This window comes from Girardinichthys multiradiatus, chromosome 9 (assembly GCF_021462225.1).
Source record: "Girardinichthys multiradiatus isolate DD_20200921_A chromosome 9, DD_fGirMul_XY1, whole genome shotgun sequence".
Taxonomy (NCBI): domain Eukaryota; kingdom Metazoa; phylum Chordata; class Actinopteri; order Cyprinodontiformes; family Goodeidae; genus Girardinichthys; species Girardinichthys multiradiatus.
In genome coordinates this window covers 35,668,960-35,957,317 of record NC_061802.1, presented here as the reverse complement: position 1 = coordinate 35,957,317, position 288,358 = coordinate 35,668,960, and the positions used below count along the sequence as shown (strand labels likewise).

The following is a 288,358-nucleotide window of genomic DNA, read 5'->3' as shown; positions in this document are numbered from 1 at the left end:
ATATTAAACCGGATAGGTGCATTTAGAGGTCTGGGCAGGATGAGACAGTTAAGGTGATGTAGGATCACCAGTAGTTAATCTAAGGTATTAACTTGTTGCATGCTATACTGATTGAATTATGTTATGCTGAGCTGTGTTTTGATTTGGTGCACAAGCGCTGCTGAATTGTGTGTGGTTCATGTTTTGTCTGGCTGATCTCAAACCAGCCAGGAGTTAGAAGTTGGACTTTTAAAAGTTTTTCATTCAAAGCAACTGCGGTTTGGGCCTCGCCCGACCACTCTTTGTTCCAGTTTTATTGCTGGAGATTTTCCACTGAGTTCCCGCCTCAGAGTTTATGACTCTTTTGTCAAGATTTGGAGCTATCAGCTGGTTGTGGCTAAAGGGGCGTGGCCCCAATGTTTTATCAGCTGATCGCTGCAATCGAGACATCAGCACAACAGGAGGACTTCTCTTTACATTTAACCCAAATTACACATTTGTCCATAAAAAAACTACTGGTTTGATCTTCATAGACACTAAATGCACACATATGTTTTTCTTTTATTATTATTGTTAGGTAGTCATTGTTATTCCCTTTGTGTAGAATAGTGCTTGTTAGTTAGGTGAAGGTTTTTGGACCAGAATAATGGTATATCAGGATTATTTGACTTCAATAAATCTTCATATACAGTACAGACAAAAGGTTTGGACACACCTTCTCATTCAAAGAGTTTTCTTTATTTTCATGACTATGAATATTGTAGCTTCACACTGAAGGCATCAAAACTATGAATTAACACATGTGGAATTATATACTGAACAAAAAAACGTGAAACAACTGAAAATATGTCTTATATTCTAGGTTCTTCAAAGTAGCCACCTTTTGCTTTGATTACTGCTACGCACTGTAGAATATAAACTATCTATGTGTGTAACTGGAATGTGCAGATAGAGGTCATAAATTAGTGAAGGACAGGGGAGTAGCGGATGGGAGTGAAGGAGACAGGAGAAGATGAGCTTGCTGGAAGTAATAACAGGAAGCACTCCTTATTTGGACATAAGGAACTGTTATGCTATATATCTAAGTGATATGATATATGTAAAAAAAGAAATGTGAGCACACCCTGGAGACTTAATAAAACGAGCTGGAAGCAGAAAGAGAGCAGAGTTGTTGCTCGCAGGTGTTGGCTGGGGCATCTTTCTCTCACTCTGCGCAGAGGCAAACTTAAGCTGATTGTACTTTGTGTTGATTTCACTCTTTTGAAACCTGTGCCCAAATCAACGGACCCGGGGAAGCAGAGACGGCTTCGTCAACTTGGGGGCGTCGTCCGGGATTTGGGAAAACAGGTGAAAATTGGGATCACTGACAAGGACCAACAGACACCGGACACAGGCTAGCCAAAACTACAGAAAAGGTAAGCAGAACTTGTTTTATCAAACTCTGCTTTTGGATTTTCGATAGGCTAAATTAATATTGTGTCCGATGTCTTAGTAAGTCTGAGTCTGCTAAAACTTAAGAAAAAGAGTGTCATAAAGGTTGACTAGGATTTAAACTGCTGAATAGGATGTTGTTTTAAGAGAATTACAAGACTTAGTGGTGGTGTTGTGTGGAAAAATATAGTAGTTTCTCGAACGTGCCGGTTCAGCATATGTCCTCGACGGGGGAGTATGATTAAGTTGGGTTAGAGGCCCGGGGGAGTGAGAAACCTCAAATTCTACATATAACTGAGAACAAGACCAGGCAAATACACTGTGTATGAATGCTAATGAGTAACGGAGATATTTCGCTGTGAAAATCAGATTACAGACGTTGATAAGTACTAAAGCACATAAAACGTTATAAACGGTGAAAAATAACACCGTAAGAATAGGAAGTCCTGTGAGTTCGACACGTTTTTCTTAAGAGCCGTAAAAAATCACATGAACATAAAGAGGGGCAGAAGTTGGTTAAACGGATGGATTCTAAAATAAATGAAGAATTGTCAAAGAAAAGCAAGACAGATAGAGAGAATGTTGGCAAGTGGTTCTGGTTGAAGATGAAAAAGTCAAAACAGGAGAAAGAGTTGGCTGACAAACAGTGTAGAGACAGCAGGTGGTTGGGAAGAGGAAAGTGGAAGGAACTTACAGACAAAGCAGAAAAAGATGAAAAATTTTGGTCACAGATGGGTTTGCTGTGGCAAAGTAGTGACCATGCTATGACTGAGAAAAGAGACAGGAAAAGCAGACAGATTAAGGATAGCAGTACAGTTGAAATGCCACCATCATATGCACTTCTCGCACATCACGCACTCTGGAGGTTCACACATTTCACAGGCTCCACTAACTGACCCATTTGCTGACCGGTTATTACGGGACAAATTGCAGCCAGCTTCTGGCCCAATAAAGTGTTCCACCCCGTATATTTCCCATTCACCTAGCGATATGGAATTGGTCACACCTCTGAAACCAGATGTAACTGAGGGCTCAGTTAATATGTCAGTGTCAGTGAAATGGGTAAAACAAGAACCACTGACTGCGGTAACTTATTATGACGCTGCTATGCAGGCACCACCTATTACAGTACAGAATCAATTACCAATTGAAAATGAGGAAGTTATGTCATCTCCCTCAACCCCAATGTCACCCGTACCTGAGGCTACTCCTCCCCCTGCTGGACATGGCTATAACATGAGACCCCGAACCCAGCCCAAACCTTCTTATATGGGTCCACTGTTCCAACCACAATTTGGAGGAAACAGTTACAAGCCATTCACACTGGGAGATCTCTCCACTTTGTGTGAGAAACGTCCCCCGATCACAGAAGGTGCCTCTATATGGTTACAGACACTGGACTCCCTGACAGCAGGCACCACTTTAGCTCTAGGTGATTACAGGGCCATTGCTGGACGATGCATGAAGCCACACAGCTGTAGGGACATAGAGCTTGTTGCGGGTACAACAACAGCACCAGATGGAGTCCCATTTACCTTGTATTCCACTCTCATAGGCATAGCTCTTAGACAAATGTATCCAGTAACCAGAGGACGTACCATTCCAAAATTTGAGTGGAATGCTAACACAAATCCTAGAGAATATTTAGATCAGTGCAAATCCATGTGGCAAACACAAACAGGAACTAATCCAGACAGAGCTGGTCCCCAAAGGGACTGGTTCCGGGATGCTGTTTTAAGAGGGTTACCATCGCAGGTTAAAACTAATATGGAAGACAATCCCGACCTACCTGGGGCAGAGACTGGAGTATGGGAGCGCCATCTGATGCATCATTTATCTAAACTCAAAGAGGCAAAACAAAATGAGGAGAGTGAATTAAAAACGTTACAAACTCAGCTCCTGAAAATGCAATTAGCAGAAGCTAAACAGAATGTGGGGGAAAAGAAAAAGGAGGGTAAAACACCTAAAATTATGTATGAAGGTGCAGTGTCTCAGCCCCCTCAGGCTCCTCCATTTCCTGGAAATCGAGAAACAGCAGGACAGTGGCATCAGGCCCCGGTCCCAAATCAGGGACATGCTGGTCGTTTTGGGGGACGGGGAGGGCCGAGAGCAAGGGGATTCCAGAGACCGCAGAGGAAACTGGGTAGTGCTGATGTGTGTTACTACTGCAATGAGCCTGGACATTAGGCCCGAGATTGCCCCCATAAGAATGGTCCACCCGGAGGATATGGGTGTTATGGTCCCGCCATAGCTCCTCCGGTCCGTCCATACAGAGGCAGAGGTGGCCCAGCACGGGGCGCACACAGACCACAACTCCAATTACCGGCCTGGGACGAGCCTAGTCTCTGGCCTGAGCACCACTGAAGGTCCCCACCGACCCCAGAAGACAGCGGGACTGCGGACCCCCTGCTGTCTGTGACTGGAAATAGCCTTCCTTTTCTGGGGGACACTGGGGCCACTTGTTCAACCATCAAACAGGCTCCTCCAAACACACTCTCCACCAGGACTACAACTGTCATGGGGTTCTCGGGGGCAAAACAGGTCCTGCCATATACCAATCCCTTAAAGACTGAAATTGGTGGACAGACATTGAATCATAGTTATCTAGTCATCACTGACACACCAGTAAATTTACTGGGTAGAGACATGTTGATAAAAATGGGAGCAACCATTTTATGCGGGAGTGATGGACTGCAGGTTCACCTGCCCAATGGCACCCAGTTATTTTGTGGCAATAACACTTCTTTTTCACATGGACAATACCTCCTCCAGCCACTGTAGGACTCAATGGCTGACATATACTGGGTTTTGCTGCAACCTGAAACCACCGCGCAATGGCCAGGTAGGCCATTTCCAGGCCCCCAAACAAGGTTACCGTTTCTCACTGAGTGTGAACAATCTATGTCTCATCGTAATTATTATAGATCTCTCCACAGTCTTGTTACAGCTTTCTCCAAACAGATCCCAGCAGAACCAGAGACCAGGGTCGGAACCACCACCTCGGAAGCCGAGTGTGTCCTCCTGAAAGTCATCAAAAGAAAGTGGTCAGAGCCAAAGTGGACCGGTCCATTTCAGATCACAGACAGGACAACCCATGCAGTCAGGCTGAAGGGCAAAGGTGCTACTTGGTATCACTGGAGCCAGTGTGCAGGAGCAGAACCACCTCAATGATCCCTTTCTCAGGTCCAGGAAGATCTGAGCGAAAACACAGGAAAAGACAATCTCACTTCTCTCACCCAAGAAGGGGCAGAATAATCCCCGGGTGAGAGAAATTAGCCCAGGGTCAGTCTGCCCTGAGAGCTGAAGACAGAAGAAGAATAGCAGAAGAAGAGGTGGAAGTGATTGAGTTTCCCTCTCACTAGGAGTGGTAGAGTTTCCCTCCCACCCCAGAAGACACTGTTCGGCTACATTTTGATTTTTTTGTATATTTTTTCAGGTTATGACTTAACTTTATATGTTTATATTTTAAGTTTCATAAGTTTTAAGAAAAATGAGTACCCAAAGCAAGAGAACTACAGGTCCTTCTCAAAATATTAGCATATTGTGATAAAGTTCATTATTTTCCATAATGTAATGATGAAAATTTAACATTCATATATTTTAGATTCATTGCACACTAACTGAAATATTTCAGGTCTTTTATTGTCTTAATACGGATGATTGTGGCATACAGCTCATGAAAACCCAAAATTCCTATCTCACAAAATTAGCATATCATTAAAAGGGTCTCTTAACGAGCTATGAACCTAATCATCTGAATCAACGAGTTAACTCTAAACACCTGCAAAAGATTCCTGAGGCCTTTAAAACTCCCAGCCTGGTTCATCACTCAAAACCCCAATCATGGGTAAGACTGTCGACCTGACTGCTGTCCAGAAGGCCACTATTGACACCCTCAAGCAAGAGGGTAAGACACAGAAAGAAATTTCTGAAAGAATAGGCTGTTCCCAGAGTGCTGTATCAAGGCACCTCAGTTGGAAGTCTGTGGGAAGGAAAAAGTGTGGCAGAAAACGCTGCACAACGAGAAGAGGTGACCGGACCCTGAGGAAGATTGTGGAGAAGGGCCGATTCCAGACCTTGGGGGACCTGCGGAAGCAGTGGACTGAGTCTGGAGTAGAAACATCCAGAGCCACCGTGCACAGGCGTGTGCAGGAAATGGGCTACAGGTGCCGCATTCCCCAGGTCCAGCCACTTTTGAACCAGAAACAGCGGCAGAAGCGCCTGACCTGGGCTACAGAGAAGCAGCACTGGACTGTTGCTCAGTGGTCCAAAGTACTTTTTTCGGATGAAAGCAAATTCTGCATGTCATTCGGAAATCAAGGTGCCAGAGTCTGGAGGAAGACTGGGGAGACGGAAATGCCAAAATGCCAGAAGTCCAGTGTCAAGTACCCACAATCAGTGATGGTCTGGGGTGCCGTGTCAGCTGCTGGTGTTGGTCCACTGTGTTTTATCAAGGGCAGGGTCAATGCAGCTAGCTATCAGGAGATTTTGGAGCACTTCATGCTTCCATCTGCTGAAAAGCTTTATGGAGATGAAGATTTCATTTTTCAGCACGACCTGGCACCTACTCACAGTGCCAAAACCACTGGTAAATGGTTTACTGACCATGGTATCACTGTGCTCAATTGGCCTGCCAACTCTCCTGACCTGAACCCCATAGAGAATCTGTGGGATATTGTGAAGAGAACGTTGAGAGACTCAAGACCCAACACTCTGGATGAGTTAAAAGCCGCTATCGAAGCATCCTGGGCCTCCATAAGACCTCAGCAGTGCCACAGGGTGATTGCCTCCATGCCATGCCGCATTGAAGCAGTCATTTCTGCCAAAGGATTCCCGACAAAGTATTGAGTGCATAACTGTACATGATTATTTGAAGGTTGACGTTTTTTGTATTAAAAACACTTTTCTTTTATTGGTCGGATGAAATATGCTAATTTTGTGAGATAGGAATTTTGGGTTTTCATGAGCTGTATGCCAAAATCATCCGTATTAAGACAATAAAAGACCTGAAATATTTCAGTTAGTGTGCAATGAATCTAAAATATATGAATGTTAAATTTTCATCATTACATTATGGAAAATAATGAACTTTATCACAATATGCTAATATTTTGAGAAGGACCTGTAGACTCTAGGAGTTTCATCATAGGTGGTGTGTTTCTCTCAGTATTCATTGTTACGTTTATCTTAGGGTATTTTTGTGAACTTCCATTCCAAACATGTTCTGAAAATCACTCCGGGAAGGTGTCCAAAAGGTCTAGGGTAACTCCATCCAAGGACGTATGCGTTAAATATTATGGGGGATTAGAACTAAATTACATGTTAGGGGCAACTACCACTTTTCAGTTTGACCTATGTGAAGTCATAGATTGCGGGCAAAATCCGACGGCCTGGAGGGGATATGATGTGTATTTATGTGGAAGCCCCATAATACAGGCTGATTGTGCTAAGGGGTGACCTGTGTGCTCTTTCATGCATTGTCATAGTTTGTGTGAAGGTTGGGAACATGTGTTGGCCTATACTGGCTGGTGGACTCCTACTTACACATATGGATATCAGGATACAGCGAAACAAATTAGTCTGGTAAGAAATGCGTTGACCCATAACACACCCGGGGGGGTGAATCCTTTACTTTTGGCCATGAAGTCATATGCAGAGGATAATCTTTGGTTGCAGTGGATGGCCCAAACTGCAAAGGAACAAAGGAGGTCTGACTGCATTGCATGTGCATCTGCAAGACCACACTTAACCACTGACCTAGCCCCTTTATATCCGGAAGATGCTTGGGGGTACAGTTGCATGTTACAACTAACTAAAGAAGCCACCCCAGCCAACTGTACCACGCTAGCTAGCACCTTTCCACCCATCCCAAACGATACTAAGACAGGACCATTCACTCCCCAGAGGCTGAATGGGACATATTCTTGTTTCAATTTCACCTCAAACACCCCAAAGGTGAATGTAGGACAAATTCCCTCGGACTGGTGTAATACCACCACATCTGGGAAAGTGATAGGACTTTGGGCACGATCAGGATTATATTACTACTGCGGTTGATATAGACTTCTCACTAATATACCAAATAACACTATAGGAGTATGTGCAGTGGTCAGGTTGCAGGCCCCGTTGATTTTAATTAGCCCTAATATTACCTCTGTGACATATCAACAAAATAAGGCACTGGCACTCACTCGTAGGAGGAGAAGACATATTATGAAAAGAAGCGCTCCAACCACTTTTGACCTGAGTCAGGGTTCCTCCACCTATATAGATGCAATTGGAGTTCCGCGAGGAGACCCAAATGAGTATAAACTTGCAGACCAAATATCAGCTGGATTTGAAAACATCCCTATTATAGCTGCCTTGTTCCCAGTTACGCCCAACAAAAATGTAGACCGCATTAATTATATTCATTATAATGTTTTGCGTCTGGCCAATCTAACTCGAGGCGCTGTAGAAGGTTTATCTGAACAATTGGCCCCAACTTCCCTCATGGCAGTACAAAATAGGATGGCATTGGATATGTTGTTAGCTGAAAAAGGGGGTGTGTGTGCCATGTTTGGAGATATGTGTTGTACCTTTATTCCCAATAACACTGCACCGGATGGTTCAGTGTCAAAGGCTTTAGAGGGACTTAAAACCCTCTCCGCCACCATGCATGAACATTCTGGAATTGATAATCCCCTGGAGGAGTGGATGACAGGCATGTTTGGACACTAGAAGGGTTTGATAATGTTTTGATAATTTCTATTGCAGTATTTGTAGCTATAATGGTGACCTGTGGATGTTGTTGTGTACCATGCATTCGTTCTCTGATGGTGCGCCTCATCACCTCCACAATTGAGCGGAGGGATCCAAAGATAATGATGCCACTGTTGCAAATTGACCATAACCAGGATGAGGACTCAGAGTGTGAATTCATGGACGCATAATAAGATGGATGCAAGTTTTCTTAATGATTTTCTCGTTTTACAGGTGGTACAGTAATACTTTTACTTATTTCTACTTATTCTTAGAAGTACTTGGTTAAAGGACATTTTAGGGTGTGAACTCTTATGAGAGTTCAAAAGGGGGTGTTGTAGAATATAAACTATCTATGTGTGTAACTGGAATGTGCAGATAGAGGTCATAAATTAGTGAAGGACAGGGGAGTAGCGGATGGGAGTGAAGGAGACAGGAGAAGATGAGCTTGCTGGAAGTAATAACAGGAAGCACTCCTTATTTGGACATAAGGAACTGTTATGCTATACATCTAAGTGATATGATATATGTAAAAAAAAGAAATGTGAGCACACCCTGGAGACTTAATAAAACGAGCTGGAAGCAGAAAGAGAGCAGAGTTGTTGCTCGCAAGTGTTGGCTGGGGCATCTTTCTCTCACTCTGCGCAGAGGCGAACTTAAGCTGATTGTACTTTGTGTTGATTTCACTCTTTTGAAACCTGTGCCCAAATCAACGGACCCGGGGAAGCAGAGACGGCTTCTACAGCACACTCTTGGAATTCTGTTGATGAGCTTCAAGAGGTAGTCACCTGAAATGGTTTTTTCACTTCACAGGTGTGAAGACAGACAGAAAATCAAGCAATGCTTGTACCTTAATTACCCATGTTCATGAATGAATACCGGATACACAAACAGCAATTCATTCCTACTTAACTTGGTGCTCATGATCGTATGACACTCTTGGATCCAGTTTGAAGAGTTATGTCTGTTTGCCAGCAAAGAGACATTAGCGTCCCGTGTTCCTCCGTCCAGTTCCTCTGTGGACCCGTGTGGAAGAGGTCAGCTTGTTGCAAAAGCGGGGATTTTATTTGGACAGTGACGTCACGGGAAGTCCGATGTTACCCCTTTTCCTGGCTGTGCTGGAAGTAGGTTAATGCGATTTATTTTGAAAGTTCCAGAAAAGTTCGTACTGGCCTTTAATTTGGTAACCCATGGCTGCGGTTCCAACATTACATTTCTTTGAAAATTACCAATTTAATATTGATTTTGTATTCCATCAAACCAGTTAACACATACTTTAGGGGGACAGACCTTAAGCAACCTGATATGCTTCGGTATGGGCATTTATTCACTGAGAAGACAAGGTGTGAAGAACAGAATCTGAAGCTACAAGCTTCAGATTGCAACATACCACTGCAACATAGTGGGTGCTATTGATATTGTGTGGGGCCTAATCTACAATTAACACTAAAAGGAAATAGAAGTATGAAAACAAGCTAATAAAAATATGCCTCTTAAAAAGCCAATAACAAAAGCAATCATGATCTGAAAGCTACCACAATTTTCTGTTTCACTGAAATCTCATTTGTTCTCTGCAAATTCGACAATAATGAACATAATTCTTATTGTTTACCTAAACAACTTGTTCATAAATTAATTGTTAATATTTATTTCTCTGGTTTGTTTTGAGTTTCATGATTTTTTTCAAAACAGCAGTGTTGTTGTATTGCGAGAAACTGAGAGTACAGATGCTCATGATATGCTGCAATGGGTCAGTACCATTACCAAGACATATTTATTGAATTCTAGCAGCAAATTGACAGACTATTACCAAGGAAATACTCCTTCGGTCACCATGTATTTCCATGTGAAAGAAACTGCAGGGGTCTATACTGTAAATACAAAAAAGGTAGAAGGTCCTGCCTAAAGTCCAGCCACAAAGGAAGAAAACCTGTGCTGTCTACATTTATAAAAGAAAGAAACAATAGCAGCAGTTCTAATCTTCTTGTAATTCAATGGTCAAGATAGTGATACATTTAATAGTAGATGTCTCAACAGCCAGAGCTGAGATGTTCTACTTCTGGAGTATTGTCGGTGGGAGGCGGACAAGAATATGCCCAGTTATTCTGATCCTGTGGAGCCTTGATCTCCATTCTAAGACTCCAAGTTGGTGATTGCTCCTCCAGGACCCGTCTTGCAGTAATATGTCTCCTTTCCACCTCCTAAGTGCGGACCATCTGCCCGGCACCAAGGATGCTGTCAGAACCAGTGCTTGACGCCTTGCACATACTCTGCCAGGGTCATCAGTTTTCCACACTCCACCCATCTCAGGGCCTCCTCCTACCGGAGACAATGCCCTTTGTCCTTTAAAAATCGAGCTGTTCAGGTTGTGCTTTAATAGCAAGATGCTTATTAGAGACAAAGTTAAGATTGTTTAGATTATCCAATCTAAGAAAAGTGTTGGTTGTGAAACTAGAATCTGAATTTTTATGTACTAGCAGAGAGGATGAAGTACTGGCAGAATGTCAGCAAGGAGTTCAAGTTGTATTTAAACAAAGAGTAATGTAAAAAAAAACACAAAAAAAAAAACACTAGTGATAAAAAGATAGTGAGTTTAAGGCTTGCTGCTGTCATTTTTTTTTTAGCATGCCTGTCAATCAGCTAAAACAGGTCTACATTTAGACTTTTAATAAATGTATTACACGTTGAAAAAGCTTTCACTTTTTAACCAAATATCTGCCAAATTTAGCCAAGATGCCTTTGAATCATTCACCTATTATTTAGATGTAAATAATTGATACCAAAATAATTATGTAACAAAAAAATGCTTAATGGGATGCCTTTAAGGAACAAATGAGCCAGTGGCCTTTGATGAATGCTTTTACGAAACTTTATCTCAAGTGCACAAAAAATATTGGCTTACACAAGTTGGTGCAGAAAGAAAACAAAAACTCGTTTATAGGACAGACTTTAGGACCATCAAATTGCTCGCTTTAGGAACTATTCTCCCTATCTCTCTTTGCTGCTACTCTCTTTCGGTCTTTCCTATAGTTGATGGCCCCCCTGCATGTTCCTAATAACCTATGATGAGTCCTCCACACTTGAGCACCCTCCCATCTGATGACTGCTGAGACCCAAACACGCACACACAGCCACACACACACACACACACACACACACACACACACACACACACACACACACACACACACACACACACACACTACCCCACTGTGAACAGTGTGGATGATGACAGCCATCAGCAGGGCAATTAATGGGCCTGTCCCCTGGTTACAATACAAACTGAGAGGAAGCAGCAAAACAACATTAGCCAATACAGCTGAATCCTAATGGCATAATTAGCCTAGCATTGAGCTCTCCACTTGGACCAAAGAACTTAGAGGCCCAACAAGCAGTGGGGCTGGAACAAGGATGAGATAAGATATGTTAGGTTTTAATGGAGAAAAATGAAATTCACAATATTCAAAGTTAAAACAATAAATGCATGAGAAAACAAATACGATCATCATCTTTGTCGTAGCAAGTAGGTCCGAAGTAACTCTGTTTCACACAATTGGAGGAAGCAATCGAGAACAGGAGTAGAAGAGCCAAGTGAGCATGGAGGAAGTAATCGAGGCAAGCCACCGAACTGTTTGGCAGGCATACAGAAGAAGAGAGGAGAGAGAGGAAAGCAGTGCAGACACAGGACTGTGCCTGTAGCATACTGATGTAGCTATAAGGCATGCATGCAATCTGAGTGGCCTTGGCTAGACAACCAGACGTTATACAGGGCTGGGCTCCCTCACAGTATTGTAACTGCACCTTCATCTGTGTATTGTTTGTCATATGGTGAAAACAGAACAGGGAAGATGACATTAGATGAAAACATGTTATACATCAATGAATATGTTGTGATTTGTTTGAAAAGTGTGTGTGTGTTACGGCCCGTGTGTGTGATCTAGTGATGAGGGTTGTTCGTTATACTGCATGTGTCTCTTCCTACAAAGCCTCTGTTTTCACAACAAGGAGCCCATGCAGCTCCTGTGCAAGCTTTCCTTCGATAGCATAGTCTCAGGGGGACTCCCATTACATATCGTTATCTCTAAGAGAAGCACATAGGAGCTCCTACAGAAACACACCAACTTACCAATCTCTACAGAACAATAAACATATACTGTTTAATTCTTTTTAATGTTTTGGATGTACATTAAGATTATTTTATTTTAAGTTTATTTTTACTATGTATATTATTACTAAGAAAAGTAATTAATGGTGAAATTAATCAGAAATACTGTGATGACAACATTAGTTGCAATAATAGCACATATGTCTCCCTTTCTCATTTGTCATTATGTAGCCTTCAATGCACTCTCTAACCTTTATCATATTATGCACAACCATAAACATCATCTGTGAGCATCCACTGCAGGAAGACTTCATCCAGCAAACTGAAGATATGTAATACTGGTATGCAAAGAGTGAATTACTGACACCTGAAATTTAATAGCAAACAAACATTGTATTCCAAACAATCCTTCACCATTATAATACTGCACACACTAATATTGCGGATATATTGCGCAGCCCTAATGAATGTTTTGATATATTTTTTATTTGCTCATTGATTGCATACAAAAAAGCTACAAATTCAAACTAAGAAACTTTGACTTTTATTGCATTGCAGTTCAATTTACACAATTGGTGTTGTTTCCTCTGTTGATTTTTTAATACACTGGAAAACAGTTAATATCAGCCATTCATATGTATATATGTACAGTACAGACCAAATGTTTGGACACACCTTTTCACACCTGTGAAGTGAAATGGTTTTCACTTCACAGGTGTGCCCTGTCAGGTTTAATAAATGGGATTTCAAGCCTTATAAATGGGGTTGGGACCATCAGTTGTGTTGTGCAGGAGGTGGATACATTATACAGCTGATAGTCCTACTGAATAGACTGTTAGAATTTGTATTATGGCAAGAAAAAAGCAGCTAAGTAAAAAAAAACGAGTGGCCATCATTACTTTAAGAAATGAAGGTCAGTCAGTCCGAACAATTGGGAAAACTTTGAAAGTGTTCCCAAGTGCAGTTGCAAAAACCATCAAGCGCTACAAAGAAACTGGGTCACATGAGGACCGCCCCAGGAAAGGAAGACCAAGAGTCACCTCTGCTGCGGACAATAAGTTCATCCGAGTCGCCAGCCTCAGAAATCGCAAGTTAACAGCAGCTCAGATTAGAGAACAGGTCAATGCCACACAGAGGTCTAGCAGCAGACACATCTCTAGAACAACTGTTAAGAGGAGACTGCGTGAATCAGGCCTTCATGGTAAAATAGCTGCTAGGAAACCACTGCTGAGGACAGGCAACAAGCAGAAGAGACTTGTTTGGGCTAAAGAACACAAGGAATGGACATTAGACCAGTGGAAATCTGTGCTTTGGTCTGATGAGTCCAAGTTTGAGATCTTTGGTTCCAACCACCGTGTCTTTGTGCGGCACAGAAGAGGTGAACGGATGGACTCTACATGCCTGGTTCCCACCGTGAAGCATGGAGGTGGAGGTGTGATGGTGTGGGGGTGCTTTGCTGGTGACACTGTTGGGGATTTATTTAAAATTGAAGGCATACTGAACCAGCATGGCTACCACAGCATCTTGCAGTGGCATGCTATTCCATCCGGTTTGCATTTAGTTGGACCATCATTTATTTTTCAACAGGACAATAACCCCAAACACACCTCCAGGCTGTGTAAGGGCTATTTGACCAAGAAGGAGAGTGATGGGGTGCTGCGCCAGATGACCTGGCCTCCACAGTCACAGGACCTGAACCCAATCGAGATGGTTTGGGGTGAGCTGGACCACAGAGTGAACGCAAAAGGGCCAACAAGTGCTAAGCATCTCTGGGAACTCCTTCAAGACTGTTGGAAAACCATTTCAGGTGACTACCTCTTGAAGCTCATCAATAGAATGCCAAGAGTCTGCAGAGCAGTAATCAAAGCAAAAGGTAGCTACTTTAAAGAACCTAGAATATGAGACATATTTTCAGTTGTTTCACACTTTTTTGTTCAGTATATAATTCCACATGTGTTAATTCATAGTTTTGATGCCTTCAGTGTGAAGCTACAATATTCATAGTCATGAAATAAGGGCAACTCTTCGAACGAGAAGGTGTGTCCAAGGTTTTGGTCTGTACTGTATATATATATTTTTAGGTTAGTTGCGTGTATTGCAGATCTAAAATAGGAAAGAGATATACAAAGATGCAAAAAGTCCAACAGAGTAAAATTTTTTGGGGGTTTAACATTGTGATAAAAGCACATGAGTGAGAAGATAAAAGTACACTGATTGTGACTGCTATAACAACATTTGAATAATCAATTTGAAATTGTCTGTAACACAATGGGAATACAGTCAGGTATTACTGCCCCCACTTGATATTAATGGTCATCAGGTCTTTCTTATTTGCCAGTATTTGACTCTGTTCAGAAGACCACAGGGGGTCCACAGTTCCTTTGTTTCACCTTCGACCCTTCATCTCCACTGGTCTCATGGAGAGATTGGGAAAGGGATTGTATTCATTAGTAGAGATGAAAGCAGAATGCAGGGGGTAAAATAGTATTATTTACCCAATTTATATGAAAGTGTGCCACATTGTGAAAAACAAACTGAAAGTAAAGATGCCAAAAAAAGTCTTTCTGTCTTTAATGAGAGATCAGAGCTGTTTCTGTCCGTTTCCCACTGTTTCACCACAACCTGATTATGTTCTGATGATGATGGCAGTACTTCCTGCCACTAGTTGAAATAATTTTTTGTGTAATAACTTTAAAAGACTGGCAGGAGACATGCAAGCAATCAGAAGTAGTTAAGAAAGGCAACAGCATTTTAATTGAATCTTTCGAGATGCGTCTGATTCCATCAAACAAGCGTAAAGCCACCAGGAGACAGGCAGAGAGGCGGCTGCAGAGCTATTTAATTGAGAGATGAATTGCGGAGTAATAGGTTTAGAGACTGTGAAAGAGAGCAGGGTTTAGCTGGATATGCTTCAGCCATTCTTTCGTACTCACCCTCTTTATCCCGCATAATCTGTTAGATATCTGTAGTGTAGCACTGGGTAACAACATTGACTTTTCCAAAAACAGATGAGGTTTTCAACTTATTATTGTTGATTGTCTAAAAGCTCTCTCAGCACCTAAAGCAACCGAGGCTGCAGGTTTGTTGCTCCCACCTAAAGAGTTTTGTTTAGATATAATGCTTAAGATGCTCAGTTTTGACTTGTATGTAGCTTTCTCTGTTTTGTGTGGCTGTGAAACCATGGGACAACTCTGCATTGCCCAAGGCCCATAAGACACAGGGACCCAGGCAGGGGATAGCCTGTCCACAGCCATTTCCCCACTCTTTAATCTCAGCGGCCGACTGGAGAGAGCAGCGCTGCACATTCCATTAATGTAAAGTGGGGCTTGAAGGCCTGTAATTTATTGGCTCTACAGACTCGCCTCCCCTCATCTCACTCATACTGGCTCCAAGCCACCAAATACTCCCCCTGATACCAGCCGACATGCAGCACCCAGCACAAAGCAGTTTATGTAGCTATGTTGCTTCCTGTCTTACTTTGCCTTCTCCTTCCTATAGTCATTTTTTTACTTTAAATAATTGTACCTACTCTTCTCTTCTTATACATTTTTTCTATATTCTTGTACAGGAGATCTGCCGTTACCTGCAGCATACTTACAATGCAGATTCTATCTGCAATGGCTGTTCTGAGACAGATTTATTACATTTTATCCCGCAGACACTCCATTGGCTTCTGGTGTAAAATGGAGCCAGGGATAAAAAACAAGCCCGAGTCCTTTATCTGCTTCACTTGTTAACCAGTTTGTTTAATTACAAACAAAATGGAGAACTCGGAAAGATAACAACAGAACAGAAGATCACATGTGGGAGGAGATTCAATGTAACGTTATTATAAAAAAGAATTGATGAAATATTGTGTTTTCTTTTATTGACTACTTTTATTTATATCTGTCTCTCTTTCCTTTCCTTTAGGTGTCTTGATGAACTTGTTCAACTCTGGTTCTTATTTTATGATTTCTTTTTGCTGCAGAGACAAACTATTTTTTTCCACTCTTCGCATAAAGTAAACTGGATTCTCATGCTGCTCAGTCAAAATTTCCTGACACTTCAATTTAATTCAAAAATACTTTATTAATCCCAAAGGGAAATTAAATGTTGTTGTAGCTCATTATGAGGGTTTCTTCAAAGAGCCATTGTAGATGCTGATGGCTGTGGGCTGGAAGGATCTCCTGTAGCGCTCCGTCTTACAGCACATCTGAAGAAGCCTCTGACTGAAGACATTTTGTTGTTGTAGAACAGTCTCATGAAGAGGATGCTCAGGGTTCTCTATAATGTTCTTCATTTTATGAAGAATCTGTCTTTCCACAATGATCTCCAGAAGTTCCAGAGGAGTCCCCAGAACAGAGCCAGCCTTCTTTATCAGCTTGTTGAGTTTTTTTAAGTCCCTGGCTCTGATGCTGCTTCCCCAGCAGATAATGGCAGAAGAGATCACACTTTCCACAACAGACTTATAGAAGATATGCAGCATCTTGCTGCAAACACCAAAGGACCTAAGCTTCATCAAGAAGTACAGTCTGCTCTGTCCCTTCTTGTAGATGACTTCACAGTTGCATCTCCACTCCAGTCTGTTGTCCAGGTGAACACCGAGGTATTTATACTCCTCCACCACCTCCACTTCTTCTTCCATGATATAAATAGTTTTTGACTTATTCTTGTTTCTCTTAAAATCTACAATCATCTCTTTTGTTTTAGTCACGTTCAAAATGAGATGATTGTTTCCACACCATGCCACAAAGTGGTCCACCACCTTCCTGTACTCAGTTTCTTGTCCATCTCTGATCCACCCCACAACTGCAGAATCATCTGAGTATTTCTGCAGATGACAGGAGTCTGTCTTGTACTGGAAGTCTGAGGTGTACAGAGTGAAAAGGAATGGTGACAGTACCGTCCCCTGTGGTGCTCCTGTGCTGCTGACTACCTGGTTAGACTCACAACCCTTCAGTCTCACAAACTGTGGTGTGTTTGTCATGTAGTCTTTGATCCAGAAGATTGTTGAGGCCTCCACTTGAGTCTTCTGGTGTTTCTGACAAAGCAAATCAGGTTGGATTGTATTAAATGCACTGGAGAAATCAAAGAACATGATCCTCCCAGTGCTGCTGGCTTTGTCCAGATGACAGTGGGTTTGTTGAAGCAGGTGTATGATGGCATCTTCAACTCCAACTCCACAGCGATACGCAAACTGAAGGGGGTCCTGATGGTTTATTGTTTGCTTACTCAGGTGGGCCAACAGGAGTCCCTCTAGGACTTTCATGATGTGGGATGTCAGCGCAACAGGTCTATAGTCATTGAGGACTGATGGGTGAGTTTTCTTTGGTACCAGAACAAGACAGGAGGTCTTCCACAACACCGGAACCTTCTTCTGGGCAAGGCTAAGGTTGAAGAGGTGCTGCAGAATCCCACAGAGCTGCTCTGCACAGGCCTTCAGGACTCTAGGGCTGACATGATCTGGACCTGCAGCCTTATTCCGATTCAGTCTCTCCAGTTGCATCTTCACTTGACGTCTTGAGACACACAGGAGGAAGGGGGAAGCAAAGGAACCATCAGCATCTTCTGATATGGTTGAAGGCAAACATGTAGAAGCAGAAGGGTCTAGGGCTGAGGTGGAAGATAAAAAATTTGAGGTGTTACTGGACAGCTGTGGGTCCTGTGGGTCAAAGGAGGGTGGAATGTCTGTTTGGCTGTGAGCAGGAGAGGAGGATGCGAAGATTGTTTCTGAACTGAACCTATTGAAGAATGTGTTCAGTTCATTGGCTCTGTCCAGACCTTCATCGGTCCGATCATCTCTGCCTGAAGCCCGTGATCTTCTTCATCCCTGTCCACACATCTCTGATATTGTTTTGCTGGAGCTTGCTCTCCAGCTTCTTCTTGTACACCTCCTTGCTGTCTCTTATCTTGACTTTAAGTTGCTTCTGTAAACTCCTCAATAATTCTCTGTCTCCCTCTCTGAAGGTTCTTTTTTTCTTGTTAAGCAGGTCCTTCAGGTCACTGGTGATCCAAGGTTTGTTATTGGGGAAGCATCTCACGGTTCTGGTGGGAATGATGTTATCCACACAGAAGTTTATATAGTCGGTTACACACTCAGTCATGGCATTGATGTCCTCTCAATATGGCTGGCACAGTGCGTCCCAGTGTGTAGCCTCAAAGCGACCTTGCAGAGCTTCGTCAGTGTCCTGTGACCATTTTCTCACAGTCCTCTTTATTAAAGGTTGCCTCTGAACAAGGGGCTTATATTTCAAGCAGAGAAAAACAAGATTGTGATCTGATTTACCTAGAGGAGGTCTTGCTGTAGAGATGTATGAGTCCTTGACATTTGCATAAAACATATCCAATATTTTGTTTTCTCTGGTAGAGCAGCTGACAAACTGTTGAAACATTGGAAGTGTAGCAGAGAGTGAAGCATGGTTAAAATAACCAGAAATTGCCACAAAAGCATTGGGGTTTTGTGTCTGTAGCTTAGCAACAACTGAGTTGATGGCATCACATGCAGTGTCGGCAACAGCGGAAGGTGGAACGTAAACTGTTGCCAAAATAACACTGGTGAACTCTCTGGGTAAATAATATGGATGAAAACTTACTGCCAACAGTTCAATATCTGGACTGCAGAGATGACACTTCACAGTAACATGTCCTGGATGACACCATCTGTTGTTCACAAATACTGCCAGTCCACCTCCTTTACATTTGCCGCTCCTCTTTAAATCTCTGTCTGCTCGTATGGTTAAAAAGCCCGGCAGAGAGACGCTGGAGTCGGGGATATGATCCTGCAGCCATGTCTCAGTAAAACACATAATACTGCATGCCCAGTACTCTGGCTGGGTCCTTTGTAGGGCTTGTTTCCCAACACACTTGTTTCCCAACGATCTCACATTGCCCATCATAATGGACAGAAGAGATGGTTTGAACTTCCTCCTTCTCTCTTTTCTCTTACCCCCATCTCTGCATCCACGGCGTCTCCTTTTCAACTCATTGGGGATTTGGGGTTGTAGTTGAAGTATTATTTGAGCTTTTGAGATATTAATCAGCTGCTCCCGGTTGTAAGAAACAACCCCGTTGCCATGGCAATGCATCATAACAAATGTCCAAAAATACAAAGCAATAGGAAAAATCCTCCAAGCTGCACAGCATCTGACACCGGAGAGGATAGTCGTCCAAAAAAAAAATCAACTGTATCCACCACAAGAGGAATAGTTTCCAAAAAAGAATAAATCAGAATCAAAAGTAACAGAGCTACTCCAACCTGCTTCCACCTTGAGCAGCGCAATTCTAGAAATGTTTATGTTTAGAAAGTTAATGTTTACTTAAGGTAAACATTAACATTATATCAAGTTTAGTAGACAATATCTAAAATTGTTCTGATCAAGAACAAGTGAGGACCAAATCTAAGCAATATTATTGGAAAAACTATTAATGTCATGAAAAGGTTGATGGACCATGATGCAGACAAGGGCGAGGGAGCCACAAGGTGAGGAAAACGTCTTTTAACAATAATAATAACTGGTAGACTTAAAGGCAACCGGTAGAATGTGGAGCACAGGCAGGGTTACAAAACATGGAACAGGCAGTCAAAAGAGAAGCAGACATGGAGCAGGTAGTAGCCAGGAGAATCCAGTGGTGAACAATGAAAAACCAGAGGGTATTAATACATAGGGTGGAGAATGGACCAATGAACAAGGAGAGCAAGGAGGGAGTATGCGGAGCAACTGAAGAAGTAAGGCTAATTAACACAGAAGAGCAGTGACCTTAAGAAATACTGGAGGCACTCTAACAACTCTAAATGTACAGGAATATAAGAAATGAGTAAACATTGTGACTAACTAAAGAACACAAACAGGGTTGAAACAGATCTATAAGGACATTCAAACTAAAACACCTAACACAGAGGAATCTAAGAATGTAATCTAAACACAAAAATGAATCATAAATCTCATCTAACATGAATAACAGCAACTAAACAGGGAAGTGCAGAGAAATAGCCAAGTAACTCAAACACAGGAGGACCACGACAAAGTTTTTGTTTTCCCATAAGCTGATTTCGCAAATCACAAACTGAGCATTAAAAACTGCAGTGCCAGTAGATAATTCAATCCAGGCTGACCTGTCCAAATACCGAGCATTACATTCCGAATATGTGTAATATGAACAAAATGCATTGCTATTGCAACAAAGTGTGATTCGCTGTGTATTATGACACATTTCTATCCGAACCAGGATGACCGTTTTCAACATTTGCAGTACAGTAGCTCCTCTGATGAATTGGACCACGCTATTCCTCTTGCATCAATCAGTCCTGTCGCCCTGTTCCCTCCTTGGACCATTTTTGATAGATCCTGAATGCAGACTGGGTTTATCCCATAAAAACTGCAGTTTCAAACATGCTGTTACCCAGTCATTTACCCATCACAATTTGGCCCATGTCAAATTTGTCAAATCCTTACCCTTGCCCATTTTTCCTGCTCCTAGCATATCAACCTTAAGGACAAAATCTTCACTTGCTGCCTAATATAACCTACCCATTCACAGTTGTCACAATGAAAAGACAGGAGTAAATTCGCATGTCAGTGTTATGCCTGACAGGACTATATTGTGATTATTATGTTTGCCTTATTCTAAGGTGGTTCCAATGCCAACACAGCATTGGAAATGTTCCCCTTCAGTGTTTTTACAAATAAAATTACTTTTTCATAAATCTTCAATGGTCCTTTGAAGAATAGGATTGCAGCCCAGCCTGTAGTTCTACTAGTTCTAGTTAAATACATTTTATGTGTACTTGGAGTACAAAGGAGTGCAAGAAAGTGTAATTTAGTCTCTCCAGTTACTGTGTAGATATCCTAATATTCTATATCCATCATATTTTTCAATCTGTACAGTTTTTTCTATTTCGTTTTTTTGAACTATTACGTCACCATATTTGCTGCAGAACCTCTACGAAATGCCTGGTTAAATTTTATTTTTCATGAAAATGTTTCCATATCAGTGGGGAAATTACTCTTTGCGAGAAGCACTGTAAGGATGAGTGTCTTCAGCAACCTCCGCCAGTATCAAGAAGGATTTGCTGAAAGACTTCATCTGATTAAGGTGTCAGTTCCTTCTGTCTATAGAAACGACAGACACAGCAAAGCTGTAGGCTAAAATGACAGCTACCTCTATTTTAGACATGAATTCATTGTGTGTTGAAATGACGTCCTGTCCATTGTGTTGATAGCAGTAGCATCGTGCCTTCTGCTTATGTTAGTGCTATGTGCTGCTTTTAGCTCCTTGAGGACTTAACCGTACCGGAGCCGGGGTCCCACCTTGGAGCCAGGCCTGGGGTCAGGACTCGTCGGAGAGTGCCTGGTGGCCGGGTTGCTCCTCGCGGGACCTGGCCGGGCCAAGCCCGAACGAGAGGCGCGAGACCATCCCCCAGTGGGCCCACCACCTGCAGGGGGAACCGTGAGGGACCAGATCAAAGAGGATTGGGCGGCAGACGAAGGTGGAGACCTCGGCGGCCCGATCCCCGGATGCTTAGGCTGGCTCTAGGGACGTGGAATGTCACTTCGCTGGGGGGGAAGGAGCCTGAGCTGGTGCGGGAGGTCGAGAGATATCGACTAGAAATAGTCGGGCTCGCCTCCACGCACAGCGTGGGCTCTGGAACCCATCTCCTCGAGAGGGGCTGGACTCTCTTCTACTCTGGAGTGGCCCGCGGGGAGAGGCGGCGGGCTGGGGTGGGTTTGCTTGTTGCCCCCCAGCTCAGCCGTCTCGTGTTGGGGTTTACCCCAGTGGATGAGAGGGTCACATCCCTGCGCCTTCGGGTTGGGGAGAGGTCTCTGACTATCATTTTGGACTACGGGCCGAGTGGTAGTGCAGAGTACCCGGCCTTCTTGGCGTCCCTGTTGGGGGTGCTGGATAGTGCCCCTCCTGGGGACTCCATTATTCTGCTGGGGTACTTCAACGCCCATGTGGGAAACGACAGTGACACCTGGAGAGGCGTGATTGGGAGGAGTGGCCTCCCCGATCTGAATCCAAGCGGTGTTTTGTTATTGGACTTCTGTGCTAGTCACAGATTGTCCATAATGAACATTATGTTCAAACATAAGGGTGTCCATCAGTGCACTTGGCACCAAGATACCCTAGGCAGGAGGTCAATGATCGACTTTGTTGTCGTATCATCAGACCTTCGACCGCATGTTTTGAACACTTGGGTGAAGAGAGGGGCTGAGCTGTCCACTGATCACCACCTGGTGGTGAGTTGGATCCGCTGGAGGAGGAGAAAGCCAGACAGACTTGGCAGGCCCAAGCGCATAGTGAGGTCTGCTGGGAACGTCAGGGATGTATTCAACTCTCACCTCCGGGAGAGCTTTGACCAGATTCCGAGGGATGTTGGAGACATTGAGTCCGAATGGACCATGTTCTCCACATCTATTGTCGATGCTGCTGCCCGTAGCTGTGGCTGTAAGGTCTGAGGTGCCTGTCGCGGCGGCAATCCCCGAACCCGGTGGTGGACACCGGCAGTAAGGGACGCTGTCAAACTGAAGAAGGAGTCCTCTCGGCTGTGGTTGGCTTGTGGGACCCCTAAGGCGGCTGACGGGTACCGTGGGGCCAAGCGTGATGCGGCCCGGGCGGTAGCAGAGGCAAAAACTTGGACCTGGCAGGAGTTCGGCGAGGCCATGGAGAAGAACTACCGGTTGGCCCTGAAGCGATTCTGGCAAACCGTCCGGTGCCTCAGGAGGGGGAAGCAGTGCTTCGCCAACACTGTTTACAGTGCGGGTGGGAAGCTGCTCGCCTCGACTGGGGACATTATCGGCCGGTGGAAGGAGTACTTCGAGGATCTCCTCAATCCTGCCATCACGCATTCCCTGGTGGAAACAGAGGCTGGGGACTCGGGGTTGGACTCTTTCATCACCCAAAAAGCTCCGCGGTGGCAAGGCTTCGGGGTTGGATGAGATCCGCCCTGAGTACCTCAAGTCTTTGGATGTTGTGGGGCTGTCATGGTTGACATGCCTCTTCAACATTGCGTGGCGGACGGGGACAGTGTCTTTGGATTGGCAGACTGGGTGACCGGAGGGTGTGTTGCAACTACAGGGGGATCACACTCCTCAGCCTCCCTGGTAAGGCCTACGCCAGGGTATTGGAGAGGAGAGTCCGGCCGATAGTTGAACCCCGGCTTCAGTAGGAGCAGTGTGGTTTTCGTCCCGGCCGTGGAACACTGGACCAGCTCTATACCCTCTACAGGGTACTCGAGGGTTCATGGGAGTTTGCCCAACCGGTTCACATGTGTTTCGTGGACCTGGAGAAAGCATTCGACTGCGTCCCTCGTGATGCCCTGTGGGGGGTGCTCCAGGAGTGTGGAATCGGTGGCTCTTTACTAGGGGCCATCCGGTCACTCTGTACAAGTGGAGCAGTAGTTTGGTTCGCATTGCCGGCACTAAGTCGGACCTGTTCCCGGTGCATGTTGGACTCCGGCAGGGCTGCCCTTTGTCACCGGTCCTGTTCATAACTTTTATGGACAGGATTTCTAGGTGCAGCCAAGGGCAGGAGGGGGTCTGGTTTGGAGACCAGAGGATTTTGTCTCTTCTTTTTGCAGATGATGTGGTCCTGCTGGCCCCATCTAGCCAAGACCTACAGCATGCACTGGGGCGGTTCTCAGCCGAGTGTGAAGCGGCTGGGATGAAGATCATTTCCTCCAAGTCTGAGGCCATGGTTCTCGACCGGAAAAGGGTGGCTTGTCCTCTTCAGGTTGGAGGGGAGTTCCTGCCTCAAGTGGAGGAGTTTAAGTATCTCGGTGTCTTGTTCACGAGTGAGGGAAGAATGGAGCGGGAGATCGACAGACGGATTGGTGCGGCTGCCACAGTAATGGGGGCGCTGTGCCGGTCCGTTGTGGTTAAGAGAGAGCTGAGCCGAAAAGCGAAGCTCTCGATTTACCGGTCGGTCTACGTTCCTACCCTCACCTATGGCCATGAACTTTGGGTCATGACCGAAAGAACGAGATCCCGGATACAAGTGGCTGAAATGAGCTTCCTCCGTAGGGTGGCCGGGCACTCCCTTAGAGATAGGGTGAGGAGCTCGGCCATCCGGGAGGGGCTCGGAGTAGAGCCGCTGCTCCTCCACATCGAGAGGAGCCAGTTGAGGTGGCTCGGGCATCTATACCGGATGCCTCCTGGACGCCTTCCTCGGGAGGTGTTCGAGGCACGTCCCACCGGGAGGAGGCCCAGGGGATGGCCCAGGACACGCTGGAGGGACTATGTCTCTCGGCTGGCCTGGGAACGCCTTGGGCTCCCCCTGGAGGAACTGGAGGAGGTGTCTGGGGAGAGTGATGTCTGGGCGTCTCTGCTGAGTCTGCTGCCCCCGCGACCCGGTCCCGGATAAGCGGAAGACGACGAGTACGAGTATTTATCTGTGTGTTTTTAAAGTCTTTCAGTTGTCAGTAGATTGTTACTTTCCTGCAATTATAGTTATAGGGAACTTCACTTTATTCACTGTTTTAAACTAATGAGAAACTTGGCATATAAAGACTTCTGCACCGAAAATGGAATCCATTTTTGATAAAAAGAGGCCCAATGTGTAAGATCCTTTACAATTAAAATAAACAGCAACACAATTCTGACCTTCACTATTACTAACTTGTTAAAAGACAACGACAATGGAGCAAACACACACTCAGGCAGGACTGGTTTCTGATAACGTTTCTAAATATTGTTTGAAGGTTCATCGAGAAGTATCAAGCACTTCTCAAATAATCAAAGCAAATCTGAAGAGACATATTTTAAATTATTGCTATTTGTCTACAATAATAATGAAATAAACACATGTTTACTCTGGTTAATGATGTTAAAATGCTTGAAAAAAGCATCCCAAGTCCCTGAACATCACAATTTGTAGACTCAGTAAGTGGTAGTTAATGACAACAAAATGAATACAGAATTAGTGAGACTGTGAAGCAGGCAACTAATGCAACATTTATGAGTTGATTAAACTGTGTACGTAGTCTAAGAGGAGTTATGAGAGGAATGCAATTGACCAGTAGGCCACCACTTATTTATTAATGCCCGAGGCCATACATCTCTCTCAGTAAATTATTTAGACCTTTTCTTTGTGTGACTGTGCATGACTGAGAGTGTGGTGTGAGTGTATTATTAGGGTTATGTGTATAGAGCCATGGCAAAGATCGTTTTAGAGGGGTCACTGGCCACGAAATAACATTATGATATTGCCACTTTGTGCTCCATGTGCGTGTGTGTGTGAAAATCCATCAGTGTGGACTTTTCCATTTAGTAAAAGGGTCCTTAGGGGGGTTTGTGCACAAAAAGGGCAAACGGATCCAGAGATTAAAAAAAAATCTGATGCTGAGATTGAAGGAGCAACCAAAGGAAAAGAAAATGAATTACACAAGGAAACAGGAAACTCGTTTCTGTTTATTTTCTTTCATGTATCAATAACACTCAAATCCCCTCCTTCCTCTGAGAGGTAAGAATGCATGATGAAAATGCATGTCATTTCATTAAGTGTGTTTTGTAAAGTCTGACTGTGGGGGTTCCGAGAGGTTAACATATATAACAGCCATGCTAATCGCTATGTTAATTGTGTTTCTGAACACAGGTTAACCATTTCCCAGCACACAGCCTTGGCCCATAAGCTGTTAAAACCCCGAGCCCCTGATGCAAGGTTAGTAGGCAGTTCAGAAAGTAAAGAAGCGAAACATGATAGGATGAAGGAAAGAGTGATAACAAGGAATGAATAAAAGCTATGACAGCAGTCTTCATATTAACTCCCATCTGTCTGGTGACTTTCAATCCCTGGACAGTGTTCATTTGACATGAAAAGGCAGCTCAATTCAAAACACCCACACTGGATGGTTCACACCTTGAATCATTTTGTCAGCTATCAATTGAAGAAGCTCTTTATCTTCCACAATAGATTTTTCTGTTTTGTTTTTGTGGCAGGGGTGCAAGATTATTAGTTTAAAAGAGTTTAAGAAAAAAGAACTTTTCTCTTTAATAATTTACTTTAACCTCACAGTGACATTGATTCAAAACACAGAATTCGCTATTTGTTCCGGTAAAAAAAAAAAAGGAATTGAAAAGCTCCTGACATAGAAAGCATCAAAAATACAATCTATAAAAATTAAGAAGTGTGAAAGGTTGTCAGGGTTTTGGTTTGTGTGTGTGTTTTTGTGTTTCCAACGTTGTGTTCAGTTTCCCAGATGGTGCTGGAGTTCTCAGGTGCGCTGAGGGACAGGTGCATCTTGTTCTGCTGTTTGCTTGGAGGAGGAGTATTTAACCAGGAGGCTGCCAGCACTTTGATGCGAGAGTGTTTGCCTACAGTGGTAATGAACTCAGCCACCTCTAGACTTTTGTGCTCTTTGTACCCTTGTTTATGCTCCTTCGCAGGCTGAGAACCTGACTCTTGGATTTACTACCTCAAAAAACTGTGGCTAAAAACTACCTACAGACTTCGCTTCCTGAATTATTGTCTTCGACTGGATTTCGCCCTGGCTGGCAGCCATCCTTATTCCTTCATTTCTCTGCATCTGGACATTAAGCGTATCCTGTCCACCCTCCTACGTAAGCCATTACAACTTGGATTACCTCACGGTTTTTGCTCCAGTGTATTTTATAAATTGTTTTTTTCGTTTGAGTTGGCAACATTTAACGTTAACCTCATACAAACATGACTAATGCTATCAAACTAACTATGCTGGGTTTGGAAATGGTGGCAGTCATTTAGACTCAGCCACCGTCCTGCTACTTTTAGATGCATCACTGGTTCAACACACCTGAATCAAATTAACTGCAAATTAACAGGCCTCTACAGAACTGAGACGGTAATGCTTATATGTGATTCAGCTGTGTTGGACCAGGAATGCATCTGAAAGTTGCAGGTCAGAGGATCTCAAGGACTGGACTTTAAGACCCCTTGTCCAGATTCTCTAGGGCAGTGGTTCCCAACGCTGCTCCTCAAGGCCCCATGTCCAGCATGTTTTAGGTGTCTCCTTTCTGCCACACACCTGACTTAAATAACTGGGTGATTACCGGGCTGCAGTAGCACTTGATGGCATGCCAAGAAGGTCATGCAATCATGTGAATCAGGCACGCTGGAACAGAGACACATTTAGAACATGCAGGACAAGGTGCCATGAGGACCAGGGTTGAGAACCACTGCTCTAGGGAATACACAAAGTAACTGATATTTATGTTTGCTATTGCTAGCCATGCTAACTGCAAACTTAAACTCAAAGTCCATTTAAAATGCCAACTTTATATCATACTATCTTTGTTTTGAATTGATAAAAAGATTTAAAAGCCTGTATTACAGCAGCTGCTCTCTCCACGGTGTGATGTCACATATGCTTATAATATAAATATTTAATGAATGCTCACAGCAGAAAGTCTAGAAAGAAATATTTTGAAGAATTCTAATTTTTAAAAAGAAATATTAATTGGGTAACATTGGTATGGACAGGTTAAAGTTTACCAACACTGCAGATCAAAAATTCACAAATCTCTAAAAATTAGAATCAATGTTTTTCTGATTTGTAGATATTTTCTTCTTATGGGTGATGGAGAATTGTTTAAGGAAATGCAAAGCAAGTTCCACTCAAACACCTTTCCACACATGCCTATGTGGATGAATGGTACCTGCACCTTTTGCATCCCCTATGCTTAGGTGTTACCAGGTCTATTTTATACATCTCTTGGAATTGTAACACGTCCCCCAAGGAAAAAAAAGCCTCGTCTCAATAAGGAACCTGCATGGGGACCTCTGAAAAATATCTTCCATCCTCTTCACCCTCTCCTGATTTCCTTATCCAATTTTTCATTTTTCTTCCTTCATCCCCCTGACATCTGTGCCTGGATAAGCAACATTCCTTGTGCTCTCCCTGTTTTTCTTATTTCCTGTTTCCTCTCTGCATTCTGGAGATGGACTGATGGTAAAGATTGCACAGACTGTGCAACACCTGACAAAACCATGGCTCTGCCTATATATGCTGCTATCGTGTTGATAGAGCAGTTTGAACTTCCTCCTGGCACCAACCAGCAAAATCCTTCGGAGTTGAAAACGGGCTTAAAATATTACCAAGAAAAAACTATTTCTCTCACAAAGTCTCTCATATTTATTTATGTAGAAGCACTTCCAAAGGGATTTAGGGAAAGCTGTGTCACTGCACTTACAAACTGACAACGTAAACACACATATGTTAATGAAAAGGAGCAAAGTGGCTTCTTTTGGCTACTGTTTAGCCTATCATTTAGCCGAGTGCAGACGTAAAAGCTGCTGCTGTGGGAATGCTAATGATGGTAAAGAAAACAAAGCCTGCTTAATGAGAGCCCTGAGATAAGAGAGCAGAAGCTAGGGCGCACATGTACACACATACACACACACACCTCATATTCCTCTCCTTTGACACTAATTAGACAGGGAGAACTATATGTGGAGGAAGGGCCAACTAACCGTCCACATCAATACCGTAGTGTACAGCCCCATCTCTGCCACTGGCCTTGATGACACAAAGGGAGTTTGAGATTGAGAGGGCAGGGAAAGAAAGGCAAATTAGAGCTAGGTTAAGACAAATTGGACAGAGAGGAATAAATCTGCAGAAATGGAAATTAATTCAAGCCAACTGCGATGCAGAGGGTCAGGGTTTTTTCACATTTACATCTTACTATCGCAGTATGAGCCCTGACCCGTTTGACCCATAGGTCAGCCTGCACATCTCAGATTGCCAGCACCTATAACATGTTGGAGGAACACATGGGACATGTGCTGGGCATCCTTTTCATATTTCTCATATGCAAATAACTACCCTAAAAGACATTAGCAGCCACATTTGGGGAAATACACTATAGTGGCAAAAGTATTGGGTCACCTCTCTAAATCATCATCTGATATTCCGATCACTTCAATGGCCACAGATTTATAGATTCAAGCACAGACATGTAGTCTGCTTCTAAAAACAGTTGTAAAAGAAGAGTCGTTCTCAGGAGCTAAGTGAATTCAAATGTGGTAGCGTGATTGAACCGCCAACTAAGCTATGGTAAAATCAGAGTTCGGGACCATGCATGCTGAGGTGCACAATATGCCGACATCCCCAACGTGCTGCACAGTCAAAAGCTACAGACCTCTAAATTTAATGTGGCCTTCAAATTAGCTGTAGAACAATGCTTAGAAAGCCTCCACTGAACTGTAGAGCAGCAAAGACATGTTCACTGAGTTGACGAATCATGCTTCCCTGTCTGGCAATCCATTGAATGAGTCTGGGTTTGGCTGTTCCCAGGAGAACGGTACATCCCTGACTACATTTTGCCAGGAGTGAAGTTTGTTGGAGGGGATGGGCGGGGCCCCTTATTTTCAATAAAAGGAACTGTTCAGTGTAAGAAGGCACTTTGTCAATTTTTCTACTTCTATTAGAAACAGGCTTTGTGGTTGAATGACAATTATTTCACCCAGGGGTATAAATAATTTTGGGCTTAACAAAAGATGGTGAATTGTTGCAGTGCTGCTGCTGGCATGAATCATTAATTATTGAGGGAACGAATGGAAAACAAACGCTTTGCTTCCTTAGGTAGGACACTTAGACAACTACCCTGGCTTGTATGGTTGTTGAAGATACAATTTTGAAATAAGATAGGATATAAGCAAGATATTCCAACACCATGTCTAAGCTAGTTTCTTAAGTAAGTAGAGAGTTGTAGGAATGCAAATATATGTTGTATTACATAGACTATTATATGCAGTCAATGTGGTAACCCGTTTACATAATAAATTTGTTTTATTTGTCTTATATTCTGTCACAAGCACACCCCTTCGGCATAATTTGCACATCAGCTATTAGTGCTGCAGTCTGTAGCCTACATGTAGGTTTGCTTTAACACCTCACTGTCACGATGTGGTTTTGGATCGGACCAAAGTGCAGACTAGAGCTCGGCAGGATCATCTTTGAAATTCAAAGATTTATTTACCAGGTCAAAAACATAGCAAAATCACTGCAGGTTTCCCAAGGCAAGGCGTGGCAAAAAACAAAGCATAATCATGGACAAGAGGTGTGACGAACACAAGGAACCAGCAACAAACAAAGACACAAAACCAACTTATATACTGTGAGATAACAAAGGGCAGGTAATCAGAGAAAACAGGGAACAGGTGTGACAAGGAGGCAGGGAAGCAGAAGGAACAGGTGAAATAAATACAAAGGCTGAGGATGGGAAAAGTAACTAATAAACAATAAACAGAAACACAGACCAAGCAAACCTATAGACAAAGATAAATAATCAAATGAGGAATAAGAAAACTAGAATAATCATGACTAAAGTAAACAGAGAAACTAGAGGGAACATAGGAACAACAATAACAACCTAAGAACAAACAAAGAACCCATAAAGAAAACCTGAATACAAAAGTAAACAAACCTAACCACACTGACTGAATTAACTGGAAAGGAAACAGAAAATAAACTAGTAAACAAGAAGAGTGCAAAGGAACAAATAATAAAACACAATTAAACACAAAGATACTAAAGAGAAATAAAACTAGAGAATCCAGGGAAGACCAAGAACTATAATAATTACAATAATAATAATAATAATAAACCACACCAAGTAATAAGAAAACAACCATAAAAGAACTTAAGAAGAAAACATTAGGAGGCGGAAGAGGGAGAAAAGAAAACATGATACAAAAACCAAAATAGAAAAATCTAAGCAAAAGGTAAACAAACACAAAGCCACAAACAGAGTCCAAAAATGTCACTCCGTGACACTCACTACATGAGCTAAGGATTGTTTAAGAGACTAAAGACCCAGACTATGTGTCTAAGTCAAGTCTCAGGTCTTTATACTGCAGGTCTAAGTCAAATCTGAAGTATAGGTTTTTGAAACTACAATGCGACCCAGCACAGTAGGGGACTCAAGTCAACATCTCTGGGCCTGATGCAGAAAAGCAATGTTTTTCATGCTTTGCTAAACACAAACATGTATTACAAAAGAAACAACCTTAGGAAACAGAGTGCACAATCGACTGTTTTTTCAGATAAAGAATACACATCCTGGAAGCAGTTTTGGTTTTCCATTACTCGAATTTTTTATCCCAGGTCAGTTACCGCATATCTGTCAGACACGTCCTCCATGCTACCACTAGCTCCACCTCCCTTCCACTTCTCTTAGGTTCCTCGGCCTTTGACAGATAGAAAACTAACCACCAGGCTCTCCTCCTCCCTGGGTCTGACCTGATATTGCTCCGACTCCTCTTCCACAAGCCTGAGGCAATGCTTGAACTCAAACCTGGACGGACTGAATAGGGAAAAGTGTCCACTAACATCAGGTAGAGCTGCGTGTAAACTTAATAAGCATCCAGCAAAGATGTAAGAAGTGACTACCTCTCCATCTTACTCTTCCATTTTTGGTACCAGCTATCAAATTTCTGTCTCCGATTTTCTTTCTCTTCCCCAGTTCCTCCTTTTCCTTTCCAATTTGTGGCAGTGGTTTTGTCCCTCTCAGAATTTTGCCCTCTTGTTCATTCTCCATTTTTAGCTCTTTTGTACAATCAATCAGTTCTGAATTACTCATTTGTTCTGTCTATCAGTGCTGTATTTTCTCTGCCACCAAGGACTGCTAATTTTCTCTCCTTCCTCACAGTTCCTTTCACTATATGCTGCTTGACAGAATCAGATGACATTTGTCTATCCGGGGCCACGGAGATTTTTAATAAAGGGGCTGTAATACCTGTGTGTCTATGTTTGTGTGTGTCGAGTTGCACCCTTTTGACCAGGCATAAGAATATCCCCTCCATTTACCAACTTGATGAGGAAATTAACACATATGATGTGGAGGCTGATGAAAAGTCATCTGGACACTGATGTTGAATGTCGCAGTTAATTTTCTATTTAGCTACAGTAACCCTAACCAACTCTAACTGATTAGGTGATCAAAAGTAATTGGAATTAGGCTGCAAATATGGATTCATTTGTCTATTATGAATACTAATTGACCTGTGATTGCCCCTATAGCTACGCCTCCCCTGCTGTCCTCTGAAACTCTCACCGGACATTTGAGGCATTGAGTATTCTTTGTATACTCTCAATCTTCTGAAGGTTTGTGGGTGGTTGTGCATTGTGTCTGTGTCCTTGCCTGTGCTCGGGTACGAGTGATTAAGTATTCATATCTCAGCTGCCTTGCGCCCCAGGTCTTGGTGAGGAAACCAAACAATTGTTTTTGACATCCATTATATGTGACTTTCTGTGAGCCAACATGTATGAGTTTGTGCACGTTGAGCAGTCATACAGTATGCCCATTTGTGAAGCAAACTGCAGAGGAAAGCAGCAATACTAACAGAATGAATATGGGATAGATCTGAATAATCTGAAAACTAATTTCCTCAATTTATGGACGCCATTTATAGCAGTGAGTAAAAAATAAAATTAAAGAAAATGTATCTACCTATTTAAGCCTACTACTATGCCTTCAGCTCTCATCCACATAGCATACACAAATGTATGCCTAAAGGCAAAAAAAAAAACAAATGGTCACACAGAAAATAAATTGATACAAACAACAAATGTCTACTTTTGGCCAGTAAATGCTTTAAAGAAAAGCTGAAAACAGGAATGCTGGGTGCTGCACTTTGGAATGTTGGCTGGAAACCAGATAACATCTGCATCGGTTCTGTTGTAGAAAAAAAAACATGGACATATTCTGTGATATGTGTCTGACACTGCTGATGTGTGTTACCCTTTATTTTGTGCCTCCACCATTTACTTAACTGATTATTACTGTTTACTGTCCCTGTTAAACAAATAAATAATCTGAGCAAGGAGAGTTTTTTCATGCCCCAAAAATGATTTTTCTTCTTGGGTCCAGGTGATTGGACTGTGAAATTCTCCAAAGAATATTTGCTGTCACAGCTCATATAGCACCTGGCACACTAAGATAAGAAAAACACAGCCACAATTATTTGACCTCATTACCTAATTCCTTCTCTGGCAGTGGGTCCATAGCATAAACACAAAAGTACATAAGCAAACAGGCACTACCAGGAGCGCCTAGGAGCTAAAAGGCTGTTATAGCAAAAACTCTGCAAAAAACAGTGATTGGTCAAGGTAACGCAATGCATAAAAATGTTTGCAGAGAAGGTATGTAAATATGCAGCTCACAATTTGATAATGCAGCTGACAAAAGCACTGTTGGTCTATACACACTAACACACACACACACACACACCCACACCTGTGTTTTACTATCTTTATGAGGACTTTTCAGTTACTTCCATTGACTTCCATTCATTTTCCTTGATTTTTAGTGCTTAACCCTGACCCTAACACTAACCCTAATCAGTTAATACCTAACCCTAACAATAACTCAATTCATACCCTAGTCCTAAACCTAACCCCTGTCCCAAGAACGGAATTTGAAAAAGTGAGGACCAGGAAAATGTCCTCACTTTGTCAAAATGTCCTCACTTTGCGATAAAAATACGAAAAATGGTTCTCACTCAGCAACAAGTACAAGAACACACACACACACACATTGTTCATCTTCCATGAGAAAGTTAAGGGTTTTAAAATCTTTGCATCATCAATGCCAAGTAAACACACAAATATATACTGACAGGGCAAAACAAATAATTAATTACAGCTGTGATGACAATCAGGTTTAAAAAAAAACTGCTGATATTTAATTAAAAATCTGCAAATATGCAGACAGTTGGGAGGTTATTAAACTCAGATTAACAGAAAAAAAAGATTCTGACTACATCTCAATTACACCTCTCTAGCAAATTTTTCTCCTGCTCTGCTGAATCAGAGGAGAGAATGGTCTGAAATTAGACATCCAGCAACCAGTTTGTCTTGATTCTAACAAAATTAGACACTAACATTATTAATTATGATCAAAATCTTCCATTGTCCAGCAAACACTTCAGCCTAATGAGAAACGTATCACTTTGATAAATACATTTCCTAAACCTAAATGCATTTGTGTTCCACAGTATATAATCCCGAGTTGTTTTTAAATGCTTATGTGTATGAGTGCACAGAGAATGCACTAAATAGCTTGATGCCAGGATGACATGACAATCTAATCATATCGCAGGTCTTTCTACCTCTGCAGTTTCCCAGTGTCCAATTAGAGAAGAAAGAAAATCAAAGTGGTCATTGCAGGGAAAAATATTGATCAAAATGACCCCATGTGTGTAACATATGTATGTAACATGTAGGGTATGAGGCCAACACATTAAGTAACACATTTGTTGGCCCAGAAATCGCTGACAATCCCACAGTGACTTGAACATTGAAGCTGTGGCTGGTTTGCTCGATGGGGGGTGGCAAGCTGTCAATGATACAAGCATTAACAATCATATTTTAGATTGATTCATTTGTCTGTTTTTATTAATTTGGGGAAGGGAATTTATTCAAAATGGACACTGTAGCATATGATTTTAGAGTATACAAAAGTGATGAGGTGAAGATCCATTCAAATTGGTTTCCGTCATCATAAATTCAGATGAAAAAAAATGTGTGTTTCAAATGTCCCTGTATAACCCTAATTAATCATTTATTCCTCACATCTGCATATTCAAATTACCTGAGATCTGCAGCAAATAAGGGAGGAGATAGAAGATCTAATGGGAAGGAAAGTGGCAAGAAGGAAAACAGAAGAATCTAAAAGTATAAAGGCGACAAGGCTACTTTTAGATTTCTAAATAATGTTTATTTCCTTTGTTTTATCCTGGGATCCGCATGCAAACATAATTGCTGCTAGCAGTAATCCCGTGACCGTACAATGCCATCTGCGTTAGCACTTTGGTCTCATGGTTACTGAGAAAAGGCTTTGTGTTGTTAGAGCCAAAGCAGCAAAGTCTTTATGGGTACAACTGACAGATTCCAACCTCTGCCCTATTAGTGAACAGGGAGGCTCTGGGCTTTCTTCTCTCTGTCTGTGTGTGCCTTTTGTGAGAGCCTTGATTAGGACTTCAGGGAACCAGAAGACAGAGAGCGTGGTGACAGACAGAGACAAAATAAAAAGGAAAGGAAAAAAAGATAATGTAATACCAGAAGGAGGAAGATAGAGATAATGAAACAAAGACAGTATTAAAAGTTAGAGTTTTATATTTTAACATGATATTTTAATTTATGGCATCAATAGATGGCCTTGGGGAAGAGGGAAAGATGGTGAACTATCAGACCATGAACAGGAGTGCAGAGTACAGAAGTTTTAAAGACAGAAATGTGTGTTGCTAAAACTGTGTAATAATGTGGACTTCTGACTAAAACCTGGCTACACAGATTATTTTTCAGCACAATTATGAAGTGTGATTATTACATCCTTAGAAGGCTTTAGAATCATCAAACGTTACTTGAAACTTTATGCATGTAGGAAAGTTTTCCTTTAAGTTATATCTTAAATATCAATAACAAGCCCCTTGACTATTTATGCATTTGTATTTAAAACACATAACAGCTTCAGCGCTTTGCAAATGTATTCATTCCTTTTTGTTGCTGGAAAACAAACCCAAGGGAGAGGGGGTGGGGGGTTATATACGGTTTTCAAAATGTTTTACAGATAAAGGTTTAAAAGCTAGCCATTTACTTGTATTCAGCCCTCTTTACTCTGAGGCCGCCAATAAAATGCTGTACAAGCAACTGCCTTAAAAAAACATCACCAAAACAGAATCCACCTGTGTATTTTAATCTCAGCTCAAAACAGCAGTTCTGTGAAGGCTTTAGAAGTTAGTTAGTGAACATTGTTGAGCAAACAGCATCATACTCCCTACTTGACTTAGTAGAGTGGGCCAACCATGTACAGTTGCTGTAGTCCACAACACAGCTGTCCCGGGTTCATTTCTTGGCCTCGGGTCATTGGCTGCATGTTTTCCCCTTCCCTCTCCATACTTCTTCCTGTCAAACTACTGATAAATAAAGGTCATTACTGCCAAAAAAGCTTCCCAACAGCATGATGCTGTTGGAAACTCTGGGGGACTTGTTAAAGGATGCAAAAGACTTGACACTGGGGTGGAGACTCACCTTACAGATGGACTGGTTTAGATCAAAGAATATTCACATATGGCCCAATTAAAGTCTAGGCCTAAATCCAGTTGCGAATCTGCGAAGCCCTTAACATTGGTGTTCACAGACGCTATCCACCTGATCAAACTGAGCCTGAGCTATTTTACAAAGAAGAATGGGTAATACTTTCAGTCTCTACATGGGCAAAGCTATTATAGACATACCCCGTAAGACTTGTAGCTGTAATTGGGCTAATTACAAATGCACGCCACACTTTTCAGAATTTTATTTTAAAAAATGAGGCCCACGTATCGTTTTCCTTTCACTTCCCAATCATATATATTATGAAATAATAATTTGGTTTGGCTTTTAGAACCTATTAATAATTAAAATAACTTACAATTAGCAAAATGATTAACAAAGTTTTAATATTTAATTTTAACCAAACAACTTTTGGTCTGTCAGATTATCTTGTGAATACCAGCCCAATGCAGTGAAGGAGTGAAATCATGCACTGCGTTCTATGTGTGCAGGGCGCACACATATAGAATAAAATCAAAACAACTTATCTTAAAAATTTAAGAATTTATTAAAGAAATACTTCAAGTTAAGATACTATAGTCAACAAACATTTGAACTTGGCTAATTACATTCAAATAGACTCAGGAAAAATGTCAAGCATGAAGAAAACTAATAAAGTACAAAAAAAAGGCAACAAAAGATTAAAACTGAAACTGATAACCAATAAAATGATGCAATGAATTGTGTTGTCAGCACAGCTAACGGTGCCTACCAATTTAGCATTGGCACTTAGCAGTTTTAGCTTTTAGGCTTAGGGACAATAGAGCTATTTAGCACATTTTTAAAGATTATATTGACATATTTTAGAAGGCTAAAGAGAAGGAATAAAGGGAATACACAGGTAAATGGACATGCTCATGTTACCAGTGCTCAAACCACTCTTTGAAATAAAGTTGGAATTACTGGTAGCCTCAGCCCCAGCTTGCTCTAGGCCGATTTCGGCCGTCACAGTTGCCATCTTCTCAGGCAGGGAGAAGAAAAGCCATGTATTTAACGTGATCAGAGTCACCGCTTCTTCCTTTTGTAATCTCTGGATTCTATTTCTGCAGAAGCTCAGACAGAAAGGTTGAGGTTAATAGTCTTATGTTTGGCCGGGATACGATCATTGAATGCAAAAACAACACGCCATACTTAACTTCAGGATCCTGGATGTATTCGGCCAGCAAGATCAAGACATTCAGATGGTGACGCACTTGTCTCACCTTGTGCCGCTCTGGAGTTGCGGGTAATAGAAAGCATTCTGCTGCACGCAAGAGTTTTGTGGACCAATCATGTCAAGTAGATTCCATTTGTGACTCCTCCTTCCTAGGAGCTTTTCTTGAAAATGAATTAACGCTGAGCATTCTGGGATTCAGAGATTTTAACCATTCTGTTGTTCTCTGTGTACAGCTTGTTTCATCCAGTGGCTGGGGCAAAATGTATACTACTTGGTTCTGGTCTAGCACAAAAATCACAAAAAGATACACTTAGGTTTTTAAAAAAGTTCAAGGGATGGATATACTTTTTGTATGTATATATATTAATCAATTACACCCAGAAAGGATGGCATGCTAAAAGGGCAGAAAATACTCTATGAAAACTAAGCAAAAGGATGAAAAGCAAAATATATGCCAACCAGCAGTGGTGATAGGAGAGCAGGGCTTGGCTGATGACCAGCTGGGTTGGCCAACTGATGAACAGAAGGGCTGCCTGTCAGTGTGAGCCTGTAATTGAGGTTGGGTGTGAGCTTTCCCCATGTATTCCCTATATTCTCTGAAAGCTGTAGAACTGTATAGGCTGTATGCACAGAGCCACCATCACCATCATATGCTACATCTCACCATGAGCTGGTTTACAAGGTGTGTTGAACTCGTGTCTAAAACGATAGCACCAAAGTAATAAGTCAGCCGTGCTTCTGTACATTTTACTGCAATGTATTATGTATAATTCAGGACTGACTGTACTAATAAGTGACCATTTGGTTTGATAGCAACTCTCTGAAAATGTCTACCTAAATTAATTGCGGTATTATAGTATTATAGCGATATCTTTAGTGTGAAATATACAAAAACAATCCTTCTCTTTCTATTTTGATCTGCAGCTGAGTGGTGTGTGGGTAAAATGTTGCTCCCCTGGGAGTCTGAACCCATGAGCCTGTAGCGTTGCTGGATGAAAGGGAACTCACATCTGCAAGTGCATCAAATCAGCCACATCCACAACAACACAGACTTAAGAGAATTTAGGTTTAACATTTTCTCAGTACATCAGACATAAAATGCTCTATTTCTAGCTTCTTCCTTTCCTTTTAGTCATGTCTTCATTACTTACAAAGACTGAGAGGACTAAAACTTTATCTTGCTTTTATTGTGGTAAAGCTTGTTGCACTTAATTTGGGTGTAAATAGGTAAATAACACAAACTGTTTGGTTGATGAGGAAAACAATAACATCTATCTCCATGTACATGTATATCTGAATGTCATATAAATTTTGAGCCTTAGTAGATGCATTGAGCTGTTTTCAGGGTGGAGTGATAATAAAACATACAATGTGGAAAAGCCAAAAAAGAACTAGGTGAGTAGGTTTGCATTTTTGTGACTCCAACTTAAAATTAGAGGCTCAACAATGACTAATATTTGGTTAAGTGTCCCTTAAGGCATTTTTCCCACCAAAAAGCTCTGGTTCTTTAACCGGTTTGGTTTAGGTGCCTTGAAATTTTGGTGTTTTGTTAAGAACCGATGCGCTTTACCACCTGTTTTGGTAACCAATCATGCGTCATCAACAGGATGCGATTTCCTTCCAGGTTGTGTAACACGGTAGGATCGCGCATGTTGTTGATGCAGTGAGAATATGGCAGAGCTTAATACCTGCAAGCATTTCTTCTGTTTACAGGTGTTCCTTTTTATTCAAAAAGAGAGTATCCAGACACTACAGTTAAAACAAAAAAGAATAATATGCTGCTATACTTGTTGTGTCTATCGACTCCAGCTTTGCCCAGACCACGTAACCGTCATGGTTCGCACAGAAAAACCCGATTATTCTGTGGTAATTGAGGAATGGTTGTAGATCTGTGATCCGAGTGAGGTGGTTACAAGACAGGCAGACATGTGACAGCTGAGGATGTAGGAGCTGCTGTGACCAATAAAGGATTTCCGGAGAGATCTGTCTTGGAGTAGTGATGTGTCCACTGTGCCAATGCTTCGGAGCGTGTGTCGAGTAATCCAGGCAGACTTTTTGTGAAGCGTGTATCGAGGCTTGTGTCGACAATGCCTGTGGTGACGTTTGATGCTTTGAAAGCGGGCCATACCACGTGACTGATTCAGGAACTGGCTCGCCAGTTTGCACGTGATTCGAAGTATAAGGGACAGCACAATGCTGCTGAGCAAATGAGCATGTTGATGCCTCGGCTCATGAGTCGAGCAATTGGATGGAAAGCCTCAGTGCTTCAAGAGGCTTCATCTCACCATCACTATCTCAAAGAGTTTGGTAGAAGCAGCCCAGAGAAGAATTGAAACCACCAGAAGAGATCCACTCTGAGAGGCACAAAAACACAAAAATGAGTGCAAGGCAGGCACAATTACTCACACAAAAATCTATGATGGACTAGGTTTATAGAAAGACACAAGGTGGCTTGACTCTACCAGGAAAGCTGAGCATCAGGTGAAGGAAGACTGGTCATTCACCAACACCATAAATCCCCAGCAGCTGACATGGAAATTGCAGACAGGTGTGTGAAACTGCAGTCAGCGGCCACACCTTCCAGCAAATATCCTCTATTCAGGAAGAACCTCACAACACCCATTCTCACAATCACATGTACAAACCAGGATCATGACAGATATGTCCATGGCTAAACAGTTTTGATGTGTGCTCAGCATTTTGTCCCGTTTAAACACTTAACTTAATGCAAGATGTATTAACTATCGGACCCAAATTTTCACCCACAGACGAAAGGAAATTGGTTAGGATGATCAAGAACAATCCAGAAACCACCAAAGCTCAAGTCTACCACAGTCTGGAAGAAACACAAGTGTCTCTCTCCACTCTCCACAGTAATGTCAGTTTAACATTAGCATGAATTGAGAAAGTACTGGCCAAACAAAAAGAAACGCAGAACTGTCACCTTCAAGCTCGACTAAAATTTGCATTTGCCCGCATGGACAAGCCAAATGTTTTCTAATGAAAAGTTTTAGAGTCAGATAAGACATTCAGCTATTTGGCCACAATGACCAGAAAAATATCTGGAGGAGCCAAGATGATGCTTTCAAACCTAAAACATCTGCACCTACCGCCATGCATGTTATTTGCAGGTTTATGCAGTGGGGCTGTTTGGCTGTTAGTGGTACTGGTGCTATACAAAAGACGTAATTAAGGAGGAAGGCTTACTTCAAATTCTTCAACTTGATTTTAAATCAAAAGAATGTAGTTAGAGTGTAGACACTTGTACACAAGTGGGTGTTCCAACAGTTGCTTTATCTATTTGAAAATACAAATCAAAACTGGTTTTGGAACATATAAAGCAGATAAACTTTAGGCTTCTGGGATGGCCTAAATCCTAACCCAAATAAAATATTTGGGAACTGTGCCTAAAGCTGGGTAAGTGCCAGGAAACACACATATTTAAATTAATTGAACTTGTTTTGTTGAGAAGAGTGGTCAGATACTCAACCAGAATTATGACTTTACCATTCTGATGGCTACAATGGTTAGTTGATAGCAACAAGTATATGGTTTCTCTGCAACTTGCTTCTGTGTGGTGCTTAATTAATTTACCTGGGGAAAAAATTGTTCAAGTACACTATTAAAAGGCAAAAAGTAATAAAACAGCATGACTGTATGTATAATCTTTTAACAGCACTATAGTTAAATTGCCACTTTATGCTATTCACCAGGAGAGCTCCGAGCAAATCCTCTGCAGGGTTGATCACACAAGCCTCAAGGACCCCTCATAATTGACACAGTTGCTCACAAATGTGACCTGCAAGTAATTCACTGTACTGCTGCCAGGAAAGCTTTCAGTGGGAGGACCAGAGAGGTCAGCTGTGGACATAACCAGAGACGTGCTCCACTGGTCCAAATAGACGAGCTGCTGTCGCTCTAATTGGTAGCAGAGCAAGAATGAAAGGCCCAATACACCACAAATATTACCTCCAGCTTTGAGGACAATAGTAGCTGGAGGACCACAGTAGGAAAAGGAGACAAGAATTAATGATGGTCATTACAGCTGCCAGCAACCACAAACTGTTAAATTTGCACCAGGTTTTTACAAGACGGGTAAATATGGGCCGACTTCATCGAGCTGCATCTTCTGGCATGTAATATTTCTGCTCTCAGTGTAACATCTGACACCAAATTTAAATTTTAGATGTAAGCCCCCACCTCTAATCTGCTTTGACTCTGGCTTTAGGCTATTTGGCAAAAACATTTAGCCCCGTTTGGTTTAATGCCTTAAATTAGCTCGCATCGTGTGGCTCTCAGCCTGACCTGTTTAATGTATCTTGACACGAGCAATTCTCTAACAAGAGTCGGAGTGTGTGCAGACATGGGCTGTTTGATTTCTCTGCGCTTGCCTATGCCAACAGGGGAGTTCAAAGTCTCATATTTTGATGAGGACATAAAAAGTAGCGGAAGAACCCCAGATAAGGAAGATAAAAAAAAACAACAAAGTGACTTTTTTTATGCTGAGGGTGAAAGCATTTTAAGTAGATTCTGTAAAGGGGTGATGTTAATTTGCAATGATTCCTCGTCCTCTCCCTCAGTTTTTCTGCTGTACGGTGTCTGGCAAACCAATTGGCACAGACAGCCTGATGGAATTTCTTTATACAATCACATAATATGCAGCAGAGCAAAAAAGGCTGAGCTCTGAGTTAGGATAGCAACTAGGAATTAGCAAAATCTCTTCACATGCTTTCTTGTTTTGACCTGAAAGTAAATCGGATTGACAAACTATAAGATAAACAATAAAGAAATCCATATTTACTCACATATGTGAACATACTTATGGATACTTTGTAAAAAAAAAAATAATAATAAAGTATAAGGAGAAATTCCTTACTCACATGGTAGGAAGGACACAGATTTTTCACAAGTGCACAATATTCACCCTATCTGACAGCCTAGTTGGTGAGAATGACGTTTCAGAGAAGAGGAATGAATAAACTCCATCTGACATGGTGATAAGGCCTGACCTTTCAGGATGAGAGGAGGAAAATGTAGACGCGGGACTCACTGTTGTAGGAGTGGCTGGGTGACATATACGCAGGGAAAATATGGGTAACCTTATATGATCCATTTCTCTCCTTGTCCTTGTGTTTTTTGTCCACATGCACTGAGGTACATCTTATCTGTGGTTGTCAAATAAAACCTACACTATCTTCATATATAAAACATAAAGCCACACATACTAGACATGTGTTTTAGTTCAACATTTGTAGTGAAAAAGTAGTGATAAATAAAACCAGATTACTTCAGTTTGATTCTGTAATAACTGGACCAGAGCACTAAAGAGTGAATTTCCATAACGCTGCGTCTGCGTAATACTGAATGTAGAAAAGAGCGGATGCTTACACAACTACTAAAACCCAATATTTACCAAAAAGTAGCATTTTCAGCCTGTTCAGCTCTTCTCTCCTTCCTCCTCTGTGTCTCACCCCGTCATTTCCCTTCTTCTCCTCTGTCTGCTCGTCTGTCCCTCTGGCAGGAAGAGACGTAACAGCTAGTGACAGAAGTTAAGTGATTCCCAAACCCGCCATTCGCACAAAAACCCGTCAGCAAACTGCTGTCTCACATATGGATGCTCATATCCACACACACATGAACACACATATAAGGATTAGGAGACTCCCAGGCGCTTTGTAATGTTGGATCTACCAGTGCACATGGTGCTTCTGCCTGTATGAGTATGAATATATTTATACTGTTCGGACATGTCTCAGTTCCAGTTTGAAAACACATTTACAGAAAATTATTTAGTTAATACTCTTGAGTGTTTTGTCTCTGTTCACCTTTCTGACTCTGATTGTGTTTACCTGCCTGTTGCCATCAGTGCTGTCCATTTTAATAATGATGTCAGCACCAAAGTATATCCTCCCACTTGTTAGAATTGATGCATGGGAGGGAAAGTCTAGACTAGTTAGTAAAGTTCACAGCGACCAAACAACACCCACAACAGTAGATTCCCTACAAAAGTATTACATACCAACAATTACACATGAGCATATACACTCACACATCATCCAGTGTACATATAGGCTCAAATATATACATGAACCCAAACTAATATTTGGTTAAATGTCCCTGTTAAAAAACAGTTATAACTTGAATCAAGGTACAAAATATAACTGTCCGTCTATACAGGGATCTAGAAATCGTGTGGGTCAACAGATGTTTTTCCTCTTCTTCGTAATTTATGAAGTTTCTGTCGAAGCAGTTATAGGTCTTTACTTAATTTAAAAAATAATTGAGTACAATAAAAAGCCAAAAAGAGATTCATTATGATCATTATGTTTAACTAAGCCTTTTATAACCAAGTAAAAGACCCTCCGAGATCAAAATCTCATTCACAAGGTTGACCTGGCCAAGAACGGCTGCAGCAGCATAGTGGACATGACAGAAACATAAACTGCAGGAGTTATTGTTGGAGTTTAATGTAAAAAGTTTAAATGTAAAAATGGTAACAATTTAAGATTTCGAAACACAGGCACTGTTTGAAGGATTTCTGTTGTTGGTTTCTTAAGATAGAGCAGATGGCTCTCAGTGAAAGAAGTTTAATTTCAGATTGGCGGGACTTGACAAATTTGAGAGAAAAAATTGCATTGTTTGGACTTTAATTTGTTTGCTGAAACATCAGGGAGGTCATTTACTGCAGCTACTGTCTAAGTGCAAAGTTTTATTTCATACGACTTTAAAGCACATAATGAAAAAATCCCCTACCTGGAGCTATAGTGACTGGGCTGATTTCTAAATTTGTTTATGACTAAATGGGAAAAACAAAAAGACAACACTAAGATGAAAAGAAAACATGCTCCTCATTAGAAGTTTATTAAACTGCAGGTTTTAAAGTTTTTGTAAAGAAGGTTGCAGAATTTTAAGTAAGCCTCAACTATGTTCTAAATAATGAGCTAGTTGTGTAGATAAAAAGGGGAAATGGGGAGCTGGAAAAAAACAAGAAAATATGGAAAAGTGAGAGTAAACAAGGATGAAACACGTGACAGTGTTCATTGGCAGTTGACTGTTCTCCATCCATCTGCGTTTCTTTCGATCTGGTACGTCAGACAGCAGACACATAGTTGTGCTAGTGTGTGTCAATCGCATGTCAAACCCCTGCTGTGATCTCAGTGTCTGACTGACAGCTTTCTCTCTCAGGCATCAACGAGGCACACACATCCTAACACACTTAAATAAGCATTTATACACACATAGATAAACCTGTGGTGTTTACTTCAGGGCTGAAAACCGAGCAGGCTTCAAAATAAAGCTCTAAGAAACAAGTGCAATGTTATTTTTTTTCTTTCAGAGATTCTACCCATTAATGTGGCTAATTTACACCCTATCACTGGAAGCTGTGTTAAATATATCACAAAGAGAATGATGTAGCGAGAGTTGCTGCAATACAAAAACAGCTAAATGAATTAATGCATTCAACGTACAGGTCTGTGGCTTGCTAAAAACAAAACAAAAACACAGAAAGAAGTAACTCAAAAAACTCTGGCGGGTACACACTCTCAAATGAAAGGAAATGTTCTACTTTAGAGTGGGTTACACAGAATTTACCAAAGCCGAATGAACTTTTCCTTGATTATTAGGCTTCACTTCTGATTAAAGTTGCTTTAATCAGAAATGAAAAGTCAAAGTAAAAAAAAAAAAAAACTGTTGGTGCATCTGTATTTTGTAAGCAGATATATAAGCTTCTGTATGTATATTTGTTTCTACTTTTACAAATTTTATCTCATACACACAATGAAATAACAGTTGCATATATGACACGCAGCTAACACTTGACCTCTCAAATTCATGAATGGCAGTAATTGTGTATCAGACCTAAGAGACACGATGGTTTGATTGGCAGAAATGAGTGCCGTAGAAAGGTTGTTCATGTCATTATGTCGAGCAGGTTAATACCTCTTTGGATGTGGCTGCCATGATTTGATCACTGAGTTGCAGCCTTCTTCATTTCCCTTTTGTTTCAGATGTAGAACTGCAACAAATTGCGGGTATTTCACACTTCTATACAACGCACCATATGAGTGGGTGTGGGTGTGTTTTGTGTGTGAGTGTTTGTGTGTGTGTCTGCACACGCTGACCAGTGCCGGATGCCGTGAGTCAGTGTTTCAGAAGATTCATTCCTGTTTGACGCCTACATCTCCGGCCAAACAGGTTTGCTTTTCAAATGTCAGATGATGATGGGAGAGTGAGGTAGCCCACTGATTCGAGTGTGATTGTTTTTCTATAAAAATGGAATGAAAGGAGAGAAAGGGAGAGCGTAAGGAGAGATGAGGACTGTTGTCCATTATTAAACTGGTTCATTCTCTTGATGGAGGAAGTAGTGAGGCTCTCTCACTATGCTGATTGATTCCTCTTCTCTGGGAAGATGGCCAGCTTTCTGTCTCTCCATCCATCTCATCCTTTCTCGTGGTCTTCTGCTCTTTTTTTCTGTCTGTCTGTTTGTCATTTAGTTTTTACTACAGAATGTTTTCTTAGATAATTGATTTTCACTACACATGTCCTATGCAATGCACAAATTATCATGAAAGTTCTTATATTTACAATCCTAGCCAAATTGAATCCAGAGTTCAGTTCAAAGCGAGTGATAAAAGCGAAATACGGTGTGGAGTTTTGTAACTTGAATGGTGTGTGTGTATGTGGGCAACTCTGTATCATTTTTATGGTGGTGCCTGCCCAGAGCCCAAAGGGAGAGGCTCAATATACATCCTTTAAGGTCACAGCAATAAAACCAGAGAAAGAGCTTGTAAAATATGATTTCAGTCAAATATGTTTATAACTCTCCTTGCAGTAACTTACTGTGAGCTCTGCAGTTTAATTGAAATTGTTAAACATATCTATTTCAACAACATTACACATCCCTCTGTTTAACATGCTTCAGGACAAAGATGAACTGATTGATTATTTTGTAAATTAGAAGCAATCCATTATTCCTCACTGATAAATTCAAAAAATCGTTCTGCTGACGTTAAACTACACAAATCATTTCAAAAGCACTTTTGTGTTTTTGTTCTATGTTATCATCATTAATGCTCTTCACAGTAATTAGGTACATGTTTGCCTGCAGAGAAAAAAGGAGCTATTGACAACTAATACACTGTTTAAATACAGATTGGCAGCAGACCATAATATGTTACAAAAAAACGAGGTGAGAAAAGAAAGCAATGCTGTTTAATTTTAAGCAGTGATCAAAATCCTCCAAAGCTCTACCCAGAATTTTAATCTAAATGAATACCTTATTCCCCAGAGCAGTGAGGCATGTTGAGAAGGTCAGTGTTGCCTGAAAACAGGCATATCGTAGGAGGGAATTTAACAGAACCATTTAGGATGTAATCTAATGTAGCAGTGAGGGAAACATTTTTTATTTATTTTCACAAAATGGGATATTTAAAAAACTGCTGTGATTTAAATATTTGTATGTGAATATATTTGGGTTTAAAATTACATCATTTTCCAGACCTAAATTTCTTAATTATCCAGCATTTTTATATCATTTTGTACATTTGAGTATGAGACATTTATCTTTGGTAAGTTTTATTATCATATGTTCCACTGAGCAGGAAAACAGGACAATGCTGAATTTGCCATTTGATTTCTTGGTGAGGAAAAGACGTATTTGCTCTTTATTTTGGCTTTTGGGCAAACTCAGATTTAGTTCAATTTCATAATCTATGATGATCAGACTATTCACATCTGGATTGGATTACCCCACACTAAATACAAATTCTTTGAAACACAGTTTGTGATCTAAAATATATTTATTTTGTTTGCCAAAAATAGAAAAAAAAAAAAGTTTAAATGCCTTGTTTGGCATTGAAACCAGATTCAGTCCAGTTTAAAGCAATAATCAAAGATGAAAAAAAAAAACACAGCTGAATTACCCATCAGCCTGTCACTAAAGTCTATAAATTACACTAAAATTCAGATCAGGGGTGTTCAAGCAGAAAATAACATCTAACACATGCAGGGCACTAGAATTAACCAACTCTGGTGAAAAAAAACAACAACAAAAAAAAACGGCCAAAAATGCTATTTGATGATGCAACATTTATTTCTTTTAGGAGATAAAACAGAAATTTAGACATATATGTCATGATCCTTGGGTGTTAGGTTTTGGTTTCCATTTCTGTTTGTCTTCATCATTCTCTGTTGTTCATTATATTCCTTATTCTTGCTTTATTGTATTGTGTCAGTTAGTTCTTGCCTTATAAGTTAGTTTCTTTATGTTTAGTTTTGTAGTTTATTCCTGTGTTTCATTCCCAGTGTGTTCTAGTTTATTCCCCTAGGAATAGGTTGGTATTTGTCTTTTCCTCTTGATTTAGTGTTTCTCTGTTCAGCATCTTTGGTCCTTCACCTAATTCACAACTCATGACCATACATGCTTGTGTGTCCTTCACGCTTTACTCTTGTAATGCTCCCTCATGCTTTCATAATAACAACTTTTACAGCTTTTATTTGGCAGCTAAAAGCATGAAATGTGTTGTAATTTGAACACAGATCATAACTCTGTCTATCTTTCTATCTAAGATGAGCTTGTGTACAGAAAACTTTGTGTTTTGTGTGCAAAGCTGATATTTGGCTTCCGATGTGCATAAGACAGCTTCATGCAAGTGTCTGGATGTGGCCAAGTTTGTTCATCGACAATGGCTTTCAAAGAGACTGCTGAGCTTATCAAGTTATTGATCATTGTGACATGATGGTTTTCTCATGCAGTAGTGCCTGAGGGCTTGAAGGTCCCGTGCATCTAGCAGAGGTTCCTGACCTTGGTCTTTTTATACATGAAAATGTCCCCAGAATCAATAAATTGGTTTTCATCATATCATGTGCTGTAGCTGCTGAAAGATCTCCAATGATAAATGATTTTTCAATAGAGCTTAGTAAAAGAAATTATCTTTCTGAAATGTGGTAAATACTCCTTTTACACCCAATCCTTGAGAGTCTCAACTCTTTTACTCCTTTAACCATAAATGAATAATTTGTTGACTATTTATAATAAAATAATTGTTTTTTCATTCAAAACAATGTGTTTAATACACTCGTTTCTTAACTAGGAAGGTGCCATTGAAATATACCATCTCCTCTACAGAAATGGTCAACTTGCTGGGACGGATTAGAGCTTGTTGATATCAGCAAAATATGACATCACATTATTACTGTGTAATAGTGCTATGCCATTTACAATTAAGCCAGATTTTTCTCACTCCTCTCTTTTTGATCATTAAAATGTCTCCTTCTCTTTCTCTGAACTCCCTATCACAGAAAATCAGTCCAGGTAGCCAAGTATATATAGAAATTGGCAACAATCCATAATAGCTGGTCAAAGGTATACAGATTGGAAATCAGAAACAAAAGCTCGGATTGGTGCATCTTTTGGTAATACAATCCAAGATGGCACAGAATAAAAAGAACATACAAGGATAGACAAAATGTGAAAATTAATCCAAAGAAATGTAATCATAAAAACTCAGTAACAAAGCTTCCTGAGAGCTTCCTTTAAAGTTTCCTATAGTTTTGTTATAAAAAGAGCGTTAAGGTATGAATAGAAGAGAGTGTGTGTGTGGGGTGAGTGTATTTTCAGTCAGATGAAAAAAAAGGAGAACAGATAGTTTGTTGTAATCCTTTGATTCTAACAGTGGTGCACAGTGTGACATAAATTTACTGATCATGTACTGCTGTGTTTGTATCTAAAAGAAGGCCATTCTGTCTGCTGTAAAGAATTCATGAGACAAAGCTCAGAGCAGACGGGCCATCCCTCAATGTCAGAGATTCAGACACTGTGTGTGTCAACACCCGAACACGCTGAGCTCCTCCTAACTTCACACTACCGGCTGACAAAGCCAAATCACAGTCATGCAGCAAGTGGAAAGAGCATCAAGGCCCAGGAGACTCCTCAGTATAAAACAAATGCCATCTTAGGCATACAAGCACCTTGTCATAAGAACTTGTGTGTGAGAGCAGCCTTCCCAAGTGGTCAGTGCAACAGAAACGCAGTACTGTCACCGACTGAGCTCCCCGTGATATGGAGGTGTTGACAGGTTGCACTCCAGTGAGACATGTGCAACCACATTTCATGCGTGAGGCGTGCACACACACTCAGATGTACAGGACATGACGTAACACACTACAAGTCCTGGCGACAATGTGGGATCCTGAGCACATCAATAATGCAGCACCTCTGACAACTAGTGGAATAAACCTCCCTGCACCGTCTTACTCCGTAATCCAAATTCTTTTTCTCACATTCCATCTCCACATGTTGCAAGCCTCTAGCTCAATAACACCCCATCCATCTCAATCACTTTGCATTTCTATCAAATGCAAGAGCATTTGAATTTTCTGTGGATCAAAGAGTGAGCAAAAGCAAAAACATAGAACGTGATGTTCACACAACATGAGAGCTCTTAAGGACATATACAGGCGGAGAGAACAGAGCCGGAGGCGTTCTAGGTTTGAATGTCAGCGCAGTGGCTGTCACCAACTGCCACACTATTACACTGACACATACATCTGTATTGTCTAATTAACTCTGTATGTGTGAGTGTGTTTTTCTCAATTTTTCTACTGCTTTGAATGTTCTACTGTCCCTTTGTGGTGTCTGTTCTATTTGTATGAATTAAAGGAAAATTCCTGTTTAATAATACAACATCTTTGGGTTGTATTCTGGCATGGAGGAAAAAAAAAAGATTTTTAGGTCAAATCAAGCCCAGAATGGTGCTACAGAATCCATTTCATAGATGTATATATAGAGGTTGCTTTGGTTGAAAACATTTGAGAGACAATACATGAAGGTGAAGAAACAGTCACAGAATTTGATTTTAATAAAATCTGACACACTCTTCATGGTAAGTATCTCAGAGTTTCAGCTGACCTATCACTAAAGTAAACAATGTTTTCACTCAGCAACCAACAAACCAAAAAAAACAGCTAAAGCATCTTAGGGTGATTGTTGGGCTTTGTGTAAGAAAGAGGCCTGTCTGGTAACATGGAGGGAAAGAAGTGAACCCAAGAACCATGGAAAAGTGTAAAAGACAGTTGAAAAAAATTTTAAAGTTATATGTCAGTGTTATGTGTTTGCAAACCTGAGTTAGGGCCTCTAATTCTAAAAACAGATGAAAAGGCAGATCTGGTCGTGATAAGGATTTCCAAAGCAAGTAGTGTCCCTCTGCGCTGATGTAATTTGCCCAAATTTAATGGATTTAGGGGAATGTCTAGGAAAAAGTTAAATGTATAGGAAGTAAGCAAACAGATGTTTAAGTCGTTCGTTCGTTCGTTCGTCGTCTTCCGCTTATCCAGGACCGGGTCGCGGGGGCAGCAGACTCAGCAGAGACGCCCAGACGTCCCTCTCTCCAGACACCTCCTCCAGCTCCTCCAGGGGGAGCCCAAGGCGTTCCCAGGCCAGCCGAGAGACATAGTCCCTCCAGCGTGTCCTGGGCCGTCCCCTGGGCCTCCTCCCGGTGGGACGTGCCTGGAACACCTCCCGAGGAAGGCGTCCAGGAGGCATCCGGTATAGATGCCCGAGCCACCTCAACTGGCTCCTCTCAATGTGGAGGAGCAGCGGCTCTACTCCGAGCTCCTCCCGGATGGCCGAGCTCCTCACCCTATCTCTAAGGGAGTGCCCGGCCACCCTACGGAGGAAGCTCATTTCAGCCGCTTGTATCCATGATCTCGTTCTTTCGGTCATGACCCAAAGTTCATGGCCATAGGTGAGGGTAGGAACGTAGACCGACCAGTAAATTGAGAGCTTTGCTTTTCGGCTCAGCTCTCTCTTCACCACAATGGACCGGCACAGCGCCCCCATTACTGTGGCAGCTGCACCGATCCGTCTGTCGATCTCCCGCTCCATTCTTCCCTCACTCGTGAACAAGACCCCGAGATACTTAAACTCCTCCACTTGAGGCAGGAACTCCCCTCCAACCTGAAGAGGACAAGCCACCATTTTCCGGTCGAGTACCATGGCCTCGGACTTGGAGGAGCTGATCTTCATCCCAGCCGCTTCACACTCGGCTGCGAACCGCCACAGCGCATGCTGTAGGTCTTGGCTAGAGGGGGCCAGCAGGACCACGTCATCCGCAAAAAGAAGAGACGAAATCCACTGGTCCCCAAACCAGACCCCCTCCGGCCCTTGGCTGCATCTAGAAATCCTGTCCATAAAAGTTATGAACAGGACCGGCGACAAAGGGCAGCCCTGCCGGAGTCCAACATGCACTGGGAACAGGTCCGACTTAGTGCCGGCAATGCGGACCAAACTCCTGCTCCGCTCGTACAGGGACCGGATGGCCCCTAATAAAGGGCCCCCGATTCCATACTCCTGGAGCACCCCCCACAGGGCATCACGAGGGACACAGTCGAATGCCTTCTCCAGGTCCACAAAACACATGTGAACCGGTTGGGCAAACTCCCATGAACCCTCGAGCACCCTGTAGGTTCGACTATCGGTCGGACTCTCCTCTCCAATACCCTGGCGTAGGCCTTACCAGGGAGGCTGAGGAGTGTGATCCCCCTGTAGTTGGAACACACCCTCCGGTACCCCTTCTTATAAAGGGGGACCACCACCCCAGTCTGCCAGTCCAGAGGCACTGTCCCCGACCGCCACGCAATGTTGAAGAGGCGTGTCAACCATGACAGCCCTACAACATCCAGACACTTGAGGTACTCAGGGCGGATCTCATCCACCCCCGAAGCCTTGCCACCGCAGAGCTTTTTAACCACCTCGGTGACTTCAGCCTGGGTGATGAAAGAGTCCAACCCCGAGTCCCCAGCCTCTGTTTCCACCACGGAATGCATGATGGCAGGATTGAGGAGATCCTCGAAGTACTCCTTCCACCGCCCGATAATGTCCTCAGTCGAGGTCAGCAGTCTCCCGCCCCCACTATAAACAGTGTTGGCAAAGCACTGCTTCCCCCTCCTGAGGCGCAGGACGGTTTGCCAGAATCGCTTCGAGGCCAACCGGTAGTCCTTCTCCATGGCCTCACTGAACTCTTCCCAGGCCCGAGTTTTTGCCTCTGCCACAGCCCGGGCCGCAGCACGCTTGACCTCACGGTACCCGTCAGCCGCCTCAGGAGTCCCACAAGCCAACCACAGCCGATAGGACTCCTTCTTCAGCTTAACTGCATCCCTTACTGCCGGTGTCCACCACCGGGTTCTGGGATTGCCGCCACGACAGGCACCGCAGACCTTACGGCCACAGCTATGGGCAGCAGCATCGACAATAGATGCAGAGAACATGGTCCACTCGGACTCTATGTCTCCAACATCCCCCGGGATCTGGTCGAAGCTCTCCCGGAGGTGGGAGTTGAATACATCCCTGGCCGAGGGCTCCGCCAGGCGTTCCCAGCAGACCCTCACTATGCGCTTGGGCCTGCCGAGTCTGTCCGGCTTTCTCCTCCTCCAGCGGATCCAACTCACCACCAGGTGATGATCAGTGGACAGCTCAGCCCCTCTCTTCACCCGAGTATCCAAAACATGCGGCCGAAGGTCTGATGATACTACAACAAAGTCGATCATCGACCTCCTGCCTAGGGTGTCCTGGTGCCAAGTGCACTGATGGACACCCTTATGTTTGAACATGGTGTTCGTTATGGACAATCCGTGACTAGCACAGAAGTCCAATAACAAAACACCACTCGGATTCAGATCGGGGAGGCCATTCCTCCCGATCACGCCTCTCCAGGTGTCACTGTCGTTCCCCACGTGGGCGTTGAAGTCCCCCAGCAGAATAATGGAGTCCCCGGGAGGGGCACTATCCAGCACCCCCGACAGGGACGCCAAGAAGGCAGGGTACTCTGCACTACCACTCGGCCCGTAGGCTGAAATGATAGTCAGAGACCTCTCCCCAACCCGAAGGCGCAGGGATACAACCCTCTCATCCACTGGGGTAAACCCCAACACGAGACGGCTGAGCTGGGGGGCAACAAGCAAACCCACACCAGCCCGCCGCCTCTCCCCGTGGGCCACTCCAGAGTAGAAGAGAGTCCAACCCCTCTCAAGGAGATGGGTTCCAGAGCCCACGCTGTGCGTGGAGGCGAGACCGACTATTTCTAGTCGATATCTCTCGACCTCCCGCACAAGCTCAGGCTCCTTCCCCCCCAGCGAGGTGACATTCCACGTCCCTAGAGCCAGCCTAAGCATCCGGGGATCGGGCCGTTGAGGTCTCCACCTTCGTCCGCCACCCAATCCTCTTTGCACCGGTCCCTCACGGTTCCCCCTGCAGGTGGTGGGCCCACTGGGGGATGGCCTCGCGTCTCTCGTTCGGGCTTGGCCCGGCCGGGTCCCGCGAGGAGCAACCCGGCCACCAGGCGCTCTCCGACGTGTCCCGACCCCAGGCCTGGCTCCAGGGTGGGACCCCGGCTCCGCCGTACCGGGCGACGTCACGTGCCTCGATATTGTGTTTTTCATGAGGGGTTCTTGAACCATTCTTTGTCTGACCCATCACCTAGAACCTGTTTGCCATGGGAGACCCTACCAGGGGCATTTAGGCCCCAGACAACATAGCCTCTAGGATCATTTAAGTCTATTATGAATAATCTTACTCTGTGATACATCTTAACTTATCAAAGCTTTTTATCACTGAATGAAAAAGTGAAAGACATGCATCATTCCAAGTTCTTTAGTTTAGTAAAACATTTCTTTTCACCAATTCTGCATCTACTGTGCCAGAGGGTGAAGAGAAAACAGCTGCAACCTGATGCAAAAATAGTTGCAATTTGCTTACCTCTGCTGGACTTAATGGTTGTTTTTGTCTCTACATTCAGGTAAATTTTAAAGGATTCCTGTTGACACACATATGCAGGGCTAACCCAAGGTTGTATGAAGCCTTAAGCAGAATTTGACTTGGTGACCGTCTTCCTGTTAAGATTTGGGAGAATCTGGGATAGGGCGAAAAGTTTAATTGGTTTAGCAGTCATGGATAATCAGTGAATATTTGCTGGGATGTATTTGTGAACAAACTATGCTCAAACACAAAGAACAGATTAAACATGTAGCATCAGATTGCAACACACACACCAATCAACTAAGGAATTATTCTTTACACTTCTACAAAACAAACTTGCTAATTCCTTTAAATTTTTAATTAAACAATTTGAAACCTTTTTAATGTATCTATTCTGAAACCGTCAAATCAAATTTAATAGTATTATCCTTCTCAATGAACAGAAATAACCAAAATAACACAGGTAAGGAGCATGTCACAAACAATAAGACCTAGCTAAAGATGGTGGAGGCAGTAAAGATACAAACAACAGCCAACTATAAATTAGCACAACTAACCTTAATATACACTTGAGATATCGACATGCTGTGAATGTGGTGGTCCAGCAGTGACCCAGCTTCGTCTGCTTCAGATTCAGATTGTCCTGAGTGACGAACTGCAAAAACAAAATCCAGAATATTCTAACTTTTTTGCACGTTTTACTAATTCAAAGACATTAACAAATGTGATAGCCTTGGTTATTTGTAAAGATATTAAGCTCTATTGTGTTACTTGCTAAAGATCCTAAGTGCAGCAAAACTACCTCATTGGGATTAGAGTGATATTTTATACGTGGTACTGGTGTTAGTTTACAACACTGAATGTTTAATGGTAAGAAGCTGTTTTATTGTCCACAATATAGAAAAAGCACTTCACCACTCTCTACTCTATAACTGAATCGTGTTGATTACATCTGTAACCCTGCAAGTTTTTAAATGCTGCACTTTTATAAAAGTGCAACCAGATGTGGTCAACACCTGCTTGTGAGAGGTAGCTGTTTAATTAATTAATTAGGTTTTAATTTATGGCATAGTATCCTTTCTTTTGTGCTTTGTCTAGTCACATCAAATCACATTGCATCACACTAACATAAAACAGGAGTTATTTTGCAATGTAATGATTAGATCTGACTCTAGAAAGACAGATGAACCTGGCGGTGGTTTAACCAAATTAAACCTTCTACACATTACTACAAACAAACTCTGTGGTGTGAACAAGATTTGGTTATTGCAAGGTAAATTATTTTAACTTTGCTGTGCTGACAAGCCAAAACATATTGCAAAGGAGTGCCACCATTTACAGATAAAACAAAGCTCCTGTACGCCTCACTTTTGCAATACTTGATTTTGATAAATTAACTTGGCTAAAAGCTGAACACTCACCATTTTTAGGCTAAATGTTGCAGGCTACAGGTTTTGGTTTCTCAATGCTGGAATAAAAACAAATTAATATGCAAGTATTCAAATAGGAAGAGAATATCACCTGAAGTAAACAGCCAACTGGCAGGCTTATCCCAGCAGTCAGTATCCAATTAATCAAACTGAGATAGCATAACTGTTGTTGTTTGTGCTGTTATCGGGATTAGCAAGAAAGACAAAAATGTGTAACAACGGCCAAAAAGCAAATAATCTGATCTAAAAAATAAATAAACAAATAAATAAACAATACTAGTATTTTACTTTTTGCTGTTTTTGAGAGATGTGCCCAGGAACCAGATAAAGCCTGTGAGTTACATATTCTTCTTTCTAACATAATTCATTCACTCCTTTTAAGTCATGGTCTTGTTTCAAAGCTCCCTTTAGGTATTCCCCTTTTCTGTGCGCCTATTCTTTAGAGATACACTGAAACAATCTCTCGACTGGAGTCCGCAGGTTCAGAGTTTGATTGGCTCTGACCAGTGACAGGTTGATTGGAAACTGAAAAACCGAATCTTATTCAATCACTGAATGCACTGTAGGAAAGGGCTACAAAGTTGTGCTGACAACACTCTTCAATGAGCATGCTGTAGCTGGATGAAGAACAAACACTCAGAGTTTGTGACTTTTAGTTTTAGGTATTTTAAATTCAAAATGAACCTGTATTTGCCGCGACAATATGAGACATTTCTGCGGTTCATTCAGACTGCGAGGTAGGTGAGACTAAAAGCAGATAACAGGAATGCTGATCAGTGTAGAGCAAGCATGCTCTGTTTCATCCTTTCATCCATGTGACCAGTCTCTGTCCTGACACATACTGGATTTGAAAATGTTGAGTTTATGTCAGAGTTTAGGTCTGGATCTACATTCTCTAGAATATATACACAAGGTGAGTGTGATCTAAGAAATGCTAGCCATGCCAATTGCACTAATCGCTAATACAAGATGCTAAAGACAATTTAAACTGAACAGTGCCATGTAACATTGTATCTGCTGCCCTTCGAAGAAAAAAAAAGGCTGGAAGGCTAGCAAAAAAATTTTAAATACTGTTATACTTCCTAAAAGACACAGACATAACGGGTATTTTTAGGTTTCACAAAACCTAAAAAGTGGAAATTGGCCACAAGATTTTTATTGATATATCTCATAAATACAACAATTCCAACTTGAATGTAACTTAATAATTGGTGCCACAGCTTCCAATTCCATATTGAGTTGATCATATGGTTTCCATGATGGAAATCCACAACCTATATGCAACACAGAAGTTTTGCAAACATTCTGAATATGCATAATAATCTAGTTCCTGACATACTCAAATGCAAAACATAAGGACCAAAGCATAATGTTCTGAAATGTTACTTTAACGTGCAGGTTAACCATGCGACTGCGTAACAGCCACAAAGGCAAATCTGTGTGCATTTGTTTTATTTGGTGACACTTTCCTTTTGGGCCTGTTTTATTCCACAATCCCTTTGGAATGGCTCAGAAACAGTCAACCATGTGACTGGTCGCAGACACTAATGATGCATGTCTAACGAAATACTGTCCCTCTTTCTCTGAATAGTTCATTCCAACCACTATACCTGCTATCTAAATGGATCTGACAAGCGTGCACAGGCACCCACATCTACACACACACACACACACACACACACACACACACACACACACACACACACACACACACACACACACACACACCACAGACATCAACTCATCCATATAATCCTGACAGCCAGTATTGCTCTGCAGAAAGATATTACTTAGCTGTATTGCACTGCTTGCATTTGCAGCAAAGGAAAGCATATTATTCACAAATGCCATTTAGGTGTGAGACTGTGGCTGGCTGTTCCTCACATGCAGCATGGAAATAGTTTTCCCTTCAACCATATTCCCGTGACCGACTGCCTCAGTGCACCACATAGGACTCATACAACTCGACACAGCACCGTTACGGCACTTCAATCACAGTGTGACAAACTGTTTTTCAAGGTTTCATTTTGTAAAACCACTTTGTTGGAGCTGGGGAACCTTAATTGGTGCTACTAAATAGGCACACAGGCTTAAGAAACTGCAATATCAGTCTCGCTTTGAGTGTTTTGGCATGTGCTTCTCCTAAATCTAAGGTGGTTTGATGGGAAGGGTTGTTAGAAGGCCTTTACATTTAAACACATGCACATAATCCCTGGTCTTTAGGGAAAAAAAGAGTCACACGTGGTGTCACCATCTCCTCATAAAATGGAAAACTAGAAAAAAACAGTTGAAGCATAGAGAGAGAAAGGGGACACCCCATCACCCCACATACACCGCACTGTGAATTTCCTTCACTGTTGGTAGAAGAAGCTCTTCTGTCACTCTCCTATTTTTTGTGACACTCATTTTCTCTCCATCAATCTCTCTTTCATCTTCCGGGCTGGAAGATTTGTGTTCCTGTTGCCCTATTTTATTTCCTTAGGTTCTTATGTTTCTCTTCTCAGTCTTGTCTTGTTTGTGTTCTGTTAACCTCCTATGGCAGGCTTTCTGGATGCCTTCTGCATGGCTCCCTGCACTGCACTTTCCAGGCACAATGACAATGTTTAGCTCAAGCCCTATTAGCAGCTCCTCACATCACTAACAGCCATGCAGCACACAGAGGCATAGGAGGCGGAGGAAGGAAGAGCAGGATTACAGGGGAGGCAGGGGTGGGTGGAGGTGCCAGTTGGGACAGGGTCCGGGCAGAGACGCTAGCCAGGAGGGGAAAAAGGTTGGAAAAGGATTAATGGAGACTGAAGAGGAGACCCAGAAGCATTGGCGCTGTGCTGGCGTGAGAAAGAGGATGCAAGGAGTTTGGGCTGGGAAGAGAGTTAAGAGGTGGGTGGGATGTGAGGGGGCTGGAAATTGCGGACGATTCCAATATGCCTGTTTAGCAAACACAATTTGCATAGCACCAATGTGGATGAAGTTCTGTGACACAGTTATTTGCATACATTTGCATGAAATTAATCCTCTTCCCAATATCTGCAGCGATTGTTTCTGTTGCAGAAAATAAGTCAACAAAATAAACTCATGCATCTGAACAGAGCAAACATATTGACACAGACAGTGAGGAGGAGTGCGCGGGAACAGTTTTCAGCTGGGTCTGTGAAAATATATGTGGCAGAGCATCTGTGTGAAGGCATCTTTTAAAGGATGTTTAATCAATTTAAAAGAAAACAAATATGTTCTCCTTCTCATTTCCTTAGCTTACTCACACCTCCCACTTAACCAATTTATATGCATGGTTTTCCAGATCTGCCTTTTGTAATGGATGAACATATGGATTCAGCTCTGAATATAAAAATCTTTCACAATTTTATCATAGAGTCTGGTGATGTTTTAAAAAAAAAAAAAAAAAAAACTCTAGTGCATAGGACATTGCCTCAAGCAGCTTATGCTTAGGCATTATAGGCAAAACCTTTCACATTGTGACAAAGGTTTGCAAAGGTTGCAGTTTTTCCTGATTAGCTGATCCCTAATATCCAGGCTAGAGATATTCTCAGATATTGTCAATACTTTGTAAAGCAGTTGGATTAGTTTCTGGTATTTGTACAATAAATTGCATCAAGGGTAGCGCACCCTATAATTATTATGACCAGAGACAGAGGACCCAAATTCAGTCAAACACAAAGTAAAAAGTTAAAAGGTTTATTCAGCAAAACAGGATCAGAAAACAGGAGACCAGCAGTCAGCTTCCACGAATCACTTCTCACACTGGAAATGATGTCCAGAACCCAGAAGAGGAAATAATCCAGACACTTTTTGTGGAAGCATTCAACAGACTGAAGTCGGATGGCCGACTGATCCAAATACTCAGAAGCTATGGTCGCAACACAGAGTGCAGGGACAGTCCTCTTGACTGTTGTTCCAGGCAGGCTTGAGAGGCAGGCAGGTGTAGGCTGAATAAACCAAGGGCTTGGCAAGGGCGTAAATCCAAGGGCAGAAACAGTCGAGTTTTTTTTTTTAAATCAGCCTCTTCAGGTGGATGGCTTGCAAAACAATATTATTGGCAATGCACAATATACCAGTTTTCCTTAACAACTTGAGGGTTTTCCACCCTTACAATGATGTTTGCAGAAAAGACGACCTGTTTTGGCTGCTGCAGCTTCCTATCGTTCTGTTTGACATGACCAGCCCTGCGCACTGTGCTCAAATGTCCCCAAACAGTTCTCAAAGTAGGACACAGAACAGTGCAGAGACTCCTGTGGGACGAAATGTCTGTCACAGTCAACAAAAACTGAAACTGCAACACCTAGAACATTATTAGCGAGTGGGTTAAGTGTGACACAATCATAATACCAATGAACCAATGCCCACCTCTAAGGGTTGAGTTGCATATTGACATTGAGGGTTCTGGGTGGGGGCATGACAAACCCTCTGTCCCACCTGTTTTTGTTTTTTTAACGGCACACTACAACTACAGCAACATGCATCAACACCACATTTGAGCGGGCGGAGGTAGACTTGGGGTCTTTCCACACCCCTGTTAGTTGTTTGCCGTCTAGGGTTTGAAGCCAGGAGAAGTAGTGGGCCTACTGGTCAGGGTCTGGACTGGGGTTGAGAGTTGGATCTTGGGGGTCGACTGGTCCTGGGGCTGGCGTTTCGGCTCTTTCAGGATAGTTAGGGTCTTGGTCCCTGGCTTCAGTGCACGGGCCATTGGCTGGAGGGGTGGGGCACTGGATTCCGGCTGGGGGGGTCTTGGCCGGGCAATTTGTGGAGGTAATTGGGATGTGGCTTCACTTTGGTGGAGGAGCTGGCCGGTTTGCTTGGTGGGGTGGGATGATTGTGTTGTGTTTTTGAATGTGTGGATGGTGATGGTGGAGCTGAGCTCATTGGTTTTCTCCCTGGACTGTTGTTGCAGTGGCAGTGATGTGGTGTGTTTGTGTGCTTGTGGGGGCATGGTGGGGGTTGCCTGCCCTGGGTGCGTACAGCCGGCAGGGGACTTCTTGCCGGGTGAGGTTGTCCCATCTGTGTGTGGGGTCCGTTTGGGGTGTCCATTGTGAGTATGGAGCTCGGTGGTGTCTGCTCTGTTGTGCTTGTGGGTGGAGGCCGGGTGGCATTGCGCGGGGTCCTTGCCTTGCCATTGCGGCGTGCTGTGTGGTGGAGGGCAGGGTGGAACTTGCGCTGTTTGGATGTGTCTTCATCGGCTTTTGGGGATTGGAGTTCATCTGTGGGGGTGTGCCCCTGTGGGGAAGGGATTCATGGCTTTTGGGTCCGGGGGCATGTGTTTGATATCTGTGTCCTGGTTGGGGGTAGCTCTGTGGGTAGTCGCGGCGGTGGTCCTCTTAGGTTTCCTGTGCTCTGGGGGGTCCTTGGATGTCTGTGAGTCAGATCTCCTGCATGTCTGACTTGGGTACAGGAAGGCAGGAATGTGGCTGCTAACACTCGCTATTGCAAATTTCTTGAAGAAACCTTATATACATAAGCACGCTCACACTTGCACCCACAGGTGTTTGGACAGATGTCGTATTTTGAGCCGCAGTTACCATCAAATGCATCTTGCATTTATTATTTTATGAATATTAATCATTGCTGTTATTCTATATGTTTCTGCAGATGTAGAAGCAATTTTCAGTATCCTTCATCCTTCTTTCTCTCTATTCTTTCGTCCTTCTCTCCCTTTTTCCTTTTTGGCTTACCTCTCTCTTTTTCTTGCCTCTTTTTTTCCCTTTTCATTTCCATCTTCATGTCAATTGCAATTGAAATGATCTTATAGCAGTTTCAAATAAAATTTTGTTTATATATATCTAGCGGAGCATTATAGCATTAGATGTAATACTCCACTTCTGAAGGTAAATCTGTTGGTCTTCTTCTTGGCACTCAGACAACAATTCTGAGTGCTACTCTGCCGGACAGGACACAGTAAAAAAAAAAAAATAATAATAATACCATTAATGTTGATACTGCAAATACACGAAAAAAAAAAAAAAACTAACCAAAAATGTTAGTAAAAACAATACAGCTATCAGTTAACAGGAAATGTACAACCAAAAATATACAAATGCTTTGGAATCAAGTAGAAATTGTGCTGTCAAATTGTGCTGCAGATATATATATATATATATATATATATATATATATATATATATATATATATATTGGTCTGTATATAGTACAGACCAAAAGGTTGGACACACGTCCTCATTCCAAGAGTTGTCTTTATTTTCATGACTACGAATATTGTAGCTTCACACTGAAGGCATCAAAACTATGAATTAACACATGTGGAATTATATACTGAACAAAAAATGTGAAACAACTGAACAACTGTCTTATATTCTAGGTTCTTCAAAGTAGTCACCTTTTGATTTGATTACTGCTACGCACACTCTTGGCATTCTGTCGATGAGCTTCAAAAGGTGGTCACCTGAAATGGTTTTCACTTCACAGGTGTGCCCAGTCAGGTTTAATAAGTGGGATTTCAAGCCTTATAAATGGGGTTGGGACCATCAGTTGTGTTGTGCAGGAGGTGGATACAGTACACAGCTGATAGTCCTACTGAATAGACTGTTAGAATTTGTATTATGGCAAGAAAAAAGCAGCTAAGTAAAGAAAAACAAGTGGCCATCATTACTTTAAGAAATGAAGGTCAGCCAGTCTGAACAATTGGGAAAACTTTGAAAGTGTCCCCAAGTGCAGTGGCAAAAACCATCAAGCGCTACAAAGAAACTGGCTCACATGAGGACTGCCCCAGGAAAGGAAGACCAAGAGTCACCTCTGCTGCGGACGATAAGTTCATCCGCGTCACCAGCCTCAGAAATCGCAGGTTAACAGCAGCTCAGATTAGAGAACAGGTCAATGCCACACAGAGTTCTAGCAGCAGACACATCTCTAGAACAACTGTTAAGAGGAGACTGTGTGAATCAGGCCTTTATGGTAAAATAGCTGCTAGGAAACCACTGTTGAGGACGGGCAACAAGCAGAAGAGACTTGTTTGGGCTAAAGAACACAAGGAATGGACATTAGACCAGTGGAAATCTGTGCTTTGGTCTGATGAGTCCAAGTTTGAGATCTTTGGTTCCAACCACCGTGTCTTTGTGCGGCACAGAAGAGGTGAACGGATGGACTCTACATGCCTGGTTCCCACAGAATATAAGACATATTTTCAGTTGTTGTGTTTCACACTTTTTTGTTCAGTATATAATTCCACATGTGTTAATTCCTAGTTTTGATGCCTTCAGTGTGAAGCTACAATATTCATAGTCATGAAAATAAAGAAAACTCTTTGAATGAGAAGGTGTGTCCAAACTTTTGGTCTGTACTGTATATATATATTTTATTTTATTTATTTATTTTTTTTATTTATTTATTTTTTTCTCCTTCCTGTTGGTATGATCCCAGAAAATTAAAGGACTGGGCAACGTTTTACACGAAAAAGGCGATACAAGGCTGAGGCCAAAAGGACATCAATCCGTAACTTTACAGTGTAGTGTAGTATTGTTGAGTGATGTTAAAAGTGCAATAAAGTACATTTCAGACAACAAATAACAGCCTTGCTTGATAAGATATTAAGCAGTGATGTCTCTATTCAAATACCTCCTATTGTCAATATTTCACATAAAAATTGTGTAAAAAGGACCAGCCTACTTGGTCTGAAAATGTTTGTATTGATTCCCTCCCAACGTCATTTTTCTTCCATGTGTGGTTCAAGTCACAAAATTTTAACAGGGCAAGGCTGAAACTGATGGGGACCATTTAGCAAGAAAAGAACCAGACATTTCTCTGTGGCGTTGATTGACAACAACGCTTAAACAAAGCATATTTACGGCTTACTCTCACCAAGCGGCTTAAATAGAACTCTAAATGACTTCTAATGTTGCTTCATAAGTGTTGTGACTATAAATCTGAAAATATTATTTAATATTAATAATTTAATATTTTATCAAATAATATTAGGGTCTGTTAAGGGTTGTCCTGTGAATACCAGCCCAGTAAGGCAATGGTATTAGGACAAAATCAAAAGGGTGACCAAGCTCTGACATTATTGAACAGCAAAACTCTGCACAAACATGGAATGAATTCACAGAATTTCTTAAAATACAAGAATTTATTAACAAAAATAAGTCAACTCAAAGTCAAACATATTTCAATCAACAAACTCTTTACTGTAGTAAAACAATCCAACTAAACTACCAAGCAGAATTAAAGAATAACGAAGACTAATGGGCTATGTACAATATAAACAAGTTGATTAAAGATGATTGAAAATCATGACCAAAAGAGTGATGCAACATTACCATGCAATGTTTATGTTTGAGAACCAAGGATTATCTTGAAGAATCTGGAAATGAAGTCAAGTTAGGCAATAATCAGCATACCTTTAGACAACCATTCACAATGCAAGATCAGATAAAATACTATTTTAATAAAATAATGTTTTAAAGAATGATCTGCTGAATAAAACCAGCCTTCTGGATGACTAATTCTCAACGATGTCTCATTAGCTGCCTTTATTTATTGAAATAATATATTTAAAGAAATATTATTATGGAAATATTTGTTTCATAAGTATAAAAACTACACTCACAGTAACACACAGCAGAAGTTTAAAGGTTCAAACTTTTGGCAACATTCCACACTCTTTGCACACCCTTTGCAGCCCTTACTGTCCCCTGTTAGACAATGAACAGTATTTGTACTGCTATGATTACTACTTCCACATAAGTTACAAAATAAAGATTTTAAATAATTACTCAACGCAAAGTGGTGCATAATTTTGTGTTTCTAAATAAATAAATAGAGTCCATTTGTATGTAATTCAGTAGCCATATGAATACAGATGTTCTGTGAAGGTTTCAGGATTCACCCTGTAGCAAGAATACCCTAAACATACTCTATGTCAAAGCCTATTAATGGTCTGGAAGGCTCCCATCGGTCCAGACATAAATCCAATTGTGAAGCTGTGGTAAGACTTGAAAACTGTTGTTCACAAATACTGTCTTATCTTGACTTAATTTGCAATGAAGAAAAGACAAAAATTCAGTCTCTAGATGTGCAAAGTTGACAGCAAAAGGTGGGTCTAACGCTCGGCCAGCTGGATACAATTGTACACTTCTCTTTTCAGGTTCCCAATTTTTGTTTGTAAAATTGTTTGAAAACCACATAAAATTTTTCTTTGTCCTGGTTTTTAACATAAAAAAAGATTATTAGTATTAAAGAGCATGTATCAATAAAGAATCTTGACTTTTTGGTCATTTTTTAGCATTTCAGTTCAGGACACATAAGCTATATTTAAAATAATTTTTGGCTTGATAAATCCAAATGTAATTAGTGAGTCTGTTTAATATTTACTGGTTGTACACTGCTCAAAAAAATAAAGGGAACACTTAAACAACACAATATAACTCCAAGTAAATCAAACTTCTGTGAAATCAAACTGTCCACTTAGGAAGCAACACTGATGGACAATCAATGTCACATTCTGTTGTGCAAATGGAATAGACAACAGGGGGAAATCTTTGGTGATTATCAAGACTCACTCAATAAAGGAGTGGTTCTGCAGGTGGGGACCACAGACCACTTCTCAGTACCTTTGCTTTCTGGCTGATGTTTTGGTCACTTTTGAATGTTGGTGGTGCTTTCACACTCATGGTAGCATGAGACGGACTCTACAACCCACACAAGTGGCTCCGGTAGTTCAGCTCATCCAGGATGGCACATCAATGTGAGCTGTAGCAAGAGCTGTGGCAGTGGGTCAGTAATGGTGTGGGGTGGCATTTCTTTGGAGGGCCGCATGGCGCTTAATGTGCTCGCCAGAGGTAGCCTGACTGCCATTAGGTACCGAGATGAGATCCTCAGACCCCTTGTGAGACCATATGTTGGTGCAGTTGGCCCTGGGTTCCTCCTAATGCAGGACAATGCTAGACCTCATGTGGCTGGAGTGTGTCAGCAGTTCCTGCAAGATGAAGACATTGAAGCTATGGACTGGCCCGCCCGTTCCCCAGACCTGAATCCGATTGAGAACATCTGGGACATCATGTCTCGCTCCATCCACCAACGTTGCGTTGCACCACAGACTGTCCAGGAGTTGGCAGATGCTTTAGTCCAGGTCTGGGAGGAGATCCCTCAGGAGACCATCCACCGTCTCATCAGGAGCATGCCCTGGCGTTCTAGGGAGGTCATACAGGCACGTGGAGGTCACACACAATACTGAGCCTCATTTTGACTTGTTTTAAGGACATTACATCAAAGTTGGATCAGCCTGTAGTGTGTTTTTCCACTTTAATTTTGTTTGTTACTCCAAATCCAGGCCTCCATTGGTTAATAAATTTTATTTACATTGATGATTTTTGTGTGATTTTGTTGTCAGCACATTCAACTTTATACAGAACAAAGTATTCAATGAGAATATTTCATTCCTTCAGATCTAGGTAGTGTTATTTGAGTGTTCCCTTTATTCTTTTGAGCAGTGTGCTTAAATTGAAACTCAGATTTCAGATACTCATAAGCAATACAAATGCCTCTCTTTGCTTATGAATTCAAGCAGGTTCGATATGATGAAAAAGGAAAATAACAACATGAAAGATTCCTTCACTAATCATTTTATCCTGCGATCAATTTAAGTTACAGAGCATGAAATAATGCATATCCTGCTTTCAGGCCTACTGAGTATCGATCCAACACATTTGGATTGTTTTCCATCAGTTGTTTCCGCGCATGTTTGCATACGTGACAGAAGAAGAGAAAAGAGACTGAAGTGAGTTTAGGGTTATGCCTCTGACTGTGTGAGCCCTTCTGTGTGTGGTCACCGATCAAAAGCCACAGCGCTGGTTTTCAGGGGAGGAGAGAAGTCAACTGATCAGAAAAAGCTGCAATTGGAATCTAAATAGGACCGAAAAATACAGCATTGATCTTGTCTCAGTTTTCAGCCTCTAGCTTCTGTAAATGTGAGTATGCTGAATAACAGTCAGCCCACAATTACTAACCACCCTCCTTTTTTGCACAAGGCTTTCCACATCAATAATCACTAAATTTTAACTTTCACATTTAAACTGTAAGTAACTTGGATGATTCACTACACACAATGTGATTTTTATAATCTGCTGCCTGCAATTTCCCCTTTCCCTGCACCACCCACCCAATGAAATGTAGTGATTTTGCAAAATAGCAGGGAATGATTGTAAATGAAAAATGTTTTGAAGATGCAAACAATAGAACAAATTAAGGCAGCAAAAAAAAAAAAAAATTCTGCAGAGTCACAGGTGCATAGTTCACAGGCAAAAGAATGGCTGCTCAAGAGCAAACACACTCACACAGATGCGATGCACACCTTCCCGTACAAACACCCTCCATCAGCGAGATAAGGGCTAAATTATAGAATCAACAAGTCTTCTAGTGAGAGCAGGCAAAATGCAACAAACGATCTGTTAATGTGAGGTGTTATGAAAGCTGCGCTGGGAATATTCCACCATATTTACATATGTGTATCATCGGCAGACAATATGTCTCTCACTTTAATTACAGGTCAGTGATGAAAGGACATCAACAAATTTTATCCTTTGGATAATGCATATTCTCTTGATTAAGATAAACCTACTCATATCTACCTTAAATGGTTTTCATTAGGATAATTCCATTAGTCTGTGTGCTGTGCTACACAGTGTTGGGAAGTTATGGTTACTAGTTACTTCCCCCAAAAAGTAAATGAGTTAGAAACTCAGTTACTAGGCAAAGTAACTAGTTACTAGGCAAAGTAACTACTTAGTTACTTTTCAGAATCTAAAATGATGTTACAAGTTGGTGACCAATCAAGCCTTTTCTGTTTGCACGGTGTAGGATTGTCAGAGCTCGCACTGGCCCCAGTAGGGCTCTGGTTTTTAGCCACAAGTGTTGTACAAGGGTGAGATGATGTGAGGTGCTTCATTAGGTTGGAGTTGCTGGTCATGGATGTTGATAATTTCTTTGTTCCCGGACATAACTTCCAAATCACATGCACATTTTTGCCTTTAACTTCAGTGAACATGAAATATTGCCTATGCTTCCAACTTTGGAACGCTGCTTTTGAATTCACAAGACTGCCGTCCATCATCATGTTTCTCTCTTGCTGTTGGTTTACTCTGTCTGTGTGGTGAAAACCCGCCTACCTGATGCCTTCTCAGCCAATCACCGTCACGTATGCTTTGGCTTGTCCGTGCCCCCCCTTTTTTCCTTGAAGAGCTTTAAAAAATAGTCATTGCAGCTGCAGGAGAATAGCAGATCTCTCCGCAGCACCAGGCTGTGCTCCTCTTAAACCCCGCTGATTGAGTTGTAGTAACGCATCGCACTACATTGTAAACATTATAACAGCATGACGGAAATGAGAAAAGTAATTAGTTAGATTACTCCGTTACCAAAAAAGTGACACAGTTGCTAACACCGTTATTTTGCAATGCCAGTACTCCCAACACTGGTGCTACAAATCATTTCATTGAGACTATTGGCTTTTCTTCCTATGCTTCCTGCTTTGTTTTTGCACTGCCTTTACCAAAAAGATTGCACTAAATACATCCAAATGGAAGCGTGTCCATCAGGTCCAGAGAATATGAGTGTCTGCACCTGTTTTTAAAGTGGGGCAAATATTTTCTTAAGGGTTATCAAAAAAATGTAAAACATCTCCCAAACAGCAGGAATTTCAAAGGACAACTAGCTAATATGCACAGTTTAACCATAATTACAAGAAGAACAAGCAGCAATGAAGCGCCAATAAGTGCAGGTCTCTGCATATGTGCGTGTCTCACAGCCTCTGCAGGAGAACTGCTTAAGCCTTAATGAGGCTGTTAATTAGTGTGTTTTAGAATATACATCTAATGAGTTTGCATTTTACTGCAGAGAGTTATGTGTGCAAACAGAAACATTGTCACCAAACTCTAGCCCAAAAAAGGCTGATGGACAGCAGGGACAGCACACATCTGACGGACATGTCTCTAGAGAAGAAAAGGTGTGTGAATAGGAGAGTGATCTCTGGGTGCAGTGTACTGTAATGTATATATCTGTTGCATCCAACTGAGTTGAAGAATGCAAACCAGCAGGAAAGATGTTGCTGGAGGCATTTCTCAGTGTGGTATAAGCTAACATTCATGTACATGAAGAGAGACAAGCTGGAAGTGAAGACAGTTCTGAGCCCCATGCCATCGCTGCTCTTCACCTTCTGTTTGCACACACTAATCACACCTATGCTGCTGTCAGACTCTTGTCAGGCTGAAATGTGTGTTTTTGTAAGGTGCTGAGTAACATCCAGCTGGATCTCACAACTGATACCTGGGCCCTTTGAAACTGCACAACAGGTTTGTAATGGGTCCCTGTGGGTCCTCTGGTCAGGGAAAAATATACAGCAAAGCACAATTCAATCCCAGTCAGAAACAAAAAAAAACATCAGCACTGAAGGCGTGAAGTTTTTGTCTGACAGCAGCCTCATGCAGACATGCTATATCTGTTGTTGTCTTGTAGAGCCAAGTCCATCAGCTTTCCACAGAAGAATGTGCATCAGCTAAAGCTGGATTTCTACCAGATACTCCAGCTTGGATCTAGAACACCACATGTAAGTGTTCATACAAGAAGACATCCAAACTGTTTAATGTTCATGACTGAAGCCTGAACTTTAAAGCACTTACGAAGCATTAAAGTCGGTCATAACAGCAAGTTTAAAAAAAAGTATATGTCAGAATCAGAAAGTAATACATCACAGGAACCAAAGAAATAACTGTCAGTAAAAAAAACAAAAAACATAAAATACAATTTAGTTTATGGTGCCTTGCAAGAACATTCATATCACTTGAACTGTAAATTCCGAGGAGGTTTTGGTTTTGATATTTTTGAAGATATGGATAATTTTGAGCTGCACAGTTAGTAGCACTTTTGCCTAGCAGGTCCTGGGTTCGAATCCCAGCCTGGGATCTTTCTGCATGAAACTTGCATGTTCTCCCCGTGCATGCGTGGGTTCTCTCCGGGTACTCCGACTTCCTCTCACAGTCCAAAAACATGACTGTTAGGTTAATCGGTCTCTCTAAATTCTCCTTAGATGTGAATGAGTGTGTGCAAGGTTGTTTGCCCTGTGTGTCTCTGTGTTGCGCTGTGATGGACTGGTGACCTGTCCAGGGTGTACCCATAAACAACTGCCCATAGACAACTGGAGATAGGCACCAGCTCCCACGCGACCCTCTGCGGAAGAATGGGGTATAGATGGATAATTTTGAAGTAAAAGGAAAATAGTAATGGTTTTTCAATGTTATGCAAAAAAATAACCTTGAAAGTGTCTTGTACATTTGAATTTAGCCCCCCTTATTCAATACTTTTTTTGTAGTTACTGCTGCATGTCTTTTGCGGTATGTCTCTGCCAGATATGCAAATCTAGGGACTGAAAGATTTGTTTAGTCTTCTTTGCCAAATAGCTCAAGCTCAGTCTTTCTAAATGTAGAGCATCTGTGAATACGAGTTTTCACGTTTTGCCGCAGATATTTATTTAAAATTTGGTCTAGACTTTCACTGGGCAATTCTAAAACGTGAACATGTCTTGATCTAAACCAGGGGTTTGCAACCTTTACTCCCTAAAATGCTATTTTGGCCTAGGTCCAGCTAAATAAAACTTGTTTAGAGCCACAAATGTTACATGACCTTTGAAAAAAGACAATTTATAATTTTTAATAAATATATGCTACAGGAAATTTGTGGTAATTTTTAAAGAACCGCCATTTTATTGCTAGGTTTTAAAATCAAAAATCAAAGTTTAAAATCAAAAAGAGGATGCATACATGTTGATATTTGTGAAAAGTAATGTAAAAAAAAAGCACATAGTATTCAATAATTTTTAGTGACAACTTTATTGGCAAATTTGATCTATAAAACTACTGGTACTTTCAGTGTCATTCTGTCATGAAAATCCAGTACCAATATTCCATTAAAAACTGAAAAACTGCCAAAACCTGCATTCGTTATTTTATCTTTATTTAAAAAGATCCGCTTGCGGCTCGATGCCATAGGTTGCAGACCCCCATCTAGACCATTCCATTGTACCTCTGGCTGTATGTTGAGTTTTGTTCTCTTGCTAGAAGGTAATGTATCAAGGGATTTGGAGCTTCCACAAGTTTTCTTTCCCAAGATTGTCTTTATTTAGTTCCATCTTCCCATCATCTCTGACCAGATTCCCTACCCTGGCTAAGAAGAGCAGCCCCACTGCTCGGTGGTCCCACCACCGTGTTTCATTGTTTGTATGTGGTATTTAGGGTGATGTGCAGTATTAGCTTTCTACCACACAAAGGCTTTGGATGTTCTGTTTTTGTCCCATCTGACCAGAACAATCTTTGCTGTTTTTCTAATGGCTTTTTGTAAAGTTAAAACTGGACTCCTTGTAGGTTTCTTTGGAGAATGCCTTTCTTTTCATTCACTCTTTCAGAAATGCCTAAATTGTGGTGTGCACAAAAAAGTTGTCCAGATTCTCTCACTTGAACTGAGGATCTCTGCAGTTTCTCTGCAGTAGCCATGAGCCTTTTGGCTGCTTCAGTTGTCAATGCTCTGCTTGCATTGTAGTAGATTTAAGTGGACAGCCATGCCTTTGTAAGTCTGTTCCACACTTCTTCAAATGACAGACTGAACAGTGCTCCAAGATATATTCAAAGTAGAGTTATTTTTTCATAGCTCAACCCTGACTTTCCTCAACTTTATCCATGAGCTGTCTGCTTTGTTCCTTTGACCTGCATAAGGCTGTCTGTTAACCGTTGTTCTCTTATAAACCTCTGAGGTCTCTAAAAACAGCTACAGTATATTTATCCTGAAATTCAATTACACACAGGGTAACTTCCATCCATCGTCTAAACACACTTGTCCTTGCAGGGTCATGGGAGAGGTGATGCCTATTTCCACCAGTCTATCACAGGGCAACACAGAGACACATAGGAAAAACAACCTCTCGCGCACATACTCACACCTATTGGCAATTTACAGAAACTAATTAACCTGACAGTCATGTTTTTGACCAGCTTTTAAACAAGGAAGCCAGAGTACCCGGTGAGAACCCAAGCTTCCACTGAGGAGAACATGCAAACTTCATGCAGAAAAACCCCAGGTTGGGATTTGTACCCAGGACCTGTACAGGCACAGGGGAACTCTATGTGCTAATTAGATGACTTCATAAATCAGCTGTTTACCCTGGGTTTTGTTTAGGGAAACATGTTTCCTTCCATTTCACAATTGTGAACTATTTTGTGTTAGTCCATCACATAAAAACTGATAAAACACTTTGACATTGTTGGTTGTAATGCAAAAAACAGAGAACAGTTCAAATGTATGAATACGTTGGCAAGGCACAGAGCAATCCACATCAAGCCATTAATGAAATGGCTATTTCAGTCCTATTAAGATTTTAAACAAAATATCTGCACAGCACAAAGAGCAGGAGCAAATCTCTATTGTGTTGTAGATACAATCATGAGTCCAAAACAGCATAATTCTACTGTCAATGTTCCAGTAAGAAGAGAGAGATGTTTCAGCTCTGACGTCCTTTGTGAGTTCAGTACCGAGGACAGCTCCACTGTGGCTGCTTACTCAACATGTTTTCACTTTACACTAACATGTGTAAAGTCCAGTATAACCAATACGAGACTTTGGGAAATACATAACCATTTCCAGCATGACCAGTTCTAGCCCTGCTAACCTTCTAACTCTGCAAATGTGGCATGCACGATTTTCTTCTTTCCATTGAGAGTCTTGTATTCTTCTGAAAACATACTGCTGTTATTTGTTGACACCACATAATTCCATTAGAAACAGAGAGATGTTGTTAATATTGTGCTTTAAGTTATAGGAAAGAGTGAATGAAGGCAAATTAACAGCAATATGGGACTTCTACCTGCTCATTGTGTGCTGTGCACATAACATAGCAAAAACAAAGCTTATTTAGCATACGTAAAAGCAAATGAAGGTGGAATTGCCATGATAAAATTATATAAAAAATATAAACGTGCAAGAACAGTTCCAAGAGGCATTTGATGAGGCACATTAGATTTAATTCAGGCACATCTTGAGATGTGCAGGTTGCAAAAGAGGTTCCTTTTAAACAAGAAATCAAACAGAACAAAAACTTGTTCTTCCTCACATTAAGACCATCTATAAAATGTAAATACTTTGACGAATGCGATAACATTCAGTGAATAAATCATACGATGGCTCATTTACTGTTTGGGATTAACATCATTCTAGTAAATGTGTAAATGCAAGCAAGTCAAGCATAAAAGCTTATACAAGCAAATTAGTGAGGTCACTCACTGAGGAGAGTCTGATAAAAGAGACTTCAAAAAGTGGATGACTGTCAGAACTGCAACAGAGGTGCATTATTCTCTGAATCATCTTCTAAAAAAACACACACACTCTTTTCTACATTTATGCACACACTCACACACTAGAGGTCTGCTGTACTCTTCCACTTTGCAGAAACTGTAGTAGTGTGCCCTTTCTCTATGGCGCGCTGCCAGCTACTCACAGCACATTACTGGTGTGTGACCCCTACCAACCAAAAAAAGGGAAGCATTTAACCTCCTGGCCTGTTCTACTGATGCTTCCTCATGCATTCTCATTCCATTTTCAACATAGACTGCAGGACTTTGTTTGTGTGGTAAATGGGGAAGGACTGGTGCAGTGTGTCATTGAAAAGAAATCACTGGGTTTCAGACTCTGAACTTTTTTACCCCATATGCATCGTGTTAATTTCTCTTTTTCCACATGTGGCTTTCCATTCCTGCCTGGGTGTAGTAGGATTCATTACTGCTGTGACGTTGAATCAGAAAGAACATCAATCTACAAGACTGACATTAAATCACAAGCCTAGGGAGAAAAGAGATACACACAAATGGACATAGCATGAAAACCCTCCTCCTCCCACCATCGCTTCACTACACCTTGTGTCAGCAGAAATTCATTCCCCACAAACATTTTCACATCACATTTTGTCACATCCACAAACGTCAATGTATTTTATTTGATAGACCAACACAAAGTTGTGCAAAACTGTGAAGTGAAAAAAAAAGTTGCATGGTTTCCTGAATTTTTCACAAATAAAAATGTGAAATGTTGGGTGTGCATTTGTATACAGCCCCGTTATTCTTTTACTCCTAAGTAAAGTCCACCTATGTGTAATTTTATCTCGGTAAAGTTAAAGCTTTTGTGTAAGGGTTTGTTAGAGAAAAGTAGCAAACAAACAGCATCTGGAGGAGCAGCAGAAATCCACAGCTCATGTGGGAGAATATGTCACCATGACAACTATTAGTCATGCATGGCACAAATTTGGCTTTAAAGGAAAAACAAAAATAAATCCATTGTTCACGAAACCATAAGAATTTCAATTTATAGTTTGCCAGAAGCCATGAACATGTGCTTTGGTCAGATTAGACAAAAAATAACTACAGAACCATTCAGTAAATTACAATATTGTTGAAAAGTTCATTTATTTCAGTAACTTAGCTCATTTAGTGACGTTTTCATTTCTGTTCATTTAATTTTCTACTTACAGCCTAACGAACACACAACATTTAAGATTTGAATATTACATCAGACCAATAAAAAATACTTTTTTATACACAATTGGGGGATTTTTGAAAGGTATTTTTATACCTACTCAAAGATTATTTTCAAAAAGTACTTTTAATCCAAAAAAAAATTCCTCATTGGAGCATATATTCTAGTTTTTGAATATGACTGTATTTTGCTCTACTTCTCTATGTGTTATGGGAAAAGAAAATTGCAAAAAAAACATGGTGGAGAGAACAACATCATGTGGGGATCCTTTATCTGAGCAGTGTGACAAAGTGGCTGAGTCTGTGTTTATGCACAGTATATTCATATTTCATGTTGTTATGTTATTGTGTATTTTGGGTTTTACCCCTTTTTATTTTCAAACGGTTTGTACTTTGTTAAGTATCCTCCTTTTGTTTGTTTTGTTAAAAATAACAGAAACTGAACTAAAAAGAAATAAATTACTCTTTCTTTCATAAAACCAACAACACCTGGTTTGAATGTTTACTTCCCCCTACCCCTAGACCAAGTGGGGTCGTAACACATGTTCATCTTTTTTTGTAGTTATTCAAAATCTGTTAGTTTAACATTGCTGTTGTAGATTTGTTTCACATACTATCATGGGTTTGTTTGTGGTAGCATTATGTTACAGTTTACATCAAACGTATGTTTAAAGCACAATTGAATGATTAGGTTTTTTTGAATTTTCCTTCTGTTAAATGTACATTTCTGGTAAATGATTTCTGTTAATGTTTCTTTGATTAAACTCACCATAGTGTGTCGCTTTGTCTGAACCTACGGATGTTATGGGAGGGGCCAACCCAGCACATTGTTTATATAGGCCATGATGTCATTGATTGCATCACTGGGTAGATCCAAGCAAAGGGTTTTCATTTTGTTGTACAGTATTATTGTCTTTAAAGGAATAATTTCAGCTGCATGGCATAGATTGTTGTATTTTATAAACCATTTTTTTGTGTAGAAATGTTTATAAATGAACTTAAATAACCCTTTTCCTATTTTGTTTTTTTTTAGATTGTATTGTTTGGTTTAATCTTTTTTTCTAATGGTGCTGTCTGATGAGGTTCAGGTGTATTTAATTTCCTTATAAAAGCAGAAAACGTTTGGCAATCAGGGTGTGGATTGAAACTTGTGTTCATAAAATGGACCAAGGAGAAACCAAAATGGTCTACTGATGCTGTCTGCCTACCACCTTCCTTACCACTTGCTCTGCACTACCTCACAAGCAGGGAAAGGAAAGCTGGTCAGAGGTAATTGGCAGATTGATTGAAATAAATAGAGGGCAATGTGGAAAGAAACCCTTTTAGAGGCTGCAAAAGACTTAAGGTTAGCAGTAGAGGTCCATTGAAGCAGGGACAGCTGAATGGTTTAGGTCAGAGCACATTCATACGTTAGAATGGCACATACAAAGTCCAGACTTAAATTCAGTTGGGAATCTATAAAAAAACTTTAAAATTGTTGTTAACTGATTCTCCTCATCCCATCTGGTGGAGCTTGAGCTGTTTTGCAGAGAACAGGTAAAACTTCCAGTCTTTAAATGTGCATTGTTGGTAGAGTCCTACCCATGAAGATTTGAAGCAGTATGAGGCGTAAATAACTGTTTTCAATACAAATGCACTTCACAGTGGTCAGACTAGTATTTCTAAACACATACATTAAACTTTGTGCTTGTAAAGTGACAAAATGTAGAAAAATGTCAAAGAAAATAAACACTTTTAATAATTACTTGGAAAATCACATAGAACCTTAAAAAAACACCGTAATATCTACCTCTGAACTCTGTGTGAACACTGCATCCTGAAAAATGCTGACACCTATGGAGGAGTAAGTGACATCTGAGAGACAAAGAAAAACAATGCCATAAAAATAACAAGGGGAATTGCTTCGAGGGAAATGTTTCCCACATCCCTCTCTGACAGGGTGTTTGAGAGATACAGGTGGTCAAGAAGAACGAGGTGTTGATGCATTGATGTCTTTGTTCTCTTCTCCATTGCTGAAAACCCACTAAACATTTAACAGCTTTAGCTTGGCGGTCACACTGTGTGCTGTGTGCTCAGATCATTTTCACCTTTTCTCTCATTACTTTCTGTTTTATTAGCCTCACATTCATTTTTCATCTCCTCCATCTTGGTATCTAATGCTGATTCCCAAAGTCTTTGCAGCGTCCTCATTAGCAGCGATGTCATTTTCTGCAAAAGTACTTAGCTTTTCCCTCTAACGATGATGACTTCTTTCAATAAGGTCATGCTGGGAAATCCTAGCATCTGTGTATCTGTGATTACATGTGTGCTTTCACAGATCTTTGTGTGAGAATAAGTGTGCACATCAAATCATAGTAACAAATGGCAATAGTCTTGCAACCATTAGCAGATACTTCAACATTTTGTCACAAAAGGAAAATATAGGAGTAAGGAGGAGAGGGTGCAAAAAGCTGTTAGAGACTGACTAAAAGAACAAGTGCACACAGACAGTAGAGCTATTACTGAAGGGCACAAAACCAGCAATCCTCTGAAATCAACCTAATTAGTATCGTACGTCACCTGGAGTCATGTTTGAAAAAGAGCAGGAGCAGGGTCTGTCAGAGAGCATGGCCTTTGTTGTTGCGCATTGGCAACCTTCTGACTGCCCCAGTCACAGAAGTACCTTGTCGGCAATCCAGTCCCAGTCATCATCCAGTCTTAAACAAGTAGGTCAAATTCATTAAAAGATGCTAATGTTAGTTCAGTCAGGAAGATTGTATATTGACAGTGTCACAAGAAGCTGCTGTTTTGATACACCTGTGTACCTAGGTTTATTTTAGTGGACCGCTGGAGTGACACCTACACCCTGAAGATGCTCTTAATTATGTATCAATGATATATACATATATTACACTGAGTTTTTGTTTTGGTGATGTGCTGAGAATTTGGCTCAGCTTGACATGCTGGTCAGAAACTCAAAAGTCTGATATTGTTTTGAGCTATGAACACACCATAATTGATACTGACCTGTGTCAACAACTGCAATCTTCAGTGTGGAAGTTGTGATGGATGGAAGAGGACTCATACGTGTTTTAGTGTCACTGGGGTGTTTTGAAGTGAAGGCAACAGAAGCGACAAAACACGTTACAGGAGTACCATGTTTTTATTTGTTGAGCCCTTAAACTTTTGAAATATTAATACCTCTACCAAGAATAGGCCCCTAGGCAGGATTGTTAAACCTGTGTCATGTCCACACATAAGAGACAGCTAAGCAATATGAAATTGGATCTTTTATTATCGATAGCTCTTGTTGGGAGTATTTAGTTGTATTACTGACAAATGACAAAAAATCCAACAAAATATCTTTATGTCAGTGACGCAGTTTGTCTTAGCTTCAACTGAAGACCAGATATGAATTGTTCATTTTAAAACAGGCTGCTAGCAACAAAACACCTGGGTTCAGGTAGGGTTTTGTGCTTGCAGATTTGCAGATTTGACTGAGAATGAATGACAAGGCAACTGATGTTGAAAGGAAAACCATGAGAGTTCATAAAAGTGATTGGGAAACAAGGCGTATTGCTCAAATGCCACAATATAGGACTGTAGCAATGTAATAAATGCACACTTCCACTGCAGTACGTTACACCACTTCCAAAACACAGAGGTGTGATGTCTTCCTGATAGAAGGCAAGCAGAGTGGATTTTGTTTTAGTCTGCAGAGTGACACATTACATAATTAGACGGCATGCTTATGGCAGCTGCCACAGGTACGCACAGAAACTTATGCACACATTAAAACAGAGATGAAGTGAAGGCTTGGGATTAGTTCTACAGCTGAGCTACAATAACGTAATAAAAGGAAGGCTGCTTGCAGCTGTACCCTAACACAGCTAACTCCCCCTGAACACACACACAATATTAAGTCATTATTAATAAAGACTCACAACCTGAGACACACAAACCTATCACAAAACTCCATAACAGCTAACATTTCATTAAAGGGCATGTGTGTGTGTTAGCGTAGATGTGTGTGTCAAAGAGAAAGAGAAACAGAAAGAGAGGGAGAGAGGAAAAGATTTTAGCCCGCTGGCTTTTCCACTGATAAATAGTTGCATTAAACATTTTATCCACCTGGACACACATAACAATGCAAAAAAACAAAAACTTTAGAACCAGATATGCAGAGGCAATACATAGACAATACGTATCCAGTTAAGACTGGTTCAAGCATGCTTTTCCAACAGGACGAAACTATCAGAAATAAAGCTTGATTACATGCCAGGTCTAAAGACCACTCTGGAGGTTGATGAACACAAAAGCGTGGGAATTATTATGCAAAACAGACAGTAATAGTATTTATAAGAGAAAATAATATTTACAACATAATCTGAAACATATTCACGTAATACCAATGACAAAACTATCAGAGACCTTGATAGTATTCATGAATCACCTCTTTAGTACCCATGTTTATGTATGAAGGGTTGGCAGCGAGACTTTGGGACAAGGGATCCACTGAGGGGGACATTAAGTGTCTTTATAGAGACTGTCACAAAGGCCCAATCCCCCACATTACTGACAAAATTGTCTAGTTTATTGTCTGCGATTCATTTCACATGTCTATAGATGGAGCTCAACCCTATATGAATCAATGTCATCCTTAATCTTTGCTGCATCTTTTGGGTGAAAAATACACTGTAGGAGCACATTTGTCTATAAAAACCCAACACATTCTTTCTTAATGATACCCTTTCTCTGTTTTCTCACACTTTTGTTTAAATGAGTATCTTACAAGGCTCATTTTCCTAAGGGTTGCTGAGCGTTCTCCCTGAGCTGCTCACACATTTCTAGAGACAGGGTGCAAATTGAAGAGGCGTTGCTATTTCCCCTGAAAGTCTGCCACTTTTCTGTGTAGAAAAACAGTCAACAGATTAGTAATTATTAGTCTGTGTGAGCGACAAGACACAGCCAGCCACATAGTCAGTACACTCAAAACACAGCCTGCAGGAATTAACCTGTAAAACCGGTGCAACAACTGGTAAACATTTTATATGGATAGATTTTAATCAGAAAGACTTTTTTTTAAGGAATACACAACCTTACATATTGTTATTGTAACCTGTTTACATAGAAAATGGCCAACAGATTTGGAAAATGTTCCTCCTAAGAAGACATAAATCAAATATTTTGTTAGGCTTTATGAATGATCTTATTTTGCTAATTTAGAACTTCAGAAAGTTTTAAAACTATCCAAAATTACCCAAGTAATGGCAGTGAACGTGGACATAATTTTTTTATTTAATGCCTGTTTAAAAAATACAATAATGTGATAAAAGCAGAAATCACTAATTGTAAATAGAATCCCTTCCTAGTATTGACTAATGTGGCACAGATTCCAAATTTAAGGGTGTTTCCTTTCATATCCAACCGGTTCCAAATCTGGAGTGTGGTTCCACCAAGATATCAAACGCCTTGGCCTGTCTCAGACAGACAGACCTTTCAGCCGAAACAACAACTATTTGTGGCAGGATTCCCCCATCATCCAAGTTGATAGCCAGAAGTGCTGGTGCAGTGCTAAAAACCGACAGATCAAAAATGCTTCCAAGATATTGAATTCATCAGCCTTTTTTTTCTTTGAGACCTCAGATTAAAGAATATGTTCAAATCAAAGTTAGGTCATAACAGCCATTTTATTTTGGCTCATAAGAGACCAATAAAATCTTGGTAAATGCCAGCTCTTTAACCAGTTCAATTCATCCTATTCTACTTTATAAAGTAGAACTCGTGTACTTCTGTTTGTTAGTTGCTTACTTGTTTGTGTTTTAATATTAATATCATTAATAGATAGTATTTAATTATTAATGATCAAATTGATTCTTAGTTTTACTGATTTGCTTGTAATAATTTCTTCTATATTCCTACTTGAAGTGTAATTATCTTAATTCCACAGAAATCTCCTCATGCTTCTTTTCATGTGATAGAAGTTGTTCAATGGAAAGTTAAAGAATTGATTTTTATAGATTAAGAGACAGATTAACTTTATATTGTTAGACTACTTGGTTTATTAACCTCAGTTAAAATATAATGTAGTGCAGTTCATGCTACACTAGTTAAAGTTGGACACAGAGTTAGATTATTGCTCCAATACAGAAATATTCTAAACCACAAGTGTTATGACAGTTCATATATTTATTCATAATACAACCCACGTATACACATCTGATTTACTGACTGAACCAAAAATGTTATTTTTCTTACTTAAAATTATTTTTTTTTATTTTAAATTTAACTAAACATTAACAAACTAAAATGCTTTTGTACATTTCAGTAAATCTATAATTAAAACAAATAATTTTTTTACAGCATAACGTTCCATTCTCTCTCAGACAAAATTATAGAAAATAAGCAGAGGTCAAAAGATGTTAAGGAAAAACATGACCCATCAGAAAATGAACCCAAATAAATTAACACAGTCGTGAAAGAGTGTTTGTGTAGCCTCTTCCTTCAGGCACAAACACACGAGGCATTTCCAAATCACCAATCCTCTGGGTTTCAGTTTTATTATGCATCTCTGGAACCGTTCTTTGATTCCAAAGTGGTCCTTGCTGCAGTACTATTAGGCCATCGGCTTTTAAAACAATTGAGCACCGCTGACCACTTTATGTGTCTAGTTTAATTTTAATACACTTGATATTAAATTATTCTCTTTACTTTCATTTCCTCTATTAGGTTTGACCTTCAAATGTATCAGCACAGATCAGAGAGCTCAAAGCACAGTAACACTAATACATAGTTTTTTTGAACAATTTACAGGGAAATTACATGCACTGCAATATTAGAGAGAGAAAATTAGATATATAATGAAGCAGCAACCCAAAGTAGAACAAATCTGTCCTGGCTTAGTCTTTAATTTCAGCCATCTCAATTTGCTGCTACAGAGGGAAACAAATTGGACTTGAAGTTGTTTTGGCACCAAAACAGAGATCTTTTGTTATGATTTATTTAGTTAGCTCTGTTAGTAAGCAACTGTATTAAAGAAATAACCTCTCACAATGTTTTAGAGGTTAAAGTGTTCCTCTAACATATTAGTTTGAGATGCTGTAAAACTGAAATGTAGATGTGATATAAGGCCCTGTGGCACACATTTCAGACCACTATACCATCTTTTCCTCAGCTTCAAATCTCCAGTTCACAACCAATTACCCGAACCTTTACACCTTCGGTCAACCTCTGTAAAACCCCACTCTGTATGATCGTGTACCAGTTCTCCCTAAAGACAAACAAGCCTCAACCTAGAACCATAATCAGTAATTTGACCCACAGCATGGCATTTAGATGAGAAATTTCTGGAGGTGGTCTGGGAAGTCAAGCCCCAACCCCTGCACCCCTGAAAATCTATAGACTGTGTCTCATAAAAGACTGAAAAAAACCCTCTCAAAAAAGTAAAGAATATCTTTACACAGGCTGCATGCTTAAATTCAACAATGAGATCCATATTTATGTATTGCTTATTCGACTTTGTATTGTTGACTATAGTACTCAAAAAGCTCTACAGTAAAATTGTAGAACTTGTCTTTGCCCTCTTTCCACCCCGCTTCCTATCTGCTTACTTTTGAAAAATAACAAAAATAAAAGGCCACGAGTGCCACAAAAAAAAAAAAATCTTTAGAGAAATGAGGGTTCAGCAGCTGAACAAAGACAAACCTGAAACCTCCCGTTTGTATTACCGATGTATCTCTTAGACCACACAGTACAGAGATGTCCTAATAATGGCATTTCAAAATGACCAGTGTCAAAGTTAATGATAATAACAATAATAACAACAATAATAATAAAAAAAACATTTAATTTATAAAGCAATTTGCATTTTTAAAAAGATCTCAAATTGCTACAGGATGAAACAATACAAACAGGAGTTTCCGACTAAACTCAACTACTGATACCTGTTTTTAGCACAGTTAGTTGAACACATATCATTTCAAGCCAGATATCATACTGTTAGATTTTCTTTTAATCACTGTCATTATTTATGTGTATGGTTGGAAAATTGTATTATACACCGGACCCTGCACCGCATTTTGTTGATCTGGGTTATCCCTAACGAGTGTTTCTTGCCCTATAAAATAACGTTCACAGTGAAAGAGGCAGACAAGGTGCAGGGCAAGTTTATTTGTATAGCACATTTCAGTAACAAGACAAACAAAATGCGTTAGAAGGAAAGAAACGAAAACAGAAAAAAGTACATTGCAGTTACATAATAAAGGAAAGTAAAGTTGGACTACAGACAAACAGTAAAACAGTCAAAGGCAACTCTAAACAAATGGGTTTCAACCTTGATTTAAAAGAATTCAGGGTTTGAGCATTGCTGCAGTTTTCTGGACATTTTTTCCAAATGAGTTCAGCTACTGCATGCTGCTTCTCCTGTTTGGTTCTGATTCTGGGGATGCAGAGTAGTCTTGAACCAGAGGACAAGAAAGAAATCTTTAATGTATTTTGGTGCTAAGCCATTCACTGATTTATTTATAAAATAACATGTATTTCAACATCTATTCTCTGAGATACAGGGAGCCAGTGTAAGGACTTAAAAAACTGGGTGATGTGCTCTACTTTCTAAGTTTCAGTGAGGACCAGATAGCAGCGTTCTGGATGAGCTGCAGCTGTCTGACTTTTTAGGCAGACCTGTGAAGACACTGTTGCAGTAATCAATTCGACTAAAGATAAACGCATGGATGAGTTTTTCAAGATCCTGTTGAGACATTAATCTTTTGATCCTTGAAATGTTATTCAGGTGATAGAATGCTGACTTAGTAAATGTGTTTATGTGCCTCTGAAGGTTCAGGTCTGAGTCCATCATCACACCCAGATTTTGGGCCTGATCAGTGGTTTCTAGTTGAAATAATTGAAACTGTGACCTGACTCTTGATCACTCCTCCTTTATTGCACATCCACACATTGATCTGTTCTATTCACCTTGTGACATTGTAATGTAGAGCTGTGTATCATCTGCATAGTTATGGTAAATTATCTTTGTTGTAATTTGAGCTAGATATTGATTAGGAGGGGTCCCAGGATGGAACCTTGGATAATCCTGCATGCGACCTTTATCAACTGCGATGTAAAGTTACTTACTGACACAAAAAGTCCAAGTCTTTTAAGGGCAGTCTCAGTAATGTGGTGAGTACAGAAACCTGACTGGAAGACATCAAAGCGGCTGGTCATTGTTAAGAAGGTATTCAAATGTTGAAACACAGCTTTTTTAATATCCTTACTGATGAAGGGGAGCTTTGAGATGGGTATGTAATTTTGCATTAGCAGCTTGTTTGAATTAGAATCAGAATCAGATTCTGATTCAACAGTAGTTTGATATTTGCTGTTTTTAAGGCCTGGGGGGAAAAGGACAAAAAGGACTGAGTTTATATTTTGAATCAAATCAGACACTATAACAGGCAAAACCTTTCTAAAGAAAGCTGTGGGTGAAATATTGAGACAGCAGGAGGAGGAGTTTAGTTAGTATATAATTTCTTCTAAGCTTTTATAGTTGATTTGGTGGAATTGTGTCATTTTGTCAAGATTTGTTTTGATTGGACACAACATTGATACTGGACTTGATATTGATGTACAGACTACCATTCTAGTCCTCTAAAATGTCTCAGTAAAGTTAGTAAATTTAAAAAAATCAAGAAAAAGAGTCCTATATACATGGGAACACCTTTTTAGACTTTAGTGAATCATAAAACAAGATGGCCACCCCTCCCCCTCTCTTATGCTCCCTGCTCTCAGTAAAAAAAAATTTAATTGGAAGCTGTTGACCCTATCAGTGTAGGTATCTCACTATTTTCATCTAACCATGTTTCTGTTAAAAACATTACATCAACATTATACTCAGTACTGAAGTCATTGATTTTAAATGATTTTCCTGACAAACGACTGATGTTTAATAAAGCCAGTTTAAGTGACTTTGAGGCTGCTATATCTGTGACAATTTGCGCTTGACAAGAAATAGATTTCAAGATCAATTACTGTCTACTTTTACTTTTATCTAATTTGCTTTGTTTCTTCTGTCGCATATAGCACAGAGATTTTACAGTATTCTCCCATCAGGGGCCCAAGCTTTTTCTAGAAATTATCACTGCTGGTATTATTGTCTGTACCCTTTGCATATCACAGGAAATTTTCTGGAATGGAACACAAACAGGTTAATCATCCTTGATATTTGGACATGACAGATAATGTATAGGAGGTAATGTATAGGAGGGGGTTGATAATGAGAGTTGTGTGGGGGAAACGTGAAATTTGGGTATAGAGGGGAGTCTGGACACTGAGCGGAAACAGGGGAGATATGTGGGGAAGGAGGTTTACTGCTGGGTGGATATTTTTTGTCCTGCTGGTGTCGAAGGAGTTTCCACTTCTAGTGATGTAGAAGTCTTGGAGGCTGTATTTGCTTCTGCAGCTTCCTGCTGCTGCTTTATGCAGTTTTAGAGTAGGGGAGGGCAGCTGAACAATAGGCATTAGATTTTATGATGTTCAAAACAAACACCAACTCGATGAAGAAGGAGAAGAGTTTTTTTTCTGCACTCTATTAACTTTAATCACACTTAAATACGTTACAGGCCAAATTATCTACAACTCATCAAAACCTGGTAACATTATCTTAGCACTCTAGCTGACTATTTTACAAGGTGAATTAATTTACAAAGGGAAATTAAATGTTGTAACTCATATTATGAACGTTCAAAGAACCGTTGTAGATGCTGATGGCTGTGGGCAGGAAAGATCTCCTGTAGTGCTCCGTCTTACAGCAGATCTAAAGAAGCCTCGGACTGAAGACACTGTTGTTGTAGGACAGTCTGATGAAGAGGATGATCAGGGTTCTCCATTATGTTCTTCATTTTATGAAGAATCCATCTTTCCACAATGATCTCCAGAGGTTCCAGAGGAGTCCCCAGAACTGAGCCAGCCTTCTTTATCAGCTTGTTGAGCTTTTTAAGTCCCTGGCTCTGATGCTGCTACCCCAGCAGATGATGGCAGAAGAGATCACACTCACCACAACAGACTTATAGAAGATATGCAGCATCTTGCTGCAAACACCAAAGGTCCTAAGCTTCATCAAGAAGTACAGTCTGCTCTGTCCCTTCTAGTAGATGTCTTCACAGTTGCATCTCCACTCTAGTCTGTTGTCCAGGTGAACACCGAGGTATTTATACTCCTCGACCACCTCCACTTCTTCTCCCATGATGGAAATAGTGTTTGACCTATTCTTGTTTCTCTTAAAATCTACGGTCATCTCCTTTGTTTTAGTCACGTTCAAGATGAGATGATTGTTTCCACACCATGCCACAAAGTGGTCCACCACCTTCCTGTACTCAGCTTCTTGTCCATCTCTGATCCACCCCACAACTGCAGAATCATCCGAGTATTTCTGCAGATGACAGGAGTCTGTCTTGTACTAGAAGTCTGAGGTGTACAGATTGAAAAGGAATGGTGAGAGTACAGTCCCCTGTGGTGCTCCTGTGCTGCTGACTACCTGGTTAGACTCACAACCCTTCAGTCTAACAAACTGTGGTCTGTTTGTCAGGTAGTCTTTGATCCAGGAGATTGTTGAGGCCTCCACCTGAATCTTTCAGAGTTTCTGACAAAGCAAATCAGGTTGGATTGTATTAAATGCACTGGAGAAATCACAGAACATGATCCTCACAGTGCTGCTGACTTTGTCCAGATGACAGTCGATTTGTTGAAGCAGGTGTTTAATGGCATCTTTAACTCTAACTCCACAGCGAAGGAGTTCCCAGAGGTAGAAAAAAATAAGAAAAAAACATTTAAGGAGAAAGGGGGGTCCAAACTTTGTACTTGTAGTGTATGTTTAGAGACTGGATACAGCTATATATGTTTGAGGTTACTCATTCTGGAGCATTTTAAAAGCTTTTTTAACCTAGTTAACTTGGAGTTGGAGCAAATCTTTCAGGAAGCAGATAATTCTTTTGATAGGAAATATATTTTCCTGGAGGAGGGCAACAGATCTTCCTCAGTGGGACACAGTCACAACACTAATGTAGACTTTGTAATACTGGTCAGTGTGTTATTTTGCTGTATGTTAGAGCTTCAGATTTCTCATGCATGGTAGCAATGTTTATTAAGTTTAATATATCACACTGGTTCTCAGTATCCGCAAATTTTTAATATTAAATTATTCAGATCAGTACATCAGGGTCAAAAAATGATTATAAGGAAAATCCTTAACAGTACAAATATTAGATGAGTTGTGTTTTTTTTTCTCTTTCACTATGTTTCTATAGCTCACAATTGTAATCTGACACTATTTAAAAACTAGGCCATCTCAATAATGCTTTGTTAAGACAAGGTCATTTGTCTATTAAAGAGAAACCCAACCAAGATTAGAGCAAAATGGAGAGAGATGAATAAAGAAAGAGCCCTACTTTAAGAATCTATTACAACCAGGACTGAGGACCCAAAATTTCAGCCAGACACAAGGCAAAAAGTTAAAAGATTTATTTTGGTCTTGGAAACAGGCACACCGGTAACCACCAATCAGAATCGAGGAACCACTTCTCGGGTTCCGTGTGAGAAAGGGGACCAGGGAGTGGCTCCTCACGGGAAGGTGGCTTATCCGGAAATGTCCCAGAATGTCTGTGCGGGGGCGTCCCGCTGACTGATGTTGGATTTCCGACTGATCCAAACTCACCGGCGTTAAGCTGATGCTGAGGCGGGAGCCGGGTGAGCTGCGACAGGCCACTTGACAGGGGACTGGGCAAAAACAGGGATTCCAGGCAGGGAGGAGATGCAGGCAGGCTCAGGCAGACAGATCCAGGGACTGGGCAGGGCCATTAATCCAGGGGCAGAAACAGAGTCGAGATCCAGGGCCAGAGACGTCCAATAAGGGCCAGGCAAGAGGGAGAAAACCATCAAACAAGACAAGGTCAGGAAACGTGATCAGGCAGGTAGAACTGCTGGATATTTACTCACTCTAGAAGCTTTCAAAAATCTGGCACCGTCTGCCTGCCACAGGCAGAATATATCTGCTGGCGCACAGGTGAATGGCATGACTGTGATTGCGCTGCAGCGTAACGGCACACAGGTGAAGAAGATGAGCTGATTGCTGACAAGAGGGAGAGGGGAAAGCAGGCAGACGGGCCAAAATCATAACAGAATTGGTACAAGCTATAAACACAATGAATAAAAATCATAGTTATTTTTATAGATGAAATAACCCAGAGCACACAGAAATATGTTTTTGTTGTATGCAATAATGAGCTTTGTTCAAAGAGTTCTAAAAAACACACACACACTTTTCTGTGAAAATATTTTCTTAGTTTCTGCAGTCTTAAGGGATTTAGTTGTTTGTTTCATTCTTAAGTTCATTAATGAACAGAGTTTTGCCACAAACCGAAAAAAACATAGGGGATCTGAAATACACACAACGTTCAACCTTGTAAAGAAAGGCTGGAATAACTAAATGTTTGGTAGAAGAGTGTTCGCATTTAAGTTACAGTGGATTGCAAAGGACTCATCCCCCTTAAACCATGTGTACCATGATAAACTTAAAGGTATTATGTTTGCATTTTATGTGCTAGACCAACGTAAAGTAGTACATGAATTCAAAGGGGAAGGAAAAGGACACATGCTCTTTAAGTTTTTTTTTTTTTTTTTTTATATATAAAAACCTTAAAAGAGTGGCCTGGATTTGTATTACCTTCCTAGAGTCAATACTTTGTAAAAAAAAAAAAAAACTATATGTCGCTGTAATTTGAGGTGCAAATCTTTTAGGCTATGCTTCTTTGCACCTCTAGAGGCTAATATTTTTTACCAAGATCAGTCAGATTGGATGGAGAGCTTCTGTGAAAATTAGTATTCCCATCTTGCCTCAGATTCTCTATTGAATTTTAGTCTAAACTTTGACTGAGCCATTCTGATATATAAATATGTTTGATATTACTTCTGGCTGTAGCTTCATTCATATTACCATGGATACGGATGAATTTCCCTGTCACTGTTGAAGACACGTTTTCTCAAGGCTTGACGCTGCCACTATCATGTTTCAATATGTTTCCATGTCACCTTTCTGTTGGGCTTCTTGACCATATTTAGGACGGCATGGTATCAGAAAAATATCTAATTAAATAGGATTACCATTCCATAATGTCCCCACCACTTTCCAGGAGTTTGTCATCTTGGCCACTAAATTATACAACATTTGTGGGCATTAAAAACCATTTAACCCCATCCAGATGTCCAAATATACCATCAATATGCAGAGCCTGAATGGATGACACTTGAAATCTATTATGTAATGTTCACTTATGTTCTCTAACAAACCTCTGAGGCCACACAGGATTTGAAAACCAAGCTAAATTTTCTTTTCACTTCACTATTATGCAATAACTTTTGTTCTTCTATCACACAAAATTCCATTTGTATTTAAGTATGTGGTAGAGTTCAAAGGGCATAAACACTTGCAAGGCACTGACCTTATCAGGATAATCTTGAATATAAAATAATGTTGAAATAAATTGACACGGTTGTCTGATATAATTATGCCTCTGTTGTATCTTTGAGAATATCTTCATTAGAACTATTACATCACCAGCAATTCCCTTATTCTCAGACACACACACACACATTGACACACTTAGACACAGACATTAGTAATTGATGACTTGATTCAGGAGAAGCACAACTGGCCAGGACAGGATAATCCTGATGTTTCACATATTCTCATGGGACTCATGCAACGGTGGGAACACACAACATAATGTAGCCTCTGTTACCTTGTATGCTGAGCTATTAAACATACAAACACATAGACAAAAACGCTGAAGAATGCACTTAAGTGCTGAAGGTGAGATGTGGTGTGGTATGTTCCGGTGGGGCGGCATAAAGCACTGAATCAATACATTCTGAGATTTGTCTGTCTGATCCTCTTCAAATAGGCTCTAAATTCAGAACAACATACACGCACACTCAAATAAACACAAATACAAGTACAACACACACCCAGTCTGTCTGTTTCACCAGCTTTCTTTTTCTCCAAGGACATGCCGCTCAATCCACCCACAGTGAGGATTGGGAGTTATAAAACAAATTGTAGCCTTGAAGCTCAGCTCAGCATTCTTAGAAGCAGCTAATCCACTCGCATCAGGCAACAAACAAAACAGGTTTCAACACAAAGTTTCAGATTCTCAGCACATTATACATGGGAAAGGAAGCTAAAAAGCTCTGCATGTAAAATACATTCCTCTTTCTGTCATGATAACTGAGAATGAGTACAGTCAGTCAGTCATTTTCTACCGCTTATTCCATAGTGGGTCGCGGGGGAGCTGGTGCCTATCTCCAGCAGTCTATGGGCGAGAGGCAGGGTACACCCTGGACAAGTCGCCAGTCCATCGCAGGGCAAAGAGAATGAGTACATTCAAACATAAAGCCTCAATCCTCAGTATTGTTCAAGCTTAGAAGATTGTTAACTACACCATTGGACCCAAATATGGCTAAGGCACTTGGTACATTTAGCAGTTGTCGTATATGTGTAAGTTAGCAGTATTACTTCATTACTAAGTTCATATTTCTCAAAATACACGTAATATATTTATTCTACCTTCTACTTCTCTATTGACCGGTGGGTCGATGAGGCAATGGGTATAGTCAGTGTTTTTGAAAGACACACTACAAAATGCTACACATTGTACCAAGAAACCAGGTCTGGTAATAGCTTTTTGGGGTGGAGGAAGGGGATGTAAAAGCACACACACTCAGACACACACAAGAACAATCTACAGCTATTCATAAGTACACAATGACAATTAAATAGCCATTAGTGCCAATGGCACCTTACCAGAAGTACAATGTGTGGTGTAAGTGAGGAGATAAGATCTGTTTATAAACTAAAAGAGAGGGGGGTTGAAAAAGGAGGAGTTCCAAGGGGGAGACTTAAACTACACTGGATATGTATCAAAGTGGGTTAGAAAAAGAAAAAGGTCTTTCTCTCTCTCTATTACTCCGACAGGTAAATTTCTCAGACACAGAGCCTTCAAATTACCATTCAGAAGACACTATATTGACCTTTGGGGTTTCTATAGCAACACAAAGCACAGGGCACCTGTGTGATTTAGAGCACCACACAAAAGAATGCTTTCATAAAATAGATGCACAACTGTGTATAAACAACAATGTCCCCTCACTAATTAAAACTTTGCTCGTTCTGCCTTTGGTTTAGCAGCTTGGACAGCTGACCTGTTGGGCTAAAGGCCTGAAATCAAATCCTTCCGTCTGTATTTGTGGGCGTAAAGATGTGTTCACTAAAAGCTAGGATTTATCAAGTGGGACCATAGTGACAGTTGGTTGTGAGTGACATTGACAGACAAAAACTGTTCTTTATAGACACCCATATATGTAATACAAACTATATGTAAAGAGGAGTGACAGTCTGATAGATAACCAGCAATAGATTGTGCATAAACTGTTGATCTTTGCTAAAGGCTACATTCTCAAAGTGTGATATATAAATTTGAAGATAATTAAGTGTACATTTGTGAATCAGTTTCAGAAATAACACTTGATGTTTCTACAGGAGGAGATAATAGTATGAAAAGACTCAAATAAACCAATCATGCCAATAAAAAAAGGAACTGGTGTGGGTCTTTGAACCAATGAGGCCAATGAAAATGCCATGGCATAAGGTAATAGTACTTCAGGTTCCTACAAAATAAATGACAATGGTTATATTGTGGCATCAAGGTATAATAAACAATACAGATTATTCTAAAGTTAGACAAGAATGTAATAGTAAAAATCTGAGTAAGGCTTTATAGGAAACTGTTAAGAATAGAAATAAGCTATATTTGCAATTAAACAGAATTAACCTCAAATCACTGTCTGGGATAATAAGTAATGTGAGATGCAAACCCCCTAGCATTTGTTCTTTGATCCCAGTGTATCAAGTCAAGAGCCCAGGCCAATACATCAAGTTAAGTTTGTTTGAAGTCAAGTTAATTCAAGATATTTTCTTATCTGGCTAATAACATCTTGGCTGGTTTTGACAATAAATCAAGTTTAAAGTTGCTGTTTATTAGTTTGCTTTGGCTTAAGTTAATATGATGATTTTTTGTTTGGAGTTCAAACATCGTTTTGGTTGAATTAATGAGATGCAATAAAGAAAAGCAGTGGAATCCACAGTATTCTTCTAACTATTAACAGAAGATTAAAAAGACTCCAATATAATTGGTTCTTTGCAGTTGCCTGAGGTTGTTGGATGCCCTCCACACAGTTAATAATCAATCCAGGGAAGTGTGTGCCCACATATGCTCATTGATGAATAATGACTGATGCCGGATTTACAGGATCTGTATATCGTGTTGCATGTGCAGTAGATTATGATTGCCCTTCACAAAGCATAATGTTTTATATGAACATTAACCATTGTGAAAGCAGATATAAGTAAAACATGCAACTGACCTCATCTTTACCTTCAGCACAGTCTTCTACTACAGGTTTAGTGTGCAGATAATGTCACAGAAAAAAACATTGTTTGGTCTGTTTTTAAATTAAATTTATTTGTACTCATCCTAAGCTTAAACTGGTTATTTGTGATTCACGTCATAACCAAACAGCCATTTATATTTAGCTCTGCGATATGCACACAGACTGCAGGGCACTGTTAAAACTGTGCAAACAAGCTGCGCTGTCTTGTAAAAGGTAACTTGACTTTGCACATTCTGACATTTTGTACTGTACATCTGGCTGCTCTTACCCTGCAATTATCTTCGATACTTTTCAGACTAAAGGCAGTTCCATCTTTACAGGTTCTGGAATGAATATGCATCTGATTTTCTTAACAATGGGAGAAAATTACAAGACATTTCAATAGACAGTCATTGCTATAAGGGAAGGTTTGTATAAAAGTGAAGAAATAGAAAAGATACTCAGCTGTTCCCTCTCAAACACGCTGTAGGGAATATTGTCAACATCCTCCTGTGAATTAATTCAATTTGGAAGACAGCATTAGCATTGATGAAACTGGGTTAGTATCGACACTAGCATTCAGTAGAGAACAAATGTCATGATTACCAAAGCACATGCCGCAATTGCTAACCCCATTTAGATATACAGCGGTAGCACTAACCTTATTGAGAACCATTATGGCAACTAATCCTTTTTAAAGTGAAGCTTGCATCTCTTCAAACCCCTTTAGCATCTTTACAGAGTTAGCTTCTGCACTTTTACAGGGGCTTGTTTTAAATAGGCACATATAACAAAGAAACGTTTTATTTAAATCCTGTGATAAATAATTTCCTGCAGCAGGAATTTAGAGATTACAACAAAAATGAACCATTTGATAACATTACTTGGCTAGATCTTTTCTGACCTCTTTACTATTCCCTATTTTGAGTTTCTCATTTCCACACCACACTCCAAATATAAGTTACACAACTTTTACATTAAACATGATCAGATATCACACCAAATTGACTGCTTGTCTAATTTACAGTATCTCACAAAAGTGCATAGACACCACACCGTTTTGCAAATACTTTATTCTATCTTTTCATGGGACAACTCTGAAGATATGTCTCTTTGATAGTGAAATAGTCAATGTTGTCAGAAAGTGCTGTTTTTTGCAGAACCAATGTGCAAACAGGACCTTTGGCGCCGCATGGTCAGTAGAAATGTTTTATTTATGACCGAACTGGAAAACTTACCAGGAAGTGGAGGACAGGGAACATGGGCCGAGTAACTGGCATGGAGCAGCCAGGCAAACAGTAGGATCCAGTGATGAACAATGAAAACCAGAGAGTTTAAATTCAGAGGCAGAGTGGGGAAATGATCAGTGAACTGGAAGAGCTAATCAGATGAAATGTGGAGCAGCTGGTGGCAGGGAGAATGCAAAGCAACTAAAGGAGGGAGGCTAATGAACACAAATGAGCAGAAACACAGAGAAGTTCAGGGAAGTAACAAAATATATAAACACAAGAATTAACCACGAACCTAATCTACAATGAATGAATTAAAAAGACAGCAACAAGAGAACCTTGCTGAAGAAACTGAGGGCAAAGGTACTGGACTGGTCAAGCATGTCTCAAGACCATCTGAGCATCTGAGGGGGATCCTCCAAAGGAAGGTGGAGGAGGTCAAGATCTTCAACAGCCACCAGCTCAGTGATGTCGTCATGGAAGAGAGGAAGAGGATTCCAGCGGCAACTTGTGAAGCTCTAGTGAACATACCCAAGAGAGTTCAGGTAGTCCTGGAAAATAATGGTGGCCCCACAAGATATTGACAATTTGGGCATTTTCCCTCAGGGGTGTACTTTTATAGAATCTGTACACTGACTACTTTACATTGTATCAAGGCTCATATCTTCAGTGTTGTACCATGAAAAGATATAATAAAATATTTACTTAAATGTAACATGTGTTCTCACTTTTGTGAGATCTTGTGAGTCTAGCACCTCTCTGCTTGTTTCAGTGATAGTCTCCAACTACATACTCATTACATCACACACGCTATCAAAAGTGTTTCCCATTGGTTGATAAAGTGGTGACAAGTAACAAAAACTAAACTATAACCACGATTTTTTTGTATCCAGGCAGTAATGTTTTTGTTTTTTCCTTTTTTTTTTCAGAAATAAAACAAAATAATGTAGAGGTACCTTAGTTTACCTTTTTTGCTTCTCATTTAAGACTTCTTAATAACACTAAGCCAAGACTACAGTTCAGTTTTTTCGCCTTGAACTGCATAGACACCCCCTTCCCCTGGCGGCTCTCAGTAATCTGATTTATCTGCACTGTGATTGGATTACATGGCTGACATTCTTGTTCAAACTATGAAAGTTATGGTTATCCATATGCTGCACACACATTTACATTTAATGAAGACATCAAATGATTTCTAAAGCACAACTGCATTGTGTATACTTGTTAATTGTTTTGTTGTGCACAAGTGATTTACATTAAAAGAAATGCATTAAAACTGCAGGATGGGTCTAATTTGGTGAGTTATTTGGAGGAAGGTATAACTGGAAAAGACTACGTTTGTTCTTTTCAGTGACAGTGAGATGTTCAAAAATGAAGTTAGATGAAGCACAAATATGTTAAATGATAATTGCAAGGAAAACTGAGTTTACTGCAGTAGTTCAAATAGGCAGAAGAGAGAATAATGCATTACCACAACATAGATTGTTTTTTCTCTGTCTATAACAAAACATGCAGGAATTGCAAATGTTGGCAGCCTAATTTTAGACTTAAATATAACACACTACAGGCAGTGTAACAGTATAATAATTTTGTTTTAAAATAGCTGTAAAATCCTGTTTTACGGTGCACCACCTCATGTGGACGTTGCCTCTGCATACATATTTAATGATCAATCATAACTTGAAGGGCAGAACAACTATTGCTGTTCTTATATCTACCTATACTATAGCTCTTAAACGCAAATACGAATTGGCTCGAATTTGTATTGGCCAAAATTTAGATCGGTGCTACTCTAGTGTGAAAGGGCACACATGTTTTCACTTGGAGTAAAGGTATCCAAGCAGTCTAAGCTTAATTTCAAGCAGAGCCGACCCAAAGTAAAAACAAATTAAACGGCAAAAGCATTTAAAAGATTTTTTTTTTTCATGTGTGAGTAATGGTTTCTGTTGGACCACTTGAAGTCTGCTACTACACCTCCCAGCATGCATTGGGGTTAACAGGAAGTGGCCGTTGCAGCTCCCGCTGGAAATCGAGATGCGGTTACCATGCAATGGAGGCGCGCATCATTCTGGAGAAGAAACTCACATGTATGTGAAAATAATAGTTAAAAATCATAATTCAGAAAAATAATTTCTTAACCAAAATCATTACTTACAAATAGAAATCATAGATGTCCTCTGGTGTTGTGATTATGGGCTCATAGCCATTAACAATTACAATTAGTATATTCTCATTAATAATTAATAATTATTTACCAAAAACTGTCACTGTTTAATCAACCACTTCCCCGAAGGTGGGGGAATGTCAACTTTATTTTAACAGATAAATCACTCTTCCACAAAATAAACACAAACGCTTCTCTTAATTATATATATGAAGATTTATTGAAGCCATATAATTCTGATATACCACCAATCTGGTCCAAAACACTTCACCTAACTAACAAGCACTATTCTACAGAAAGAGGATAACAATCACTACCAAACAATAATAATAAAAGTATATATGCACATTGAGTGTCTATGAAGATCAAACCAGCGATTTGGGTTAACTTGGAAAGTGGAGTCCTCCTGGTGTGCTGATGTCTCGATTGTGGCGATCAGCTTATAGATGTTGGGCTGCGCCCTTAGCCACTAGCGGCTGATTGCCCCAAATCTCGAACAAAGAGTAATAAAACTCTGAGGCGGGCACTCAGTGGAAAAACTCCAGCAATAAAACTGGGACAAAGAAGTGGTCAGGTGAGGCACAGACCCCAGTTGCTTTGAATGGAAAAACTTTAAAATTCCAACTTCCAACTCCAGGCTGATTTGGGATCAGTCGGACAAAAACATGAACATGCACCTTGTTGATCGCATCTGTGCTGAATAACAATTCACACTTCACTTGCACAGCAAATCAAAACAGCATAAAACACTTCAATCAGTATAGCATGCAACTATGGAGAGCTGTTTCATTCAAAATTAAATAAATAAATAAATGCTGCTATTGATAAATTATTAATAAATATTCCATGAAATAAATAAATATCCCCATGAAATAAAACAAAATAATTATTTTAAAAGGAATTTTCATCTTATTTCATTTCAAGATTTATTTAATTTACTTAAAGATTTATTTATTTATTTCATAATGCAGTTTTTTTTGTGACACTTTTATTTTGTAAAGCTGCTTTACGTATTTCAGTGACTTTTACTTTTTAACCCCGTTTTTCATTTGAAGCTCTTTTTATTTCATATTCTTATATTCAAATGAGGGGGCGGAGTTTTATCTGCTGGGTAGCATAATCAGCATTGGTTTCCACAAAAACAGCGGCAACCGCCATGGCAGGCTTTTACATTATGAAATAAATAAATAAATCTTTAAGTAAATTAAATAAATCTTTAAGTAAATTAAATAAATCTTGAAATGCACGGTGGTGCAGTTGGTAGCACTGTTGCCTTGCAGCAAGAAGGTCCTGGGTTCGATTCCCAGCCAGGGGTCTTTCTGCATGGAGTTTGCATGTTCTCCCTGTGCATGCGTGGGTTCTCACCGGGTACTCTGGCTTCCTCCCACAGTCCAAAGACATGCCTGTTAGGTTAATTGGTAACTCTAAATTGCCCTTAGGTGTATGAACGAGTGTGTGTATGGTTGTATGTGTGTTGCCCTGCGATGGACTGGCGACCTGTCCAGGGTGTAACCCGCCTCTCGCCCATAGACTGCTGGAGATAGGCACCAGCTCCCCCGTGACCCACTATGGAATAAGCGGTAGAAAATGACTGACTGAATTAAATAAGATGAACATTTATTTTAACATAATTATTTGTTTTATTTCATGGGGATATTTATTTATTTCATGGAATTTTTATTAATAATTTATCAATAGCAGTATTTATTTATTTATTTAATTTTGAATGAAATGGCTCTCCATATACAACAATTTGATACCTTGGATTAACTACTGGTGATCTAAATCACCTTAACTATGCCTCATCCTGCCCAGACTTCTAAATGCACCTATCCAATTTAATATAAAAAAAAAAAGAACAAAATTACTTTGACGTTGATTTCTTCTCTCGACCAGTTGAGGATGGGTCAGGTCTGAAGAAAAACCAAGGGGGGGATCACGCATCCGTGATTAACTTAAAAGAAAAACGGTAAACTTCTCATCCATCCAAAATGGGGAAAAATATGAACAACCGTTTAGTCGACTGAACCAACAAGGAGGAAAACTCATCTCCTTGGAAAGAAAACCTCTGTGGGTTTTTCACTCAGTATATGAGTCTACTAAGCTTCTTGTATCAGACAGATTTCCAGCTTTCAAGCTCTTCTGGGAATGAGGAAAATGTTGGCCTGTGAGCTTTTGTCTCTCCAGATATACGCCTCCGTTGCGCTGTACCCTGGGACACACTGGAAATGGCAATGAAAGTTTATTTTATAATCCCGGGTGACGTCAGAGCTGCGATGCCTGTTGAGCTGCGCATGTAGAACTGCCCGACCAAAATGGATGACCCCAACACATGGGTTTCATTCATTCTCCTCACTGGCTAAATTCATGAGAAGCTCAATGAGCTAAAGCTTACTGGGATAAGATGACCAGTAGGTTTTTACCATACCAATCGAAGGCGTGGACCTGACACGCAACTCAAGAAAAACCCACAGAGGTTTTCCAAGGAGACGAAATTTTCCTCTTCCTCTGTTAATGCTCTAATCGACTGCTGATGGTCCGTCATATGTTTCCCCTTTGCCAAAGGTGGGAAGCCGGTCCCTCCTTGACATAGATTAGGAATGGCTAAAGACAGCCATGGAGTTTACATATTTTAGTTTCTGTTTACATTTCTATACCTCGGTGTTGTTACAAAGTGCAGTTTTTTGAAATACAGTGGAACCAATACAGCTGTTTCCATTTGTGTGGAAGATACTTGATTTACAGCTGTCTGAAGTTATGACCGTTTGGCTTATTTAATTTGCACTACGATACTTGACAATCATAATTTAATTTTATTCTTATTTGCCAGTTGCAACCTGACTCAATTATCTCTCCTCAATGTCCTAACTGCATATAAATATAAAGAAATGTTTATCACATTTGAATGGCAACATTTCAACAACATGTATACCAGTTTGAGAAAAATTAAAGCTATTTTGAAAATGGGTAGCGAGGACATCTTTCACAGTTTCCCTTCTCCCACTCTGCTTTTTCCCATCCTTACTTTTCTTGGCATATATCTGTCATACTGGTTGACAGGGAAAAGAGTAGCAGTGTTTTGTATTTCTGTGAACAGGAGTGAAGTGGAGCTTACTTATAGAGAGAGTTAGTTTATCTGTGGCTCGTGTGTCTGCGAACATCCATTCTAGTGCAAAGCTATTAGCGAACACTTAATTCAAGCACTCAATCAGCCCCATGGGTCAAGAAAATGAGCGTTCTGCAGCTTTAACATGGGGTATGCAAAGAAAGGCAGATGCACTAGGAGCTCCTATCAGTCAACACGTGATCACTTGTTTTATTGTGTGTGTGTGTGTGTGTGTGTGTGTGTGTGTGTGTGTGTGTGTGAAGGTGTGAAGGTGTGTAAGTGTGTTTTAATGCTGGTGTGCGACCCAGCTTAATTCCCTTCAAATTCATGACTAGAATAAGTTTTGTGCGTCATCAAGATGCACACAAGGTTTTCCCATCAATGTTTAGGACTACAGGGAGCTGCCTGAGAGCGCACACAGACACAGTGAGATACAGACACAAGGAGCTGACTCATGAAACACCCACTGTCTGTCTGCTTCACTTGCTGATTATCCAGTCTGATCAGTTCAATAAATGCATGTTCAAATGATACTTGGAGGCTTAAAGTCTTCTCTATAATGTGTTGATTCATAGTTTTGTCTCTTCAGAGACCAATAGCCAAGCAATTTAAAGATTTTACAATGTAGCATTGTAAGCATACATTTCACATGGTTTATAGGATGAAACCTGTTTTTCCCCCAGTTCATTTTCCATTCCTTGTTTTTTTTTTATTTATTTAAGGGGAAGCAGAGCTAACAAAGGGGGTGTATCTAATAAATGTAAATCCAATTTGGAAGTTAAGAACATATGAACCAACAGGCACAGTTATATCCTAGGAGCTGTTTTATATGGCTGAATAAATAGGGCCACTAATTTTATTTTCAATGAATTTGCAAACCTCTACACTGAAAAAACCCAAAGTTGTCTAGTTGTCTCCAACTAGAGCTGATTTTTACAACATTTCCCAATTTTACCAAATAAACTATGAAAACTTAGAATAAATCGTACAGCAACTAAGCTCTTCTTCCTGATGTTTTACCCTCAGCTCTCCTTGAGAAAGCTCTGCCTGTCACATCTGATTTAACTCAAATAATAAACACATCCCTTTTGTCAGGTGTTTTCCCCCAGGCCCTAAAAACAGCAATGATCAAACCTCTATTGAAAAAGAGCAACTTGGACAAACTGCTAATGCAGAACTACAGGTCTATCTCAAACATCCCTTTCATCAGTAAGATTATTGAAAAAGCTGTGTTTCAGCAGTTAAACAACTTCCTCAGAATGACCAACCGCTTCAATGTCTTCCAGTCAGGTACAATACAGAGATTGCCCTTGTCAAGGTGTTCAATGACATCAGTATAAATGCAGTGTCATAATGTGGGTTTCTGTTGGACCAATATGCGGGGAAGAACTCCTAAAGCTCGAAGTTGGCAGGTAAGACGACACTTTATTGCTCATGGCTGGACACAGACAGGGTACCAGGCGTGCACACAAACACAAACAACACATAAGGAACCAGCGGGGAACAAAGGAAACAAACGGGCTTAAATACAAAACTGGACAGCAGGGGAAACCAATGACACACGTGACCAGACAATCAAGGGAAAACACAGAACAGGTGTGAGGTTGGGGTGCAGGGAGACAGAAAACAAAAGACTAGACCAGGTAAAATACCAAAACACAAACTAAAGAACTCAAAACACAAGCAGGTATGACATGCAGACTGTGGAAGAACCACAGTGCTGGTATTATTGGACCTTAGTGCAGCATTTGACACTGTTGATCACTCCATTTTATTAGAGCTGGAAAACTGGGTCGGCCTTTCTGGAACAGGATTTGATTGGTTTAAATCCTACTTGAATGACAGGTACTTTTTGTGTTCATAGGTAACTTTACATCAGAGACCACAAAAGTCACATGTGGCGTTCCCCAAGGGTCCATCTTAGGGCCCCTCCAATTTAATATTTACATGCTTCCCCTAACTCATATTATAACAAACAACAACATAAGTATATATGTAACTAAGCATAACTATGCAGACAACAAACAGCTATACATTACAATACCCATCCAAGCGCTGGGTAAATGCTTAGAAGAAATCAATGCATGGATGTGCCAAAATTTTCTTCACAGGTCTGCCGAAAAAGTCGATCAGACAGCTGCAGCTGATCCAGAATGCTGCTGCTGTCATCTGTGGGGGGTTTTGTTGCGGACCAAAGTGCAGAGACAGGCGAGGAGTCGGCATGGCGAGGCAGAATGATGATTTATTAAATCCAGACATAAGCAAAACTCAAAGAAGGCAGGCAGGTTGCACCAAGTACATCAATGTATCCAGGTCAAAACAAAGTACTAAAACTAAAAGGACTAGACAAAGCGAAGGTACGTTAAGCGAGATGAAGAGACAAACAACAAACCAGCACCGAACAAAGAAACTAGACCAACTAATATACAGAGGGTAACAAAGGGCAGGTAATCAAAAGAACTAGGAACAGGTGTGGCATGGAAGCAGGGAGGCAGAGGGAACAGGTGAAACTAATACAAGACTAAAGCATGGGAGAAGGAACTAATTAACAATACAGTGAACAGACCTAAACAAAACTATATACAAAGATAAATAAGAACTAACAAAAGAAACCCTAACTACAAAAGTAAACACACCTAAACCAACACTGATTGAACTAACTGAGAATGAAGCAGAGAAAACGAGGACTAAAATAAAAGTAAACAATAACTAAAGCTAACCTATAAGGAGGGACTGGAGAATAAAGATAAACTAGAATAACTAAGCTAGGAAGGACTATGAATGTAAAGGGAACTAAAACCGAGTAAATAATAACTAAAGAGGAAAACTAATGACAAGAGGAGTAACAGAAAAGAAACTAATAAATTAGAAGAGTGCAAAGAGAACCAATACTAAAACATGAAACATGAACATACACCGAGACACTAAACAAGAGCTAAGCTAGGAAACCAGAGAACTATAATAATAATAATAATAATAATAATAATAATAATAAAGAGAAAACCATTCTAAGTAATAAATAAGAAAGCAACACCAAGGGAACTAAGGGCGAGAGGAGAAAACACTAGGAGGCAGAAGAAAGAACAGAACTGTCCGGAAACAGAAATAAATAAACAACATGACTACAAAACCACAAACAAAGTCCAAAATGTTCAAACCCTGACAGCTGCCCGAATCCTCACTAGAACTAAGAAAGTGGAGCACATCACCCCAGTTCTAAAGTCCTACACTGGCTCCCTGTAGCTCAGAGAATAGACTTTAAAATAGTTATATTAGTCTATAAATCACTGAATGGCTTAGCACCAAAATAAACTGCAGAACTGTTGTCAGTGTATCAACCACCCAGACCTCTTAGGTCTTCTGGCTCAAATCTACTCTGCAGAACGAGAACCAGAACCAAACATGGAGAAGCAGCTTTTAGTTCTTATGCTCCACTAATCTGGAAAAAACTCCCAGAAAACGGTATAAGTACTGAAACCCTAAGTTGCTTTAAATCAAGATTAAAAATGTATTTGTTTGGAGTGGCCTTTGACTGTGCTATTTAAACATTATTAGAGTTTTCAGTCCAACTTTTCTTTAACTTTCTTATCAATAATTTTACCATTCATTTTTTCATCTTTTTTATTATCATTTTAATCATACATTTTTATTCTCTTTAATTAATTGTGTTCGTTATTTATTTAATTACCTTTTTGCCACTGTAATGTACTTTTCTTATTATGTCTCTTGCTCTTTTTTTCATGGAAAGCACTTTGAATTGTCTTGCTACTAAAATGTGCTGTATAAATAAATTTTCCTTGCCTTGCCTTCTAGGTGCGTTTCTTTCCTATGCCATTGAAACACAAGGCAGTTAGGCCACAAGGCAGTTACTGCCATAGGGGTATCAAACACAGAGCGACATTTGGGGCCCTCAAAGTGTTACTCTGAAGTGAGCCTAAACAACATCGATCACTAGGCGGGGTTACACAGGTGTGGGCTGTTTCTGAAGAAGTTTCACTGACTGAAATGAATAAAGCTGTGGTTTTGACAGGTGTTATATGCAACCTAAATGTTTTGGCTGAGTCATGTTTGTTGTCACTCAGTAGCTTCTTGGCTCAGGATCAAGAGCTGAGACACACGGGAAGGATTTATGCACATTTACAAACATAAAATAAACATGAAACATTCTCGTCCAGTCCTTCAAATACCTAAAGTCGGCATACCAACACAGGAAGGCATAGAGTAATTTGTAATGCAGAGGAGCTTTTGAAGTATGAATTATTGAGAGTCACATACCACAAATTTTGAATTGGTCAGCCTGAATTACAAACAGAAACACAAACACTTCGGTTCGTACCAAATGAACTGTTACCATGAAAAGCCAACTGACCACATATATTAAAGCTAGCAGGTTTACAATCAATCATTTAATAGCTTTACATCAATATTTTCTTGGAAGAAGGCCTGGCTTGACCTCTAACCTCAAGATAACTGAGGTCAGTAGCTTTTACCACAGAAACTGAGTGAATTGGGACTTTCCTGCTTGTAATCTAGTAGTGATGTTGAGTTGCCAAAAGAAAAAATAAATTGAACTATGGATTAATTGAACAAAATCTGCCTTGTTTACTATATTTAGATTTATTCAACATTTTGTTAACTTGTTCACAGTAAAAAAATTATAGGAAAAAATACTAGAGGCATATGGAGACAAAAAGTACAAAGTGGCTTTTAATGTATTTATAATGAAACACAGAAAGGAGTTTGTGTGAAAAAACACATAAAAGATGAGCTATTTGTTTAGCTTTCTTTTGGAAATTGGAAATCCGAAGCATCCTCTTTCTGATGGTTGCTGTCTTTCTCATTCATTTATGTAAATATTTTTGACTTGGTCAGAAACATGGGAGGGAAAAGTAAAAAAAGTAAAAATGTCTACTTTAATTGAATCAAAAAGTAAAAAGCAGAAACAAGGAGACAATATGTTAAGGATGATGACACAGACACAATCTTATATAAATTAAAAATATAAATGAGATGGTGGAAATGCCATTAACAAATCTCTCACAGCTTTTGTTCCACTTTGTTAAGATTCATCTGACAAACATAGTGAATCTGTGTACAAGAACATTTCATTCATATTTTCTCTCCTGCGCTTTCTGCACATAAGGCTCCCTGTGTGAGTCTGCATGCATGTATGCATAGGAATAGGTATGTACAGGTCCTTCTCAAAATATTAGCATATTGTGATAAAGTTCATTATTTTCCATAATGTCATGATGAAAATTTAACATTCATATATTTTAGATTCATTGCACACTAACTGAAATATTTCAGGTCTTTTATTGTCTTAATACGGATGATTGTGGCATACAGCTCATGAAAACCAAAATTCCTATCTCACAAAATTAGCATATCATTAAAAGGGTCCCTAAACGAGCTATGAACCTAATCATCTGAATCAACGAGTTAACTCTAAACACCTGCAAAAGATTCCTGATGCCTTTAAAACTCCCAGCCTGGTTCATCACTCAAAACCCCAATCATGGGTAAGACTGCCGACCTGACTGCTGTCCAGAAGGCCACTATTGACACCCTCAAGCAAGAGGGTAAGACACAGAAAGAAATTTCTGAACGAATAGGCTGTTCCCAGAGTGCTGTATCAAGGCACCTCAGTGGGAAGTCTGTGGGAAGGAAAACGTGTGGCAGAAAACGCTGCACAACGAGAAGAGGTGACCGGACCCTGAGGAAGATTGTGGAGAAGGGCCGATTCCAGACCTTGGGGGACCTGCGGAAACAGTGGACTGAGTCTGGAGTAGAAACATCCAGAGCCACCGTGCACAGGCGTGTGCAGGAAATGGGCTACAGGTGCCGCATTCCCCAGGTCAAGCCACTTTTGAACCAGAAACAGCGGCAGAAGCGCCTGACCTGGGCTACAGAGAAGCAGCACTGGACTGTTGCTCAGTGGTCCAAAATACTTTTTTCGGATGAAAGCAAATTCTGCATGTCATTCGGAAATCAAGGTGCCAGAGTCTGGAAGAAGACTGGGGAGAAGGAAATGCCAAATGCCAGAAGTCCAGTGTCAAGTACCCACAGTCAGTGATGGTCTGGGGTGCCGTGTCAGCTGCTGGTGTTGGTCCACTGTGTTTTATCAAGGGCAGGGTCAATGCAGCTAGCTATCAGGAGATTTTGGAGCACTTCATGCTTCCATCTGCTGAAAAGCTTTATGGAGATGAAGATTTCATTTTTCAGCATGACCTGGCACCTGCTCACAGTGCCAAAACCACTGGTAAATGGTTTACTGACCATGGTATCACTGTGCTCAATTGGCCTACCAACTCTCCTGACCTGAACCCCATAGAGAATCTGTGGGATATTGTGAAGAGAACGTTGAGAGACTCAAGACCCAACACTCTGGATGAGCTAAAGGCCGCTATCGAAGCATCCTGGGCCTCCATAAGACCTCAGCAGTGCCACAGGCTGATTGCCTCCATGCCACGCCGCATTGAAGCAGTCATTTCTGCCAAAGGATTCCTGACCAAGTATTGAGTGCATAACTGTACATGATTATTTGAAGGTTGACGTTTTTTGTATTAAAAACACTTTTCTTTTATTGGTCGGATGAAATATGCTAATTTTGTGAGATAGGAATTTTGGGTTTTCATGAGCTGTATGCCAAAATCATCTGTATTAAGACAATAAAAGACCTGAAATATTTCAGTTAGTGTGCAATGAATCTAAAATATATGAATGTTAAATTTTCATCATGACATTATGGAAAATAATGAACTTTATCACAATATGCTAATATTTTGAGAAGGACCTGTATATGTGCACCCACTGCATTAGAATAGTATCAAGACAATATTGTCGACTCAGTTAAACATCAGTTGAAATCAGCTTGCAATTGGGGTTTGAGACAAAAATCCCTAAACAGGGAAAAAAAATGGACTTGGCCCTTCCACATTACAAACCGTACAAGATGATTTAATTGGATTTCCTGTTTTCTCTCTCCCAGTTATCATAAAGCGAGTAGAGTCATGAGCTGGTCAAAAACAGCCGAATATGTGACATGAGATTGAGGGCTCTAATGTTGACAAAAAATTTCTCTCACACATTCATTCAAGCACTCCAGACAGGCTGATTGTGAGGTTAAGAACAGAGTTTACAGTTTTAAAAAGTCCATGTGGATTGTGACACTTTGAGGGAACAATATCAGAGAAGTGCTCGGTTTGAGCAGCTTTCACATTTCTAAGACACAAATGTCAGGTGTTCACCAGCATCGGAAACTGTGACTTATCCTTTTTCTATTTTCATTCTGCTTTCCTGCAGTTACGCCTAGCAGCACATGGCAAAGCAAGGAAAGTTCATATAGCACATTTCAGTAGCAAGACAATTCAAAGTGCTGTACATGAAAAAAAGAGACATAATAGGATCGCACATTACAGTGGCAAAAAGGTAATTAAATAATTAACGAACACAAATAATTAAAGAGAAATAAAGGAATAATTAAAATGATAATATGGTAATAAAAAAGATGAAAAATTAATGATACAATGATTGATAGGAAAATGAAAGGAAAGTTGGACTGAAAACTTAACTAGTAATAATTAGATAGCACAGTCAAAGGCCACTCCAAACAAATACGTTTTTAATCTTGATTTAAAGCAACTTAGGGTTTCAGCGCTTTTGCTGTTTTCTGGGAGTTTATTCCAGATTAGTGGAGCATAAGAACTAAAAGCTGCTTCTCCGTCCATGGGTAGCTTCATTTGTCCAGGGCTCTAATGTGGGTTTGGAGCTATATCCAATCAACTTTATTTGTAGAGCACTGTGAAACACAACAGCGGACCAAAGTGTTGTGCAGAGTCGAAAATAAATCAATGTCACACAGAACAAAATTAAAATTGAAACCTGAGTGAATTAAAAACAAGAAACAGAGAAACAGTAAGACATAAAATTATAAAATCAGTTAAATCTATAAAATCTATAGAATAAAAAAAACATCAAGGGAATAAAAATAGAATAAAATAAAAGAAACCTCAACAAGTGTTAAAAGCCAAGGAGAATAGGTAGGTTTTATGAAGAGTTGAAAAGCAGACAATGAAGAAGCCTGTATGAGATGGAGGGGCAGTTTGTTCCACAGTTTAGGAGCTGCTACACTGAAAGCACAATCCCCCCTGAGCTTAAGTCTAGTTTTGGGGACACTTAATAGCAGCTTTTCAGCTGATATGAGAGCAGGTAGGTTTGAAGGGATCAAGCAGCTCAGAGAGGTAGGGTCTAAGCCCTTTTTACAGGACGATGTTTTCTGGTGAAAATGGAAATGTTTTGTTGCATTTCTAATGTTTGTTAACGTGACAAAGGTGCACGTTTTCTATAAAAATGGCACAATTTGAGAACGATTCCAGAGTGCAATGGTTTGAAAACGTTCCAGTCACAGTAGATGGGAAAAATTTAATCTTTCTTATGGGGAAGCCCAGGTTCATGCACAGTAAGACTGTATGATATCAACAATAACGATAGCAGATTGCAGAGTACTTGTGCTGCTGACTCTTTTTTATCTAAGTTCTCTAACAAAGTGCTCATTTTCTCACCGATTTGTAGCGTTTACACATGTTGGGTTTTACAGAACATCAAGTTCTGAGAAAGCACTAAACTCACTTATAATCATCCAGGTTGCAGCCATGCATAGAATCCAAACCTCTTGACATAAAAAAATCTTTAATGATGAACGCTTTATACGCTATTGTTCTAGCATTCATCAGGGCCATCCATATGGGAGCAGGAGCCGGGGTGTTATCCATCTTTCAAACAAGCAGCGGCTGCAGGTTGTGAAGGTTCACCCTGCTCGCACGGAGGTCAGGAAGAGAAAGCGGTGTGTTGGTTGTCCTTCAGCACAGGAACCAGTGAGGAGGTGTCATTTTGAAAGGCTGCAGGGACACTGTGATACAATATCGAAATTAAAAACGGCAGGAGAGCTTGCCAAACATACCTTCAGTTTCACCAGGTCATGATTTGATGGTGTTTGAGTTTTTGTTTTAGGTTTTCTCCAACATGTTCTCCAAATTGTGTTTTTGGATCCTGTTTCTGATCATTTTCCAGGTTTAGTTTCTTGTGATCCTTGTATTCTATTTTGAGTGTGTTTAAGTTTGTTCTGTTATAGCTGTGTTTCTTAGGTTTGATTGTGTCCTTGTTCCAGCCATGTTTTGTGTTCACACTGCCACAGCCTGTAATCAGCTTCATTCACTCTACCTGCACCCTGGCAATCAGTCTTCCTGCTTCTCCTTTGCCATGCCCATATATACACTGTCATTCTGTTCATTCTTTGTGGAAACATTCACTGTGTTCACTGATGTCACTCTTTCATGCCAAGCCTGTCAATGTCCTCGCCTGTTTGCCATACCTTGTCATGCCTGCATCTGCTACAACCTGCTTGAGTGAGTTTTTCTATAATTAAAAATTTTACTTACCGCAACTCTGCCTGCTCGTCTGCATCCTGGGGTCCACTCCCACAGTATATCACATCCTGACACAGCTGCCCCCCGCTGAGTTTTCCCCAAGTCTGCACCTTCTACATGCAGGTGGAACAGTGCAGCGCAGGTAAGCCGGTACACCTAAGACATGCAGATACTCCAACCTGAGTTGTGTATCTGCAGCTCCTCCATAGTTTAGATGCACTGTATTTCATGCATGGGTATTAGAGTATAGGGGGATAAAAACAAATGCAGGGGACAGCTTTGAGATTTTATTTAATAAAAATCTTAAAATCATGTCTAATTTTACTTCTAATTCAAAATTATTTGTTACATTGTGTTGGTGTATCAAATAAAATCTAAACGAAATACACTGAGGTTTGTGGTTGATGTGACAAAAGCTAAAGATGTGTAAATAGTTTTGCAAAGGCAGTGAAGTTGTAGTCATTGGTGCAAGTTGATTATGGCCAATCGTAAAGTCAAAGCATAGCACCACAACATAACACCATCAAAGGTATGCATGGGTGTTACTAAAAGTAAAACCCATGTTTTCACAAGAGTGAGCACAAATCTTGATTGCCAGGCTTAAACCCAATTGACTTAATTTGCTCTTAGAGTTATGTATGTTTTTCAACATCTAAGGTAAATACACATACAAATTCAAACTCATACAGATACACATGTAAGTAGACAAAGTAAACATGGAAAAAAGGCACAGTGACCACAATCAGATTGATGAGATGAGCCTTGAGCAGAACTGTTTTGGTATCACAGCAGCTCCAGGGAAAAGGTACATTTTGATTAGGTATATACTCAAGCATACACAGAAGGACGGAAGAAGCTCCTCTGAGTGACAGGTTCCATTGTGGGTGGGCTGCGGGGAATTTGCATGTACTGTCACGGTGATTTCACACAACTTAACCTGTATTCCTCCCTCTGTGATGGTGCTGAGTTGGAAGAGAGGAAAGAGGGGGAAGAGAGGGGGCCTGATGAGCTGGAACAGTTGTAAATGTCTCCTGTTTGAGAAGCAACAATCTCTGGGGAATCTTCTTTCTTCCATTACTTCACTGTGTGTGTGAGTTTGTGTGTGCCTCTGCACTAAGAAACTAAATGCTTGGAGGAGTACTTTCATCTTTTCCGTTTTGAGAGAAAAGGTGGTACTAACCATTTTAAACGGGGTGACAACATTTTGCAATTACTTGAGGTGTGTGATCTGAAATAAATGGCATGCTTAAAAGCAGCAGAAATGCTGATGGGCTTGTGTGGTCAGATAGCCATGAAAACTGGTGATGTAAGGTTGAATGAATTGAAGGGAAAGGCAAGACAAGACAAGAAAAGAGCCTACAACATAAAAGGACGTTTTGTTGCAATATTTTGCTGTTAATGGGATTAAAATATAAAAAATCCCAAAATAACAAATAGAATGACAGATTGTTGATATAAAGACAGCAATTGTTTTTTTCCCCCCATCTTAGCTTGTAATTCAGAATAGTCTCCTCAGGTTAGAGTTAGATTCATGTCAAAAACCATGTGCTTTTCCTTAAGCGGTCAAACTCAAAAATAGCACAAAAAGGGCTTACCTGGTTTGATTCATGCTGCAAATTGATTTTACAATTCATCAGCTGCTCAACTCAACAGGAACTTTAAAAACATCATATTTTTTGAGATTCTAGACTGATTCTAGACTGACAAACACATATTAATAGTAGTAGTAATTTTCCAAATTATACACACTGTATCTTGTAAAACAAGCAGAAAGATAACACAATTGATCACTCACAAGGTCCTTGCATTCTGAAAGGCAGAAGTAGTGCTGTGAACCCACCAAACAAACTCTTTCTCCTTTGTCCTTAGCTATCAGCTAACACTTAGCATTATCACCCCCCTCTTTTCATCTTTCCTATAATAACATGCATAAACAAATTAAAAGGGAACTACAGGTCCTCTCAGGGTCCTGTCCACCATATGCCCTTAAAAACAGTTTAACATTCAAGATACATTACCAGGACCTCTATTAATATTAATGAATATGGAAATCCAACTGTCTCAGTTGCCATAACAATGCTGGCTCCCACTGGGAAGTGTCAGTGTTGTCAGGGGAGAAAAAGAGCCAACGCCCTTCCGGTTGGTAGGACAGTGTTGTATGTATCTGTGTGTAAAACTCAAACAGATGCTCCTGTATATTTATGACTCGTCTGACTGCAGTCCCAGGAGTGTTGGGAATAGAAGCACTGTCATAACACCATTGCTACTCAACCGTACACGCTTTTGCTCACTTTCTAAGATGGATGGGATGGGCTTTCATGTGCCTGTGCAAAATAAAAATCCAAATGGAGGCACAGCTCTGGAAACTGGTATGTTAAAGAAAATGCACTGCCAAACAACAGTGGCCTACAAATGCATACTCAGTCATGATCACTGAAGCTTTGTCACATTTTGTCACGTTACAATCACACACCTCTATGTATTTTGTTATGATTTATATGATATGCATTATTAAAAATAAATCTGAAAATGTGTGCATTTGTATTTTACCTCTAAAATGTTTTCATGCAAGCAAACCGCCTCAAGAAGTTATCTAAGAAAGTTATTAGTAAATATCAAACATGTGTGTGATGAATTTTCAGGATGAACACAGCTGCTCTGTTAGAGAAAATTACAAACAGCATCATAAAAAACAAGGAACCCAGCAGATTGTTTAGGTGATCAGTCATGGACTTCACAAATTTCAGCTTCATAGAAGATTGGCAAGAAGAAAGCTATTTTGAAGAAAAGTCCCATTTGGAACAAATCACATTTGGGACACAACGAAAATCCTCCAATCAGAAGAGACCAAAATTGAACTGTCTGGCCTATAAAACTAACATTTTACATCCCCACAATGAAACAGAGTGGTGGAAGCATTATGCTTTTGAGATGCTTTTCTTCCCCAGGAACAGGGTAGCTGGTCAGAGTTGATGGGAAACTGGATGTCGCTGAATAGATGGAATCCTGGTGGAAAATCTCTTGAAGCCTGCAAAAGATTTGAGACTTAGTGGAGATTCACCTTCCAGCAAGACAACAAAGCTAAACCTACATCCAGAGCTGCAGTGGAACAGATTAGATCAAAGCATATTTATGTGTTAGAATGGCCCAGCCAAAGTTCATAGTTTTGTTTATGTGTAACACAACTTAAAAACCAATGTTCACATCGAATCTGAGTGAGTTTGAGTTATTTTTCAAAGAAAGATATGGCAAACATTTCTGTTTCTAGATGTAGAAATAGAGACAAGCCAAAAAAAGAACCACCTTTCTGTAACTGCAAGGTGGTTCTGAGTATTGACTGTGGGCTGAATAAAAATGCACTCCACAGTTTTTACATTTTTATTTATAAACAATGTTAAAAATCCTTTATCCTTTTCCTCCCGCTTTTATGCAAGACTTAGTGTGGGTCTATGACTTTAAATCCCACTGAAATTCATTATTGATCGTGGTTGGTTGCAATGTGATAAAAAGAGGAAAAAGTTAGAGGCATGATTACTTTAGCAAGGCACAGTATGAACAGATACAAAGGAAATTCTGGTTTTTAGAAAGCTAAAACCTGAATACTGAATGAATGAAACAGGTTGATACAAACATTAAAATGAGTGTGAATAATCAGAAAGGCAAAGTAAACACAACAAACCCTTACAAACCAAAGCCAAGAACTTTGACACTGCAGGCCTTTAAAGATTCGTGAACAACCTTAACAGACCCTCTGCAAAACAGAAATAAATAATCTCTCTGGTGGTTCTGAGAAATAATGAATGAGATGAAAAGCAGCATGATAGCATCAAAGACAAGCTGAGGTACAATATTCAGATGCAGGGTTTGTATTGTGAAGGGAATAGGACTGAAACCTAGTGACAAACAAACACACACAGATATCTACACACAGTCAATCCATATGCAAAGTTACCCTGTTAAAAGTAGCTGTGTCAGCAGCTCTGGTAGCCCACTGCAAAATGAAGGGTAATCTCTAGGTAGAGAGTGCTTAGGGCATGGAAAAGACACACACACACACACACACACACACGCACACAATACTTCAGCACAGTGAAAAAGGATTCACAGTGGACCCAAACTTTGACAGGCCTTCTTGCGTAGTCAATGTACCAAAGAGCCTATTCATGACCACACTATTTCTGAAATTGAGAGGCACTTATTCACAATACAGAGCAGAAATGAAACAGACAAGTCTATATTATGTATGGCATTGCTCTGATTTTGGTTAATCTATTCTGCTTTGTACAAAACTGGATTCAGTATCCTTTAAAATAACAGCATGAGAGATTTGCAACCATCATATGTCAAAATCTGTGCATTCGGCCAAAACAGTGTGTTAATTCAGGCTGGTCAGAGTTATGTAAACTGCCCCATACATTTGATCCTACTGTCTACACTTGCTCCACTGAAGCATATTAAATGAAAAGAACACATTCAGTTGTCAGGCAAGTATTTCACTTGAAATACCAGGTTTAAAAGTGTTTCTAATACGTTTACCAAGGACCAGAGCTCACGTATGGGTCTATTTCCTTGACATTATGTGTGTGAGTTAAAACTCATCTACAATTAGTAGTTTATTAACTATAAATTAAAGACTACAATTCCATAATCTGCAGAGGCAGAGTAAATCCTCCAAAGTAATACAGTAGAGTTTTAAACCATTTTAAGCTAGAAAGTTTTACAGCATTTATTTTCTAAGAAACAAGTAAAAAAAATCACAACCCAGCAGAATAGTTTATTTTCAGTGGGCTTTATCTTTAAAGAATGACTCAACTGTTTCTACATGTGTATGCAATTCTCTTTGAGAAATGTCCAGCTTAGTTTATTAAAGTTCTGACAAAATTATATTTCCTCAAATTTTGGAGGACTCTTAATTTACCTTCAATGTGTAACTGCTGTTTAACAATCAGATGAATTGTCTTTCAGTCAGATTTCACCGGTTCTTGTTGGCTTCAGGAGACGGCACTCCCAGTGCAGACCATTGCTGCTGTACAACCAGTTTAACAGGCCAAATATGATTTATAGTATGTAGTGTACTTATTAAATTATCCTTCTGTTTAGAGGAGTAACATTGATGCAGGGTGGTAGTTAAAGGAGAAGTAATTTCCGTAAACGCACGGTTCTGTATGACAGAGGAAACACAAACATTAGCTTTGGGGAAGCTTAATGGGAACCCCACCATATAGTACTACTATAGACAATGTAAAATAAACTCACTACATCAGTTTTAGAAAGCTAGCATAGAAGTGAAGTTGGAGTTCAAACATTTGAGATATTGGTCATGTTATGGTTTTAATATCTATTATATGTTAGTTCCACTATTTTATCCACGTTTATCCTGTAATTTCTTTATCTTTGGTTGAATGATGGTCAAAAACTCACACATAGTCTTTGAGGCAGATGATGTGGCTGTTGGTACATGACATAGCTGTGGTAAGGTACACCTTAACTTGGTTATTGCTCCGGCGGCAGCTATATGGAGACGGATGGCAATGGCATCTGTAACTTTATTTGCGGGTGTGGAGGCAGGTTTTCATAGATGACTCCCTGCACTGCAGAGTGACTGTAGGGAAACATCAATCCAAATAAACCAAAGACTACAATACAAACTGTTACTACACAGTAAAAATGTCATGAAATGCATGTTTAAACTTGTTTAAAGTTTAGGTTCCCAAATGGAGGAAATTATAGTCCTACTGTGCCAGCACCCCATGTCAATGTATCACATTGGACAAGGGCAGTGACAAAGACAAAAGCAGTCAATGGAAAAAATATGACTATAATAAACTTAAAGTTCCTTGCAAAAGTATTCATAACTCTTAAACGTTTTCACTTTTTTGTCACAGTACATACTCAATCTTTAATGTTCTTTATGTGACCAGTATAAGGTAGTGTGCATTTGTGTGTTATTGAAAGGAAAAGTTTACATTCATCCATCTATTTTCTTTGCATACTTGCAGCATGGTGGGGGAGCTGGTGCCTGGATAGGCTGCAAGTCTATCACATAGACACACAGGGCACACAACCATACACGAAAAAACTCACACTTAAGGGCAATTAAGAGTGACAAATCAATCTCACACGAGCCTTTTGACAGTTGAAGGGAGCTGGGGAGAACAGACACTTGCACAAGGAGAGCATGCAAAGGCCCCTGCTAGGATAAACCCAATACCTGCAAGGCAACAGTGCTAACAACTGTGCCCATCAACAAAGGCTAAATGGGTATCAAATTGTGTTATAAATTTAAACTTAAAAGTGTGGATTGTATTTGTGTTCAGTCACACTGAGTAAATGCTTTGTTAAACTCCCATTTGCTGCAAAATTTCAGCTGCAAGTCATTTGTGATATGTCTACCAGCTTTGTGCTTTATGAGACTGAAATTGTTGCCCAATCTTTACAAATGAGCTAAAACTCAGTCAGGTTTGCTGGGGAGCATCTGTGAAAATCAATTTTAAAGTTTTGCCACAGATTCTCATTTAGATTTAGGTCTGGGCTTTCTAGCAAACAAATATGCATATGAAGTCAACATTCTTATTTGTGATAAAAGAGCAGTTCCACAAGAAACACTTCATTGTTCTTCTTCATTGGGCTTTTGATACAAGGAAACCTACACTAGCTACAGACCAAAACCTGTTTTTTAATTCCATTTAAAATGACACTCAAGAAAATAAATAGATTAGAGATCTCCCGCTGTTTAAAGTCTATTATTTCACAAAGGCAGAACAAAATGTCATTTGCCTTCTTTTGTATTGCTTGGTTGTATAGAAATGTTATGCATATTAGTGACCGGCCTGCTTAGCTGGAGTTCATTGATTGAGGAATAAAGAAAGGAGCAATACTTTCCATCAAGGAGCTCTGATTGAACACAGTGCATGGTTATTGACTATAGGGGAACTGCACACACTCGCACGCGCACATACACACATATAAATGAATGCCAATTAAATAGATACTTCACTACTTTTGGAATCACCTGAAACTGTCATACATCATTACTAACCGTACGATCAATACCCAATTAACATGCTCTAAATGTGGCCCATGGAGCAGATACATCACACTCACAACAACATATCCACATGTGACAGCCTATTCCATCTGAGCTACAAGGACTAGCCCACTGTAACTCAACTGCCGATGGACTTTGTGTGGAGGTCCTGCATTCCTCAGTGGAGAGCAGAAGCAAAATAACACATCTCCGCTTTGTGAGAGCTTGACGGGTGTTACCGGCTAATTATTCCCCCAGCTCCTTCCTGTAGTGTCACAGCTATAGCTTCCCCCTCTCAAACAGCTGCTCTGCTAATTACCTCTGGTGGTGTGTACTGTGGTCTCTTGTGCTCGCTCTGTCTGTCTCAATTATGGACTCTTTCTCCAGCTCTCCCCCTCCATGCTGCCACAGTTAAGGCAGGTACGCTCCTAGCTGATACAAAAGACAATCTATTTATTCTATCCCAAAGAGAAGTTGTGTACTCCCATCCAAATGTGACAGTAAAAACAAAGCAGGGCTCTGGCAGGACGGTGTGAAATAAAGACATGAGTCAAACACACTAGACAGACATACATAGTAGCATCACAATTTAGAACTTTTTTATCTAATTTTCATTAAAATTATCCTAAAATGTTCAGCACCTTGCAAAAAGAATGAACAACTCCTTGAACGTTTTTGTCACTTTATAAACTTTCATCTTTTTTTAGTTGGATTTTATGTGTTCAGTTTCACAGATGCTTTGCATCCAATCTGAGTGACGTTAGTTAGACTATTTTGCAAAGAAGAATGGAGAGGGTGGGCTGTCTTGTTGTGGAAAGCTGTCGGAGGCAAACATCAGAAGACTCGCTGCTGTAATTGCAGCAAAAGGAGGTTTTACAAATGGACTCAGGGGGTCAAATTGCAATTCCACACAACACATAGGATTTTTTTATTTCTTTGTAAAATTATACCATGTCTCATTTTCCTTTAATTGCACTATTATGCACTACTTGTTTTGGTCTTTCACATACAGTTCTAATATTGTGCACTGTGACAAAATGTAAAAACTAAATAGAATAATTTTGAACTGAAATATACACTGCACTTACGTTTTGTTTGTTTCAGCATTATATATTTGCTGTCAAAAAATACAGAATACAGAACATCAAACAGTCTCACGCAAACACATCAACTTTCCAAATATACAGTGCCTTGCAAAAGTATTCGGCGCCCTTGAACTGATCAACCTCTTGCCACATTTCAGGCTTCAAACATAAAGATATAAAATTAAAATTTTTTGTGAAGAATCAACAACAAGTGGGACACAATCGTGAAGTGAAATGAAATTTATTAGATGTGTCAAACTTTTTTAACAAATAAAAAACTGAAAAGTGGGGCGTACAACATTATTTGGCCCCCTTGTGTTAATACTTTGTAGCGCCACCCTTTGCTGCAATTACAGCTGCAAGTCTCTTGGGGTTTGTCTCTATCAGTTTTTCACATCGAGAGACTGAAATTCTTGCCCATTCTTCCGTGCAAAACAGCTCGAGCTCAGTGAGGTTGGATGGAGAGCGTTCATGAACAGCAGTCTTCAGCTCTTTCCACAGATTCTCGATTGGATTCAGGTCTGGACTTTGACTTGGCCATTCCAACACCTGGATACGTTTATTTGTGAACTATTCCATTGTAGATTTGGCTTTATGTTTTGGATCATTGTCTTGTTGGAAGATAAATCTCCGTCCCAGTCTCAGGTCTCTTGCAGACTCCAACAGGTTTTCTTCCAGAATGGTCCTGTATTTGGCCCCATCCATCTTCCCATCAATTTTGACCATCTAATCTGTCCCTGCTGATGAAAAGCAGGCCCAAACCATGATGCTGCCACCACCATGTTTGACAGTAGGGATGCTGTGTTCAGGGTGATGAGCTGTGTTGCTTTTACGCCAAACATATCGTTTTGATTGTGGCCAAACAGTTCGATTTTGGTTTCATCTGACCAGAGCACCTTCTTCCACATGTTTGGTGTGTCTCCCAGGTGGCTTGTGGCAAACTTTAAACAAGACTTTTTATGGATATCTTTGAGAAATGGCTTTCTTCTTGCCACTCTTCCATAAAGGCCAGATTTGTGCAGTGTACGACTGATTGTTGTCCTATGGACAGACTCTCCCACCTCAGCTGTAGATCTCTGCAGTTCATCCAGAGTGATCATGGGCCTCTAGGCTGCATCTCTGATCAGTCTTCTCCTTGTTCGAGATGAAAGTTTAGAGGGACGACCGGGTCTTGGTAGATTTGCAGTGGTCTGATACTCCTTCCATTTCAATATGATTGCTTGCACAATGCTCCTTAGGATGTTTAAAGCTCGGGAAATCCTTTTGTATCCAAATCCAGCTTTAAACTTCTCCACAACAGTATCTCGGACCTGCCTGGCGTGTTCCTTGGTCTTCATGATGCTCTCTGCGCTTTGAACAGAACCCTGAGACTATCACAGAGCAGGTGCATTTATACGGAGACTTGATTACACACAGGTGGATTCTATTTATCATCATCAGTCATTTGGGACAACATTGGATCATTCAGAGCTCCTCACTGAATGTCTGGAGTGAAAGTAAAAGGGACGAATAATATTGCACGCCCCACTTTTCAGTTTTTTATTTGTTAAAAAAGTTTGGCACATCCAATACATTTCATTTCACTTCATGACTGTGTCCCACTTGTTGTTGATTCTTCACAAAAAATTTGAATTTTATATCTTTGTGTTTGAAGCCTGAAATGTGGCAAGAGGTCGAAAAGTTCAAGGGGGCCGAGTACTTTCGCAAGTCACTGTAGCTACACAAGGGAGTAAGCAGAAATGTGAATGGGTTAATTGACTTCTTTCAGTTCTGAGGGAGTTTGGTGGAGTCAGCAAATCCAGAAGTGGAAGAAGAGCAGATGCATTTCTCTGTATTTCTCTTTAAGATGGGTGGAGGCAGAGGGATTATTACACAGGACAAGGTCTGTAATGGTGCAACGCAAATATGATAATGAAATGTACAGGGGAGAGGATTACACTTTCCATTCCCTCCCATTGGTCTAATCCAGGTTCCATATTTACATAACACACCTGAGTACTGGAGGCTTCCCACCAGAACAGCCCTGATACAGATACAACGAGCAGTATGTGCAGACTGTTTACACTAACAAAAGAAAGGGAATTGAGAATTGCCAGTGGGATCTTTGCAGTAGCGCTTTTATAGTTGAAGTAATGCTGAATCAGAGCGTGCAGTTTGTGTTGTGATGTACCGAAACCTATAAATTAAGAGTGTTAAAATAGTTTTAACGCCTGCATAATAATCATACATATTATCGAAAGCACATACTGGCTATAAGAAAATAATGTTGTTTGCAATAATAAAATAGGTGTTTACCCCATACAGCAAAGTCATATGGCATCTTTGCTACACATTTCTCTTCTACATCATTGGAATTGGTACCATAAAGAAGGGAAAAGGGTGTTTCAAATTTGCAATAAAAAACCTCCAAACAGCCTTGGAGAGTCACTGAGCATTACATGGCTACAAGATTATTAGAGCCAAATGGTAATTTTTTAATATGCTTGTATTTCATACTGATCCAAAATACTAATTCAGTATTCAAATCAAGACTTTGTTAATTGGTCAATATCCAGAATCTCAGCAGAAACTTAGTTTCCTGTAACTGTTTTAAGTCTAATTTATTTGACTTTGGCAGCCAGACTCCCAGCATATTGTTTTTATATGAATGATTAGTAAAGCTGTTATAAAGTTCGTGCACATTATGTTTTTGAGTAAATCTGGGTTCTTAACAAAGATTCTAAGCATTTTTATGCTCCCCAGAGTAAGAGAGATTGTGTTGGCTACTACAGCTTCTAGTCTTGCTGCCATGTGGCTCGCTCTGACAGCTGTGCTCAGATATCCACAGACATGAAATACATTAATAGGGCAAATTATAAACAAGTGAAATCAAAATAGAAGATAAACATGCTAACATTAGCTTACCGTTTCAGCAAATTACCCTAAATTAAAACAGACTAATTATATGTGGAGTCAAATATATCGTTAGAATCAAAAGATAAGCTGGGTGTGTTTCAGGTGGCACGCTGTCTAGACAATGTAGTAGCTCTGTTGACCAAACAGACCCTAAGCTGGAGCAGCATATTAAGGGTGATCAACAAAAAATTTGACATGGACAAAAAAGCCTGTTGCTGTCATGAAAAACAGATTATGCTTTTTCCAGAACATCACTGGTTGGTGAATTTGGTGCTGCAAAATAAGGTTAATGTGTAATAGAATATGATGATATGTAACATACTGTATTTACATGACATTGAGTTGAATTCAGTTAAAGGCTTTGACATAGTATCACAGTCACTCATTCTCAAATGACCCTGACTAATATTGGGGACAAATACATTCTGATTGGTACTTCCCTGCTATGTATTTGTGGATTTTGAACTGTAAGGCTCCCAGTCTGATGTACCGTCTGTCGGACAGTGATACACATGTGACGTAAATGTCCCACTGGGGTCTGCCGGGACTCTCCACAGACATTTGTGTGCGACTGAGATGTTTGTGACCACGCGCTAACTGTGCACAGTAACAATAATAAATAATAACAATAATAACAATTCCCATCTAAAGAGTGGTGCTAAACACAGTTGTTAAAAAAGCAAGTCACATCAAGAACAGAAGAATGAGAATGAAGCTTAGTTTAAATAATAGTTTGGGAAGATCTGTTGTTTTTCCCTGTATGTTTGGGAGAGTCCCCAAGAACACAAAACTGCATCGATTTCCTAGTGAGGAATCATTTTATTCTTTCTTTTCAATTGCTCTTCTGTTCTGTGTACACAGTTAACAAACCAGCCCATCATCGCCCTCTATGAGACTGTAGTAAAAATGTATATCTCTGATTAGAAAACTGCTGTCTAACTCACTCAAAAATTGTTTGAATAAAGGCATCTGTGTCTGCGAGATCCAAGCAGCTTGCGTTCAAAGACACAGAGGTATGGTGAGATCTTAAGATCTGTCTTTGGATTCGTGGTGGTTGTAAAATCTATACTCTGAGAACAACAGTCTGGCTCTCAGGGCTGCAGGACAGACAGGGTAAAACTCCATCACTGCTGACAGTGATACAGCAACAGCATCCACACAATTCACCTCTCCCCATTACCTTCATTCCATCCCCCATCTCTCCATTTATCTATCTATTCATCCATCCATCTTTACCTCATCTCCGGGCTGTCAAAGCAACGGAGCCGTATGTCAGCCCAGTACGTGTGTGTGCACCTCTTCCCCCGAGTGTGTATTAGTCTACATGCATGTGTGCCAGGGGAGTGCTTGTATGTCATGGACATCTTCTGCGCACAGAATCATGTTATTGATTGGATGCATGTTGCAAATCACTATAGGCAGCTGCACAGCATCTGTTCCAAAGCTAAAAATGTGATAAGAAGTAGGATGAAATGGAAAGAAAAGTGCATGCAAGATTGTGAGAGGGCAGAAAAGGTCAGTTTACCCAAATCTTTCAACAATTGTGATTAAAAAATCTTTACTTTTCTGTTTTCTTTACTGTACCTTGCAAAATTTGTCACATCCATCAAATTTTGTTACATTTTGTCCTTTGCAACCATAAAGTTGCAATTTATTTTAATTTCATGCTATACACCAACACCAAGTAGTACATTATTTTGTGGAAGAAAAATGAGTTTCAAAGGTGTAAAATGTGAAAGATACTATGAACACTTTTGCAGGGTACTGTAAATTTGTTTATCTACCTAACTTTTTAAAATATACTTTGGAGGGCAGAGGACTTTACACATGACAAAAATAGGTTTGTCATTGTTTTAGATGGTATTATTAAAAACAAATCTATGGGCCACTGCATACACAAGATGCTACTATCAGCATTTATAGGAATGAATCAAAGCCATTGTTCTATGCTCAGTTTCCTTACTTGTGGTTGAGAACATATGAAAATATGTTTCTTGAATATACATAGCCTAACAAAAATAAATGGTGGGGATGTTAGAAGGTAATGAAAAGTGTTATAATGAGAGTAAAAATGGAAGAGACATAGTGATATGAGGTGGTGCGCTCAGACAGAGGCTGATAGGCTTGAAGGTGAACCAATCAATTATTCTCCACTGTCAATAATTCAGAGTAGACCATGGGGCTTTCTGTGTATGTGGACCAAAGCAGGAACGCACATTCCCACAAACACACACACAGCAAGCAGCAAGCCCCAGTGCTCTGATTTGATTTAAGATGACCAGTCAATGTGGATTCAAGGCTTCAGAGGCCCAAGACTTTAAATTATTGCTCAGCCTAAAGACTGGGGATGAGCAGTATTTCTTCCTTCATGGCAAAATCCTCTGTTCTTTCTGTTTTACCATAGTTCTTTCATCTTGCTCGTTGTTTCTTCTTTCTTAAATCTCAGGCTAGAAGAGAAAAATATAGGCCTGTTGATTTACTCTTTAACAACATGTGAAAAGCTGGGTTTTTTTTTTGGTCCTCTAGGTTTGTTCTGCCTTGCTTTGCCTTTTCTGTTCCCTCTGTATAAGCACACAAGCACATACAGACTGATGCATGCACACTAACATGGACACAACCACACTATCCATTTCTCTGTAATTGAAAAGATGCCCTGGCTGTTTGCCACACTGCTAAAGTGGATCAGATGGCAGAATATCCCTGAGGTAGTACATCTCCAACAGGGAGAATTAAAGAGAAAAACCTCTCCCTCTCTCACTCTACCCCTCTGTCTTTGCCTCTTACAGTGCCTGTATTTCACTGTCTCCCTCTCATACACACACATACTGACAGAGTCAAACGCAGTGAATAAGGCTGACTGCGCCATTCCTAATGTCCCAGCTACCTCCTTTCTTTGTTCCAGTCCTCTATTACAATATGAATGGGCCTGTTAAAGCAGAATAGGACCATTTGTCTTGCATGAATTTCTTCCTTCGCAACACAAGGACTAGAAAATGATTCCTCAGCTCTTCGATACAGTCTGAAGTCTCAAAGATGAAAGCAGACTGCAGAAAAGACTCGGGGAGAAAACCTATAACGCATCAGCTTTCAGGGTACACTTAGCAAACAGCAAATATTCACTGATGAGTCAACACACTCCTCACTCCTTGTATATCTCTTTGTGAGTACTTTTGTTTTGGGGAAGAAAACACTGCAAATGGACACTGCCATAAGAGAGATGGCAAAGATGAGAGATGAGTAAGCAGATAAGGACCACAAATCACATCTGAGTGAAAAATTATTTAATATTATGTGAAAGATTTGAATAGATAAATCCCAGAACTAATAAGAAGACTTTGAAGATGAATGTACCAAATTCTCATGATTACCATAAGGAGGAATGAAGGCACATCATTGTTCTAATGTCTGCTTCCACATCAAATGACAGACTTGATCACCATAACGTCACTGGGAACAGTCATTAACATCAGTCAGGAAAATAGTCTTTCTGATCTCACCTAATGCAGTATTTACAGATACAAATAGGTGATCCTTGGTAATTTATAAAAAAAAAATCTTAACCTGGAGTTCAGGTGGCTGTTTATATTTTATTTTGGAAAACAAACAATAAACTCACTTATATACTTTCCCTTTAGGGGGAAATGCACACAATAATAGGTGCAACTAAATGAATAAAAGCAATAATTACTGGTGCACTGAAAAATTGACTGGAAATGGCTGATTTTGAGTGGAATCAACCCTGACTGGTGACTAGCCTGTTAGAAACTCAAAAAATACAGCATTTTCCTGATCAGTGAAAGCACCCTACACCAGTAATATTGCTTCACCCTGACAACAATACTCAGTGTGTATGCAATGGCTGAGTGGGGAAAACACAAAAATAGCTTTTTCCAGTATCAGTGGTGGGTTTAAAAATGAAGTCAGAGGAAGCACAGGGATTTAGGAAGCTATTCAAAAGGAAACCCATGTTAATACATGTCTGAGGTTCTTTCAGGCTGTGAGAGAGCAAGCCCTAAAGCAGGTAACAGGACGGCCTCTCGTCTGAGCTGCCATGAGAAAGGTCACAGAGCAAAGTTGACGGGTAAGTAAATGGTATATGAACTGACTATGTATAGCCCTTTTGTAGTCACACCGACCACTCAAAGCAAAACTTTTACACTATAGCCACAGTCACCCAAGTACACTCACAAAGGTGCACACATACACATATCAGTAGGCAGCTTGGGGTTAAGGGCCTTGCCCATGGCCCCTCAGGAGAAAGCTAGAATAAAACCTACTACCTTCTGATTGCAAAAATATCTACATGTACCAACTGAGCCACATTATTTTACTGGCAAGCTGAGTGGAGGGGTATCTAAATGTAAGAGACTGAGCAACATTCTGCATAATTATTACCAAAAGGTCCGACATCTTGATCTTCACACGCAAAAGTAATCAAAGATGCCAGCAGCCCTTTTCCATGTAGCTGGAGTCCAAATCTTGAGTTCTGAGTCTGTTTGTGCAATTCATTTTTGATGTGGCAAAAAGCCATGAGTTGGAGAGAAGAAGCCAGCCCAGTTAATTTGTATATTTAGAATTAGGAGGGTACACATTTTTACCAGAGCCTGACAGCAGAAAATGCCCGCCAGTGAAACAGCTAGTTTTCTGTATAAACAAAGATATATGTAGTCACAATCTCTTGTCAACACAGTTTACATGAGTATACTCGTTACATCAACTGTCAGACATGAAGACGTGAAGACACAGAACATATTTTTGCCATCAGAATTTTATTTGTCAAGGAAAGTAACCCTCTTTTATTTACAAAATTTTGAGGTCTTCCATTTTTTTTCATTCAACATTGCTGCAAATAAGGCTTAGAAAAAAAGGTGTAACCATTTGTCAGACCTCAATGATTTAGATACAATCCTTTGCAAAAGTATTCAGATCCCCTGAACTTTTTCACATTTTATCACATTACAGTTATTGAAACTTAAATGAGTTTTATTGGGATTTTTGTGACAGACAAACAGAAAGGAGTATATAACTGTGAAGTGGGAAAAACATGATGCATGTTTTTTTTATTTTCTTGAGAATACAAATATCTGAAAACAGTGGTTCACATTTGTAATCTGCCCCTATTACTTGGTTATTTCAAAATAAAATCCATAACCTAATACTAATATAAGTTAATTTACTTTTTGCCTAATTATTAAATAAAATCTGGCAGCTCTGTGAAGGCCTCAGAGGTTTGATAGAGAACAGTAGTAAACAAAATATAATGAGGCCAAGGAACACAGAGAGAAAGTTGTTGAGAAGTTATATTTAATGTATCTCACAGAGCACTGGTTAATCCATAATCCCAAAGTAAAACTAGTTCAGCACCACTTCAAACCTACCAGGATATGGCCACAACCCACACTGACAGGTCAGCAAGAACAATATTAAACAGAGAAGTAACAAGGAGGCCTATGGTAACTCTAGAGGAGCTGCAAAGATCTGCTGCTCAACTGGGAGAATTAGTTGTGCTAAACACACATCTGGAGTTTATGTAAGTGTGTCAACAAGAAAGCCATTGCTGAAAGAGCCCTAAGAAGTCCTATTTGCACTTTGTTGTAGGTAATATAGGTGACCCCATTAACATGGCTAAAGGCAGTCTGTCAGTCAAGATCAAAACAAAATATTTTCTTTTCTCTACATAAAAGTACTTTATGCCAAAGAAAACTAACACTGAACCCTCCATCCATTCAGTGAAACACAGCAGTAGCAGAAACAAACTATGTGGAGGTGTTTCTTCACCAGGGACAGGGAACACCAAACCTTTCAGAATTTAAAATATAAATCAAATTTCATCCATGTATCATTTTCCTTCCATTTATCCACTATTTAAGTTGAATGGGTGCTTTTACTAAGACAAGTTTCAAAATTGTGTGAAATATATTTAAAAATATATATTTCTGATATTAAAACATTAGTAAAATTTGTTTTGGGGACATTATGTCACAAAAAAATAAATTGCTAAATGAAATTATTGATGTATTTGAATTTTAGAAGTAGAATAATCAATCTAGAAACATCAGTGATTTGAGATAATTATATTCTTGGCACCCTCTGTAGTGTGTATGTTTCATTTGAGGCAACAAGTATTTTTAGTAAAGTTTGACTCACTTCACTCAAGACAGCCTGCAGGTGAAGGTTTTCCCTTGTTAACTGTGACATAAATAATCCTAAAACAGTCATAAATTGGACACATGAGGTTATAGAAAATGTAAGAATGAATTTGAGCATATGAACCACTGCAGAATAACACATCTCTGCTTGAAATCCATTCCATCTCTTTATTTGTAACTATGTTTATGGAACAGTGTGCATAACACACAGTGCTGTGTGTACTTTGCTGTGTGTTTGAATGAAAACACAGTTCTGTGTGGCAAGAGTGCAATGGTCTAACCTGCCCTTCCCTTCAGTCCTGTCCTCCCAGCTGCCACTGTCGAGCTGCCTGCCTTTTAATTACCAGCTGCACGATAAAGAGGGCGACCAGGTGAAGCGTGACGCCCCACTGTGCCTCATAAACTGTAAACTGATATTGTCACTGGATGCAAACCAAGGCAAGGTGTGATTTTAGGGAGTTGAGGGGGTGTGGGTCTCTATGAGTGTGCGCGGTAAATCAGAGCAAAGCGTGGCTCTCTGTGTGCAGCAGATTGCTTCAGCTCACACCACTGCCTCCGCAAATTAATACCATTGATTTTCCTTTGCCCACTGTCCAACAGATACACACAAAGACACACTCTCATACACACAATTACGAGCACACATAGGAACACACCCCAGCTGGTCAGAATGTAGGCTTCAGATAATGGATCTGTGGATCACTGTACTGGACGAGTCCTTCCCTCCTATTTTAACATACAAAAAACACACACATTCACACACACACACACACACACACACACACACACACACGCAGAGAAAATAGATGAAAGCATATGAATGAAATGAATGAAAAAGAACATATCAGTTCTGACACCTCTCTGAACAAGGGCTGCCAATGATTGTGAATCACACACTCAGAATCTTCAAAGATACATTCTAAATATTTGAGGTTTGCAAGTTGAATGAAGCCTGACACAAATGGATTGCCAAATTGATTTGAATGCAATTAGGTATCCAAAGGGCCTACAAAAACTTTACATTTTTATTTTAAGAGGGAAAGCTAAAAGGAGAAGCTAAACATCTGACACTGATTGACATTCAAAAAGGTTAGAGAGATCCAGTATAATGAGATGAAAAGAAGAGAGAAGAGACACACACAGTGAGCTTTTAACTAAAACAAAAAGCTGACTGTTGGTAGGCATCAGCAGGATATTATTATTAATAATCTGCAGTCATTCTCAAATTGTATGCCCCCAAACTACATGTCTGTAACCAACGTTCCTCTTTTAGAGAGCACTATACAACATCATTCTGGCACAAATGTGTCAGACTGAAGAGGAGAGAGGAACCAATCAATCTGATTGATCAATCTTTTTACCATGTACATTAAACAGGTATACTTGTACCACTCTGGTTTTCTTCCTAACCACTCTGACCTTAATTCATGTGATTTTGTGTGGTTTTACTTTCTACCAAATAACTTTAAAGCAATGCTGGGCTTTTACAGCAGTTTTAATAACAGTAATAATTGAGTAGAAAATCCACACACATTATCATCTAAGTAAAATCAGCACCTGTCAGTTAGTAAAGATCAGACTTTTAACACTTTGATTACAACACTATTAAAAGTTAAGTTTACTGATTCAGATTTTTGTATTGAGTGTTATTGATTCCTGATCAGTTTTTTGTGTGGGAGAATTTCTGTTCCACTCTGATTCTTTATTTCAAGATATCTGTTATAAGTGCACATAAATGAATTCAGTGTTATTAATTTGAAATCCAAAACTGTAGTGATAGGTGTGCATAGCACAATATTAAAACATCTCAGTTTTTATCTCAAAAAGGAAGTGCCAATTGTAATTTTGTGACTTCATCTGCTGCAGCAAACGTAAGCTATTATTTATTCTGGATATGAATGTGACCGCCTTAGGCTTACCAGTCTGTTGTATGTTTAAGACTCTCATTCTGAAGAAAGAAAAGCAGTTATTTAGTTTTCCTGCTGTGTCCACAGAGTTGATAAACAAAATCTATTTGGTTTTATAATCACATAAACAGCCTCAACAACTTTTAAATTATTTGTGATGCAGCATTTTGTGTACTTGGTAGAAAACATGAATCTGTGAGAAACAAGACATGCTCACGTGAGAATGATGCAACTGGCTAACCAACTGGCTAAAGCTAGCATCTGTTTGGAGCTTCCTTCCCTAGTTTTTCTCGAAATATTGCTTAAGGTTTTGTTTCATCTCATTCTTGTGAAACTAATATTTTTCATCATCACATCTTGTGAAATGGATGTACAGTCATAATAAATACATTTGAATATATACGTTCTGATGAGGCTAGTTTCTTTAAAAGCACCTTTAGAAAATAACAACCTTCAAGCAGCTACCAAACATACTTTTCATTAATTATTGCCGCCTATCTGTATATCAGTGTATGAATGTTTGTGTTTATGAGTGCAGGTCTGTGAATGTAAGTGCTTCGAGTAGTTGGTATGGCATATTTGACAAGCTACAAAGATGCAGTCTGACTAAATAAACATCTAATACCAGCTTGTCATACTCCTTGCATTATTCAGTAAAAACAGAATGACAAGAAAATATATTGTGCACAAGTATTTAAAGACTAAAGTCTATGTGTCAAATTAAAATAATGAGTCGTAGGAAACATTAATAAAGCTGTAATAACCAATATATTATTGTAGCAGCGGTAGGAACAATTCTGGCATTTCTGCTCAAAGTAAAACCAATTAACTAATGCTACACCTTCTGTATTAAATGTTTGTGTAATTTTTGTGTACTGTAATATCATAAAACAGTGAATCAACCCACCAAAAAGGAACTTGAAACATGTATTGTAGACAAAAAACAAGAATATAGAGTAACTATAGACACAATCTGATATTAATACATTATTACAATGCAGGCAGTAATGCCAAATGTCATAACTCAATGACAAAAAAATATTTGAGCACAATCTACTAAATTGAGTTTTACTAGAACCTCAAGTTGAATAAGAATGGTGCACATCTGGGGACACTAGAAATGACAGTTCGGTGAATGAGCTGGAACAATTTTGACAGCATGGTAAACTTTGTGATTCAGTTATATTTTAAAAGACATAATTTTAGTATATAATGTAGTTCTAATTGTATCTGAGTCTAGGTTTAAAGGCACAGAGCGAGTGTGTCAGCTTCTGTTTCCTGTGACGTTAGACAATAAAAATGGCTGCTATGTGAGCAGCAGAGTTTGTCAACCAGTTTCTCATCACTGGTGCAAGGTCACCCATTACTAGCGACAGTCTAGGGTGTGTATGAGGCTGTGTGTGTGTGTGTGTGTGTGTGTGTGTATGTGTGTGTGTGTGTGTGTGTGTGTGTGTGTGTGTGTGTGTGTGTGTGCGTGCGTGCGTGTGCGTGTGCATGAGAGCTGTAACAGTAAGGTAGCCTGTTGAACACAGAAAGCTACAGTTGCTACATGTGGTGAGAGTACACACATAAATCTAAACACCTGCACATACACAACAGTACAAATACCCACATCTGCCATCTCTAATGATGATTTATGCCCAGCCCTGAAGGCAGGCATGCATAACTGTAGCAGTCACAAAGACACACAGATCCACATACAGATGCACTCACAGGTAAATTCGCCAGGATAGTTCCACCTTTCCTTTGCCGTCTCTCTCGCTCTCATGCAGCTCCTAAAGAAGAAAAAAATAAAAGCTGGATTTGTTGTAGCAGCAGCTCGCAGTTGAAGTGCAGTTGAAAAAACTGCATATTAAAAAATGGAATGAGGAAAAAACTAAAGCAGAGAAGGAAGAGAGATTGTCATCTCCCCGTTGACTACCACACTCTGAGCTCATTTACCATATGCTATCTGTGATAGTGCTGTAGCTGTCCAATCTCTTTTTAGACATTTCCTTGGAGAAAAACTGCTCATTTTGCTCTCCTCTTAACGCACACTGTGCTAAGTCACGGTCTTATTGAAAACACAGTTCTCACCGTACAGTGGATGTCCTCTGCAGTCTGTGAATGTGTTCGTTTTTGTCTGTAGCAAGTGCAGATGTCCACAGAAATTTTGCTTTGCAAATTAAAATAAATGGAGAGACTAACATTAAAACCATACAACATCAAAAAGGAAATCATCATGCATGTATAAATTTTACAAGCATACAGTACAACATAGGATCACTGTTGGCGAGTTCTGCTCTCACAATTAGCTTTCAGGTGTTTCAATTATACTGGTTGGCTAGTCAAAGGACAGGGACTGATTGCCAAAAGATCAGCTGAGGTGTCAGGAGATGTTTGTCATATTCATATAAAAAAACATTGTAATTATAGTAGCTACTGGGTAGCAAACTGATTTTTACAACAAACAAGGGTATGGAGTGTGATGTTTTATTGTGGTATTTCCAACGTGTTTCCAAAGCAATGTATTTTTTGTAGAATCAATATCTGAATTCTTGATTTAGAAGAGACGTAGTATTTCATTATTTCACAACTTCACATGTCTCAATAACCACTCACAAATGCTATTTTTCCTCGCATGCCAATTATTAAGGTTGTAGTGAGACAATTAACCCACCGCACCTCTCTCCTTCGTTGCAAGATGCATCCTTTTGGATACTTTTCCATACTAAAATATCCCAATCTTTAAGAAGAGCCTGCACTATGCAGCCATACCAGTCACAACACCACACATCAAACCAATCTTCATTTGGCATGTAGCTAACTTGCTAAGCTAAAAAAATCTTTTGATGCCAGTTTTTTTCTTTAACATACATGTTGTCCCCATCTTTACGTTATTTAAAAACCTTTCATCAAAATAGAGTGCCACTGAGAGTAACAGACTGACGTGGTCCATGTTGGTAAAAGCAGCACTGCAAATACAAATGCTGAAGTAATGAGGTAAAGAGGCATTCAGGCCAAGTTGGAAGATCTCTCCAATCAATGTTTTTTATATTTTCACATTTCTATACTAAACTTGGATTTGCCTTTTCTTCATTTCTATTTTTTTTTTTTTTTTTTTTTCCATTTTTATAAACGTATTTTTTAAAAAACTGTTTCTCTAGTGCCCTGGTTTAAACAATACTATCTGGTTTTCTAAAATTAAAACTTAGTACACCTCATTATTCAGTAAGTTGTAAAATTTCATTTTGCAGCAACAACTTGAAGTCATAATTTTCTGCATGAATTGACCTCTGTGAGGTAATTTTGCCCCACTCTTCATGTTTGACTGATGCAGTGTATCATTATTATGTTTTTTAGCCACTGGGTTGTAACTTTGCTGGTTTGATAAGGATAATAGTGCTGTTATTGACCCAGTTTCATTTGAGACCATCTGCTGGACAAATGGCCTCACATTGAATACTTTGGTATACACAGGAGTTTTTGATCAACTAAGCTACAAGAGGCCCTGATCCTGAGGCTGTGAAACAGTCAAATTATGACCCTTCCACCACCATGTTTAACAATTAGCATGAGGTGTATGAAGTGCTGTGATTGGTTTTCACCAAACATTGTTAAATTATCACTAAACATCTCTACTTGGTTTCATCTTTCTAAAGGACATTGTTTCAGAAGTCTTGTTTGTTCAGAGCATATTCTTTTTGGAGAGAAGATGCTTTTCCCAGCAACCTTTCAAACCACTCATCCACTTTCAGTCTTTTTAACAAGCGGATTGAGGCCTGTGGAGTCTAAGTTGGAGATGCTTTGTTTTTTGCAGTTACTGAGTATTGTTCAGTCAGACGTTGAGTTGAATTTGGTGAGTCACTCACAACCGGAAAGTTACTAGCTGTCTTAAATGTTATCCACTTGAGAATAATCTTTCTCACTGCAAAAAAAAAACATTTTTTGTGGAGGTCATCGCTGATGTCTTTTCCCCTTGGCATTGTATAAACATACATTGTCAAAACCTCTGCTTCAATACTGATTATCACAGTTATAGATTATCTCTTAATTAAATGTATGTCATTTGCAGCAGCACTGGGCTGCTGCTTACCATTTCAAATCCTATGGAAGCAGCAGGTTTTGGAGGTATTTTATCATGACAACATCAGTAGTGCTGACATTATTAATAGTAATCACATTAAAAAAACTAGTGTATCTTGCTTATTTTAAGATATTGGAAGTTATTCTGCAGGAGGCTTTCATAGTGAGTAGACTAAATGACAAAATACTTAACTGTGAGTAGAAAATGTGATTCATTTAAGGGAGCTTGTTGCCAGTGTAAGATTTCAAAGAAAATTATATCCTGATCATTATGGTGCATAAAGAGACAGATGGTAAACTCTGAATATGCTCTTTCTTTCCGAGACTACTGTGTTAATGGAGAAGTGAGAGAAACTCACTGAAACTGCATCATCTGTAGCTTTACACTTGATGTCAAGAGGGTTATTAAATGTAGGCATTTAAGCCCATTTCAAACTAGGTGAATGCATTTACAAATTAGGTTTTGTTGACATTTAAATGTCACCCCCTTTCACCACCACTGTGAGTAAAGGTACAGTTCAGTTTGCAGCTACTCACTACATGTGGAAAAATTGTGTACCTTATTCAAATTCATAGCAGGAGTCCTCTGAAAAACAATATTGTCAGAAATGCATTATAACAGCCAGCTTTAGGTTTATTTTAGTGTGTAGAATCAACTAGAAATAAAAAGCGTTAAATGAACCTTTTCCTTAGAATGAGCCATTTCTATCTCCTGACAGCATGGCTCATTTTCCCATAAAGTCAATGTTTTACTGGTCTGTTTCTACAGATAAAAACAAACAGTAGTTCTTTCTTACTTTTTTCCAGCAAGTTATTGGTCTTGGGATGAGATAATGGGCTTTCCGCTATGTGTCACATAATCTTAGGTAATGCTACTTTTGGATTTAACACCAAGTTTGTGCTGGATTTGTGGTGGTCTGTGTGCTTATTAAAAGCACTTAAGATGATTGTTTTTGTTCTTATAAATTGCACATTTGATAGATAACTGAGTGAGTAAATGAGAGAATTATAACTTGCTTTATGTCTGACGGTTTTGTGACAAGAAAGCACGTAAAACAAAACCAGTTTCCATAATCTAAACACCTTCCACTGTTAATGGAAACTCTGACATAGAATACTGTACATGAGAAGCAAATAGCAGTATAAGCCACAGTTAAAGACTGAGAAAGTCATAGTTATATAACAAAGTGCAAATCCCTAATATTAATCTTGAACAATGCTAAGATTTTACACAGCCATACTGTATCTTGAACACATTATTTCCGAGGTGGGTTCCTCAACAAGTACTAAGTTCAAGAGAAACACATTAGCTTGAAATTGCACTACACTTTAACACTGTCGGGAAATCAAGAGCTTGATCACTAAATTACAGCTTTTCCTATCAATAACATTTAATGAAACCAAATTTATAAACGACCAAATGATCCAACAAACTAATAAATTAATTGGTAAATGTGTCTTTATTAAAGATGTTTAATAAAAAAAAAAATGTTAAAGTAAAAGCTACACAATACATAATTTCATCATCCAATTGGAATTAGAGGAGTCTGAAAAAGCTTGGAATTTAATGTAACTGTTTTCCAGGTCTAGTCCGTGAGGCAGACACCCTGTCTACTTTTAAGGCTAGGCTTAAAACTTTCCTTTTTGATAAAGCTTATAGTTAGAGTGGCTTAGGTTATCCTGAGCTATCTGTAGTTATGCTGCTATAGGCTTAGGCTGCTGGAGGACATAATGACCACGTTCACCCTCTTCGCTACATTCTCACACTACTCTCCAATTTTGCATTATTTGCTGTTATTTCAGCTTTTAACTTTATGTTCTCTCTCCTTTCTCTTCCTAGACACTACACCCGATCTGACTGTCTACCTGTGACAGCTTTCTGGAGGGGGGCATCATCCAAGCTTCTGCTGGCAACAGCTCCCTCTACCGATGATCCACATGGCCCTGTCTTTCAGTGTTTAACCCTTTCTCTCTCCTAGACATAGCTACTGACTGAGCTTCTACTGTGACTAACTCTATGTGCTCTCTTTTCAGACTCTAAACTTGAAAACTAGCTCAGAGTTTATCTGTTCTTTCTTTCTAAAGGAGCTACATCCATTAACATTTACTTTTCCTTCCCATAGAAAGTACTCCTGGATCAGTGCTTCTGTGTTCTTTTTGTGTCTCTGCTCTGTTCTCTCAAACCCCCAGTTGGTCATGGCAGATGGCCGCGCCCACTGAGCCTGGTTCTGCTGGAGGTTTCTTCCTGTTAAAAGGGAGTTTTTCCTCTCCACTGTCGCTACATGCATGCTCAGTATGAGGGATTGCTGCAAAGTCAACGCCAGTGACTGTCCACTGTCTCTACATGCTCATCCAGGAGGAGTGAATGCTGCAAGTCACTGACTGGAAGCAAACTGCTGGGTTTCCTTAGATAGAAAAACTTTTATCCAATTTGAACAAATAACTGAATCTGACTGCACTGTTCAATGGTTAGGATTAATTGGAAAGTATGTACCTGACTTTTGTAAAGTGCTTTGAGACGACATGTGTTGTGAATTGGCGCTATATAAATAAACTGAATTGAATTGAATTAATTAAGAGGGGGAAATTTAAATAGTTTGGAAAATTATTTATATTCCATTTGCACTTATATAAATGTAAAAAGGCTTGAAATTTCTGGAAATGTGAGTCTGGATAGATCGGTAATATTGATATGAAAAACTTGTAGAAACTATGGCTTTAACTGATCTACTAAAGATATTTTTCTGTTGGCAGTCATCCTAAAAAATCTAACTCTCTAAAGGGCCAATAAAGAGTGAATCTTGTTTTCAATTAGATTCATTTTTGCACACCAACCAGCTTTCATGTAAAACAACAAGTTAGAAATTATTATCAAGCTCATTTTCCTGCAGTTATGCTGCGGTCAGAATTCAGAATGCACATAAACAAACCATCAAGTTTGACCAACATTTCCCAATGGCTATTAATCTAAAATGACAGAAGAACAGATGCAGAACTGAAATGTTCGACAGTCACGATGCAACTTTAGTTTTTAAAGACGCTTGACCTGTATCTGGGGATAGAGGGCTAAAGGCTCAGTTAACAACAGATAAGCTAACCGTTTACCATACAGCTATTGCTCCTTTAACTAATTCATGTAATTTCTATACAAACCTTGTCCTGTTTACAGTCAGAAGGGAGATGGAACCTATCCCAACAATCAACAAGTGAGAGATGGGTTACATGCAGGCAGTTTAACAGTGAACACAAAGACAAACAGTGATGTTCAGAATGTTTCTGTTTAGTTTATTTCCATTCTGTCCGATGAGGCTACACCTTACAATTTCTGCAAACATGTTGCATCCATAAAACTGCAGGTTTACGGTTGCAATGGGTGGTTGCTGTTTTTCAGTCTATCTACACTTTTTGTGAATCTCTGCATGAGTGTGTAATTTATTCTCAGTTTCCTTTGGTGCTGAAATCAATCAGAACACTCGGGCTGGCACGGAGCCTGGCCCGGGACACATATAAAACAGGACCTCTGCCCAAACTTTATATCATAGGCTTATTTTCTCCAGACAGTAGGAATGATTATACAAGAAACAATTTCACAGAATAATAAAAACAAAAATTGTGTCCACAAGTTTGAATTTATTTTGGATGTTCTGTAATCTACTCAAATATATTCAAACACTCTCACTAATATTTGGATAAATGTTGCTTAGGAAGTAAGGAAGAAGTCACACACAACATATTTATTGCTGAATATTTGACCATTCTGACCACCACCATGCTTGACAGTTGATACAGTTATCTGAGATTTGAACAATAGATTCTCCATTGGTTACAACCCTCTCAGTCCATGTTGATGTAAAACTTGATTCAATGCGGACAATGGCACTGATTTCCTAGCATCTTCTAGTTTATAATCAGTATAAACATTGGTGGTTCCTGGATTATTCCTGAACATTAAAACCAAATTTGTTGGCAGAGGTAGACAGTTTGGATCAGAGAGTTGAAACTTGGACACAGTTGGTTATTCCAAAAAGACAATAACCCCAAACAAATTAAAATAATTTTGTGAATCTCGCTGAATTATCCAGGACCAGTTAAAATATATTTACATTTACCACGCTTTTTCACATGAGGTTGCTGCGGCCAGAGGCCTGCAGTTTCTGTGTATGTTTTCTTTTATGTGTATGTGTACTGTGTGTAGTGCATGCTTACGCATATTCTTATCGTCGTATGTACCTCTTCAATATCTGCGCAAGATGTCACATGGACATTACAAGAATGTTTCAGCAGAAAACCCCATACTCTCCCTGGATTGTTGTTGGCTTCATGAAGTGACACTTATATGCCAGAGCATATAAAAAAGCAAGGTTGCTGGGGAGGCGTGCTAGCTAGGTTAAGGATGCTGCCTAACAGACCACCACTACCCAGCATTTTTCTTACAAATGAACCTTGGTCCATCGTCCATTAATTAGATGAACCGGATTTACTGATCACTGCAAACTCCTTTGTCCAGAACAGTTGTGTGACGATTATCACGGGAACCTGGATCTTGGACAGTAATAGACAACACCACTCACCGTTTTGACAGGACCATTGATCAATTCAGGAAAGACAAGAATGTCTGTGTTATGTAGGCCATTTTATCACCTGAGAGAGCTCACCATTATGGTCCTGACAGCAACCTATATTCCTCCAGATGTAAATACTACCTCAGCCTTGTCCCTTCTCAATGAGATGATCAGCAAACAGTAACAAGCATTTTCTGATAGTATTTTCATTGTAGCAAAAGATTTCAATCAAAATTGTTGAAAGAGAGTGCTTCCCCGATTTGTACAATGCGTACATTTTCCAACAATACAATGGACCATATGTATCGTACTATAAAACAGATCTAGAAAGTCCTCGCTCTTCCACATCTGGGTCTGTCTGATCATGTCTTCTTGCTCCTCATCCCAGCATACATACCCCTCAGCAACAATAGCAATTCAAATACTAAGCCCATTAAAACCTGGCCAAATGAGGCTCTAAGTCAGCTGCAGGACTGTTCACACTGGTCCATGTTTGAACTGCAAAACCTCTCTAGGTACACAGAAGCAGTCTTGGGTTAGATCAAGCTCTGCACTGACATGGTCACTGTGGATAAACACAAAGAGCCTGGGACACAGCCTACAGGTCGAGAGACAAGACCTAGTACAGCATGCCAAGGACTAATGGCATGGAATCAAGGTTGCCAGTATAAAAGAGCAAAATTAAAGACCATTTTGCTCAAAACAACACAGGGCAGGTATGGCAGAGCCTAAAACAGATCACCAACAGTTAAAGCAGCATTTAAAGGATTGTTAGCTCCAATGTAGCACTAGCAGGGGAGTTGTATCACTTCTTTGCCCATTTCAAGGCTAAAACGCCTCATTCAGTAATGTTGCCCCAGCAGACTTCCAGCCGATATATTTGTACTGTTCAGACGCAGTGAGAAGGACATTAAGAACAGTTAATCCAAGAAAAACTGTGGGCCCAGGTGGAGTACTTGGTAGGGTACTCTGCACTAACCAGCTACCTGAGATGTTCACCAAAATATTCAACCTGTCTGAAGCATCTCCTTGCATTAAGTCTGCAACCATCATCCCGGTCCTCAAAAAGCCTGCTGTGACTGATCTAAATGATGACAGACCAATGGCTCTGATGTCTGTAGTAATAGTGCTTTGATAAGATCATTGCTCGTAAAATCAAGGCCAGTCTCTCTCCTGCATTTGACCTTCATCAGTTTGCTTTTAGGGCAAACTGAAGAACAGAGGATGCCATCAATAGGACCACCACACACTCAGCCCCTTAGAACACCAAGGGCCCTATGCCAGTATGCTCTTTGTTGACTATATGTTCAGCATGAACATTATTATTCTAAGCACACTGATTGATAAACATTTGCTACTGAATTTGCCCTCCTCTATATGTGCCTGGATCTTGAACTTCCCCACTGATTGCCCACGGTCTGTAAGGATTGAAACATATTCTTCCTCAACCAACCCTCACTACCAGCACCAGCTTCCCACAGGACTGTGTTGATCCCACTCCTCTACAACCTGTACATTTATGACGGTACACATACACATACCCACCCCAGCAACAACAGTACTAGGTTTGCTGATGATAAAATGATGGTGGGTCTCGTTAGCAAAGGTGATGAGGCTGCATACAGGGACGAGGTGAAGAGGCTGTCTGTGTGGTGTCTCTGAATAATCTATCACTGAACATTAACAAGACAAAATAAATGGTCATAGACTTCAGGAAAAAGAGAGAAGAACTGGACCCCCTTTCAATTAACAGCGATCTGGAGGAAAGGGTTTCTGCCTTCAAGGTGCTGGGGATTAATATTATTAACAACCTGATCTGAATGATTAACATCCAAGCTATAATCAAAACATCCCAGCAGAGACTCCACTTTCTGAGACTGCTGAAGAAAGCAGAGTTGAAGAGGAAGCTGCTGGGTACTTTATACTACTCCACAACTGAAAGTGTTGTGTCATGCTGCTTAACAGCCTGGTATGTTAGCTCCACGGCAGCTGACCGGAAAACAGGGTGGTGACATGGCAGAAAATATAATTTGCTGCTCCCTACCCTCCATGGATCATCTCTCTCATTGCCAATGTTTTCGCAGAACCAAAACAATTCTTCAGGATTTCTCCCACCCTGAGCTCTGTCAGTTCTCCTTGCTGCCCTCAGGGAAGTGTTTCAGAAGCCTGAAGAGCAGGACGAAAAGGCTGGCAAACCGCTTCTATCCTTGGACCATAAGTACTGTTAAATCCTCTTTGCACAACTTGTAACATTCACTGCATCTTTAATAATGTGACCTTCAGCCAAAGAGGTTGTGTGATTAACCCCTGGCTCATTTCAAGCATGTGCTTGAATGCACAAGGATATTTATTTATGGTAGAATTATAGATATTTATTGTGTTTTGTCTGAATTTTATTTTTTTTGTGCATCACTGCACTTCAATTCAACCAATGACAAAATAATGAAAGAGTGAATCTTTTTGAGAATTCTTCATTACTCAAAGGTTTCCAAATACTGATTTCCATGCCTTCGAACAATAACAACAAACCAAACACCCGTTCTGTCTAGAGAAATGGGAGTAATTCCTAGCAAACTATAAAGAGAATCTTCTGGAAGGTTTACCAAAATATTTTACCCAAGTCATACAGTTTTAAAGGCAATTCCACCCAATACTACGAAAAATGTATGCAAACCTCTGAAATTGAAAAAGGTTATGAAACAATTCCCTCAAACAAATTGTCTTTGTTTTTTGTGATCCTAATTTAGAGAGGTTTATTGTGTTTTGATCTCAGACAGTAAGAGAAAAAAAAAACGTTGTGTATCTTTTTATACTGTCAGAAAATTTTGCATGTAGAAAGTTTGCATCTAAGTTTGCACATAAAATTCACTGCTGAAAAGTCACACTAAGAGGTGGGACCAACTCACTGTTTCGCAAGTCACAAGTAAGTCTCAAGTCCTTCCACCTAAATTTTAAGTCAAGTCTCAAGTTAAGACATGCAAGTCCAGAGTTGAGTCCTAGACATTAGATTTAAGTGTTAAACAAGTAATTTGACCAAAAATGTAATTTATTCACACAGTAATAATTAATTTCTAGTTAAACGTTTTGGACATTTATTGTTTTTCTCAGTAAATTGTAACTCAAACGAACAAAACAAGCAATATATTCAGAAAATAAAGTGATCTATAATAAAAACATTGATTTATTTACAAAACTGAATTATCTGTAACCAACTGTATAAACTGATAATACTTTATGACTGTCAAATAATTAAAATAATAAAAACAAATCATTTATAAACCTGTGCAAAAGTAAAAATTTTGATAAAGCTGATTTTATACATGATTATGGTGCTGCTGTCTTCCAACATAGAAGCACTGACTGTGCTTCAGGCTCAAAACACATAAACTGTACATGCACACAAGTAATTACGTGCATGTCAACTACAAAGGTATACGTTCGAACAAAATGGAGAAATTTGAAACCGGACATATCAAATAAATTAAAGTATTATACATACAAAGAAGGAATACAAATAAAAGCTATATTTATAAGATTTGTGAAGCTGACTTCTCAGAAAAAGTGATGCTCTTTTATGGTGAACAAATCAAAGAATATGTTGAACAAATAAATGTATTGCATCTTTTTGCTTTGTTGTTACAACAGTGTTATCCACAGCTATAACTCTGTGTCAGTCGATCCTCTTACCCCTGTTCTGTTCACTCTGTGTCCTTCCTATTCATTTCCATCTGTTCTCTTCTCCTTTCATTATCTCTCCTCTGTTGTCCTCTTCTCTCCTCTCTTGGTCTCATCTGAGCTGAGCAGTTGTCCTTGCAACCCCCTCAATCAACCACACACAACTAGAGTTGGAGGCGGTCCAAGTCCATTCCCTTGAGCCCTAGATGGGTGACTTCCAACAGTGCTCCCCAAGCTTTCCTCCAGGCCTGTGGGCCTGAGAGCTGGCAACTCTGGGAGGCTATTGTCAGAGAAAGATTAACCACACATGACAGCTATTCTACAGCACACACTCACACATATCTTGACACCAAGAGAAGCACATATTCCCTCAACATAACAGCTTTTGTTTAACATCAATGAAGATGTGAACTGGCAGACTAGAGTATAACACTCTATTCATGTAGATTCTCATGCTAATATTGTAAACAAAGTAGGCAAATGTCAAGAGTGTGAGTGCACATTGTATGAAAGCAGTAGTGCTCACATGTGCTGTGTGCTGGGTAATTAATCCTGCTGAGAATATTTATTTTTAATGGAGGGTTGTTCACAAATATATACATGTCTTTGTCAGCCTCAGATAAAGCAGACTGTAAGAAAATATAGTTATCCAGATGTTATTCCCCAATCTGCTGTGTGCTAGCAGACGATTACATTCATGACCAAGGTTTGGTCTTTGCTAATATGCTGCATGAACTGTATGTCTTTTGGTCTGCCTCTCACACATTCAGACATACACTCACCAGCCACTTTATTAGGTACACCTTGCTAGTACCAGGTTGGACGCCCTTTTGCCTTTAGAACTGCCTTAATCCTTCATGGCATAGATTCAACGAGGTACTGGAAACATTCCTCAGAGAGTTTGGTCCATATTGACATGATAGCATCACACAGATGCTGCTGATTTGTCGGCTGCACGTCCATGATGTGACTCTCCCGTTCCACCACATCCCAAAGGTGCTCTATTGGATTGAGATCTGGTGACTGTGGAGGCCATTTGATTGCAGTGAACCCATTGTCATGTTCAAGAAACCAGTCTGAGATGATTCGTGCTTTATGACATGGTGCATTATCCTGCGGGAAGTAACCATCAGAAGATGGGTACACTGTGGTTCATAAAGGGAAGGACATGGACAGCAACAATACTCAGGTAGACTGTGGCGTTGACACGATGCTCAGTTGGTACTAAAAGTGTTCCAAGAAAAATATCCCCCACACCATTACACCACCACCACCACCAGCCTGAACCGTTGATACAAGGCAGGATGGATCCATGCTTTCATGTTGTTGATGCCAAATTCTGACCCTACCATCTGAATGTCGCAGCAGAAATCAAGACTCATCAGACCAAGCAACATTTTTCCAATCTTCTACTGTCCAATTTTGTTGAGCCTGTGTGAATTGTAGCCTCAGTTTCCTGTTCTTAGCTGACAAGAGTGGCACCCGGTGTGGTCTTTTGCTGCTGTAGCCCATCCGCCTCAAGGTTCGATGTGTTGTGCATTCAGAGATGCTCTTCTGCATGCCTTGGTTGTAATGACTGGTTATTTGAGTTACTGTTGCCTTTCTATCAGCTCGAACCAGTCTTGCCATTCTCCTCTGACCTCTGGCATCAACAAGACATTTGCGCCCACAGAACTGCCGCTCACTGGATATTTTCTCTTTTTCGGACCATTCTCTGTAAACTCTAGAGATGGTAGTGCGTGAAAATCCCAGTAGATCAGCAGTTTCTGAAATACTCAGACCAGCCCGTCCGGCACCAACAACCATGCCACGTTCAAAGTCACTTAAATCACCTTTCTTCCCCATCCCGATGCTCGGTTTGAACTGCAGCAGATCGTCTTGACCATGTTTACATGCCTAAATGCATTGAATTGCTGCCATGTGATTGGCTGATTAGAAATTTGTTAACGAGCAGCTGGACAGGTGTACCTAATAAAACTACATCTGGCCTGGCTCTGTGTCTACCTGTGACACCTTTCTGGAGAGGGGAATTGTCCGAGCTTTTGCTGGCAACAACTTAATGCTCACCCTCTACCGATGATCCACATGACCCTGTCTTTCAGTGTTTAACCCTTTCTCTCTCCTAGACATGGCGATTGACTGAGCTTAACTGTAATTAATTATATGTGCTCTCTTTCAGACTCTAACCTTGAAAACTGGCTCAGAGTTTATCTGTTCTTTCTTTCTAGGTGAAACGACTAAAGGAGCTACATCCATTAACATTTACTTCTCCTTCCCATAGAAAGTACTCCTGGATCAGTGCTTCTTTGTTCTCTTTATGTCTCTGCTCTGTTCTCTCAAACCCCCAGTTGGTCGTGGCAGATGGCCACTCACACTGAGCCTGGTTCTGCTGGAGGTTTCTTCCTGTTAAAAGGGAGTTTTTCCTCTCCACTGTCGCTACATGCATGCTCAGTATGAGGGATTGCTGCAAAGTCAACGCCACTGACTGTCCACTGTCTCTACATGCTCATCCAGGAGGAGTGAATGCTGCAAGTCACTGACTGGAAGCAATCTGCTGGGTTTCCTTAGACAGAAAAACGTTGTATCCAGTTTGAATAAATAACTAACTCTGACTGCACTGTTCAATGGTTAGGATTAATTGGAATGTATGTACCTGACTGTTGTGAAGTGCCTTGAGACGACATGTGTTGTGAATTGGCGCTATATAAATAAAACTGAATTTAATTTAATTTAATTTAATTAAAGTGGCTGGTGAGTTTATATGCTTTTGTACAAGGCAAGTATCTCAACATGCAAATTTGAACAAAGAAAAGGTACCGGGTTGCACTAACAGCACTCTTCGATGTGGAAGTTATTGCTGCAGGAAGAGGACTCTAAGTTAGTTGTTTTCAATATCTGTGAGGAGTTTAAAAATGTAATCAGAGAAAGCACAAAAGCTGTGAGAATCTCTTTTAATGGAAAGCATAATGTATTTTCAACAGGCATGTCAGCTGTTCATTTCAGGCTGCTACAATTAGGAGCAAGGCTTTGGTTTTTATTGGTTACAGTTTTTGTTGTTGCATAGTGACTTTATGGGGTATCAAAGAGTCAACAGCTACTTGAGGTCAGTTCATATTTACCTTGAAAACAAATTCAGGATATCCCAGCAAGGGCAAATATCCTACTGCAAAGTTACTGTGTTTTGTCCATTTGAACTTTTCACCACTGACTGTAATGAAACATGCCTGAATTCAAAATGTTTTGCAATGTTGGAAATCTCCGAGTGGAAGTAAGGGTTTGCATATAGGAAATAGGCATGGAGACTTCTGTTCACTTCTGTTCACTTCTGTTCACTGTTAGTAATTCTAACAGCAGTAATCTTGTTAACCCATAATGTATTTTCGCCAAGAACAGCTTAAAATGTAAACTTAAAATGATGTTGTCCCTCTACTTAAAAATACTAATGTTAATGTCATATTTTGGTTGTTGTTGGTCATAAGACGAGGGTGGAGAGAGGCAGTGTCATGATAAAAACTATGAAGAACAGTATCATAGACAACAATAGAACAATCCAGCAAAGAATGACAGAAAGATGCTTAAATTCTGAGGAGGAGTCATTACTGGCATGGTTCACAGGTGAGTTAGGGAATACACAGACATAAGAAAAGACTACAAACCAAAAACAGAACAACAAGACTGTCGTGAAAAAAGATGTCAGTCTGTTTCAGAAGGGTCAAATCATTGGCATGAATCAAGCAGAGAAACAATCTAAGGAGACTGCAGAAACTACCAAAATTGGGTTAAGAACTGTCCAATGCATTATTAAAAACTGGAAGGATAGGGGGTCCCATCATCTTCGTGGAAGAAATGTGGCTGGAAAAAAATCCTCAATGATTGTGATCGGCAATCACTTAAACGTTTGGTAAGATCAAATTGAAGAAAAACAGCAGTACAATCCCAGGCTATTATTAATAGTAAAAGTAAGAGCATTTCCAGAAGCACAATGCGAAGGGAACTCAATGGATTAGGACTGACCAGCTGTGTAGCCTTAAGAAAACCAGTAATCAGTGAAGCTATATATATATATATATATATATATATATATATATATAAGCCCTCATACATTCTCAGCCCCTAGACAGAGAAGGTATGATGGCAGAAGACAGGGAGAGAGACCAACTGTCCCATATACATTGTCGACACACTGCCTGCCTCTTCAACGCGCTTACCCACTGTGCTCCCCTCTTCTCTGCTGTTTCTACACCCCACTTCACCCGTCTACTTCCCACCAACCCCACAACACACAACAGAATCCCAGCAGCAGCTCACAGGAGAGGTGGCACACTTTGAGGATAAATTTAGAAATGAGAAGCAATCCCAAGGCCAGCACAGAAAACAGAAAAGTGGAGACAACACACATGTATGTCTGATCATACACCAATATCTCCATATGCTGTCAGCACATGTGGTGCAGTATTATGTCTACTATAAACATACATGGGAGTCTAGGATTTACTGAGAACACAGGTTTGGCATTAAGAAGTTAAGGGGAAGTAAGAGGAAATTAAGATGTAGCGTCCGTTGTCATCCATCTTTGTCGGATATGAATCTTAACGCCAGAACTGAGTGGACCCCTGAAGAGTTGAAGACATAAAGTGACTTTGAGGTTTCAGAAGGACACTTTGTTCCTCAAGTTCTTTGGTAAAAACTCATCTCATAGAGATTCTTCCTTACAAACATACACAGAGTCGCCCACTCCAACAAATCTGCCTCAGTGTGCAATAGCCTCTCTGCTTCACTGCTCAACCCTGAACAACCGCTTTCCTCCCTTCTAACCCCCCTGCTGCCCTTCATCTCTCTCCTCCCCTTTCTTATCCAATTTTATTATTACTATCTCACCTCTCTTTTCAACCGTTGCCCCCTTCCACCATTGAGCTACCCTCCAGTCCTGGGGGATCCAATCAACTATCCAACCATTTATCAGCACTGCATACATTTTACTAAAGGTACTCAGAGGGAAATAAAAACTCTCAGCTTTGGTAAATTTAAAGTTCTAGGCTAAGTAATTGGAAGCTGCCCTGGAAAGAAAAGCAGATTTAGTTTAATGATTATGTATATCGTTCCAGCAAGGTTAATACACACTCGCTAGAACTAGCAGAATACTGTCTTACTTCAGGTATTAACAAACCATCTGCTCTGCTGTCAATAAAGATTAGATATCTTGAATATGATACATTTGGATGCATGGCTTGAAATTTAATAATTGTTGTTGCCAGGTTCTGAAAGTACAGATTGCTCTAGGTAGAGAGGTGTTTATGGTGCATATCACATTAACTATAAGGAGTCTCGATCTGTTGTTTTAGCTTTTTGTTGTATTCTAATAATAGTCTTTTTAGTGAAACATGTTTTTTATTGTTGTTGTTTTATTTTTTATGTTACTGAAGTTAGGGGCACCTGCCCCCTTCTCCAAACTGGTAATGATCATGCATGAGTAAAGCCACTGGTGAATGATGCTACAAATATGTTGTGTTTTTTGTGCTGGCTCTACATTTATATTTTTTTATGATTAACTTTAATTTGTTTTTGTCTGATTTTAAGAGCCAGAAATCATTTTGTGTCAAATTTGAAGCCTTAAATGCAATGCTTTTGCTTCTTGTGATTGCTTGCAGAACAATTTGGATTATTATGATTATTATAATATAACACCCCCTGGAACATTATATTGTATTATGGGCTGCACAGCGTTTGCATGTTCTCCCCGTGTATGCGTGGGTTCTCTCCGGGTACTCTGGCCTCCTCCCACAGTCCAAAGACACGACTGTTAGGCTAATAGGTTTCTCTAAATTGCCCTTAGGCGCAAATGAGTGTGTGCTTGGTTCTTTGTCCTGTGTGTCTCTGTGTTGCCCTGCGATGGACTGGCGAATTGTCCAGGGTGTACCCCACTTCCCGCCCATATTCTTCTAGATAGGCACCAGCTTTCCCGCGACCCACTATGTAAGAAGTGGTAGAAAATGACTGACTGATGACACGACTGTTATATGTTAGCACAGAATTGTCATCTTTTTCATTAACCTCATAATCTCATATCTCAAACAGCTGTACTGAGCTCCTTAAGCAGTCAAAATTGAAGATGTCAAATTTGCAAATATTCCATCTTTATCTCCAAATTCCCTGGGCTTGAACTCCCGTAACTGGTAGTCAAACTCTACATAGATATGTGTCTGCAGTGGCACATCACCATACTCCAGGTGTTATTGAAATGTTATCTTCAGAATTATGCCCACGAGTCAAAACCTGTTCAAGCACTGTGGTATCAAAACACAGAAGGAAATATAGGCCACGATTAAACGGCATCAACAGTTGTGTTTGTGTTTTAAATACCCATGCCTCCATACTGACAGCACAAAACTGTGCAGATTCAAAGCCATATCATGCTAATATGTTTGAAAGTTAGAAGTCAAACACAATAAGAGAAAAAAAAAGCTAAACCTCATGGCTTCAAATAGACACCCAGTGTACACTGGAATTACAGCTGCAAGTCTTTTCTGTTACCAGTTTGTTCTTTGCAAAGTAGCTCAAGGTTGGTCAGATGGATGGAGAGCATTCGAACATTGTACTTCAAGTCATGAAATGGATTTAGGTCTAGTTTGACTGGGCCATGTAAACATATGAATATGCTATAATGTAAACCATCTGATTGTTGCTCTTTCTGTATCTTAATGAACTGTTGGATGCCCTTTGCAGCCTCTAACAAGTTTTCTTCCAGAATTGTCCTGGAATGAGCTACCTTTAACTTTCCATCAACTCAATCTTCCTTGTCCCGAAGAAGAAAGCCTGATGCTGCCACCATTATGTTTCACAGTTAGGATGGTGTATATAGGGTTTGGGTTGGGGGTTAGAGTAAGGGGGTGATCATCTACCTATAAAGCCATGGTGGATGACCATATCTTTGCAGGTCCAGCTGTGCTTTACATTTTCAGATGATGAACTGATCAGTGCCCCCTAAGCTGGAGGTATTTGTTTTATATCATAAGGGGTAGAATATAATCGGGGGTACTGTGAGCAGTGTAAACTCTGCGCGGACTGTCCATGGCTTCATAGTCGAGGGTACCAATTTCCTATATTTCTGGTGACAAATTCCAACATTTCCCACACTTTCTCCCATGGCGTCATCGGACTGGGAGGCAGAACTAATTCACTGTGTAGCTTTGGAAAAACAAAAAGAAAAGAAGGGGGTGTTAAAGGCCATGAAACCAGACTGCCTTTCCCTTGTCTGTGAAAGGCAGGAGAGCGGCCGTGATGCTGCGTGTACTCGCAACCGGCTGCTCGGAGCAGTGTGCCACATTTGATGTGGAAATTTTTTCCTGCCGAGCAGTTTGTTATGAGGCACCGTGTATGGGTACGCGGCCGTAAAAATTCAGCTTTGCGCAGGCATGTCCGGCGGACATCTGTGTGGAGTCGCATGTATGTCCAGGAAGTCAAGTACGAGCGACTATGTTTTTACCTTAACTCTGCTTCTTCAGAACTTTATACCTGACTTGTCAAGGGTCCTTGTCTTACATTGTACTTTGCGCACAAATGTCTCTTAGGCCTCCACAGAACATCTTTAGTGATTATTTACACAAAGGTGGACAAAGTTAAAAAAAATAAATAAATAAAGATCAAAATCAGAGGGGTTGTTGACAAAAGCAATAATTTAAAACAAGTGTGAAAAATTGTGTGCAAGAAGGAGTGCTGCAGAAAGGAGAGCAAGGGAAGAAGGATTAGTTACTCTTGCCTTTTGACAGATTTGCTGTAGGAATAAACACTACTGGGAATGGTGGAGATCAATAATCTCACTGCCACAAACACAAATACACATATGGTCAAAGAGGCTGGTGTGGATCAATACACCTGGTGGAACAGCATCTGGTAAACAACATTAATGAACACACATCTGTATACAGCAAATTTCTCACAGAACAAATCACAATAGGACATACAACCTCATGCATCCCACATGTTAGGAGCTTCACAACAGAGTTGTGTCTTTTCACACAAATATTGTGAAGTGGAAGTAAAATAATACATAGATTTAAATTATTTTTACAAATATAAAGTGTGGCATGTACTTGTATTTAGCCCCCTTACAGTTGATACCCCTAAATAAAATTCAAGCGACAACTAATTACCTTAAGTTAGAGTCCAGATGTGTTTAATGTAAAAACATAGTTGTTCTACGAAGACCTCAGAGGTTTGTTAGAGGTCATTAGCAAACCAACAGCATCATAAGGACCAAAGAACACAGCAGGCAGGTCAGGGATATCATTGTGGAGAACAATAAAGCAGAGTTAAGTTATGAAACAATATCATAAAACTCTCAAGAAGTCAATCCATCCTCTGAAAACTGAAAGAGAGAAGAATAGCTGTAAACCTACTAAGACAAAGGTGTTCACAGAAACTGACATGCTGGGCAAGACAAACATGTATCAGAGAAACAGTCATGGTAACTCTGGAGGACTTGCATAAATCCACAGCGCTGCACATCCCCCTGAGAACATCATCCCCACCTTGAAACATGGTCTTGGCAGCATCATGCTGTAGGAATGCTTTGCTTTAACAGGGACATGGAAGCTGGTCAAAGTAGATGGATGGAGATAAACACACTGAAATCCTGAAATAAAACATGTTAGAGGTTGCAAACAACTCAAGACAGGGCAGGAGGCTCACGTTCCAGCAGGACAATCACACCAAATATACAGCCAGAGCTACATTGAATTGGTTTAGATCAAAGCATATTAATGTGCAATAAGGGTCCAGTCAAAGTCCAGACCTAAAACAAAGTAACAATCTACAAGACTTAAAAAAATTTGCTAGTTTGCAACTATCACTCTCTAAATGCTCTAAACGCTAAGCTGGTAGTGACATAGGCTTAACAATATGCAATTGTAATTGCAGTAAAAGGTGGTTCTACAAAGTATTAATTCAGTGGGAATTAATACATATGCACACAATACATTTAAATGTGTAGCTGTAAAAAACAGCCATTTAGCATTTTTCTTCCACCTTCCTTGGCAAAAAAATTAAGTTTGTGTTTGTAACATCACATGTTAAAAGTTCCAAGGGGTATAAAAGATTTTGGAAGCGACTATGTAAAAATCCACGACAAATAATGAACATACATATACAGTACATACACACACACTCAATACTTAGGACTAAACAGCTGACAGAGCAGCTGAAACCCAACTGTAGATCACATGCAATTGAGAACACATGCACAAAAAAAACTTTAGGAAGCATGGACAGATTGTAGGAGGAGGCCAATAAAGACATGCATATCAGAGCAACATGCAGGTATCGGACAACATGACATCCGGTTCTGGACATTGGGTGGGTAAATAAATAATAAATCCTTTCAAACCGCATCCAGGAAAATACATTTTACTGCACAGATAGTGGAGGACAACCTGACCCGATCTACATATTTGTGTCACATCCTGTGAAACACTCCACAATGAAGAATGAGGCATGTATGGCTAACTTGGAAAGCAGTGAAGAAAGTAAAATCAATACAGGAACTAAATTTTAAAAAAGAAATATGTCCCTTTTTCAACCATGTTAAAAGAAAACTGTAAATTGACTCTAAATGCACAAAGATATTAATTGTGTAAGGTGATGTACCTCACCCAAAAGAGATTTATAAACACACAGAAAATCTCAACAGATATCTGATTAATCCCTTGATCTTCATTTTCAATTAAAATTCTATTTCACCATGTGTAAGCCTATTTTCTACCTTTCATAATCTAAAGACACACACACAGAGATATGTGGGTGTATCTTAGGAAAGTATTAATCTTCATCTTTTTAACAGAGCTGTATGTCTTCTACCTGTCCATGCTTTGTGCCCTCTGACCTGACACTATCTGCAGAGTTTTCTCTAAAAAGGAATCTAATTTTGGATCCCGTAATTCCACTAAGAGTAGGATGTGAATAATAATAGGTGTATTACCTGGCAAGCGGACAGAATAGGCTAATTCATTCTACTAATGACACAGAGTTTTTTGCTTTCACAGAGTGACTCAAGGTGGAGCATGAGAGAATTTAATTTCTGTTGGCCAGAGTTCAAATAATACCAATTCAATACATGTTTATTGTCCCAATAAGCCTGTTTCACACAGTACATTTTGACACAACTTGAGTTTTAGTAAATATCAACTGCCAAGAGTGAGGAGTTTTGGAAAGAAACAGATGCGATGATGCATTTCTCTCTTTTCCAGACTGTACTTTTTGTGAAAGAGGAAATATGACATATTATATTTTGTGGCTTTATCCAAAAAGAAACATTGTGAGGAAACCTTTTAAAACTGCAGCAGAACATGCATTACCATTGATGATATGGTTTCGGAACATGTTTATCAGAAGAAACTGATTGAACATTACTTTGACAGAGTAACCGCTACCTTGTTTTTGACCTAAATCAAAAAAGTCAATCCAAACGAAGATCATAGTAACAAAATTGGTCTTTTTTATTTGTGCTTTTTAAAAGCAAAAAAGATTGACAGTATTTTCATGGTGCATAGATCCAAAACTACTTAAATCACCAACTAATCAACTGTTGGATTAACGTAAAATGAACTGAGCTGAAACTCTTCCCAGGGATGTTGTGTCAACAGCAGTTTATCTTGTGTAAAAACAAAAAAGTGTTACTGGATAGAGACTGAGTGTTTCTGCAAACCCTCTATCTACCTCCATCTTCACTATCTTTTATTATTTTCTTTATCCAGTTCTCTCTTTCTCACTACCCAGCTCCTTGAATTAAATCTGGAGCTATTAATCAAAACTTGAGGTGAATCAGTGTCTGTCCTACACACTTTGATTGGGTTGAACAAAAAGTATGGAGGAGAAATACTACCAGCTCATTTACAATAGAAATACCACGTTAAAGCTTCTGGTTCACACTTTCTTGTAATAATGTGGTTTGGATGTGAAGAAAAGATTAAATGCATCAGCTATTACACGAGCTGAGTAAATGGCATAAAAATACAGCAATGTGCTCCAATGTGTCATGGCTAGCATGAAAGTCACAATACTTGTCATGAAATCGAGGTTCTTAAGTCGATCAAAGCCATCTTTCCAACACCCTGGAGTAAGCTTTCTCAGGCAGGTTGAAAAACGTGATCCCTCTATAGTTGGAACCCGCTATGCTGTCCCCTTTCTTAAAAATTGAAAGTGTCACACTGCGTGGTGGATTCTTATCATGATCAACAAAAACAAAAGGGAAAGCCTACTTAACACTGGTTTAAGACTGCCTTATGGTCTCCAGGATCTCCCTAACGGTTCCAACATGATTGGATCATGTCTGATTTTGAAAACCTCATTCAAATGTAAATCAATGTACTGCTGCACTTGTAATCTCCAAATATATGTCAGTGCTGCTTTTCCTGTGAAGCAACTATAATGCTACTGCCACAAGTATTACATCCACAGTACAGTTTTCTTCACCATCTATGTAACTTCCCAATGTAGTACATTGGAGGTTTCTGCAACTTCAGTATCAGTTTTAGACTTACTGTGAATCGGGCACCGAGGCTAAAATTGTAGTTTCACTGCAACTATTAAAGTAATAAAGGAAAGGAAAGTTCGACTGCAGACTTAAATAAATGATTATTCAGTAATTTTTTTAAATAGAACAGTCAAAACAGTTGTTTTGCTGTGTTTGGTTTTGGAAATGCAAAGTAGACTTAAACCAGAAGACCTGAGTGGTCTGGAAGGTTGATACAATGAACACAAATATTTCATGTATTGTGGTGCTAGGCCATTCAGTGACTTGTAAACTAACATATGTATTTTAAAGTTTATTATCTGAGGAACTGGGAGCCAGTGTAAGGACTTTAGAACTGGGGTAATGTACTTAGTTTTGGTGAGGATTTTCTCAGGTTGAAAAAAACAAACTTCCCAAACACAAAAGACCCATGAAATGCCAAAGAATGAATCTGTCAATAAACCAGATTAATCCAGCATCACAATGTAAGAAGAAGATCAGCTGCTGGAGATCGCAAATGATGGCGGCCTTAAAAGTATGGTTAAGACAACAACTCTTCCAGGGTTCTGGATTAAAGTATTAGCAAAATACCCTGAGATCACCCTGAAAACTCAGTTCCCATTTCTGAGATCTCATTTGTGTGTAGTGGGGTTTTCTACACTGACAGCAACCAAAACAAAGTTACAGAGTAGACTGGAGACTTCTGGTGTCCTTGTTTTACATTACCCTTAGATGGGACTGTCTTATTGCACAGAAACAAGCTCAGGGCTGCCACTAATTCGGCTTTACGGTAAGTTGTATTTTCCACATACTATATTTTTTGTTGTGGTGGATTTTATTTTGAAGACATGAGTATTAGGGTGACAGAACTCATTACTTATGTCATATTGTTGGTGCAACATTGAGGACACTGCTAATAAAGTTGCATCTCAGTACACAGTGGATTCAAGTTAATTATTATATTTAGAAAATGCAACAGTATTTATGCCAGGCGTATCATTTTTATTTTTGTCGCATTTATCCGCCACATCTTAAAGGCTGCTCCAGGAAAAATATTGGAGCAAAAAGAGTTTGGGGACTGCTGATGTAGGAGACACAACAAACATGGGACATCAAGTTGCTCTGGTCAGGTGAGACTAAAATTTTAATTACTGGCCTCCATGCAAAACATTATATGTGGCAGAAAACTAACAGTGTACATAACCTTTAACCCACTATTCCCATAGGGAAACATTGTGGTTGCAGCATCATACTGCTGGAATGCCTTTCTTCAGCTGAAGCAAGGAAGCTGAGTTGATGGATGGAACTAGAGGCAGGGCATTCCTCGAAGATAACCTGTTCATGTCTGTAAAACGCTTGAGACTGGGGGACCCTCCAGTAATACAACTACCCTACAAATACAGCCAGATCTACAATTAAATGGTTTAAAGCAAAGTATTTTCGTGTGTGTCCCAAGGGATAGTCTTGAATAAAATTGAAAATCTTTGGCAAGACTTAAAAATTGATGTTCAGACACTCTCTAGTCTGTCTGACCAAGATTAAGCTTAGAATGAGCTTAATAGTCCCTTGATGTGCAAAGCTGGTGGAGTCAAACCCCGAAACACTTACAGTAGCTGCGGTGGAAGGTGGCTCGACATATATAGAAATGTATCGACTCAGGGAGGCAGAATTCAAATACACACCACATTTTTGAGATGTTCATCGGTCATAAATTTAATATGATTGTATCCTTTTCCTTTATTGCACAATCATGCACTTTTTCGTGTTGGCCTATCACATAAAATCCCAATGCAACACAATGAAGTTTGTTGTTGCAATTTGACACAAATATGAAAAAGTTTAAAGATTGTTAATACTTTTGCAAGGTTCTGTAAGTTACATGCAGAAATAAATATTATTGTGTGTGGTGCTCAAGGGTGAACAAAGTGTCATAGGAAGAGATAGAGGATGACGGGATGGTGAGATAACTAGAGGCAAAGAGGTAAATGAGCTTTACTATTCCACTGGGTCTCATTAATTCTGCCTATTCAGATGATATATTGCTGAGAAAACACTTGTTTGATATCTTACATGGTATGTGGGCATATTTCTTATTAGTAATCCAGAACATAGTAGTTGTACGGTTGCAGTTTCTTGTGCAGTTGGATGTCTGGGTTCAATCACCACCAAGAGGACTTTCTACTGTGGGACAATGTGAGTCACAGTGGCTCTGTTTGTGTTTTTTCCCTTTGGATGGAAAAAGACAAACTGTATACACACTCCAATAGCTGTCTGGGTAATCTATCTGAAAACACCCCGTCCAATTCTGACCGCAGAGGCAATAGATCTAAAATAAGAAACAGAAGTGTGTCAAAGAATCCATGGACATAGGTCCACATAGTTGGAGAGACATAAGGCATTCAAGTCTCTTTAGCCAATACTGCTTCTTCTCTATTTCACCGTTTTCCCTCCATGTCTCAATTTATCATGTGAGTTTCCTAAAGAGGCTCTGCTAAGCGAAAGAAGAAGGCAAAAAAATTGTTAAAAAACATTTCACCATCTTCTCCTCTTCTGTTAAACAAGACAACTGAGATAGAAGTGTACAGATGCAAACTCATACACGTGTTCAGTGTGAACACCAAGACCCTTACAAACACTTTCTTTGTTATTTTTTATTGCAGGGCTGTACCCTTTCATTTCAGTGTGTCTGGCCTTATTTGTGTGGACTCAAACCGCTGCTGAGGCCGACCTGGACTGCACCAATCCAATCCGGAGCAGGGGGAAGGGATGATGAATTTCTCATGAATGTTGAGAGATGAATGCTGATAGCAATTTGTGAAAAAGGAAAAGATTCTGTAGGTTGTGAAACTTGGGGTTAATGAGCTGGAGCGAGAGGAACAAGGGATGGAGCTGGGGGAGGTGGAGCAGATTCTGTACCAGACAGATTCAATGAACACACAAGGGAATGACCCTTTAATTCCAAGCCAACATTTAGCATGGTGCACACACACACCATCACCAAGGGGCAGACAAAGTATGTACAAGCCACGATTGATATTCCGCATTTGCCTGCAAAATTTCTGATAAAATAGAGTAATACAAAAAAGATGCAAAAGAATAAAACACCAACATAAAAAACTGTATGTTAAAAGTCCATGAAACTAATCATCAAGGCATGCTATGAAGGAATCAGGCATGTTACTAAAAGATTAAATTAAAGAATGTGTCCAACAAAAACACACCCTCACAGTCTGAGGCTGGGAGGGCATGAAATGGTGGAAAGATGACCCAATAATTAATGACACAATCACACACATGCACGCGCAAACATGTATGTTTAGCAAGCATGTAAGTGCTCAGAGCAGACCCTATTAATTCAGCTCATTTAGCCCCAGACCAGCCATTAAATTTAAGCCTACCCTAAAGCTCTCAGTGCAACAACACTGCTCTTCCCCCACACCCTGGTCTCTTTTTTGCTTCTCTCCTCCAACACATGCATTTCTCAAAAGCAAATATGCTTTTATGACTGAGTAAAATTTCAGAGATGGCAGAGATGCAGCATTTTGCAAAAGTATTCATACTCTTTGAAATTTTCTCAGATTTTCTCAGGTTGGAAAAACAAACTTAATTTTATGTGATAGACAGAAGGTGTGTAATTATGAGGTGGAATGGAATTAGTTTAACTTTTTTTTCAAGTAAAAATCTAAAATGTATAGCATATATTTGAATTCAGGCCCACTGTGTCATTACTGTGGCGACGACTGGGCTCAATGGAAGATTAGTCATGCATCTTTTGGAAACTTGTGAGTTCAACTCTAGCTTTTACCACCAGAAGCTGATGTTCCATTGGGCAAGGCACTTAACATGAGGTTCCCTACAGTTCCGCAAATCGGTGTATGATTGTAAAAGCATTGTGCATATGCTTGTGTGAATGTAAAGTGCTTTGTGTGGTCGGTATAACTAGAACAAAGCTGTACCAGTTAATTCACTACATTACAAACAACTTTTTACTTTTGAAGTACGTTTCTACCAGCTTTGCACATATTCATATTTTTTTTAAGCATCCCAACAGCATGAAGGTGCCACCACCCCATTTCACAGATGGTGTGCTTAGAGTGATGAAGTGCTACTTTTTTGTGACATATATGTATTTATGCCAAAAAGTTACATTTTTGTCCGTAGCACCTTCCACACGTTAGCTGTGCTCCTACAAGTCTGGTGGCAAAATGCAAATGGGGCGTATTGCTTTCACTCTTTCATAAAGAGCAAATCTGTGAAGTGAATGATTAATGGTGTTTCTGTCAACATATTCTTTCACATCAGCTATGGATCTCTGCAGACTTATCATCAGCCTCTTGGCTGCTTTTCTAATTAATGCTTGTCTTGCCATGTCTGTCAGCTGTAGATTAAGGTAAACTATTTACTAATTATCTGATTTCTGAATCCAATTGTTACAACTGGATTTTATTTAGAGGTATCAGAGTAATGGGAACAATACAAATGCATACCACCCTTTTCACAATTTTATTTGCCATGTATTATTTTCCTTTAACTTCATAATATGTGTTGTTTTGTGTTGTCACAAAAAATCCCAGGAATATACACTGAAGTTTAGTGTTTTGATGTGACAAAATGATCAAAAAGTTCAAGGTGTTGCAATGTTTTTTGCAATGGGCTTGATCTGTTATAGGGCTCACTCTAGAAATAAATATAAGAAAGAAAATGCATTTAAAAAACCCAGCAACAATACCAGGGCAAACAGCCAGAATCACATTTCACGCTACTCATGTAGTAAAAGATGTGTGAAAATTATTATTGTTTCCAAACTATTCCACAGCTGGCTAGTGTAATGAAGGATTTCTTAGAAAAATATTGCATGCAGGACTTTGAGTGCTGACCAATTAAAAGGGGAAATGAGAGATTTAAAGAGGCTGGAAGGGTTGGGGCCCATTGGGCAACAGAGGCAGACAAAAATTAGGATTAAAGTAATGTTCATCCTGCTTTTACTCCGTTTCATTAACACACCTTTGGGGTGATTTTAAGAGCTGTTGGAAATAAGCCGATTTCCCTGCTCAAGAGAGCTCACCCACTGTACATCAAAAAGACTGTGTCACACAAGAACGCGCACACCCAGCACTACTTTACTCACGGTGTCAATCACGGTGCAGTAAGCAGACAACTTAGAATACAGAGCCAATAAATTATAGTCTAGTGGAAAAAAAATTAAAATAAGCCAAATGTCAATAGGTTGAGTCTAGTGTTGATGCAGAACAGCAGATGCCAATTCAATTAGTGGGAACCAATACAAGAGTATGTCGGTCTTATCTTTGGCCTGTCGTCTATTTGAGGGCTGTTTTCAGATAGAGCTCGTGAACAGGAAGTTAATGGATTAATATGTGGGAAAGGAACAGAGAGAATGCATAGCTACTGTACATGAAACCTTGATAGTCATGGAGATAAACTAATAACTAGGATAAGAAACACATACAACAAGACAAAACCTTGTAAAGTTCAAAGGCAGCTACTGCTAAGCTGCAGTTAAGGCATCATATTTATCTACCCCACCTAATTAACCATAATAAAGAGCAGAAATTGCACATATGGTGGGGAAGCCTAACACCCTAATTTTGTCATTAAACCTTAGTTACGGAGAACAATAATGAACTCTTTCCTTCCAGACACAGATTCCAAAGAAAAGAGAGAAGTTGGAGACAGGCACCAAAAGACCAGTGTGAAGTGTGTGGGAGAAAGAAACAGCACAAAGCAGAGAGAAAGCGGAGTACGGCCCACATTCAAAGAAGAACTGGGGGCAAAAGGACACACTGAGGTACTCATGATAAAGCACCTCAGCAGGACTGAGCTGTGAAAGGAGGACATACCAGGAGAAGGAGGTTCAAAGGCACTCTGAAAATACACCACTGAAGAAAATCTTGCAGACTGCAGATCAGATTGCAGCAATATCAGGACATCTGTGAATATTTATTCAACCTCTGTTCAGTGAATCAGTCTGAAACAGAAGTTCGCCACACAGGTGTTGTGATTCAGCACCATAGACAGCTCCACATTCAAGTATAAACCGTTAGTGTTGCCTTGGCATTTAAGGCGAAGGTTTACATAGATTAAATAGAAGGGAAAAAAGGGCTTAGAGGAGACTTGCTGATATAAAACAGGAACATGAGTGGAGAGGACATTTATGGGAGAATGCTTTAAAATCTCTGGATTAATAGGAAACAAACAACAACAACAAAATTTAAGATAAGAAACAATAGACAGGAGACAATTAAACAATTAAACCTAAAATTGATTCCTTGTCAAATGCAACTTTCCACAGAAATAAAAACAGAGACACTTAAACTATCTTTATTGAACATCAGGTCTGTGTCAGGAAAACGATTTTCAAACATTGACTTCATTACTGAGCATAATCTTGATGTTGCTGGCTCCACCCTCAGAACCAGAACCAAACATGGAGAATCAAGATTCAGTTCTTACGGTCCACTCATTGGCAGAAAGTTCTAAAAAAAAACTGCACAAAAACTGCACAAATGCTGAAAAGAGTTGCTTTTTACTGCTCTATTTAAACTGTTAGCTGAAACATCAATAATTTCACTCAGTAGTCCAACATTTCTTTTCTTTGTTATGCCACTGAAATGTACTCTTTAATGGGTTTTTTTTTCTTTCTTATGTTTTCGTCATGTAAAGCACTTTGAATTGTCTTGTTGCTTAAATGTGCTTAACAAATTAACTTGCCTTGCTTTGTCTTAAAGTGTTATTACTTTGAACTGGTGTGTTTCCAAAGGAAAGGTTTTGATCAAATGGAAGGGTTGCAAAGGGAGAATGTTACACATTTTTTGGTGCCCTTGATAGAGATGTGTACAAATCCTCAAAATAAATAAATCTTTTAAAGCTGTATTGTGATCTCAAAGTACAAATTTCTGAAAACTTAATTTTTTTCCTGGGGTATAAATAAGCACAATATAAATTGCACACGGGCTAATTTCTTTGAGTTACTAGACATATTTATCTTGCTACCACACAAAGTGAGGTGATCTCCTGTTAGAGAATTCCTGCTAATAGTGACCTCTTTGAGTCCCCAAGTCTCCAAAACAATCATTAGGCATCAAAGTTTGAGTTTGTGTTATACAGACACAAACTCAACAATCTCCCATGACAATCAGTCCCTAGATCTAAATCCTCTGAAAAAACAACCTGCAAGGTAAGCTGAAGAGAAGATAACATAAGAAAGTACCCAGGACTCTTCTTGACCCAGAGAAAATGTGTGAAGACAAACGGTCAAAGGTTCTTCTCTCTGTATGTTCTAACCTTGTGAAATGCTATAGAAGATTAAATCCTGTGTTGGCAAAGGCAGTTGGACAAAGTATCAAAAGCAGGAAAACCAGCAACTGTGCCACCAGTCATTTTGTTAAAGACAATTATCTCCTTATAACAGAGGTTCTCACCCATTGAAAAAGTGTGTTTAAATTAAAGGTTGTATCTATTTCTCAGTGAAGTCTTATGCCACTGCAATACAATTATATATTCAGGCTTTTTACCCATCTTTACCAGGGGTGCTGACAAATTTGCATGCATCTAAATATCACAGAAAAAGAAGGAAATAAATAAAACATTTAGAATGACAATATTTGTGAATCTGTACGTTAAAAAAGTAGAGACATACAAACAGTTCAGGGGTAAATGGGAAAAGCACACACAAGTTCTGGCCGCCACTTCTAGCAGATAGAGAAGAGAAAACTGAACAGTAAGATCAGTGCTAACAGTAACTGACAGGTGACAAGCAGAGTATTCCAGAAGCATGGTGTGTATTTGAGAGAGAAATTGAAGCAAGGAGTGATAGTGCCAATAGGCCCAAATGCAAGGAACACAGACAAACTGACAAATGAACACAACTAAAGATTTTGGCTGCAATCAGCAGGCTTAGCAGAGTTGGACTGCAAGCCTTGGCTAAACTTCAGACTTCATCACACAATAGATAAGGATCAAACTTTTGATAACCAACAATCCCTCTTTCCGAATATAGACTCAAACACAGACACAACAAATGTTAGGCAGGCACTTTATTAGTTATAAAGTTGTGAAAAGAGAGTAATGAGCAAATGGGTAAAAAACAATGATGTGTTTTTTTCTGTTATTGCTTGGCTAAAATTGCTCAGTTTCCCAAGAATTGAAATGACAGTTTAACTGCTTATTTTCTGGTTTTCTATGTTGAATTTAGATTTTATTTACATACAATGATGTACAGTGACAAGTACATTTATTGGCATTCCTGGTAAAGCTGTGTAAAAATTCCAAAACTGAAATGTTTTTTATTATAAATCACATACAAAATGTAAAAAAAAAAAAAAAACTTATTTTGTTTCTTCTGGTGTTACTAAGAAACAAAGATTATAACAATGTTCCCAGGGCCTTTGGAAGTGAAACAGGCCTCAACAATCACAGATGCTGGGTGTGGCGCATGGACTAGCGATAGAACGTGCAACCCTTTTACTGAGGCTTCAGTCCTCAACACAGCTGTCCCTGATTCGAGTCCCGACCACGGCAACCTGTGCTGCTTGTCTTCCCCCTCTCTTCAACCCATTTTCTGTCTGCCTGCTTTTGTGCCACAAAAAAATCTTTAAAAAATCACCAATCCTCCGCCATACTTAGTGGTGACTAGGTACTTTTTGACTTATTTATCCTTTATTTCACGGCAGCTTATTTCCTCATTTTAGGTCTCACTTTAGGATAACACACAGTTCTGGTTAAAGGCCAGGTAGTGCTCCAACTGCTTGTTTGTGATGGTGGGACAGGAAAGGCATTTTTCTGCAATGACTCCCAAACAACAGGTTGACATGTTGATAAAGTGTAATGATTCTGTTTTGGTGGCAAAATAAATATAAATCCTTATCCAATAGTGAGTGGGTAAAATAATATTTATTACTGATATTTATACCCCTAGAGAATAACAATGTGGAAAATGTGTCCAACTTAAATAAGCATAATTTAAAAAGGCTTTTGATACATGTATCACTAGGAAGGCCAATACATAATTTTGCAGATTTTGATAAAACAATTGTTTCTTAGCATTGGATTCCCCCCTCTGATAAAATGTACTCAAATTAAAGGCTGTAATTTTCTATGTGAGATTATGTTACTGCTATAAAAGTATTTATTTTAAGGCTTTTTACACATCTTGTCCTGGAAAGCCAATAAATGTGACCAGCACTGTATATCTCATCTTAGTGGTGCCATAACCAATTATAAGCCAGTATAAGCCAAGCAATGAAAGAAACTTGAATTTATTGATTTTTCAAAATAGATTTTAACTAAAACTGCTTGTTGTAATTTGTATGTGTAATCTGCCTTTATTGATTTATTTTAGTTGTTAATTTATTTCAGCCTCAATCTTGGTGTGCCTTTGTTAGCTTTTAAAAACAATATAAATTTCCTCTCCAAATTAGACCATTTAACATCAAGAAGTTGTGAAGCAAGGAAATTGCCCTCAATCAACCACAGATAGCAACTTTATATCTACTCAATACAAAAACTATTGTAGGAGAGGTTCATTTGAAAAGAAGTGAGACAAACTAAGAAAAAAACATGTCAGCATGTTTCTGTTGTTAGTTTGTTGTTGAAGTTGAGTAAATGAGATGACTGAACCTAACTCTTGCGTTGTTTTCCGTACTCTTTACCTCCAGATTTGTGACCTCTGAAGTGCTCATGTTGAGGTGTGACAGGGAAGCTAGCTCGTCCCAGGAGGTGCCTGCTGCTGTAGAACCACAATCTGCACCTCAAGCTTCTTTTTCTCTGGCTGTTAAACTGCTGGAATTCTGGCTTCATTACCCATCCTATGTTTCATCCACATTGAAACACAATTAATCATAAGCAAGTATTTATATAATGTAAAAGAAGATGAGGAGACAGTGGAGTAGATGATGGCAGGACACAGGGGTGAAGAGAATCTCTGGGAGCTTTTGGGAAACTGATCCCAAACCTGGAACTGTGGTCTCTCCTCCTGCAGAAGTGTTTACATAAAACCATGAAAATGGAAAATAATAAAGAGTTCCCACTCCACTAAATTAGGTTTATATAAAAAGGCATGTAAGAGGCATCTTAGAAAAATGTGCATGTTTGATGTACAAGAAAAAGTGAAATTGCTCTGTTTGATCATTACGCTATTAAAATACTTTTCTTACTATAAATATACATGCCAAAAAAATTGCTAGGAAGACAAAAACAATAAATTTGTATTGTAAGGAAAAAATGAGGAACAATTTGGGTATTCATCACATATGAACGCTTTTTAGTCACTTTCAACCACTACAAACAGATAGCAGGGAGCAGAAAATGTGACAAGCCAAGATCAGGCCACGGTTTGTGGGAAAAACATGCTGCTAGGCCTGCAGCCAGAGCAAAGCTCTGTTTTAATTTTTTATGGTGTACTTTCTTGCTTTAAAACCTCTTACAGCAACTTTTTATGACAAATTAAAGGTATAAAAACAATTCATTTCTACATTCACCTTCTCCATTGACTGCCGCTAGTGGCGCAATGCATTGTGGGATGTCATGCAGCAGCTGCACAAAACCCCGCCCCTTAAACAATCCTAAAGTAATCAGAAAAGTCCTGCCTTAAATCAGGTCCTGTTATCCATGGAAATATGTACCCGGAGAAGTACAATTCATCGGGTAAAATTGTGACGAGGGCTTTCAAAATCTCAGGTAATGGCTAAGAGGCCCTTTGATGGAAAAGAGGCTAATATCTTCTTTTGAATGTCTCTGACGGCTGATTGATTTTGGATATCCTGTCCTCTATTCCATCTGCTTTTTTATTGCTCTGTTATTGTGCATTCTGTCATTCTTTCTCTCTTCTCTCATTGTAGTCCATCTCAATAAAATCTCAACTCCCATTTCTGCTGTATCTGTTTAGCTGTTTCAGCACTTCTTTCTCCTTTATCTCAACATACATCCAGTCTGTGAGTCAGCCAGTCAGTCACTTAAAAGTGGAACACAAAAGTACCTGCTCAAATGTCATCAGCATCTATCCAGAATCTCAGTCATTTTAAACATGATGAAACTAGGGGGGGAGTAAGGAAAGGGGTATGAGGTTGGAGCTCTAAGATAAAACTGACAGCAGACTTCATTGGAGGAGGAAGAGGAGGGGGGCGGTGAATTAGATTACATTTTCTCCATGTCATTTCATTTTCCTTCCCCTTCACTACCCTGCGCCCCCCCGGAATGCTATTGTAGATATTAACTAAAAAGCGCCTGAGTGTCTCGCCTGGAGCACAGCCTAGTCCAAGTGACATTTTGACAGAGTGGCCTTGGGCTTGTTGTGCTAAGGGTCGCTGCTGCACCATGACTACACAGATGGGATCTATAATTGTGGTGAGCTAGCCAGTTAGCTCACGCATGAGCCTGTCAGGAAGCATGAAAGACACTTCTGAAGACGAGTGTCTGCTCAAAGAGTCATTGTCTGGTATTATAGCTGTAGGAGACAGGACTATTAAAATGCACATAGTCTGAGCACATTGTGTATATGTGTGCACGTGTCTCGCAGTGATGGGTGGAGAGAGGTGTCTTTGCTATAATCCACTCTGTGACACAAACCTCCGTTTTCTCTACCTCCATGCCTCCCCTCTGGCTTTTTTCTTTCACTCTCCATCATCCAGCCCTTCCTCCTTCTGTCTCTCCAGGATAAATTTTTAATGGAGGTTTTATTGTCCCTGATCAGCATTCAGCTCCGTGCATGATTATGCAGACTCATCTCAAACGCACACAGACATCTACCCTGTCCCTGCTTCTGACTTGATTCTCCCCACTTCACACCTTTGCTCTGTTCATCTTTCTGATCCACTCTTTTCCTCCTTTTATCATATTCACACACCAATTTATATCACACAAAAAAAGACTGAAGTCATTATTTCATGATCTAGTTTTACTGTAATTTATAGACTGAAACAGCACTGTTCATTCCATACTTTGGTATAAGTGTATGTTTTCTTCATCTCCATGGGGAGAGAGTGTGTAAAGGAGCAAAAAGGTGCTGTGCAGTAAATGTAAATCTTGATTGAGGTCTTTGACTGGTGAGCCTGGATAGGGATGTAGGAATAAGTGGCAGCAAACACAACTGACATGTAAGCTTTGAGCAATGATTGATGCCCATCCGGCTGAGGTGTATATGCATGTGTATTGAGATTGTAAACTACTGAGTTAAATCTGAAACAGTTGCAAAAAAGCTCTTTCTGCTCACAGTAGGACAGATAAAATATCACAGGATGTTTGTTTCGCCTCCCAAATGGTGCAGGAGAGGTAAATCAAAACATTTCAAGGGCAGAATGCCTCATTGTATACATAGGTTTGAAAGGTAATAACAGCACAGTGTCTTTAGTTATATACCTAAAAAACTGGCTATTGACCACAATTGACAGATTTCCAGCTCTACTAGCCCTTAACAGTGATCTGTCAAGCAGAATTGAGAAAATCGGATCTTTCTCCAAACACTGAAGGCAATCAGGTCATACAAATGACAACAACAATCTTTGATGTGAGGAGTAAGACTCAAGGTTTTCTATTTTCACTATCAGTGAGTGAGGTGTTTACAATGACGTAAAAGGAACCACAGAAAAAGATACAATTTAAAAAGGAAACTATCTTTTCTATGACATTATAACATGTTGAGACATGCTGTATCTGCGATTCATTCTGTGAAAGTGTACAAAAGAGTGAGATTTCTAGCAGATAACAGGAAGGCTATATTTGTCCTAAAACGCTGAACGCCGGTTACTGCAGTGGAATGTTCCTATTGGTTTAAATGGGCTTGGGACATGCTTAAGTCACAGGCCCCCCCATTTGGCTATGCAACCATTTCACTCCGACAAGTCTTGTAGGGGCTTTGGGGATTGCTGAGTCAGCGCCTTGAGCCAGCGGCTTGAACTGATGAGGCTCAGGCCCCCTGAGCTCCGTAAAGCCTTTCTTAACCTCCAATGATGAGGGGGCTGAAACTATGAGTGTCGCTCTGCTTACTCTCCATGTTTCAGTATACCAAATTAAGCTAGCTTTCCCTCGTCATCCGGACCCCCGCCAAACCCCTCCGCTCATCCCCACACATAAGGCATCACACTTTGGTGGCATTTTTCAAAATTTGTCTGGGGCGGAGTTATTGTTTTACATGGGGTATAGGTCCACTTTAAAGTAAAGTCATATTCAATGACTTAGACTATTATTAAAAAGTTAAATGTTTTCAGTAACGCAATTTATTGCACACACTACACAAACAACAAATGTTTTCAAGCTTTTATTTATGTTAATTATGATGGTTTTCTAAAAAACATTTTTAATACAGAAATTTTGGCTTAAGGAAAAGTATGTTTAATATCACCTTAACGGTTGCTATTTTCAAAGGGTACTTTTAAAGATTTAAAAAGGTATATTGAAACTTTAAATTTTCCATGATAAACTCTTGAGTTTGATTTTTATGCCTATCCACTACGGCGAAATTAAAGTGAAAATTCATCGCAGTGATTTATTTTAGACACGCAGATATAAAAGGTTGTTGCATGAGGATTCAGCTTCCTTTGAGAGCTTTGGGATGGTGTAGGGGTTTCAAATCTTGCTAAATGTATCGACAATGTGGCTAAGTTTGCAACAATGGTTCTGCCTCAGTGGAATATTGGAAAACAAAAAGATTGTTTTTCTTTAAGATTTTATTGTAGTTGAAGGGCAAAATTGAAATTGAATGATAAATTCAATGACTTGTACAACACTAATATCTATTTATATTCCAGCTCCTAAAGAGAAGTCAGATGTCTAAAACTGGCATCATAGGTAAAAGTTTTACAAAAACTGGACCTACAAAATCTGCATTAAAATTCTGATCTGTGCCACTCTAGTACAGAATGCATAGCATTAGGACATGATCAACCGAGTAAAAAGCTTCACAATTTTTCAGTGCACAGCCTTCTACATTTATTTACGTTTGGCTGTATATGTGTGTAGGCAATACAGTATGAATGATACCAACATAGGTCAGGAAACCTATTCTGCACTGTTACTCAGCAGATTTATCCAAAGTCAAAGATGCAAACATTCACGCTCATAAACAGACGCAAAAGCACACTCTCCGTGACATATGCATTTATATACTGATGTGACAATGCTCTCACCAGACTAGCCTTCAAAAAACTGATTAATGATCCATGTGCTTTTTGTCTCTGTATGCGTGTTTGTGTGTCAGTGTAAGGCATGAAGGGAACTCTCCATCACTTTAGACATAAAGTCCCACTAAAGTCTGTCCTATAATTGTACCATGATGACTAAAATTTGGATTTTACAAATGACAAATTGTATTTATTTTTTTAAAGATGATGTTTGTAAAAGTAAATATATAGGACTCTCCTCATAAGTGGAAGAAAACACACAGAATGTTTGAAAGCAAATCATAAAAATTGTAAATGTTTGGCAGATACAGAGTGAGAACTACTGACAAGAGGAGTGACCTTGCTGCAGGGAAAACTTTTCCAAAAAGGCTCTTTGTAAGGTCTCTGCCCACTTCACATCAGTACCCCAGGGCTAAGAGCTAACAACCACAGCAGTAATATTTGTAAAGGCAATGTTTCACTCAAAATTTCATCACTTTTGATTTACTTGCTTTCTCTCTCCTCAGCTCCCCAGTAATCAAATAATTGCTTGATTTATTGCTCTATTACCTCATTGCTAAATTAAACAATTTTAAGATCAGTTAAAAAACTTTTATTTATAACTGAATAAACTTGGTTGTTTGTTCTGATGGTTTAATCCCAATAAAAAGAAGCCAAAAAAAAAATGAAGGTCGGATAACTGGATTTATAGATCTGTGTAACAAAGGCAGATTGCATTTAAGCACAACATGGTTTAAAATATCTCTTTGAGACTGAATTGTAAGTACAAGTAGCAATATTTGTAGAACCAACTTTATTTCTAGTCATTTACCAAGAATTGTTTGTAGGGCTGTCCCAGTCTGTTCCCAGGTCTCTGCTTGGGTCCTTATCAAGGCCCTTTCTAGAATGGCTGCTTCTGCTCCTGGTTGTGTGTCTCTCCCTTCATGCTCTGAGGCTCCTCCAAGACTTTAACTACAAACAACTTATGAATTACATTTGTTACTTAATTGCCTATATATGCATTTAGTTCATTGTATCTTGTTCCTTTATTTTCTTCTTTTAATTATTTGCCTTGTCATGGTTCTTTAGTTTAGTTAATTAAGCTTGATTGATTGATTGATTGATTTTTTTGTTGGTTCTCTGGCCCTAAATGCCATCTTTGTCTCCTTACAATTGTTGTGTCAAGTCCACTTTGTTGCTATATTTGGATACACTATTAATTCAAAGTCAGCTCTGCAACAGGAGAAGTATCTCACTCCCCCCTTTGAAGAACAAATCTGTCCTGACACTACAAGGATATGGAGAGCCGGGCCCACCATGTTTTCCAAAGCTGTCCAGACAGGACATGACACTGATCAAAATTTTGTTTAATTGTTATTATTCAAAGTAATATGCTAAGTTTCGTACGCACACACAGGCAAATGAAACTTGGAAATGAGCCATAAGTCATATCAACATGAGCCATGAAATATGATATTGAACATGCTATGTGAGGCATATATAGCCTTAGAAGAACCTTTTTGTGTTTTTACAACTTCTAAAAGCTTCATAATAAAAATGAGTTCTCGAGCTGAATGTGTTTCAAGAGGGAATTCAAACATTGAAAGGCAGCAAACTATGAGAGTGTAAAAGAATTCAAATTTATTGTAATGTTTAGGAAGAACACAGTAATATAACCAAGAGAAAACGATGAGGTATAAAAACTTAAACAGGCTCTCGGTCGGCTTTAGATCAAATTCAGATCAGTTATATTTGAAAGTAAAATCAATGACTTTTACTAAATTGAAATATAAGCAGTGAAAGGACTGAGTTTTTATGAGAACCCAGATTCTTTCCATGTTTTTTGAAATTATTGTACAGGATAAAAAAAAAAGTTAACCTTAAAGAGAAAGAAGAAATTAATTCATTGAATAACAAATTTCCCAGAATGCATTAAATTGCTGTCTTTAGATTTGCTTTTAAAGGAAGAATCAAGAAGCCAGGAAAACAGAACTAATGGGTGCCGTTTACCTCTAGCCTCACCTTTAAAACCAAGATAAATATTAGAAATTCTGAGGAGCTAATTTAATTAGCCATAAAAGGAGGACCTCGGGTGATTTGTTTGAAAATGCCATATCAGATATAATTGATTTTAGAAGCCAGTTTTTCTGGTGAGTTTCTGTACAAACTAAACACACACAGTGACTTGCAATAGTATTCAGCTATGCACCCCACAAATCAAACCATTATAGAAAGTCTGCAAAAAGAAAGCCACTAGTAATCATATTGGCAGTTTGACACAATCCATTAGGGGACACAGCAAACATGACAGAAGGTGTTCAGGTAAAACTAAAATTGCAACATTTGGCCTATTTGCAAAGTGCATTGTGTGGTCCAAATCTAACCATCTCTGTTGTAGCTGTATCCTGCTGTGGGGTTGGTTTTTTAAGCTGGGAAGATTGTAAGAAACCTCCCTAGAGGTTGCAAGCAACGTGAGACTGGGGCGGAGGTTCCTTTCAGCAGGACAACAACCCCAAATATCTACCTCGAGTTACAATGGAGTGGTTTAGACACTGATTCTAAAGCTTTTTATAACAAGTACCAATTTGGTATCAACACATAGGGTAAAAATTGTACCATTAGCCCAACACTTTAGCAACGTTTTCCAGATGAAAGCTATTTCAGCGGGAGCGAAATGTAAGTTTATTAAAAATTGGCTTTTTATCAAGTTAGATACATCTTAAGAAACAAGTGACAAGTTTTCTGCCACACATTATGCCATACTTGTCTGACTCGGTCTTTATTGTTATGGTTTGTTAAAAGCTATGTGTCATTTCCTGTCAAACTGCCACATTCAATATACACTTAATAATAACAAATGCACTAAATGTTTTGCTCAAGAATGTGGAATGAAATGTGAGATTGGCAGAAAATTTGACATCCTTTCTTTCTCCTTTGCTTTTTTCATTTGAACCAGAGGCAGAAAAATAAATTTTATTTCATTGCCATGTGGTAAAACTAGATAAAGCGTAGGGATGTAACTGATGTAAGGGCCTGCAAATGCAATACGATAAGCCAGTCTGGCATTCAGGGTTTATTTTACACAATGTTTAACATCTTCATTTGGTCTTGAGGTTTTTTAAGGTCTTTGATTTTTTAGCTCTTAGCACATATTGTATTAAACAACTGATACCTTCAGATTTTATTTTACTGTTCTAGGTTCTAAGTAGGGAATGTGCAGCCTGTGGAGTGCAACCATAATTTTTTTTAATATTTAACCAATCTTCATTGTATGAATAAATGAGTTATTCATTCAGTCTCTACAAAATGTGCAACATAAAGGTTGGCAGTATCACCATTAAATGTTATTAATTTAGAAACACAATATAGTCTTAATTTTCAAATAAAAACTGATCAAACCTAGAGATGAACTGCTTTTTAAAGCTAAATCAATACAAGTAGTTTCTCAGATCTGGACAAAATAATCCACTTCTGTAGGAGTATCATGTCAGCTTCTTCTGTGAAACATTCAGGAAAAGCCAACCTCAAGCAGGCAGAAGTACACACTTTGGCACATATACACCACCATGGTAGCACAATACCCATTCTCACCCTAACTGGGTCAATCCACCATAGATTCTGCAGGGGGAAGGAAGAGTTGCAAGTTTTTGCTGAAATTGTGATAGAAAAAAAAGCAGGCTCATTGGGAACGATTCTGCTGCTCACTAATCTAGGCCAGATGTTTGAAGTAAGTGAGGATAAAAGGAAACCAGACAACAGGCGTGAGAATCCAACAGGATACCAAGTGAAAGGATAGAAGCAAAAGCAGAGCAAACGATGAAACGGTGGAGGGCGGAATGAAGGAAGATGGGGAAGAAAGCGGCTGTGAAGAGGACAGAGGTTTCATTAGTGAGATTGATTAGATGAATGGAGAAGCTAACAGCCTCTCTGCTCTTTAGCTAAATGCCATCTCTGGGCCTATCAGCACCAACTCCAACAACAACACATAAATTACAGGGAGAGAGACACACACAAAGAGAAACAAACAGAAAGAGAGCATAATCAACATGAAATACACAAGGTAAAATGTGCCGCCAGAGGTCTGGGATCACCAGCAACAGCAAACGGCTGATCATCTAATTTTGTCACAGGGATGTAAGCAACACTATGGTAATGTATTCTGTTTGTAATGTGTGTGTGGCCTCGACGATGTAGTAAAAGGTCCTTGGGAGAGTCAAGGCTTTCTCTATCTCCACTTACTAAATTAATCTCCGCAGTATCTAACACCGCAACACATACTTCCACACAATTACTAATGACATTCACCCATCCTGAGGGCTTCTTACTAAAATGTTGCCTTTTACATGGAAACTTAACAAGTGTGAAATTAGAAAGGTTACGAAATACACACACTGACAATCACAGAGCATGTGGCAGGGATTGGAGCTCAGATGGAGTATAAGTCCTAATTGAAAAAGCCTCTTCCTTGCAGGCGTTTGCTGTTGAGGAGACATGACAGAATAAGGTAATTATAACGGAGCTGTGTGATTCGTCACGGTTTATCTCAGCATTGTCACACACTGACTCATATGAATTTATACAAACAAATCGTATCTTTTGCCCTGAAAAACATATGCCAAAACAATCATCCTTGTTTGTGTAGAGTGTAGGTAGGTGAATAAAATAATAACAACTAAGCATATTTAACAAGTTGATTCATTTTGTCCATCAGTTTATACTTCTGAGTCAGGAAAGATACAACTGACTTATATGCCTTTGACCAAAGCAGCAAGATCTCAAATTATGATCCCTTGCATTACACCTGTGATATTGATTGCCTAAGTGTTATTAAGTTAACTGTGCATTATTATAAATTTTGGTAGGAAAGTTATGGGTAAAATGTTGTAGACCTCTCACCCTAAAAAGTATCCAGCTTGGCAACAAAAAGAGTAACTACTGACCTAATCAAAAGGGGAAGGCCAATGCCAATGCTCATAAGGCGCATTTTGTGTGGATTTTCTGTAAACGTCATTCCCTGGCTTCAAATACAGTTCTGGTCGGAAGTTTACATTCACTACTTATCCTTATGAATCTCAAATTAATTTTAGACTTTAAATTTCATTCATACATTTTCTATACCAGTTTCTTCCATAAAGGTCCACGGGGAGCTCTCCAGCAATCTACAGGCTACTGGACAGGTCGCCAGTCCATCGCAGGGCAACACAGAGACATACAGAACAAAAACAACCACGCACACACTCATTCACACCTAAGGGCAATTTAGAGAGACCAGTTAACCTAACAGTCATGTTTTTGGACTGTGGGAGGAAGCGGGAGAACCCGAAGAGAACCCATGCATGCACGGGGAGAAGATGCAAACTCCATGCAGAAAGACCCCAGGCCGGAAGTGGGGGGAGCCCTTTAAGCTGCTCCATTGTTCAGGGGCCACCACAGCAACTCAGTATGACTTGCACACAGACTTGGCACGGTTTTTAACTCATGGGTTTTTCAAGGTAGAATTATTTTAAATTGGTTGGTTTCCTGGCATGAGCAGGAAATCAACCAGTTCAAATATTGTCATTAAATTTTCAATAGGGTCGAAGTTGAGGTCATTCCAGAGATTTAATCTGCTTGATCAATTACAAACTAGCTTTGGTTTGTTTTCGTCCAGTCCGAACACCCAACTTTATCCAAGTTTGATCGATCTAGCTGTGGATTTCAACATTAAGATTGCAACACTAAGTGTGGGGGTTGAAGTGAAGGGATAAAACGTAATTAAAGAACGAATGTGACGTACGGATATGATGCAACGTGAAGACAGCTGCAGAAACAGCTGGAGTCCACTGTGCATACAGTGAGCATGATTTCCAGAGTCCATCTGATCTGAGATATACTCAGCAACTCAACAAATATCTGATAATGAGATGTTGAAATGGTGCACCACAACTGTGCTTGTACTGAAAAAGGCTGCATTGGGATGTGCATAAACTCAGCCCTTTGAGGATATGCCCTCAAGAAATGCCCCCAGACATCTTACAGATTTTTTTGGTGAATGCTGCAAGTTGTAAACCCCGGTCCTTGGTTTCTGTAATTACAAAGATTGCAGTGTAAGTACACAGGGCCGTGGTGGCTTTGTGGTTGCATTGCAAATCTAGGATCTGAAGAAACTAACGTTAAACTGGGCTTAAGTACACTGGTGTTCTAGTATCTTTCTGTTCATGAGGTTGAATCTTCATGGTTCCCGAGTTGTTTCTTTTTACTTTTGATAATGCCTACTAAATTTAGGAGTAGATCACCAAGCTGTAAATACAGCAGCACAAAACTTGCAGTCAGATGTTACTTTAATCTCTACTGAGTGGAGAATTTGCCATGTTTAGCCATGTTTGATTTACACAACAGTTCCCTGTTAAAATTGATGCACTACACAGTGCACTACAAGACAAATTAGACACAGACAGCAACTGAATGTAAACAACACTTAGCTCTGAATCAAGTTCAGCTAAAAGGCAACACATCAATTATTAATGTTGCTAACCACCTGAGCTCTGCATGGCATGAAGATTTCCGCTATAAAATACTCTTACTACTATATATTTGCTAAACTTCTTAGTCCATCAGTGTCTGTTTACGTTTTGAGCTCTATAAAATACAACAGATGCTCTTTTTTTACACCGTCTAACCTCTCATTTACAATCAGATTTTACTAGAAGTATTTGAATAAGTACTATAATTTTCCTATGCTATGACCAGATTTTTAATGAACAAGAAGAAACTGAACCTGTTTAAGGGGGAAGGACACATTATTAACCAAGAAATTCAGTGTTTACCTATGCTGTTAAATCCTCTTCCTTACAACTAAACCCAAAATTTTGCATACTCCTGGAAAGTTTTGATCTAAAAGGGCTACACAATATTAGTAAAACATGAGATATACAATAACATTGGTGAATGTTGTCATAATGATAAGTCTTGAAGATGAAGGAAGTGTTTCTACTTTGGGTCCATAGCAAACATACAACCCAGATAAAGAGTTTATCCAGCAACTGAGAAAAAGACACATTTATTATTTCCATCTCAGCAACAGTTTCTTTGAAAACGTTGCTTCTGGCCATTAAAAAAAACATTATTGTAATTTCTTAATGACTTTACCACTACTTCACCTTTGAAATCTTCTTCTGCCACATAAGCTTCACTCAACCGATATTACAGGTAGAGAGAGCCTCAATGCGTGGTAATAATGAGCTAGGACCTGCTGCAATCCAGACAGTTCTATGCACGTTGCATTCAGCGACATTGCCTTAAGAATAAATTTCTTATATATTGCGCAGCCTTACTTTCCATTCCACTACAAAGTTTGTTCCATTTGGGAAATGAGACAGGCACTTCTAAAAGATAATAACACAAAGTAAATGGAGCATAAATCTTGAAAAAAAAGATCTGTTTTTATTGATATTCTAATAGAAATGTTGAAAATTGTTTATACCTTTCTCAATAATCAACAAAATTTGCATACAGATTTTGTATGTGTCTACTGGTGTTTTAATGATTTAGCTTTGGTGATGACCTCCAAGTATTGGAGGGTTGGAAGGCGTCCTTGCCATTACCCTAATCTTTATTTTAGGTTCAACTGTATATTTTTCATACCTAAGACATAATAGTCAAACTAAGAAATAAAGAAGCATGTTGTTGTTTCCTTTGTTGTCGTGTCCTTTGGTGATGCCATATGGTTTAGAGCAGCTTCTGTTTATACAAATGTACACATTAAAGGCAAAACTAAAGGGTTCTGCTGATCATTTCAATTCACTTTGTTTTATAGAAACTGGTAAATTCTAGACTCATGTTAGCTGGGTCTGGGACAGGAAATGCACATTAGCAGCTGCTAGGAGGTTCAGACCATCACCAGTATACTGACTCTACCCAGTTACTTTCACCTTTCCTCTCCTTCCTCCTCATCATTTTCACTCCAGATTGAGCACAGTTTGCTCTATTAAATCTGTCATGAGATGCAAATAAGATGCAAATCCCTCCCAGAGGAGTGGACTGCTGGAGGGAGGCTATCTGATGTCAGTGCTCAAGAAAGAAGCAAAGCCTCAGGAAGAAACAGAGAAGAGAAGGATTGTGTATGTGTGGCTTGAGAGAGTGGGTGTGTGTGTAGGCCTATGTGTAGGATATAGGGGCAGTGGCAGAGCTGTTGGAGAAAAAACTGGGGGTGGGGGTGGGTGGGTGAGCTGTGACTTTGAGTGCAGCTGTAGAAAAATGTTTTTAAATTTATCTTGGAAACAGGAGCAGAGCGGGATTTTCAGTATCGCAGCATAGAAGGAAAAACTCAGAGGAAAATAAATAATAGTCTCAATCTGTCCTGTACAGCTTCACATAGGAAACAGGAAGTGAGAAAGGGAGGAGATAGGAACCAGAGAAAATGGTAAGGAATAAGATAGAGTTTGGGCTGGGAAATCAAGGAGAGGCTGTTTCCACCATGGCTGTTGACAAGAGAAAAATACAGCGTTCACTGGGAAATAAAGCTTCACCTCCCTCACTGCTGCATTCCCCATAACACAGCAACTCATCTGGCCTTACCTTACTCACACCGAAAAGAGTGAGGAAGAGAAAGAGGACAGAAGTGGTGAGAAGGTACAGAAGGAAGCATAGAAACTGCTTTTCTCACAAGTGGGAAAACAACAGCATTTCTCTATCCTATTTCTCTCTCAAACACGCACTACTTGCACTCTGAGTGGGTATAGAGCTCGTGCATCTATGCCCATCAGAAATATCAAACCTGATTCAGGCTCTTGGCATACATCCTGGGTGTGTGCTCTCTCTGTCTGAATATCCACCATTTGTCCCTCTGTCCTAGCTTAAGCTTAGCTGTGGCTTTGAGATAAATGCATAAAGCTGGAGTTGGACGCATGGTACACTGCCCTTTTCTCTCACTCATGCAGATTTTCTGCAAACACAAGGCCGTCAATAAACCCTTGCTATTTTTAACTATAAAATCCAATACAGAGGCTCCAAACATTGTTGCAGATAGATGCCAGCTTCACTCAACCACTTTATAAGCATTTTCTACTCTCAGATTTTAGAAGTCAAAGTAATTTGTTAGTATCTACCCAGCCTTCACCTGTTAACAGATATAACATTCTGTCAGTCAACCGAGAAATTCAGAGAAATTCCCAAGAACCATAACAAAATAAAATGGGAACAAGGTGTACACTTTTTACAGTCAGTCAGTCAGTCATTTTCTACCGCTTATTCCATAGTGGGTCGCAGGGGAGCTGGTGCCTATCTCCAGCAGTCTATGGGCGAGAGGCAGGGTACACCCTGGACAGGTCACCAGTCCATCGCAGGGCAACACACAAACAACCATACACACACTCATTCATACACCTAAGGGCAATTTAGAGAGACCAATTAATCTAACAGGCATGTCTTTGGGAGGAAGCCAGAGTACCCGGTGAGAACCCACGCATGCACGGGGAGAACATGCAAACTCCATGCAGAAAGATCCCTGGTTGGGAATCGAACCCAGGACCTTCTTGCTGCAAGGCAACAGTGCTGCCAACTGCACCACCGTGCACTTTTTACAGATTTTTTTATATTTACCGAACCATCACATTCTTGCCATTAAACTACACACACACATATATGTGGCATCAAAAGTCAGGGTTCTAGGAATAATCTGTGCACGTGATGTAGGAACAGTGTGGCCTCAACACCAATGCAGTAAGCAGTGTGCGAAGTGCATGTGATTGATGTGAATAAAATCAGTTTTTTCAGACACAATTATGCAAATACAGGTCTTTCCAGGCTAAAGAGTACCTGTTAAGAGCAAATATTCAATGTTTTAAATTCCAGGTATATTGCCAGAAATTCCTGTTAATTGTGTGAATGCTGTAGGCATACATAGTGTTCCCATTGTTATGATTCTGGCCCGTCTGCCTGCTCTGCGCTCATGCAATCGACTCATTGGCTTCACCTGTCTGCTGCTGTGCTGGAGCGCAATCAACCTCATGCCACACACCTGTGGAAGTCCAGTTATATCCAGCCCTCTGACAGGCAAACGGTGCCAGATTTTCGAAAACATTTTGTGAGTAGTTATCCAGCGTTCCTTCTTGCCTGATCTCGTTCTTTGACCTTGCCTTGCCAAAACTTACTTTATTTAGAATACATAGAATGGGATTAATATTAGTGTTTTTATGGGTACCAGCACATGTAGGAGTTGGAGGGAATGAGAAGGCGGACAGGATGGCAAAGAAGGCAACACAAAACAACATTAGCTTTATAATAAATATTAGTAGGTCAGAGGCAAGAAATATAATTAAACAGAGAATCAGGAAAGAGTGGCAAAAAAGGTGGGATGAAGAAAAGAAAGGAAGATGGTTTTACAGAATCAACAAGATAGTAGGAGAAGTAAGAACAGGAAGAAGGAGTAGAAAAGAGGAAAGATTAATTACAAGATTAAGACTAGGACATACAGGACTTAATTCTACATTGTTCAAGATAAAGAAACATAATACAGGAAAATGTGATTATTGTGGAGAGGAGGAAACAATAGAACATGTAATATTGAAGTGTCAGAAATATGAACAAGAAAGAACAATTTTAAGGAGAGAATTTGTAGGTATTAAAGAAAATTTTATATTGAGAGATACTTTGCAAAGAAGTTTAGGTAGCAAACATATTCAAATTATAATTAGATTTTTCAAAAGCACTAAATTAATAAATAGAATTTGATTGTTGTAATAGTAAATAAGATTTAAAACCATGAAGAACCACACTCCATACCAGTTGGTGGCGGTAATGCACATCTTCAAGTTATTTGCCAACTGCCAAAAAACAACACAGAAGAAGAAGAAGAAGACCTTGCCTTGCCTCACGGATTTTGCCTTCCTGCCTGCCCCCTGTCAGACTGTTTGGATCCTGGTTTGTGACTGTTTTCTGCATCTGGTTCATGCCTCAGCCTGCCTCTTGTCTGACGTCTCTAGCCCTGGACCTCGACCCTATTTTTGTCCACGGATTTACGCCCCAGCCTGGCCACTGGTTTATTCAGCCTGAGCCCGCCTGGCTCTCAAGTCTGCCTGGAATTATTGTCAAGAGGACAACCTCAGCTCTCTGTGTTCCTGCCACAGCTTCAGCTGATTCCCCTGAGGATTTGGATTAGTCGGCAATCCGACTTCTGACTGTTGGATTCTTCCCCATAAACTGTCTGGATCACTTCCTCTTCTGAAATCTGAACCTCATTCCCAGACTGAGAAGTGGTTCGTGGAAGCTGACTGTTGGTTACCTGAGTGTCGATCCTGCCTTACTAAATAAGCCTTTTAACCTTTTTAGATTGTGTCTGGCTGAAATTGGGGTCCTCAAAGTCCCTGGTCATAATACCCGTTGGTCTTTATTCTTGTTGCTTCAGTATGGTTTTTGTCTTTTACCTACTTCTGCATACTTTGTGCTATTTTAACCATTCAACTTTTACAATATTATGCTAGTTCTGCTCTTTTCGGCTATGACAATTATTTATGACAATATTTAGTTTTTTTATGGATTTTCTGCCCCCATTGCAATGAATGTAAAACTTCCAGAATTCTACTAAAACTTGATTGTTTTTGAAACTTCAACATACTTTTATTTAGGAATGTCATTCAAACTTTAAAATGTTCTCAAACCATTGGACTTTTCCAATATAAGTCAGCTTTTTCTTTTACAGTTTTTATAAAATGCCTTTCTAAGATTTTGGTCACATCTTTGTAACACTGGTGGCCTTTTATTTTTATAATTTGAAAGTAGGCAGAGAGGAAGTGGGGTGAAGAGAGGGGGACAACTTGCTGCTATGAATCAGAAAAAGGCGGACCCAAGATTCAGCCAGACACAGTAATGAAAGTTTAAAAGGCCACTAACCTGCTTTTGTCTTGAGTGGAACTTGAAACCCAGAGGGGAAACCTCAGTGGGCGGCAGGCGGCGATCTCCACAGCACAGGTAAGAAGTGACTCCAGGCTGAATAATCCGAGGGCTAGGCTGGCTCAATAATCCAAGGACAGGAACAGGGTCAACGATCGGAACAAGAAGCGTCAGGCAAGGGGCAGGCAAAGGCATAAACCAGATGCAGGAAACAAGGTCGACAACCAAAATCCAAATAGTCCGACAGGGAGCAGGCAGAGGCATAAATCCAAAAGGCAAGGCAAGGTCAAGAACAATGATCAGACAGGAAGGAACGCTGGATATCTACTCACACAATGGCTTTCAAAAATCTGGCACCGTCTGCTTGTCAGAGTCAGTATATATCAGGGAAGACACAGGTGCTTGGCATTCCACAGATTGCACTACACTGCAGCAGCCACCAGGTGCATCTAATCTGCTGATTGCAGCCAAGGAGACAGGGTAGAGCAGACGTGCCAGAATCATAACACTTGCAGCACAGGACGCTGGGGTTGGGACTCGAACCAGGGGCAGCCACATCAAGGACTGCAGCCTCTGCACATGGGTCATGTGCTCCACCTCTTTGCCCAATTATCATAATTTTTTTTTTTTTAAACAAGTGTTACTATGGTTGCTATGCAATTAAGCTAGAATGTATAACATATATACTAAACGCTTTGTATTCACTTTCAGCCGCCACAAACAGATAACAGGCTGCGGGATATGCCAGAATGCCAGGCCGAGATCAGCCAGCGATTGCAGGGAAGTCCCATTCCAACCACCTGGCAATCTTAGCTTGCCTTAGCAGCCAGACAAGCCTGTAAGCAAAGTTCTGCTGCTCCGAAACTCCAGAAGAACATTTAAAAGTAGGCTCAGTCTTGATGAACTGCAGAACAGATTACGTTTTGAGGTCTGCTTTCACGCTTAAAAACATCTCACAGGTACTGTGTGAAAGGTTCTTCCTCAGACCAGGACCTTTTACTTGTGAAAGTAAGGCCCCAGGAAAGTGAAAATGCCCACGTAAATTTGTATCAAAATGCCCCCTAGACTTTCAAAAGATGGAGGCTTTTCACAATGGAAAAGGGACTGATGTTAGCCAACATATGAATTTTAATCAACAACATAAGCATTTTACTTAACATTAGTATTTTAGCTAGTAGCAAACCCCATATACCGAGACCCAGCTAAACTGTATAAATTGGACCATAAGGGTGCTATCTTTATATTACTGTGCAAATTTAGACATTTTGGTGTAAACTTGTTTAATAATGCAATATTTGGCCTAAAGTTCTCTTAGTGCTGAGATCTTTGGGTTGGAGGGTGGCTACTGTAGTTGAATTTTCCTGTTGGATACAAATGGTACAGCTTGGTACATGTCTACCTCACAGCCCCGCGTTGAGGTATAAGGCCATCTCACTCAGATGCACAACCGCATGGTGATTCAGGAGTTGGAAATGCAAGCATTGCGAGCATTGATCGATATGGTTTTTCAGGTTAGCAATTCATCACGTATTAGTTAATGTGGTGTTCTAATTTAGGTACTTGGATTATTTAATCACATCAAATTTACCACTTTACTACTCAGAAACTGGACCAATTCTATCCTCCACTGCCTTGGCAGCACTGGATTTAGGCATCGCTGAGTCAGCAACATGTTTCTGTCCAGCAGAGTAGCACTCAGAATTGTTATCTAAGTGCCAAGAAAAAGCCCAACAGATTTACTTTCACAAGTGGAGCATTACAGCTAACGCTTTAAAGCTCTGCTTGATATTCATAAAAAGAACCTTTATTAGAAACTGCTTTGGGATTATTTCAATTGTTACGGACACGGAGACAGAAATGGAAAGGGAAAAGAAAGAAGCACAAACGAGAGAAAGGGCGGCAAAAAGGAAAAGAGGAGAGAAGGAGAATAGAATGGAGGAAAGAAAGACGGATGAATATACAAGATAACACCCTGCTTGCTTCTATACCTGCAGAAATGTTCGTATTACCAGCTTTTTTACCAAGAGGTGCACGGAACTTATGAATGCAAGATGTATTTAGTGGTAAATACATCTTGCATTCATAAGATGTAGAACATTTGTGTATCTGTTAACACCTGAATCTAATCACCTGTGGGTCTGAGTGTGAGTGTGCATGTGCATACAAGGTTTCACCATAAAAATATGCAATAGTGAGTGTGAGGAGCCACAAACCCGCCCCCCTGGACCCGGGACAGACACGGAGATCGGAACCACAGACATCCAAAGGCCCCCCACAGCACAGGAACCCCAGGAGAACCACAGGCACGACTACCGCAACCCCTCCAGAAAGGAGTAGGGGAGAATCCCAGGGGAACCGCCCAGCAGCCACAGTGCAGAAGCCCCAGGGAGCTGCTGCGAGGAGCCCACAGGCCCCGCCTTGGACACAGAGACCCCGGGACATATATCACTCCCCAAGCAGAGGCCCAACCGAACCCAGGGGTCCAGGCCCCAGTAAGCAGCCACCCGGAGTGAACCAGCACACACCAAAGCACCCAGCCCCGGATACCGAGAACCACAAGTATACCGGCGGGCAGAGACACCAACCACCGGCAGGTAGTGTGGCGGGGTAGGAATAGGCCCCACATTCGATGGGAGCCTAAACTGATCCAGGAGAGGGAGCAGCCCAAGACCCAGCCTGACACAAAAAACGGCACACGCAATCACAATCACACATTCCCACCCTCATGTGTACACATAAAAACACTCACACCCATGCACCCAACGTAAAGACAAACAACAATGGACGTCGTACACTCACTCACACCCCCCATACATACTCTATACTCCCAGGTCCAGGTGCCAATACCCCATAGGGACAACCAGCCCTCGGACCCAGGAGGTGGTCCCCTTCCCTCCGTGGGTGGAGACAGGCAGACCGCCCCAGCACCTGAACCTGGTTTGGGCTAGCCGCGGCTTGTGCCTGAACCTAAGCGACCCCGGCCCGGACCCCAACCTCGGCCGCTCAGCCGATCCAAATGCTGGTGACCCCACATCCAAGAAGAGGACACAACCTCCTCACCCCACATGCTGCAGTCCTCCACGCCACCCCCTAGTCCGCCACCCTAATCCCTCCCCCAGACACAACACCCAGCAAAGCAGCACACCGCCTAGCCTGCCCAACCATTCGGCCACCGTCAGCAGCCCCAGCCCATCAGTCCATGAGAGGGAAACATGCACCCGGGTAACCGGACCAGGCAGGCCAACCGCTCCAGGCCAAGCACATCCCATCAGCCGCCCCAGTGCGGGCACAAGGCATGCTCCACTGCCCCACCCACCTGACCGCCAACTGTAGCCCTGCGCCCGGTCAGGGGCAAGAGCCACAGAAGGAAGCATTGGAGGAAGACCACCACGGCACCCCAGATGGCAAACAGCAAACAAGGGTGTAGTGTGCATTTAAAAAGAAAAATGGGTGGGGAGAGGGTCTGCCATGCACAGGACCAACACCCCAACACCACAGCACGCCAAACAGCGGAGGACAGAATGCAGCAATGAGCACCCAAAGCAGAAGCCATGCACAAAGTCCACACCATGCAAATGCGCCCCCACCAGCCATCCAAAAACAAAGCCCCCTGCAAAAGTGCACCCCCGTGAGAAGAAGACCCGTAGCATCCAGGTCCAAGAACATGCACGGCCCCCATACCCCTGCCTGAAGTAGCCCTGCGAGAAAACCCACACCAAAGTCCACAAAGGGCAGAGAGCCCACAGAGCCAAAACCAAAACCCACCAAGAAGCCGAGACCAGTCCACCCCGAGATCACCCCGGGCCAGCCCGCCTGCCAAACCATGCAGACCCCTCCGACCCATCCTCCCCCAGACAGAACCAGGACCGGCGTCAGGAACCGGAATCTAGACAAGGAAACAGAATCCCAAAAGGCCCTTATGCCCACCAATGCACCGAGGGCCCCCGGGCCTGTGCCAGGTGCCAGAGCATGCGCCGGCCCAAAACTCTGGTGACACACCCGCCCGGACCCAAGCCTCCACCCCGGCCCAGCCAGGACCCCAGCCCGGGGGCGACAAGCCCCAGGAACCCAGAGCCCCCAAGTCAACATGCTAGTGATAGTCTACATGCTAATATTAGCATTTTACCTAACATTAGCATTTTAGCTCATTTTAGTTTACATAGTGTTGTTAGCATAGTAGATGGACTAAGTTAATGTTAGGCAACATGCTTGTAAAAGCCCATATGCTAAGGTTAGTATTTGAGCTAACAGCATTTTAGCTAATCTGAACTTCTAAAAGTTCAGATTAACAAACTGAATGGAGTAAGTTAATATTAGGCAACATACTAGTGTTAGCCAACAAGCTAAATGTTGGTATTTTAGATAATTTTAGCTGATAAATTAACAGTGGCATACAAAATGGAAAGAAGTTAATGGTTGTCAACATGCTAGTGATAGCCCACATGCTAACATTGGTATTTTAGCTAACATTAACATCTTAGCTTATTTTAGTTCACATATTGTTGTAGACATACTAGATGGAGTAAGTTAACTTTAGGAAACATGGTAGTTAGTGACCGACACACTTTAGCATATTAGTTAACGACATATTAGCAAATCATAACACTGCTCTTAGTGCACTAGGTAAACCTTAGTTCAGTTCCCTCTTGACTGCTCATTTGCAGCAAGTTAACTAATTGTATAGCCTTGTGTTCTACACCAAGACCAGCTGCTTCCACACATTTGCTGAGTTTTGTTCTTCTTTTTCTGTTTTCAGCAGATTAGTTGACACGTCTTTGTTTTCATTTTAAGAAGTTTCAACAACTTTTTTTACATTTTCAACAAATGTTTTTGCATCAACTTTAGCTTCTTCAGTCAAAGCAGAAGAAAAATCAAAAAGCAAAGCGTAGTGTAAAACCTCAGATTGCCAAGCAGAATTAGATGCAGTGAGAGGCTTTGTTCTGCCACTGTAAAGAGATAAGTATAAACCAAAATATTCTTCCTGAAAAAATCCTCCCTGAGTTTTCAGAACAATACAGGGTTTATTCCTTTCACTTTTTAGCATGGTAGCATGAGACTTTCTGTTACAGTAGTTCAGTCAGAGTTCAAACTCAGTACAATTTCAGTTCATGTTACAGAGACGCTATGTGATTATGTCATTTGGTGATTGCAATTATGCTAATTATAGTTACACTGCTAATATAGTTACTTCAATTAATACATCAAATTTTTGTAAATTACCTTTTTATTAATTATTCCTTCACTATGAAATGTAACTAATGCTCTCAACTCAATAACTTTTTTTCTGTTCTGTTTCTTTGAATAAAGGGTGATCCCTTCCTTATGAGAGCCTAAAATGCAGTAAAAGGATTTTACTATTTTTAGAAGAGTAGCTGAACCACACTTGAACTGAACTCAGAATGAATAATATGCCCCAATAGACCATCTGCGGGTATAATTTTCCTTCTCAATTGATGTTTCATCAACACTCATTTCAAAATAGCATTGCAAAGAACCCCTTGTGTGATGATGTTATGTATTTATGGTAAATGGAAAATAAATATCTCTAGCTCGTCTTTTTGTAAAGAACCAGAGGATCTCCTCCAAGCTTCTCTTACATTAAAGATCTAACTCATTTTTTGAAAGTAAGGTTAGTCAGTTTTTATTTTGTTGTGAAGTAGAAGTTTTACTCTTGATCATTGTGGTATTACCACTGAGGTCAGCGCTACATCTGTGAACAGGGACATGTACAGTACAGACCAAAAGTTTGGACACACCTTCTCATTCAAAGAGTTTTCTTTATTTTCATGACTATGAATATTGTAGCTTCACACTGAAGGCATCAAAACTTTGAATTAACACATGTGGAATTATATACTGAACATAAAAGTGTGAAACAACTGAAAATATGTCTTATATTCTAGGTTCTTCAAAGTAGCCACCTTTTGCTTTGATTACTGCTCCACACACTCTTGGCATTCTGTTCATGAGCTTCAAGAGGTAGTCACCTGAAATGGTTTTCACTTCACAGGTATGCCCTGTCAGGTTTAATAAGTGGGATTTCAAGCCTTATAAATGGGGTTGGGATCATCAGTTGTGTTGTGCAGGAGGTGGATACAGTACACAGCTGATAGTCCTACTGAATAGACTGTTAGAATTTGTATTATGGCAAGAAAAAAGCAGCTAAGTAAAGAAAAACAAGTGGCCATCATTACTTTAAGAAATGAAGGTCAGTCAGTCCAAACAATTGAGAAAACTTTGAAAGTGTCCCCAAGTGCAGTCGCAAAAACCATCAAGTGCTACAAAGAAACTGGCTCACATGAGGACCACCCCAGGAAAGGAAGACCAAGAGTCACCTCTGCTGTGGATGATAATTTCATCCGAGTTACCAGCCTCAGAAATCGCAGGTTAACAGCAGTTCAGATTAGAGAACAGGTCAATGGCACACAGAGTTCTAGCAGCAGACACATCTCTAGAACAACTGTTAAGAGGAGACTGCGTGAATCAAGCCTTCATGGTAAAATAGCTGCTAGGAAACCACTGCTGAGGACAGGCAACAAGCAGAAGAGGCTTGTTTGGGATAAAGAACACAATGAATGGACTTTAGACCAGTGGAAATCTGTGCTTTGGTCTGATGAGTCCAAGTTTGAGTTCTTTGGTTCCAACCACCGTGTCTTTGTGCGGCGCAGAAGAGGTGAACGGATGGACTCTACATGCCTGGTTCCCACCGTGAAGCATGGAGGAGGAGGTGTGATGATGTGAGGGTGCTTTGCTGGTGACACTGTTGGGGATTTATTCAAAATTGAAGGCATACTGAACCAGCATGGCTTCCACAGCATCTTGCAGCGGCATGCTATTCCATCCGGTTTGCGTTTAGTTGGACCATCATTTATTTTTCAACAGGACAATGACCCCAAACACACCTCCAGGCTGTGTAAGGGCTATTTTACCAAGAAGGAGAGTGATGGGGTGCTGTGCCACATGACCTGGCCTCCACAGTCACCGGACCTGAACCCAATCGAGATAGTTTGGGGTGAGCTGGACCGCAGAGCGAAGGCAAAAGGGCCAACAAGTGCTAAGCATCTCTAGGAACTCCTTCAAGACTATTGGAAAACCATTTCAGGTGACTACCTCTTGAAGCTCATCAACAGAATGCCAAGAGTGTGTGGAGCAGTAATCAAAGCAAAAGGTGGCTACTTTGAAGAACCTAGAATATAAGACACATTTTCAGTTGTTTCACACTTTTTTGTTCAGTATATAATTCCACATGTGTTAATTCATAGTTTTGATGCCTTCAGTTTGAAGCTAAAATATTCATAGTCATGAAAATAAAGAAAACTCTTTGAATGAGAAGGTGTGTCCAAACTTTTGGTCTGTACTGTACCTCCTAGCAAATTAAGAGGCTTGCCCTATGACAAGCAAACCACTTCCAATAGAGAACAAAAGTCAATTAATTCAATTTGGAGAGGTTTATTTACATTCCAACAAGACTTCCCTCAGCCACAAACAACTAAATAACAAGAATATCACCCCGGTGCTACTGTGAGAAGAACTCACAAAATGTCTGGTTGTGTGGAGATGAAGCAAGACCGAAGTGCATACAGGAGGATGGAGGCCACATGGTGTGTAGAACACCTCTAACACAGGAATCCAAGAGAGTAAACACAACAATCCAATCAACATGAATGAGCTAAAATTACAGCAACAGAAGACGTAGCAGTGCAGAGAAAACAGATAGATCTCAAATTCAAAAACCTAACACAGGCAGATTATGACAAAAAAGTTATGTCTCTGACGTCTGACTATCAGAATGTGACTCTCTAATAATATTTGGATTTACCATTTACCAGATAAGTGTAATACCATAATGATCAGAACATTCTATCTGGTTTAGTTCTTAAAAACATCTACTTTGGAAATTAAATTTAGAAAATAACTAATCCTGTTTAAGCCCCAACCAGCTTATCCACCAACAGAACCTCAGTGATTCCGGTCTAAAAAGGTAGAGTTCTGAGAGTAAACCTCTCACAAAAAAAGTCTGATCTTCACATCCGTATCAGCTGGCAGGCAGGAGAAGGAATATTTATTGATGACTTTTAGATTTTCTTTTATTTGACTCAGCAACTCAATGTTAATAATCAAAACTATAGTTCACACATGTCTATGCTAATAATGCAATCTAATGCATTGTGGAAATCACAAATAAATAAATAACTCCCAGAACACATAAATAAATGTTTTAAATCTTAAGATTTATATTACTGCTTGGACTTCATACTCCTACTTGAGCTTTGTTCTTAACTCCAATTTGTACTTTAGGCTGTGCACTTTATCAAACTAGCCCGAAAACCTGGTAAACAAGAGGGTACAAAGGTCCCATTTAAGTAAAAGATGGCACTGGTCAGAGAGTGGATTATATGTTAGAGAAAAGAAATGGCATCCCTGCAGGTTGTTTAAGTCCATCACTTGTGGCAATGCCACAGTAAAGTCGTATCAGGTGTTTACACTGGATAGTTTTTAAAAATCAGATCACTATATGATCTCTAGATTTTGAGAAAAAAAAAATTTTTCTCTATCACAATGCAGACAGCAGGGATAAATTCTAAAGAATGCTTTGGTGAAATACTAACTCCACAGGAAGCTTGAAATACGAGGTTCAAGTAAGGAGTTTTATTGCTTAGGACAAGTAAATAAAAAACAGTGTCAAAAGATAAACAATGAACATAATTCTCTTAAAAATGTGATTTTACACTGACCACTTTCCCTTCTTGATATATATTTTGCATTTTTTATAATTGCGACGTAAGTTTCAGCGAAAGCTCAGAGTGTCAGTTGTAGACGTTTACAGAGCTAAAGCATTGCTGTGAATAGCTGAAGTAATGTTGGCTCAGGGGGCACAAATCAGGAAACAAAATCCAGCTGCAGCATTTTAAACACAAGTTTGTGTTTAAAAGAGGGCAAATGTTAAATGAGACACTTTGTTTTGAAGAAAATTGTTTGTATTGGTATCTTTTTTCTAAATGGTAATGAAAACTGATTGCTGAAGAGGATGAGCTGTGTAATTGTTGTAATTATGGTTATGATGCTGATTGTGACAACATGAGAAGCTTCAGAACAGTAAATAAAAAAAATCCAGCCTTTTTGTGATGTTGGCAAGGATTTTATTATTTAAAAAGTTTTTTTCTCTATTCCATCTGATTCCATAAAATGTGAGGTCAGCTAACACAACCACAAACTTTTATGTATTTTATTGCAATTGTAATAGATCAACATCAAAGTAAAATTGTACCTTTCAAGACACACATCACAAAGTTAGTTGAGTTAATCAAAAGCAGTTGTAAAATGATGAGTTTTTAGTTGCCTTTTAAAAAGCTCAATATAGTCCACCATACTCAAACTAAAAGGGAGTGAGTTACAGAATCAAGGGGCCACAGCTAAGAAGGCCCTGTCACCTTTAGTTTTCAGCCACATACGTGGCAAAACCAGCAGGCCTTAGTCACATGACCTTAGGGACAAACAGATACAAAAGTTTGAAATGTACACTGGTGCTTGGCCATTCAAAGCCCTATAAGTAACCAAGATCTTGAATTGTACACTGCAGAGGATGGGAAGCCAATGGACCTGAACGAGTAGCTGCGTGATGTGATGAATCTTGGGGGATTTGGTCAGAAGTCTGTCAGCAACGTTCTGTACAATGTTCAAACTGACCAATGATGCCTTGTTGATGGGTTGCAATAATCCAGTCTCAAAGAAACAAAAGCATCAATAACGACTTCCAGTTCTGTTCATCAGATAATGCTATTTAGCTTAGCAATATTTCGTAACTGATAAAACAATATGTGAATCAGAGACTCGACATGATCATCTAAAGTAAAATGAGTCAAAATTTATCCCAAGGTTCCTGATGAAAGACTTGGCAAAAATGGATAAAGAACCAATAGTTTCCATTATTAAAGTTGTATGCTTTCTGGAGGACAAACAAGAATTACAGATTTTTGTTTATTAAGTTGGAGAAGGGTTTTAGCCATTTAACTTTTGACACAGTCTAAACACTTACAGACATGTTGTTTCGATACCTCATGAAGCTTAAAAGAGAAATGGAATAGCACCTGCGTATCTGATATGAGAAATCTTTGCTCAAAGTGCTCAAAATGAGCTGAAAAGGGAGCATGTAAACCTATTCAATTCAATTCAGTTTTATTTATATAGCGCCAATTCACAACACATGTTGTGTCAAGGCACTTCACAACAGTCAGGTACATACATTCCAATTAATCCTAACAATTGAACAGTGCAGTCGGAATTAGCTTTTTATTCAAATTGGATAAAAGGTTTTTCTGTCTAAGGAAGCCCAGCAGATTGCATCCAGTCAGTGACTTGCAGTATTCACTCCTCCCGGATGAGCATGTAGAGACAGTGGACAGTCACTGGCGTTGACTTTACAGCAATCCCTCATACTGAGCATGCATGCAGCGACAGTGGAGAGGAAAAACTCCCTTTTAACAGGAAGAAACCTCCAGCAGAACCAGGCTCAGTGGGAGCGGCCATCTGCCACGACCGACTAGGGGTTTGAGAGAACAGAGCAGAGACACAAAGAGAACAAAGAAGCACTGATCCAGGAGTCCTTTCTATGGGAAGGAAAAGTAAATGTTAATGGATGTAGCTCCTTTAGTCGTTTCACCTAGAAAGAAAGAACAGATAAACTCTGAGCCAGTTTTCAAGGTTAGAGTCTGAAAGAGAGCACATAGAGTTAGTCACAGTTAAGCTCAGTCAATCGCCATGTCTAGGAGAGAGAAAGGGTTAAACACTGAAAGACAGGGCCATGTGGATCATTGGTAGAGGGTGAGCATTAAGTTGTTGCCAGCAGAAGCTCGGACGATGCCCCTCTCTAGAAAGGTGTCACAGGTAGACACATAACCAGGCCAGGTGTAGCTTCTAGGAAGAGAAAAGAGAGAACAAAGTTAAAAGCTGAAATAACAGCAAATAATGTAAAATTGGAGAGTAGTGTGAGAATGTAGCGAAGAGGGTGAAAGTGGTCGTTATGTCCTCCAGCAGCTTAAGCCTATAGCAGCATAACTACACAGATAGTTTCAGTTCAGATTATTTAGTTAAACGGTGCTTATTTACAACAATGTCATCTCAAGGAACCCCACAAAGGGTCCCACTGATGGTCATTGTTATACTAAAAACCTCAAGGATTGGGATACCTCTCTCTGTCAGACTGATTATAACCATTGGAAAAGAGAAGGGGTCATTCAGGTAGCAGAAATGGAGGGTGTGTTTGCACCTCAACCATAACTGAGCTGGTTTAGGCTAAACCTGACTCTCCCTTACTCCATCCAACAGGGAGGGAAGAAGACGGAGGTAAAAAATAAGGAAGATACTCAGGATAACCTAAGCCACTCTAACTATAAGCTTTATTAAAAAGGAAAGTTTTAAGCCTAGCCTTAAAAGTAGACAGGGTGTCTGCCTCACGGACTAAAACTAGGAGCTGGTTCCACAGGAGAGAAGCCTGATTACTAAAGGATCTGCCTCCCATTCTACTTCTAGAGACTCTAGGAACCACCAGTAAAACTTCAGTCTGAGAACAATGTGCTCTGTTAGGAACATATGGAACAATCAGATCTCTGATATATGATGGAGCTAGATCATTAAGGGCTTTATATGTGAGGAGGAGAATTTTAAATAAAATAAACCTAGAAATAATAAGGGCGAGAAACCGAACCTTGAGGTATACCAAAATCATGATGTTGGTACGTAAGACCTACCTAAGTAAGACCTACAATACTGACATAAAATAATATAAAACCGTAAACCCACCAAGACATGACTGTCCACCTAAAATGAAAGCTGGACAAGAGAGTTTAATCCCAAAAGCAGCCAAGAATCTCATAGTACCTCTGAAGGAGCTGTAAAGGTCTGCAAGTCATATAGGAGAATCTGTATACATTAGTAATCTGTATAAGTTGTACACTTCAGAGCTTTACTGAAAAACAACAAGAAGAAAAAAGTGATTGTTAAAAGAAAACCATAAAAAGTGTCATTTGCAGTTGCCTCCTAACCATGAAGGATACACAGCTAAACTTTCTTGTCTATATTCAGAACACTGTGTGTGGCAGAAAACTAATACTGCACATCATCCCTGAACATGCTATTACCACCATGAAATGTAGTGGAGGCAGTATCACGCTGTGGGAATTATTTGCTTTAGCTGGAACAAGGGAGCCAGGACCCTCCTAGCAAAAAAATGGGGATTGAAGCTAAAATTCACCTTTCAGCAGGACCACATTCCTAAACAAACTGAGAAATATACAGTGAAATGGTTTAAACTGAAGCATATTTACGTGTTGGAATGGCCTAGTTAAACCACATAGGTAAATCTAATTGAGACTCTGTAGCAGGACTTGAAAGTTGATGTCCATAGATGCTCACCATTAAATGTGACTGAGCTTAAGGTATTTTATAAATAAGAAAGGGCAAAACATTTAGTCTCTCACCATGCAAAGCACATGGAAACATACCTCTAAAGGCTTGCAGCTGGAATCACATCACAATGATTCTGAGTATTGACTCAGAGGAATTTAATACAAATGCTTCCAACTTTATAATCCTGTACAACATGTGTAAGTCCACAACATAGAATTTTAAAAAAATACATCGAAGATCATCTTTTTAACCCTGACAAAGGTGGGAAGTTCAAGGGCTATGAATGCAAATGGCTGTAAATAAAGGAAAATTAACTTTTCCATAAAAATTTGTTGCGTGTCCTTAAAATTCTCATTTGTCTTGGAATAACACATTGGGAATTAAAGTCTAAACACAACTGAGCATAAATGACAGAACACTACAAAGGCACAGTTCATTGTATTTTTAACAATCCTGTTAGGCCTTTTCACACTAATTGACCCTCACCACGCTCACCACCCCACACCACCCCTACACCACGCTCAGCACAAAGCTGTTGAGTGTGGTGTGTGTGTGTGGGGGGGGGCCTTGTATAAATGATTCAAATAAAAATTTAACGTTTGGCTGTTTCAACTCTGGATTTGGAATGTAGGCACTTTCTTTTATTCAGGCTGGGAAAGAACATTTACCACCCTTCCTGGTTATATGGCCGAGTGAGCTGCACTTCAACACCTGCTCCTCATTGACCACAACTAGAAAAGGTGACCTCTTCAATCAGGATATTAAGACAGGAAATGAAATGGACAAAAAAGGTGCATTGGTAAAATGAAGCCTGACCGAGTGGGAGATGAGAGGAAGACAGGAGGATTGATGCTTATTCTCTGGCTTTGTTCCCAGATGCAGTGTTATGTCCCTCAACCTTGCTCTGCTGCAAATGTCTCTTTGCTTTTGAGTGTATGTGTGTGAGTTTGCCCTGTCTACCTGACATCTCTTAATAGTAATAATGCATTTCCCCTAATTAATATATTATGGATTGTAGAGTACATTATCGATCCACAACCTCAGATGTTGTCCTGGTTCAACCTCTTCACCTTCTCTTTCTTCAACAGCTGAACCTAAAGTGGCTCAACAATTCTCAATAATGACTTATGTTATTCTCATTTTTTATTTGTTCACCTTGTTTTGGTATGAATTTAGAAAAACGTATCTGATTAATTCCATATGGTCCTGCATTTGCACTTTCATGAAAAATAACAACTAAACTGCACAGGTTGTGGTCTGGTTACTAGTTTTAATGATTACTGTGGTGCTATTTCAAATGCTTCACCGGAGACACAAGCAGAATGCAGTGAAAGTAAAGAATGGATACTTTAACAGCCACAAACCACTCAGTCTCAAATTTTACAGTTTGTTAACTTTGTTATTCTCCGCTTGCAAAAAAAACACTAGAAAGTATCCTAATGTTAGATGCACGAAGAATGATGCTTAGTAGACAGAAATTGGTCCCAATAATTTTGAACTTGTACATATACCTATAGAACATCTAAATGCAAAACTTAGGTGTGTAAGCATATGTTCCACTACCCAACCCAAGTATATGAAGTAACATCACAATGCAAGGGAATGGAGATAAACACAGACAATTCAGTTTGTCTTCACTAAGGTTTGCTGTTTGAAAACATTACAGTTTTCTATAGACTAGAATGACAGTGGTGAAAAGAAAGTGGATTGAACAAACGCTAGCTATACATAAAATTTAACTATTCATTTGACAAAGCATAATCTGAACACAGTCATAAGTGGTATGAATAAGTAAACAAGCTAAAGCCCATCTGCCTGCGGCATTCCAACACCCCATAGCTAATAGTCAAAGCCCTAACAAAGGCCATAGGGGTCTTTATGGCAGCAGAGCCATGACCATATTCCGTTTTTAAAATGTGTTATTAAACACACATTAAAAGTAGGATTTTGAAAAATCATAATTTAGTTTAATCTGTAGCCGAAAATTGATTCTTTAAAGATACTCATTTGTATCAAAATTAATCAAACCAGGCCATTTTCATTTCCCCCATGTTGCCACATAATTTTTTTTTGTATGTGGCACAGACACAACAACAGCCTTGACTGTTGCTCAGTCTCTGGCTGTTGTGGCGCCGCCCACTACCCAATCAGTAACAAACAGTCTTCTGACGTTGTGTATTCAGCACAACACGCTTGGAAATGCATCCAACCAGGTACTAAAACAAGTAACGGTTCCACATAACCATTACTAAAGGAAATGTCATGATCCGCTTCTGTTTTGTGTTTATGTTTGATTGCATTCCTCTGATTTCTGTTGTATTTAAGTCTGTGTTTTCTGTTCCCTCAATGTTGGGTCGTCTGTTAAATGTGGGGAAACTTTGCAAGTGCAGAGCGACTGTTTTTTTCTTTGACTAAATCACTCTTTGCTTCGAAGTTTGGGAATTTGACTGACATGCTAACTCTAGTTTAAATGGTAAACGGCCTGCACTTGTATTTCGCTTTATCAAGCCCCAGACACCCCAAAACACTTTACACTCCAATAAGTTATTTACCCATTCATACACACATTCACATACTGACAGTGGTGGACTACATTGTAGCCACAGCTGCCCTGGGGCACACTGACAGATGTATGGATGCCATACAATCGGGGCGCCGAAGCCCTCTGACCACCATCAGTGAACAAGGAGGGTGAAGCGTCTTGCACAACGACTGAGACAGACAGAGCGTGAATTCGAACCGGCAAGTTTTATATTTGTCATGCACAGTCTCTAGTTGTGTACACTTGTGTTGTTAGTCACAATCACAAAAAACATGAAGGACATTCTTTATTCCTCTGAAATAAAACATTGATTAAAAAATGTCATAAACGCTCATAAATATACCAAATGTACTCTAATTGATCAGTCAGCAACTGTACTCAGATGCTTTAAGTTTAAAAGAATTTTATCTGTTGTGGCACCAAAAAGCCTTTTATTTATTCATCAGTCTAAACAGTGCAATAAACAGATGTGGACTACAAATACCACTTAAATCTTATTTTGAATTTCCTCAATCACCTATTAAGTTGCTTGAAAGAGCACAAATGTCTTGTGCATTTCTATAAAATCAGGTTGTTTCATTCTGCTAAACATGTTGCAATCCCATTCCAAGCAGGTGATTTACAATTTTTTTCTTGCACAATTATCTCATTAAGACCCATATGTAAAAGTTTATCTTAATTGCTTTGACAGATTGAAACGTTTCTAAAGCCACATAATTCCTTTTCTTGCATTTAGGAGATTTACCTCTCTGGCTGCTTGTCATCAGTTCAAGCCAATTGTGCACTGGCAGTAAGGAAAGAAAGCAAATACTGTTAACCCTGGATAAGGTGGTCAAGTTTGAATGTAGAGTTAGTAATAAGCAGATAAAAATAAATGTTTTGTGTTAATAACTGTAAGCTCAGCTATCAAGTTAAAAGTTAAAATCTTTTTTTTTTCCTTTTTACCACTATTTAGAAAGACTAACCATACTAGTTTTTATTTATTCTTTTCTTATGTCTTCATCTTAATAGTTGGCACAATTTTATCAGATAGTTAAAATTTACTCAATAGAAAATGAAGCCAAAGGTGTGGATGTAGCTTCACCCCAAAGAGGTGATTGTATTGTACTGACACCACTAACACTGCCACACTCCATCACTATAATTGATGTTCAAGTTTCTGCTGCATTGCATTTCACTTACAACAGCTTCTTGAATCAACCTGGAGAAAAACTGTGACTGTGCCCTTTGTAGCTGTGCTGTATTATTTTCTATTTCTTCTGAAGAGTGATGCCAAGAGTTTTGGTTGTAACTGTGTCTTTCTATAAGTAAGTACTGAAATATTGAAATTTCTTAGGTGTATAGACCGACTATACAATATCTGAAACTATGCACAGGCTGGTTTCTGGTGGCAAGGTATACCAAGGTTTTGAAAAATTGCAGTTTAAAAACACCTAAGATTTTCTATCAAATTAAGTTATAAAATCCTTCTAATGAGATGCCAGAGAAGATTCTGGAGTTAGTTTTCCATGCTTTTATGGAGCATAAAGTAATTTCAACGTTTATCCTCTCCCACCTTTTGCTGCACACAGCTGGTCAGCTGGCTGAACGAAAGACACTGTAGTTTTCCTTTAAGATAAGACAATATGTTTCAGGTTACACAGAAAGGACAGTCATAGTGGAGCACAACCCATCACTCTTGATTTGATAAAATTGTTTCAAGTTAGAAGCTACAAGTGAAATGCCTGTTAACAATCCAGCAGCAGGAAGATATCTGGGCACCAGGGGTCGCGTATACCAAATATATTGACAATTATTTTAAACGGTGACCGAAAAATCTGAAGGCATCTGTCATTTGGCAGATTGTGATTCAATGACCATTTGGAGGCGAGTTAGCAAATTAATTAGCTGTTGTATCACTTGATGCATGACCTTGTTGGCTTCATTCTGAAAAATGCCACTGCAGCAAACCCACTTGAGACGTGAGTATGCACAAGCGGTTGTGCAATTCAGGTTCATGTGGACCAGGAAGAAGTTGTGAGGCTGTGCGTTTAGGCACAGCAGGTGATTTTTTCGTATTTTAAGTGCAATCGTTTAATTTCATTGTTTATATGTACTTACTGAAGAAAAAAGTTACATGTATTCATCTGTTTAATGTGGATTCTCTGTTCAGTTTGTTGGGACTGAATATTAATTAAGATGAAGAAAAAATGCTATTGAATGTTTATTATCATTTAAATAAATAAAGTGACAGATAAAAATAGATTTCCAATCCACCCCACTCGAGTACAAAAGTAATTGGCAAAGAACCCTAATAACTGGTTGTGCCGCCATTGGTGGCAACAGCTACAATCAAGCAGCTGTGATAACCATAACAATGATTATTTTGCATTGCTATGGTGGGGTTTATGGCCCACTCTTCATTGCAGATTTTTTTTTAATTAAGCCACTCTACAGAGTTTCCAACCATGATTGGCCTGTTTAAGGTCATGCCATTCAAGCTGATATAAGTCCAGACTTTGACTAGGCCACTCCACTGCTTTTGGAGTTTTTGCACAGAATATTTTCCCAAAAGTCTTTTAGACCATCATTGTTAGACCTTTGTGTTCCTTTTGGTCAGTACATGTTTTCTCATTAGAGCTATCCCATCACTCACCCTAACTGAGGGAAGTGAAATCTGCAGTGCTTTAGATGTTGTTCTAGATTCTTATATGACCTCCTGGATGAGTCCACATGGAACACCACTGTTCCATGTTTTTCACTTTGTTGATAATGGCTGTCAGTATGGTTTGGAGTCCCAAAACCCAAAAGCTTTGTAACCCTTTCCAGTTTGATGGATGTCAGTGACTTTGGGTATAAAATCTGAACTCACCTGTCAAAAATGTGGTCAATCATAATTTTCTAACTACATTTTAAATTTACTAAGATTATATTTGTCTGATATTAAAATGTGTCAGATGACTTTGGACGTTCCTCCAGCTATTTCTCAGTATTAGTATTTATTTATCTAAAAGCAGGGCACTTGACCGCTACCAAAAATGTTTAAATTTAAATGATTAAAAACATTTTGTGTTTATCTTTCTTTTTTTAGCGTTAACATTTGTGTTGTAGTTATAATTTGTTGGCTTAAATTAGTTCCCTAATTATTCAATTCAATTCAAAGATACTTTATTGATCCCCGAGGGGAAATTAGAATTCCAGTACAACCCATCCAAACATACATCATGACACAAGACAAGGGGGGGACGGGTCACCGAGGCTTTGCTGCCCACTCACAGGCGCTGACCTTGTTAGATGAGAAAAGAGGCCACATTAGGTAAGTAGAGGGAAAAAAATCATATTTCACACTTTATCCTTAGCAGGATACAGTTTGAGATTGTAAAAAACCTCAGAACAAAGAAGCAACAATTTTACAAAACAACATCATGCTGGGAACGGTGAAGGTGGTGTGAGGGGGTGCATATGTTTATCTTGAGCATGTGTGTGTGTGCAAGTGAGTGTGTGCAACTAAGTCCATGAAGCACTGTCACAGAGACCATTGTCCTTGATGGTTTGTTTGAATGTTCATCAAACAGCAACAAAGTTCTGAGCAGGTCCTCAGGGAAGGGAGGGTGCAAAGGGATCAGAGCCTACTATATCTACTAAATTAGTTCCCTAATTAAATGTAGTAATTGTCTTAGTGTGCCCTCCCCCCTTCTCGTTTCTGGAAAGCTAGCCTTTGTGTATATATTCCAGTGTGTGTTCATTGTTTGGTGAGTTTTTTGTTTGTTGCCTTTAGGTATGTTTGTCTTAGTTGACATTTCATTTCGGGCCCTTTTTCTAGATTCTTGAACTAGGATGAACTTTTGTTCATTTAAGTGCATTTAAGTGTGACAAACAAGCAAAAACATAGGAAATGTGTAAGGATGTAAATATTTTTTACAAAACAATAGATAACATCCAGACTGTAAAAATCAATATTTTACTTTATCAGCCGTAAGAATGATTGTTGCTTTTCAGTTTTAAATAAAAGTAATTAGATAACAGGATACATTTTAGTTTTAAATGTTTGTGTTATTACCATGATACAGTAAAAATATGGTATTTGTCTCAAGGTTACAATACCCTTAAAATCTCATAGTGAACTAAACTTACTTGCAAAATGATTATAGACATTGGCAGATATCTCACAAGTAATCTGTCTGTTAAGCTGCTAGACAGCGTCCCACACACACACAGAAACTAGCACACAGATAAGTCATAAAGGCCACAGCTTGTGACATTTATCGGAGGAAATAAGAAACAGCAATGTCTTGTCATAGGTACATGCATGCAAGTCTATGATTGCGTTGAGCCAATGCGATTACATGGGAGTCTCTCTGCATGCAAACACTGCTGAGGTATCATAGCAGTATTATTTCCAAAATAATATCATAGCCTGCCAGAGACTTCTAGTGGATTCCTTTACAAGATACTGAATAGCGTGGTAGCCCACAAACTGGATAAAAGGGAATATACATATATTCATATACATATAAACAAGTATTAACACATCAACACATTTATACACATTGATGTACATAGGGAGAGAAGTAATAAAAGAAAAGGTCCAAGGAAAAACACACACCTTCAACTACAGCTGTGAGCTTGCACACATCATCATACACACATACACACTGACTTCTTCAAAGGGCCCCAAGGTAAAGAGAATCATCCTTTTCATCTGAAGTAGGGAGGAAGCCCATTGGCCAAATTAGATTGTGCCTTTTCCAGACATCGTTAAGCATCAATCTGCAGTGCGGTGCCATGAATCCCTGTGACCTTGCCTCATCATGGCGCAGCGTTTGGGAATGCTTAGAGAGGCTCTTCATCAGACCTGGAGGATATGGTAACAGTGATGATATTAGTCAGCCTTTATCTCTCTTCTCACATCCATGTTTCTGTATGTCTCCCTCTTCTTATCCTTTATTCCGTTATTCCTTACTCACTCTAGTAGGACAAGGATAACTCAGTAGCTGAAAAGCATTCTTACTTAATCTGACCTCCTTATGTAATCTGCGTTTATTGATCCAGTTTATACCCAGCAGTGTGCTCTCATAATGATAACTAAATAAACAAAACACGGCCCTTTTGTATCAAATGCGACCCATTTTCAATGAGTTCTGTCAACTAGCCGTGAGCCAGTATGAGATTCTGACGGCATGATAACCCAAGTAGAAATATCATGGTTTTATGGTATTAATACAATAATTATAAAAAAATGTAGGACATAATCAACCGTTTTTATTTAAACGGAAAACAATAGTTATTCACCCTGCTGGTAAACAGAAATAAGTTATCACAGTTATAATGATGGTATTTAACATTTAGTCATTTCGATACACATCCGTAAGCAAAAATATGGATGAACACCTGCCAAAGTGCCCTCAGTCTTTGTCAGTAATTGTTTTTATGAATACCTGACTGGTGAAGTGTGTGGTATTATAGAACAATAAATGAAGGAGTGAATTAGTGAACATATATAGAATAAATAGAAACAATTTATCTCATAATACAAGAATTTATTAACAAAATACTTCAACTTAAAGTTAAAGTAATTTAGCTGAAAACTCTAACTAGGCTAGTAACATATAACTAAAATACTAAGTAAAATTGAAAGAATGAGGAAAGCTAATAAACTATGGAAAAAAGAATGAAAAAGAATAAAACTGAAACACCAATAACCAATTAAACGATATCACTCTTAAGTTTGAATATGTTCATTTAAGAACCAAGGTTTGTTTTTAGGAATTGGGAATGAGGCCAACAGAGAACAACAATTGCTAGGTGTTCAAACAACATGTTCATAATGCAAAGCAGCAAGGAAAATAAAATATTATTTTAATAAAATACTGTTGAAAAAAATAATTTGATGAATTAAAAATCAATAACCTTTCGGACAATTTATCCTTAATGTTGTGTTAACTAGCTATCACAGTGAGTGATTGAATGGAATGATGAACTACCAAGATGGCGGAGAAAATGTTTATGGACTCACAAGAGGGCGAAGAAATGAACAAACGGATGGACAACATGCTAGTGTCACATTAGCGAATCAGTTAACAGAAAGAAAATAGCGGCTGTGGGGCTATTTAGCAACCCCTCTCAGTTCCATGTATACCTTTAAGTACCACTAATACAAATAGTGATGTTAATGAGCACTGGTGTCGTGCTACAGCTGATCGCACTGCAAACAAAATAAGCTGTGCATTAAACACAACAGAAGTAATAATTGCTTTGGCATTTGCCGGGCTTTAGCTTTAGCAGGCGGAATAACAGAAACACAATTTTGCACGTTTACATGGACTATGCAGACATAATTTTAGGCAGGTTTGTAAGAGAGGAAGAAGGGAAATTAGAGCAAGCTCACATTTTGGACACCAGTTGTTTATTGTACAGTAATCAGACAGTAAAGAGGGTGGAGAGAATAGAGGAAGACATGCAGCAAACAGCCTGTGACCGTGACCCAGGACAACCGCGTTGAGCTCAGCGGCCTAATTCACTTGTACAGTTAGGCACTACAAGCAAAGCAAAACACAATGAAATAAACAATATTAAGATTGCTTCATCCTAAACAAATTTTCAGTGCACAGACACAACCTCTTACTGTGAAACATTCTGATGAACAGGAGAGCAAGCTGTGTCCAGTAGCTCTAATGAACAGAGCCTAGCGACTAGGCCAAGCGTTTGCTCAGACCAGCCCATATGTCAGGCAAGTGAAGCTGCGTTTTCAATTCCATCTTCTTTAGGCTGCGGAGGGGAAACTGCTTCGTAATAAATGAGAGCGGCGTCTCTTCTTGGAGAACCTTTGATTCAGATTTTTTTCTGCAGAAGCTCAGACAGCCAGTTTGCGGCGGCTAGTCTTATTTTCGCCAGAGGTGCGGTCACCTGATACGCAAACAGCAGACCGTACTTTACTTCGTATTCAAGGTTTCTTCAAATATGCAGTCTTTTTCTTAGCCAGCGAGATCAAGATGTTCACACACATGTCCTTCTGAGTGCAGTCTGTGGAAACTGTGGGCAAACAGGAAGAAATGCTACTGCAAGCAAAATGTTGTAGCTCTATGACATCACAGGTATTCCATCTGTGACCTTTCTGTTATCTGTCATGAAAATGGGTTTATAATGTGCATGCATTTTGGGATTCAGAGTTTTTAACCTGCCCCTTTTGTTCTCTGTATGAAGTTCAGTCCTTGTTCTCCATCCATGGCTGGACCCAACACTTGAATACCTGAAACCTGAAAGGTTACTGACCTATGCCCATTGTCAACATGTCAGTCATTAAATCCTCAAATGTATTCAGGCATGCTTTCTGACATGAGTGTTACCTAAAAAGGCACACTCATCTTCATTCCAGAAGCACAGCAGTTACATTGTGAAAGATGAGATTGTGCTGAGATTGAGATAAATGAGCCTTCATTATAACCATAATAACATAAAGGAGGACCAGTGTGAGGAAGAGGTTGCTATCTTCCTTCCTCTTCTTTCGTCCAAAATTTGCCTTATCCAACAGATCCTAAAACCATAAAGGACGAAGTACACAGAATGGGATTTTTATTTTAAAATCTGGATTTAAATGTACCTATATGTACACACACATGTACGCATGCACTCACACACAAACACACACACGCACACACACTGCATAAAAAAGAAATATGTGCATTTATATTGCTCATTCATAAACACTCACACTCTCCTATAAGCTTCAAAAACAGACTCCAACCACTGAAGCTGCACCTACATGAAATGAGATTTTCAGTCAGAATCTATCATGGAAAATCTCTTGCCCCCATTAACACATTTATCCTGAGCTGAAAACACATGAGGAACACGTTTTTGCACATAACTTATTCACCCCACAGCCATGCTGCAGGCTAAATGAATACAGTAAAAGCATTACGTTTTGGGTACATTTGGCCCATTTAATGATTGGAAGAGATGTGCTAAATCAAAGATATTATAAACCTGGCTCATTGTTGGCAGACAGTGCAAAGAGAAAGTAATTTAATATAGTCAATCTAAAAGCTCTAGAGAAGGTAGAGCACAGAGCCATTAAGACACACATGAACACAGAAAATCTAGTTAGGCAAACAATGCAATATTTCACAAGTCAATGTAAGTCAATGTAGAGTAGACCTCCATTCTTTTCAGACAGAGTAATCTTCCAGCTTATATCCACTACATCAGTGCACATATTCACAGTCAATATTCTGTGGTATACCAATATGGAGGCGAGGACAGAATCCTAACAACCTAAAAAGCAGCACAAGGCAGTGAGTGTGTGTTAGTTCAGAAAGTGCTCCTGAGTCAGAGTACAGAATTGATTGGTCAGTGTAAAACCTAATTCTCTGCATATCAATGTGCAATTGTTAAGTGGAAGACCTGATATGATGTCATGAAAAAAAAAATCAAAAGCCTGAAATAGGACTGTGCCATCTCAAGCCACAAAACCATAATAAAATTGCATCAAGTAAAAGTGTGTCACATCACCATATAAGCATGTTGATATCACACCAGAACCACAAAACATAGAACACACACTATTTGTGTATACACTTCAATATAGTTGGTGGCAGGAATGCATCCTTCCCTCTGTTTGTTTAAACTCTGTAGAAAAACCACGGCATTAGCATTCCTTACTATTTAAAATAGGGATGTTAGATCATACATTTACCCAAGCTACGGAGCACTCAGGGAAAAGCAAGGTTTGCTAAATATTTCAAGCCCTGCAGTGGGTGGCATGCACATCACCATCTCCCTCTCGAATCTCGTGACATATTCTCGTCTGGGCAGTCTCACAGAATTGAGTCAGTGATTGTTAGAGCAAGAGTGAGCTTTCCTATGCATGAAGTCATTGGAAAGTGGTTTTAATACAGAGGGCAGACTAGCAACAAAGGACAATATCCCACAAAAAAGAAAACAGTTACTTCTAAAGGTGGAAACAAAACCAACCTGTTTTGCAGTTTGAAAAAAAGAGTACTACAAGGTACTGGAGATAACAGAGGAGATAGAAACAGACTCCAAAATCTACATCCTAAATACTTTGACCATAAAATGTTTACTTTTTTTTTAACATGGCTGTATTTTATCACTATAGTGAGGATGCATGGAACTTAAAGATGTATTTTATTGAAATATAACACCCCTAATTTCTTGAATTAATAAACAACATCAGCTCCAATAGTGCCATTTCATTTATTGTCGCTTTTCTTGACTCATCTTTTTTTTTTTTTTATATTGTTATAAAAACTGTCACTACTGATTTTAACTAAATATCCTGATGCAAACATTTCTTTCACACCTAAACGAGACAGATAAAGAAATAGAAAACTCTTACAGGCTTCAAACATTTTGACATGCAGCATTTGTCATATGCAGGGAATTATCTTAGAAAACCTAGCAACCACGCAAACACAGTACAAGCCCTCAGGCACACTGCTATTCACATATTTTGATTATACCTTCAGATTGTTTTTAACAGAAGAAGATTGTGGTTTAGCAAAACATTTAGTGGTACAATAAATCCATCCATGTATCATCTATACTCTAATGGTGCATATCTTAAGTGGTCAATGGGCAGGAGGCAGGGTTTACCAGGATTACCAGTACATCACAAGGCAGCACAAAAAGTCAGGCATACATTCATACATATAGCCAATTTACAGTGGCAAATACATTTTGACTGGTGGGATGAAGTCAAAATACCCAGAAAGAACCCAAGGATGCACAGGGAGAACATGCAAGCTCAACACAGAATGGATCCTTGGAATTTGAACCCCAGACCATCTTACTGTGAGGCAACAGTGCTGACAAATGCACCACAGTGCAGCCCCATAGTAAATATAGTGATATGTAAAAACAATGCATTTAAAAAATAAAAAACCTGTATGTTGACAACCACCACAGACAGTTTTCAAACTGAGTCTAAACCAGTTCAAACATAAAAAGTTCCACTCAAAGCAGCTGCTTTATTAAAGCTGCCCCGTTTTTTGTGAAATGGTTCTAAACTGACAGGGCATGGACACAAGGCAACTGAAAGTGCTTTAGTGTATGGTACCAGGACTCTCGCTGTACTTTACCAGGTCAGGTGAGTTACAAACTGAAGCTTTTTCTAAATTACCTTCTCTGTGTATATCACTGACTTCTAATCAGATTGTAATCCAGGAATTTTAAAATCTACTCCATTACCTTGTCCTTTCAATCATGTTTTGTAGCCATTTAGGAGGGGCTATTGCCAGAGGGCGGACTGCACTGTCATTCAGGGGAAGACAGCTGTCATCAAGGATTACAGTTCTCATGAAAGACTATCACTGATTGCTGCAATCTTGTTTAGGGGTACCTGACTAAATACCAGTGGCACGACTGCCAGGACAATGCATTGTAACAAGAGGTTCAATATCATTTCCTTTATCTGTCAATGTGGCTGATTGCTGCGATAAAATTGCACAATGCAACAAATCAATAAATAGCAAAGGTACACAGACAGTCCAAGCAATCTCTGAGAGAACACTTCTCCAGTATACAACCTTGAGGCAGCATCCAGCTCACAATGATTGATACTCAAAACAGATATTTTCTCACCAGTCAGGTCCAGGCCGGTGAAAAAAAACACAAGAAAACATGTCTGTCATCTTCACTGAGCTGTAGCTGACAGAAAGTACATCTGCCCAGTCGCCTGCTCCATCCATCTGCAGCCTTATCCATGTATATTTCCTTTTGCTCTCTATATCTATCTTATGTGAGAATGCATTTATCAAAACCTTGTTGCATCTCTATTTTGCTTATCTACTTCCTTGAAACTCTTTCAGTATGCTGTTGCACTCATTGAACTTGCATGCTTGAACAGAATAGTATGGTGGAAAAAACACTTCACAGCATTTCAGAACAAATCTCTATTTCAACTCCATACAAAGCTGTTATTTTACTGTAACATGCACTGCCTCTGAATGTACTGTCAGTTCAAACCCACAGTAGCCTCTCTTACTCATGCCTTTAAGTGCTGACACACACCTGATGGATCCTGCACGTTACCGATTCTCCTCTTCTACTCTGCCACCACAACACGAAGGTCACTCTCGGCCCACAGTGTCTTCCTCTCCTCCTACAATCTATCCCTCTTTTTCTCAACCTGCTTTAGTCAAAATGAGAGGGAGTCCTCCAAAGGGCAGGAAATCCTCAGTCACAGAAAGAGATACTTAGAGATCTTACAGCCTAGCAGCTGCTGATGAAACACAGCGGAGCAGCCAGCTGTCTGAGTGGTGGAAGCAGCGGTGGGAGGCTATCAAGGCAAGGCAAGTCTGCACCACAGCAAGCCCAACAGACACATGCAAAGCTTAGTGAGTCTCTCGCTCAGAGCTCCACGCTGCAAAGCTCCGAGTCAGCAGCCGTGCTCCCCTCCCTGCTTAGTCTGTTTTGCTCTCATTTTGCTTTCACCCCTCCTCTCCTTTTTTATAATGACCACATTCCCAGTATTAAAGGACATATTTCTGTCTCCATCCTTTCCTCTGTCAACATTTCAAAACAGCTGAGTGACTCATTTTCGGTCAGGTAATTACTGTGATTTTCATTTGGGATTACATCCTTCAAAAATCCAATGTACTAACTGTCAAACTACAGTTTTTTTCCACATTTTACGTTTAAAATGCATTAAATAAATGTTTTTCCTATAAAACGCTACATGCAGAACCACACAATTACGTGAAAAAAACTTTTGGAGATTTATGCAAACATTAAAATATAAAATAAAAACAGCCTTTTTGCTTTCTAGATTGTTGTAAATATGAATCTGAGAATATTATTTAATATTAATATTTTAATATTAATATTTTAATATTTTATCAAATAATATTTCGGTCTGTTAAGGGTTGTCCTGTGAATACCAGCCCAGTAAGGCGATGGTATTAGGACAAAATAGAAAGGTGTGAGACGAGCTCTGACATTATTGAATAGCATAAACTCTGCACATATATGGAATGAATTCGCACAATTTCTTAAAATATAAGAATTTATTAACAAACATAAGTCAACTCAAAGTCAAACATATTTCACTCAACAAACTCTTTACTATGCTAAAACAATCCAACTAAACTACCAAGCAGAATTAAAGAATAATCAAGACTAATGGACTATGTACAATATAAACAAGTTGATTAAAGATTATTGGAAATCATGACCAAAAAGAGTGATGTAACATTACCATGCAATGTTATTTATGTTTGAGAACCAAGGATTATCTTGAAGAATCTGGATGTGAAGTTAAGTTAGTCTTGGAACCAACTTAGGAAATAATCAGCAAACGTTTAGACAACCCTTCACAATGCAAGATCAGATAAAATATTTTAATAGAATAATGTTTTAAATAATGATCTGCCGAATAAAACCAACCTCCTGGATGACTAATTCTCAACGTTGTCTAATTAACTACCTTTATTTATTGAAATAATATTTGAAGAAATATTATTGAGTAATTTGGAAAAGAGCCAAATCTTTCTGGAGAAATGGGGCTTAATGGTGTTTACTTAGTTATCAACTCTAGTAAATGACGTTCAGGGACTATTATTCACTAGCTTGAAAACCAACAACCTTTCTGTTGACTAGCCTTAATGCTAACAAACACGTGTTCTTACCGTTAGCAGTTAAGCTAGCAAGAAGCGGATAGCTTAGCACCAGAATCAACACATACCTTTAAAATACCAGGGTTAATAAAAGGGTTAAAATGCATAAGCGCAGACGGCGCGTTATGAGCAATCTTCTGTTTAAAATCACCCTTTAAATAAAGTTTATCTTAACTTTACAACATACAAAGAACACAGAACCGGCGCGTGCTGTAGCTAGCCTACTAGCGCTAAAGATAGCCAGGTTCCACAAAACAAAACTTCATAACATGAAAACGTCTAGATCATTTCATCCTAAACGTATCTGTTAATCTGCCCAAACCTAACCTCTGACCATGTTGAGGGAATGTTGTCCAAGGGCGAAGTTTGAAGAAGGTATCCAGTCAACAAGCGGTTGGCTCGGTAGCTAACCTCTGCGTTCGCTCTGTGAACAAAAGAGTTAGCTCCGGAGAGCTGGCGGCTCGGCCTGTCCGCTGCCCAGCTGTTCGTTACCGTAACACGGTTGTGCAGGCCGCAGTAATTTCCTTCAGACTGGGCTTGTAGAAACAGCTTCTCCACTGGGGTCTCTCATCGACACAGTTTTGCTTCTGTAGGGCCTCGAAGAGAAAATGTAAGCAACTCTTACACCTTAATTTCCCCGTTCATGAATGAAAATACCGGATACACAGACAGTATTTCATTCTACTTAACTTGGCATATGATCGATGATCGTATGGCTTTGAATCCAGTTGAATGTATGTCTTTTTGCCAGCAAAAGACATCAGCGCGCTTTCCTCTCCTATCCGGTCTCTCTGCAAGGCCGCGTGGAAGAGAGCCATATGTGGGAAGGGTGGGGGTCTTATACGGGCAGTGGCATCATTGGGACGTCCTCTGCTACCCCCCTTCCCCCTTCCCCCTTCGGAGTTGTGCTTTTATTTGGGTAATGGCGCCACAGGAAGTCCGCAGTTATCCCCTTTTCTGGCTGTGCCGGAAGAAGGTTAATGCACTTTATTTTGAAAAGTTCCAGGAATGTCCGTACCAGAGTTTTAGTTGAAATCCATGGCTGTATGGTCCCAATAAGATGCACCTTTAGCATCATATACAGCCTCAAGACTTCTTAACATGATGCCATAAGTTTGGCATACTTATCTTTGGGATGGTTTCACCTAATTGATAGATTGTCCTAAAGCCATTCCATTGATTTCTCGTCCCAGTTTGAGGTCAAGAGCAATCCGGAGAATGTTTACATCCAGGATGTCTCTTTACATTAGCGAATTCATCTTTCCCTCTATCTTTTTTTCCTAGATTTCTTTTGGTACTAGTGGCCTTTCCTGTGCAGTAATCAGACAGAAAAGAGGGTGGAGAGCAAAGGGGAAGACATGCAGCAAATGACCTGAGCCCAGGAATTGAGCCCAGGACAACCTCGTTGAGGACTATAGTCTCTGCACATGGTGTGTGCGGTCTACCAACTGAGCCACCGGCACCCCTCCTCTATCTTGACTAGTGTCCTAGTTCCAGCCGCTGAAAATTACCCCACAACAAGATGCTGCCACCTCCATGCTCACCATGGGGATGGTAACTACCATACATGAGTTTCTCAAAACATAACGTCTGGAATTTATGCCACAGAGTTCAATCTTCAGTCTCATCAGAGCAGAGAAGTTGATTTCTTGTGAAATAAACCATGAAATAGTTTCCTCTGTGTGAAATGATTCTCTATATAATAACCATTTCACTCCATCCATCTCCAAAGAAACACTCTCAACTTCATTCTTTGGGTTCCCAAGGCATTCCCAGGACAGAAGGGATTTATAGTCCCTGCAGTGATTTCTGGTTCTGCCTCTGGGTCTTCTTCCAGTGTGACTTGCCTGGAAATCCTTCAGTAGGAAGTGCCCAGGAGCAAGAGGCATACTGATCAGAGGTCCACCTAAAGGGATTCATTTTGATTTGGAGAAGTAATAGATCATCAAACGTCTTGCTGTTAGATGATAGTGCTAGCCACAACACCTCTGTTTTATGCAGTGTATTTTATATTATTTTGGTTGTGTTAAAATGCAGATGACTTATACTGTTTTACAAATGCAGGTGTGACTTTCACAGCTCAATGAAGCAGCGAAGCTTTTAAATTAACACCTCAGTAAACATATTGGCAAAGCTTGTTTATTCTCCACTTGTTTTGACTCTGTGAGTGCAAGCCTAGTGACCTTGATCCTCCAGCCCGAGCAGATAAAGATTGCATCGCAGCACAAAACAGCTAAACCTAAATGTTGTAAGCAGAAGAGCATTGGACCTTTTCTAAAGCCTTACAAAACTACATCTGTGGGTATAAGCAGACAGAGAAAAAAACTATGAAACTCAGAGAGTACATCTCAAAGCTCCTCTAGCTTGTAGAACAAACAGCTCAAAGGATATGATAGAAAGCCTGTGCTCAGTCTTATCTGAAATTTCTTACAGCCCCGTCTTTCCTCCCTTCTCTCTCTCTATCGCTGTGTCCAAATGTGCTTCCAACCATCTCTCTAGTAGGAACAAGGACGTTCAGATCATCACTACAAGAAAAAATGTCATCTCCATCTTTAGTCGTGGTTGTTGCTATGGCCACAGCAATAAACCTGACTGATTCTGAACAAAATGAGAGCCTCTATAGGTTGTCTTTATCCCTTCCAAGTTGACTGCATCAAATATGATAAAATACACATGTTGACATCTAGCACATATCTTTCCAGCAGCAGTTGCATGAATATTTGACCATCATTTAATTTGGGAAATTTGTTTTCATCTTCTTGCTGCAAATTATAACGAACCACTTAAGCAGTATATTGACAGCTGTTGAGTGTTGCTAAAGTGGCAAACTGATCACCAAGCATTCTAAGTGTGGATAGATTACATTTAATGATTGGCTGAAGAGTATTTAGATGTGGACTCCTGTTTCACCTCCTTACTAATGTCACATGCTCATTAAACTATCAGTGTTCAACATATAGACTTCTGTTCACTCAGGCATTTCACTGAATAGATTAAATTAGATAAGCTTTTAAATCTCTGAACGATGACAAGTGCACACTGCCTTCACAACTTCAAAACAAATCACTTGCTGGTACATTTCTCATTAGTGCAGATCAGAGAGAAAAAAAAACATATTGGCATTAACTTGTGCTTGCACAGTGTGTGCTTTATGCATCTGTACTTGTGTAGGTATATTCATTTGCTGGTCATTAATAGTTCCATGCAGTGCTAAGCAGAGAAGGCCTGGTCCTTGTGTATATTCCATTTGAATTATCAGACGTGTCCCACTCCGAGGAGGATCAGGTCAAGCTGTAAAAGCTCATTAATTACCAATAGTTGCTGTGCAACAGGGAAAAAAGGGGGAAAGGAAATCAGTGAGGGTGAGGGAAGTGGATAATGTGAAATATTGCATTGCTAATGCTTCAATAAAATTCTAAAGAACACAGTCTCAGCCTCTCTGGATTAATGAAAAAAAGGTAATTTTAAGCTTAATCAGCCCTGAGCGGTGACAGACCGGTCTGAAACAAATCAGACACCATACCCAAGTATCAGCAGGTCAAATGGCTGACAACAACACTATTTGTGCAGATGTTGTTACTGAGTGTAGAAGATTAAAGGTTTCACTGATATTTTCACTTGATATTCTCTACGACATGTTGAAGGTTGTCCGCGGTTCATTCAAGCAGCCAGAGAGTGAGACTTAACCGATAACAGGAAGGCAGAACAGAGTACAGAAAAGTTGCTCTGCATGAACCTTTTAAGCTTTCAATATTTTTTTTATATAGAAGATGCTGGATTTGGAAATACTGGCAGCTTTGAAAATCTTAAAGTTAACATAAAGAGCTACACCATTTTAGTCATGCTAACTGCACTGGATGTAATTGCTAGTTTAAGATGCTAAAGACAGCACGCTATTATGTCGACTATTTTGTCTTTGTTTTAAAATTTTTGTAAAACTTTGCTTTACAATTGTGACTTTCACACATATTTGTGTGTCTTTGTCTTTGCTTCTAAAATTAGCACTGATACCCAGAAAGCAAGAAAACAATATTTTGAATGCTGTTTTTTATGTTCCTATATTTCATTCATATCTTAAAGAGAAATCTGGTCTAAAATCTGTATTGGCATATCAAAGCTTTTAAAAAAATTGAAAGTGGAAAACCAACCACAAAATTCAGATTGTTGCATTTTAATTCAAAATAAGTTATCCTGATCCTAATGATACAAAACAAAACAAATATAATTATATTTCCACCATTTTACAATGTTTTCAGACTAACAGTATTTACTTTCTCAAAACCGAGCATAAAGCAGAAAGTTATAGTTTGATCACCTTTGACTGCCAGCCTCAAACTCAACCATGACCAAAGACAAGGAAAGTAATCAACATGGCTAATTTTACAGCAGGGTTGTAGGGGAAAAAGTTTATCTTTGGCTCCCCTGGCTCTGTATCTTACGCCAAGGTTTGCTCTTTGCAGAACCCTGTTCTGCAAAAACCCTCCGTGATCCTGGCCCTTCCGTGTTGGCAACAGCAGAACCCAATTCCTATAAAACTTCCTGCTTGTTAGTAACTACTTCACTAAAGTTACCTCAGCCCAAGACTCACTCAAAGATATCTGGATCTACCTCCAAGTGTGCTTCTCGCTTCATCTGCCCTGCCTGTCCACCCTCCAACGTCATCCACCATCAGAGGAAGCCCGCTCGCACAGCACGCTCACCTGCCAACCTCAGCCTCCGTGACTTACCCACTCCCTCCCGGAATCTACCTACTCCACTACAAAATTATGGAGTCCTGTTATCGCCAAGAGATTTCATTACAATAAACTTGTTTAAACCTTCTCTGTTTCCCTGCTGTGCTGCTCTAGAGTCTCCTGATACAAAAAGCAATATGACAGAACAATCCGACCAACCAGACTCTGCAGCACAACTCCTGCGGGTGCTGTCTCAGCAAGGCATTTTGCTGGGTCACTATAACTCCTGACTCCAATCCTTGGAACAACAACATGCCTCCACCAATGCAGCTGTTGTAGAGATTTCCAGAAACATTTGGACCATCCAGAACCTACTTTCTACATAGCCTGTCAGTAGAAACACAGGAACTGACGGGCCCGATTTCACTTCCTGACTACCCCCGATTCCATCTTAAATCAACATCTGTGTAGAACAAGACCATGTTCCCGTCCTGGTTTTCGTCGATTCAGGTGCAGAGCAGAACCTCATCAGCCCTTATTTAGTCAAGGAATTAAAAATCCCTACAACTGAACTTATCCAGTTCTGTGCGATCTAATTCCTCCGAGCTCCAGTCCGATCTGTCCCATGTTGCTCCCTTGTACCACGACCTCCAGATGGTCTTCAGCAAAGACCGTGCTAGATCCCTGCCTCCACATTGCCCATACAATTGTGGCATTGGCCTATTCCCTGGCGCACCACTGCCTTCTGGTCGCCTTTACAGTCTTTCTGGAGCTGAACAAGAGACTATGGAGAATTATTTCAATGATTCTCTTGAAGCCGGTATATTTCGACCATCCTGTTCTCCTGTCGGTGCAGGTTTTTCTTTGTTAAAAAAAAGATAATTACCTTAATAAGTCCCTGCATTGATTACCCAGGCTTAAATCAAATTGGCATTAAAAATAAATATCCACTACCACTTCTAGCCTCTGCCCTGAAAACCGTGCGAGGCGCCACCATCTTCAACAAAGCTCGACCTCAGAAACGCCTACCACTTGGTTCATATCAGGAAGGGTGACAAGTGGAAAACTGCCTTTAAGACCCCGTTGGGTCATTTTGAGTATTTGGTCATGTCTTTCGGTCTGACCAATGCACCTGCAGTCTTTCAGGCCCTAGTCAATGATGTGTTAAGAGATTTCATCAATGTTTTCGTGTTTGTGTACCTGAATGGAATTCTCATCTTTCCTAAGGATGAGAAGTCACATACCGTCCAGGTCAGAAAAGTCTTGCAAAGACTGCTGAAGAATCGCCTGTTCATTGAGGCAGAAAAATGCTAGTTTCACGTGTCCACAATAACTTTTCTTGGTTTCATCCTAGAGGGTGAACAGGTGAAAGCAAATCCCAGCAAGATGTAGGCAGTGGGGGACTGGCCTGAACCTAATACACTGAGGAAACCTCAAAGATACCTAGGGTTTGCTAACTTCTATCGAAGATTTATCCGAAACATTAGTCTTCTAGCCTCGCCTTTAACAGTGCTCACATCCACCAAGATCCCTTTTCTATAGACCCCAGAAGCTGAAGAGGCTTTTCAGGACCTCAAAGAAAGTTTTCTTCTGCCCCCATTTTGATACACCTCAATCCAAAACTCCAGTTCGTTTTAGAGGTAGATGCCTCCAATACGGGAGTGGGTGCAGTTCTCTCACAAAAATCCACCACAGGTGACAAACTCCATCCTTTTGCATTATTTTCTTGGCGCTTTACCCCTCCTGAGAGAAACTACGATGTGGGGGACCGTGAACTACAAGCCGAAAAATTGGTGCTAGAAGAGTGGTGTCACTGGCTGGAGGGCACATCTCACCCCATAATCATCTGGACCAGCCATAAGAATCTGGTCTACCTCCAATCTGCCACACACCGTAACTCCCGTCAAGCCTGTTGGTCACTATTCTTCTCCAGATTTAATTTTACCATAATTTACAGACCCAGCTTAAAGAACACAAAACCAGATTCACTTTCCCATCTATTGTCCCCTGAAGATGATGATCTCGAGCCTGAAACTATCATTCCGCAGACCTACGTTATCGGTTCCCTTACTTGGGGAATCAAGGGACGCATTTGTAGAGCTCAAAATGACGAACCTGATCCTGGAGGAGGTCCCCCTAATCATCTCTATGTCCCATCAGCCACCGAGTCCCAAGTCATCCATTGGGCTCATGCCTCCTGTTTCTCTGGCCATCCTGGTTCCAGTCGGACCATTGCCTTCATCCACAGGTACTTCTGGTGGCCCACTCCTAACCGGAATGTGATCGAATATGTCAATGCATGTTCCACCTGGGCCTGCAACAAGAACACACATCAAGCCCCGGCTGGTCCCCTCCAACCACTCTCCATCCCCAACCAACCCTGGTCCAATATTGCCCTGGATTTTGTCCCTGGTCTACCTCGTTCTCACCACAAAACTGTCATCCTTTCAGTCATTGATAATTTCTCCAAGGCCTGCCACCTCATTGCCCTCACCAAAAACGGCACTTCAACAGTCCTCAATCACCACTAAATGGCGCACAGACTAAAGGAGGAGACCTGCCCCCAGTTACACTCCTGGACAAGATGTATGGCTTTCTTCAAAGAACTTTCCCCTGAAAGCCTACTCCATACTCGCACCTAGGTTCCTGGGTCTTTTTAAGATCGACCAAATCATCAGTCCGTCATCTGTGCGCCTCAAATTTCCCACTCACCTCCGTGTTCATCCTACATTCCATGTTTCCCAAATTAAACCAGTCCTGCCCAGTCACTCCAAGATTTTCCGATCCCTGAAGCCTGATGATTATGAAGTCCTGTTATTGCCAAGAAACATCATTACTATAAACTTGTTTAAACCTTCTCTGTTTCACTGGTGTGCTGCTCTAGAGTCTCCTGGTACAAACACCAATATGACAGTAATATGTCTGTGCAGTGTAACCCCCTCTGTCCAAGGCAAATTTCTCCCAAGGGAAACAAAGAGACTTTGAATTTGAAACTTCTCTGATACAAATCTGTCGTGGCCTGATGGTATCTGTGGGAGCCAAACTAAATCCACAGAGACCCCACTCCTCAATTCAAGGGCTCAGAGGTTTTGTCACTAACCTATCAATATTAGGCCACTTAGAACACCTCCATGACCTCACTGATCAGAGCTCCCTCAAAACAGTCACTTGTCAATATTAGGTACAGTAGTTGAAAACCTCAGACTCTTTGATCAAGGCTTATCAAAAGCCAAACTAAAACATGACTGCTGTCTGCACCTGTTAAAGTGACCACAGTGGTATTTAGAGTGATATAGATTCATTACACGGTCCAAGCTAATCAGATTACCATTTTAAAAGGCTGCAGAAAAGCATCAGAAAGGTAACATCTACATCACTGCATCATGTCTTTAGGACTATATTAAATTAAAAGCAAAGCAAATTTAGTGTTTAAGGCTGGTCAATAGTCAACTGAAATACAAACAGCAAAGCTTCAGAAAAGGTCACATAAAGACAGTATGTTCAAACACAGAAACTTCCCATGTCCAAAAAACTAAATAGAATGTTTTAACAAAATGTGTATGTTCAGTTAGAAAAATTTAATTAAAGTGTTCATTCTGTACATTAGATTTTCTTGTATCACTGTGTACATCTATTGAAAGAAACAATAAAAATCTAATTTTTTTCAAAGCCACCTGCTGGCTCTCATAGTTTTAACTGATATTAACTTTTAAAATAGAATTTCCTCCATAACCTTCAAAATATCCTGTTGAAATCATAATTTTATGAGTTCATACATAAAATACAGATTTTTAACAAAGTTTATCAAAAGTTGCATTTTGTTTTCAGTCAGAGCAGTCTAAATCACATTATGTAATCTTTGTGTTAATACTGTGAAACAACAGTATTTTTACTCAAGGTTATCGCGCTGAGAGAATCTCATATCAGCCCATGCCTAATGCACTGCATTTCTTGTACAGAATGAAGTCAGATTTTGCAGATAAAGCAAAGATTTACATCACCACTTTCATAGAAAAGAGAGAAACAAGTATTCAAGGAAAATGTGCTCTTATTTGAGAAACACAAGCATTTACAACAGCGCCCATTTGTTTACTTCAATTCTACCAGGGCATCATAACACATTTCTCTATGATGTATTGATATTTTAAAATGCTATGTGCAGCACATTTAAGTACCTCTTGGCAATAACTCCCCAAAAGAGCATCTCTGTTTTCCTCTATTTAATCTCCTTCTTTCTCCCCCTCTTCTCAGTGCCTTCTGCAATGTCTGGATGTCATTAGTCTGACGGTAGTAGAGTGGTACCCATTACAGTCACACACCCTAAATCAATGACTGTTACATGGGGAGGGTGTATGTGTGCACTTGAATATTCCAGTGATGAATTTGTTAAGTTTTTTTGCTGCTCTTTACGCCATCTTTTGATTCTTCGACTTCTGCTGCTGATGATCTGACGCACCAGGAGGGCCTAATGAGTGGATGTGTCTGCGTGAACAATGAGAGAGGACCCGCATACACGTATGTGCATGCACAAAATACACAAATTAAGCACACTGTTTGTTTTAAAGACTGAACAGAGCGATAAATCACAACTGTTAGCCGGAAATAAATATTTGCATGTGCTAATTGGACTCATTAATGAAAGAGATATGAGTGAGGATGGGGAGAGGAAAGAGGTGAGTGACTACTTAAACATACACCACTGATCAGCTATATAATTGGAGCTTTGTGATGCACATGCACACTCTCCGTACTGTTTGTGTATTTGTGTTGGTCTGTGGGAGAAGGATGATTAATACCTTTCTTGGACACACAGACAGATACCCACCCATACACACACACACACACACACTCAGGCAAAGACTCTTCACTGAACTCCCAACTCCAAAGAGGCTTTCAAGTAAATTGAGTTTGGGTTTAGGGTCCTGTTTGTATTAATGAGCCCACTGCTGCACAAGTTAGGCCCAGTGCTCTGTGTTATTACCTGCTTGATAATGAATGCCAGCTTGACTAGTGGCAGTGAATAGAGGCGGCCTCAAATAGCAGATAGCGCAGCAACTTGCCACCAGCTTAAAAGAATAGATAAGCTGCAATCTGTCACGGTGAGAAAATGATACCAAATGGCAAAGGCAGATAAAAACCGTGGACCATGAAAGACTTGGGCGATTACAGTATACTATACCTGGATGGAGCAGCTTTTGCAAATAATGGAACACTTTTATTTAAACCTTTCTAGAACACCAGATTGTTGGCATTTATCACAAGGGACAACATGGGACACGAGGTTTAAAGTATCTACCTCATGCATGAACGAATTGTAATAACCTCACAAAAGAATTATTCTTGCGTATATTTTCAACTGCCTATAGGCATTAAAACATTTTAACCACCTTTTTCAAGTGTTTTTACATGTTAGGTGAACAGGGATGAGTACGGATTTGGTATTTTTATAGGTATCGACCGAATTCTGTCGGTATACCGAGTACCTATTTACGTAAAATGAAACGGTACCATGTTTTGGTACCAAAACACATCATTGTGACACAGAGGGAGTGGAAGGATGTCCAGGCCGGACATGAACACAGCAGTGCACGCGCAAGAGCGTAAAGACATCAGTAGCCGCTGCTACAGTCAACAAAGCATGGCTGATAGAAAGCGCTCGAATCGCTCCACTTTTCAAAAGGCGATGCAGATTACCCTTGATGCAATATTTGTGACGTGAAGTACAAGGCCAGCGGTGGGAATACTTATAATCGTAGGAAGCACCTGGTGAAGCACAAGATTTTTCTCAAGGCTGAAGAATGTACAATCTTCATCAGCCTCAGATCTATGGTTACAGCTCCTGCATTCGGCACCATTAGCACACCTGCATCCGTTAGCAACCTGTCGTCTGCAGCCAGAAACATGGGAGAAGAAGCAGATTTAAAGTAAGTAAAGTCTAAAATTTAGCCAGTGGTGCATAATGTCCGCTTTAATGGACAGATGATAATTTGTTACTTTCCTCCAACATAAAAGTATTGCTTTTAAAATTTTACTAAATATTTCAGTTCTATTACCCCTATTAGATCATTGTGTATCATCATTTTATTTCAATGCTGGTGGAAGACTTTATTTCAGAATAATTACGTAGCTCCAACATCGCCTTCCTCACATTGTAGAATACAGGTACATAAAGAAATTTTGAATATCGTAAAAAAGTTCAATATTTTTTGTCAAACATTTCTGAAGTGAAACTCATATATAAGTTCATTACATAGAAAATAAATTTTCAAGCCTCTTTTTCTTGTAATGTTGATAGGGATGGCTTACAGATAATAAAAACCCAAAATCCACTGTCTCAGAAAATCTGAATGTATACATATGGTCGACAAAAAAATTATATTTTAAACAGATATCTTAAGGCTTTTGAAGTATGTTCAATTCTACGCAATAAATACTTAGTTGGGCTTCCTTTTGTAGGAATTACTGCATCAGTGCAACGTGGCATGGAGGCGATCAGCGTGTGGTTCTGCTAAGATATAATGGAAGCCCAGATTGCTTTGATAGCGGCCTTAAGGTCATCTGCATTGGTAGGTCTGGTGTCGCTCATCTTTCTGGTGGACCAACACCAGTATACAAGGTGGCACCCCAAATTATCACTGACTTAAGCAATGAGTATTCTGTGCCTTTTCACTTATCCTCCAGATTGTGGTACCTTGATTTCCAAAGGAAATGCAAACTTTACTTTCATCTAAAAACAGGACTTTGGACCACTGAGAAGCAGTCCAGTTCTTTCAGCCAGGGTAAAAATGTAATCCAAAATTATTAATTATGTTATAACATATTATCTTTATTGTTACTATCAATTATTATAATATTATTATTGTTAGTAGTAGTAGTAGTCGTAGTAGTAGTAATAATAATAATAATAATAATCTTATTATTTTATATAGTATCATCACAATGTATTCATAATTATTTGACCACTTGGGGACACTCATGAAGCCTTGAAATCAAATCCCCAGATCAGTTGTTTTTTTACAGTGAAGAAAAAAAATAAACAAGAGGGTGGCCTAACAAAAAGTTATATACACGGTCATAAAGCGGTGCACTGAATATATTTCACTTATTTCCAGTGTGCATTAACTTTTCACAACGGGAGTCTATCAAATGCAACACAATTACTTCAATTCATATTGACCAGGTCCTTAGTATTTCTGTCCAAATGCTGGCCATTTACGTTTAAAGAGATTTGTATGTAAACTTGCACTAGTAGTCTGATAAGTGGCAGTGTATGGTGTAACATTACAGAGTCCAATGAAATGACTTATATACAAGTATATCATCTATACCCACACACACATTAAAAAGCTACTTCTAAAGAACTATTCATTGTTGTGACCTCTATGTATTAAAGGGTTCATTTATGAATCTCATAGAATGGGTGAATGCTGGGTGCTTCAAGTCTGCAATGAAGTAGTAGGCAGTAAGCAGACGAGCAGTAGATGTATAGAGCCGAGTGTTTGAGAAGACTACTTTATTATCTAAATTGATATGAAGATGGCACTTAAAGAAATCAGCTGATCATCAGCTCATTTAGGCGGCACAAATGACTTTGCGTTACTGCAGAAGACCAAGACTGCTGGCTCTGTTTAAGGAACTTAATTAAACCACAAGGCACAATAACTGTAGCTTTATTTCTCCCTGTGCTCACCATTTCTCAAGTGGATAACTGTACTGAAACACTCTTAGCAATTGTTCTCTCCACCCACAAGCTTATGGTGCAAAGGCTCCTATTCTCCATGTACGGTTCATCTTAAAAACAAAAAAACACAGTGTGATGCTTCATTAAAAAGTAAATATGTAAAAACACATTACCAACATTGGCAAAGATGTGTTTGGCCTCCAACATAGCTGTCAGTGCCTTGAAGAGGAGCTACAGAAGAGATATAGATATAGATTTAAAATCGGCTGGGTTTGTGTGCACAAAGAAAGAATCTGATTTTGGTTTGATACCCTCACAGCATACAGACATTAAGTACAAAAATATTAACTTTAGAAGGAAAAAATGATAAAAGGAACAGCATGCACATGCATGTGTATGTACAGTTAAGTTATTATTATACAGTGGCTTGTTAAAGTATTCATACCCCTTGAATTTTTCCACATATTGTCACATTACACCACAAACATAAACATATTTTATTGGAATTTTATGTGAAAGACCAACACAAAGTGGTGTACAATTGTGAAGTGGAATGAAAATTATATATGATTTAAAACATTTTTTACAAATAAAAAACCCAAAAGTGCGTTGTGCAAAAGTATTCAGCCCCCTTTACTCTGAGTGCAACCAATTGCCTTCAGAAGTTGCCTGATGATTGCTAATGACTAGAGTCCACCTATGTGTAAACTAATCTCAGTACAAATACAGCTGCTCTGTGACGGCCTAAGAGGTTGATTAAGAGAATATTGGGGAGCAAACAGCATCATGAAGTCCAAGGAACACACCATACAGGTCAGTTGTGGAGAGGTTTAAAGCAGGCCTAGGCTATAAAAAGATTTCCCAAGCTTTGAACATCTCACGGAGCACTGTTCAATCCATCATCCGGAAATGGAAAAAGTATGGCACAACCTAAACTTACAGGCTGAACAAGGAGAGCACTGATCATAGATGCAGCCAAGAGGCCCATGGTGACTCTGGACGAACTGCAGAGATCCACAGCTCAGGTGGGGGAATCTGTCCACAGGACAACTATTAGTCGTGCGCTGCACAAATGTGGTCTTTATGGAAGAGGGGCAAGAAGAAAGCCATTGTTAAAAGAAAACCTTAAGAAGTACCGTTTGCAGTTTGTCTGAAGTCATGTTCGGGACACAGCAAACATGGAAGAAGGTGCCTTGGTCGGACGAGACCATAATTGAAGTTTTTGGTTAAAATGCAAAACGCTATGGTGGCGGAGAACTAACACTGCACATCACTCTGAACACACCATTTCCACTCTCAAATATGGTGGTGGCAGCAACATGCCCTGGGGTGCTTCTCTTTAGCAGGGACAGGGAAGGTGGTCAGAGTTGATAGGAAGAAGAATGGAGCCAAATGCAGGGCAATCTTGGACGAAAACCTGTTGGAGTCTGCAGAAGACTTGAGACTGGGTCTGAGGTACACCTTGTAGCAGGACGACGATCCTAAACATAAAGCCAGGGCTACAATGGAATGGTTTAAAACAAAACATATTAATGTGTTAGAATGGTCCAAAGTCCAGACTAAACCCACTCGAGAATCTGTGGCAAGATCTGAAAACTTCTGTTTTCATCTAATCTTACTGAGCTTGAGCTGTTTTGCAAAGAAGAATAGGTAAAATGTTCAGTCACTGAATGTGAGAAGGTGGTTAGACATACCCTAAAAGACTTGAAGCTGTAATTGCAGAAAAAGGTGGTTCCACAAAGTATTGACTCAGGGGGGGCTGAATACTTTTGCACAATGCCGTTTTCAGTTTTTGTTTTTATGAAATACAAAATCATATATAATTTTCTTTCCACTTCACAATTGTAAACAACTTTCTGTTGCTCTTTCACATAAAATTCCAATAATATATATTTATGTTTGTGGTTGTAATGTGACAATATGTGGAAAAGTTCAAGGGGTATGAATACTTTTACAAGCCACTGTATAGAGAAAATTACTGAAAGAAAGGCAGTTTTTGGTACATACTTCTGCAAATATGCTTGTTTTGTTTGACAGTAGAGTAGGCTACTCTGGCTGTAAGGTGTTTATTGTGTTCAGAGAGACAGCCTGGGGGAAGAAACTGTCTTATGTCTTAATGGTGGCTGTTTTTTGCATATAACTCTGTAATGCTGACCTAAAGGTCAAAGTCTAAACAGTTTGTGTTCAGGATGTGTGGGGTCTGTAGAGACGTTAACTGCCTTTTTTTCTGTTCCTAGACCTGTATAAGACCTAGATGGAAGAAAGGTCAGCCCTGATGACCCGCTCTGCAGACATAATTGTTCATTACAGTTTGGACCTGTCCTGTTTTGTGAATAAGCCAAACTATGCAGTGATGGATGTGCATAGGACAGATTGAATAAAGAACTTCACACAGCTCCAGAGACCTCTGGAAGATCTGAGGGAAGATAGGGGCCCGTTGGTCAGCACAGGTCCTCAGGCAGAAGGGGGAAATACCATCAGGTCCTGGAGCTTTCCTGATTTTCTGATGCTATTCTATTTGCATGTTCTTCAGTGATCTTAAGTTAGAAAAAAAACAACAAACACTTAAATTTGTGCTTTTAAAGCTGGCTTGGAACTCTTGCTTTGACTCATCAGTCCACTTCCAAACAGTCCTAACCACAGACTTAATGGTTTTCAATTTTTGCCTTGAAGTTGTTATGAGATGATGCAGAGAGTGGTTAGGGCATCCTAAAGCGGTACTGGGAAATGCGCGGTATGTTTCTTTTAAGACTGAATAAAGGTGGTTGTGTGTGTCTGTGTCTCTTCTGGAACACTGTTTGTACAGTAGTTTGGTAGTTCATTTGAGAGACTGGTGCTGATGAGAGACTCTGAGTGTTTTTTTCCTCCGTGTCTGTTATCAGGTCACCGAGCTATTTATCAGCCTCTGATATGCAGGCTTGTGATGGGATATAAACTCTGGCCAGAAAAAACGAGAACTCCCTCGATGAATAAAAGGGTTTACAGTTTATAAAAAATGACTCCAGATGAGGACGACATGTCTTTTGTAACACTGTTACGTAAGAAAACCAACCTTTGTTTATATAAAAGCAGATTCCACCTCCTCTCTAATTACCAGAGCGCTCTGTTCGAAACAGCTGGAAGTTCAGCATCAGAAGTGGGCTGTTCGGCATGTGTTCACCGACCCAGCTTTCAATGAAGCAGAGGGAGGCAGATCATCAAAAGTCTGAGTTTCTTGTGCTAAGAAGGAGCAGCACTTCCGTTTTATTCACCAGGGAGTGGACATTCACCAGGTGGATAGATGGGAGTGGAGAGCACAGGTACACTCCATGAGCGGGAACTGCACGTTTGCCCCATCTGTGTCTCTGGTAAATTGTACATAGAGGTGCTGCACTACCAACCAGAATCTCAGAAAACCCTCGATAATTGAATTTATTAATAGTATTTGCATAATGCCAAAATAAATGAGAGAGATTTTTGTTCGAGAATTTCTTTCTGGAACTTCTTCAAATTTAGAAGTTTTAAACACATTTGTTTGGTATAATTTTGTAGAATTTCCTTTTATTTTGTACAAGTTGGGTCAAAAGTGAAAATTATCTTTACATAATGTTCTTTCCTCTTGATGCCATCTATTTTGTTAAGTGCACCACTCCCTCCTGCAGCAAAACTCTCACATAAGTTAATGCTGCCATCCATGTACACAATTAGGATGGTTTTCTCAGACTTGCAAACTTGCCCATTTTTTCTCCAACTGTAATATCACAAATTATTGTCTAACACTTCAATTTTCTTTTCTTTTATCAGACTACAGAACATTTCTCTGAAAATTAAGGTCTTTTTCCCTGTTGGCATTTTCAAATTGTAACAGGTTTGTTTGGCTTTTTCCCTGAGTGGCTATTCAACCCATCTCGGTACAGGACTCCTTTCAGTGTGAACTGACCCCTCTTACCAGCTCCAGCTAGCACATTTACAAGTTTTTGTTCTGGGTTTGATTGTCATATTTCACATCAAAAGACATTCATCTGTTGGACACAGCACCCATTTCCCTCTACAACAGTTTTATGGCTGTATATTCTTATGCAATGTTTGTTTGCATATAATTGTTTGAACAGATCAATGTGGCACATTAAGTAATGTGTAAATTGTAACCAAGGATGAACCAGACGCATGGAGGTGCACAGTATTCTAATTATCTTGTCCAATTAGTTTTTTTATTTTTCCATGTTTTAACACAAGGAAGCAGTGTTTTTGACTTGTTGCCCTAAAATACTTTAACTGTACAAATGATGAAAGAGCTGGGTTGAAATACTAGTTTGCATTTTTGTTTTAACCCAATTAGTAGTTTAGTACCAAAATTATAATCTGTAGTAAGACTTGCTTTTTTTATTTAAATATCTGCAGGTTATCAACAGCATAGCAACAAACAACATATTCAAAGGAGTGGGTTGAAACATAAACTTAAATTTAATCCCACTCCTCTGTTGATCACAATTATCACACCTTACAGTTCTAATTTATATAGCTCATAGATTAAAATAAGCATACTGCATTATACATACAATAAATATTTACAAATGTGTAATTCTTGTAAATCTTGCAGTAGTCTTAACATTTAAATAAAGGTATATGTACTCCTACATAAAATATATAACTGGAATGTATAATAATAACTATGGCAGAAATAGCAATAACCATTCTTTGCATTAAAATTAATGTATTTAGGTAATATTTTATCCCGTAATGACCATATTCTGACTGTTTTATGTTTGGACATCGCTTTAGTTGCACAGTTTTACTCCATTTACTGAAACACATAAACTCTGTCTGGTGGTTATAATAATACAAAGTTTGAAACTGATATTCACCCCTCAGATCACAGAGCCCCTCCCTTCCCCTGAACAGTTTTTGAAAGTTTTAAATCTATGAGAGCAGTAGTTTTTCATCAACTCATCTGTTACTGAAGACTCAGCTGTTCCTACTAGGTGAAGAAAAAAAATCAGGACTACTGAGGTGCAACAAGAGTAACCAGCAGATAGTTGTTTTAAAGATTGCTGCAGTTCATCAGTATTCAAACACTGAAATCCACAAGCTTTACTCAGCATGACCAGTTGAAATTCTTCATGTGTAGTGATTGTGAGGAAGGGACGCAGTGGGTATAACACTGAACTGGCCTCTCAGCATGCGTCTCGGAGCAGTGGTGTCTCAGTGGTCTGCTGGTTCACAGTGAGTGAAGCTCCAGCAAGCTTTAATAATTCACCAGCCTCTCGTAGCTCCCGGACAAACTTAGTTTTCACCAACAGGGGATTTGAGGAGCAGCTACAGCAGAAGCTTTGATTTAACTCAAAGTCCAGTCTCTTTGTCTCTACCTTACACAAACATCCATACATAAATGCACATTAGCTTATAAAACAGCTTCCTGATATGCTTCTAGAAAAGCTTCCTTCAATAGTAACCAAGGTACATCTGAAACAAAACTATTATAGAATATGGCAACTCGGCTTCATGATGCCAAATACTCTACATTAGACCTAACAGATTGTGACTGTTCTAATTAAAACATCTGTGACTACATTTTAATTATTATTGGTACATTTGTTGACATAACCATTAAATCCTAGCAGTCTTGTCAGTGTAGTATTATTTTACAAACTGTTGTGGTGATGCTATGAAAACTTATGGAGCTGGTTTTTAATCAATAATATTCATATGAAATAAAAAAAACATTTCTTTGTTACACTGAAGTTGGAATGGAAAAAAAATACAGGTCCTTCTCAGGAATCTTTTGCAGGTGTTTAGAGTTAACTCGTTGATTCAGATGATTAGGTTCATAGCTCGTTTAGAGACCCTTTTAATGATGCCACCGTGCACAGGCGTGTGCAGGAAATGGGCTACAGGTGCCGCATTCCCCAGGTCAAGCCACTTTCGAACCAGAAACAGCGGCAGAAGCGCCTGACCTGGGCTACAGAGAAGCAGCACTGGACTGTTGCTCAGTGGTCCAAAGTACTTTTTTCGGATGAAAGCAAATTCTGCATGTCATTCGGAAATCAAGGTGCCAGAGTCTGGAGGAAGACTGGGGAGAAGGAAATGCCAAAATGCCAGAAGTCCAGTGTCAAGTACCCACAGTCAGTGATGGTCTGGGGTGCCGTGTCAGCTGCTGGTGTTGGTCCACTGTGTTTTATCAAGGGCAGGGTCAATGCAGCTAGCTATCAGGAGATTTTGGAGCACTTCATGCTTCCATCTGCTGAAAAGCTTTATGGAGATGAAGATTTCATTTTTCAGCACGACCTGGCACCTGCTCACAGTGCCAAAACCACTGGTAAATGGTTTACTGACCATGGTATCACTGTGCTCAATTGGCCTGCCAACTCTCCTGACCTGAACCCCATAGAGAATCTGTGGGATATTGTGAAGAGAATGTTGAGAGACTCAAGACCCAACACTCTGGATGAGCTAAAGGCCACTATCGAAGCATCCTGGGCCTCCATAAGACCTCAGCAGTGCCACAGGCTGATTGCCTCCATGCCACGCCGCATTGAAGCAGTTATTTCTGCAAAAGGATTCCCGACCAAGTATTGAGTGCATAACTGTACATGATTATTTGAAGGTTGACGTTTTTTGTATTAAAAACACTTTTCTTTTTTTGGTCGGATGAAATATGCTAATTTTGTGAGATAGGAATTTTGGGTTTTCATGAGCTGTATGCCAAAATCATCCGTATTAAGACAATAAAAGACCTGAAATATTTCAGTTAGTGTGCAATAAATCTAAAATATATGAATGTTAAATTTTCATCATGACATTATGGAAAATAATTAACTTTATCACAATATGCTAATATTTTGAGAAGGACCTGTATATATAAAAATAGTTGATTTATTTCCGTTCTAAAACTTAAAAATGTCTATTAGAGTCCCTAGGTTCTCCACTGGAGGGCAAGTCAAGATCCTCCGACGCTCCCTGTTTCTCCACCCTCCATCTCACACACACTCGGACCTAACCCCCAGATCCTTCTGATTCCCCTGGCGTCATCTTTTGCAGCCACCAGTAAAAGCCTGCATTTATCTTCATTTTTTGTCATTTCTTTGATAATTTTGCTTCCGATCACATCTCCTCTCTTCCCCAGTGATGCTCAAGTTCATTTCCATAGTGAAGAACACGATTAGAATCAAGATCTCACTAACCATTTATGCATTTATTTCAATAAACCTTGTAAACTCTTTCCAGTGTCCTGAGAGTGTTGTGCATGTGGGTCAGGTAATTAAATTAAAACATGACCAAAAAAGTCTAGAATTGACTGGACATTTGGTTGGATTTTGTTCGATCAATAAAGTAGTATGAGCAGGCATAGCCAGTGGCAGGACAGATAGATAGATTACAAAACAAAATAATCACTTGAAAACAGTTAATGTTAAAGGTTTAACATTTATTAACAAGACTGTGCCCATATTTGAGAATGAAACAGGGTTAAATCACTTTGGAGTTGCTTTGAATGACAATTGACACTAGTGCTCTAAATATTAATCTACAGCAGTCTGCAACTTTGGTCCTTGAGAGTCAGTGTCACAGATTTTGCAGTGCAGTTGGTTAGGTTGGGGTTAGGAATATACAGGCAATGGGTAGGGGTGTTGTTAGGGTTGGGCATACATGGAGTTTTTAATGACTGAATGAAGTAATACAACATCATAGGGCTTTGTATGAGACATGTAAAAACGCATGCAGCTTCAGAGAGTAACAAATATTTTATGTCCAAAATCAGATATCTGGCAATGTTGTGCCCCACACACACCATTACTAAATGAATGCAAAATTGCGGTGGGGACAGAATGACGCTGCAGCCTTTCCCACTTTATGCATGTGACTATTCAAAAAACTACTGTAAACACTGAGAGACTCGGGGGGGCTTTAATCACGCTTTGAAATTCTAACTTAACCAGTAAAAACAGGGAACTGTTTTATTCAATTTAACTATTCCCAATAATGATACCATTAAAACGAGATAATGTCATTACTGCACCCACTGAGGCATTGTGCCTGTGTGGTCCTTTAGGTGCCTTAAGGGGGATTAATATTGGGACATTTGAATAAAGTTAGTCACCAAGATATCACCCATTCCACTCAGAACCAGCTTGTAATCAGTTCCTAACAATGAATGAATTGTGCCATGCCAGGTCACCACAACGTTGGTCAAAAACATTTGCACAACACGTAGTAGTTGACTGTGGTGGTGGTCCCCCTTCATAAGAAGGGTGACCAGAGGGTGTGTTCCAACTACAGGGGGATCACACTCCTCAGCCTACCTGGTAAGGGCTAAGCCAGGGTATTGGAGAGAAGAGTCCGGCCGATAGTCAAACCTCAGCTTCAGGAGGAGCAGTGTGGTTTTTGTCATGGCTGTGGAACACTGGACCAGCTCTATATACTCTACAGGGTACTTGAGGGATCAAGGGAGCTTGCCCAACCGGTCCACATGTGTTTTGTGGACCTGGAGAAAGCATTAGACTGTGTCCCTGGTGATGCCCTGTGGGGGGTGATCCAGGAGTATGGGATCGGGGGCCCTTTATTAGGGGCCATCCAGTCCCTGTACAAGCGGAGCAGGAGTTTGGTCCGCATTGCCGGCACTAAGTCGGACCTGTTCCTGGTGTATGTTGGACTCCGGCAGGGCTACCCTTTGTCACCGGTCCTGTTCATAACTTTTATAGACAGGATTTCTGGGCGCAGCCAAGGGCCAGAGGGGGTCTGGTTTGGGGACCAGTGGATTTCGTCTCTTCTTTTTGCAGATGACGTGGTCCTGCTGGCCCCTCTAGCCAAGACCTACAGCATGCGCCGTAGCGGTTCGCAGCCGAGTGTGAAGCGGCTGGGATGAGGATCAGCTCCTCCAAGTCCGAGGCCATGGTACTCGACCAGAAAAGGGTGGGTTGTCCTCTTCAGGTTGGAGGGGAGTTCCTGCCTCAAGTGGAGGAGTTCAAGTATCTCGGGGTCTTGTTCACGAGTGAGGGAAGAATGGGATCGGTGGGGCTGCCGCAGTAATGGGGGCACCGCGCCGGTCCGTTGTGGTGAAGAGAGAGCTGAGCCAAAAAGTGAAGCTCTTGATTTACCGGTTGGTCTACATTCCTACCCTAACCTACGGTCATGAACTTTGGGTCATGACCGAAAGAACGAGATCCCGGATACAAGCGGGAGATATGAGCTTCCTCCGTAGGGTGGCCGGGCACTCCCTTAGAGATAGGGTGAGAAGCTCGGCCATCTGGGAGTGGCTCGGAGTAGAGCCGCTGTTCCTCCACATCGAGAAGAGCCAGTTGAGATGGCTCGGGTATCTATACCGGACGCCTCCTGGACGCCTTCCTCGGGAGGTGTTCCAGGCACGTCCCACCGTGAGGAAGCCCAGGGGACGGCCCAGGACACGCTGGAGGGACTATGTCTCCCGGCTGGCCTGGAAACACCTTGGGCTCCCCCTGGAGGAGCTGGAGGAAGTGTCTGGGGAGAGGGATGTCTGGGTGTCTCTGCTGAGTCTGCTGCCCCCCCGACCCGGTCCCATATAAAGCGGAAGTCGACGAGTACGAGTAAGAGTACAAAATCTCCATAACAATGATAATAGGCTATAACTTTCATTAAGACAGACAATACATTTGGCCAAACACTACGTTCGTGGGGTTAGCTTTATTTAAGCATTTTTACAGAGAACAGAATGCAAACAGTAGTGTGAAATAGTTTTTCTTTATTTTTTAGTTGTACTCAAACATATTCACACTTTTAAAAAGGACAGCAAATGGTATTGCTATTTCAGAAAGTGTCATCATTAATCCATAAATACTTGCAATTCTTGCAAAGAGAAATCATTGCTCAGTTTACCATTTTTGAAAATAAATCTCAATAGTTATTAATGTTTTATTATTTATTTTAATTTATTTAACTGTATAATGAAATAGATACTATCTTACAACCGGAGATTTAATTTGAAAACACATAATGACAATTATCCATTCAGTACAGTGTTGGGGTCATCCATTTTGGTCGGACAGACTGACTAGGCTGGACAGTTAAACACACGCAGCTCAACAGACGTCGCACCTCTGACGTCACCCGGGATTATTTAAAACCCACGAAAAATAAACTTTCATTGCCATTTCCAGTGTGTCTCATGGGACGACACAACGGAGGCGCATATCTGGAGAGAAAAGCTCACAGGTCAACTTTTCCTCCACAAGGCCATTCCCGGAAGAGCTTGAAAGCTGGAAATCTGTCTGATAGAAGAAGGTCAGAAGATTCATATACCGATTGAAGAACCCGCCAACACCCTGGCACAGGTGGAAACCCACAGAGGTTTTATTTCCAAGGAGATGAGTTTCCCCTTGTGATTCAGTTGACTAAATGGTTCTTCATATTTTTCCCTCCTGTATGGATAAGAAGTTTACAGTTTTTTTTTTGTTTTTTTTTATCACGGACGCGTATTCCTCCCCCTTCGTTTTTCTTCAGACCTGACCCATCCTCAAACGATGGAGAGACGAAATCAACGTCAAAGTAATTTCGTTCTTTCGTATATTAAATCGGATAGGTGCATTCAGAGGTCTGGGCAGAGTGAGGCATAGTTAAGGTGATTTAGAATCACCAGTAGTTAATCCAAGGTATCAACTTGTTGTATGTAATACTGATTGAAGTGTTTTATGCTAAGCTATTTTGATTTGCTGTGCAAGTGTGCTGAATCGCGGAGCACAGATGCAATCAGCAAGGTGCATGTTCGTGTTCTTTTCCGGCTGATCCCAAATCAGCCAGGAGTTAGAAGTTGGACTTTTCAAGTTTTTCCATTCAAAGCAACTGCGGTTTAAGCTTCGTGGTCAGCCCACTTCTTTGTCCTAGTTTTAATACTGGTGTTTTTTTCCACTTAGTTCCCGCCTCAGAGTTTTATGACTCTTTGTTCGAGATTTGGGGCAATCAGCTGCTAGTGGCTAAGGGTGCAGCCCAACGTCTATAAGCTGATCGCCGCAATCAAGACATCAGCACACTAGGAGAGCTCCACTTTCCAAGTTAACCCAAATTGCACATTTTGTCCATAAAACTGCTGGTTTGATCTTCATAGACACTCAATGTGCATATATACTTTTATTATTATTATAGAGTTTCTTGCCTAAGACATAGAACGTTTGGACCCTCATAATGCCGAATCAAACATTGATGATTACCTTAGGGAAGTCAAACGCTGTCTTTTAGACGTGTACTGCCCATCAGCACATGAAAAGTTGAAACTCATTTGGAAAACGACAACCAGGAGCATCCATGTTTTCATGGAGAGCCTGCCATCTAGAGTCCGAGACTGTTGTTCAACCCTCTATGAAGCTTTAAGGGAAGAATATTCTGTGTACACAGACCGGGCCTCCGCAACACTTGGTGCTTTCGCCATCCAGCAAAAGAAAGTCGAAGCACCCTGAGAGTATTACCGGCACCTGAAAGCAGCTTACTTCCAAGGATATAATGCTCCCAGCATAGAGGAGGACCATGCTTTTAAATCATTATTCCTCCACAACCTTCATGAAAGTGTGCGATACAGCGTTACTAGGTTCTGTAAAACAAAAACCCTCACCATGCTAGAGATCCGTAAATATACTCAGATGGCGTGGGAAACACGTGCATGTTCTACAAAGGGATCAGAATGTGAGGCTAGAGTTTTATAGGTGCACACAGAAGACAACGGTCTTAAGTTGGAAGAGAAATCTCTTTAAACAAAATCCATGTTAAAAATGTTAGGGAACAACGTAGGTTTGGTCAGCAGGACCAGGGTGGTACTGAGCACCAACCAAAGTCCAAGTTGCTGGACCACTTCTGGTCGAACAGACGATCTGACCATTACATGAAGCCCAAAGGTAAGCCTGATGGTAAAGGAACCTGAAGAGAGAGATGGAGAATGACTTCCGCAAGATTCTGACAGAAGAAGTGCGCCAGGCATGCACCAACCTCCACCATCATTAGAGGCAGCTGACCATCCAGTGACACCGGATCCAAAACCCCCGTCAGAATGACTAGGCGTGGACCCATTCTCTAAAGCCATCAGACTCTACCTGATCAAATGGGGAGACAAACCTGGGAAACTCCAAGAACCCCTTGGGACCTCACCAGGAGATACACCACAAACCATTTTTCTAAGGTTTTTAGGTAAACAGAACCAAAAGTAACATACGCGTCACCTATACTGTCTCACCAGTATAGGACGTGTCAAACTGAATTGCCATTTTAAAACAGGATCAGAGATCAGTCTGATGTGCTCAATCTTGTTTGAGGAGGTGAGTAGAGCCATGCTCTCCCTCAGGCCGAGGCTTGTGATGTAAGCATCACCAGTCACACCCAAGACCGATGCATCACTAGTCGGGCAGAGCTGGACATCACAATCCAAGACATGACTCTGGTGTACCCCATCTATATGTGCACATTGAACACAGAGCCTTTTCTTGGTGGCCATAACCAACTTTGGCTCCAAGTGGAGGTGCCAAAACCCCTGGGAGCAAGCAGCAAACCAAGTTGCCAGCTCAGAGGAGCCCATAGAAACTCGGGCAAAGCTTAGGCCCTCATCAAAGCCAGACATGGGCACCTCAGGTACACAGCTGCACCCAGCCGCTAACAAAACTCCTCTCCATAGTCATGCATCATTTATTTCAGTATAACAACTCAAACAACTTCATTCAAGCTATCAAGGAAATGTATTGGATTTATTTATGAGGTAAAAAGAACGAAAACTGAATAAAACTTAGAGTGTTGAGTACAGCAGAGGGCAAAGATAAAATACAGTGGTCTGTCATAGTGTAAAAATGTTGTGCAGGACCAACATGCAGGCAGTAGCATAGGAGCTGCATGGTGTGTAGGAAACATTTAATAAATGAACTGATAAATTACATGGAAATAACAGGAATCATAGCATGAGCAGAGTAACTGGCATGGTGCAGGCAGGCAAACAGTCATGGACAGGCTTGACAAACAATAGGATCCAGTGGTGAGCAATGAAAACCAGAGAGTTTACATAAAGAGGCAGGTTGGAGAGATGACCAATGAAATGGAAGAGCTAATCAGATGAAATGTGGAGCGGCGGGTGGCAGGGAGAATGCAGAGCAACTGAAGGAGGGAGGCTAAAGAACACAGATGAGCAGGAACACAGAGCAGTCCAGGGAAGTAACAGAAATATCTAAACACAAGAATGAACCAGGAATGAACTTTGAACATAATCTACAATGAATGAACTAAACAGCAACAAAAGAGCATAAACAGAGAAGTGCAAATAAACAGAAAGAAGGAAACTCAAAATTCAACACCTAACACAGGCAAATTATGACATAATCCACTACATTCACTTTTTCACTTCATGTCCGCAGTCAAACCATGGCTAAGCAAAAACATTTTGTTTTGAATAAAACAGAAAACACAATAGATTTTATTTGGCGACAAAGCTGCCACTGACCTTTATTTCTGACAGCTAAATTCAGCGGCCGTGTCAAAAACCTATATTCAATAAGAATTTAAAATTTGACAAACAAATTGCTTCTATAGTTCACTCTGGCTTTTATCATCTATGCCTTCTAAATAAGGCCAAGCCTTTTTTAAACTTAAACTTAGAGAAGGCTGTTCATGCTTTTATCAGTTCCAGAATCAACTATTGCAACGCTCTCTATGTTGGTGTCCCCCAGTCTCCACTTAGTTGCCTTCAACTTGTTCAGAACGTTGCAGCTTGCCTTTTAACTCAAACTCCCTGACAGGAACACATTTGCTCTCACTACATTGGATTCTACTTCATTTTAGAATAGATCTTAAACTTTATTATTTGTTTTTAAATCTCTTAACGGCCTTGACCCCCCTTATTCATCCAATGTATTCAGCTTTTCTGTTCGCATCAGGTCCATGAGGTCAGACAGTCAACATTTACTCATGGTTCCACGGACAAAGTACATACGCTGGGGTGACAGAGATTTTTCAGTGGCCACGCCTCGACTCTGAAGTCAGCTTCCACTAGATCTTCATTGAACTTGGCCTTTTTAAATCAAAGCTCAAGACTTTCTTAATCAGGCTGGCTTTTAACACTTAAAAATGTGATGGCACTTCTGGTTTGATCTACCTTGCTTTATCTTTTTTCACGTTTTCTTTTATCTTTCAGTGGGTTTTTTTATACGTTGATTTTGTTAAGCACTTTGGTGATAAATATTGTTGATGTGGATAGGGCTACACAAATAAATAATTAATTGAAGTGTGAAAAAGTGACTACAGTATAAAAAAATGATATCTACTTGACAGTTTGTAATCAAAGAATATTCATAATTTGACAGAGAGGAGAATCCTTCTTGCTTTGGACAGTTAACATGATCGAACACAAAAAGAGGCACTGTTTCCCTAAAGTCTATTTATCTAAATGCAGTGTTGTCCATGAATGGGTTAAAATACATATTCATGGAGCTCGCATTTTTGAGAACTTTGAACTATACAATGCTGTTTTTCACATGACGAACTTCAAGTGAACACAGCTCAATCTGACATTGCTCTGTTCATAGGTGAACAAAAGATTTACACTGTATTTTTAAGTGCAAAGATTGGATTTTTCATGCTGAAGAGCGGTAGCATTTTCTCTCAAGGTAAGCGCTAAGGGAGTGCTGAAAGGTTGTGTTAGTGTGCGCGCAGGCCTCAGAGACTGAGTTCTGCCAGTTGCTGACATGCAGTTTTTGCTGTCTTTGTGGGGATCGATATTGATAATGTAGGCCTATGCATCTCCCCTCGCTTTAAATTTGACTATGCCACCTTCAGCTTCACCTTATAGCTACTTAGGGATAGTAACTGAAGGCATATGCCTGAAGTCTTAAAATTAACATAGTTAAATGGTGGGCATTTTGGCACCTTATTATTTTCTTATGAGAGCAGCTGGTTTGGGAATTCAAACACTAAAAAATACACTTTGTGTGAGCAAAGACATCAGGAAAGAATAAAACAGATGTCAGGCAATGCCATAATCAATATGCTAATTTGTGAACTACATCATGTTCTATATACATCCTTTAAACTTCAATTCAGACAAAATATAACAAATGATGGTAATGATATTAATGTTGTAGCTGTAAGCTTAGTTTACAATATTCAGTTGGTGAACTACTAACATAAATAATTTCATTTTAATATGGCCAAACTGAATTTAGAACTAGCTCTTTTTAAGGACTAACTGGCACAACACTGTCTACATGCTTGTTTTAGCAACTTAAAATGTATTTCAGGCATACACTACCGGTCAAAGGTAGTAGATAGACTTTCTCACTTAATGGGTCTCTTTATGTTCATTGAAATTGTAGATTCTCACCAAAAGCAACAAAACTATGAATGAACTCACATGGAATTATGTAGTATGCCAAAAATGTGAAATAACTGTAAACATGTTTATATTTTTGATTTTTCAAAATAGCCACCCTTTGCTTTAATTATTGCTTTGCTCTCTTGGCGTTCTCTCCATAAGCTACATTAGGTGGTCACCTGAAATAGTTTTCCAAAGAGTCTTGAAAGACGGCCAAAGGATAATATTTCAGTCAACACAGCAAAGGGTGGCTACTTTAAGGAATCTCAAATATAAAACATTTTTTAAAGTGATTTTACAATTTTTTGCTTGCTACATAATTCTATATGTGTTCATTCGCTGTTTTGAGGCCTTCAATGAGAATCTACGTACAATGTAAATAGTCATAAACATAAAGGAAACCATTAAATAAGAAAGTGTGTCTTAATCTTATGACTGGTAGCACATGTCTAATTGTAATTCACAAGTGCCCTAAATTAAGTTAAACAACCAAAGCTGATTTACAAAAAATATATTTTTTGTCATTGCTTTTTATAAAGTAATGACAAAGCTCTGCAGACTCAAAACCATAAATACACACGAACTCAGACAGGAATGACAGTGATCAGTATTGAAAGGGGTACATTGTAAACCTGTGTCTAATTTCACAGATGCTGAACAAATTGTCTTGCAACCTAAAGAATGTTTTTGTGCTGGCTGTATAATTTGTTCGACTCTGAGTGTGTGTTTGTGTCAAAGTTGAGTGTGTACTCATCTTGCATTCAAACAATGAGAGAATGTCAGAGAGGCGTGACGAGAGCACAAGAAGCAGAGAGAATGGCTCCGTTCGTACATCTTGACACTGTGATCAGGAGTGTGTGGCTATATGCCATGGGGGGGGAATCTGGTGGTATGCAGCCGATTCAGAGTATGGGTAAAATCTGCACATTAGGCTGCAGTGCAGAACTTGACAGAACTTCACACACACACACACACACACAGACACACCTCCTCAAGATTCACTGGCTATCACACATCTGTTTCATCCAAGCTGACAGCATCATTCCTAAACCAATTTCCAGTGAAATGACACTCACAAAGCCGCACTTACAGCCACAGAGGCAATGAATTGTCAACATGTAATTTTTTTCTCCTTCTTCACCAATTACTTCTAAAGTTCACTGAATGTATGTATATATAAATACTCAATCATGATCTTTCACATGTACTGTAGACCTAGAAGGATTTAATAAATGTTATCTTTTGGAACCCAATTTACCTCCCAAAAATTGCACTCCGCAGTTCACTTAAGAAGACATTTATATTTATGGCATTCATGAATAGTTTAATACATCTGCAATTTCCACTCCAGAGAAAAGTAAGAAAGCTCTATGAAGTGATCATGAGCCACAGGAGTTCAAGTTTATCATATGCTTTAAATTGTGTGTAGAACTATTTAAGACTTTACTTGTTACCTTTTACTATACAAATTACTACATATTTTCCAAGTCAGAATTCCATACTTTTCCAGCTTCAAATTTTAGAGTCTATGCAATTTCAGAACTATTGCTGATGTACAAACACAATAGTTCACTATGAATTATAAACATTTCCACAGTGGTCAGGCCTTAAATATAAAACCTACAAAAACACTGGACAGACAGACAGACAGACAGACAGACAGACAGACAGACAGACAGACAGACAGACAGACAGACAGAGATAAATCAAACAGACAGAGATGAATATACATTTATTGACATACAGAATACCAGATGCATGCATAGATTGATGCATGGATGGACTGATGGATATACTGTACTTCTGTATGGATGGGTGGACATACAAACAGATGGATGGACAGATGATTATCCTGACAAATCAATTTATTGATGGATCAGACAGATAGACAGATAGACAGATGAACGGATGTATTGATACATGGATGGATCTTTGAATGTATTGACAGATGTGTGGAAAGATGTACAGACTTTGGGATGGATGGATGGATGGATGGATGGATGGATGGATGGATGGATGGATGGATGGATGGATGGATGGATGAATGGATGAATGGATGGCAAAAAACCAAATGTGGGACAACAAGGATGACTATAATAGGACCCATTACCAACACTATGATGACATCATACATTTGAATTTAACAAAGATATCACATTACATTCATCAATCTCTGCTTTGCCTGTTAGTGAATTAGCCCAATCTGGGATGATGTTGCCTTGTCTGTCTGGCCGTCATCTCTGGCTTTGAGTGAAAACTAGTCCATAAATCAGCAGGCAGCTTTGTCAGCTGTGCATTTCTTGTGCGACTCAATTTTATGGTGTCACTTCCTATCGTGTTCCCCTCCGTGTGAAATTGAAAAATAATTTCATAAAAATCCCTCATCACCTTTCACTGGTCCCACCCAGTCATTTTCCAGTCTTTGTTGTAGCTGCATTTTCATTTCTGTGACATAGTTTCCATTATATTATGTATAGCCTACTGATGTAAGCTATATAAGAAAATCATTTTCTGGTTCTGTTTAACTTTTATTTTATTTTAGCATTGTAGTGAACAGGTTGGTCATGACGTGGGACGCAGATGCGTATTTTGATTGACAGCTGATGAGGCTCTGTGATGATAACTGCAGGTTTGCTTTCTTTACATTTCAGAAAAGCTCCTGTTGAATAGTTTTTTGACTTATCAGAATTTGACCCAGTCAAATCCGAGGACATTGTTTCTTTTTGAGGAACAGGAGTGAAAAATGCGGCACAGTCCTTCACAAATCGGGACATCTGGTCACCCTAATTAATGGACAAAGAACATGTTTATAAAAGGCTTCTACCTTCTACTTCTACTATTTAAAAAAAACACCATAAAAAGAATATTGATTGGAGCAACTTATTTTTGGTATATATTTTGATATTTTGTCTAACAATTGAACAGGTGTTACCCTTATTTTCATGGTAGCTTCTCCAGTCTCACAAATAGCATGGAAAGGCGGGCTACAGTTGTACTTCTTTCAACTTCTTTATTCTTTTTCCGGACGACAGCACATGGAGCTACCTCTCCAAAAACTATCCCTCACCTAAACTGCTCCCCCTAGAAACAGGGCCAGGTGTGATCCAAAAATAACAAGGTGTTGCACAAATAACAAACCCTTATTCAACTATATTCAAAGTCCCACAATGTCAATGACCAACAAAATACTTGCTGCAAAATTAAAAGTAAACAATATTTACTTTATAAATGAATCAAGGTTACGCAGGGTATAAAGTCCAAAAAATACAAACATTTTGCCGCACTCCGCTTTCGTTTTCAAGACTTCAAAACACTCTTTAGAAACATTAACCATAGCTCCAGATATCTTTCTTCATTCAAAATAGCATTCTGTTTGAGTGATTTTGAGTAGTAGGCCAATTTCAAATAGCACCGCTTTAAAATTAATTAGTGTGTATGAGTTGCTCAACTGCAATGCATGGCAAAGCTGAGCGATGCACAAAACACAGCACCCTGCAACCCTTGCCCTTGGGTGTGACTCTCAGTTACATAATCTGGGCGCCTCGAATCAGAAGCAACCTGGCACATGTCCACAAAACCAAGACAAGAGACTGATGCCGTCTCCTATTTACGTGTTTGTGCCCTGCCCGGCGTTCTTCTCTTCTGCTTTTGGCTCTAGCCCCGGAGTAACATCAGCACATACTGATGTCAAAAACACCTGCATCAACAATCTTATATCACCCTTACTATTATTAATTGTGCAGTAAATGTAATAAAAACTGTCCTCAAATTAATTTGTTCATGTGTTCCGCTCACTTTTCTCCTCAGTACAAGATGACAACACATTGTGACAGGCTGATATTTCTCAGCCTCTTTCCATCCCACCCACACAAACCATCTGTAAAGAGCACAGAGGCATTTCCTGAATGCTGCAGACAGATGACATTTGTGGGTTGACAGGGCACTTTTAACACTTTTTCAACCACATGTGTCTGTGCGCAAGTACGTGTATTTATCTGAGCATGTATGTGTATGCATGGCCGGGCTGTGTTGCTCTCTGGTTAAATGTGACATTTCCTTGGCTGAGAGCTTGTGAGGCCAAAGCTTCATTAAAGGTTATCTGTTAATTACAAGGACAACTTGTGGTCATATTGAGGTCACTTCTCCCCTTCCTTTCACTCACACTCTGAGTTACAAGTAGGAGTGTTATTAACGGTTTGTGTTGACACTGAATATAAAAGTAATGAAAACCAACGAGAACATCACTGCAGTGGTTTTATTTAGGATATGATGATGTGCCCTGTGAATAATATGTCTAAATCTGGGGGCTTTATCAGTGTATTTTATTAAGATTTTAGGTTGTAGACCAACACAAAGCATGCATGCATTACTTTACTCTGATACATTAAAAATAAAATAAAATTGCTTTCAGAAGACACCTAATGAGTAAACAGGGTCCACCTATGTGTACAATTTTATTTCAGTATAAATACAGGATTTCTATGAATGCATCAGAGGTTTATTAGAGAACATTACTGAACATACAGCACCACGGAGACCAGGAATCACAGCAGACAGCTCAGGAATAAAGAATGAAGACGTTTAAAGCAGGGTTAGGTTACACAATAATAGCTCAAGCTTTGAAAATCTCACAAAGCAGCACAACCAAAAACCTACCAAGACATGGTCATCCTCCCAAACACTGTTTGGGAGCAACTCCCTAACCCTAACAACATACATTATTTTAAACATTAACATAAGTTAATAATATGTCTTGAGAGAATATGCAATTAAAACAGAACTTTTTACCTTATTAAAATAAATTTTAGAGCAACTGTACTATAAAACCACTGCATTGAAGATGGATTTTATTTCCAGCATCATTATACTTCAAGCATAAATCTGAATTTTTTAAAAAACTTAATCAGAGGAAAACAAACGTTTTAGAATAGCTTTGGCTAAACATGAGTTCTTTACTCTCCGTGGTGCTACGTGCTGTACTACCTTGCTGGTTTTAGGACAGCAAGGCAGCAATCTAATTACCATGCACATTTAAGAAAGAGCAAGAAAACCCTGAAGGCAAAAACGTTTGAGTGAATATCAATCTTAATCAATCTAAAATTTAAAAAAATGCTTTTAGCCTACATGTGTCACATCTTATACCTTCATGAAATAAAACATACAAACCAAAGCTAAAAAATATCTCTGTGGCCAAACTATTATTAAAGTTAATGATTTGTAGTTAAGAATATGAAGAATGATGTAAACTGTGTCTCTTTTTACTCAAACACTACAAAAAACTGTTGGAAAACAAAACAAGCTGAATGAAACTGCAAGGCACCGATTGCATCAATGTTTTCCTTTGGTGGCCTCCTCTTGTAGCGTCCTGGAGTGCTTTGTATAATACCCGTGGAAAAGAGTGTCACAGTGAATCTGCTGTGGTGTTGAGTTTTCGATTGTACTTTGACAGCCTCTTTCAACCTAAACATGAGGAAAATATATTAGTTCAAAAACAGTTTGGAATCAAAACCAAAGCACTTAACAGATTTGCTGAAACAGACACAATGGATACAAAATCACAGAAATAAATCCAGACAAACTCAAGATGTTGACATCCAATCCCATTTTTGTAATTCAATGTGCTCGACACTCATCTTCTCCTTCAGTGGATAACAAAACTCCACAAGACAGTGCACTTATAGAAAGATTTGATCATCAGTTTTGCACACTGCATCAATAATAACTCCGGCTGCAATGGAAACCAGAAGGGTGCATAGCTTTGCTTCATTTGCAGCTTTTCGGATGATGTCAGTGAGATTCTGTCATCTTTACACAAACACACTGCACATTATTACAGCCCTGAAATAGCACAGCATTCCTGCAATATTTCATTCAAATTTAACACCGTGCAGAACAAGATGCCGCTCTCCCTCTGCCAAAATAAAGTGTTACAAAGAAAATAAATCTTACAAAACCAAGTTATGGCAGCCTAAACTTATATTGGGGTTATAGTAATACCTCATTGTTTCTCTCAGAAAGTAGCATGTTTGAATTTTGCTTTTTCTGAGCAGCAAGCTCAATTCCCTTGCATAAATGTAATCATGTTACCACACAGAAAACCTATTGTCATGTACTTATGCCAAAAGAGTAATGGAAATGCTAGCAGGGTCTATATAAGTAAAAAGTAGCACAGCATCTTGTGTGAGAGGAGAGCAGATTGAAAAGCCTATGTATGGGACCTAATTTCATGCAATCAACAAAGCCACTTTGTGTCAAACCTCTCCTCTGTTTAAAACCTTCTTTAAAGAAGCTGCAGGCCTTTGAATCAAGACTTGGACATGCCTCACAGAACCTCACAATTTTATTTCACACTGAATAGAGTAAGTCAGTGGACCAACCAACCAAAGTGGCTTTAAAAAATTTCAGCTCCACACCAAAACACTTGGCATGTCACTGCTGCAAAGGAAGAATACAAGGTAATGAAAGAAAGTAAAAACATTTTATTGAGTTCGTACAAGTACAAGAGAGCATCAGTCAGATTTGTCTGAAAGAAACTGACTCACCAAAAGGTCTTAAGTAAAACCCTTCCTTTTTTAAAATGAGCCTGTAATTGCACACTGCAGAAACCTTCTTTTATATGGATGTGTCCACTTCATCTGAAACTAAGCATTTAGATCTTCACAGCTGAGAGAGCTGAACAACAAACTTTTTATACAGTTCCAGTAATAAGAATACCTATATCAACATGGGAATACATTTCATTTAGATTTTCAACATTTATTGATTGAACAATTTAAGGATTAAACTGTTAATTTCTTAGAGTGGAATAATCATCCAATATACAATTACAGATTTCCTCTCAGCATTTTACATACAGGATGAAATTAATGCATGTACTCCCTCTAATAGATATATGTCCCTTTGCAAGCTGCAGAAAAAAACCCCATGTGTTCTGGCTAAAGTAATTTCTCAGTTCTCTGGTTTTCCAGCGCAGAGTCATCTTTAAACTTTATTCCATGCTAGGGTTTCCGAAATGAACGATATTTGTGGAGCTGGGCATTAAGGACCAAAAAATACAATTGACACACTACAGTTTCAACTTAAAGGTCTAGCCTCTAAGATAGTACCTGTTTCAATACAAAATAAAAGAGCAAAATAAAATAAGTTATAAATATTAATAACTAATGACATTTATTTACAAAAATTGTCAAACTAAACACCAGGTTCCCTTAAGAATTCCAGGACTTTATGGATTAAAAGTTTAACTTTCTTGACTAACAATATATTCACACCCATTTGCTGTACTGTTTAAAAGTGTAATTAGGCACTAAGCCTCTTCCTGCTCTCCACCCGAACAATCATGTCTGAAAATCAAAACAGTATTATAACGGTCTGAGTTTCACCATCAAATTGTGTTTTCCCACCAAGCGATACAGGGGAATAAAAGATACAATTCTACTGTGATTAATTACATTATTATTCAATTAATTTTTCTTTTTGATACTGAAGATTCCAACAACTCTTTATATTAAGCATCAGTTTGACTGCAAGCCACCTTTGAAAAATAATGGAAAGGACAAAGTGCGAAACAAACGGTACTGAGATGGAAAAACTGATTCAAACTGATTTTATTTGCTCAAAGCTTTGGATAAACTTCTATATTTGTCTCTCTGGAGTCTTTACAACTATTTCTTAACATGAGATCTGTTTTATTATCCAGTTTCATTTACTGACAGCTTTCAAAGAATTTTCATACTGTTTACTAAAAGATTTCTTTTATCATCAGATTTTTGAGTTATCATGACAGGTATTTACTCTACATGCTGATATTCACACAGTACAAAAAAAAGTATAGTATGGATTGTTACTTTTACTATTTTTCCACTGTTGGTCAATATCAATTTCTTAACAATATGATTAAATGCAGGTATTGTGTGCTTTTTAGTGTTAAAGTTAGCTACTTAATGTGACTGGTGTCCTGAAGCAGCCTATTTAATAATGTTAAAGTTGTTATTTGTTGATTTTCTGTTTGTTTTAAAGCATTATTTGTTTTTGGTGCTTTGACTGCTGATCTGCAGTCACAACCATGAAATCTATTGCTAAAAAACTGCAACTTGTATTGTTACTGAAATAAATACCACAAAATATTGTGTTAAACTTTTAGGTCCATGTTGCCCATTCCTACTGGACACCGCTAAATGGCCAATTCTGTCTTGTTGTGTTTTATACTTGCCTGCATTCTTCTCAAGACCATTGTCTACATGGTCAAGAGGCATTAGGAAGAGGCTTCCTTTAAGAGCTTGTAGTGTCTGATAACATATCAGATCTTGAGGTTTTAAATCCAATAGTCTGATGACCCAGTGTTGGAGCTCTGATGAAAGCTCTGCTGGCTCATTCTTCTCTCTTTGCACTGCTTCCATTCCCTGCCTCTTTCATTCACAATACTGGTAAACTTTTTCCACACCTCACACTTTCTTTCTGCTTGTGTTCTGCCAAAGTGTGATCCATATCTCCTTTATATGCAGAGACTTGTTGAGACAGCCGAATAAAGTAATATTTACATGCAAGTGAGATGGATTTTAGTCCTCTGTCCACAGTAAATCTCTGCCAAAGAAGCTGCAGCAAACATTCATTTAAGTCAGAACTGTGTATTTATTCACATCCTTCTAAGTGTGTTTTTTGCAAATATGTGAACATACGATGTTAGACCAAGGTCAGCTTTTAAAGTAGTTCTAAAGTATCTACGTCTCTTTGTAGAGTTAGAAATAAAAATGATTGCTGTCAGCTTTTTACTTTTTAGGTATGAAATTAATAGTTGTGTAGTTTTGTTTGACAGTCTTATTTTCACATTATTTAGACAGCTTAGATGATCACACAGGATTTAGTGCAGGGCTGAAGTCCTGTCAATCTTTGGCTCGCCTTAAGATTTTTCACATAAAGCAATATCATGCACAATATCTTGCATCAATTCAACCTGGAAAGACTCACAAAATGGAGAAACAACAAGAAGACGGTTAAAGAGTTTATTAATGAAAGATTATTTCTTTGGCGCTCGGACCCCTAGGAAGACGTGAACGCTGAGGATGAAATGAGTTTGAATAAACGTCTTATGATTATGATTAGGTATGTCTTCCTCCAAAAGGGCCGAGGCTGCATGAAACGCCTCCCAATGGCGTGTGTGAACCCGACGGCTGCATGAAACGCCTCCCAATGGCGTGTGTGAACCCGACGGCTGCATGAAACGCCTGCCAATGGCGTATGTGAGCCCGACGGCTGCATGAAACGCCTCCCAGTGGCGTATGTGAGCCCGACGGTTGCATGAAACGCCTGCCAGTGGCGTGTGTGAACCTGACGGCTGCATGAAACGCCTGCCAGTGGCGTGTGTGAGCCCGACGGCTGCATGAAACGCCTCCCAATGGCGTGTGTGAACCCGACGGCTGCATGAAACGCCTGCCAATGGCGTATGTGAGCCCGACGGCTGCATGAAACGCCTGCCAATGGCGTGTGTGAACCCGACGGCTGCATGAAACGCCTCCCAGTGGCGTATGTGAGCCCGACGGCTGCATGAAACGCCTGCCAATGGCGTATGTGAGCCCGACGGCTGCATGAAACGCCTCCCAGTGGCGTATGTGAGCCCGACGGCTGCATGAAACGCCTCCCAGTGGCGTATGTGAGCCCGACGGTTGCATGAAACGCCTCCCAGTGGTGTGTGTGAACCCAACGGCTGCATGAAACGCCTGCCAATGGCGTATGTGAGCCCGACGGCTGCATGAAACGCTTCCCAGTGGCGTGTGTGAACCCGACGGCTGCATGAAACGCCTGCCAATGGCGTGTGTGAACCCGACGGCTGCATGAAACGCCTGCCAATGGCGTATGTGAGCCCGACGGCTGCATGAAACGCCTCCCAATGGCGTGTGTGAACCCGACGGCTGCATGAAACGCCTCCCAGTGGCGTGTGTGTACCCGACGGCTGCATGAAATGCCTCCCAATGGCGTGTGTGAACCCGACGGCTGCATGAAACGCCTGCCAATGGCGTATGTGAGCCCGACAGCTGCATGAAACGCCTCCCAGTGGCGGGAACTCCTTTTGGAGTAAGGAAGAGGGGCATGGAGGTTGGGGAGAGTTTGTGGCGCTTGATGACGAATTTAAACATGGCATGAAAGGGGCACAATGGACTGTTTAAACGAATAATGAAGATGAAGCAAGGACCTTTTCCTTTAGAATGTTTAAGATGAATTTTGAAATGATCGGGATAGAACTTTAGGTCAGAAATAGATAGGTCACTAGCAGGATCGAATGAGCTTGATGGGGTGGTAAATTCCCCTATTCTGAGGAAGCCATAAAAGCTAAAAGCCAGGCGATGGAGAGAAGAAATTTTAGGTAGGATGAAAAGGGGCCTGAAGGGAGCACTAGAAGGAGCTCTTTTAAGATGGAAAGAGTGATAGCATTCCATGGCCAGATTCCAGGAAACCTATGAGTTTTTTATTAAAGACCTTTGAGTAAACGTTTGATGGAATGATTTGAGAAAAGGCTTGGAGAGGGTTCGAAGAGATGGCCTTTTGAAAAGAAATTTATGCCGGCTAATGGTAAATGGACTGAACTTATATAGCGCTTTTCCAGTCATACAGACCGCTCAAAGTGCTTTACACTAGCGCCACATTCACCCAATCGCACACACATTCATACACCGATACGCAGATCGGTAGGCAACTTGAGGTTAAGTGCCTTGCCCAGGGGCACATCAACATATGGCAGGAGGAAGCTGGAATCAAACCCACAACCTTCTGATTGCAAGACAACTACTCTTCCTACTGAGCCACAGTCGCCTAATAAACTCTTAATGTAATAGAAGCTAAGACGGTAGGAATGCAAACGGGTAAAGAAGAGTATTATGAGCGAAGCACAATTTTGAAAAGTCTGCCAAGCAAAGGAATAAGAACTGAGAATGGAGGGAGCCAAGCCTGAATTACAATAATAACCTGATTGGATTAAAGGAATGAGTTTAGTCTAGTATCAGGGCTTTGAGAAGTGGCATCTGTGTTGGATGAACATTGGCTGAAGGCCAGAGACGACAGAAGACCTGGAATATATTTATTTTTTTTGACGAGAAAGAGCATCAGTAAGTGAGTTATGATGACTGGGAATATGGCGGGCAATAATGATAAAATTGTGAGTTACAGCTTGCCAGGGGATGCGGCGCATGAAGGGCATGATTGACTTAGAAGAGGGGCGGCGTTTATTTATTATTTCGACTACGGCTGCGTTGTCGCATAAAGCGGCTATGCGTTTTTTTTTTCCATTGATTGCCCCAGACGCAGCATGCAATAGTGATGGGGATTATCACATAATTAGCTGATGATTCGGAATTGGGAAAGAAAGGTGGCCAGATGCCAGCGAACGATGCACCCTGAAGAAATCCCCCAAAACTCACGGACGGAGCTGCGTCCGTGAAAAACTAAATGGAATCTGCTGACGTGACAACGTCATCATAGAAGAAAGATATACCGTTCCAGTTCTGCAGGAGAGAGGACCAGAAAGAGAGGTCAGAGCGGCAACCTCATCTAAAGAAACCGAATCTATCAGAGAGGGGACGGAAATGGCAGATCCAAAAGGCAAGAAATAAAGGAGCGACCTTGGGAAATTATGCGCATTGCGGAGTACAATGTTTTGAAATGCCTTTCAGGAGAAGATAATGCATAATTAGTGAAAAGGCTCGGAGTAGCCTGCTAAAAGGCTGCTGCTGTAGGGGAGCTTAAAACGATGGTGTTCAAACAATGAGTAATGAAAGCTAGGACTGAATGTAAACCAGGTACAATGACGAGTCATTATCAAGGTAAAATTTTTCAAAGTTTTTCAAAGTTTCGCCAGGCGAAGGAATAAGGTTTGAAAGTAGAAATAGCTAGACCTGAGGTACAGCAGTGTTTGGCAGATTGCGAAAGAGGAAGGAGAGAGGAATAAAAGTAGGCTGACGGACAGACCTGAAAATTTAAAACGAGACGGGGCATGAGCGACTCAATTAGAAACTTGGAACATGACTGGCAGAAACGATGAAGTTATGAGTTACAGCCAGCCAGGATAAGAGCTACGTCTATGAAATGAACTTACTAATATTGACTGTACATAGATTGTTTAGTAAGAGTTTGTTATTTTGCTGCGGCAGTAATGCAGTTAATGCTTAAATCTGAAAACACTTAGTCTGGGAAGGTGCTGTAAATCGATTGTCTCAAACTGAACAATGCAGCGTCGACCCGATATGCAGAAAGAAAGTGTGCTCCACGATTAGACGGGATAAAATATAGATACATTAAAACATTAAATGGTTCCTTATCGCCTGGTTAAGGTAAAGGAAGAAGGTTGGTATAAATGTTTGAATGCGTAAATGAATATTTAGATGTTCTACGGAGCAAACAGGTTGCTTTTAAAGTACATCCCCCCAGTAGAGGGAGCCAATATGAAGGTTTACTAGTTTTAATACAATAAGCTAAGTAAAGACGCAGATGATTAAAATAATTTGCAGTGCATTTAATTTATTGTACGGAGAAACTATAGAAGGCGATGGTTCCAAATTTAATAAATATACGTGGTAAAAGCACTCAAGGGAAAGACTGTCGGGGATAAACGGGGGTTGTAAATATTTAAGGTAAATAAATAAGGTAAAAAAATAATAATAATAAGGCAAAAGATTTAAAGCAGCATATTGTTAGAGTTACTGAAGGTATTTACGTTCTGTATATTTTTTTACCAATAATGATGTGTTCACATGCAAGGCTCTGACAAGGAAAGGATTGAGAACGATCTGTTGGAGAAACCCCCTTTTAAACCGAGATGGAACAGACCGTAAGGAACTGAAACGATGCTAACTGAGCCGCAGGAATCAACGGCGGCTGCATCATGACAAAATTTCAGTGGCGAGAATAAACCAGTCTAGGCAAACTCCTGATTGAGCGAGTGTGGATGCAGCTTTGGCAGAGAAGGATTTCTGATATGATAGAAAAATCTGGAAGCCATGTTTGAAATGTAGGTCGACGATGAGAGAGGAATAGGTATCAAACTTATTCTGTGCTCAGATAACAGAGCAGAAGACGTCTCTGAAATGCATAAGAAAGCTCGCCAAAGGGGATTCTTAGAAAGGTGGGGAGTAGATAATTTAAACGCAGCATTAAAGCCATTAGGGAAAGCGAAACAGTGATCAACCTCGGGAGATAGTAAAATGAGAGAAACCAGATTAATGAGCTGCCCCTGCAGGATTTGGAGCGGAGCCTGAGTGAGATGTTAGAATGCATGGAAGAATATGATCTACCTGAATGTAAAAGAGGAGTGGGAAACATGGCTTGCTGAAGGCCATATGAATGAGGAAACAGATGAGAAAAGAGAACGACATGATACATCTCACCTTTAGAGACGAGCCAGGATGAACGTTGCCATAGTGAATGTCAGGGGAAGGAGCCAAGGAGCGGGTTGAACGTTGTCGGAGAAGAGGAAATGCTGATGTGGCAGAATTGGTAGCGAACTCCCAGAGGAGCTGAATAAAAGAAAATATGATGCTCTGGAGAGAATCCATGGACGAGATGATGAAGCAGGGAAGATTGTGGGATGACCGGAGTAGAAGAAGACGTCGGAGCCTGGGGAGCAGGGAGATCGGTTTGAGAGACGAGATCAGAGAACCACTGCAGAAGCCGAGCCAGGTGACGCGGCGGTGGGTGACACAGCGGCGGGTGACGCGGTGAAGGCAAGGCAACCTCAGCGACGCTTAGTAGATGGATTGGAGGAGTTCTTAAGGCGCTTTCCACACGACCGGAGCTGAGACGAGGGGAAAAGGGGCCATCAAGGCAGGAGGCCAGTCAAACGCTCCTACAAGCGGAGGAGGAGGAAGGAGGGCGGAATTTGTCACAAAACAGTGCGAGGAACCGCCAAGTCGCCAGAAACTAGTCGGACATGTCACAGCTGATTGTCGAAGCTCAGCAGGAGAGCGGTGTCTTCCATGCAGAAGGTCTTTAAAAGTGATGCCCTGGGAGATGATTGGCCGAGGAGGATTGCGGACCTGCCGTTGATTGGAGCAGCCAGTGAGGAGTGATTGGACGAGAGTTTTCCTTGTTGAATTTTCATTTAAACTCCATATGTACATGATTATGATGTATAAAAATCTCAAAAAAAAAATAAATAGAAATAGATGTTTTCTACAAAGAATACAGTAATATTTATATAGATAGTCTAAAGTTTTGATTTTCAAAAAAAGTGAAAATCAGGTGATTCTGGTCACCAGTCAATTTCCCACTGCACCTCTAAAAGAAATTTTAATTTTCATAGTTCATATTCTTGCCGAAGCCAGCACTACAAGCTTCCTCCGGGCTACATTGTAAGCCCCTGGCAGACAAACGGAAATGCCACTGCTCCTCTCTACCCTTTCTTCCTATTTTCCTTTTTTTTCACTTGTTGGTACATATGGGACATAGTGGGAATTCAACTAAAACTACAGTGATTTTCCTGAAATGCACACATTTGCACACATAGGTACAAAGACACACTGCACTGCTGTAAGCAAACTGCCAAAGAGAGGTGTTGTGCCTGCAAACTCTGTCAGACCAACAAGGTCAGCAGTTAAAACACCAGCAGTGTGTGTGTGTGTGTTTATGGTTATGTGTGGGCATAAATGTTTAGTAGCACTGTTGCAGAGTCCAATAACATGCAGGACCTTCACATCCGCTCACAAGTCTAGAATGCTGGAGTGGATCAGCATGCTGCTTTGCCAGCGTCATGCCAGGACTCCATTAGTCACACTGGCTCAAGCTTTATTCTTGCTCACTTTTTACCTTGGTTTTGCACCTGTTGATCAGGTCAGAAACCTGACTGACATCATGGTAACAGTCTTACCAGTAAGGATGGCCTTAAAGGAGGAGCAGTTTCAGTGAATCAGCGAGGCTATTGTGACCCATTTAATACTTTAAACATGCATTCATTAGATTTAAGAAAATAAGTTTTCATGCATTTCATCTGATGCATCACACTCACTGGTTTAATGACACACTTTGTTTTATAATAATATGTAGAACTAATTAGAATTGACACTGGTGATCAATCATTTTAGTGCCTATCTTCCAAAGAGCTTCAACAATTTACAGTATGAAGCTTATCAGCAGCATTGGAATCAACCAAATTCCCATGAAGACACTAAGTCCAACTGAGGCCAGTTAAAGCAAGCTTTGATTATCATTAGTTATCTTTTATGTCTATTTTGTTTTATTAAAAGTAATCTTGGTGATAAAGTGGCATGTTAGAGTATTAACACCCCTTCTTTATTACGTTACAACCACACACATTTGAATTTTAATTGGCTATTATGCATTAGTTCTACACAATGATGTATAATTTAATTATGTTTATGTAGAAATCTGGAAAGTGTGTAATGCACTTTTGTTCAACCCCCTTTTCTCTGATATCCAGTGCAACAAAATCCAGTGCAACGTAGTGCCTTCGTAAGGAACCTAATAAGTAAAGGTTTCTAGTTGTGTGCAGTTAAATCAAAGTATAAATCCAGCTGTTCTGCGCAGGTCTCAGAGGTTTGTCAGAGAACATTAGTGAACTACCAGCATTATGAAGATCAAGGTATACAGCAGACAGGTCAGAAATAAAGCTGTGAAGCTTGAAGCAGTTAGGGTATAAACAATATCCAGAGCTCTTAAAAATCCCACAAAGCTCTGTTTTATGTATCTGCAAAAATCAAAAAGAATGTGCCAGAATAGCAAACCAACCAACATATAATCATTCATCTGAACTGACAGCCCAGGCAAATAGAGCATTAATCAGAGAAGTGTCCAGGAGGACCATGGTAACATGAGGAGCTGCAGAGATCTGTCCCAGGAGGGACAATCAGTCATCAGGATGCTGTTAGTTGTCCATTGGTTTACATCATGTGTTAGAATGGCCTGATCAAACCCCAAATTTATTAAATTAGAACTTTGCGGTAAGACTTGAAAATTGATGTATGCAGATGCTCTCAATTCAGTCTGACTGAGCTTGAGGGCCCGAAAGACTTTCTGCTGTAATATCAGCGAAAAACTGCTTCTACAAAATGTCGACTCAGAGGGGTTGAATACAAATGTACACACATGATTTTTGGATTTTTATTTATACATTTGTCTTTTAAACAATGTGTTATTTATTGTTCACTTCATAATTATGCCCTATTTTGTTTAGGCATGTCACATAAAATCCTCTCAACAGGTCAGACTTCAAGAGTAATATGCACTATAACCCATCACCATGCTACTCTTGATTATATACCTTTGAAATCTTTAAAAATGTGTAATGAGCAACAATGCAAACCCATTCACTAATGTGATGAATGTGATCAGACTAATTTCTTTATCTTTAAAAAGATTTTTATCACCACTAAGTTTAGCAGATCTTCTGGTCTCAAAGAGGCTGCATCAAACAGCAGTGACTTGACATCTTCCACATTCCTCATTTTTTATTTTATTTGATGCACCCAAATGCCTGAAACTGAGACTGTTGTACTTTATCTAAATCCTGTAATCCAGGAGATTAAACATGGCAGTGAGCTGTATTTCTGCTGCAGCCTGTCTATGAGAAGGGCTCTGTCTACTCTGGGTGCATGTGTTCCCTGTCTTCTGAGCCATCTTTGCTGTCTTTTATATGACTGTCGCTCCTTCTGCTAAAGAGTTCTCACTCATTTTCATGAGTGTTTGATTGAATAGTGCCTCAAGTAAAAGTTGAGCCAACTCTAAGCCAGACATTAATAATTGAGGAAGGCACAAGGCGAGAGAATAGCTTCTGCAATATTCATATGTCATATTGACTTGACTGCCAGCCACTCGCCCTGCACCCAGTACTTATGAAGTCTCACAGATGACTGAGGATACAATGCTGTGTCCTTCCCCAGTGTCCTCTTCCTCGATCTTCCTTTCCTTTTCTCGCCTGCCATCCTTTTGCCACCTCCTCTTTCTCAGCTCTCTGCCCCTTCTCTTTCCCGTTGTCTGTTCTTTTTTTCCCCCATCTAATCTGCTGCCATCTCTCTGAAGAGCATGGCATGCCCTCGGGCCAAATTCAATTATAGACCAAATTAAAGAGATGCTTCACAGCTCCCCTAACAGACAAAGGGAACACACGCATACACCAGAAACACCAGGGTTGACATCAAACGGACAACTGCAAAGACCCCTACACCCAGACTATCTAAGAACTAGACATGCATTTATACACACAGACGCACACACACACACACACACACACACAGATCTTCTCATGCTCCAACATCTGCTATGTGCTAAAAATTTACCACAAACAAGCAGCAAATAATTGCACAAACTGTAATTTCAGATTGTGTCCTCAGGTTAGACCACATGCCCAATTATTGCAACACTTAATGAAGCTTTCCTACTGTTGTTCGGTGGAGCTGCCCTCTGTGCTTCTCCATCTCTGAGTGCCCCAGATGCAGCCATTAATGAGCCATATTATTAGTAACATAGCTGTAAATAAGTAGCCAGCGGCCTGTCAGTCCTAAATCTAGGAGGCCAATTTGATGAATTAAGACCAGCAGACCATGTTTTAGCATTAGCTGTAAAACATCAAACCCTCAAGAGTTGAAGTGTTTCAGAGGTCAACCAATTATCGGGCACTGCGAGCTTCACTAGGTGCTTTTTAATGCAGTTAGACCAAACCACACCGTAGGACAGCTATTCCACTTATTCTCATGTACTGAGAGATGTGATTACAAATCTTGCAATGGCTAAAAAGACATTTTTATACAGCTCCAGACCGAAGTTTACATATACTAAGTATTGGCACAAATCTCATAAATTTGGGGTTCATACGGAGATATTTGGAATGTTATTTTTGGGATCAAATAGCGATACAACATACGCCAACAAGGTTGAGAGGTTTCAGGAAACCATTCAAGAGGTTCATTGTTATTGTTATTGTCCAGCTGGAACACGTAATAGCTTCATCTATTTAGTAAAAACTGTCACCTTCAAGATGTTCAGTAACCCAGTAACCTCCAAGACTCAAGCCTGACATAAAGTGCTGGAATACTATTGTCACCGTCTACAGTGAAGCCAACAAGAAAGAAGCACCTGCTGAAAGATCCACACCTTTAAGTTTGAAGTAAACGTGCAGCATCCCAAATGGATAAGATAAATGCTTTTTATGGTCAAATTGGAGAGGTGTGTCTAGAGTAGCAAAAAGTATGTTTGGAAGAGTCAAGCTTTCTAATCTATTAAGCACAGTGGTGGGAGTATCATGTTGTTGGATGGTTTTGCTCCATGTAGTAGCAATGCACTGCACCATGTAGGTAAATAATAAAGGTTAGTTGGATAAATATTTGACAACAATTCACAAATACACATCAAAAATGCTATCGGAATGGATAAGCAGGTTAAAAATTCTGGCAAGGCTTCTACCCAATTTAAATTTCGTAAACTTTGCTTAAAACTAAATAATGTCAAAAGGAGGCAAATTCTGCAACTACTGTACAAACCTGTCATTATCAAGCAGAAAATAATAGCTCAAATGCTTTCTCAGACAACATCCTGGATTGCCAATCACAAAGAAAATGTCCTCTAGTCCTTCTGGGTGTGCATGACTAATGTATGCTTTTTTGCAGGCCTGTATGTACAGATCCTGTGGAACGTGGCAGACTGTGGAGGTGGGCATTGCTGTGTGTCACCCCTGCCCTCCCTGGGAATAAAGTAATAATAATTCACTGCCAAGCTGAAAAGATACAGCCTGAAGGCTCAGACAAAACATGGAAACAACAATTCATACACAAGCCAACTTGAAACAGGCATAAACCAACAGCCGCCCACGCTGTCTTCACTGAGCCAAGCTAGGAACATTAGTCTGCATTCACACATACACGCGCATGTGATATCAATTTAAGAAGCACAAACAGCACAGTAATAAATATGTAAATAACCCCGCCTCTGTGTTTGTGTGTGTGTGTGTGTGTGTGTGTGTGTGTGTGTGTGTGTGTGTGTTACACCAAATAAACAGCACCCATAAAGAGAGTAGGTGTGAGCTTTTATAACATCCAGCATTGAGGTAGCATACCAAAAAATGCTTAGGTTCAAACCCCGCACACACACACTTACAAACACTTCAGTGACCTATCCATGATGGCAGCTGTATACAGATGGATCAACAAATACAAATGGATCAATTGGATGACACTGCATCCCCTGTCCCATCAAGCCTGAAGCACATACACACACTATCTATGACTGTAACACTGGGATGGGAGTGGGGGTGCCTGTCATTGTCCTGTAAGGGGATATCTGAGATGATGTTGGCGACTTAGCCGCACTCTTCATAATCCATTGTGTGTATTTTTGCAGCATGTGTATGTGTGTAGCCGACCAGGCCTGGTGTTGTTGATAAGGGCTGAGGGCTTAGTCCTCACTCACAGGGACACACTCAGAGCATTAATGAGCCCACAGCACAGAGGAGAGCCTCTGCCAAAAAGGTCTTTATCAGCCTCTAGGAGCCTGGGTTGCCTATGTGTACTTGTGTGTGTGTGTGTGTGTGTGTGTGTGTAACAGTCAGGCTGAAAGGGGCAGAGTCCCTGAGCCTTCATGTGTTTTAAAACACTGTACTGTATTTTTGGTAAAGATATTGATTTTCAAAATTCCCCTGTCCAAACAAACCAATACATTGCTCTGGTAGGGAATACAGTGTAGCCTGAAGGTGAGGTTGCAGGTTGAGATGCAACACACAGCAGTTCTATCTGAGAGGACACATCCATCACACAGACAGCTTAAACCCAGAATGTGTGCCAGTGTGTGATATAATAAGTTAGTTAGTTGGGTAAAAGGGTGTTTTTGCGAGACCTACCTAAGCCAAGATACAAGCTGAGTGACTGACAGAGTATTATATTGGCTGGCAACATAAAGCAGCGGATAAACGTCAGAGAAAAAAATGGAGACAAGGGAAGACTGACAATAAGTAGAGGCAGGGTGACACCGGTTGCCAGGAGGAAAACTCTGCACCAGACTTCTGTACCTAATATTTCCAGCCAGATGTTTTATACACAGAGAGCATGACAGCAAGTGATGCACACTTCAAAGTATACACAAAAATAAGCCGGAACATTCATGCAAGGTAGTAATATTTATCTCCGGGTTTTTGATGACTGGATTTACTTCTCCTTTCCTCTGACTTGTTCAGAACTAGAAGGCATTACTTTCATCTACAAAAGGTTACTAAGTATAGGAAGAAACGATGCTAACACCAGGTAATGAATTGTGTCTTGCAAAAGTTTTCAGACTGTGAACAGTTTTTCAAGTTTTACAACCACAAAATGTGATAGACCAACACCAAGTAGTGAAAAAATTTGACTTTTTTCCAATTTTACAATAAAATCTGAAAGGTGTGACATGCATTTGTATTTTGGCTCCCTGAGTCTACAGTTTCTCCATTCTCCTTTTTAAAATAACTCAAGCTTAGTTAAACTGAACGTAGAATATCTGTAAGCATCACTTTTTCAAGTCTTTGCTCAAAATCTCAATTTAATTTATATCTGGACTTTGACTGGGCCAGTCTAACATAAATAGGCTTTGATCTTATTCCAGGGTGTTGAAATGTGGCCTGTGGCCCATTTGTGGTCTTTGAAATTATTCTTTGCAGCCCCCTGGCTCATTTTTTGCACCAAGGATACCTTACAAGCAATAATTCTTCATCAAAAAACAGTATTATGTACAGCACCATGTTTAATCACTTGTGAGGGTCATAGGACCATATCAAGTGAACACTGACATATCAGTACGAGAAAGTTATCGTATGTAAAAACAGTACATCCAGTACTCAGAATAAAAAAAGTTGGAATTAAATGGGGACTATCCATCACAAACTGCGGTAGTTGATGATGGTGTTAAAACAAATAACTCACAATACTACTTTTGATAAGTGGTAACAACAAACAATTACATGACAACAAACAAAACAACAAAAAACTTTCTGTCATTTCAGAAATGGACAACAATCAAAATATTTATTGAGAGCCTTAGGTGACAGTAACAGTAGACATGTCTTTGTTGTATTGCAGCTGTTTATGGAATAAATAGTGCTCTGTGAGATGTTCAATGCTTGATTTATTTTTTTATAACCTAATTTGTTTTAAATTTCTCCGTAACTTTATCCCTGACCTGCCTGCTGTGTTCCGTGATCTTCATGATGCGTTTTCTTCTCTAATGTTCTCCAAATACCCTCTGAGAGTTTCATAGAAAAGATGCGTTTATACTTAAATTAAATCACACACAGGTGGAATCTTTACTAATTATGTGATTTCTGAAGGTTTTGCTTGCACTGGACTTTATGTGGGGTGATCATAGGGTCTAAAAACAAATGCACACCACACATTTCAAATGTTGCTGTAAAGTATTTTGAAAATTATGTATAATCTTTATTCCACTTCACAATAATGTACTATACTCTGGTGGTATATGGTATATTGATAAAAAAAAAAAAACAATAGAATACATTAAGGTTTGTGGTTGTAATGTCTGTTTAGCACCTTGAAATTATATTAAACTTAAACTGAACAGGAATAAGCCAATTAAATTGAATATGCAGCCTTAGGGCAGATGAAAGTGAGGGAGGAAGAGAGAAGTTGAAAGTGGCATTTAAGCATTTCAGGTTTACATTTTTGCATGAAACATTTATGGGAATTAAGTGTTGCTGGTTGAACATAGCATAGAGGAGGAGGTTACTCAGCAGTATGGTGGCGCTGGTGCTTGGCAGCCAATGGAAAGGGGGAATTAAGGCTGTCACTGTTATTGTATTTATATAAAGATTAATAGCAGTCATACTAATAATTGGGTTCAGTAATTAATTGTCATTTTCTCTTCATTTCATTGCCAGTACTATAGTATGAACTGGCTTTAAAATGAATAATTCACTTAATGATGACAAAGAATCAAAACCATTTATCAGGAATCAAACTGTTGATAGTTTCTAAACAGAAACTGCACATCACAGATTATTCGGATTTAAATTTTCACTCAGTCCACTCTATAAAACAAGGGAAAGGATGGTGGGAAAGAAATGTCATATATTTGTTTTCATACAGGTGAAAAATAATTATTGATGATGTATAAACATGTTCACAGTAATCTAAAAAAAAGAAACATTTTCATTGTGCAACTGGTTACACTGCCTGTCCTCAGGGAAATATAGTGGAATGTCTTTATCATTTGACAAGGTTTTTTTTTTTAGATATAAACAAAAGAGAGGGAATAAAGCAGAATGGGGAAAAATCCATCCCTCCGTTTTCAACACCTGCTTTATCCTGTTTAGGATGGATGAATGGACGGACGGACGGACGGACGGACAGACGGACGGACGGACGGACGGATGGATGGATGGATGGATTTGGAACCCAATTTACCTCCCAAAAATTGCACTCCGCAGTTCACTTAAGAAGACATTTATATTTATGGCATTCATGAATAGTTTAATACATCTGCAATTTCCACTCCAGAGAAAAGTAAGAAAGCTCTATGAAGTGATCATGAGCCACAGGAGTTCAAGTTTATCATATGCTTTAAATTGTGTGTAGAACTATTTAAGACTTTACTTGTTACCTTTTACTATACAAATTACTACATATTTTCCAAGTCAGAATTCCATACTTTTCCAGCTTCAAATTTTAGAGTCTATGCAATTTCAGAACTATTGCTGATGTACAAACACAATAGTTCACTATGAATTATAAACATTTCCACAGTGGTCAGGCCTTAAATATAAAACCTACAAAAACACTGGACAGACAGACAGACAGACAGACAGACAGACGGACGGACGGACAGACAGACAGACAGACAGACGGACAGACAGACAGACAGACAGACAGACAGAGATAAATCAGACAGACAGAGATGAATATACATTTATTGACATACAGAATACCAGATGCATGCATAGATTGATGCATGGATGGACTGATGGATATACTGTACTTCTGTATGGATGGGTGGACATACAAACAGATGGATGGACAGATGATTATCCTGACAAATCAATTTATTGATGGATCAGACAGATAGACAGATAGACAGATGAACGGATGTATTGATACACGGATGGATCTTTGAATGTATTGACAGATGCGTGGAAAGATGTACAGACTTTGGGATGGATGGATGGATGGATGGATGGATGGATGGATGGATGGATGGATGGATGGATGGATGGATGGATGGATGGATGGATGGATGGATGGATGGATGGATGGATGGATGGATGGATGGGTGGATGGATGGATGTCTTTAGCAGGTTACAAAGTAAGTTTTCTTTTGCAGTCGTTTTTTCTTAACAGTTAAAGCTGAATATTACTAAAATAAACTGCACAAGGAAAGTAGAACATAGCGAGAAAATAGAAAATGGCATGCATGTACATATTTCAGGGATGACTAAAACAGCATGACAAGGTCCTCTGAAGGACACTTCTCTACATAGTTGATCACAGACTGGATTAGATAACATAACACATTTTCCATACATGATACACAAACGCATACATGTAACACATCTGATTTTTTTAAGCTATGTATGTTTGCTTTCCAGGCCTTCAAGTAATATGAGTAATTACTGGTCCTCGCACATCGTCCAGCAAGTTATTACACTTGCAGTGTAGCTTATTACCCGGCCTCAGCAGCACTCAATTATTCTGCCTGGGTCCACAGGGACAGAACAAGCAGCTCAGTGTGCTACTTACAATATGCCTAAGTAGGCCAAAGAGACTGCCTAAAGAATGACATGCAGATGCACCACAGCATAGCAGTATAGATCATAAGAGGCCCAAGAACAGATTTTTAGGAGCTACTTTAGTCATTTACGGTAGTCTGTCTTCGTCTGCTGAAACAAAATCTCAGTATGGCTTGATTCTCTCTACAATTCATGTTAACTACTTTCCTCATTCCAAACTGAAGGTAATTTCGTTATTGAAATTCCTGGTATTTCACAAGTTATGGATAAAATGTGCTTTTTTAACATATGCAAAGCAGAAAGGTCAACATAATCTTGCTTTCTGCCTCCCCTATAAGTTTAAAGGATACTTTTATAATGTAGTGGAGAATTACAAAGACATAAGGCAGGAAAGCAGGGCGGACATGACGTTGGGGGGGTCAGATCTATTTTAGAGTGAGATTAAGCTGAGCTGTGTTGAAATAGAAGCCAAAACCGACAAAGCCATGATCTGGGGACTTCTTAAAGACTCTTATTAAAAGTTAAGGAAGGCCCTAAGAACCTTAAAATAAGATTGGGGAGTAAGTGACTTACACACAGGGGCTGATGTGTGTGGTGCTATAGGGGTTCAGCTTAAGCTCTCCTTCCTGGGCTCTCTTTATTCTTTCTCTTCTGTTGTCCAGCTCACTACATGGCCATTTTTCTCCTCACTCATCTACAGTGACTCCTTCTCCCTCCGTAACCAGGTCAGCTAAATAAAGCTGGCCTGCTTAGCCTGATTTTGACCGTCTTCACATAATTGTAGCTTTAAGCAGCCACACATAGGCCACCATGTGCAATTGCAGGTTAAAGATTTTCTTTTTACATGCATTGCTTGGCTGTGTGCAGCAGTCACTGAGCATTATGTAGGCATAAGGCAAGCTGACTTACATTTGGTGCAGTCCTGTCAAGCTGCAGCATATACCACGGAGAATAGGGGGAGTGTTGTACCACCTGCTTATTGATCAGTTAAAGATAAGGGAGGCTAAAGCTTAACCACTGAACCTAAGGGAGGTGTTTGTGTGTAGCTGCCTTTCTACCTTTCACTGAACCGTGGGGATGTGGATCGAAGGCCTCAGTGTGTGTGTGTGTGTGTGTGTGTGTGTGTGTGCGTGTGTGTGTGTGTGCGTGTGTGTGTGTGTGTGTGTGTGTGTGTGTGTGTGTGTGTGTGCGTGTGTGAGTGAGTGAGTGAGTGAGTGAGAGAGAGAGAGAGAGAGAGAGAGATGTTTTTTTTAAAAGAGAGAGATGTATTTAAGTCTACACAGCCCATGTAAAAGTATTAATACCCCTTGAACTTTTCCACATTTTGTCAAATTACAGCCATAATTTCAATGCATTTCATTTGGATTTCATGTGTAAATAAGTTTAAGGAAAACAACACAGGGTTTCTCAGCTATTAAAAGATCAAAATCGTAGGCACTCTCTTTAGGCGCTAGTGCTCAGCAGTGGTGGAGACAGGTGTTTTCCATCTCGGTGATTGAGTCCTGGAGTACTTAAGCAGGAAGCAGCCAGCACCTTGTTGCTCGAGTATTAGCCTCTGTGAACAGAACCGGCGACTACCTGGAGCTTACCCAGGCTGGCCCTGGTGGCTTCGTTTCACACTAGCCTCGCTCCTAGAATCTCCCCAGGAAGGATCTTCCACACACACCTACCCGACGCCGAACTCTGGAACTTCACCGGCTGGCTGCTTCCGGACCCGGATTCTCCAGAGATCATTCAACCTAACCTGTCCACCCTCCACCTCTCCGCTGACGCTTCGCCTGCACTCCAAGCTCTAACCCAAGTAACTAAGAAATCATCGGACTTACCGTTGTCTCCATATTCACTTCTTCTCTAGTCCAAATCCCTCTCCTCCTGGCGGATTGCCTACTCCCTCCTAGTAAGAGACATTTCACATTTAAGTTCCGGTTTCGTTTACTTACCTGTCGTTTTTCCTTACAGTTGTCCCTGCACACCATACCGATCCATTCTCCTTAAATAAACCTTTTTCAAACTTGTACCCGTTTCGCTTGAGCCTGATTCTATAAGTGGGTCAGAGCCATACATAACACAATGACATGTAGTAAGAGAGTGGAAAGATGAAAGTCATGAAATGCCCTGATACAAGCCATGCAGGCCACAAGCAAATATGTGGAAGAAGATTCTCAGATGAGAAGAACAAATGAGACCACAATTGAGCTTCTTGACCTACTCGGAAAACTCTGTGTGGTGGAAAAGGAACATTGCAAATGGCCCTGTAAACCTCATCCCCATAATAGTGCCAGCATCCAGTTAGGTAGAAAGCAAACTGGCTGAAAATGACTTGAGGGCTTATGTTTTTCTAAAGTCGCTTGCAAATGTCGTGAGTCACGGGTTGCAGTTTTTTTGGGCTTGTTTTTGAATGTCAGGTTGCATATTTGGGATCTGCTTTCTTTCCAAGTGAAACCCCTGAAATATCTCCCAGCTCTCCACAATAAAACAAAACATGAGTGGAAGGTAGTGTCTCCTTTCCACGCCCCATTTCCTGGGTATTGCTCCTGCCCAAGTTGACTCTGCAGACCCCAAACACAGTCACACCAGAGGCCAGAGTGACACCACGAGAATGAGTTGCATAAGTGGGAAAAATGGCAGTGATATATTGTAGTCCAGGTAAATGCAGTGTTTACAGTTTTTTCATCTGTGCCAGGCTTTATGTTTTACATAATTTTTACATATGTGATTTTTGACAAGGAAAGAAGATGGTTTTACACTAGGCCTGTTTGAATTGGTTCATGTGTGTCTTTTCTTTTAAACAGAGTTTAAAGATTTTTTTTTGTTTACTGTGTTTACTGTCATTTTGTTGTTACGTATGCAAAATGCACTTTTCTTTTGATTTTAAAAGTACAAGTTATTCAAAGAATTTAAGTCATTCAAAATTTTTATGGTTAAAGAGTTTAGCATACTTTTGCTTATGTATATTGCCATAATTGTATACATTTATACTGTTTACAAACGGCCTCTGTTTTACGCAGTATGGGTTGCGATAGAAATATTTTATGAGTTTCAAAAGCCCAGTCAAAGTCCAGATATAATTCCAAGTGAAAATCTATTGCAAGAAATGAAAATAGATGTTCAAATATGCTCTCCATCTGACCTGACTGAACTTGAGCTATATTGCAAAGAACAATGCTAAAAAATCTAATCTCTAGATTTGCAGAGATAGTAGAGACTCATCTCAAAAGACTTGCAGCTGTAATTGCAGTGAAGGGTGCAGTATATAGGGTTGAGAAGGCTGAGTAAAAATGCAGACCATACTTTTTAGATTTTTATTTGTGATAAAATTGAAAATCCTTTTCCTTCCACTTGCATGTGCTTTTCCCTCCACTTCACAATAATGCAAAACTTTGTGTTGGTCTACCACATGAAATCCCAATAACATGCATTGTAATGTGTTAAAATGTGGAATAGTTCAAAGGGTATGAATACTTTTACAAGTCACTGTACACAGGCATACTCCAACACAATTTTTACCCATTGTTTTTCTCTAAACACAGCCTCTCATTGGTGCTTTGTCCTTCAAACCAGAGCAGGCAGGAGGTATAATGGAAACCATGGCAACGAGGCAGCAAATAGACAGCAGTGCTTAGAGTGGGTGAGGACGGATGGATCTACTGTTAGATGGGGTTTTCTGAAAGGACGTGAAGTGGAACAGAACTGAGAAAATTTGTAACTCACAAAAGTGAGTACACCCCTCACATTTGTGTAAATATTTAATTTTTTTATGGAACAACACTGAAGATATGACACTTTGATACAATGTAAAGTAGTCAGTGTACAGCTTGCATATCAGTGGACATATTTTCTCCCCTTGAAATAACTCAAAACACAACCATTAATGTCTAAACAACTGGCATGAAAAGTGAATACACCCTTAAAGGAAAAAGTCTAAATTGTGCCAAATTAGCCATTTTCTGTCCCTGATGTCATGTGATTTGTTAGTGTTACAAGGTCTCAGGTGTGAATGGGGAGCAAGTGTCCTAAGTCTTGTGTTATCGCTCTCACTCTCTCATACTGGTCACTGAAATTTTAACATGGCACCTCAAAGAACTTTCTGAAGATCTGAAAAAGGAATTATTGCTCTACATAAAGATGGCCTAGGCTGAAACCGAGCTGCAGCACAGTGGCCAAGACCATACAGTGGTTTAACAGGACAGGTTGCACTCAGAACAGGCCTCACCATGGTCGACCAAAGATGTTGAGTTAAAGTGCTCGGCATCATATCCAGAGATTGTCTTTTATAGATAGACATATGCTTGCTGCCAGCATTGTTGCAGAAGTTGATGGGGTGGGGGATCAGCCTGTGAGTGCTCAGTCAGACCACATGCTGCACACTGCATAAGACTGGTCTTCATGGCTGTTGTCTTCTAAAGATGATGCACAAGAAAACACGGAAAAAATTTGCTGAAGACAAGCAGACTAAGGACATGGATTACTGGAACCATGTCCTGTGGTCTAATGAAACCAAGATAAACGTATTGGGTCCAGATGGTATCAAGCTTGCGCGGCGGCAACCAGGTGAGGAATATAGACAAGTGTGTCTGGCCTATAGTCAAGCATGGTGGTGGGAGTGTAATGTTTTGGGGCTGCCATGAGAGCTCTCGGCTTTGGGGAGCTACAGTTGATTGAGGTAACCATGAATGCCAACATGTAGTGTGACATACTGAAGCAGAGCATGATCCCCTCCCTTCAGAAACTGGGCCAATAAAAATGGACAATAAAATGTCTGCTGCTATACAAGCTGTGCACTGACAACTTTACAATGTATCAGAGTGTCATGTCTCCAGTGTTGTACCATTAAAAGATATACTAAAATATTTACAAAAAAGTGAGGGGTGTACTCACTTTTGTGTGAGAAGAGAATATGATTCCCAACACGGGTTCCTGACATCCTCACCCTGGTGAGCATGTCTGAATAGCACACACAGACATAAACATTGAAACAATAAAAAATTCATTTTCTTGGCAAATATGCAGAACTTTGAGGCAAAATGTGAGCCAATGCTTTAGTTAATAAGGGCTCTGTGGGGTTTTCTTCATAATTTTCAAGTCTTGAAAATCAAAGTTACTCATTAAACATATAGAGGCCAGAGGATTGGAATCATACCAGAAGGAATGATGGAGTTATTCCCATTGACTAAGAATTTGGCACAAAGTCTATTTTATGAGCCTTACCTCACAGCATGTAGTGGCTTATGGTATCCTAAGATGTTATGTTGATTTTCTCCAGGAGTTACCTGGAATTATAATGTTAAATTTAAAATAAACTACAGAAGGATTCATGTGGATGTATTCTAATTTATTCCAGGCCTAATCCCTCATTATATCCCTCATAAGTAGCTGTAAGCGGGCAGATGCACATACACTCACAAAGGCATTAAAGCCTCTACCTTTTTCTCCAGGTTTTACTTCACTGTGCCACGATAATAAAGCACAAATGGACTGAAGAAGACAGTTTAAATTATTTAAACATAGATAACATATATTTGTGCTACATTTGTTTCAGTGTCAAGGTATGATTTATTGGAATAAGTGTTGTATACCATTTAGGTGCACAGGTGTACTACTTCTACATAAATTTACCTGGATGCATTAAAGAAGAGTTAAGTTTTTTATTTATTTAAAAGCAATATTTAGTTATTTAATATGAATTATAAACCAGTCAAAAAAGAAAGTGCTAGATTGTATGTTCTTTATATCACTCATTCAATTCAAAAATTCAATTCAATTCAGAGATACTTTATTGATCCCCGAGGGGAAATTAGAATTCCAGTACAACCCATCCAAACATACATCATGACACAAGACAAGGGAGATGGGTCACCGAGGCTTTGCTGCCCACTCACAGGCGCTGCCCTTAGATGAGAAAAGAGGCTGCATTAGGTAAATAGAGGGAAAGAAATCATATTTCACACTTTATCCTTAGCAGGATACAGTTTGAGATTGCAAAAAACCTCAGCACAAAGAAGCAACAAATTTACAAAACAACATCATGCCGGGAACGGTGAAGGTGGTGTGAGGGGTGCATATGTTTATCTTGAGCATGTGTGTGTGTGCAAGTGAGTGTGTGCAAGTAAGTCCATGAAGCACTGTCACAGAGGCCATTGTCCTTGATGGTACGTTGGAATGTTCATCAACCGGCCACAAAGTTCTGAGCAGGTCCACAGATGTCCTCAGGGAAGGGATGGGGCAGAGGGAGCAGAGCGTCATGTTTACATAACTTCCAGGAGAAGTTGAAGATAGTCAGCCATCAAGGCCGCGCAGGGGAGCCAGATTCAGAAAAACAATAATTATGTGGGTCAGGCTGACTCTTAATTTTCCGTCAGCCTTGAGAGTCTCACTGGTGCTTCTCAAAGGCAAATCCAAACAGCCAAATTCCTGGTCTTTCTGCCAGATCCAAGCAAAGAACTTTCTCCAAGATTTATCCCATTTCACCCCTGAGTCCAGGAACCGCAACCTGCCTGCGATCCTGTGTAAGGATCACATCCAGTCTGCGATTCAGCTCACGTAACATCTCAGTCTGAGTGTTGATCACCCTGAAGATCCCATCATACATGCCAGGCAACCTTACAATGGCCAGAACAGCTGCTGACATTCTCCGAATTTCTCGATATGCCAGGTAACCGCTGACTCCAAAAAACAGAAATCCTGATATCAAACATGCCTTCTGGACAAGGATTCATTGCATATCTGGCATTTAATACTTGAGCAGAAGCAGCTGTGCTCAAAGTGGTGATGTGTACGAACTAATATTGCATAGTCAGCGATTATTCTGGATTATGGAGGCCCGATAGGAGAAACAATGCTATCAGCATTGTGGTAGAGTTATGGACAACCGTGGTTGAGCAGGTTTGCCAACTCTCACTCTACCCAGACAAATCTCACTCCATTTAGGCAAAGTGCCTGCACTTAAAGCAACACACTTTACCGCACACTGCTGTTTGTGATTGGTCATTCTAAACACAATGAACGTTTTGTTGTTCACTTTTTAAAAGTACAGATGTCGGTGTACACAACTCTAGGTATATATAGGGAGAATCACCATTTCTCGAAACCCGAGATGGTCCTCACACATAGACAATGTTCAGAAGAAGGCCCAGCAGAGATTGAACTTCCTGAGGCAACTCAAAAAGTTCTACCTTCCACAGGAGCTGCTGGTCATCGACACTGCCATAATTCAGTCTGTCCTATCTTCATCTGTCTCAGTGTGGTTTGGCTCATCCACAAAACAGGACAGAACCAGGCTGCAACAAACAATCAGGTCTAAAGAAAGAATCTTCAGGGCTGACCTTCCCTCCATTCAGGACTTATACAGGTCTAGGGTCAGGAAAAGGGCAACTAAAATCTCTGCAGACCCCACACACCTGCACACAAATTGTTTGGGTAACTTCTTTATTTCCACTACTATATATACAAAAAAAAATCCTCCCTGAGAGCAAACTGTGCCAGAGTCAAATTCCTTGTTTGTCTGTACAAACCTGGCAATAAAGTTGATTCTGACTCTGATATAGTTATTAGTTTATGGTGACACTTGTTTTAGTGTCTAAGACAAATGTCTTGTTTGTTGGGACCCACAGCCATGGTTACAACGTGAAAGGCCAGTACAGACTTTCCTGGAACTTTCAAAATAAATTGCATTAACCTACTTCCGGCACAGCCAGGAAACGGGGTAACTGCGGACTTCCTGTGATGTCAATGTCCAAATAAAAGCACCGCTCTTGCTACATCCTGCCTCTTCCACACGGCCTCCAGAGGGACCGGAAAGGGGGGACAGCGCGCTAATGTCTCTTTGCTGGCAAAGAGACATAAACTCTTCAAACTGGATCCAAGGGTGTCATAAGATCACGCGATTATATGCACAAGTTAAGTACTGATGAATTACTATTGAAAGAATCCGGTATTCATTCATAAAAGGGAGATTAAGGTATAAGCATTGCTTTACTTTCTCTCTGAGGCCTGCAGAAGCAAACTGTGTTCCAGAGTTCCCTGCAGAGACGCGGTCTCTACGAAGACAGCGTCACCACTGTCAATGTATGAATGGGTTGATGACTGATTGTAGTGTAAAGCGCTTTGGGGTCTCTGGGGACTTGATGGAACGCTATACAAGTGCAGGCCATTTACCATTTACTATTTGTGACCAAAGTAAGAAAACATTTTAATAGCATTAATAAATTAAACACTTTTCTGTTTACTACTTCGCAATGCCATAATTTAGGTCATAGCAACTGCACTACAGTGTCTTTCTTGTACATACCTTGTTAATTAATTAACCACATCTCTGCCTCTTCCTTTCCTGTTGCAACTGCCTGCTTGATTTTATTTCCTGTGATTTTATTTACTCCGGGAAAGCATTTTTATTCAACATGAACAATATTAGTCATTGAAAGGCCTCAATAAACTGCATTACACTCGATCTGTTAAGCCTTATTTGAGGAGGTTAGACTGAAATGATGAGTAAACTTAAAACAACTGTGAACTCCAAATGCAAACGCAGATTTTTTCTGAAAGAAAATTTCAGTACACAGCACAACAGTAAACAACGATTTTTCAAACAATATTAAATAAATTAAAAATTTGTTTGTGAAATAATAATCTTTATTATTATTTATATTATTTAATGTAAAATACTGTCCATTTATTTGTAAAATCTTTTATTTTTTGTTTTATTTCTCTGGCATGTTGTGTGTTTGGTTGTGTTACTGTGTAACGATTAAGAGAAGGAAAACAAAAAATTAGGCTGTCAGTATATTCTTTCTGAAGAACAATATTCCAACACATTAATAAGTTCCTTGGTTTGAAGGTTTTATTGGAGGAAGGTCTTTCGCTGAGCATAAGGCTGCATGACTACTAAACAAAGCAAAGCAAGTCATAGAACATTCATTAGCCGGTGAAGCAAGCCATAACCAAGCATGTAAGAGCTGGCCATACAGCGTGCTGATGAATGAAATCAGAAGATAACAGCATCTGTGTTGAATTTGTGCTGCCAAAGTCATCAAAACACGCCTGCTGTGCTTACTAGCTGTTCTTTATTTTAGGTGTACATGCACAACAGGGTCCGTCACAGTTTGCTGAGTTTGGCTGACATTGAGTGGCAGTGTTTTGGTCTGACTTTTGCTCTGCCATGTTATTTTTGTGGATTTACGGGGGTCACAGAGAAGCAGAGAGGAAAAGCACAATGCACTGCTGCTCTGGCTGACTTAGAATTGGAGATTGGTGCTGCTGCTTTTGTTTCTTTGGTTTTCTTTTTCTTTAGCTCAGGGCTATGACACAGTTTAAACCCGAGTAAAAAAAAAGCTGCATATCTTGTTAAGAACAATTAACAATTATGCGCCACACCTTTTGTGGACAGAAGAGGTATATTACAAAAATACACACAGTAAGATCTCGGGAGAGCTGTGTGTAAGTAATATGGTGGTATACTGTAAACAAACAAACATGACAAACCCAGGTAAAACAAGCCAATAAATTCAAGCCAACCATAAAAACGATTAAAATATTAACCACTGTCTCATATTTTCCCGATACAGCAAACTGGACGAGAAGACCTTGGACAACCTGGAGAGCTACGTGGACAAATGTTTTGAAAACATTTTAATGAGCAAGCCACAAAAATCTCCATCCATGACCACACCAACATCAAAACGCACCCGTTCAGAGTGCTCGGCCAGCACCTCCAATATCTCTCCAGAGAAAAGCTACGCTGATCTCCTGAACTCTATTGACAAGAAACTAACCAGCCCGGATCCTCGTCTGACACTGGTGGAGGGAATTTAAAACTCTGAGGGAGTCTCTGGACTCTCTGGAGTTCAGCCAGGAACAACTAGCCAAACACTGAGGGATAACGTGACAACCTTTTCAGCCTGCTAAAACTCTAGACAAAGGGGAACGGCATTTTTAATTCACAAAAATATTAACTTTACAGCATTAGACACATTTGTATAATAAAAAAAATATCTATACATAACCAAAAGTCATTTATTGTCAGTATATATGCCCCAAATGATGATAGCCCCCCATTCTTCCATACTTTTTTCTCTGCACTGTCTGAACACTTGGATTGCTCACTTCGTCTTGGTGGCGATCTCAGCTTTGGTCTAAATGAAGAAATAGGCAGGTTTAGTACAACAGGGACTCAACGCAGTTGGCAATCAATAAATATAGTTAAATAGTACGTGAGTGATTATGGACTTTGCAATGCATGGCGATCTCTTCACCATAACCGTAGATAATATACTTTCTTCTCACATGTCCATCAACTCTTGTCTGGATTATTTCTGAGCCAGCAGCTCGTTGTTGACTGACACGGAGACACACCCTATAGCTGTCAGCGATCACGCTCCTGTCTCCTTAACTCTTGTAAATAAGAAAGAAAACCCACAAAGCAAAAGCTGGAGGTTTAATACATTATTGTTTAAGGATGAAGAATTTATCAAATATTTGAAAGATAAGTCGGATTCATATTTGGAGTATAATGACCTGCCAGGGACATCAACATCTTTTAATATACAGAGTCCAGCGGTGGCCCTTCAGGTACCACTGACATCTTCTGAAATCCAGGAAGCCCTCAAAAGCATGCCCAATAAAAGGCTGCGGGCCCAGATGGATTTCCAACAGAGTTCTAGAGAATTCTGGAACATTTTGGCTCCAACATTCCACCAAATGTAGTAGAAAATCGAGGAAAATGGCAGGTTTCCGCAAAATATAAATTCTGCCATCATTACTTTCCTGTTAAAACCAGGCAAAGACCCAATATTTCCTACCAGCTACCATCCCATATCCCATATGATCTCAAAATAATCTATAAAGCCCTCGCAAAAAGACTAGAAAAGGTAACTCCTCTTATAATATATCCTGACCAAACTGGTTTTATAAAAGAAAGGCATTCATCCACAAATTCACGCAGATTACTTAATTTTAGACGATTCCTACATTCCTAAAAATACTGAGACTAATATATTATCTCTAGATGCAGAAAAGCATTTAATAGAGTTAACTGGAAATTCTCGTTTGCAACCTTGAGTAAATTTGGTTTTGGAAGATCTTTCATAAACTGGTTAAAAATATTATACAGTTCCCTAACATCATGTATCAGAAAAAATAACCAAACATCTTCCAGCTTCTGTATTCAGATGGGCACCAGCCAGGGATGCCCACTTTCCTCCTCATTATTTGCTATCTTTATTGAACCACTAGCAGCAGCAATCAGGCAAACTAAAGATATTAAAGGCTTAAAATGCATTACTTTTCTCCAGCATTCACAAACCTCTCTGTCTCAGGTAATTGGATTGATAAATTATTTCTCAAGAGTTTAAGATTATTCTATAAAATGGTTAAAATCTACAGTTTTCCAATTAATTGTTCTTTCCACAACTCCCTTAATACACAACTACAGTCAGGGAATATTACACATTTGGGTATTAATGTTTCTCCTAGATTGGCTTAGATTTAACAAAACTAAACCACATCCCGCTTTTAAAAAAAGTGGAAGATGATCTCACTAGATGGAAATCTTTACCCCCTTCACTCATGAGCAGGGTTGCTTCAATAAAAATTATGGTCTTGTCAAAAATGCATTACTTATTTACAATGATCCCAAATAAACCATCATCTGACTGGTTTAGATCTCTGCACTCACCAAATTTATTTGGAAAGAAAAACCCATGCATATTAGCTTACAAACGCTACAGAAGACCAAAGATAAAGGAGGACTATATCTGCCTATCTTTCACTGCTACCTCTTAGCTAATAGGCTACAATACATCTCAAAATGGTTTAAATACAGTTGTCTAGATGAACCTTGGCTAGATGTAGAACAGGCATTATGCAATAATATTAGGATTTCAGACTTGTCATTTTTTAGCTCAAATATAAAATGGCATGTATGCCTTAAAAGCCTCAATATCAGCTCCTCTCTGACAGCATGGTGGGAGTATCTAAAAAGGGCAGGGTCTTTACTAATCCCCACCCATCTGGAACAACCCTGACATCCTACAAAAAAATAATATGATAAACATTCTAGATTGGAGGAGTAAAGGAACTGAAAACTTAGAACATATATTTAAAGGAATTCCATTCATCCTATTTAACAGATAATTATGCAATTCAATTCAATTCAATTAAAAAATACTTTATTAATCCCAAAGGGAAATTAAATGCTGTTATAGCTCATATTATGAAGGTTTCCTCAAAGAGCCGTTGTAGATGCTGATGGCTGTGGGCAGGAAGGATCTCCTGTAGCGCTCCGTCTTACAGCAGATCTAAAGAAGCCTCTGACTGAAAATACTCTGTTGTTGTAGGACAGTCTCATGAAGAGGATACTCAGGGTTCTCCATAATGTTCTTCATTTTATGAAGAATACGTCTTTCCACAATGATCTCCAGAGGTTCCAGAGGAGTCCCCAGAACAGAACCAGCCTTTTTTATCAGCTTGTTGAGCTTTTTTAAGTCCCTGGCTCTGATGCTGCTACCCCAGCAGATGATGGCAGAAGAGATCACACTCACCACAACAGACTTATAGAAGATATGCAGCATCTTGCTGCAAACACCAAAGGACCTAAGCTTCCTCAAGAAGTACAGTCTGCTCTGTCCCTTCTTGTAGATGGCTTCACAGTTGCATCTCCACTCTAGTCTGTTGTCCAGGTGAACACCGAGGTATTTATACTCCTCCACCACCTCCACTTCTTCTCCCATGATAGAAATAGTTTTTGACTTTTTCCTGTTTCTCTTAAAATCTACAATCATCTCCTTTGTTTTAGTCACGTTCAAAATGAGATGATTGTTTCCACACCATGCCACAAAGTGGTCCACCACCTTCCTGTACTCAGCTTCTTGTCCATCTCTGATCCACCCCACAACTGCAGAATCATCCGAGTATTTCTGCAGATGACAGGAGTCTGTCTTGTACTAGAAGTCTGAGGTGTACAGAGTGAGAAGGAATGGTGAGAGTACCGTCCCCTGTGGTGCTCCTGTGCTGCTGACTACCTGGTTAGACTCACAACCCTTCAGTCTCACAAACTGTGGTCTGTTTGTCAGGTAGTCTTTGATCCAGGAGATTGTTGAGGCCTCCACCTGAGTCTTCTGGTGTTTCTGACAAAGCAAATCAGGTTGGATTGTATTAAATGCACTGGAGAAATCAAAGAACATGATCCTCACAGTGCTGCTGGCTTTGTCCAGATGACAGTAGGTTTGTTGAAGCAGGTCTATGATGGCATCTTCAATTCCAACTCCACAGCGATAAGCAAACTGAAGGAGGTCCTGATGGTTTATTGTTTGCTTACTCAGGTGGGCCAACAGGAGTCTCTCTAGGACCTTCATGATGTGAGATGTCAGGGCAACAGGTCTATAGTCATTGAGGACTGATGGGTGAGTTTTCTTTGGTACCGGAACAAGACAGGAGGTCTTCCACAACACCGGAACCTTCTTCTGGGCCAGGCTAAGGTTGAAGAGGTTCTGCAGAATCCCACAGAGCTGCTCTGCACAGGCCTTCAGGACTCTAGGGCTGACACCATCTGGACCTGCAGCCTTATTGTGATTCAGTCTCTCCAGTTGCATCTTCACTTGACTTCTTGAGACACACAGGTGGAAGGGGGAAGCAAAGGAAGCATCAGCATCTTCTGATATGGTTGAAGGCAAACATGTAGAAGGGTCTAGGGCTGAGGTGGAAGATACAACATTTGAGGTGTTACTGGACAGCTGTGGTTCCTGTGGGTCAAAGGAAGGTGGAATGTCTGTTTGGCTGTGAGCAGGAGAGGAGGATGCGAAGCTTGTTTCTGAACTGAACCTATTGAAGAATGTGTTCAGTTCATTGGCTCTGTCCAGACCTCCATCGGTCTGATCATCCTTCTGCTTGAAGCCTGTGATCTTCTTCATCCCTGACCACACATCTCTGATATTGTTTTGCTGGAGCTTGCTCTCCAGCTTCTTCTTGTACACCTCCTTGCTGTCTCTTATTTTGACTTTAAGTTGCTTATGGGATGGAAAAACATAAATTTTTAGAATATCAACAAATGAAATCTATAATAAGACATAAATAGGTTCAATAGTGTTGGGTTACAAATGCCATCAAGTGTACTAGTCAAGTCAAGTCAAGTTTATTTATATAGCACTTTTCAGCAACAAGGCACTCAAATGCTGTACACGAGGAAAAACATTACAATGATACAGAAAATCAAACACAGAAAAACAAATCAAATGACATTAATAATCCTTGGGAGTTTACTGGTAAGAGCTGGTTCTAATCCAATCTTTCTAATAGAGATAATTAGCTCATTAGGTCCTCTGGGGTAAGGAATTCATCCTGTGCTAGAAAGAAATTATAATATTAATCCTTGAGGTCGCTAGTATGAGGCAGTTGTGGTCCCATCATTCAAATAAGCTGGGTCACACACACACATGGTCAAGTTGAGAAGCTGGGTCACTGGTAGCTCCAAACCTTTTAAATACTAATAATGTTTGGCTTTCACTGGTATGAAATTGTTGTAATACAATCCTTCTAAGAAATCTAAAAATCTCTGGTCATTGGTGTAAAAACAGCTGTAGTAAAATTTTCAAATACTTATTATAATTGGCTTTTGCACATGTAGTGGAATTCTTTATAAGTTTTATTCAAAGGCATTCAGCATTTGTAGACCCTGTCACTGAGGTTAGTCAGTGAAGCAGAGCCCCGATCAACAATTACTCACAATATTTAAAGAGTATGTGGGTGTTACCTCAACTTAAAAGAGTTTGTGCTTTATAGCCCTAGACCCTCCTCGGGTCAGGTGTAACAAAGTTATCTACGAGCAGACCATCTGCTCTTCCTGAGACATCACCCTAAGGATGGGTTTTAACCATTAAACTTCTGATAATGGTTTTTTACAGCTTCCTCCTCTAACACAGATGTTCTGAAGAAAGAGAGGTAACCTAAAGGTCATACACTTTGGAACACTTTAGAGCACTTAATAAAAGAATTTCCATTACAACTCCTTTCTTCTGATTACAAGATAATCACAACTAAAGGAAAATTCTTCAAAACCATCACCCCTCTCAGCTAACAGATAATCCAAAGCCATTCTACTTTGCAAACTCATCGTTCTAAGAGCTTGCTGCTCCTTGATCAGAACAGTGAAACCTTCTTCTGGGAAAGCAGTAAGATTTTCTAACTCAACCGACAACTCATTAATCCTTAGCAGCACCATAACTAGGAATAATTGTACCCAAAATCCCTTTCCAATATGGAATCCTAGCTCTCTTTTATCGTTTGAGCATTGTCTTCCTCTTTAATAATGGGCTGATTGAATTATAAGTTGTGACTGAAGGTAGTAAGTGAGCTAGATAACATACTCCAGACCAATTAGCAGGCAGATACAGATATGATCTATTTCCACACATCCAAACCATGTTCTTAGGACATGAGTTCCTATCTCTACTAGGAAACGTAACAAGAACCCTGGTTAATTTACCTGCCTGGTCATACAATTTACTTCCATTCAGTACGGCTCTCAGATTAAGAGTTAACACAAAGGGATCTGGGACCAAAGATCCTGAAATGGTATAAGCAGCAGTTCTGATAGGACATGACTCAAATTTATGTCTGTTGATTAAAGCACATGAAACAGATATAAAAGTTTTGCAACCTTCTGTCTTTCCAAGGAAATAAGGTGTGTTTTCCTCCTGTGCGATACAAATATCTGTACCTATATCTGGATATCTTATTGATTCCTATTACCCCAAAATCTATAAAGAATTCCTGTAGTAGCACATATTAAATTAGTCTCACCAGAAAATCTACTAACATTTCTGCTTTGCCTTACAATATAATTCCTCACCCAAGGAAAAACAACCTCCACCAGCTGGTTATGTTGCCTATCTGGAAAGAAAGTAGTTAGAATAGAAACAGTTTCAATAGGAACAGGTACCAAAAATGGTAGATCATTAATAACACGTGAAATCAAACAACAAACATAGCAACTGTCATTTCTTATCTTCCTCACGGTTTGATGCATCAGTTGCCACCAGACATTTTCAGCATGATCATGGTAGTCAGAAAAGTGAAGAATCTCTCTTCAAATCAGCTGATGGGTATTATTGGTGTGATTACTCAGATTAGTCACAAATTATCTTTGCTATACCTTTCCCCAAATGAACACAAGAGTAATAAAATACTTGCATTACCAATCATTAGCATCAGAACAGACCATCTTCCATATAACTGCATCGTGACCTTGAAGTGGAATGTCCTTTATTCTGGTACTGAAAGCAAACAGTTTTTTTCAAAGAAAACAAATCATAAACAAAACTCAAAAATCTTGCTGCCTCTCCTTAGTGGCTTCTGCGCTTCAAGCTGCCCTGTTACCACGCTGGTACAGGTGGGCGGTCGTAGGAAGCTCCTCTAGGTAGGAGGTTCAGAACCAGGATGCTGCTCAGGTGGTGTTCCCATGAACACCTTGTGTAGCATACAGGTCCTTCTCAAAATATTAGCATATTGTGATAAAGTTCATTATTTTCCATAATGTCATGATGAAAATTTAACATTCATATATTTTAGATTCATTGCACACTAACTGAAATATTTCAGGTCTTTTATTGTCTTAATACGGATGATTTTGGCATACAGCTCATGAAAACCCAAAATTCCTATCTCACAAAATTAGCATATCATTAAAAGGGTCTCTAAACGAGCTATGAACCTAATCATCTGAATCAACGAGTTAACTCTAAACACCTGCAAAAGATTCCTGAGGCCTTTAAAACTCCCAGCCTGGTTCATCACTCAAAACCCCAATCATGGGTAAGACTGCCGACCTGACTGCTGTCCAGAAGGCCACTATTGACACCCTCAAGCAAGAGGGTAAGACACAGAAAGAAATTTCTGAACGAATAGGCTGTTCCCAGAGTGCTGTATCAAGGCACCTCAGTGGGAAGTCTGTGGGAAGGAAAAAGTGTGGCAGAAAACGCTGCACAACGAGAAGAGGTGACCGGACCCTGAGGAAGATTGTGGAGAAGGGCCGATTCCAGACCTTGGGGGACCTGCGGAACCAGTGGACTGAGTCTGGAGTAGAAACATCCAGAGCCACCGTGCACAGGCGTGTGCAGGAAATGGGCTACAGGTGCCGCATTCCCCAGGTCAAGCCACTTTTGAACCAGAAACAGCGGCAGAAGCGCCTGACCTGGGCTACAGAGAAGCAGCACTGGACTGTTGCTCAGTGGTCCAAAGTACTTTTTTCAGATGAAAGCAAATTCTGCATGTCATTCGGAAATCAAGGTGCCAGAGTCTGGAGGAAGACTGGGGAGAAGGAAATGCCAAAATGCCAGAAGTCCAGTGTCAAGTACCCACAGTCAGTGATGGTCTGGTGTGCCGTGTCAGCTGCTGGTGTTGGTCCACTGTGTTTTATCAAGGGCAGGGTCAATGCAGCTAGCTATCAGGAGATTTTGGAGCACTTCATGCTTCCATCTGCTGAAAAGCTTTATGGAGATGAAGATTTCATTTTTCAGCACGACCTGGCACCTGCTCACAGTGCCAAAACCACTGGTAAATGGTTTACTGACCATGGTATCACTGTGCTCAATTGGCCTGCCAACTCTCCTGACCTGAACCCCATAGAGAATCTGTGGGATATTGTGAAGAGAACGTTGAGAGACTCAAGACCCAACACTCTGGATGAGCTAAAGGCCGCTATCGAAGCATCCTGGGCCTCCATAAGACCTCAGCAGTGCCACAGGCTGATTGCCTCCATGCCACGCCGCATTGAAGCAGTCATTTCTGCCAAAGGATTCCCGACCAAGTATTGAGTGCATAACTGTACATGATTATTTGAAGGTTGACGTTTTTTGTATTAAAAACACTTTTCTTTTATTGGTCGGATGAAATATGCTAATTTTGTGAGATAGGAATTTTGGGTTTTCATGAGCTGTATGCCAAAATCATCCATATTAAGACAATAAAAGACCTAAAATATTTCAGTTAGTTTGCAATGAATCTAAAATATATGAATGTTAAATTTTCATCATGACATTATGGAAAATAATGAACTTTATCACAATATGCTAATATTTTGAGAAGGACCTGTAGACCCAGGTAACATGCTCTGCTACCTTGACAAAGGTGTGGGATCTGATATGGGCCATTCCAGCATCTGGACTTCAAGTGCGTTCTCCTGGGACCAAGGAGTGGAGTTTGGAAGTGGCTGTTTCCAGCAGTGCAGCATTCACAGTCTGTGAAACTTGAGAAAACACAGTGGACAGGTTTTCACAGTAAAACAACATCCTCCCTTCACACAAAGATGTGGAAGGCAGAGATTTTAGCAATATCCCCATGCCCAAACTAGGAGACCTGTCAAACAGCACTTCAAAAATCTCAATCACAAATGAAATCAATAAGCAGAGCCTTCACAACATTTGGCTAATTTTTTATTTCAAAGTCCCATTCTCAAGCCTAGGTGCTTAACTACATGAACTTCATCAAAACATCCAGCAAAATCAAAAGAGAATTAATCTTCTGACTCCACCTGATATACTAGCAGTGACCATCAGCTAAATATTCTGAATATAAAAAATGTGACATATGATGTTTGAGGAAGGCCTGATTACAGGTCATTATTTCCATAGTTTCAGAAAAGCCTAAGAAAATTTCAAAAATGGTCTAATCGGTGGAGATGTAAAATTTCACAAAAGAATCAACACCATACTTTCAGACAGGTTTTCAGAATATGATCTTAGAGAGCTATGCACCATTTATATAAACAAAGTACAACGTCTCTCTCGCATTGTCACTAAGTCCTCACTAGAGGTATGAGCTACCCTTTCTCCATGAGTGCTACAACGTTTGTAATTCCATGTTACTTCAGTCTGACATTCCCCTCTCCTCTGGCGCAGAGTCCAATCCAGCAAAATGTTTTAAAAACATCTAATAACCAGGATCACATTACACAAAACCACAGAAATTAATTCTGACAAAAATACGTGTCACTATGAAATTACCAAAAGCAACATAAATAAAATCCAGATGTTTCTAACTGCCATTCAGTTCCATTAACAGCAAAACGCAAACTTCAGTTGTTGTGCAATTTATCAATATCTCACTTAGAAATAAGTCACATATCATCCTGATTTGTCTTGTATGAAGATAAGTATTAGATTAATGGACATCTAATGTAAATTTAATGCAGAAACTCTACAAAGTTAATCTAATAAATAATTCCCACCATGTATGAAGTCATGACTCAGATTCTTTATCAAAAATATATTCCTTACTTTTTGCACATCTTGAATTGTCAGTTAGCTTAATGGCACCAGGGAAAACTTTCAATCTAATAAATCACCAATGATTCTGCATGCAAAACTAATTCTTCAAACTAGTTTAAACTATTTAATTAACCTTTTAATAGTAAAACACATAAATCTAAAAGTCATGCTATATCCTTAATTATTATACAAAAAACATGTTTTTAAGGCAACAATCACTACAAGTCTTTTGATTCTATTGTCTCATAAACAGTGTTAAAACTCAGGAAGGGAGGTACTGAGCGTTACCATGGGAGCAAAGGTGTGAACCAACCTGGTAGGTGGGCAGAGTCAGGCAGAACTAACCTTTGATTGACAGCCTATGGGCGGGACCCACAGTTTCTTCATTCCAACCCATCTTAATGAAACTTAAACTGCAAAACTGTTAACATGCACCTACCTCAGAAACAAGCTGCTTCTTAACTCTCCTGAAAACTCAAAGTTTTAATCAATCTGGGATTTAGAAACATTATTCTAAACATGGATTATTGTTTCATGCAACATATAATCAAACATTCAGTCCAACAAAACAAAGACAAAACATCAAAGACAGACAAATTACCAAATTTGAAGCTTCAAGAATTCAAAGAAAATTTTAACAATCTCTTTGCAAAATATGTTTTCTCAGCCTTATCTCTTAATGCTATAATTGATCAATTTTGTTATGACAATCTTCAGGATCCTTTTTTAAGATGAGTGCACATAGTCCAAAAAGATCTCAAACTATTTAGAAGCACAGCAACAGTTTTCTCTTAAATCAATCCAAATTTACTGATGCTTAAACCCTTTGCCAATTCTTTGTACTGTAACTCTGTAATAATAATAACTACAATCCTCAGAGTTATTGTTATAATTCTATTTTTGTTTGGCTCAATTTGATCACAGCTGTATTCAAGAATTTCTCTGCTCAGGTTAAATGCAAAGAAGTATTTTAAGTCGGCATTGACATTTTTATGCAGTGTTAAACTTAACCAGAAATTAAGCTAAGAAGCTTGACTCCAAACTGGACTTTGTTCCCACATAGTGTTTCAAAAGGAGAACAAACATCATTTTCTTTAATTTGGGCTATTTAAATTTTGAGAGTTGGGGAGAAACGTATTACTGGAACCCCTCTTTAATAATCTAAATGCTGATAAATGTTCCAATATTTTATCTCTTAGTAATCTGAAATTACCTTGTGTACCTTTGTACTCCTAGGTATTCTTTTAATCTTCAAAACCCTAAGAAATCAAACAAGGAGACCGTAGTTTGAGCCGACCATCCTCTTTAGTGTCGAGAGATCCTTTATTTCTTTTCTTTTCCTAAAATAAAGGATTTTACTTGTCTTTATTCCATTATAAAAAATCCTAACCTTGGCTCCAAACAAAACTCTTCAGCCCCTATCTGTGTTCCCCAGAATAGAAATCTTGAGTATTATTGCATTTCAAAGCCACCAAAATGACTGGAACTCATCATTGGCTTAGATCTGTTTTAATAGCTAATCGGTCTACCTTTAATTAAGTATTATAACTTTATGGACCCAAAATCTATGGCTCACGGGCTTCAGGAGTCCAGGAACCACAGGTTGAGTACTACTGCATTGAACAATGATGTTAGCTTTCTGCAGAGATTGAAGGATTGGCTAAATATCCACAGACCTGTTAGTGTATTATTTCTGTTTGGACAATAATCAGATTTAAAAATCACTAGTTCACAACTAGTAATTTACCTCAGATCATATTTGCTCCTAACCCAGTTCATAAGAAGCTTCAGACAACATTATGCTAAAAAGCCAAAAACAAAACAAAACAAAAAACACAGATCTGTTTTAAAATAAAGAAAAAGCATGCTTAAAAAACTTGTTACTGTGGTGGAAAATAACTCCACGGTTCTGAAGGCCTTTTCTATGCAGAGTCTTTTAGGAAACATGAGATTAGTTTAATTTTTGTGTGGTACCACTGTCCAATCAGAATCTTTCTTACCTTCAAAAATAACCCAATTTTTCCCATTCTCATTTTAAAGGTTTGTTTTACCAAGAGAAATGTGTTTAACAAAACCAATTACTCTCAAAAGTTTTAAAAGTTTTTAGCTGGTGATATCTTAGAAAACAACTAGTGTTTTAATATTTCTATGCAACACAGAACTGATGAGGTGTCCTTTCCTTCCCCAAAGGGAGAAAAAAGAATCTGCAGAACCAAGCCTTTTATAGTTTTTGTCAGGACCTGATATAAGGTACAGTGTAAATCAACACGCTGCATGAATCAGACGAAGGAAGAAAAAACCTAATATAACCTCTTCCCAGCAGCTGCTGTGAAAAACTATGAATTTGTACTTTCCATAAGCGTCAGTTAGCACTTGCTGACAAAAACTGCACCAAACTGTAAATACTGTGTCAGAGACTGTATGAAGACCATCTGCAGTAAAACTAAGTCTGTTTTAATGAGGTCTCTACCCATTAGATTTATGGGATACAAACTCTGACAACAGAAAATAATACCTGAAGGAGAAGCCCATCATGCAATGGGTTTTAAAAATGTTCCTTCATGAGATCTGTCCTGAGAATAACATAGAAACACTTGGTTACTGCTGAGTTTTGGAGATGTTGTAACTTCCTCTGCTTTTAAATAACTTTTAATAACTAGAATAATTGACCCTGAGTATTTCACGACGAAAGAGAACTTGTTTCTCTAAAAGAATTAACTGGAAAGTATCAAATGAGTTAAGTTATCACCATTTTAAAAATACTTTTCTAACCCTAAAATAATATTTTAACCCGCTATATCTGTCAACGTCAAGCAAGCGTCACATGAGCAGCGGTTAATAAGCGTTCTTCGATGCAGAAAATAGGAAAAGATTTATGCAAATGTGTGTGTGTGTTTGTACGTTACCCCCATCAGTTTCTTAATCGCTCCAGAGTCAGACTGTCAGGCACACAGTTCTCTATCAGTCCAAAAAACAACCCAGGCCCTTCCCAGGTGTGTTGGTGGGACATTCAATCATTCTTTGTCCACTTTAACTTCTCCAGGAGGGAGAAAGAACTTTGCTCCGGCCTGTTTCTCTTCTGCCCGCATAAGATGTGCTTTCAATATAAATCCAGTGTATCACTCTTCTGGCTCTGGCAAACAGCATGGATCGTTTTCCATCTCAGTGGGTTTGGGGCCAGACTTCTTCTGAGTTTCGTTCTGGTGGAAACTCACACTGTGATTTGCATCAAGCAGGCAGACAGGCAGGCAGACCCTCTCTCTTTCAGGCTGTGTGTGTGTGTGTGTGTGTGTGTGTGTGTGTGTGTGTGTGTGTGTGTGTGTGTGTGTGTGTGTGTGTGTGTGTGTGTGCGTGTGTGCGTGCGTGTGTGCGTGTGTGCGTGTGTGCGTGTGTGCGTGTGTGCGTGTGTGCGTGTGTGCGCGTGTGTGCGTGTGTGCGTGTGTGCGTGTGTGCGTGTGTGTGTGTGTGTGTGTGTGTGTGTGTGTGTGTGCGTGTGTGTGCGTGTGTGTGTGTGAGACAGAAGAAAAAGTTTAGTATAGGTTCAGATTTTGCACACAGAAATATTATCAGTCAATCAGTCAGTTGTCACTTCCTTCCACAACATGTTCTATACTCCTTTCTAAAACAACTTTCTTTTCCCATCTATAATGTCCCTTTTCACTTTTACCTTCTTTTCCGACTGATCGCAATATTTAAGACAAACAAAACTTCCTGCAGGAAAGCTTTAACTCTTTAACCCCTTAATTGATGCACTCTGTGCTTTTTAATCTTTTTCTTATGTTTTTTTTATTTTTTCCATCACCATCCATCAACTGCTTTTTTTTTTTTTTTAACTGTTTAACTTATTTACACTCAAACTTCCACGCTGTGGAAAACCAAACTTATCTTCCCAAATTAAAGCACATTTAACACAATCATCCCCACCTTTTCCTTTCATTATTTTATAAATCACAGAGTCTGGAGAAGTACACAAGCTGATGCCTCTGAGGTTCCGGAACCATTTTTTTTACCTGTTCAGCAGCACGTCTGCCATCTGGCTTTTCTCCTTTATGAGGTGTAGAAAATTGCAAAAAACCACCCGCAAAACCTTTTGTTTTGCTTTATCTTATTGTTACCAATAAGAACCTCCCTGTTATTCCTTTCTAAAACAACTTTTCCTTTACAGGGTGACCTGGCCCTCAGCTGATGTCCTCCCTCTCGCAACTCCGAAACCTAATTAATTAGTTGGGAGATGATGGTTAATGTGTAATAAAAATAATATACATTATATCATACAGAGCAACTTCTCACCCAGATATATTTGAAGACAAATAGTTCGGATCCAATCGGCCAGAAGCCATAGGCGGGCATGAGGACTCCCCTCTGTAAAATGGACGGGGACTGAGGACAACGTCTTCAGGCTGGCCAGGCATCCGTGTCCCCTCCTGCACTTTCCTCTGGCACGTTAGATCCTGTTCGTGACGCTAAAATTGTAGTGGAATTTTCTTGTCAAAGTGAGAGAGAAGTTAACTCACAACAAGAGAAAATCCAGACTTTGTCTTTACAGGTCCTTCACAAAATATTAGCATATTGTGATAAAGTTCATTATTTTCCATAATGTTATGATGAAAATTTAACATTCATATATTTTAGAGTCATTGCACACTAACTGAAATATTTCAGGTCTTTTATTGTCTTAATACGGATGATTGTGGCATACAGCTCATGAAAACCCAAAATTCCTATCTCACAAAATTAGCATATTTCATCCGACCAATAAAAGAAAAGTGTTTTTAATACAAAAAACGTCAACCTTCAAATAATCATGTACAGTTATGCACTCAATACTTGGTCGGAAATCCTTTTGCAGAAATGACTACTTCAATGCGGCGTGGCATGGATCAATCAGCCTGTGGCACTGTTGAGGTCTTATGGAGGCCCAGGATGCTTCGATAGCGGCCTTTAGCTCATCCAGAGTGTTGGGTCTTGAGTCTCTCAACGTTCTCTTCACAATATCCCACAGATTCTCTATGGGGTTCAGGTCAGGAGAGTTGGCAGGCCAATTGAGCACAGTGATACCATGGTCAGTAAACCATTTACCAGTGGTTTTGGCACTGTGAGCAGGTGCCAGGTCGTGCTGAAAAATGAAATCTTCATCTCCATAAAGCTTTTCAGCAGATGGAAGCATGAAATGCTCCAAAATCTCCTGATAGCTAGCTGCATTGACCCTGCCCTTGATAAAACACAGTGGACCAACACCAGCAGCTGACACGGCACCCCAGACCATCACTGACTGTGGGTACTTGACACTGGACTTCTGGCATTTTGGCATTTCCTTCTCCCCAGTCTTCCTCCAGACTCTGGCACCTTGATTTCCGAATGACATGCAGAATTTGCTTTCATCCGAAAAAAGTACTTTGGACCACTGAGCAACAGTCCAGTGCTGCTTCTCTGTAGCCCAGGTCAGGCGCTTCTGCCGCTGTTTCTGGTTCAAAAGGGACTTGACCTGGGGAATGCGGCACCTGTAGCCCATTTCCTGCACACGCCTGTGCACGGTGGCTCTGGATGTTTCTACTCCAGACTCAGTCCACTGCTTCCGCAGGTCCCCCAAGGTCTGGAATCGGCCCTTCTCCACAATCTTCCTCAGGGTCCGGTCACCTCTTCTCGTTGTGCAGCGTTTTCTGCCACACTTTTTCCTTCCCACAGACTTCCCACTGAGGTGCCTTGATACAGCACTCTGGGAACAGCCTATTCGTTCAGAAATTTCTTTCTGTGTCTTACCCTCTTGCTTGAGGGTGTCAATAGTGGCCTTCTGGACAGCAGTCAGGTCGGCAGTCTTACCCATGATTGGGGTTTTGAGTGATGAACCAGGCTGGGAGTTTTAAAGGCCTCAGGAATCTTTTGCAGGTGTTTAGAGTTAACTCGTTGATTCAGATGATTAGGTTCATAGCTCGTTTAGAGACCCTTTTAATGATATGCTAATTTTGTGAGATAGGAATTTTGGGTTTTCATGAGCTGTATGCCAAAATCATCCGTATTAAGACAATAAAAGACCTGAAATATTTCAGTTAGTGTGCAATGAATCTAAAATATATGAATGTTGAATTTTCATTATGACATTATGGAAAATAATGAACTTTATCACAATATGCTAATATTTTGAGAAAGACCTGTATAAGTTTTATTCAAAGGCATTCAGCATTTGTAGACCCTGTCACTGAGGTTAGTCAGTGAAGCAGAGCCCCGATCAACATTTACACACAATATTTAAAGAGTATGTGGGTGTTACCTCAACTTAAAAGAGTTTGTGCTTTATGGCCCTAGACCCTCCTCGGGTCAGAGGTAACAACGTTATCTATGAGCAGACCATCTGCTCTTCCTGAGACATCACCCTAAGGATGGGTTTTAACCATTAAACTTCTGATAATGGTTTTTTACAGCTTCCTCCTCTAACACAGATGTTCTGAGGAGAGAGGTAACCTAAAGGTCATACACTTTGGAACACTTTAGAGCACTTAATAAAAGAATTTCCATTACACTGGTAATCCTTCTGAGAAATCTGAAAATCTATGAAAAGTAATGAAATCACACATTTAGGTAAAGTAAGATAGGAGGGGGAAAAAAAATCATATTTCAGACTCTATTATTAGCAGAATAGAGTCTGAAATCTGAAACCTCAGCAGGGGTAAGCAACACACACATAAGTAAAGATTTAGCAAGGGTATGGTGGGATCTTGAGGGTGTGAATATATATAAGTCTGAGTGTGTTTACAAGAATTAGACTGTCAAAACTGATAGAAGCGCCATTGTCCTTGAGAAGAGAGGTGGAAGTTTTATCAATCGGCCGCATAGTCCTATCAGCACACAGCTGGTAGGGGAGTGCTGGGGAAGACCGTCGTGTTTATTTAACACCCAGGAGATATTTTGTCGATAGCCAGTTAGCAGAAGTTACCAAGGCCACGTTGGGGTGCCGGATTTAGAAAAACAATAAATGTTGTGGTTCAGGCAGTTGTGAATTTCCAACTACCTTAAGAGTTTTACTGGTATGTCTCAATTGCGAATCCAAACAGCCAAATTTCTGGTATTTTCCGCAGATCTGAAGCGTACAACTTCTCCAAGATTATGTCCTTTAACCTCTGAATCCAACCGCTGCCAGGCTACGGTTCTGTTCAAGAATCGTGTCCAGCTTGCGATTCTGCTCTCTTAACATTTCAGTCTGAGTGTTGATCGCTCTACAGACTCCATTCAACATCGCAGGCAGCTTTGGAAAGCTTTGAACAGCCGCCCACGTTTTGCGAATCACTCAATAAGCCAGGTAATCACCAACTCCAAAAAGCAGAAATCCTGTTATCAAAAGTTCAAATATGTACACATTTTCTACGTCTGCGACCAACATCGTAGTCAGGCACACAATCTTCCACTGCTGCCAAGAATCCATTGTGTTTCCAGAGAAGAACGTCCCGTCTGGACAACAGGGTCTCCTTTACCCTGTCTTCCCATTGAAAAAAAATTTGATCAATTATCTTGAGAGTCCAGCTGACCAAATCCATAATTTACAAGTTTGGAGGATATGCAAAGCGAGGCTCTGAGAAAAATACAGACAAAAAGCAGAAGCAGGGATCAGCAGGGAGGGAGGGAGAGAAAACAGGTGTGTCTTCCACTGAGAGCAAGAGAAAAAGCTAGAGTTTGTTCATCTGACCCCCCTCCCAAATTACTGTCTAAAATATGCAGGACACTGTCTGAAATAGATCAATAGATAAATCAATGTCCCTTACTATTACAAAATGGGAGGTGGATTTTTCAGTCAACTTTGACCAAACGTTCTGGTCTTAGGTATGTTAAGGAACTTCTAAAATTACTTGTAACCCCAGTTAACAATTAAGACAATATAAAATCCTTCATAAAGTACACTGTACAGGTAAACGGATGTTCACGATGGGTTTTGCATGGTCTAATACTTGCTTACAGTGCACAGGCATACCTGACAATTACATCCACACACTATCGTTATGTACACCTGTTCAGAGATTCTGCTGCTGGATATCTGAAGACCTATAAAACTGTCTGAGATCTAATATTTCACCTTTCCCCCTTAGTTTGCCTGTTGGGCAACTTAGATGGTGTCACCATGAAGACAAATTCAGTTCACATGGTATTCACTGCCTTATGTATCACTAAGAATACTATCCTCATGAATTGGAAATGTGCCTTTTGTGTTGGGCATGTGTTCTTGGGTTTGGATGCCGTGGGCCTTCTTTTCGCAGGCGTGTACTATTGTCGGCTTTAACTTTGGGAGGTTGGAGGGCGCGCATTTGCGCAGTGTGGGCTTTGTACACGGCTTTTGCTTTGGGTGCTCTTGGGTACTCTGCTGACCTGGTTGTGGCTGCGATCCAGTGCTGGGCCGGGTGGGCATTGGGGACTGGGCTCTCTGTTGGCTCTGCCACATGGGTTTAGGTGTGGTTGAGCATGTTGGTCTTGTGCCCTCCTTTGTGTGGCATATTCTTGTTGTGCTGGGTCAGCTGGTCTGTTCTTTTTTTTTGCAATGGGTCCACACTCTTGGTTGTTGCTGCACGCTTGTGGCTAGCTCCTCTTCGCTGGGGTTGAAGACTTCTTCATCTGGTGGATGTGCCTGTGCCTCCTCCTTTGTTGGAACTCGGCGAATGGGGGTGCCTATTGGGGTCAACTGGGGAGCTGGCTTCCTGGGAGAAAATTTTGCACCCCGTCCTTCCCTCCTCATCATAGGACAACTCGCTCTCCCTGCTCCATCACATTACCACTCATGTAGGGCCTTGGGGTGCGGGTGCATCAATGGAGTCCCACGAGTGTTTTCAATCTCTGCGGTCCCATGGCAGTCTGGGCCCCAATTTTAATGTACAACTTAGACACTTTCACTTATAACATTTTCATGACACACATGTAGGGCATTGGGGGGTGGGCACAGTCAATGGCACCCAGAGGGAGTGTATTTTATTAAACTCACCTCTGGTGAGCCAGAGCCAGAGGGCCCCCCACAGGCTCTGGCCTCCGGCCTGGCACCAGTTTTAAATGACAATTTTGTTTTTTAAGAAAAAAAAAAACATTCAAACCAACCTGGCTTTAAGGTGAGAGAATATATTTGCAACCCTATTTAAATCAGGAATGAACTGTGATTATCCAGATTTTGGGGTGGGGGGGGGGGGGGGGGGGGGGGGTTTACAAGCCATAGCCAGGCCCTATTACCAGACTTGCAGAAAAAATAGCCTTTTTGACAACATGAAGTAGCATAAATCATATCGAAAAGCAACACATTAATCCCTGACCTAACAAAATCAGATGAAAAACAAAGTCACTAATATTTATCAGTGTGGAAATGTTTACAAATTTCTACAGCTTTGGGACTCCATTGAAGCACAGTGGCCATTATCCACAATTGAAGAAAACATGGAATAGAGATTAACTTTCCCAGGAGTTGCAAGCCTACTAAAATCTCTGCAAGAGCACATCAACAACTGATCAAGGAGGTCCCAAAACAACTTGGACAACATCTAAAACACTGCAGGCCTCATTGGCCTTGGTTATAGCAGGTGTTCATGATTCACATGGTTCACAAATAAGAAAAAACAGAAGCAAAATTGTTTCCCTCTGAGATACTAATGTTGACCAAGGAGAGCACAAAGGTCCGCCCCGCCACACATTTGGCAAAAAAAGTATTTTGACAATCCACAAAACTTTTATGAAAAGCTGTGGACTGACAATACAGAGGCAGAATGTTTTGAAGAGTGTGTGTGAAGAATGTGACATGTGGAGCAAAACTGACATACTATTTCAGAAAAACATCATTCCAAATATAAAACATGGTGGTGTTAGTATAGTAGAATTGCAACATAATCATCCAAAAAAACTAGAAAGATCACCTCTGAATAGCTAAACAAAATTACTAAATGAAGATTTAGGACTAGCCTAGCCAAGGTCAAACTCAAATCCAACTGAGATGTGGTGGCATTACCTTACACTGGCTGTTCATGCCCAGAAAATCACCAATCCAGCTGAATTAAAACAATTTTGCCACAAAAAGTGGGCTAAAATTCATCCACAGCAATGTTAAAACCTAGTGCCAGTTATAGTGCCTTACGAAAGTATTCGGCCCCCTTGAACTTGTCAACCTCTTGCCACATTTCAGGCTTCAAACATAAAGATATAAAATTCAAATTTTTTGTGAAGAATCAACAACAAGTGGGACACAATCGTGAAGTGAAATGAAATTTATTGGATGTGTCAAACTTGTTTAACAAATAAAAAACTGAAAAGTGTGGCGTACAATATTATTCGGCCCCTTGTGGTAATACTTTGTAGCGCCACCCTTTGCTGCAATTACAACTGCAAGTCGCTTGGGGTTTGTCTCTATCAGTTTTTCACATCGAGAGACTGAAATTCTTGCCCATTCTTCCTTGCAAAACAGCTAGAGCTCAGTGAGGTTGGATGGAGAGCGTTCATGAACAGCAGTCTTAAGCTCTTTCCACAGATTCTCGATTGGATTCAAGTCTGGACTTTGACTAGGCCATTCCAACACCTGGATACGTTTATTTGTGAACCATTCCATTGTAGATTTGGCTTTATGTTTTGGATCATTGTCTTGTTGGAAGATAAATCTCCGTCCCAGTCTCAGGTCTCTTGCAGACTCCAACAGGTTTTCTTCCAGAATGGTCCTGTATTTGGCCCCATCCATCTTCCCATCAATTTTGACCATCTTCCCTGTCCCTGCTGACGAAAAGCAGGCCCAAACCATGATGCTGCCACCACCATGTTTGACTGTGGGGATGGTGTGTTCAGGGTGATGAGCTGTGTTGCTTTTACGCCAAACATATTGTTTTGCATTGTGGCCAAACAGTTGGATTTTGGTTTCTTCTGACCAGAGCACCTTCTTCCTCATGTTTGATGTGTCTCCCAGGTGGCTTGTGGTAAACTTTAAACGAGACTTTTTATGGATATCTTTGAGAAATGACTTTCTTCTTGCCACTCTTCCATAAAGGCCAGATTTGTGCAGTGTACGACTGATTGTTGTCCTATGGACAGACTCTCCCACCTCAGCTGTAGATCTCTGCAGTTCATCCAGAGTGATCATGGGCCTCTAGGCTGCATCTCTGATCAGTCTTCTCCTTGTTCGAGATGAAAGTTTAGAGGGACGACCGGGTCTTGGTAGATTTGCAGTGGTCTGATACTCCATCCATTTCAATATGATTGCTTGCACAGTGCTCCTTGGGATGTTTAAAGCTTGGGAAATCCTTTTGTACCCAAATCTGGCTTTAAACGTCTCCACAACAGTATCTTGGACCTGCCTGGTGTGTTCCTTGGTCTTCATGATGCTCTCTGCGCTTTGAACAGAACTCTGAGACTATCACAGAGCAGGTGCATTTATACGGAGACTTGATGACACACAGGTGGTTTCTATTTATCATCATCAGTCATTTGGGACAACATTGGATCATTCAGAGATCTTCACTGAACTTCTGGAGTGAGTTTGCTGCACTGAAAGTAAAGGGGCCGAATAATATTGCACGCCCCACTTTTCAGTTTTTTATTTGTTAAAAAAGATTGACACATCCAATAAATTTCATTTCACTTCACAATTGTGTCCCACTTGTTGTTGATTCTTCACAAAAAATTTGAATTTTATATCTTTATGTTTGAAGCCTGAAATGTGGCAAGAGGTTGACCAGTTCAAGGGGGCCGAATACTTTCGCAAGGCACTGTATGCAGCCACATACTGGCATTGGTTGCTAACTAGGGTGACAAAATCACGGGGGGTGGGGGGTTACTTTCTAATGTAGGACCAAGTTGATTTAGATAATTTTTTCTATTATTGTAATTTCAAAGCTGCTGTTTATGTTTATGCAGGTTATCTTTGTCTGATAGAAATTGTTTTTGATGATCACAAAAATTAAAGTGCAAAAAGCAAAATCAGATGAAAAATCCAAGGGGGCAAATACTTTTTCACAGTACTTTATATTTGGCATTAGCATGTAGCTCATAAATGGAAGAAGTGGATAGAGATCTAGCAGAGCATAATTTTAATACTCCCTACTACTTGAAGTTTTTACCTAATAGTTGCATCCCAGCATTAAAACCTGGAAAACCAATTTCAACAGATTAATCTCATCTCCACATTCTCCAGTCCCCATCAGCTTCTACAATCTCTCATTCCATCATCCCCTTGTTAAACTGGCCCCTCCCAGTGTTGAAAGACCAGAAAGAAGGCTGGTTATTTTAATCTAAATCAACACTGACGGGGAAGCAGATGTAGAACAGAGAGCGAGGGGAAAAGCTTGTACCTGACGTTGTTGGTATTAATGTGATTCCGCTGTGAGAATTGGGATCGATGCAGTCAGATGAAGGACTGCGTTAACATCCTAATCTCTAATAGCATCAGAGCAGCGAGACTATAAAAACTCCACCAGTTCAGTCATGAACACACACCCGTTGCACAGATTAGAAGATAAGAAGGAAGGGGTGAAGGCAAATCAGGCCATCGGAGCAGGAGCTGTACTGCAGGTTGGAAAAAACATCTAGATGGACCTCAGATTTGTTCAGTTCTGTGAAAAGACAGATCAGATATAGTGTACAAATGCTAGAATATTATTTTTTTCTATCCAGCAACAAGCTAATAAGAATACAAGCTCACAGAAGATGTGTTATGCAGCTAGTTAAGTATTCAAATAAAATTATTAAACAATACAATGATATTCATTTGATCATTTTATGCCAAAAGATAAATATTTTTTAAACAAAGCCCAGTTGATTTCATGGAGTTATTGACTCTGCAGCAGTCTCTTCCCCTGACCAAGCCTGTGGAGACAGAGTGGAGCAATGGCTCTGTTTTAACAAAAAGAGACCTCTGGCAGAACCAGGCTCAGTATGTTATTGCAATGGGCTGATAGTGGAGAGTATAGAAACCTAACACAAAAAACTTTTAGAAGCAATGGTTCACGAGTAATTTCTATGGGAAAGAGACAACAACAGCAATAGCTCCATCAATGCCTTTGACAAGGAAAGAAATACAGGTAAACACAAAGGAAGTGGCCAGAAGAAGGAAAACCAAGTTTACAGAGCTAGGGGCTGCAATATATCCATCAGAGGCTTTGCCTGGTGGAGAAACACAGTTAAACACAGAAGCAATGAGTTCATAATACTATCTATGGGAAATAAAAGCAAGAAGTACATACAACCAAACAGAGAAGCACCCAGCTCGGAATACCTCCTGTGAAATGAAAATAAATATAGAGAGAAGATAAAGTTAATCACAACAATACCTACATAGGCGGCTTTATTCAAGAGAGAAACATGACTTACCAGAGAAGTACTAAGCCAGTATTAATTTCTATGGGGAAGAAACACCTAACAGCCAAACACAAATACACTGAACTGCGCATATTTTTTTACACAAAGAAGAAATCATAGTAATAACATAAAGTTAATGACAACAAAAGCTCAGTTGAGAGCTCTTTCCAGGAAACTATCACAGCCAAACCTAGAAGAACAGGTCCTGGTGTACCTTCTATGGAAAGAAAAAACAAACAGAGAACTCTTTATATTAATAGTAGCACTAACCACAAATAATACATAAATGAGGTGTAGCAGTGAAGCCGGTGTTCTCACTGTTATCACTGAAAATCCCATGCTTGACAGTCTTCAAAGAATGGCGGCTGATTTCGTTTCAATTACTCACACAGAGCTGGTCTGAGTACAGAGACCTGCTGTGTGGTATGTGTTGAAGCAGCATCAGACAAGCATTTTTATGAAGTGGAAAAACACCTCTGTGCATTCAACCTACTTTAATGCAACTAGACAGCACTTGAAAGGAACTAAC

At 40.0% G+C, this 288,358-nt stretch overlaps 2 long non-coding RNA genes across 2 annotated transcripts; both read right to left on the bottom strand.

Annotated features, from left to right (window-relative positions):
- Positions 1-54,241: 54,241 nt before the first annotated feature.
- On the bottom strand, positions 54,242-202,644 carry LOC124874241. Its single transcript, XR_007039730.1, has 4 exons — positions 202,348-202,644; positions 128,317-128,378; positions 54,772-54,869; positions 54,242-54,368 (listed from the first exon to the last, which is right to left on the bottom strand). It is a non-coding gene; the product is annotated as an uncharacterized LOC124874241 (long non-coding RNA).
- On the bottom strand, positions 106,901-110,206 carry LOC124874242. Its single transcript, XR_007039731.1, has 3 exons — positions 109,336-110,206; positions 107,553-107,696; positions 106,901-107,023 (listed from the first exon to the last, which is right to left on the bottom strand). It is a non-coding gene; the product is annotated as an uncharacterized LOC124874242 (long non-coding RNA).
- Positions 202,645-288,358: the final 85,714 nt, after the last annotated feature.